This window comes from Acromyrmex echinatior, chromosome 5, assembly GCF_024713525.1.
Source record: "Acromyrmex echinatior isolate Ae372 chromosome 5, ASM2471352v2, whole genome shotgun sequence".
Lineage (NCBI taxonomy): Eukaryota > Metazoa > Arthropoda > Insecta > Hymenoptera > Formicidae > Acromyrmex > Acromyrmex echinatior.
The window spans coordinates 8,546,348-8,755,224 of record NC_141856.1 but is presented as its reverse complement, the minus strand read 5'-3'; the positions used below and the strand labels follow the sequence as shown (position 1 = coordinate 8,755,224).

Below are 208,877 nucleotides of genomic sequence, written 5' to 3'. Positions count from 1 at the left end.
AATATAAAATTACGAGATAATAAAAACAGCTGCTGGGAATTTGCAATGTAAAATTTTGCGCAATAAAATATAAATATAACTAGAATATACTCATATGTTTTTATTTAATACAACTTGTACTAGATCATGTAAACATACGGATATATTCTAGTCGTATTTATATTTTATTGCGCAGATTTTATAGCATGAATTCATAATAGCCACTTTTATTTCTTCATAATTTTTTATTTGTTATAATTTAATGAAAAAAGAAAAAATCGGCAATAGCATATGAGAATGATTTCTCATCTACGAGCGGTTGAAATATCAAAATAATAAAACTGGAATGTAATTGCAAAAGTGAACACAAGTTATAAATATGAGTCTTATTAATTCGAATTTTCTGATTATTCTAAATCAAACATTATTTAAATTTTAATTTAAACTGTTGTAAATTTTATTAAATGTTTGCAAATACTACACAAAGATTAGAAAATTTTATGGTGATTGTTCTCATTTTCGTTTGTGTTTTATAAGATTTCAGCGTTTCTAAAAAATATAGGTTGGATCGCTGACGCCACGTTTTCAGCATTTCATAGCTTCAAGAAACTTAAGTCTTTTCTTTTCTGGGCGTTGAAAGTTCGAATTGAGGATCAACATCCGTAGGCTAAACATGTCAGCAGTTTGCAATTATTTCTCTACTTGTGAAATATATTTTCGAGTTAATCAACAATATTTTAATATATATAGGTTCTCTAATTGAACAAATTTTATTTAATCGCAAATGTATTTATTGCCTAAATTATAGAATTATGAAGATATTTGCAAAATACTGAAAATAATTTATGTAAAATTAAACAATTTGTTTATCATTACAATTTTATTATATATTTTTGAAATGCGTTTGTTTTATATTGAATTAAAACATATAATCTATATTGATTTTATTCATATAAAAATTCAATGATTGATTAAATAAAGAGTAAAATACAAAAACATTATTTGCAATATAATATTTGACAAAAGAAAAATTTAAGGTCAACTGAAATAAGTTTTTAATTTTGATTGTTTGTTATTTAAATATTTGTCATCGTATCAACAATTGATTTTATTAAATACTTTCAATTTTTAATTAATTAACATTAATTGATTAACATTATTAATTTGAAGATTGAAGAGTTCATTATGTTTAAATTAAACAGTTATAACTTTTGCATTTTAATTTACATTTTTGCTTTTAAAGTCTCTCACACTTATACATCTATTTATAAACTTTTAATTTTTTAATTTTTAATATTTACAACATATACATATATGATTATATAATAATGTAAGTAGTACGTGCTAATGTGCAAGCGATGTAGAGGATAGAGGAGGCTTACTAGCAAAGAGCATACATATGAGATATGTTCTGAATCGTTCAAGACATCTTTTAGAGTGAATCAGGACAAAATAGATGTTTGCCTTCGTAGTTCGACTTCTCAGCTCGACATGATTAAGCTCCACTTTCGCGGCATCTCTGAAATTCGTCTTCGAAAGGTTTCCTTTAGATGGACTCGAACTTTACCTTTTAGTTAACGGAGGAAATTTCCACACAATTCTGTTCTAAGATGGTGGTGACGATGCTCTGGTCTATCTTACTAATACTTTAATTAAGTCTCCATCACCATAAGTGTTTGCTGTCAGTTGAAAAATCAGAACGCTCTGTTCTAGAAAAGAATTTTGCTGTCCGTCTATTTTAATTAGAAAATACTTCGTTATCATATTCTCACAAAATGCTATATTTAAGTTTATTAAATTTTATTTTGCTTTTTTAGTGCAGTGAAAAATACATCTAAAAAAGTAAAAATATACTATAAATATTTTTTTTATATATATTTTTGTATTTTTAACAATATGTTTTTATTTGCATTGAATGTTATAAATAATATAATATTCATGGATATTTTTTTCCAATTAATTGTAAATTTTTGTAACACAGTATCAATGATAAAATGCATTGTTTAAAATGTTAATACATATACCTTCAATTTATCAGTCTTTCAATTTATCAAAAAAATAATTATTAAAAAATCATTACCTTTTCATATTTCTGAAAAAACGTCATTTTAAGGTTACTGAATAGTTCAACTTTTTGGACAGCGGACATTTGAATTTTTTTTTTATAATTTGGAACATCATCTTTAAAGTATTAAAACATATTTTTTCTGAAATCACGTTTCAGAGTTTTGAATTTTTATATGATAAAGTGTATTTCTTGCATTTTATTATTTAATTAGTTATAACATTTATATATTTATTTTATTAATAAATTTTTGTTTATTAATAAATTTTATTAATTTTGATAATAATAAAAGTAGCATTGAAATTTTAATATGAAAAAATAGAGTAACGGAAAGTCACAGCAAGATTGTTGCGTCAAAATACGGTGTGCCTTGCATGTATATCATCACGTTCTCATATACCTACCTATATTTCTCGTATATGTTTAATAAATACGGTACATTGCTGGGTTTCATAACACGAACAACGCACGCTACGAAGTGTCGACGTCTCTCGTGCGCATTAGCGCCGTCGTGAAGCTAAAAGATGAGAGTGGTAGAGTCATTAACGCGTAGTAGAAGAGATCATTTCTAGCAACGTTCTCACCTTTTTCTGGATGTTATGACGATGAGAATCCACGCGTGTATATCTCCGACAACGTATTTTTCGCCTTGAAATACTTGAGAGCAACTCCAACGAAATAATTCGTACACCACAATAACCGTCAGATGAAATATTACGCGTGTGTAGTATTAAAAATTTATTCTCTGAGATAGATAATACGTCTTTTATTGTAAATTGTTTTTGTTAGGTAATAATATGTCTTATAAATGTCTCGATTATTCAATTTTGGTCAACAATATTATTTAACAGTTTTTGATCAACAATTTTGATCACAATTACCGTCAGATAAAATATTAATAACGATATTATTAATAGTATTAATAATATTCATGTTCTCAATTAAGTTATAAGTCTTGTTTCAATCTTGTTATAAGTCTTGACTGTTCAATTGGTTAATAATTTTGGTCAACAATTTCTATTATTATCAAAAATAACGTAAGCAAAACTTTTCGCAATTTGTAAGCAATAACATTCACTGCAAATACTTCCTCTTTTGAGTCGCACCTCTCAGAAATTGCACAAAAGCATTATTGAAATACATTTGTTGGCACTTTCGTTGTTCCGCTGGATGACAACGACGAAATTCCGGGCAATATTTCCCATGTCACTTAAAACTCGAAGGATTCACGCAAGAACTAATAGAAAAGTATGCAGGAATTCCAATTTAACTGTTCCATCGTCGATTACATTGATTGGTTTTCTCGTTTCAAATATACGTTTCCGGAAATGTCAGTCGAAAACTTTTCGTACCGATTTATTGGTGATTGTCCTCGCAATCTCTCGTTATATATCGAATTTTACCACAAGAAAAAATTACCTGATAAAAATTGTATGCTAGATAAAAAAGAGAATAAAAAGACATTATATAACTATATATATATAATAGTTGGAAATATTATATTTTAAGCGAAAAATTTTATGTGTTTGCGTATGTTGTGATTATTGCTGTTAAAAAATTGAAAATGTAAAATTAAAGGAACGTAATATGCATAATGGAGAGTTTTTGCAATACCGTTCATTCAGATACAGTGAATACTAAGGTTACGTTATCTTCTTCTCAACAACTATAATTAAGAAAAGGATAACGTGATTTTAGCGTTTATCTGAATCTATGTTATTGCAAAAACTCCCTAATATTAGATTTTATTAAGGATTATTCTTTATTTAGGCTATTGTATTAAAAAAAATGTTCCCGGTTTTTTTCCTTCTTTATTTTTAAGCATTATGAACTGTTATACAGAATTATATGCTCTAAAATTTATGTGAAACATAATTTTAATTCATATATAGGTACATTATATAACAAATACTAGTTTACAATTGTATTCGAGCAGTAATGCTGAACAATAAGACGAAATAAAAATTCTATTAACAGTTTCGTTTTAAAAATTCATTTTAAATGAAGTTATAGATTTTACTAAATCCTAAGATTATTGAAACATCAAGGAGATAACAAACAAGCAGGTGAACTAAAGCGATTAGAAGCTTTAATCCCACTAAGTACTTATTGGGATAACAAATTCGATACCAAATACAGCGCTTACTATAATCGGTCTGTTATACATGGGCGATTGGTCAACAAGGTCTGCAATACTGCTGCTTTACCCAGGCCAAGAGGTAAAGCAGAGATCAATAGGATAAGTACATGATAATCGACGATGCTAATATACATATAGATAATAAATCTGTATCGGATGCAGTTTTTAATTTTGCTAATAATAAAACATAAACTATGTACCTGTATTCTTTAGAACGACTGTACATATGAATCATCAAATATGATAGAGAACGGTCAACATTTCGGTCAAAGTTAGATGTTTCGAATAATACGATATGTATTCTTTATTAAATAAATTTATTTTATATATGATTGCGCACCGGTAACTTTCAACACATTCGATCTTGATACGCTACTCCTCCCTAAATTATCCCTAAATTAAATTAGAAAAAAAGTGTTTGAAGTAATTATAATTATAAAATATTTTTACAAAAGTAAAAAATATATCCTAAGTACATAAAATGTATATAAATATACATTAAATAAAATCGTAATTATTCAAAAATTTATATGAATCTATAATAATTAACCAAAATCAATCTAATATTAACCAAATATTGTTGACGAATGTAACTCTTATAAATATACTTTAAAATATTACAATAAAACGAACTTAAAGTAAAAAAAAGGGAAACATAAAACAAAAACTTGACATGCTCGGGTCATGTTTGCTTACTCTTTTCACAACTGCGCACACCAAGTTTTTGTTTTATACCTTACTTTTTAATTTTTAATATCTGTCATGTCTGACTGAGAATGTTTTATTAAAATCACGCGTTATAATTTTATTACTCTTTAATAATTTGATTAATTTAAATTTTTTGATTTTTTGATCTCTGTCACTATTATAATAAAAGGGCGTTGAAATTTTGCTTCAAATATTGTCGAAAGAATATGAAAATTTAGATAAAATTTAAACTTTTTTTATTAAATTCAATTTTGTGACATATTTGATATTTTTATATAGCGCAAGATTTTTTCCTAGAAAAGAATGAGATCTACTTGCTTCTGAAAAATAACTTGCTTGGATAAGGGTTAACACAACTTTCAGAGTTATACCGCGCCTAAAGGCGCGGTATAATTTATCTCAAGCAACTAGGTTACATAAAGCAGATGTCATTTACATCTCCTTTATTCACCTGCAGATTTGGCTAGTAAGAATTCTAAGTAGCTATTTATTATTCGCACTGAATACGCTTTTCTCTTTCATCATGGCGCACGCGCTGTCCCCCAGTTTAAATATTTGTTTTCACTTATCTCTCGTGACCGTAGTTAATTAATGACCGTGATTTCCATTTTCCTTCGCTCAGACGTGAGCTGAATCCGATTTAAAGTTTTGTGAATAAATCCAAACAGTGACATAATTGTGAATATACATATATAAACTAGCTACTTGAGAAATTACTATCTGATAACGGCTTGACCGTTTCTTTTAATTTAAAATGTTATAGTTTTGTGCATTATTTTTATGCAAACTGTTGCAAATCGTCCATTATTTTTTTGCAAACTGTTGCAAATTGTTTATAGATAGCATGAAAAATGGAATTATAAAGAGTAAATACTTGAAAGAGAACATTTAATCAATTAATTAATGAGATAGAAATAGTTGCAGAACAGATTATTTATGATTTATTCTTTAAAAATTTATATACGATGTATAAATTTTATTGTTCCCCTAATTTAACTTTTTGCTGTTTTATTACTAGAAAATATAATTTTAAAGAGTAACTGTTGCTTATATTAATATTAATTTCTATCGTGCTATTTAATATTTAAATATTTAAATATTATAAAAAATTAACTTTAATGAGACAAGATAGGATATGACTAAATATAATTAAATAGGAATAATTCATTAAAAATAATGTAAATGTTATTCGCTCAGAAAGGCGACAACAATAGGAATAATTCAATTGATATATTTATTTATTAATGTATTATATAATTATACATATTAAAATAAAATGAAAGATGAAAAAAAGAAAGACCAAAAATGAACAAATGTTTGTCAGAACTAAGTATTTGATAGATTTTTCATCCGTAGTATCATAAAAACAGAGAATGCGCGCAATTTCCCCAGACTCTCACAAATCCAGAACTCTGAAAAGTGCTCCGAGAAGCGATTAATTACAATTTATTATTTATGCCATTGCAGTGTGTTTGAGATAAAAGTTCCAGAATGGAACTCGAAATTTAACCACAATATTGATTTATATTTGTAGTATTATTGATGGTAAAATTAGTTCGATTATTCATTACCTGATTGTTAGATAAGCAACTGATGTAATGGGCTGTTATTAATTCAATGTGATTTTTTTATAAATGATAAAACGATAGTTATGTGAATATCATTTTTTATCATTGTGAATAAATCGGTAGCTTTAATAATAATTGACACATGACAGTGCGTGTTGGCAAGTAGGACTGGGCATATATTTGAAATACTTTTATTTAAAACATATTATTTGTAATATAAATGTATTTTGTATTTTGTGTTTTAGCGGAGCACATAAAAGTATTACGCATTTTGTATTTAAAACCGAAAGATTAAAAGTTTTTTGTAATTCAAATAATAAGATTGATTATCGATCTTAGTATTTAAAATACAAAATACAAAACTTTCAATCTTTTGTTATTAACATAAAATATAAAATACAAAATATTTTCATGTGTTCCGCTGAAATACAAAATACAAAATACAATTGTTTTTCAAATAAAAGTTTTTCAAATACACGCTCAGCTCTCTGTTGACAAGTACAAGTTTGCTGATGTTACACACTGATATACATGATTTCAACATTTTTATAATTGAGTTTTGATCTGACACTTTAGACGTCTTAACAGTAGCCAATATATTAAAGAAACAAAAAACGGCTTTTATATAATTTATTGAGAACACATTCGACGTTCTTGCAGTCGGATTCTATTTTGGATGTGGGAGGAGGCGTCAGAGAAAAGTACATTCCGGCCTCCATTATCCGAGCATTCGCTATCTGAATGTTTTATCATTCGAGTGATTTACTATTCAAGCACAGTATTTCCTTTTAAAATAGGAATTTCAGTTACTGCAGGAATATTAAACAATTATAATATGAAGCAAATCACAATAGTCACTATAACAATCATTGTGAAACAAACATAGAATAATTATTATTTGGTAATAATTATTATTATGAGGTAATATATGAATAATATACACGGATAGCTGAAACAACAAAATTAATGGATAAAAAGTAATTCAATGTTCGATTAAATGAATTAAAATAATCAGTTAAAGGGCTCAGAACATTTTGTATTTTCATTAGTTAAATATATATGTTTAGTAATTTATAACAATAGCGAAGAATATCTTACTTGTACTCTGAATCCTTTAACTGATTATTTTAAAATTAATGGAATTTCTTGTGTTTATGAATAAAAAATCGTTGCTAAAATAAAATAGATTTTATAATATTTGTTTTGTTTATAATTCTATCCTATTAATTATGAAATTTTTAGCGCAATTTCCTGCCATACTCTTAGAATTGGTTTAATCAATTTATCGAGTTTAATATGATCGTAATTCAAGCGATAATTATTAACCGTCATTAGAATCAACCATTGTTCATCATTAATCTCCGTTTCGAGCGAATAAATTTGCTTCATTTATCTCATTCTAAATTGGATGTTTGTTTGTTAACCTAGAAAAGAGCTCGATTTACTGATGTTAATTGAAAAATGAAGCTTGGTTATAAACGTAAAAGCTAATTAAACAAAAGGAAAAATAGAATTTAGTAAAAATTTTAGCAGAATACATATTATATTACTTAAAAATATAGAAATTATAATAAGAATAAGAAATAAGAATAAAAAAAGTATAATAATTGCATAACAAATTGATTCATCAATAATATGAAAATTTTTATTATATTATTCTTCTAAGCGAAAATTAGCAATGTTCATTTTAAAATCAAATTTGGGATAAAAATTTGGAATAAATTTGGAGTAAATCCGAAATTTGTTAACTAATTTGTTAACAACTTTTAGTTAACTAAGAACTGAAGATAGAAATGTATGTAATATTGAACTTCGAAATATAATATTTTTATCTGGGAAGATTATACATCGATGTATATCGCTGTAGTATATCGATAATTAAATATTAAATATTAGTTTATAATTATAATATTATTATTAATTATTCGATAATTAAATATTAAATAGATTCTTTATTTATAAATCATTTTTCGTAGCAAACGCAGTAAAAAAATTGAATTTTTAATGACATGACGATGAAGGTTAAGCTTATTGTGTATTTTATATAACAATTTTATTTTATAAAAATTTAATTTTTGAAAAATTTTAAGACTGTATATCAGTAAATATAAAAATATCTGTAAATATATAATCTATCTCTCAAAATGTAGTTTCAAGAAAGTGATTTCAATAAGGATTTTGTTATCTTAAAATTCTAACAGTCAAGTATTATAGAAAATGTTAAGAATATAAAATTTAATATATATTTTAGTATAATATTTCATATTGTATATCGTAAATTCACATTATGCACACGAAATTTAAATTATGCTTTGAAATTTAAAAAGATATCTTGAGATATTTCGATATATACAACATGGCGCAAGGCTGTATAAATGGTATTGTCAAATATCGGCGATCATTTCGGAGACAAGCTAAAAAGGATCGCGAGGACGTTTTTGCGTAGCAAAGAGCTTATTACTCCTAGGTAATACTTTTGCAATGACGTTTGTATGTGTCGCCATATAAACACGTTTGTCGCATAGTAGATCGATGTGGTATAGATACATGTCTCGATTCAGAGCATAACGATGAGGACAGTCGGAAATCGTGGCATGATCTTTTGTAAATCGTACGTGACTGGAGGCTCGGCAAACTTCATTAAAGTTTGACATCCGCAGGATTGGAAAATGCGGCGAGTTCATGGTCGCTTGCTCTCTCGTAAATCGCGCATGGTCGCAGAGCAATGCTCTTCTGCTTTTAGAGTATGCCATTCAGTCGGGATTGTAAGTGTCGAGGGTGGACTTGCGGCTATTGTGGTTTACGTTAATACTCTCGACCTTTTATGGAACTAATTGAATCCAACAAACGGACTTGACAATTTCATTTGACTCGTACAGATGACGCAGAGATTTTTTGGATTATTTATAAAATATAAATTGAAAATTCTTAAAATAAACTTTTAATTTCAGATTTTTACCCGTCCACAAATAAATAAAATTATGCATGCATAATGTTTTTATATAGAAAATGTATGAACATTTATTATTTATTTTATATTGTTCTCTTTTTTATTTAAAAAATAAATAAAAAATATCTAAACAGAATTAATAAAAATATAGATTTTAATTGGTTCAAAATAAATTTTGAAATAAAAAATTTAATTTAATGTAACATTATCTTTTTTTTATTAAAATAATAATTTATGTAAAATTATTTAAATTAACTTTAACATAATAAATTTTAATATATATTTCTTTAATTTAAATAACAATTTCTCTCTCTCTCTCCTCTTTTCTCTTTCTAAATATGTTATTGAACTATATATTCTATATATTTGATACCCCTTTCGAATATTTTTGTTGAATAATAAATTTTTAAATAATATATTTGCATAGATAGACTTTTCTATCACTAAAAGAATAGCAATAATATTTATATTGCGCATAAATATTTTTCGTATGCATTCTCATAACGATAGCTATGCAAACAAACAATGCTGACTCGTCACGAGTTCAGAGACTGGGATAGAGAATTTATTCGTGGCAGAAATTATTCGTATGAATCATATGTTCGAAGCACTTCGTTCGTTGAAACTAGTTATCCCGTGGATATATAACGTGCCAAAGATGCGAAATGTAAGTCGTGAAGATGCATTGCTCGTGATTCAGTTGCGTATGTATAATAGAGACACAACCGTTAACGAATGAAGACAATGTCTATAATATATTTGTACATTTCTGTGCATATTCTATATATTTTATTATTTTTTATTCTTTTTATTTACATTTGTATTAAGTATGTTTTTAAATTGTATATTTAAATTGTAAACATATTCTTATGTAAATTCGTTTTATTTATTAGTAAAATCTTATGCCAGTTTACATATTAGAATTACAATTGATGCCAGTTTAAATTAAAATTACAATTGATTAATTACAATTTTTAATTAAAATTATTATGAAAAAAAATGTTTTGCACGAAAGATTTGAAAAGATACGTGTATCTCATGACAATTTTATTTGACCTAATATGTAATATTTTTTAGAAAAATGTTCTTCTCTAAAGATATTATTGTGCCAAGTTGTACCTATAAGTGACAATAAATCTTCCAATTTTTCTAAATGCATTCGTGTAAATGCGAATCCATGTTTTCTTCACATTTTGTTCATTTTTATGATGTTCTCGCGCAAATTGTACGCAGTAATTTTCATCGTATCATGTATTACGTATATCAGTATAACATCGTAAATCTGTCATATAATTTCGATATATTTTTTTTTATCACTTACATATTTTTTCTTTGATATTTTGTTGAATATATTTTTCTATTTCCGTATGCAGATAGGCGTTACTGTTTAAAATTAAAATATTCATTTTTCATGAAATATAAATTTTTCTTTTCCGTTGTAAATTCAGTCTGTTATTCTCTATTTTCCAACGTCTCAGTTTTTACAATCAAAGTGTAGCTACATCTCGTGAATGAGGATGCTATCTTCTTCCGCTTTTCCATTCTTTCTAATAATGAAATTGCTTTTTGCAGTTTGTTTTTATCTTTCTGAGAATTATATTTAAATTAATTTATTCATCGTTGAGGTTCACCATCTAAAATTAAAGTATAAACAGAGTATAAAAAGAAGTTGTTACCGTTATTTTCGAGAAAAGAATAATTGATAAGTTTTAATACGATAAAAGTAAATGGAAATTCCTGTTTGCAAATATAAAAAGTTAAAACTATTAAGAATGAAGAAATTAAATTGTGAGAAATACTTTAATTTAAAAATTTTCTATTTTCGACATTTATACTTGACTTTAATTTTTTAAGCTGCTTTTTTCTGAATGTAATTCATTTTTATATATACATAAGAGACACAGAAAAATTACCGTATTTCACACATACACCTACGTGCTCGTATGCGCGTGTATTATACACTATCAAACTATTTTATCACATTCTGTGTATTGAATTGCGCGTATTTTTACTGAAATTAGCGAATTCCATATTAAATAATTCGATATGTAAATCTGGGTTAATTGGAAAATTAATTAATACTATGTCGATGACGCAGGACAATTTTATAGATAATTATAAGCGAGTTTTTCTGGAATTTTATAACTATGTGTATTAATTATCGTTGCGGTAATCGAACTTTCTAACGATATTATGGAATCTTGCTTTTGATTCATAATACACATGCTTTAACTTTTGTTATTACATAGTCGTTAAAGAAAATTTCGGTACTAATCTAATAATAAACATTTATTGTAAAAAAAATAATTTTATTACTTAGTTTTATGTTAGGATCTTTATAATAGTATTTATTAATATATTTTACAGCACATATAGAATAACATTTTATAAATAAAATATCTGAATTGAAGAGAATCAGTTAAGAGAACATTATAAATTGAAATATATATTATTTATTTTCCATTCTATTTAATTGTAAATAAATAAAGTAGATAAATAAAGAACAAAAAATAAATTAAAAAGTCATTAATTATTTTGAAATTAAAAAGATCATTTTTATTTTTTCTAAACAAATGTATATTTTATTAAATAAGGCTATTCTTTTCATTTTATTTATTATTTTATTATTAAGTAAAATAAATAAATTGCTAAATATATTTATATATTTCTATATAATATGATATTATAAAGAAAAGATAATATCTTTATAAACATGCTTACTGAGGGAAACTAATTTCCGATACAAACAATAGAATCGAGCGTCGTAAAATTTATCACGAGTTAACTCGTCAACTCTATGTGAAATTTTCTTCTAATTGTAACAACCATTGGCAACAATATCAGTTGACTTTATTGATAGTAGTTAGATATTTTAACTCTAAATAGAGTGATCAGTAAATAAATAAACGTGTTAATAATAAATATGTCAAACACGTCAATTTGTTATGTAGTGATTTGCAATGAATTCTACATCGATTGCCGAAAGCTATTCATAGTCTGCATTCGAAAGCGATGCAGAATCGTGCTCTGAAACAGAAAGATAAAACGGACCACGCCCTTTCCCACGTCGAGATTCTCATCACGCATAGGCGAGCCTGTAAGAAACATATTTCTCGAGATAAATGTTATAAAATTACTCCCGATTACTCTCTTCAATATTTGTTATTCACTTTTCGTATATCTTCTTCTGGCAAATATCATATAAAACGGTATCTCAGTTTCGCTAAAATATTTAATCACTAGAATCGTACTATTATATAAATTTTTAATTTGTAATTTGCATTTATACAGTGTTTGCATTAATGATAATTTCAAAACATATAATAATTTCAAGAAATTAATAATTATAACAAAAAGTTATTTTAAAACAATACAAAGATATGAAGGGCACATAAGAGTCAAATAAACAATTAAGAGTATAAAAAAATAAAATATAAAGTATGTACAATTGTATAAATTAAAAAATTACAAAAAAAATTATTTTATTGTTAATAAATCTGATCGGAATAATATTAGCAGAACAGTACAGCGATTCTCAACAGATATTCTTTCCATATTCTTTAGACATTTAAAAGTATTATGATAAAATTTCAAAATTTTATGATGTGATAAATTTAGTAATTTTTAAAAAAATTTTGCAGAAGGTGAAACGTTTATCTTTATCTACAGTTTACGTAATGGAACATATTTTAGTTACATTTGAGATAAAAACAGATATATAAAGCAAAAATAATTATAACAGATAGCGTACATATGACTATTAACTTTTAAATACTTTTGATTTAGGTTAATGTTACATATTTATTATACATGTTACACATATTTTATGGAGATATTTTTGCCTACAGTAAACTTGTGAACTATGAATATGAATGAAAAAATATGGACAAAAACATGTTGCTACATTTCTGACAAATATTTACTATTTACATATTTTGATGACTTAGTCTTATAAATCTGATTTTTTTATGCCCCAGCAAAAAGTTGAAGATAATCGAGCGATTTTTATAAATTACAGTGGTATTACAGATATTATTATTATGTGACGAAATTTATTTCGATAGGATTGAACTGACTGAATAAAATATTAAGAAAATGGAAGGAACTAACAAAAAATTCGTGAGATTTGTGAGATTTGCGAGCACGTATTTAAAAAATTTTTGCAATATAATTTTCGTAACATTATCTGATCAGCAAAATGTGAACGCTAAATGAAAAAATTCCTGTCATATTCGTCTGAATTCCAAAGTGCTAAATACATATGCGATGAAATTAAAAGAGAATCGATTTAATTCAGTGAAAATATGACTTCAACGATGTCAGTCGAGATAGCACGTTATTGTCGCTGCTTTTTTTATTTCAAACATTACGATGAATTGAACTTCTGTTTTAACATTCCAATGTTGTGATGTGACCGTGAATGCAGTAAGCGCGAGATAAAAAAGTCGATGGTATATTCCAAATAAAAAAGACGGAAAACTGGTGGGCAGAACTTTGTGCAAAATTGAATAAGCAAAACTTTGAAGATACATTGTGCATTTGTAATGTCGTCAAGTAGATTTTACGCGATGCTGATTGTACTTAAATGTAAAAGTACGTGTTACGATTAGAGAACTCACCGAGTAGTTATCTGAGGCGTTTTCCGTTAGGTGAATTGAGTCCTAAATTTCTTTTATGTTTCTGATAAATAACACTCTACAGTATATACGATTCTATTATTCATATAATAGTGATTTACAACTAATTTTAGCACAAATGTGAAAAAAAAAATTAAAAATTAAATATTTTTCAAGGAAGAAATATTAATTTTAATATTATTTTTATTAAAAAAATTTAGCAATTCCAAAAAATTACAGAAAGGATGGTTCTGTTGAATCTAAACATTTAGCTAGATGGAGCTCTGAAAAATAATTTTGTTAACCTATCAAAATAATTATGTAGGACGTTCAAGCTGGTTGTTAAAATGTCAAAACTTTTTACTGCATTGCTCATCATGTTTGAATTTTCTACGAAATTATTTTGATAGTCTGACAAATTTTTTCAGATATGTATGTACCAACTAAATTTTTTAAAGATATATTATCAATTGTTCTTTCTCGTGTTTATAATTAATTGCTACGTAATAACTTCTTAATCTTAATTTAAATGTAACTAATATCAACGATTTCCCTCAAACATTAATTTATACTTGAATATATAATTCATTTCCAATTACAGCGTTGAGGTTGTTGAAAGACTACTTACAATAATTTAACAATATTTTTTTAATAAATAAATGTTTTATGACAAAAATAACTTGTGTGATCGCAGTGTACTAAAGCTCTTTTATTTATGCACGTAGCGTGGTTTTAAAAGCTTAATATTGCAGCTTTCGTCCCTATCGAAATGACATGTAAATGAATTCCCGGAAAAAGAGCAAAAGACTGGCGTTCTGTCACCATCAAACTGTATTTGCATCCAATCCCATCAATAATATGAACCGCATGAAACTTTCAACAATGTTCACTTCGAATGAAATCGCGTGAATGAATTTATAAGAAAGTGCTACCAATTGATGAGCGAATTTCCTTAAGAACTTTTATTACTGTTGAAAGGTCAGAGTCTTGCGGTTCCTCGAAAACACATACCTGTTGCAGTTCCGAAAGTTGTCGAAGTTATTTGATAAAAAGCACTGCCCTTTCATCGAGACGACTTTAGCGTTGAAGGGACGTTTGGGACTCATTCTTTCTTCTGAACATTCCAACGAGAACCGCCAAATCCGGATGAGGAATTACGTTTTTGTTAAACCGACTATCATAAAAGTTTATAATTCCTGATCATTGACCTTTCTGCGGATTTCGGATATTATCTGTAGAATTTTTTGATCCCTATGTTGTAACAGACTATGTTCTTTAGATCTGTTTTCCTCATTAAAACTTGAAGTAGGGAAATTGATTTTTTTCGCCAATATACGTTGACGATTTTATCAGTATTATGGTTTAATAATTCAGCAATGTAATGGATAGAGAGTGTACTTATTAAATATATTGTAATATTATATTCTGTAAAATGCAATTTCCGCTTGATAAAAATTTAATTTAATACATTAAAAATATTCAATATTGAAAACAATGAGTAATATTATATATTCTTCGAAGAAAAAAGTACTCAATGAGTTATCGATATAAATTTTTGCGAATAACTTTATAGGGTTTTTGCAATTAAACTGTATAATACTGCAAGTTTGTAAAATTAACACTTTTATAAATTCAAAAAGAGACTATCAAATTTAAGCGTAATACTCATGATTTTGACGCATTGTCTTGAAGGAATTTTCTTAATTAATTTGCGAGTTTAGCATTCCTGAGTGTCACTGCCAGCTGCATTTCCGGATTTTGCAGCATTTCGTGTCTCTTCATGCCACTGACGGTTCTTCATTCATATGAATAACCATCCTATTACAAATAGCGGTGATGATGTTGATAATAGTGGTTTCCGGAAATCAATAGAAACGACGGAATAGATTTAATAATTTGATTGTTCCTGTCAGTAAATAAATGTCTACCTAAATATTTGCTATCGTGAAGGCAATTTGTGTAAACTTCAAACAATTTATATGAACTTGAATCAATCGATACAAAAGTAATAATGTGTGAAGCCATCCAATGTACGATTCCAAATTGGTATGAGGTGAATAACGATAATAGGTATTTTGCCCTTTAAATATTTCAGATTTTGTTTTCGTGAAGATTGATATATATCAAGCTGCATTTGTACGTTCTGAACTAAGAGAATATCTTAAAATCATTTATCATTGGTACATATAGAATATATGGGTTGAAGCGTACCTACACCAACTTGAGTTGCAAAGCTTCAGGATATATGTTCCATAATTTATCTTGGTTTCATGAATGTATCTTACAAAGCATTTAAACATATATGTAATAGTTTGATGAATTTAATGTATAATTAATTAATGTATAATTAATGTATAATTTGACAACGTTTGTAATAAAGAAATACTTTTCGTATATTTGTATCGTATATTCGATTCATATTCGCTTGACGCCGCTCTCAGATAACATTTTTTAATAATATTCAGCTAGTTTATATGTATATCTAATTACAATTCAATTTTTTGCTAATTAGTAAAATTCCATTTAATTAATATGTAAGAAAGGGTAGACTGAGGTTGAATGCGGCCACAGTATATAATTATTATATCACATGCAATTATTCACAAATAGAAGTTGGTCAGCGCCATTGGTATTTTGCTAATTAGCCTCGGTGATTAACAGGGAAACTGGAATTCCTCCTAGCCAACTACACTATATCCCAGGTTGACATTACGGTTATGCGATGTCACGTGGAAATCTTGAGTCCCTTATGATGTGAAACTTAGTTAAAATCGCACATTCAAAGATTAGTTCAGGAATTTCATCAAGAAAGGGTTACGGTCTTCAACCTGTGACGGTTGGCTTATGTTCTACCTAGCACCACTGAAACTAAGCTGCTGGATAACATGCGTTTAACTGAAACTATAATTTGATATAGTTTCCTAGCGATTAGAAAGTTCACTGTGAGCGTATCCACGGCTGATTATTTTATAGTAATTTAGATATACAGATTATGCGATTATTAATCGGAAGCGTAAGCCCAATGCCAATGTTTAGACTAATACAGTTTATTAACAAACCTGTAAAGAACTTATGAAGTCAATAAATTTCCTTTGAAACAAAGAATCGATACTGCCGTTTAAAGATGTGTTTACAATTCAAAGCATTACCAAAATTATGAAAATTTAATAAATTGGTTTAAAAATTATTTCATTTTTGTTTGCTGATTCTTATGTAAAATCATATAATATTTATTTATAAATTTGATAAGAAAGTAGCATTACGAATTAAATCAAAATTTTCATAAATACTAAAACTTTAAAATATATTCATACCATAAAATTTATTTGGATCCATTTCATCGTTAAAAAATTATTTATTTAAAACTGTAGCAAAATATGATATTTGTGCTGAATTTAAAAGTAAAATAATTTATTTCTTTTTACACTTGATTGAAAGCGTTTATGATAAAATTTTTTGATTGATATTGATAAATTGGTTCTTTTTAGTTGATTTTTTGGCTGATTCTTTGATAATTGATATTAACCGAAACATGCTCAATGTATCGATGATTATTGTCATAAAATTATTCAATTTTTTGTGTAAGAAGATAATTTACATAAGTCAATTTTTAATGGATTAAGTAATTTTTCTTCTTCAAAGATATAAAAATATTATTTCATATTAGGAGAAAATTGTTTAATATTAAAAAAATATTATTTATACATATATGTATAATAGACTGCCAAGGAAAAAAAATTTTTTTTAATAGGCCACTTGGCTCAAAAGCTTCTATTTCATTCCAAAAAAACATTTCTAAATTTTTATTTAAAAAATATTAAGATTTAGAGGTCGCTAGTAAACGATTTTTAAATTAAAATTTCGATTTTCCCTACATGTTTAATTTGATGCAAAAATTGCTTAATACGGATTTCAAATGTGGTACTGTATGTTTTTTTAATTGCTGAACACGATGTAATAGTTCATTTAATCCAATGATATACATCTTAAGAAATATAGTGACCGATTAATGTGACCAAATTTCGAGTTCAAGGTCGATTTTAGTCTCAAGCGTTGAAATTGTGTCATTTTTTCACATTAATCTGGCTGTATTTCCTAAAGCATATGTCATAGGATTAAATGAATTATTGCATCGTGTTTAAAAAAACATATGTTTTTGAAACATATTTGAAATCCGAATTAAGCCACTTTTGCATCAAATTAAATATGTATTAAGAAACATCAAAACTTTGATTTAAAAATCGTTCACTAGCAACCTTTAAATTTTAATTTTTTTAAAATAAAAATTTAGGCGTGTTCTTTTGATATAAAATGGAAGTTTTTGAGCTAAATGACCGATTAAAGAAAAAATTTTTTTTTTTCCTTGGCAGTCTAATGTATACACAATACAATTAAACCAAAGTTTTACATTTATTTCTACAAATCAGTTTTTGATATTACAATGATAATTAAAATAGTTAATGAATGATAAATTTTAAATAAGATACATGTACATATAATAATATTAATAGATAAAATATTACTATTTCGATAAAATATTATTTTTGCACATCTTCACAAAGTAATTTACAAATCTGTCCTGATTTCTCTATCTCGGCATTCAGTACTTACGCAAATGGCTTTACATGCTTTTTTTTATTTCACATGCTCTCCAATCGGCTTCAAAATCAAACACGGTTTTGATGTTCGAAATGGAACGAAACGATCTGTAAACTGTATTGTCGAAAACCTTTCATAGAAATCGTATTTTTCTGGTCACCATGAGAATGACGAGCGCGTTAGAATGTCGAAAACAAAAACCTCTGAAGGAAGTGATGGTATATCTTTTGATGGTATCTTTTTTTATGTTCCTTTTGGGATTCCGTGAGTATAGGGGATAAATCCTCTACATGTATTTACGATTTTTCATAGTTCTTCATATTGTAGTCATACTTAGAGTAACGTAGTTATCCACCCAATATGGATCGATGACGGTACTTTTCATCCTGCTTTCCCCTTCCCGACAGTCTCGTAGATAGGCACTGCAATTTTCCGTTCTTTCATGAGAATTCCACCGTCCTGTCGAAGCATATAAATGATGCTATTATCTAAGCCATACCATTATCCTTTGATGTAACTTTGAACAATGCTCTTAAGAGATACTCAGCAGGATTTTTATTATTATAACTTGTTTACCATCGTGGAACATTTATCGAATTATCTCTCTACATAATCTCTAAAAGATTTTAAATTTTTTATATGATGAAGTTAACATATGTTCTTCATACATTTATTATGATCTTTCTTTATCTTTACATTTATTAAAGAATTGTTAAAAATTTGTTTATGTCTGTAATTAATCTATAGCTCAAAATTATTTGTAAATCCATTAAAACAAATTTAAATTTTATTAAATTTTTTTAGAAAAGATAAGTTTATAGATCGACATTATTATTGTCTTACATGTTGTATTCTCCGACGATGCTTGCCGCTTGAAGTTCCTTCACTGCATGGCGGTAGACATTGTCTAGAGTAATCCTCAAGGATATATATTCTAACTATAAGTTAACGCGTTAACGCGTTATACAGTCTCCCTTGAGAAACATAAGTACGAACTCACGTACAGAAGTTATTGTGACGCAAATAGTTGGAGCGAATATCGAAGTTTATAGAAAATTATATTGTCATCAACGATATTATTACAGAAATTAATTATCGTGATAACATAACTTATCACGAAATTATACTAAACATCGTATAATATGTCTTTTTTCAATAGTTAATACAAACAACTAATTAAGAGAAAGCATTAATGCAATATGTATTCAGAATTAATGCATTATGCATATTTATCAAAGTGTGATCTCTTGCTATCTATTTGCTAATGTTTGGTATCTTACATACAAAATGTTATAGAAAAATATTGAGAATATAAGAAATGTATGGTATATTTCAAAATGGTATATTTGCAAAAGAATTGTGTTGAAAATGTTTTATATAAATTTAATTAATTTAAATTTAATTTATAAATTAATTTAATTTAATTTTTTAAAGAAAATTGAATAATTCTTTTTTAATCAATTTTATTTTAAAGAATTGAATTTGTTTTTATAGAAATTAAAATATATGTTTATGAAATTGTAATAATATGATTTACATTTTGCTTGAAGTAATTCCCTTCAGTATAATTAACAATCTGATACTTAACCAGAATCATATATGTACGTAGAAGCTATTAAGATTATTTTAATTCCAATTTAATGGTTTTTACATTAAAAAATTTATTTTATTTTTTGTATTTTAAACTACTTTATAACGCGTTTGAAATTCATGACAACTTAAAAGAAACATTTCTCTTACAAGATTAAATAATCATAACAAAGTCCATTACATACACAGAAATATTAGTATAAATATTGGTATAAGAAAATTGATGTAATAAAATTGGTATAAATTATATAAAAAAAGAAAATTTTATTTTAATTTTTCAATGTTTTTTAGTATCGTTTAGAGCTTTAGAGATATTTTTTTTGATAATATTTAAAAAAACATACAAAATCACATAAAACAATTCAAGTTTATACAAAATATCCCTATAAAAATTTTTATTTTTTTAAACTATATCATTTTTTTCTGTAATCATTTTTCTCTTTATTTCTCTCTCTCTCTCTCTCTCTGTTTTTTTCTCTTTTATACATATATGTATTTACATGCTCCGTTTCTATATATATATATAAAATTCTATATATAAAAAAAATTTAAAGGGATAGCTCTGTAGAAAAGCAAATGATTGTTGTACATATTCTATTAACATAAATATTACACATTTTGGAAAAGTATCGGTTGCTGTTTTTTTACTAAATATAGTTCAGATATATTCCGCACATTAGCCGTTTCCCCATGAGAATCTCACGTCTCGTAAAGCAATCATGGGATCGTGGTTTCCCTCACGACGTACAGGATCAATCGCGATCCACATAAGACACTCTGTACCATACGCCGCGCCGGACCGACACGGAGAGGTGGTGCCCCGAAGACGCAGAACTATACTCCGGAGTTTCGGGGTGAAACGCGTGCGCGGGTGGTTTTAATCGGGGGCGGGGGTGCGGTCACGGGGACAGTATCGTCGCTCTTCAGTTGGGTTTGGTACGCGTCTCGCGACTGGCCACTGTGCGCCTCTCCGCAGAGAGCATCTTAGTTCTCTTTCCTATCTTTATCTGGCAAACTTATCTCGTGAGTCGCGCGTGAAACTCGCGATGTAGAGAACTCTTTTCCGTACATTTCTAAAGACTGCTGAAATTTTTCGTTTCATTATCGATCACTTGTCCGAACTTGTCGGAGCAACGACTACGGATGTCACATACGTGTTTGGGAGCCGAAGAGTGTGTTTACTGGTTATACTTTCTTGTCAAGGATTTGGCGAACTGTCACATGATTACGAGGGGTGAGTTGGTTATTTGTATGAAAATTATTGATTTAAATTTATCGGGAACACATAGAAATTATTTGTCTCGTGGAAAAGACGACTAGTGTGAGGTGAATGGTTAAGCTGGCGCCGGACAGTTGACGTAATCAAGCTATGTAGGTGTATAGAAAGGAGAATTGGCCTTGTAATTGTGCAGAATGTGTAAAATAAATGGACGATATGACTTGCGGCTTTACTTACAAGCGGCATTAATGAATGATGAGAAGTTACTGATTTTGACTTACTCGTAAATCGTTAATTATTCATAAGGAAAGGAACAAGTTGATGGGAGATGGGGGAGAGATTATTAATGTACGTACATTCACGCAACATAGTTATCCAAGGGAAGTCCTAAGGACGTTCAGAGGACGATTTAAAAACATCCCCAGGAGAGCTGTTTGTGTTGAAAATTAGAAAATATTTATCAAGTAATACCGCAACATTGCTCAAGATATTTACTTTTATCTCTTAAATCTATAAAAAATATATTGCTAAATCCATGTTGTCAATTGAATTGCTTTGCATTGCATGTGAAAATAAAATATATACGGTGTCAACGATTGAATTTTAGTGTTTTCAATTTTGAAAGATTGCATGCAATCGATGAGTGATACACAATGAAAATGCGGACATATTTATAGTGAAACGATCTAAAGACTGTTGTAAAAGAACTTACTGATTACATGAAAATATAAATTATGTCCATAAACTATTAAATATTATATCACTGCATATTACATCCAAGCAACTAATTATAAAGTAGTATCGAGTTTTAAGAAATAATTTGTGCGAAGTAAAGAATAACAATCAAATAGAATAATTTTATAAAGCTGCAATAAGAAGTATTCCTGATAGTGTAGAATCTAATCAACTAAAACAAACTGAAACTACTCAATTTCTATTATTCTATTTAAAAAGTTTAACTAAAAAAGTTTTAGATGTTATTTTTAAGGAATTCTCGTGTCTAATGAAGTAATTGAGAAAAATTGAAAATAATAGCAAAATTTAAAAAATTTATCTAAAAATAAAAGACTTAAAAACAAATTTGAAGAATTTGAACATATATGAAATCCAAAATAGAGTACTTTTTTGCACAATATTTGCTAAAATATTTTGTGTTTATTTTAGCTACGATGATTAATAAGAATATAATGTAATAAAACAAATGCTTACTCGCGTATAATATTTCATTTTAGAATATTTATTATTTTGTTTTTTATATCCGATTATTTTTTCGTATGTGTAAACGTGACGCGGAAGCTTTGAACGTATATTAGTAGAATAAAATTATGTTGTTTTTGAAAAGAAAGGATAATGATGAAATCCATCTATCTAAAAAGAAAATAATAGTGTGTAAAATAAAGGTAGCCAGATGTTAATTGCAACTGCTTCGATAATCTCGTTTAAGTTATTTGGCAGTAGGACGCAATCGGGTATCGATTCGCGTTCTATTTAATGCGGAACTCTTGTGCGTATATACGACACCGCACACTTCGGAAGAGAGGCATTCACCAAGTGGCTTAATTTAATCGTAGAAATATATAATTGTAAAATGTTACAAAGTCGATGCCAACTATGATGACTTATTTTTCAAGTCAAGGATAACAGTAGATTTGTATCGTCTTATATGCTGTTTTATATATTGAAGAAATATCGCAAAATTTAAACATTTTTCTTTACATGTTAGAATAAAAAATACAATAAAATAATATATATATATATGTTGAAAAATTAATTCGAAGTATTTGGAATCACGTTATACGAAAACAAGATTAATTTACCCTCTGCATCAATTACTATTATATATAAATTATTGTTCGATAATTTAATTTTTGTTTTTTATGTTTACTATAGCAGTAATGTCGTATATTAATGTCGTATATTAATTAATATATATGTGTGTGTGTGTGTGTGTGTGTGTGTGTGTGTGTGTGTGTGTGTGTGTGTGTGTGTGTGTGTGTGTGAATATTATGTTAGTTATGAATTTATTTGTGCATTCTTAGAGTAAACGTGTTATGAATGCATATATAAATTCTACGTAATCGGATTATTAATATCAATTTTGCATAATCGCATGATAATCACCTTGCATTTGTTACATTACAATTTATAAAGAAAAACATTTACTTATGATATCTATATATCAATAACTAATTATTCTCTCTTTTTCTCCCTCTTTCATTTCTCTTTTCTTTTCTCTTTTTTTTCTCAATCTCTTTTTCTCTTCCCGCGGGAATTACTGTTCTGACGTTGATTATTATTTTAATAGATAATGATAATAAATGTATCGCTTATAATTGGCAATAGTTTTCGTACTATTCTATTGTATTGATCGTTTGTACGAATAATTCATACACTAATTCGAATGTATAAGCTTTACCAATGAAAAGCAAATGGAAACGATCTCTTCCGTACTATACTATTAAGAGCGAACAGTTTAATCCTTCATTTAGCACAGTCAAAGTGACTTTAATTGCGCATTTTGTGGTCATAAGTCCACAAATTGCCACTCGGTTATGTGGTTCGGCACATCGTTTCTGACGATTTACTTATGTAGTCGCTAAACTTTGTAGATTAAATGTAGCAAACGGACGAGTGAGATTAATATTCATTCTTGTTAGTATCTATTATCGGTATTACTATCCAATATGTAAAATCATTCTGCTGATACATTATTATACATTTACATCTATAAATTTCTGTGAATATGATTTATTAATTACTTAAGTGCATAATACTTATTGTAACAAATTCGTTTAAATTGTACCACACAAATTTTTTTAATGTGTGTTGTTAGCTTGAATTAGAACTTGAAATAGACTTTATTGTTTATATATTATTTATTTGTTATATATTATTTATTAAATTGAAAATGTAAAATTAATTTGTCAGTAAAGATTTCAGTCGATAATACTTAAAAGATTTTATTTACTGTGTGGAACATTTATTATTAATAGTATGTAAATTGTCGTCCTTTAGGATCTAAAGATGTCTAAGCGGTGAAAATTGTTAATTAACTATCAAGCCACATATGTCGATGAACTTGAAGGGCACAAAGTAAATAAATGAAGTACAAGTGGTTGTCAGAATTGATTGACCTAATGGTGCATTTTAGGGTCATCATGATTACAAAATAGTCTCTGAAAAAAACTAAAAGAAAAATATGTATATGTATACAAATGCTAATTTTGGGTTTATTTCTGAACTCTGTGTATATTTGTAAAGAACTCCGCACTATTTATAATTATATATGAAAAATTAGGTTTTGATGAAATAAGTTAGTTTTTACATATGATGTAGTTTATAATGTGTGAACAAATGATGTCATAAGATATACAATATGATAATAGATAGTTTTTGAGCTATGCTGTATTAAAGGTGTAAAACTTGCTTAAGGAGCATTTTTGATTGGTACACTATAGTTAAATAACTATCCATTATTTAACATTTTTTGTTCACTACATAAACTGCAACATATGTATGAAAACCAAATAACTACACCGAGATCCATTGTTCTATATAGCGCGGGATCCTTTTATAATAAAGTACAAATGTTATATTCAATTTATAAAGTAAAATGTAATTTTATTAGGTGTTGGAATTAATTCGTAGCGTTTTACAAGTGATGGGAAGTACTTTCATTAATGTATTTTTTAATGCTCATGTGAAATAAATAACATTCTTTCATTAAAAAACGCTACGAATTAATTCCAACACCTAATACGAAACACTTTTTTTTACATATTACATTTCTTGTTTCTGTAAATTTTATATTACGGAAAATTAAAAAATAAATTCGTAAAGATAATAAGCTGGTTTTCAAAAATAATTATTTTGTTATTAAAATTTTTAAATACATTACTTTTACATATTTAATGAATAATTTTTTAAATATTTTTCATTTTATTAAACAATATAAAAGAGTAATTTAGGAGTGAAAGTCGTTTATATAATATTCTTGAAATTGATTATTGTTTGATATGGTATCGTTTGGTGATATAATTAATCATTATGAAATTGTATATTGAATGAAGTTAATGACGAAATGAAAGAGCCATACAAGAGAATATCGAAGTAAATTAAACAGGTCGTACTGATCAAACACGCTTACGAAATTATTTGGAATCGAACAAAGGCATGTTTGATTAATGAAATTGATTCTATTGCGTGTTATAATGTACTTTCGTTGTTATGTTTTATTTTGTTTGTTCATTATTCTATATCTCAACCAGCAGCATAAGTAATACTTTAAAAATGTACAAGTATACAGAGAAATTTTTTTCTTAAAGAGTTTACCCTAAAAATATGATAGTCGTGGGACAACATTGTATTTCCAAGAATTTTAATGTAAATCTGTTTCATTCATTAATAAAACTACAATAAAATATAAAATAAGTTTGATTAATTTTACTGAAGTGCATGATAAAAATCTTAAAAATATTGTATATAGTTATAATATAGTAATTGTACCACAACTATTACATTTTCGGGGTAAATTTTAAAACAAAATTCTCTCCGCATATGTGCTATATTTGTTCCTTGCAACTTTTTATTCTTTAGTTTGCAAGTACAGTAATTTGAAAGTTAACGCGATAAATATATTTTTTAATGTGGTTGTGATAGAATAATGTACAATCTGTCGTACAGATTATACAATTATTGGTTGTATAATTTTTTATTAACTTTGCAAAATGCAATAAATACATGTGTATAATGGTTTTTGTTACAATGGAAAAATTTGATAAAAATTTCTGAAAATAAAATCTAAACAATTCCGTAGATATCATTGACCATAATTATTAGTTAAGTTTTTATTGTCTCATCATGTTTGTTTCATTAGTCCTTTTTAATTATCATTATTTTATGAAATTGTGATGCCTTTGTAACAATTAACGGACTTCATCAAGAAGCAAGTCACGTACACAGTCGAAAGCTCTCTCTGCTGTTCAAGACAAAGGACGAAATGAATAAAGATACAGTGAAAGCTGACAATCCCGATTACTTTTTGAGAATACTACTCTCGAGAATTATCTAGATAATCGATATGTGAATACATTTCCTTTACTGAATTTTATTTCTTATTTGTTTTATATTTGATATGTGTTTGTAAAGTAAAATACACAGACTAAAATTTAATCAGATTCATCATAGTACTCTGGTTGATCAGAATATGTCAACATTTTTTATTAATAAAATTATTTTGCTAGCCAACTTACATAAATTTTGATAATTTCATGACAGAAAAAGATTTGGATTTAATTTTTCTCTTTTCTCTCTTCTGATGTACAATATTTTAAAACCAGCTCGCTAATATAGAAATTTTAGACTTATCACATGTTAAATATTAGTAAAAAAGGAAACTATTACCGCAAAAAAACGGGCCACTTTAACTAATATTAACATTTATTATTCAATCTGGAAATAAAATAAAATCGAAAACGGTAGAAAATAGTTAAAGAGATCGCCCAAGAGTAGTTCTATATTCGCGCTATTTCTGTCGTAATAAATCACCTATCTTCGGCAACCACTGCGGTTAACGTTGTTAATTAATGATCCTCATGTCGAGCGGAACACGTGACAGGCTGATACAAAGGATGAAGATAAATTATTCTTGATTGTGCACAATTTAGAAAAATAAATAGAAAATAGAAAATGGAAAGTAGAAACAGAGTGAAAGAGAAAGAGGGACAGGAAGAAATGGGGGAGGGGGAGGGGAGAGAGAGAGAGAGAGAGAGGGGGGGGAAAGCTCATTTGCGATTAACATTTATTGCATATAGACACCACTGATATTTGCATCACTGATTAATAAATTATTTGTTTATTATGTAAAGTACATACCAAATTAAACATTAAGTAAACATTATCAAGAAAGAAGCAAATAATCTGGATATGAAAAAGAATTTATTCAAACGGCTTTATTCTTTTTTATGCATTACGCGTCTTTAACAGATGATAATAAATAATATTAATTGCTAGCTAACCAACTAATAAAACATCAACCAATTGCTAATGACACAAAAGGGATGAGATAAATAATGTTCGAGTAACTGACGGTTGGAATAATTTTCCCGGAGTCACAAAGCCACTCTGGCAGAAATAAGATCTTGCAGGCGTTTTGAAAAAAATATAAAAAGTGCTGCATGTTGTACTTATTATTCGCGTGAAAATCAACAAACAAGACAATTATACCGACCTAGTTAAAGGGAAAATAAGAAATGGAGTTTCAAATGCGAAAGTATAATATCATTAAAAGTCTTGTTACACGATTAACTTGCCTCCTGCAAGGATGATTGACACACAATCATTTGGGCTTAGTGAAATCACAGACTCGAGCTTAATACATGCGGATACTTACATATGTTTATTTATTACACACTTAATATAAATTTACAACTTTATATAAATTTTTATAGATAATAGTGCAACGAACATTTAATGAAAAATGAAAGCAAGAACTCTAACATCTTACAATGTAATTTAAGAATAAAAGAATAATATATATAAAAGAACAAAAATTTATCGCCACACTTTTTACATCTATATAGATATAATTTTTATTAATTAAGAGCGATTTTATAAATGTTCTATAATGTCTATAATGTCTAATTCCTTAATGTTTTCTGTAAATATTTATAATTTGGTTGATTTATCTGATAAAAAGGGGGAAGAAAGTTTAGTATTAGAAATAATGTACGTTTTTATATATATATATAAAATGTCTTATAACATCTTAAATATAATGTATATATACTTACGTTATAATATTACGTATAATATTACGTGATAAATGTCATAAGAAATATAAGTTTGTCTTAGCTATCGTATTATCCGAGAAATGACATCTAGTCTCTAAGGGTTAGATTCAAGGTTACATTGCTCTGATGTCCTTATCGATAAAAAAGTAGTCGTTAATTAAAGTTGGATGGTTTCTTGTTGTCAGGTCTAATGATCCCTTGTCGTTAGTATAAGTTAAAGTAAATGTGTTGATTGACGATGTTGATTAAACTAATTACGTTGTGACGCGATTTTAGGGTTGAATTTGATACATCGTCAAGAGAGGTACAACATCGTTAATGTGTTTACACTCGATTGAGAGGTTTCAAAATTCAGGTAATCTTTTTATCGCTAACTTTTTGTTTAAAATTGAGAGAATAAGACAACGTGATTAGTATTTACAAAGATAAAATTGATATTGAACTCTTGATAGCATGATGGGAAAGCAGTGAATGAAAAATTCAATTTTAATTCTCAGTTGAACAAATTTTTTTTATTCTTTTGTACAGAATTTTTTAAAACTTTGATTAAACATGAAAGAGATGAAATATATGAAATATATGATATATTTAAAGCTTTTATTAAACATGAAAGATGACATATATGATATAATATGAAATAAAAGTCACAATAATTTATGCTATGATATAAAAAGATATTTATCACAAAAATATGTCTATATAAAAATATATGTATATAGATATTTTTATCATAGCTATTTTTTATATGCATAAATTAAACGTGATATTAAATTTTGTTTTTTAGACAAATAGTAAAGCAGTTTTTATTTGCTTTTTTAAAATACTAGGAAATGAATTTTTCTTGATGGAATCGACAAAGACTATATATCAGATTAAATTATTGCTCTTTTTCTAATCAGAGCGATTTCGATATATTTAAATATTAACGAGAGGAATAAAATTTTTAATGTGATATAATTATTATATTCTGCGTATAAAGTTTGTGAAGAAATGGAAAAATTAAATTTAATTTTGACTTTTTATTTTATTATTATTATCCGCGAGATTGAAAAAAGCATGGTATCAATTATAAATAACTGAGAGAAGGTCTCTTCCAGCTTAACTGTTAAAGCTTTCATATATCATTTAAAATGATAGTAAAGAAAGATATTAACATAATAAATCTGATGATGTATGTAGTCTTTAAAGTACGCGTTTTTATATACGCAATTGCAGTTAGTGATATATAACGTTAATATAGTGAAATATTGAAATGATTGCTGATATTCGGGGGTCAATTCCAATATGTTGAAAGTAGACAGTAATAAGTAGTTTTTAAATACGGATTGTACGGATGAGAAAGAATTACGTATCGCTCTTGTAATATTTATATATAGTTAATGGTGATGACATACATGGAATTCATTCGATAAGAGATCAATCAAAGGCCAGATAAGAGAATTCGAAGAACGATATGTTCTAGATATGTATGTACTGATATATAATATTTTCAAATATATTAACATAGCGCAAAAAATTCGACAAGTAAACCTTCTATTCACTGATATCGGGATTGTTATTTTGATGCGAGGATTAAAGCTTGAATATTCGCTACCTGGAGAAAATGAGAAAATGCGAGGGCCGCGACTCGGTTGGCAGTGCTCAGCAAAGAGTTGAACCAACATTTATTCAGTTTTTATTTTTGTCATTTTCTTTACGCGATTTTTGTCTTTTCTTTATTGCCACTTTTAGCGCTCCTGCTACTGACTGCTTTTGCATTTGTTCTCAGAAGTCGAAAGCGTGGAAACGAATGTGAAGTTTTTACCGACAATAATAATAAAGTAGTGATTTTACGGAGCGATAGAATATTCGTAACATATATAGCATATTCGCAGTATATTTTTACAGCGATAAAAAGTAATCGATGAAGTATATGTATTGCAAAAGTAAATAATCCTGAAGTAAATTTGCGTAAAAATATTTTGTAAATTGCAATGAACTTTTATATTTATTATTTGATTTTTTCTCATTTATCATATAATTTTAAAAATATGTTTATTTTAAATAATATGATATTATTTGATATTGTATGTAATCATTAATTTATATTTTTCTCATAATTTAAATATATTTATATAATATTTAATATTTATATATTAATGTACGCATATTATAATCATTTCTTTTAAAATTTTATCTCTTGACATATTATCTGTATTGCGTTCTGAATGAGAATCAAATACATACATGTTATATTTTTAGTTGTGCATAAAATATTTTATATACATAAATCTCGTCAGCAATAAAGTATTGAACAATGAAAGAGTTATATAAATTTCATAAAGTAATATAATTTAATATAAATTTCATAAAATAAAAAATTTCATTGAATCCGGCTACGATACACATGTACTGAATTCCTATTATCAATATTTTACGTAATCTACATTTCTATAATTTAAATTTTAACTTAAAGTATTTTATATTTAAATAATAAATTTAATATTCCAAGAATTACTTTATTTACATAAAATAAAATTATTAAAAGTATAATGATTAAAAAAAATTATTTAACCAAATAAATTCAATACTTCATGTAATATTTAAGTAATTATTGTTAATGTATTTCAAAATGCTGGAAATAGTAGATATTCGAGATTCATGCTTTTGTAATGATTATTACGGAAATATAATAATTATCGTAATGTAGCAATTATTAAATCACAACAATGCCATCATAGCACGCTTGAGCAAGTTAACGATGTGAATGCGAAGAATGCTTCTGCGGTATCATTTCATGTAGCAACGCAAACATAAGTATTTATTGCCATTGCTTATACTGTCGTTGCAGCGCTGACGATGCATTTTCGCGTTGGTAACGTGCAGTTGGAAATGGCGCAGCATTTTTTTTTTTACAGTCACAAATATATCAGTAAAAGATTACCATGGCATTATCACAAGATTACCGTAGGTACTACGAAACAAACATTTACATAAAGACAGTGGAAATAAGAAATGGTGCGTTTAATCTAAATACTAGTAAATGGAACTTTTTCAAGCTTCAACAAATAAATTGAAATATCTACTGTAAAATTATAAAGCATATTGAAAAAATAATTAATTATATTTTTTTACTTTTAGTTATTTTATATTTTATTTGGATAAATAATAACATTATACACGGAAAGGATTTTCTTTTAAATTTATCCTAAAAATATGGTAATTGTGTACATACAATATTTTAAAGATTTTTACCATGTACTTCAATAAAATTAGTCAAACTTATTTTATACTTTATTGTAGTTTTATTAACGAATGAGAGAGATTTATATAAAATTCTTTGAAATATAATGTTGTCCCACGATTATCATTTTCAGAGTAAACGCTAAGAAAAAAATTCTCTCCGTGTATACGTACTTTTATTTGTAATTAATAAATTTATAAATGATAATTAATAAGTTCATTCCTTATCAGATTTCACGGAAATATTCAACATTTTAAAATTATACTGAAAATATAATCGAAGCTAAAGTCATTAATAACGAAAGTTAAAGCTTAGAGATAAAAACTCATTATTCAAGTTACTTTCGCGGTGTATTATTTTTGAAAAATCATACGAGGAAAGTTTTTCTTTGCAAAATTATGAATTTTTTATATTTTTAAGTAGAGATAAATTAGATGAATTCTAATGCTTCTTCGTTTAAGGGATGTAAGATTGGGAAATATGAGGTATTAGTATTAGTAAGAGTATTAGTGGTAATTACATACAACGTCGATCAAACCTGTAGATGGCAGATAATATCTGCAATTTCTATTTCGCGGCGTAATTTATGCCTTAAATGCGTTTGCTAGGAAGATGGTTTTGATCTTGTCTTTGTTTTGAGTGACAAGACTGTAATATCCTTCTAAGAAAGATCTGTAGATTTTAAGGCATCTGTATCACGGACGTATTAATGGGAAAAGAGTGCAGAATAAAGATGAAATAGAAAGAATCTTTATTTTGTTCAGCTGTATGTAGTTTCTTTTATTAGTCTTAATATATATGATATATGTGTACAATTATTTTAAGAAAAAATATATAATTATTTTATCTAAATTTTAAGTAACTCTCTTTTATCTAAATTATGTAAAAGGAGAATTACTTAAAAATTACTTCTGCAACAAATAAATTAAAATCCAAATTAAAATTGAGTAAAAAAATAACTTATAATAATTAATTTAAAAAATATGCAATGTGCATGCGTTCATGCAAAATAATCATACAATTCATGAAAAATAATTCATGAAAAATAATCATACAATTACGAAAATATAATTTTTGTAAGCATTGAATTTTGAATCCCCGCATTATTTAATTAGATATAAACAATCACGTATTATCTAAAATAAAAATTTTAAAATATTATTTAAATTTTATATAAATCTATTTTTGCTAAGATCTTTAGAGAATATATATAATTATTTTAGAATTATATATTTTATAAAAAAATGTATAATTATTTTAGATAATACATAATTATCTTATACCTATAATTAAATAATGGGTTCAAAATTCAATGCTTACAAAAATTATATTTTCATAATTGTATGATTATTTTTCAGCAAACTGCATGCGTTCATAGCAATTATTTTCTTAGTAAAAATAAATTTGTATAAAATTTTAAAGTATTATTTAAATTTTACACATTTATTTTTGCTAAGATCTTTGGAGAACATATATAATTATTTTAGAAAAAATATATAAATATTTTATCTAAATTTTATGTAACTCTCCTTTTATCTAAATTATGTAAAAGGAGAATTACATAAAAATTACATCTGTAACAAATAAATTAAAATCCAAATTAAAACTGATTAAAAAAATAACTAATAATCATTACTTTAAAAAATAATTGCTATATGAACGCATGTAGTTTGCTGAAAAACAATCATACAATTTTGAAAATATAATTTTTGTAAGCATTGAATTTTGAACCCATTATTTAATTAGATATAAAACAATTATATATTAACTAAAATAATTATACATTTTTTTATAAAATATATAATTCTAAAATATAATTCTAAAATATATAATTCTAAAATAATTATATATATTCTTTAAAGAGATCTTAGTAAAAATAAATTTGTTAAAATTTTAAAATATTTAAATTTTATACAAATTTATTTTTGCTAAAATTTTCTTTAGAGAATATATATACAATAATTATTTTAGAGAATATATAATTACCTTAGAGAGAATGTATAATTATTTTATATATAGAATTACTTTATATAAAATTATTTTATAGAATATAGAATTATTTAAATGATTTTATTTAACAATAATTTAAAAATAATCATTTTTAAATTATTGTCAAATAAAATGATTTAAAAACTAGCGGAAAAAGGTTAATATTACACAAATAAAAAATAATATTTACCGCCAGGTTGCTCCATCAGTGCCCGATGTCTCTCCCAGACTTCCATCTCCTCTCAGAATATGCACAGGACACTCGCGTAAAACACTCGCGAATACACTGTAATCGCGCGCGGACTATAATTTGAGTCCAATAACTAGAACGGCACTCGCGAAACGCGCGACGCGACGAACCGGCTGCGGTTCGTTCATTTTCAAGTAAATCGGCGACGTTAGCTTCCCCATTGGATTTTTACACGAAGAGAATGATTTTACTCAATATCTAAAAATTTATCTAGATATATACATTCAGACATATCCGAAAATTTTTAGATATTTGAGAAAAATCATTCTTTTCATGTAAAATATCCTCTGGGTACTGAGCCCCCTCACCACGTCAAGGTGTACTCGCGAGAGGGAAGATAATCTGAAAAATGTAATAAATAGCTATTACTATGCTATTATTGCAATCGGTTAACTTTTAGAAACGAATATCACGTCTGCAATCCGTTATCATTGCGAAAAAGTCAAAGCAGATAAAAGGGCTGAATCTTTTATTTATTCATAGATAATGTCTGTAAGATATGATTAGAATTTATAAAATAGGCTAGAGATTAATAAAAGGAAGAAATGTTTCTTTTATTAATTGTTCCAAAGTTACGGTTAATTTTTTAACGGATCGTAACGAAAGATGCACAAAAGCAAAAATTAATTAAATTATTAAACTGTATTAATTGTATTGAAAGCAGGAATTGCGACTTTTTTGCATGAGAGTATTCACATCAACGTTACTTTTCTATGACTCGTGTGATACCGTTCGTACAAACAAGTAGCCGTGTCGCATACTGCTCCTTTTCACATTTCTTTTTGAAACATATAATGATCGCAAAAAGTGCTAGGTATAATACGAAATGTTGTATTTTATGAATATTCACATAATACGATTACTAGTATGAATAATTATTCATAAAGTATAATACAACGTTTCGTATTGTATTAGACATTCTTCGCGAAAAAGATTTCAAAAAGTAATGTGAAAAAAAGCCGCGACACGGCTACGTTGTCTGTACGAGCTTCGGTAAGGGAATAATAACTGCGCGATAACTAGGCGTAAACATGACGCGCCGTTCCGTGCCACCTCGTACCATCCCCAACCGAAGGTCACGCGCCAATCGTCTAACTGTCGAAATACTAACGTTAACGCCTATTACAAAATCAGTAAAATAATCTATTCATTACGTTTTAATATTCTTCGATGAATATTACACGATGCTTTATTGTACGATTTACGTTTTATTTCGTTACGCACACAACTCATCTATACTTTAGGCCGGTATTCATAGTCAGGGCTTATATTCAAGACCGTCTTAAGTATAATTTTAAGAAGTCACGAATCAGAGATCCGTATTAACATCGTAAGACATTACTTAAGACAGTCTTGAAATAAGAACGGACTATGAATACACCGCCCTTAAATATCTAATTAATATATCTGTAAATGTGTAATATATGATATTTCTATTTATATCCATTATTATATTTATATATCCATTAGTCTAAATTGTTTCATAATTTAAAAAATGTTTGCGTTTATCTTTACTTAAAGAATGTACATTATTAATCTTATTATTAATCTTTATTTGAACGTAAATCGTCAAAGAGAGTAATAAAGATTGAGATATAACTCTGGTACACACCTTAGTTTTGAGCAATATTACTATTTGAGCATCCTTATGTGATTAATTAACAGTTCGCGTTCGTGAATCTCTAATTTTCGTAGATTAATGCGCGAGCGCCTCACGCCACACGTCCGTCTTGCTGCGAAGTCGTCGAGCGAAAAGGATGACGATCGGCCACCGCGCCGCGCCCCCCCTATGCCTTCGCCTCGCGACCCACCGCTTTTCGTCGCGCGCGACCCCCTTCCCCCCCCGAACTTTTCGCCAGATGTTGTTTAGATTTCACCCAACTATCGCGTTTGAAAAATATTGAACGGTTAGTACAATTATTCAAGTATTTTATATGATTTTGACAAACGGATATCGCCGTACATTTCGCATTTTGCTTTGTGGCATCTCGGGCACAATCCTATATTACTTGCATGGTTCTCTTAAACGAATTAGTAGAATTATTCGCGTGAGATATTTTTGATATTTTCAATAATTCTCAATTTTCATAATTCTTTTTAATGATCCATTCTTCAATAAAGATTGATAAAATATTATATATATGTTCTTTATATAAAGATAAATGCAAATTTTCCTAATATCGTGAAACAATTTGTGCCGAATACAGCTTTAGCTAAGAGTACTAAACATCTTGTCAATCATTATTTAATTTTTCAGTTAATAAATTAATTTAAGACACTACTGTAACGCCGATCATGGCTCGATAAAATAACATACGAATTATTTAAAATAAAAAATAGAAAATAAGGTTCAGAAACTTATTTAAAATATAAAATCGTAAGAATATGTGCAAAAAACAGGTGCAAAAAGCTTATTTAAAATAAAAGATATAAAATAGTTTCCGGAAACTTATATAAAATATTAAATAAGAAATAAGTCAGAAGTGTAGTTATTTAAATAAAATAATTAATAAAATAATGAATTAATATTAAATAACGCTTTTAATTTTTTTATTTAAATTACATACATTAATTTTCGTCGCTTTTGCAAGTAAATGAAAATTATTAAACGGTTCTTACGTACATTTTGAAAGTATTTGTAAAGTTGGATATTTACAACAAATTGTATATAAATTGTTATAATTAAATATAATTAACAAAATAAGAAAACTGTATTTTTTTATACAAAAATGTAAAATTCCGAAGCAAAAACATTTAAAGGATAATTATGTTTCATATATAATATATATAATAATATATGTAATATATATAAATATATAATATATATAATAATATATAATAATATAATAATATATTTTTAAACATGTACATTATTCCAATTATAAAATGTTTTGAATGTCAATTTTAAGATATTGAAACATAATTATCCTTTAAATGTTTTTGCTTCGGAATTTTACATTTTTGTATAAAAAAATACAGTTTTCTTATTTTGTTAATTATATTTAATTATAACAATTTATATACAATTTGTTGTAAATATCCAACTTTACAAATACTTTCAAAATGTACGTAAGAACCGTTTAATAATTTTCATTTACTTGCAAAAGCGACGAAAATTAATGTATGTAATTTAAATAAAAAAATTAAAAGCGTTATTTAATATTAATTCATTATTTTATTAATTATTTTATTTAAATAACTACACTTCTGACTTATTTCTTATTTAATATTTTATATAAGTTTCCGGAAACTATTTTATATCTTTTATTTTAAACAAGCTTTTTGCACCTGTTTTTTGCACATATTCTTACGATTTTATATTTTAAATAAGTTTCTGAACCTTATTTTCTATTTTTATTTTAAATAATTCGTATGTTATTTTATCGAGCCATGATCGGCGTTACAGTAGTGTCTTAAATTAATTTATTAACTGAAAAATTAAATAATGATTGACAAGATGTTTAGTACTCTTAGCTAAAGCTGTATTCGGCACAAATTGTTTCACGATATTAGGAAAATTTGCATTTATCTTTATATAAAGAACATATATATAATATTTTATCAATCTTTATTGAAGAATGGATCATTAAAAAGAATTATGAAAATTGAGAATTATTGAAAATATCAAAAATATCTCACGCGAATAATTCTACTAATTCGTTTAAGAGAACCATGCAAGTAATATAGGATTGTGCCCGAGATGCCACAAAGCAAAATGCGAAATGTACGGCGATATCCGTTTGTCAAAATCATATAAAATACTTGAATAATTGTACTAACCGTTCAATATTTTTCAAACGCGATAGTTGGGTGAAATCTAAACAACATCTGGCGAAAAGTTCGGGGGGGGAAGGGGGTCGCGCGCGACGAAAAGCGGTGGGTCGCGAGGCGAAGGCATAGGGGGGGCGCGGCGCGGTGGCCGATCGTCATCCTTTTCGCTCGACGACTTCGCAGCAAGACGGACGTGTGGCGTGAGGCGCTCGCGCATTAATCTACGAAAATTAGAGATTCACGAACGCGAACTGTTAATTAATCACATAAGGATGCTCAAATAGTAATATTGCTCAAAACTAAGGTGTGTACCAGAGTTATATCTCAATCTTTATTACTCTCTTTGACGATTTACGTTCAAATAAAGATTAATAATAAGATTAATAATGTACATTCTTTAAGTAAAGATAAACGCAAACATTTTTTAAATTATGAAACAATTTAGACTAATGGATATATAAATATAATAATGGATATAAATAGAAATATCATATATTACACATTTACAGATATATTAATTAGATATTTAAGGGCGGTGTATTCATAGTCCGTTCTTATTTCAAGACTGTCTTAAGTAATGTCTTACGATGTTAATACGGATCTCTGATTCGTGACTTCTTAAAATTATACTTAAGACGGTCTTGAATATAAGCCCTGACTATGAATACCGGCCTAAAGTATAGATGAGTTGTGTGCGTAACGAAATAAAACGTAAATCGTACAATAAAGCATCGTGTAATATTCATCGAAGAATATTAAAACGTAATGAATAGATTATTTTACTGATTTTGTAATAGGCGTTAACGTTAGTATTTCGACAGTTAGACGATTGGCGCGTGACCTTCGGTTGGGGATGGTACGAGGTGGCACGGAACGGCGCGTCATGTTTACGCCTAGTTATCGCGCAGTTATTATTCCCTTACCGAAGCTCGTACAGACAACGTAGCCGTGTCACGGCTTTTTTTCACATTACTTTTTGAAATCTTTTTCGCGAAGAATGTCTAATACAATACGAAACGTTGTATTATACTTTATGAATAATTATTCATACTAGTAATCGTATTATGTGAATATTCATAAAATACAACATTTCGTATTATACCTAGCACTTTTTGCGATCATTATATGTTTCAAAAAGAAATGTGAAAAGGAGCAGTATGCGACACGGCTACTTGTTTGTACGAACGGTATCACACGAGTCATAGAAAAGTAACGTTGATGTGAATACTCTCATGCAAAAAAGTCGCAATTCCTGCTTTCAATACAATTAATACAGTTTAATAATTTAATTAATTTTTGCTTTTGTGCATCTTTCGTTACGATCCGTTAAAAAATTAACCGTAACTTTGGAACAATTAATAAAAGAAACATTTCTTCCTTTTATTAATCTCTAGCCTATTTTATAAATTCTAATCATATCTTACAGACATTATCTATGAATAAATAAAAGATTCAGCCCTTTTATCTGCTTTGACTTTTTCGCAATGATAACGGATTGCAGACGTGATATTCGTTTCTAAAAGTTAACCGATTGCAATAATAGCATAGTAATAGCTATTTATTACATTTTTCAGATTATCTTCCCTCTCGCGAGTACACCTTGACGTGGTGAGGGGGCTCAGTACCCAGAGGATATTTTACATGAAAAGAATGATTTTTCTCAAATATCTAAAAATTTTCGGATATGTCTGAATGTATATATCTAGATAAATTTTTAGATATTGAGTAAAATCATTCTCTTCGTGTAAAAATCCAATGGGGAAGCTAACGTCGCCGATTTACTTGAAAATGAACGAACCGCAGCCGGTTCGTCGCGTCGCGCGTTTCGCGAGTGCCGTTCTAGTTATTGGACTCAAATTATAGTCCGCGCGCGATTACAGTGTATTCGCGAGTGTTTTACGCGAGTGTCCTGTGCATATTCTGAGAGGAGATGGAAGTCTGGGAGAGACATCGGGCACTGATGGAGCAACCTGGCGGTAAATATTATTTTTTATTTGTGTAATATTAACCTTTTTCCGCTAGTTTTTAAATCATTTTATTTGACAATAATTTAAAAATGATTATTTTTAAATCATTGTTAAATAAAATCATTTAAATAATTCTATATTCTATAAAATAATTTTATATAAAGTAATTCTATATATAAAATAATTATACATTCTCTCTAAGGTAATTATATATTCTCTAAAATAATTATTGTATATATATTCTCTAAAGAAAATTTTAGCAAAAATAAATTTGTATAAAATTTAAATATTTTAAAATTTTAACAAATTTATTTTTACTAAGATCTCTTTAAAGAATATATATAATTATTTTAGAATTATATATTTTAGAATTATATTTTAGAATTATATATTTTATAAAAAAATGTATAATTATTTTAGATAATATATAATTGTTTTATATCTAATTAAATAATGGGTTCAAAATTCAATGCTTACAAAAATTATATTTTCAAAATTGTATGATTGTTTTTCAGCAAACTACATGCGTTCATATAGCAATTATTTTTTAAAGTAATGATTATTAGTTATTTTTTTAATCAGTTTTAATTTGGATTTTAATTTATTTGTTACAGATGTAATTTTTAAGTAATTCTCTTTTTACATAATTTAGATAAAAGGAGAGTTACTTAAAATTTAGATAAAATAATCATATATTTTTTCTAAAATAATTGTATACAGGGTATCATGAATATACGGCCCCACTCGTCCCGAGCAGGTAGAGTGGACTAAATTGAGTAGAAAAATCCTCTACCATTTTGTAATGCTCGCAATAATTAACGAGATATTAACGAGTGGGGCCGTATATTCATGACACCCTATATATATATATATTTATAATAAGAAGAGTTATTCTTTGATAATTCATGTTTTTTTTTAGTAAGTCATGTTTTTAATATAATAACAAAACACTGGTACAATATAGTTGTCTTTTACGATTATATTTTCGAATTAGTGCATATGTCTTTAACATGATCGATGAGGGTATAAAATAAATCGTCGTGTTTGTGTACAGGATAGCTGTATAAAAATTCGTTCTATAAGTAACTCGCATTTCTTTCTATAGCTGCTTAAAAAGTGCATTATCGATCCTAAAGCGCTGTGATATATCATGTCTTCGTATATATATTGGTATTCATAAAATTTATGATATAATTTACACATAAATATCTAATCGCAACGTAAGAAATTTAGCTATGATTAACGTAATATTTGATAAAAAAATAAAAACTATGATGTAATGAGGTATGCTGTTTCGTAAAAACTTAAAAATTCTTTTATTGCGTAAACAATATAATAATTAGAATATATACGAAAAATATTATAAATTCAATTGATTTATATTAATTGATCAAAAAAGCGTAAGGATTCGTACTGCATTGTAGGTATTTCACAAGACTTTGAACTAACATTTTCAATATAGAGCACTTTGCCATCCTGCTCAAACGTTCGTGTGTTTACTTGGTCAAACGCGAAAATCGAACCGACCTTCAGTGGCTTGAAAGCTGTAAAAATCAAACTACAAACGAGTACAGCGTCGAAAAGGAAGCTGAGTTAATAGGATAAACATCGGAGTTACGGATGCGGCAGGATGCAGAAGGATATTTGCATTTTCTGCCGCTTTTTTCGCACCGTTGCATTTGCTAGCATGGCTTCGACATAACGTCGTGTCGTGCCTTTCCCGCATGTCGGATAAATACAGTGATTTATTTGAAAATGTACGTAAAAATATAGAGCAGTGAATTTTTCTATCACAAATCTCTTTAAAGAAGCCTGAATATTGCCACGCAATCTTTTCGACAGTGGAAGGGGCAACCCAGATACATAATCTTTATAGCTTCGGGACTTGAAGTCTTTTTTATTGTGTTTGAAATTAAGTTTTTGCTTTTTCACAATTTTATTTTTTATGGTTTTACTCTCCTTTCCTTCTTATTAGAAATTTTTACGCAGAATTAAGGTGTTTTTTAATGGTGATTTCAAGATTATTTATGAGCCATTTAGCTGATATGCTTTTATTAAGTTTAACGTGATAATATGTTTAGTTATTATATTTTTAAATCAAATTCTAAAGAGGTAAGTAAAAGAGAATCTGACACACATAATACAATAAATCTAGAGCATTGTATAGAAGTTTCCATGCATATCTTTTCTACACACGTTGTCCCTGAATATAATAAACCTGACAGTGAGGAGCATAAAGGGCTATTTTACATTTTTAATGACTAAGTATGTCACTTGATGCATTAGCTAGATTCTATTCTTTAGCCAGATTCTGTTAGATGCATGCAAGCTTATGATAGATGTTACGACATTTGTCGACTGGATGCCAATTAATCAGCTGAACTAGGTTAAAGACCGTTTAGAACGCGCAATTTAATCGGCGCAAGTGACTATTTTTCTTTCTTCTTTTTCCTCTTTTTATTAAATAAACCGCATCTGAATCAACGTCTCTCTTCTTTTGTTAGCGTTGGACGCGCGAGTATGTATGGCATTCGATTTAATTTGATGCCCTCAAAAGAAATAAAAAGTAAAAGTTTTGTTAGATTGAAAAATATTTATTTTTCCGTATATGATCAAGAAATAATATTTATATAAGATATTTAAATATAAATGACAATAAGGATAAATTATATTCACAAAACATATTAGGTGTTGGAATTAATTCGTAGCGTTTTACAAGTGATGGGAAGTACTTTCATTAATGTATTTTTTAATGCTCATGTGAAATAAATAACATTCTTTCATTAAAAAACGCTACGAATTAATTCCAACACCTAATAATTTAAGCGATGTTTAATTATTTTATGCATAAAGATGATAACTATTGCTTTTGTAAAATTATTTATATTTTAATAAAAAACTTAATGAATCACTTTCTTTCTCTTTTTTTTTTCTCTTTAAATTATTTAATTTCACTTATTATAAACTTAAAGTTTTAGATCCCTTAAAAGTGATTAGGAGATACATACATGAATATACATTAGGAGTATTCATGTATTCGTTCAATATAATATATGTGTATGTGTATGTAAAATCTTTCAATTATTTTATTGAAACATTTTCTGAATCATAATTCTGTTTATGTTTTCTTATGCAAACTGGTATTATTAACTCTTATCGTGTGCAACGGCATTTGAAACATTGATTTAACATTTATTCTTGTCATTTTTTGGCTATTTGGGAGAACTTGTCGATTGCAGCGTGTTCATTGTTGATGGAATGAAAAAAGCCCAGCATGTACATTTGATTGCGCGATAAAGAGATCAATATCACCGAGACCGCGCATTGGTACAATAGCTGGTTTGTCGATGCTAACTCAGAGATTAATCAAATAACCGGAATATGTAGTAATAATCGGAGTGTGACGCTGACGAGAAATGGTTTATAATGTTTTGGAGCTTGAATACGATGAATGATCAGGAAGTTGAAGTTTCAATTTGTTCAGTTTAATGCTGATTAGTTGTTAGATAGATGTGATGAAATGCTAGAAATATATATCCACGTCCGTTCACTTCATAAATCGAAATAAAAATCCCACTCGTCGATATTTGAAATTAAAACCAGATGCATGCAAGTTAAATTTAATAAATATATCGGTAATTTAATTTTGATTGTAAATGAAACGAATTTACCGGATGTCTCGTCTTAACGTACCGGAAAATCCGATTTTCTGATGCGTTCAAAACAGGTTCGTTTAATGCGGGAGCGCTTCTACCTCTGCATCATATTCTATTTAAATTGGAAATTACATTGCTAATTGTAAGCGCGGCACGTTTTTCGATTTTGTTCTCTAAGTCGATAATCACTTTTGCATAATTTGATCATTACAGTTTTATAACTTTACTTTGCAAGCAAAATAAGTGCTTCAAATGAGTTTTTTAATTTTTAACAATTAAAATTTTAATTTTTAACAATTATTTGCGATAAATATACGATAACAAATATGTAAATAAATTAATTTTAAAACTGTAAGAAGTAGAAATTTGCATAAAATCTTTTATAATCATTCAAAATCAATAAAGTAATATTTAATTCAAACATAAATTTTAAAATAAATTATTTGTTTATCAGTATATGTTCTTAAAAGTAATTATATTTATTTACTTATAAATAAAATTTTTTATAAATATTTTATGAAGTTTGTTATAAAACGTGAACGCATATCTACAATAAGAGATTACCTAAACGTTTTTAATTAAAAAAAAAAAAATTACAAAGCGGATGGATTTATTTTCAGGTTTACACACACACACACACACACACACACACACACACACACACACACACACACACACACACACACACACACACACACACGCACGCATGCACGCACGCACGCACACACGCACGCACGCACGCACGCGCACACACACACACGCACGCACGCACGCACGCACGCACGCACGCACTACGGGAAATCAGATCTCTTTTTCCATCACCCGTGAGACGTTTCTAATGAAATCCGTTTACACGGATCTCATTAATCTTCATCAGGAGGTATCAATCAATTAGTGATCACCCGTGTACCGTAATCCCGAGTTATCCTAACCTCAAGATCTTTTATTGCCAATTTTTTCTCTATATATATCTTTTCGTTTTTTTTTCTATTTTAATTCAAGTCACTTGCGTTCGAAGGTTCACAAGTGTAGGATGAGTCCACAAGGAGTTCCATTTTCTTGTCTTCTTCTGTTTTCTACAGATTTTTTTCTTTCTCCTCTTATACAACCAATACATCATCGCGGATTATTTCTTTCTGACACATACATACATATATGTGTGTGTGTGTGTGTGTGTGTGTGTGTGTGTGTGTGTGTGTGTGTGTGTGTGTGTGTGTGTGTGTGTGTGTGTGTGTGTGTGCGCGCGCGCGCGTGTGTATCTATATATATTAATCCTGTTGTTTTTTTAATTTTTCGTCAAATCGAGTACAGACTTTCTCGTAAATATTTACATCGCCTTCTACGTTTTTGAAACTTTTAAATTCTGTTGAGTTACAGTTATCTTCCGTGAAGTATACGATGTATAGTATGCATTGTGTCTGTGAATCCGTTGCGTTAGACACGCAGAATTATGTGAGATCATTGAAAATAAATTTGCTCTAAAGAAATATAGCTAATAATTGTTGTGTGTGAAATAACTACATATTTTACATAATTTATTTTTTTTAATTTAAAGTTGATGCAAGAAAACCAATATATTGTATTTATTTTCTTAATGTATGCCAATTTGTATTTATATTATTACCAAATTTTCAATATACAATGAAAGTTGCATATTTAAAGGATATTAAGTCGATAATGAAACTGTATCGTTGGTTATGAGATATATTTTTATATTTACTTTTTGAAAAATTTATATTTAAATATTTAAATAATTTATAATAAGCATTGCTAATTAAATTTCCATAAAATATTGATGAACGCTGTTTATCGTTAATTTCTATGCTTTAAACTGACAAGTAATTAATCATGAACATTATAAAATTATATATTAATGAGAGAATGATATTGGAGATAACCAATTTTGTAAAAGAAGAAAGCAATCAAATATTTAATCAGAATAGCATATCATAAAATCAGATCATTTACGCTGCTATGCCCTTTAATAACACTAAAGTGAATCAAACTACCATTTGTGTTTTCATTGATATGATTGTAATTACGATTATGTTTATACGAACGGATGTAAACGAATTGCTATATCATCTCTCTATCTTTTATACCTATATTAGTTAACAATAATTGCACAAATGGAAGATGTTATTTGAGTTGAATTTATCTTGCTTCAAAACGATTATAAAATTTTATACGTAATGATTTTTTTACGTAATAAAGTCATTTTCATTACAAATTGAAGTTAAAATCTAGGAATAGACGAAACATTATAACCATTTAAAATTTATTTTGATATATGTTACAAAAATAAAATTTATAAAATATGTATACGCATTTAAGAATATCATATTATTTTCAAAATAATGTATATTATATTATTAAACAAATATCAACACTTTAGATTGTTACAAATTTTTATTATTATATATGAAGATAATTTTAAACTAATAACTATTTAATTTCCAATAATTTCTCGTTAACACTGCATGGATGTATTATATTTTGCATCGCAGATTCATGTCTTGTTAAGTTATAAAGGGTATTGAATAAAGTTTTACTCGAATATCTGCGAACAATAACTTCCGCAAAATTCGCCTTTGAAGCATACACCGGCGTTGGCCTTTTTTCGCCGCATAAGTAGCGTTAACAATTTTCGTTAAACCCGATATCGCGCAAACGAGTAGGATTTTACAGTTTTACAAGCCAGGCCTACTAAACCTGGAATAGCTCTTTGAAAAAGTTTCCGACAAAGTTCGATATTTCATATCGAATTTTTATAAAAATTTCTATAATAATGTAATTAAGCATATAATAAATTTTGCAACAATGTTTTGTTGCGTTGTGGTTTATGAACTTTAAATTTTCGATCTCTCGATTTTACATTGCACACGATTCGTAAAAATATAATGAAAAGTTGCATCGAAACGTCCTTGATTATCTCTTATCTTAGACATAAAGTATAATTGAAAACAAATATAATAGCTTAATTTTAATTCTTTACTTACAATGTCAAAAAATATTATCTTATTTAAATTTGTATATTTCTGTATTTAAATTTATATTTCTTTCTACAAATTGTTACATTTAAATGTGTGTATTTTAATTTACCTTGTGTTATGATATTTACCTTTATCTATTAGTTTTAGATTAATCCATGTCATGGCCACGATAATAGACAGTGGATTTAAACATCACATTTTAATAGTATTATGAATATGCAAGTCTCTGATACCTATACTGTTTATTGAATTAGCACAAGCTCTACAAATGTAAAAGGACGTTTTTGTTTCTTTTAGTAACATGTAAATTGTAATTTGCGTTAATATATGAGTTCATTAATCATTATAAGAAATAATTTTATTTTATCTCAATGACTGTAATAATTGTTAGTAGAGGAAACGCTTACACACTATTATAAAAGATCATCGTTTTATATGAAATATATAGGATGTATCTGAAATAACGTCCATTTAATATTCCATCATATAGTGCTATTTCTAATAAAAAAACTGAGTCGAAAATCCTCTACCATTTTATAATTTTTGCAATATCTTTTTTTGATTGCCTAATGAGCGAAATGTCTAAAATCGACGCATAACTTTAAAATAGCTTTAAAAGTTCTTTAAAAAACATCTTTAAAATATTTCATAAGGAACTGAAAGATATCATGAAATTGTCTTATACATCGATTTTATCCATTTATTCGGCAATCTTTAGAAATTAATATCTCATTAACTATTGCGAAAATGGTAAAGGACTTTTCGACTCAGTTTTTTTAGAAATAGAACTGTATAATTAGTGGGCGTTATTTCAGATTCACCTTATGTATTATCTATATATTACAAATTCTGTTAATCTTATTTTAATGGAAAGATCTGTCTTTTATTTTTACTACTGAACAGTTGTTGCAACAAGAAATTTTTCTTCGTTATCCTTGAAATGTTCATTGTCTCTAACTATTCTTATGCAATTACTCGCAAAAGTTCTCGTAATACTTTACGAAATAAGCTTTGGAAGTTTCATATCGGACTCTATAGAGCACATTGCAAAAACAGTTTTTTTTCTATTTTTCTCTTTTAATCTAAAAAAAAATAAGATTAGCTATTGTCATTAAACGTTGCGATATTATGTTTTTGTAATAATAGTGTGGAATAGTATTTTCTTACCGCTGGAAAAAACTCGACAAATGTCTTTAATTAAAGTCTTCTCGGCCACCGCGAAGGTAATAATAAATAAAGCTGAAGTCCGTTTTATAACTGGTACCTACTTTTTATTAAACATGTTTGTAAGAAAATTGCAAATACTTGGATGTACCAGAACTTTTACGGTTTTTTTATTCAAATATATATGTGTAGTTTTGAAAATTTAAAACACGCGCTCTGATGGTTGAAATGCTTCCAAAAACATTATTTGTATTTTAAATGTCAGGACACTTACATTTGGATCTTTAGATTTTTAATTATCTCGAATTATTAAATACTTTCAATTATTAAAATATTCTGCAGTAACGAATCCTGACACTTTCTATTTTCTTCCACATGTCCGTCTTTCATTTTCCTATAAAATGTTACATGTAACGCAATATAATTCAATTCATATTAACATCTCAAAATGCCTATCCTTTGTAAGTTAATTTCAAATACAATTTTATTACAATATTTTATTAATAGTAATTTATTTTTGCAATCACGACATTTGCAAATTTTGTTTCTTTTTTTAGGCGTGAGATTGAACTTATAGGATTTTACGAATGTCGAAAGGGATTTTACGGAATATATGTGGACATTGTACGCGCGAAAATTTATTTTTCCCTCGACGCAGTAGGATTTATTGGCTACCGTGATATATCGTGGTATTAAGAACATTTTAATTATGAAGCGACTTTTACTCTTTTTCTCATTTCATTTTAGCGAGCTATATTTAATGGTCTTAATTTGATTTTTGATAAAGAAAAACGAGTTATTAGTTAAATCTGCGATATCTATAGTGATAAATTATAATTTTTTAAAGCAAATATAATTTTTTTTAGAAAATAATAAATAGACTAAAAATATAATTTAATTATTAGTTCTGTGTGACATAAAAGGATATCATACGTTTCACAGTGCCATCAATCGTAATCTGTTTCTACTATCCGTACAGAAAGCAAAATAAAGGCAGGATATATCAATTATTTTTCGTATAGTATTATATAAAGTAAACTAAATTAGCACCAAAGCTCTCACGGATACCGTCCCTGCGATCGTTCGTCGCCGTAGTAAATGCTTTAATCGGCTTTCATCGTGTTACCGCCCAGCGATTCCGCAATCACGCTGAGCAAATATTCGAACACTTTAATGCGCTAGTCGAGGTTAACTGAAACGGGTAAAGTTACCAATAATCAATAATCCACATGCACTTGGCGACACCATGGCAAGAATCAGTTCCGCTTACTATAAGTTAAACCGGTTAAACGTCACGCGTCTGACGAGTTCGAATAATAAAGAGGAAGAACGAGTTTTTTTCTATCATATCCTCGTGATACTTTTAAAACGAATACAAAATATAAGAGAAGGATATAAACAAGAACAGAGAGAATTCTATACGTCAATACTTTGAACAAAGAGTCGTAGAGCTTTACGGTTACAAAATCTCATTTTTCAAATAATCAGCCTTGTTCTTTCGTCCTCTGATATACCACGTACCTGTCCGATGTATTCTGACATCTTCCAGTTTTTATTTTATTTTATTTTTGTAATCTGGGTCATTTATTTCAAATAACTATTATTAACTTAATTTTTAAGATTTTTTTAATAAAAAAATTTGTTTAATGAAATCGTTCATTAAATCATTATGAAATTATTTAAAATGTTTTAAAGAAGAAACATTTTTCAATTCTTTCCGATAATGTCATTTCTTCTAATTGTTGAGAAATTAATAAATCAAGATTTTTTTTAAATTATAGATAAAATATACTCTTTTTTATATTTATATTCGCACATTTCTAAATTGTAGAATTATTTATAATTATTGAATTATTTTTATTGGATGTGTGTGTTTTTATTTTCTTATTTTGTCATTTATTAATATAATTTTTATTAATAAAAGAAATTAAAGTACATTTTATAAAATAATGTATAAATGGTTTCTCTTCTCTTCTCTTCTATTCTCTTCTCTTCGCTTCTCTTCTCTTCTCTTCTATTCTCTTCTCTTCGCTTCTCTTCTTTTCTTTTCTCTTCTCTTCTCTTCTCTTCTTTTCTTTTCTCTTCTCTTCTCTTCTCTTCTCTTCTCTTCTCTTCTTTTCTCTTCTCTCTCTCTCTCTCTCTCTCTCTCTCTCTCTCTCTCTCTCTCTTGAAAATGTTTTGATAAATTAGAATGAAGAATTGTATATATATATATTTTTTCTTTTGCATGCACTTATACACATGCAAATTAGCATTAGTTACTTTTATTCTTAAATATCACTTATACAATATATTTTCTATAAAATACAATTTCTATAATTATTATCTTTTACTATCAGCTTAAAAATGTAAGACTTTTATATCTTTATTTAAAATTATTGAGCAACTAAAGGTATCATTTAGAAGCTCGCAGAAGTGCGCTTTAACATTTGCAACTGGGTCATCCTGGATATAGCAGGTCGAGATTTCTTATCCACTGTAATCTTCATAGCATCTCTTTTCTTAAGTAACTCGGAATAATGGGAAAGTTCGTTATTTTTCATGCTTGATAATAATTGAAACTGTTTCTTTTTGCGATAACTTTTGATATGTTGGATTATAAGTTTGTTGAAGTTGAGATATTAATCTGCCAGCAGTAATGTTGCATATGCTCTAATACGCTTGCCATAATTTCAAGTAGAAAATTTTTGTTCATATGATATTATAAAGTCAAAATTTTATAACGTCTAAAATAAAAATTTCCGATTAGTTTTTAATACGTTTTATTTTTATGTAACATTTAATTATTTTATATTTTACTTATAATTATAAGTTCGCATTTAAATTTAATAATGCGTATTAATTCTAAACGTATGCATAGGAACAACTTTATAAATTGTACCTTTTTAAATTAAAAGCAATTCTCAGAAGAGCTATGAACCTTTATTTGTTTATTCTATTTCAAATGTATGAAACTTAATTTATAATAATTTTATTCAATAAAATTATTATAAATTTGATAACATACATTTTTATAATGTTAATAGTTTGTTGACTATAATATTGCGTTTTACATGTGTTTTACTACGAATTGTGCATCTTACAAGCAAATCACGCGATGTCCGTCGCAAGCGTTTCGTATCGTACACTCAAAGGAGACGGAAATTTTCCGGCGTTCTCCCGTAACTCGCCCGGCATGTGTATAAGGTTTCGTAACAGCAGCCGACAAAGTTCCTGAGTATTAAGAGCATGCGGCTCAAGAATGCGTTGGCATATTCGTTGCGGTGTTACATGCGGGAGACTAGCTTTCTTACAAGCACAGCTTTTGGACTAGGAATGCACGAGAATGTGTCGTCGTAAATCTGCGAAACTGTGGCTGAAGTATAGAACTCGAATAAACGACAGGAACAATATATATAGTTGAGTGTCGCGTTGCGTCACTTCCTTCATTCACTTATGAATATTCGGCGGTCCTGACAGAACAAACACCGTTTCGCAAATAGTCGACGAACAAACGGAAATTAAATTTATCTAACGATCCTCGGAATTTGTGGGCGACCCAGATATAATTCTCAGTTTAATTTTTCGGCCTATTTCTTTATACTATGTGTCCATTACATCGAATGAATAGAATTCGAATTAACTTTGATGTAATTTACTTTTATTAATTTTATTTCTTCATTTCTGGAGAGCACAATATTTTTTGCAGTTCAACAATCTTGCAATTTGCATGTAGAATATAAATGACAAGAGGGAATTCAGATTTACTGTATTTATTCACATTTTTTTATTCAAAAAACGTAATATTGTATTTTTACCATGTTTTATAAAAATTTGTTTTAGTTTATAATATAAATATTAAAAAATGTTATTACTTTGGGAGAAAAAGTAACGTTGTAGTGAAGTCGGTGTGACAGTTGCCGTGACAGTGTCATTAATTTCGGACGTCAATCTCACGCAATCCGTCTCCGGTTAATTAATAAGTTATTAGTTCCGTGAAACTTCATCTGCAAATTAATTCAGATGCAAACATCTCTAATGGAAATAGGAGCGAATTTTGGTGCACGGAGCCAAATGCTAAAATAACGCGATTTTTTTGTTACATACAATTTTTCAAAATTCAAAAACTTTTCTTAATAAAAACGTGACACAAATATAAAATCTCTTATAATAATTTCTTAATATTCTTTTACTTGATAATCTTTTTCATTTTTTGAGGAAATTATTATACATTATAAATAATATAGATTTATTTATAAATATTTTAACTCTGTTATATTTATTCATATTTTTATTTATGTAAATTTATGAATCCTATCCTATAAATAGAAAAGTACGCATTATTTAATACATACAGAAGGATATTTATCGAATTATCTTAAAAAAAAAAGTCAAGAAAAATCTAAGAAGCATTAATGGGTGAGATAATGAAATACTATAAAGAAAAATTTTATATTTCTTACATACTAATTATTTAAATTTTAAATCTTAAGCTTAAACTTTAAAAACGATATATGACAATAATGGATAAATTTAGTTTGACCATAATATTACCGTAGTATGTCAAAGTATGACAATGCAAGCAAAAGATCAATTGCAGTCTTTACATGAGGTAACTGTATCTACAATCTTCAATACATCGCATCGTTGGCAGCCGGATATCAAAGGCTCAGAACGAGATTTCCATTTGGGAGAGCTAAACGGAAATTGGACATGCGTGAATACACGTGGCCTGCCAGCTGAAAGCTCTCCTTAAGCTCAATGTGAAAATATCGATGCGGAATACATCGAATGGTCGAGTAAAGCCTGACCGAGAATGCATTCGCTCTACTAGGTGCATGACGTAGCGTGAAGGGACGAGATAAGAAGCATATTCCGATATATTGCGAAGCACTTTATACTGTGCATTGTGAGAGCTTATTTCCTTAACACTTGCTTGAGATTGAAAATATTTGTATATTCTTTTGCAAAATTGACCGAACCATTATTTTAAAAGCAACATGAATTCTTCAAACAAATCCTTTTATTTTAACACCTAATACATTTCCAAAAGCATTAAAGAATCAATGCCAAGAATTACTTTTTGAAATATTTCCAGAAAAATATAAAGAATTAAAAATAATTTGCATTTTTATGTTAAGAATTACCTTTTTTTTAAATGTCAGAGTTATCTACTTAGACGTGCATAGACTTATAGATATTTCTAATGCATCATTAAAATTATTAACGAATCTGACATTAAGCTATATAAGGAAATATTAAGTTAGTTATTCATATTTTACAAGGTCACAGTTACAACAAAAACTTTATTATTAGCATCATCATGACATAGTGGAGAACATGAGAATTTTTACCGAGTATAAAAATGAAGAATGCAAATCGCATCGAATACCCACTGACAAATTGCATTAAGTCTTTCCGAGAAAGCTCATTAAATTCTACGTAATCTGATTCTCGACACGTCAGTCGGCAGCTGAGCTTTACGCCCGCGAATTAACGCAGTCGGATTGCATTTCAGTGACGAGATCGATCTTTCATTTTCATAACGTTCATGCATGTGCACCGAAGAGAGAACTAACGTTTTTCATTGGCAGAACTAATGTGCATTCAGTGCATATTAAAGCCGTTGTAAACTAATCTAATCTGAATGTAAAAACGAGACGTCCCAATTGATAAAATGCTTAATATATATTTTATTAAATAGCAATCAAATATATTGAGAATTTCGTGGTTTAACTCGATTTTGTATTTTTATTAAACATATATCTTTATGTCAATTTGTGTACAATAGTTTTATTAAGTGCACTGAGTGCGCATAGTTCTGCCAATGAAAAACACTATAAGTTGCTACACGCGTGATTTTTTTTAACTAATAACCGATCCATTAATATGAGTTAATATTAGCACAATAATAGCACAGTCAGTCACATATTCTGGAAACACCTATTATTACGTTAAGTATTATATACCTACGATAAGAATGTAGGTATATAATACTTAACGTAATAATACGCTAACAGATGAAATGATATGCAAAATAGAAGTTGGCCTCTTTCATATAACATTAAAATTTAATTATTCTTATGTTCTCGAGATATATGGGAAATACGATTGTATTTTATATATTTTATATTATATTATATTTTATATTGGCTGCGCAAAAGCCAATATTAATTTTTTAAGCCATTTTACAATAGCCGTGTCTTACAGACTCAAAATAAAAAGTAAAAATTTATTATTTTAACATATTTTGAATAAAGATTGAAATGATGAAGACTATATAATTTAAATTATATATTTACTGAAGGAAAGAGAAGCAGAACAAATTCTTAAGTAGATTATCTGTGTGTCAAATTGATATTCAATTTTTTATTAGATTTTATATGATAAAATGGTGTATGTATTATGTATATGTATATATAGAATGAATTTTATATGCACTACATGTATATACATATAAAATAGATTTTATAAAGGAAATCTTGGGAACAGATAGAATTTTTGTTCAAAAGTGCATCGTGGAATTAATCTTCAGCATCGAACTTTTTTCTATCACCGAGATAAAAGCCGAAGCAGAGAGCTGACGAATTTTTTCCGATTGCTCGCTTAAACAGAATATACCACTACAGTTCAAATGGGAGGAGATGGCCACAAAAATGTCCATGTTCCAGCATAGTCCTTCATCGACAATGATTCCAGCTTTTTCGTCGGTTGTTGCGGCTTACTCGACATCACAATCGTGGTCATAAAAATAATAATTGTTGTGTGAATTATTTTTATCATTTACGATGCCGAGCGGAAATATCAATATTTATAAAGTGTGAATGAATTTTTTTCTTGGAGAACAACAAGTAACTTTTTTTACAGCCTTTTACTTTGTATACTTTTTGTGTTATACCGGAAATTTTTTATATTAAAGATCTTATTACACTATAGTGCAAGCTATTTTCTTACCAACCGTGAGATTACGGATATTTTTCGTAAAAAGATTCATTTGGCAGCGGCGAGATGAAATATGAGAGTAATTAGTGAAACTCTTTCTGTATGGCGGAAATGCAAGCAATTAGAATTGGATAAGCGGAAATAAAAAAGCTTCCGATGTACGTTCGTAAAAGCACGGATGCTACACGAATTAATCAGTGAAAACGCCTTTTACAAACAAAGATATATAACATCGATGCGTTACAAAGTTTATTTATTCAATTTAACATTTTACCAAAGAACACTTAGTAGTAAATACAGTTAGGTTTCTATATTGTTTACTCTTTGCTTTGCTATTGTTTACTACTACTTCTCTTCATCTGGACTGCTTTTCTATTTGCGTAACCATATAACCATATACGAAATGAGGAAGCTTGCTCAGAATCGATTTTATTATAATTTTTATATAATTTCTTAAATTATGAATTATTTTATATATGATTTTTAATATATAAGTTTCTAGAAGTATCACATAATAAGGTAATTTTTATAAAAATTTATGTCTTAGAACCTTAAGGTGATATAAGGTTTTCGATGAAAAGGAAAACTTCTTAATATTAGCCCAATTCCCAGTTTAGTGAAAGATCCTTGAAAGATCACTCAGTTCTTGATATTCAGCAACAACGTAAATCACGCTATGCAAACTTCTTACTTTCTTAAATAATGAATTTTTAGGATTACAACGATGAACTACATTCGTGGAAAAAGTTTATTGTGTAACTGTTACAGATATTATATTATAACTGAGCAAAAAAAAAAATGTGCCTCAAACAACAAAGGATCACGTTAATAAAGTCAAATAAAAAGGATTTGTAAAATTCTCGCAAACAAGTTTAAAGAAAAAAATAATTTTATATAATAGAAAAGTCAGAAATAACTTTTAAATTACAACAAGTACTTTTAAATTACAAGTTTTTGAAGTTTTTAGCAAAATTATTAATTTAAATTTAAGAATGTAATATTAAATGTTGATTTTTAATTTTAATTTAATTCTTCATATAATATAAAAATTAATATACATATATTAGGTGTTGGAATTAATTCGTAGCGTTTTACAAGAGATGGGAAGTACTTTTATTAATGTATTTTTTAATGCTCATGTGAAATAAATAACATTCTTTCATTAAAAACGCTACGAATTAATTCCAACACCTAATACATAAAATTTCTATTTTTTCAAAAATCACCAAAGTATGTAATGGTAAATTCATTAGGTATATTCAACTCGCATGAATAAATTTATAACGCTCTCGTTAAGAAGACATCGTTTTTATATGAAAGCAAACAATCGGCAAGCATCATGCTATTGAATAAATCTTACTCTGCCAGGTGTTTGTTCGCGTATAACTTAATAGCATTAATTCGAAAGTTATCCTTTACGCAACAAGTTGATTGTAGTAATCTCGAATTAGGAGATAAGAAACGCGATCATGTTTTGGTACTTTAAAATAAATATCTTTTCGTTGAATCCGGGTTACTGTTTTGACTTTTCCTAAATGAAGTTGCAGGTGATATATACCATCCGGTAAATACATCGCTGAGAAATTCGCATGTTCTGTAGTAAAGTTTAGACACGGTGCTATACACAATATGTACAACGCGACGCTACGGGGTGCGATATCATTTCGCGGCTTTTCGTAGTGAAACTTCATGAGCTCGTTAATTCTTCTGCTATGATATAACTAATTACGAAACTAATACCATGCGGAAGGGCCAGAACGGCACACCTGAATGCCTAATTAGAAAAGTTTAGACTAGTTCGACCGTGACTAAAACTGCCTAACTTAATATAAAGAAGATTCAAGCATAGCTGGCAAGACTTAAATCGTTGCTACTTGATTGTCGATAATTAAGCTTGTGCGTTACGCTACAACCTTTAGATTAGCATTATTGATTAATTTAAACTACTTTGAAACAAAGGATTAATAGAGCGTAAATCAGATTAAAGGATTGAAACTGCGCAAAGAAATATAAAGAGAGCTAATGATAACAAAAAAAATTTGTGTAGTTAATTACCCAATCATTCGATATACATAAATATAATATTATATTATCGATATTATGCCTCAATTATTAATGTACATAAATTGAACGCATGTTCCGTGAGAAATGCTTTATTATTTTTTATTTATATATATATGTCGTAATAAATGTAATGTCGTAGTAAATGTACATAAATTATTTTTTTCTTTTGTTTTATAATTAAAGATGCATTATTAAACATTATTATTCTTTACATTCCATCTCCTTTGCGTATCTATCATGTGTTGTAAATTTATTCAGTGCATTATCAAAAGCGTTTATGTATAACATCAGGATGACACACTCATTTAAAGTTAACTATGATGCTTGAATTAACGTCAGCTACGAAAATTGAGGATATAGGACGATATATTACGCCACTTAATAATTAGCCTCTTGTCATCGTGTTTCGTAGGATGAGAATAGCACTTTGCAGTTTGCCTTGCCAGAATTTTGGGAGAGTGTACGTTTGTAACTATCGGCCATATTTAGATCTGCAGTGGTAAAAACTCCGTTTGTCCCGACGGTCGGGCCATTCGTAGTCGTTATGTGCAATGTAATTATGCGTGGTATAATAACTCACAATTAGTTTACACGTTGGAATCACGGAAATCCTCGGTACATATATCGCTTTAATGCATTGCGCTTGGTGCACTGTAGGGAATGTAATATACGTTTGATTTGTTGTTTATCTGTCATAGTAGTCCCTGTTCAGCGATATACTAGAAAAAGAAATATGCATTAAACAGTATAAGAATTGTAATTGAAGTTAATCTTGTTCTATTTAGCTTTAAGCGGTTTTTTATTTACGTTTAAAATATTTTTTTATCCGTGTCACATTTATTTAATTTAATCCCTAAAGAATATATTTTCTTTAAAGTATTATATGGCAAAGATTCAAAGCAAATGTATTATATTATAAAGCATTATTTGACACGTCGTGTCGTTGGAAATATATCGATTAAATGTATCATGGAATAATTTTGTACACAACAGCTGCAGATAAATTCATGTTTAATATGTATTTTGTCTCCATCGGAAAATTAATTGTCCATCACTAAATAAAATCCAATAGAATGTTATTACGAGAACTGAAATCAAGGGACAGATTTGCGTTACACAATTCGAAATTAAAGTTTTCTAATTTTCGGGAGATAACGTGAAAATTTCCGTGAAACCATTTATTACATCAGCGAATAGTAAACAGTTTCAAGTTTACACGAGAAATGTACCCCGATACACCATTTAAGCAGCAGTAAACCCGTAATCGATGCGTAGTCTCCTACTATGAAAGTGGTTTTAACTTCCTTCGGCACTCAGTTCGTGCTATCGTGGACAGGTTGCGAGATTTAACAAGAAATTTCGTGGTACCGCAGAGTGTTTTGCCATTGCGGTGTGCTATGCCTTGTTTTTACTTGTTAACTGATCATTGATGCACACGAGGTCGCGGAGTCTTCATGTTTAATGAGACTACATTCGCGTGTTAATTGCTTGTAGTTGACTGTTCCTGCAGATATTTACGTGACCTGCAAGACAACTCGCGTTTACACAAGATATTCTTGTAAATTGTCGTTGCCGAGAATTTATGTAAATTGCTCGATTAATTCAAATAATTGGAACTATATTGTTGAATTATTCGATTAGTATTAACTTTGCGGAGGGGAGTACATGGAAATTAAAATATAGCATAAATATTAAATAATATAATAATTAGTACCAAATATCTTATTAAATGATACAATAAAATTGATACAAAAAAAATGATTTTTTAAAATCATTAAATATGCGTTGTGTAATAAGATTTATGTTTAATATAATTATGTTTGAATATTTATATAAAAAGATTCTAATTCCTCTATTTATGTTAACATATGTATATGAAATGTCAAGAGAACACATAAGGAACTATTCGCTCATTCGTAAATAAAAAAGTTCTGGGTCTTAGGAGAATAAATTAAATATATATAAATGTAAACAAATTTGTGTCAAAAATAGCATCACTGAGGCGCTAGCATCACTGAGGCTAAAATCAGGTTTCTACTTTTTTGCACTTAATCAACACGATTATGGCTTTAATAGTACATGAGCGTTAATGTGGATGTACTTGAATTTTTAATTGATTATTCCTACCGTACTTCACAAATAATAATAAAATTATGCACGTTATCGAAGAGTTTGAAAGTTATATCAAACTTACGGAAAGCAATAGCATAAAGTTAGTACGTGCACAGTCCTTTTTAAAATCGAACATATTTTTCCTATAGGACTTCGGAAAGTATCATCACTTAAGAATGCTTAAAAATCTGTTAATAACTTCTTACAAATCTTCTCAAAATAAAAGAATTATGCGTATATGAATTACTAATTCTTAGCGCGCCGCTAATTTAAATTTGTGATTTTTGAAGAAATGGAATGAAATAATGAACAAAATTTTTCAGGCGGATTTAAAAAAATAATATTAGCATAAAATATTTAAATTGTAATTTTATTTTATTGTATTATGTTTAATATAATTATGTTTGAATATTTATATAAAAAGATTCTAATTCCTCTATTTATGTTAACATATGTATATGAAATGTCAAGAGAATACATAAGGAATTACTCGCTCATTCGTAAATAAAAAAGCTCTGGGTCTTAGAAGAATAAATTAAATATATATAATACATCAACAAATGCATTATAAAGAATTTCATGAAGTTATAATTCATAACTAGTTGAAAAGAGAATTCACAAGAGAATGTAGTTTCTAACTCTTTAAGAAATGTTTGGAACTGAATGAAAAATTGTCAAGATTGTCTAGTTGAGAACCACCCAAGTAAAAGTTTTAAGTGTGGCAAAAATGCGAACTTCTATCGTAGAAATGATGGAGTAACAATCGCTCAATTGCTTTGTAAAATTACTTTGAAAAATTGATTTTTTAATTTTTATTCTATATATTTATAGCTATTTTAAATTATTTTATCTTTTTATTGAAAGAAAATCATCTTATTTTGAAATCATTTATCTCGTAAAATTTTATATATTTCCAATTTGTATGTGTTGAAATCGTATCAATAGTGATGGTGATGTGTCATTAATAATCTAAAATTATACAATGAAAGAATAAAGTAAATCAAACTTAAATTAATATCTATCTACTATTAGAATAGTATAATTAATTCTGTTAATAAAAATAACTTTACGCCACATTGCGAAATTGTCCCAATATATTCCTAAACTCAACGCAAAAATTGCTTGTAACTTAATTCCAAAAAGTATATGTTTCGAAACTTTTGAATTTGATAAAAAGAAAAAAAAGAAAAAAATACTCGCGCACGACACAAGAAATCTATATGGTGCGAAATTGTAAATCGGAAAAATCCTCATGGCTGTCACTAGGCGATTTCGAGCGCTAATTTAGGAAATTGCGGAGTGGATGAGAAAAAGGCGATAAAAGTCGTGCGCTTTCTATCTATTTGAATACCGTTACCGACCAATTTCCTCTCTTGTTCACTCTCTTTGTTCGAGCTGGCTATTAACACCGTAGAATGAAAATCAAATTCTGGTGCAAACATTGAGCGAAACTTGATTTTCTCGGCTCAGCTTGTCTCTGTTTTCCATATATCATCGTGTGAATGTATATATATATATATATATATATATATATATATATATAGTGTATATATGTATATATATATGTATATGTGTGTGTGTATATATATATATATATATATATATATATATATATATATTGTGTATGTGTATATAAATATATATACACACGCCTTTGAATAAATAAGCCGCGAAATTGAAATCGAGACGTTGAATTTACAAGCCATGACCGTCAGAGTTTGCGCTTCAAATAAATGCGTTTCGAGAGATCGTCCAGACATCTCTCGATTATCGAAAAGCGTCAGAACGTGCAAAAGGACTAGCATGTTCAGTAAATGTTGCACTTTAAAATAGAATCTCTATCACGTAAATATCGTCGACGTAATGTAATTTTGTTTACGCGGAATGTATACGAAGCAAGCCGATCGCATGGTTTCATTGCGCGCAAACACAATCATACCATAAACGGATTTTATGAAATTAATTTTGCCTTGTGAGAATAGTGCTTCAAAGATTGCTCGATGAAAGTTGTTCTGCAGCAAGACACAGTAATAAACATAATTCTTTTTCGTGTGCAATTGAAACAATATTTTTAATCGATATAAAGTTTTTTTTATTTCTATTAATATTTACATTCTTCATTTCCCAAAAAATTTAAGATTCTTAGAGAAGAGCTTAATCATCCAATAATTACCAGAGTGTCGTTCTCGGTCATATTATATAGTAGGTATGCTACATGTCGAATATTCTCTTACTCCCTTTTTATTCTTTGTAATCGCCTGTTTGCTTTCCTCACGTCGGACTGACGCCTTTTCCTCTTCGGAAATCCACTGTGAAAACCCGACGCCGATGGAGCTCACGTCGTTTCCTTTTTCTAGTTCTCTTGTAAAGACTACCTAGCCGCGCTTTTGCGCCGACGTTGACGTCCGTACGGGGAGCTATATCCGCGTAGATCGTTTCCGCTCTCCAGTTCGTGTCGCGTTACTTGATACCATCTGTCCCTCCACTCCGTTCATCGTAGAGGATATCCATTCCTGACGAAAAGAGGGCACTGTTATTTGTCACGTCGTACGAAAGGATTGAACCTAAACGTGGCTAACGTACAAGTGTGGTATGTCGCAGTAAATCTCACAAGCAGGGCTCAACCTAGGAATTCGTCCAATACGAGGTAAGGATCCTACTTCCGGTCGAGAGGCTTCAAAGAGTTATAAAAGACGGAAACACACAATTTTAGTGATCATACTCGTATATCTTCTCCAGACGATATCGGCTGTAGATCTTATTGGACATATTGCAACAGAAAAGTAGAAATTCAATAGAACTCTTTTCTTATCTTAATTTAATTTTCTTTTTTTATCTTTAATTTGAATGGAGAAAATGTATTATATGTAAAATGTTATCTTTTTTTTTCTCGTAGGATACGGAATTATTTTTTCGTTATCTAAGAAATTAACACAAACTATAGAAATCAAAGCTTTCTCGTTAGCTAAGAAATTAAATAGATGCTATGTGTAATTTTAGTATAAACAAAAAATGTACATATATATATATATATATTATATGCGATATTCTTTTTACTTTAATATATAATATGATTTCGCAAAAAATTGTCATTTCTCAATATCAATCAGGTTTGAACTATGAACAGCTCGAAATCCGGATTGGCCGTTATGGGTCACCGAAACCATTTGTTCATTTAACTCGCGGATCACTGGCCATGCCAGGTCTCGTTTTCTGGCCGAGAAATTTTAATTAAACGATCTGCTATGTGCGTTTGCCAAGTAAACAGTCTCGAAAAAATTTTTCAATTTAGAAACTTGTTCAAGGACTTAATTCTCAGTTTCATAGTTGCGGCAATCAAACGCAAATAGAAGTTCTGTGTTTTATGTTATCACACAGGCTTTCGTACGTTAATTGTCTATCACAGATGTGAGCAAAGCTTAACCAATTCAGGAAAATTGGCTCTCGGAGAGTATTCGTACCTTGTAAGCACAGCTTCCCAGATTTATTCTGGGTAATTCTATTCCTGTTAATCGAATTATTTTAATTATTTCTTTTCTCCTTTTTATGTCATAAAATTTACATTATTATTTCAATCCGTTTTTGTAAATTTTTGTTTTTATTTGGAAAGTAATGAAAAAATGTAGTACTTTAAGTAGAGTGTGCACGCGTAATATTTTCCTAATTATTATAAAAGTATCATATGTATAATAGTTAGAAGTATAAAGTTAACAAATATTCAAAGAAAATAAAAATATTACGAATAGTGAGATAAAATTTTATTTTTATATCAAAGCAAATTTTACATTTTTGCGAGACAATTTTTATATTTTTTTACGCAGCTCAATTTATAGATTTATCTTAGTAAACAAACAAACCAATTTATCGTTCCAATTTGAGTTCCAATTTCGATATTTTATTACATTCAAAAATTCTGCTTAGGCGACAATATCAGATTGTTTTACAGTACTCTCCATAAGTTTGGGAACACTACGTTTTACAGGATAGCCATTACATGACAGTAATCTATACATGATTTGGTTTAAATACTTCATAAGACGTTTAAATGATGATAAGCAATTATCTAGAACACTTATAAGTTTGTACATGCCGAAAATATGTTGGACAATTATTATTTCACAGCATCAAAATGCTCAAAATTGAATTTCGCGCTTTGGTTTATTCGTCTATTGTTTATATGTATATTGTCACTTGTTTTGCAACGTCGTACTTGTGTTCGTTGTATATACACAGATCATTTAATTATAGTTTAACGGTTTTTATAAAAGTGGTAAACTATTTGAGTCGCAAGTTGATTTCAGACTCCGTAAAAATTGTAAAATAGCTCTAAAGAATCAGATTTTGTATGAATCGCATTTTAATTATAATTCCATATTTTAATAGCATGTTATTAAATCTTTAATTTCATATTTTAATAGTATGTTATTAAATCTTGAAAAAAGACAAAATAAAAATACGTACGTACGTACGTTATAGATAATGTACATATACATACATATTTTTACTTTTCCTTTTTCAATTAAATAATTATTTACAAACTTATAAAACATAGATTGGCCTAACTTATATAGAGGGTATTGTATATAACGAGTATAGTAATAATAATTTTTGTATGAAGTAGCTTTAAACGTTTACAATAACAAGAGTAGAGAACAAAGAAACGAAGAGAGAGAGAGCAATCGGTAAAAATTACACGGAAAATTAAGCCCTTGAGATTCAATTTAACAGAAGTTTGTGAAAGTTCACACAAATAAAATGTTGTTAGGTTGCAATAAATATTTACTCTCATGAGTTTAATTTCAACATTCAGGAGATGGGCCTGCATTTTACATAAAATTTCATCTCCCAAATATTTTTGCGTGGCCATCCGTTGGGAGAACTTAGCAAAAGCACACGTTCCCACGATGTGCCTTTGCGGCGCTTTGCATTTAAAATTTATGGGTATTTCTCAAAGGAATGTTGGTTTCGTGACGAAGTCGAAGTTAGGAATAAAATCGATAAATTTGAACAAGTGCACTTACTTAACTTCATAAATGTATTTCTTTAAATATAAAGTAATTTGTGACAGAATCATTTATCTTTATAGAATTGTTACATTAATAGATAAATAATAATTGTAGTATAGTTTTATAATATAATTCAGTATAATTATAATTCTTATATACGAATTGTATATATATATATATATTTGTTTATAAAATTGTAAGTAAATTACATGAATAAATAATTTATAACATATTTTATTATATATCAAGCGTAAAAAATTACTGGACATATCGGACATATTATTTGTTTATATATTTTGTAAACCTAGTTGTTATCTCTTGAAAAAAATATTATTATTTTTACTAAGTATTTAAAATAATAATAATGTTATTTATGATTTAATAAAAATAACAAAATTATTTTTTTTAAACATTAATGTAAAATTTTTTAATGCAACATGAGATAAATAATATTAAGGATCTTTATTTTAGACCATGTAAGAAATATAATTAATACTAGAAATTTAAAATGCTTATTACGGTCGAAGCTAGATCTTCATTGCTTTAAATAATTCAATCTTGAATTATTAATATATACTATATCTACTTATATATGAATATGATATTGTAGTCTTTTCGAATTGCGCGCCGAATTGTTTTACCGGACTTATAAACGCAATTAAAATTACTCTAGCAATCGCAAAAATAAATTGACAAGCAATTTTAATAATTTGATGCTATCATCAAGCATAATATTATAAAAATGTTAATATGTTGAAACTGTTAATAAATTTATTATCTAATGGCGTAAGACGCTCGTACGGAATACAAGAGATCCAGGTTCAAATCCCGGCCGAGGTAATATTTTTCGCAGTTTTTTTTTAAATTTATTAACAGTTTCAATATATTAACATTTTTATAATTTCTAGTATTGATGAGATAAATGTTTTATGCAAATAATATAAATTAAATCAATATATTTAAATATTTAAATATTTATTAATTAATCATCAATTCCATTATTTATATTTTTCTTTATTCTATGTTATTTTAATTATTGAAAATTATAACAAACTGTCGCTAATAATTTGAAAAGGACATCAGTCTTAATTTCTTTATTTCGGTCTTTCTATAATTTCTCAAACTTTGATGAGGATTAAATGTGAGTGTTGAGCTCTCTTTGACGCTCTCCAATCTAACTCTAATGATATTCAATATCGAGAGCGAGGAACTCTGCATCCAGGGTGGCGAAAAGTTAAGACAAACTTTCTCAATGTTTGACGTTACTCAGTGCCGCATTTGTTTCACGTAAGAATGCGTACATGTGCACCGGAAACCGATCAGAATTTGTCTCACTTTGTTGTAGACTCTATCGCTACTTCGTTCAACATGATACGGCGCGTTTCAGATTGCTGTATATATATATAATAATATATCGAATTATATATTTGGTTCGTACAGATACGCTTTTTTTTCTGAAATTAGTAAATGAATTTGTATGATAAATATTGTTAATTTAAATTACAGATTGATTTCTGTGAATATTTATATATGTGAATTCGCTGTATATTGTATAATCTAAATGTATATATAAAAATAGAATTTATTGGTAATACAATTTTTTTTTCTTTTATGAAAGAGAAAATAGAAAGAAAAGGAAAAGAGATGATATTTATAATTAATATAAAATTATAAAGAAAAATATAAATATAGAAGAAAAGATTTAAATCTCTTTAAATTCTAAAAAAATTTATAAACAAATTAATTTTACATCCTATTTTTATTAAAATTAAAAATATCAATTGCACCATGTACATACAGTACAATTAATTTAATTTTGCTTTTCGTTAAAGCATATGATAGTGTAATAAAATGCTTACTGCCTTATTGCAAATTGTAGGCAAATATTATACATTGTCCTTATAAATATTTGTAAATTCTATAGAATAGTTTGTTTTAAATTAAAAGGAATAAAAAAATCATTTTTATTAAATTAAGTGTTTGGGTTTCTGAATTGTTTAGTAAGATAACTATAATTATTTAAAAAATTATATTTTATTATTACATTTAATTAAAAATATTGCATTTATATTTTTACTATTAAATTTATATGTCATATATTAGAGAGATTGACGTAATATAGACAGTTAAGATTCTAATTAGTTCAATATTATATAGTTGTAGATGCGGAATATATTAACATTGCTGGTTTTATACCATCTTGTTTGATATTCGATATTGAAGCGTGTGTTTGAAATTATTGTATCTGCATTGCTTCAGGCTGTGGTCATAGCTAACAGAGTATGCGAACAGAAACATAAGATTGCGTTATGAAACATTTATTTTCTGTAAGATATATTTGTTTTCACAGAAAGAACAATTTTATCTTTTGAAAAATTCTTATACTTCTTATAATAATAGTGCCCATTCATCATCTTCTTTAGCACGTTCTTCCTACATTAATGCAATATTTGCATGAGTTTGATCTCAATAATAATAGTATGAAATTTAGTGAGGTTTATATTGAAGAAATGAGAAAATAAATTACTTTGAGAGTTTCTAAATATGCAATGCAATATCGAAATAAATAATATCTTAAGTACAATAACAATATTAATTACTTAATAGTTAGTAATTAAGTAATAGTATAATTAGTTATTATTAGCAACTAAAATGAAAACACGGTGATAATCCGCCAATTTTTTGATATCTTTAAATTAATTATTATCACTTTTATACAACGATAAAGTTATTAATAAGTTGTAAGATTTAAAATAATATCAGAGAGAGAATGAAAAATAATATGATGTTATATTAGAAAGATTTTATTGCTACATTTAATATAATACACTTTTAAAAGATTAAATATAATTTGAACATGGGTCAGAATTTTATATAATGAAAATTAGCTCTCGGAATTAGCGCAAATCGCAAGTGTTGGTACGAAGCAAATAACTTGTAATATATTTAGAATATCTAAAATAGACGATGAGAGAGGTTGTATTTTTAACAAAATTAAAGTTCTTGTATATAGAAAGAACTTCGCAAAAATCGATGCATCTGCCAATTATTTTTATCTTCCTCAATGCAATTATCATATATCGAGACAGTTATTTATATTATTTTTTTAACACGATTGATTCATTAAAATTTTTTTTATTTTGATTTTTTTCAAATTTTTTAAAATTTATAAGATAATATTTATAAATCAATAATTATGTACACAATAATTACATTGATAAATTTATGTTTATAAATTTATGTACATACTGCTAGTTATCGAATTTGAATTTCGGCTAGTTATTGAATATGCATATTATTGCTGCTATCGAATTATTAATTATTAGCAGATTATCAAATTATCGAATATGGTTGTTTGTATCCATGTATCTATGTATCCGTAATTGATATATAAACTAGTGCTTTCCAAATCTGTATATCTCTACACACATCTCATCAAACTTTTTAAAAATAAAAGATACACTTTTCTTTTTATACGTTAAAAATTCTAGAATAATAATCAATAATGCAATAAATACCAGACATGAAATAATTGATATATTAACTACATATTGAAATATTAACTACATATGAAACAAAATATTATTATTTTATATTATAACAATCTTTTTTTTGACTATATTTTGATCCATTCAATATTAAATCGTTGTACTTTCAAGCTTTGTTCGCCCATAGCTAACTCTTTTTATATTCATATTATTCAAACGTTCAGCTTTTCGAAAGGGCCGTGAATTGCCTGTAACCTTTTTCTCTCTGAATAACCATTTAAATAGCCGTCTATCCGTTTTCTCAATTAAGAAAGGGAAAATGTTAAACACAATCTTTTATGTTATGTTCTATAAAATGATATTATATATAATTTTCTAGAAAAAAAATTTAATAATATTTGACATTTAATTTTTTGATTGAATTTTTTTATTTACAAAAGAATATTTTAAGAATTCTTTGAAATTGATTTTTTTAATAAAATTTTCTCTGCATAATTATATATTACATTAATCGCATATTTTAGTATAGCAATGTGGCGTACATTTCGCTTGTATTTAGAATTTTAAGTTGATACGTTGTTACCGTAATCAATTTTAGGTGATACATAGCGTGTATGCAATTGAGCTGCAACAGAATAGAAGCCAGAGGGTAATTTTCCGTAAGTTAGTTTTCAATATTATACGTCGTAATAGCGTGTAATCTATCGGTAGCTTTATCACATCTCGAATGTACTATGCGTAATGAAGATTGTATTGTGATTAAACTTTGGATGTATATATAGCTTTACATTAGCTCTATTTGAATGGTACTCTTGAACTAATAATACTATCTCTGAATTCTTCGATTATTGTGTTTTATAACTTAACTTATCTTAATTTTCAGAAATATAAATCTTTATTTTAGAATTTTTTTATTTTTACGTAACAATAAAAAGTCTGTAAAAAAATTTGGCATTTTTAAATCTTTGATTCATAGAGATCTATAATTCAAGGAACTAAAATTCTAAGGCTTCTATCGATCCCAAATTCTTGAATTTCATGTAGCTAGACATATATTCGATGACCTTAATTTCTCTCTAAAATGGAGCAACATAAATTTTATACGTTTAATTTGATTCATAAATCACATGCTACGTAAATATATCATAACTTATAATTATTTTTTATTACGCAATTACTGTAATAAATGCAATTAAATAAGTGTAAGTAAAATTTGTTTGGATACGCTAAAAGCAAGATACATACATGTTGTATTAAAAGATTTTACATACTGTGTTAAAAAATTATTGAATAAGAATAAATGAGAAAGTCATAAAACGATAAAATTTATTTTTTATAAACATAAAATAAAGTTGCAATTTTGAATGCATAATATAATACATAATGAATATGATATAAAGTTTACAAAGCACAATAAATTCAACAAATAATATTTATCATCAAATTTATACATTATTATCTCGATATCATACACGAACCGTATTATTATTACTATTTAAATTTGAACAGAAGCGTTGCAAATTTGTGCTCTTATTTATTAAGCATTGTTACAATATATGTTCATTTTATTACTATTATATAATTTTATTATTATTATTTAAATAATATTACAATGAAATATACATAATAATTAAAATATAAATTATTTTAATATTATTATCAATCTAAATGATTTACATATAAATTTTTACATACAACTTGGATGATATACATCAATGTATATTTAATCAATTTTTACTTTTTTCGTTCTTTAACAAAATTCTTCATCATTTTTGTTGCTTTATATTTAAAATAAAAGTAAATAAAAATGTACAAAGTTTCTGTAATTGGTTGAATTGTTTCTTCTCAGATCTTTGCTTTGTCATAGACTTATTATAAATTGTAATTATATTAAACGTAATGCATGATTTGTTTTTCAGTCATGTCTCTCTTAATATTTTCTAGCCATAAATATTTTTTTGCCCATACTCTTTATGCCACTTAATCGCCAGTTTCTATAAATTTTTACAGTAAATAAAAAATATTATCGATCGAAAATATGTTATAATATTTTAAAATATAGAGATAGATACAGAGAGAAAAAGAGAGAAAAAATTATATTGCTTGTACAAATTAAGAAACGTTTAACGTATTAAATTAATTGTTACTTAAATTAAAAGTTTGCACCATTATCTGTAAAATGTTTCTTATAAGTAAAGTTAAAATCCAGCCACTATTATAATATTTTTTTTATTGAAGAGAATTATTTTATATCTAACATCCCGAATTTTATTTTTATGAGAAATATGAATGTAATTGTATTTTATGATCAAATAATTTTTTTTTTAATATCAAAGTCATATATTATTTGATACGCTTATTTCACGAATATATATGCAATAATTAAAAGCAATTCTGGCAGTGAAGTTTCAATGAGCAGTCATAATAAAAGAACAAACAAAGAATATGACATTTGCTGATGTACGCTTTCATTAAAAATCTAATTGCGTTTCCGTATGGAAATCACATCTTTTGAAAATGCTACCTCATATCGTGGCCACATATGCTTAAAAGCATTCTACTATTGTAAAAATTGCACTCTACTGTGAAAGGTTACAGTGTTCTTAATATCAAATCAGACAATATATTCTCGGCATATGTAATGTTATTACAGTTCCTACACGAAAAGCTTGCTCTTTTCGGACTTTTGAATTTAATTTATTTTTTCATACTTTTGCGATTATACTTTGATTTTTGTTCATCTGGTTAATTTGTATATGTGTATGTATATATATATATATATATACTAAATGATAATTTCTGTAACAATCGAAAGTGATTTATTAATTATACAACAGAATATAAAGAAAATCTCATATCTTTCTTTTCCTTAACTAATTATTTTGAATTTTATTGTTGCGAACATTTTCAAAAATATAATCTCAGATAGTTTACTGTACAAAATTAAAATATATTAAAACAATACATAATTGAACTTTTGTAGGAAATTTTATGTGAAATGATATAAATTTTAATTTAGTATAACGACCAGACACAATTTCTACGCTTTGTTCCATCCACATACGCTATTTTCTTTGGTTGACGTTCTTTTACCATCTGGCTCGCAGATCGAGATTACATCCAGACTGTAATGCACAGTGGTGTCCTAGAGAGATGTTTCGCATAATTGCGATCGTATATTGTAACGCTGGCGGTCCAATTTTCATGATTTTGCTCTTTTTTTCTCGTCTATGCTTTGTTCCGTTGCCTGACACCTGCCTTGTATTTCCAATCCAATTTTAACTCGATCAATGTTACGTTTGTACAGAAGTGGAAATGCAAGTGAAAACAGCATTGAACATATATAACAGTGGCAGTATTGTTCTGGAACAGGGGATAGAAAAACGCAAACGGGAATTCAACACCTATAACAATAATAGAATCGTTAAAACAAAAGTTAATCTTTTGTCTACGATGTACAAAATACTGTGATATTTATATCTGGCAATCTTTTGCACATTACTAAAAAGAAAGTAAAAATTATTCATGTTGATAATTTTACGAAGATGAAATTATAAAATCTTAGAATTTGAATATTTGAAAATTTTAAAAAAGGCAATTTATAATCCAAATTTGCATGTCAAAAAACCTGCTAAGAATTTAAAATATAATTCATAAAGATACTAAATCTGATTTTATATATACGCTCGCAGAGAGAATTTCGTAATGTAATGAAAACTAATTTTGTTGTTTAATATTAGGTTTTTAAATATCCTATTTGATTTACAAATATAAGAATTGAATTAGAATTGATTTGCAGAAGTAAAAAAATAGAAGTAAATGTAATTTTTTAGAGCCGACGAAGATATATTTTTAATTCATTTTGATTATGAATTTCTTTTTTATCTAAGAATTTAAAGTCATATATTTGTGTTCAAAGTTTGAATATCTAAAAGAAAAGATGAAAAGATGAAAAGATATAAGAAAACTAATTATTACTATTATTAGTTGTCAGTTAATAAAAATGATCTATTATAACTTTTTAAGTATTTATAATTTAGATTTGCACGTTAATGATTGACTTGCTAAATAACTACTACTGTAACAAGATAGCCGTGCACATGTAATAGATTGTTCAGCAACATGATAGTTTTGTTAACTCAATTGGATGATAATGTTCAAAGTTTAGGGAATTTGTCAATAAAGCGCTCTTTGCAAGAGTGACAAAGTTCATGGAAAGTTTTGCGAAAAACAGAGATGATACTAAAGCAAAGTAGCATTATCCATGTGAAAGTTTTAGATTACTGTGGAACATCTATATATGGGCAGTATGAAAAATAACATTTCGTAAGCTCCACAATCAAAGGAAGGTGATAGTACCATCGCATCGGTTCAATATCGAAATCGTGTTGCGGATTCGAAGGATTCGCTTGGGAATCGCGGAAGGAAGAGGTATGAAAAGCACAGTGAGAAAGAAGCTACATTTTCAATTTCGGTTTTTACAATTGGATTCGCTTCTGAAACTTTTGACTGCGCGATTTATCCCAACCAGGTGGATCTTGACGTACGATTTTTCTTCGCGACGGCGTGGCGATAGGGGTTGATATACCTCACTATCGAGATTTATATGTGGATATTTCGAAATAAATGACCATAGTCGAAAGATCTATTTCAGTATGTAAAAGGCAGTATTTTGCAAACAAAAATATTAAAACTCAACGTAAATTTGATATATGTGTTTTTTTTCGTTAAATAAAAGAATATGCATATCGAGGTTTAACAAATCCCAATATTTTTACATTTTGTTAGAATATCCGTACGATTTTTAATATTTAAGCATTTTCTCTTTTGAGACTCAATTAGATAGAGTTTTATTTTCTTTGTGTAGAAAAGTAGCCGAAGTACATCTTAGAATACCTTAATATCTTAGAATAAAATATCTTAGAATACCTTGGGAACTGCTAAATCCCAGTATGCACTTAAGAAACATATATATAGCGATACGTAAACTTCTACATTTAAATTTTTATTCAGCGAGAGTACATTTTGTCCGAATAACGAAGTTAGAATAAAAAGGCTAACATAGTGTCCGGCTAACGACAATTTCCATGGACACTCCAGCGACGGTAACCATCCAACGTTGCGGGAGTATCGATCATCCGACGTTGCGCCGCTGGCAGGATTAAGCGAAAGGGCGTAATGTCGTCAAGCGGCTATACCGCCACGTCAGAAATTAAATTTCGCATAGTCTCTCCCTGTCAGATGATGAAATCGAAACATCACGAAACTGATTTCTTGGATTATAGCTGTTTTCGTACATGGTGCTGACAACATTGAACGACGACAAATTTATTGCCCGATCTGGAGCGCGAGTGTAGGCGAACGAAAATTTATTGTCGCAAGATTCCATGGTTCATGTTTTGCTACGACAATGGAAACATCTTTAAGGCGGAGAGGATGGTAACATCTCTCATTTACGTTGGTAGGTAGCTTATATCGCTATTTTATTTTGACTTGAATTGTCAACTCGGGTAACTTCAGACTCGTACGATGTACCGAAACTGTCGCATTTGCTTTCAAAACAGAAAACGAGATGGAGATCGCATTCCACTTGCGCCAAGCACTTCACGATACGCTGTGCGATGACAAATTATATGTCTGATGTTACAATCAAGATGGAAGACATCACGTTATGAAGCATTCGATATCACCGCGCTCACGCGTCGCTTGCAGGCTGGAATTTCCCTGACGTCGTATTTGAAGTGGAAGATGAGACTGCGATTCTGCATCCAGCGTTTCGCGATAGCACTTGATTTTTCTCATTTTTCTGCATTTCTCCGTCTATTTGAATGGCCGTTGAACTGTGAACGGAGATTCCAATCGAATTAGAGTCGAGAGCGGCAATGACACGACGACGCTCCGGGAAACAAAAAAAAATTAATAGAGAAAAAACGACAAAAAAAAATCGAAATTAAACGCCGGTTGCGCTGGCACGTTATAATTATGCGAAGCATCAGTTCCCCGGAGAGATCGTCACCGTTGTTTGCGAAACGGCGGAACTATATTCCGAGATTACTAGCAGGAAGGCGCGAAGGAGAATGTGTCGTGAGAAACAAATGCTGGAAATTCAGAGGGAGAAGAATACCACGGGGAAATAGCAAAGAGAGCTTTCGGGTGTGTTCTAATCGGAGCAATATAGCGAAAGAAGGTACATAGTCGTGAATTTAGAAAGATATTCCTGCAACCCAATTCGTGCAACATGACAATTCTCTATCCTGTTTATTTGATAAGACCATTTTATGAGAGAAAAGACAAGTTTAACTTCGCCACGGCTAATTTTCATTTCGTATAGATTTAAAACACATAGAAAACTACATTTTCTCGATAAATAATTGAATAGTCAGAATAAATTAGATTTTTGTGAGAAAAAATTAATTTTTTTTATTCACTACTTTCATAATCAAAGTAATTTGTACATTTATTATTATTTTTTCTATATAAAAAAATACTTTTATAAATTTATTTGGTAAATAGTAAGGCGTTATAAATATCTTGAAATTAAACAATAATAAACGATTTATTATTATCTTTAAATTAAAATTCCATGATAAAATTTAAGCACAGAAACGATTTAAACAAGTTTATCCTATATTTTATATTTTCGGAGATGTGCAATATCATTAACTCTCAAAATTATTTTTGTAATATTACACAGGCCCACAAAAAAAGTACCATGTGCTCAGCTATTCTTATGTATTTTGAGTCGCTGAATATGAATCTGATATCAAAATAGGACCATCCAGGATAAATTTTCAATCTAGAGCAAAAAAATAACCCATTTTTTCCCATTTTTTCGCTTTAGATTGAAAATTTGCTCTGGATGGTCCTATTTTTATGTCAGATTCGTATTCAGCGACTCAAAATACGTAAAAATAACTGGATCTCCACCCCAACACAGGATACTTTTTTTGTGGGCTTGTGTTATTATTTTAATCAACAATTTCATTTTTAAATTATCATTTAATAAATAGATTTTTTACACAATATTGTATTCAGAAATTACTCAGTCAGGTACTATTTTTGTGTTAAAAATGAAGAAGCAGATGGAATATTCAAAGAAATTCTTTTATTCTCAGCAACTTAAAAAAAAATTATGCCTTTGAATAGATGAGCGTAGCTCGTAAATATATTTTCATAAAATTAAATATCTTTTAATCTTCATTTTCGTTTCGGTCTTATCACGCTAACTTGATTGCACTAAAAGTGGAAAATTGTATATGAATTGCTGATAAAGCGGTTAACTGAATTTAAAAATTAAGAGGATGATTTTTTTTAATCATGTAATATAAAGAAGCAAACTTTGCACTACTAAATGACGGTATATTAAAAGAAGAAATATTTTAATATAGCCGATTTTGGGACTACAAAAAAATAAATCGCATGGAAGAAAAGGAAAACAAATGAAGTACACAAAGTGCGCAAGACACAAAGAGAGATGGCGAGGAAAACAAACGGCTTCCATCGTTGAAAACTATTAAGTACTGAGAAATATCGCTGCGCGCATGCTTGTCGAGCAATGAAGTGTACGTCAAGAGAGCAATTCCATTAGCTGGTACGTTCGTGTGCGATCGGCTTTCCGCAACGGATGCGTTCCGACATGCACGATTCCCTGACAGCACTGATCCATAAACACGCATATGAAATATACTTCCGAAAAATACTTCCCTTTTGATGGTGAAAAAAAATTAAAATGTTCAAAATTTTATTAAAGAAAAAGAGAATTGCATCAGAATTTTATGTAAACAAAAAATTCGGACTTCTTTTCATTTTGCTATTTTTCCATTTTATTTTCAATATTTGTTTAGACTATATTTTCTGTTTTAAATTTCTTTTCAAAGAAATATAAAATTTTATTACTATTAATTAATAAAAATATTATAGAAATATAATACAACAAATTTTATAATCAGGCTATTAGTGTTGCTACTACTAATCATATGAAAGGTTTTCTGCATGGCATGTATAATGCCATGTTTACATAATAATTTGTTGCGAAAGCACGTCGAAAATTAGCTGGCGCTTTCTCGCGATACAATTTCATTCTTGACGTCATACCATCTGCAGTTCACATGTTGCAAGTGGAGTGAACAGATGCGGCGTACGATCGCTGGTAACTTAATGGATAACTTCGAATTCGTACTAAATTCTCGCATCGGTGTGCAAAAATACGTGAATGGACGCAATCAAATCGTACATCTCGGTAAATGTACGTCGCCAAGTTCTAAGATGTAAGCTTGTCACTTTGAATGATGGATGGTGCCGAGGTAATCCCTCATTTTAAATTAGTTTGGTAGTCGACATAGATTTCATATTCGATTACTTGCATATTTCTGATAATGTATTTTTAACAGATATGTCAATTGTAACGTTAAATTAGTTTAGAAAGAATAGTGACAGAATGGAGAGCATTATGGAATACTATTTTCTTTTATTGAAGTAACCCAGTAGATTATATTCATGTGATATAATTACTTTTGGTACAAATTTGTTAGCTAGAGAGTGATCTTACCAATTATGCTAGATAGAAATTCTTCGAGTAGAAGAATAAAACATAAACAAGAAAGACGAAAGGTTGCGGTTGTGGAATCAGAGGAAGGATATGGAATACTACGAACTAATTTACAGAGCAAGATATCCTGGTATTCCACAATCTCCATGTTTCCATGTTTCATAATCTTCTTTTCTCTGTTAATCCACATAATTTAATTTCGCATTTTTATATAAACTATTAATTTCATCAAATTTTACTCACATTTTTTTTTATAACGCGTGTGTATTATAATAATACATCGATTACCACAATTTTATTATTTATGATATCGCTCCGCTAAGCTGGAAAGCTGTAAGTTTTAATGGAAAATGTTTATGGTTTTAATGCTTGGGCATGATCTAATTTTCCGCGCCATTTCGTAGAACAAATGAAAACATGATTCGAGTTACGAGAGCTTTTGTAGCTCTCGGAACTTTGGCAGTCAGTAGCGCTTACATGTTATAAGCTTGTACAAGTAACCGCTGATGTCTCATCACTAGCCGTGATATTATGAACTCGCATAAGAGTTCAGTTATTTGTGGAAAGTGTCTCAGAGTGTAAAATATGCCACGTGCATTCCATTTGAATAAAATACTCTACGAATAGCGGTACGTTCGACACATTAGTATGCAAAGCATGCAAACGGTATATTCATTGGTGCATTCGCCATTTACATCAAATACGTGCGTTAGCCTGCGTAGGTACATGTCTGCATTCATTCTCTCGTGAAAGACCGCATATCTGAAATGAGAATGAAAATGTCGTTGTCTTTTCAATACGTGTCGCACGAAAATCGCACAAATTATCAATCACATGCAATGAAAAAGATATAAATCCTTTATGGATATTTTAACTAAGTACTATCTTTATAGATATATTATATAATCTATTTGCTTTTGCAAAATTAATCACACAATTAATGTTTAATGTACTGCAGCATATAATGTTTGTGAATATGGATTGATTAAGGGATTTTCACAATATAGATGTACATTGTACATTTTGTTTAATATAAGTCTGTAATGCAGTTACATATTTTATTTGACATAAATAATATATGTTTGACTTTTTTAAATTATAACTTGACAATCTAAAATCAACAAATTCTCTGTAAATTGTTCGTATGTTTTTGGTGAATGGGGTAAAATTTACTGTAACACGACAATAGAGTAGAAAACTGAAAGAGTTGGATAGTATATGGTACATGCTACAATACACACTCCCGATTGTGTACGCATGCATATCTCAAATGTCAGATTGACTTTCCAATCAATCGGCTTGAAACACAAATAGATTTCTTCTTATATTTACTGCACAAATCATAGAATATGTATTGCAATATCCAAAGATTTATTAGGTGTTGGAATTAATTCGTAGCGTTTTACAAGTGATGGGAAGTACTTTCATTAATGTATTTTTTAATGCTCATGTGAAATAAATAACATTCTTTCATTAAAAAACGCTACGAATTAATTCCAACAACTAATATGTTATATTAGTTATTTTAATATTACATAATTTATTGTATACACACACAACACACAAGTATTTTTTGCTACTAATTTTGCTATGACAAACAATGGCAGTTGTAAAGAATATACTGCACTCTGAATGATTTAAATTCAAATATCCAGTAGATATTTCGTGATATGTTACGTATGGATTACCGCAACATGTGCCATAATTTGCGCTACGTACACGTTTCGTGCATCTTAATGATCTCGTACCAGTGGAGTTATACGGGATTAAGGTAAAATCCCGTAGATGCGCGAATTTTCGTTCATAAAGTGCATACATACGCATGTATGTGAATAAAGTGGTATGGAAAGTTGATGCATAACCCAGATACACTTTACCAACAAACGCACAAACTATGTTTAGTAGCGTATTAGTATTAAAAGTAGAGAATAATATTCCTCATAATAAAAATGACATATTGAACTTGTTTCGTCTATTCTGCTAACTGCACAGTTGCGTGTAGTAATAGTGAAAAAATTGAACACTCTTACGGTTTTGTTTGTATGGCTATTTTGATATTGAGGACACTTGTGGATATTTTAACTGTAGATACTATCTTTTTTAAATGCTTTTTATGTATTAATGGTAGTTATACTTTACTGGCTTCTTAAATATAATTATGATTAAAATAATTATTTTGTGTTCTAAAAGTAAATATAGTGTAAAATACATATCATACTGAAATATGTATTTTATATAATCGGAATTAAATTTTTAATGTAAGTCCAAAAAGCAAAATAATTTCTTATATTAATAACGTTGCTTTTTATTATTTTCAATTTTCATGTGATACATTATTATTTGTCACAATTCGTGTTTATCCCATCAATGTTTCCAATATAGAGATTAAATTGTAAAACGAAATAAAATTGCTAATTAATTAACGAAATGATTCGTAAGTAATTGTAACTAATATAATTAATAGACATATTAATAATGTTGAAAACTATGTAATCAAAAAAAAATATTTTATAATGCTGTATAACAGAAAAATATATTAAAATGTAATTATAACATAACTAAATATTGCAAATATTAAAATTATTAAAAAAGCAAAAATTATTAATGATAATATGTTAAGTTAAAAATTTTTTTTAGAATCAAGGAACGCTTGTGAGTAAATAAGAATAAGAAGAAACAATATATATACCTAAGTCTCTTTTATATTTTATTGAAAACGTAATTCTTACAGTAAAGGCACTTAATTGCTTTCTTAATTAGATTAAATTAATTTCTTTGCTTCTATTGATTTTTTATTAATCGTAAGGACTTAGATTATAACTTAAAACATCTGGTAAATATAATACGATTTATAACAACATAAACATTCGTCTGCGTAACTGGTAGGCATAATTACAGAGAGGAAGGAAATCGCGCGATCCTTCCGTTACGTTCTCGAGTAGCCCACAACTGCTCTGGTTGCGGCTGTTGCGTCGCACACCCGAGAACCCTTGGAACAGCCTTTAAACCTTGTAAATCCGACGGGATTGTTTCCACTGTTTTAGCTATGAAACACGACAACAGTCCTAGGATTCGAATTTCCTGTTCCACAGCTTTTTAGCTCGGGTGTCCTGAGCAATAGCATCGTTAATAACAATTTACCGCAAGAACATTACTGTAGCACGATACGGTGGATTCTGAATCTTTTGAAATACGAGTGACTTTGTTTATATTTTCTTATTCTTTTCACATTTCAATGAAAAATGTTAAAGAAAGCCGATTTGAAATTTGCTAGTCTTGAAGTTTATTATTCTCGTGTATAAAAAAATATGTTCCTTAATATTTTATTTATTTATTTAAGAAAACGATTTGATAATAAATAACTTATTAATTATATTTATTGTATGTTAGAAATGATAATTGACATGTCTTTGATAATAACAATGCATTATAGTTTATGCATTAGAAACATATTTTTATTTAACTTACATCAAAACGTAAGATTTAAATCTGTTTAATATATATTTACATAAAAATCTCTACGGCAACTTAAAAAATTCTGTGAATTAGATAATACACATCTTATATATGATATATATTATCCTTGTATTTACTATATATTTTTATTATATTATTTAGATAATAGTGTAATCAAATGATTTTGTATATTTAAAGATTATTTTTTGTTTCGTTTCTTACATTAAAACTTGTATATTACTTGACTTGTCAAGTTGAAATATCAGAGTATTGCTATATTTAAACTTCGATTTATAGCAAAGTTGTATATATGTTTGCTTCAATCATCAAGTTTTCTTGTTACCAATATGGCTCTTATATGAGAAAAGTTTCATTTTTTTTCTTCAGCAACTCAATTATCAATGATTATTATCACTAAAAAAGTAAAAGCGATATCATGTCCGCGCAATTAAGCATCGTCGAGTATCTAGGATAGAAATGAAATGGAAGAAAGAGATCGAGGAAGTAGTGTCGAACATGAAATTGACATAACTAATGGTTATAAAGTAATGCACTCACTTAAGTAATTCTCTTTCTTTTCTCTTTCGATTGCGACAGAAAAATTTGATTTGTCAAATCAATCAATATGATGAAGACATAAGTCTATTAAAAGGTGCTGAATGCTTTTAGAATGTTTTTAAAATAATATTACAAATGTATGTGTGTATATTCATATGTTTGTAAAATAAAAATTTGTGCAAATATAAAAAGTAAAGAAAATAAATGTTTGAAAGAAAATAAATGTTATTTCTTTTATATTAAAACAGAGAAAAATATTTGTCACTTTTTAGCACATATTAATATGTGCCAATTATTATGAAATATTAAATTTTAATTATTTTAATATAGTACATACCCTTTTCAATATCTTCTAAAAAAAACCAAGATATATTTTATAAATATATTCTGATTAGATATTTTATTGACAAAAGGAAATGCCGAATATTTGCTTTATAAACTACTTGACGTTTTCGTTTCACATCGTTCACTGCACGTAACACAGCAATTCTCGAAAAATGCGAGCGACATCCTGTCGAGCGCATGTGCAGATATCGTAGGAATATCTAAAGGAGATGGAGATGAAGTGCATAGAATTCGAAATTCACCAGCGGAAACAAGAATACGCTTCACCACTCTCCAAAATCGATCAGTCAGCTTTTGCGCTACAAAAAAGAGAGTAAAGTTTCGAGAGTTTAGCGGTTAAAAAAAGACGTTAAAAAATATTGGGTGGAGCACCGTGAAATATTGGATGGTTCCGAGTTCTCGATGTACGAAAACAGCTTGGTGGAACGAATTATCGTGGGATTTTGCTCGATCGTTTAAATTATGTTTGTCGTAGCTATTTCTTTCGAACTTTCTGAAACTAAAATATAAATGTTGGTATTATACTTTAAATATTTTTACAAATATTTATGTAATATTGTGTAAAAAATTAAAATAAAAACGTTTATACGTTACAAGTTAGAAGTAAATTATATAAATAAAAAACTTTTATACAAATAGCGTTATATACATTATATTCATATTTTACGAAATATTCTTACAAATATTTATTTATAAAAATTCTACAGTAAAAGTTCTTTTAGAGAAATATTATATTAATGTTTTAAAACGATTATTACGATGTGTGTGAGATAATAGATTAAAAATTTTATCCTTATAAACGCCACTTTGAAGTGAGATTAATTTTATAAAACTTTAAATTATGTATTACAAAAATTTAACTTTACTGGAAATGTGTCCGTGATATCGACATGGACACTTCTAATTATACAGAATTCAACTGGTGTGTCCGTGAGTGATATTACATAATAAAACGAGTAAAAATGAAGAGAGTATAATGTTTTTAATTTATAAAAATAAACGAGGGAAAACATTTGTAATTTGCGAACGCTGGCACATTAGTCAAGAGCTTTCCATAATATTGTAACAATGTACTATTTTTACATTCTTCTCTTCATTATTTATACAGATGTTTTTGTTTATACTACATTATGAAAGTTTAACGTGATGATGATACTTATAATAACGCATAGAATGTAAAATATAAATAAATTTCGCAAAATCAACATAACATTATGTTTGTGTTGCGAATTGTATTTTACGTGTAAATATACTTTTAAGATAATTTTATTATTTAAATATACTATATTTAATATAAGAAAACGGTTTAAATGATAAAAAATCAAATAATTCAAACACGGATTACGAGCCGTTTATTATTCAATACATGCGAAATCAATTTTTTCGTTATTCATTTTTTTCCGATAAATTTAGATTCTTCCATTTATATAAATAACGAACATGTAAAAGTAAAAATAATTAATTATGCAAAATCTGTTAATTTATATTTCTCGACAATATTAATAATGAATGTTTGTATCGCTTATACACTGAAAGAAAAATTGGCTGTTGCAGCAAATTAACTGGTAAAACATGGCATAACATTTTTAATTAGCTGCAACAGTCAATTTTTGATTGTGTTAGCCTATTCACAATGTCAGTATAAAATTTCGATAGGCTAATGCAAAAATTGATTGCTGCAACCAATTAAAAATGCTATGCTAGATTCAGCCAATCTTTTCTTTCAGTGTGTTGAATAAAAATTTATATATTATTGTCTGAGAAAATTTGGCAATACGCTTTTTAGTAACTATTATTAGTTTCAGGCTAAATTGCCAACTAAATTTGTGTGTATGTGTATGAGCGAGCATATGCGCTCAAGTTATTCAAGTAACTTTAGAACTTAGTTCTTTGTTTATTATATGGATGAAGATGTAAGAGAAAATGTTAATTATATCTCCATGCTTTCTCTTGCTTCTTTGTTTTTCGTGTTCCGGTAAAGGAAGTTATGGCAGAGAAATATTTCTGTTTGAAGAACTTTATCGAATTCTCCTGTTATTATTAGAAGAATAAACTGTGAGGTGGATGGTGAAGATTTTCTTTCGTTTTAGCTTACATTGTCGAAGAAGTAATTTTTTTCTCTATCATAGTTTACAAAATCAGAGAGAATATGTATTATGTAAATTCCTTAGGATATTGTCTTTTTGCTTTAATTTCGCCTTTCTTCTCTCTTAATGAGAATTGTAAATTTCTATAACGCAAAGTGCTGCCTATTTTTCTTGCATGGTGAATTATAATTCTCGCCTTTTCTTGCCACATTATTCCATTTGCATTATTTAAATATTTTATTTTGATTTTTCTGTATTATACTTTTACAGTAACTTTTCATGCAACTTTTTATACAATTTTATCTGATATATTACATTTAAAAAAATTTTTTTAAATGTAATATATCAAAAGTTTGTTTGATTAGTTCAGTAAAAGGGCAGACAGAAAAGAAATAATACGAACTGGGACAATAAAGAGTAAAATGGCGGCGAGCGGAAGGCAGGAGTTGCAAATTACGTGAAAGTGAACGCCGAGAATGGAAAATAGAACCTTGAATCTGTATGCAAGGATCTCATGTAAACCAAATGCATGTTTAAAGTCATTTATTGATCATAACAATTTTATCGCGCTTTCCATCATTATAGTTTCGAATGATTGCTTTGGGATGTTTACGATGATAAATATTTTATCCATCTCTCGTTTTTCTTATTTTCGGTTATTTGCTCAGTTTTTGCACAGTAAAAAATTTCAGTAAAAAATTCTTTCGCGGAGCTGCGTTACCACCGATCTGCCGAGTGTCGTTTGTAAGAGAAAGTAGGCGAAAGGTAAAGTCCTTAGTAACTCCTGCATGAGGTTATCGTAAGAAATGACGCACCGTTGGCCGACATAGCTGTCAAGCTCCGCGCTGGAACTTCCACGATGCCATAAAGTTTTGCAAAAAATTGTGGAAAAAAACTGTTATTTTATCTTCTTATTTTTTTCTTTCTTCTACTCTTCTTCTTTCTTCTTTTCTCTTACTTTTGAGTCTATCATAATTTGACTATGTTTGTTATTTCTGAAGCTTTTATTGTATTTATTATGTGTTTTTACATTTTAAACTTATATTTTGTAGGGATTTTGTGCGTTTTAAATTAATTGTGTTACTTTTGTCTCATTGTTCAGATAACCATTGTAACTGATTTATATCGAAAGTTCTTAATGAAGACGTTAATTTTTGCTTTCACTACTGATAAATGTTTCATGTGATCTCGCTTCTTGAACTTTCCATGAAAGCTTCGTCAAATGGTATGTAATTTGACGATTGTCAATGGTACGATTGTCCCGATCTCGAAAAATCAGCGCAGTACTTCTACACTCGGGTAACTTATCTCTAAATCCCTTCTGGCACGTTTCTTACTGTAACGACGTCCAAGAAGTTCATTGCCTTCTTTGTGAACTCAAGTTTTTAAGATCCGCGATTATCTAGGGCGAGACTTCTCTTGGGATTCTGTAGAATTTCGGGTCTTTGTCCCTAATTTATGATCTAATAAATTAGAAAGGTACATGACTGTTAAGTTTTTTTATGTTTACATTATTTGCCACCTACATAATGAAATAAATTGCAACAAAAGCGGCGTTAAAAATAAATGAATTAAAATATAAAAGCAGAGTAGCAAAAATATCAACATCTCGTCACGTTTTATCAGTAATGGTTATTATATATAAATAAAATGAAATGTTATAATAAAAACGCTGTTTCAGCATTTAAAGGAAGACAGATTAAAACTTTTCCAATTTTATAAATCAATGAACCTTTCGGTTTACTAAAGAAAGATCTCATTTTGATATAATCAGTTTAAAGGAGTTTTAGATAATGTCGCCATAGTCGTCTCTTAAAATAAACTAATTAAACGTTCACATATTTAATTTTTTTTAACATGAAATTATATAAACAAAATTTGTACAACGGAAATTGCATAAATATCTACTTTATGCAGTTTAAACACTTTAAATAAGTTTATCCGTTTTTAGATATATTACACGAATGTTTAATTAAATGCGGCGATCGTTTGCTGTTTAATGTAGATGATATTTATTTAAATTAAATGTAGAATATGAATTTATTATTATATTATTTATTTAGCACTGAAGAATTATATTGAAGTTAATAAATTTATAAAAATAAAATTTTCAACAATAGTTGGTGGATTAAGTCGGTATAAGAATATATAATATCGGTTAGCTAGAGATAGCTTTTGAAATGCTGTTGCAAAGCGCATTTGTGCGCCTGAGGGGAGAATTTCTTTTGCGTAAAGACAGGATATGTATACTAGCGAGTCTCTTGTGCTTCCATAAACAAAGCGTAGAGAAACTCTTTATCTGGCGTGTTTCGAATGTCCGCGAGGTCCTCGCGAGATGTATCTCATAACAAAATTCCATTTCAAGCAGTTTATAATGGTTATCACAGAAATAAAATAGATTGTCGATTAAAGCAGAATAAGGATACACTTCTACGATCTAATTACCTGAGTTAAAAGAACTGATCAGGAAAAAAGTCGCGTTTAAAAAAAAACAATCTGCCACAGAGAAGAGATTTGATATGAAACTTTCATCCTTACGAGAATTCACTTTGTGAATGTTGAGAACCATTAAACCTTTCAGGATTTTCAGGAACTGAAATAATTATATCAGCTTTAGTTTTAGACAAACTATTTTCCAACATTAATTTTCTATTTTGCATTAAATAAGTTCATTGAGATAAAGTTATTTACTTTGAACTAAAAGTAAATTATTTATGTCATAAAACAGTAAATCATAAATGAGAAAATTATTAAATTTTGTGTTATACAGTCGGTTTTTATATAAACTATCACATCGCCAAGTTAATACAGAATTTTTTTTTCAACAGTAAAAAATATGCCATTTAAAAATGAAAAACATTATGTAATATAACATATAATAGGTATGTGTATTTGTATTAACACGTTGGATTAAAAATTTCATTATATTAAATTTAAATATTTAGCTTTTTATAATCAGCTTAGGCTAATTAGTGAAAAAAAGTACTGCTCAGATTCATCAGAAGTTCACCATGTCTTATCTACTAATGCGCCAATGGCGCAATCGAAGGCACATATACATATATCGGTAAGTGCGACACGGCTATGAAGTGGGTGCGGCAAACACGACCATCCCGCGTCAAAAGTCCAAGGTCGCTTTTATCTTGTATATAAGTGCCAATGTCGCTGTCACACGTGCCAACAGTGTGGAAGTTTTCCGGCCTAGCACTCTATATATAGTATACTGTCCTTTCGACGAAAAGCTGCCAAAAAAGTTCGATTTGCATCAGCCGGCGTTCCGGTCGTTAGCTGTTATAGGAAAAAGCTACGATAGTGCAATTTGCTTTGCCTAGCCCGCGCGTTCGCGTTTCTTGTGCATTGGAAAAAAGTACGTTGCCTCCGTAATAGAATTGGCTCGTGGGAATATCAATGGTACAAATATTTTAGAGAAACGCTTAAGTTTGGTTGAAATTATTAAAATACTTAGATATTTCTGCACGGAAAGAACGATTTTGTTGAAGTAATGAAAAATTTAATTAAGTATATAAGTTGAAAACAATTTTATTGAACTGTCAAAATAATTATATGGGATATTCAAACTGGTTGCGTATTAAATCTTTTGCAGAATTGTTCATCACTCTTGAATTTCCATAATTATTTTAATGGTCGAACAAAATTATTTTCGGATTCATATTTAGCTAAATTTTTAGATTTTTAAACAAAATCTTCTTTTTCAACAAAATCAAAATTTTCTTTTTCCGTATGTAAAATTTAAATTTAAAGCTCGTTCTTATGTATATTTCTTTTAACAGACTTTTTTATACATGTGCATTTTTTTCTAATAAATATTTTCTTCATTTAATTAATTAATTTATTTAATTAACTTTATTTATTAAGTTTATTTATTTAAAGTAAGCAACAAAGTAATATCTTTTTTAGTGCAAAATATACTTGTAATGTTATTATTATGATTCATATCCATTTCAATTAATTCAAGAAAGATTTTAAAATGATAAATAACAAATAATGGAAGTGCGATTGAAAATTTATTGAAATGTAAATTTATTTCTGATTCATTCAAATAATCGATTAAATGAATAGGTGAATGACCTTCTTAGCACTTAACTACAATATAAATTTAAAGGAGATATGTTTCATCGATTCCTTGCAGCATGAAATGGGACTGTGGAGAAACGAGTTTCAACGCATCCAGTTGGATAGGAAATATTTCGCGTTTATTTTCGACGAGCAGTGATGGTCTGTCACCTTTCGAATTTTCGCTGGGATGCATCGCAACTTCCATTTCTACTTTCAAGGGTACCTGCAATTCTTCCAGATTGCTGCAGCCACGAAGCCATTACATTATGGCGAAAGATGAATTGACAGTTAAAATTCTTTTACTATCAACCATATGTATCAAGTTCCCATTGGTAAAAGATGGGTATCCTATTTTGTGACATGAACTTTATGCTAATTTTAATTAATTATATTTCTATATCGATATATATCGATTTATAATAAAAATCGATCAACTTGATCGTTAGTCATGTTTATTATACTATGCGTTAAAATCGTTTCAGCTTTTTTGTTTGAAACACACGAAAAATTTCAGTATTTGTTGCACTAACGATATTAAAATAGTAAAAATTATTCAAATATTAGGAAAAATTAGCTTAAATTTGGATTTATAAAAATAATATTTAAATAAATATATGTAACAGAATATTTTTAAATGAACAAATAACTAAGAATATAGCTATAAAATCCTAATTTAAATAATTCTTTAAATGAAATATTAATTTGAAGAATTTGATTTAATTGGATTTATGTCTTTAACTTAGAAAAAAAAAGAAATATAATTAATTAAAATTTAACTGTAACTTAAAATTGAGAAGTAGTAACTATATTTTGACAGATTTTTTTTATATACATATTAATACATATTAATACGTAAATATTATAATAATAATGAAAAAAGTAACAAAAAAAATTGAAAACATTAATATTCTTTAAAAAGCAGCTGAATATTTTTTATCTTTTTTCTCAAATTGATAAATTCAAGTTTAAAGTTTTAATTGGTCTAACTAAATCCAATTCGGTTAGACCAATTAATCTCTCAAAAGATTTATGTGAGAAGTAATAAAAAAGGATAATAGTGTTACAAAACTCCTGAACTTGATAATGACTGGAAGTATGGTATTCAGTCGCACGAAAGCCTTAAGTCTCTCTCCATCGGTCTTGTCTCCGAGTATAATCTTTCGGCATGCGAAAAGAGTTCAAACGATTGAACATTAAAATCATTTCTCTCTGCAAGGTGATTAAACTTAATTGTATCTTCAAACCTGGAGCTTTTAGAGCAACGCAACGTACTTACATTTGCATAGAGCACCAGCGTGAGAAATATTCATTTTAGTGGATTAACGTGTTTTATGTCACGAATTCGTGATTAATTCCTTCTCTAAAACGTTCCTTACGCGCTGCACATCAAAGACTCATTTTAAGGCAAGATTATTCCTGTGTCTGAAATCCGGAATTAAGCTTTGCGTAGTACTACTGAACCAAATTTGACAGAGATTTCAACTCACTTCAATCTGCACTCCTAGCTAGATCATTTACTAACAAGTGCGAATCGTATTCTCTGTGATGTTAAATGCCGAGGGATTAAACATAAATTTAGCGAGACATTATTAGTAATGTTAGTAGGAATGCGCGTTTATCTAATTCCAGCCGTTACATTTAATACAAACAGATATCTCAAATAAAATTGTAAAAAGTAATACTACAATTATGGAGTAGATTCTACTGTTCTACACTGTAATATCAAATAATATAATAAACAGTGATGGAGAGAAATCCGGGAACATTTATTCTTTTCAACTCATTTTGCATATGCAACTTTACGAGGATCACACTGAAAAATATTACATCTGTACTCTACTAACCATAAATTTAAGATTATACTTAACTGCGTCTTTACGTTTAAACGTTCCACTTATGATATTTTACATTATTACGTACATTTTTACAATATTTTAGCAATAATAACTTATATTTTATAAAAAATTATATGATAAATGTGGTAATTTTACAGATTAGAATAAAAATTTTTATAACAAAATTAAAAATAAAGAAATTCGGCGGAATTATAAATATTTTCACATTTGATAATTTATTGTTGTTGATTTTTAACAAAGTTTTTGCTTTGCATTGAAGTCATTGGCCCTCATGAATATCTTTATTTGTGACAAAACATGGCAGTCCAATTGTTCAGTCAAGGACTCATCTAAAATCTTTTGTTTTTTTAATTAGATAATGAGAATTCGTTAATCACACTTTAGGACCGCAAGAGAATTTCGATGGAAAAGACCCGATAACTTTTAAATTTTTGCGTTTTACTGCAAAGAATAGAAGTTCCAGTTTGTGCATAAACAGAAGTTCTTTAATTAAGGATGCAATTAAGACGCAAAACTTAGCGGTACTTATTTCTGTCTTTTCGAATTCTGGTTTATGTTCCATTAGAAACGGATTAAGATGTCACTGAAAGCCATCTCATTTACATGATACAATATTATCATATTGATGGAATACGCGCCTCTCATATAAATAACATTTTAATTGTATTATATTATATATTATTTATAAATCACGCAGCTATTTTCTGATATTCACAAAAATATTTGTAATTACTTTTATGATAAATGAAGCGTCATTAAACCGTTATATTTTATTGATTCCCTTTCATTTGTTACTGAATTATACCGTTAAAACGTAATGGTTTCTACTTCAAAATTTACATGCTGTTTTTTGGAGCTTACTCGTCATATTTTATCATGGAATGTAGAACTGAATATTTTAATGAGATTGTTGCAAACGACATACTAACATTCCTATGTTGCGCAAAAAAATATAACATAGAATTAATATCATATTTTCTCTGTTGAATATTGATGTCATCTTTTCTCTGTCAAACGTATCGATTATCTGAACAAATTTTTTTAAATTCTATTAAAATAAAAATATTCCAATAAAGAGCTAAACACTATTATAAATTAAAAAATTAAAAAATAATTATGAAAAATTTAAATAAAATAAAAAAAATGTATTTTTTAATTCTACAAAAATGAAAGTATTTTTCGCAATGTACAATGTCATATATATTCTTTCAATTAAATATTGTCATTCGACTACGCTATATAAACTATATTATCACGACTCTCCGGTAGCTCGATGAAGGGAGAATAAGAAAAACTGACCGTCCTATTATACTCAGACTCTTGGCGGACAATTCCAAGCATTCAGACTTTCCACAAACTGCTTTTCACACGAGTCTCGTAAAGGCATGTGTCCTCCGCTTAAGAACAGAAATACGAACGTAACATTACTGTCGCTCCGAGTTGCCGCTGCAGTTTTCTTCAAAGTTCTCCATTTGTATTTCTTTCGTATTTCGTATTCTATTCACTAGCAGGCAGTATCCGCGATCCTTATAGCTATTATATTGATCGATCTCTCTCTCTCAACAGAAAAATATCTATAATTCAGAAAACAGGTTTTCCACAATTTTATGCGATTTCTACACTTTGTTATACTTTTTTCATTTGAGCGTAGAAGTTTTACTGTTTAAATCTACTAAAAGCGATATTAGATCAGTAAAATAAAAAAAATTATAAAAATTGAAACACGTATACTAATATTAATAATAAATACCTAATAAATATATATATATATATGTACATTATTTTATTTACAATTTGTAATTTTTATTTTTTATTAAAGATACTGAAGTTGTAAATTTAGATACGAACCTTATTCGTTATATAATTTTTTATTTAAAATATATATTTTTTTATCAATTTGTTGTGAAAATTTAAAAAAGTTTATCTACATCTCTTTTATTAATTTTTAAATTTATTTAACTAAATTAAAAAGTATGGAAAGAGTTATATAAAAGTTTTTTGCATATATACACTACCTAAAGCGGTAGAAAATACAAATTTATGTTATGATAGTTTGCGTGTACCAATCGCTTTGCGCGTTGAACCGTTATATTATACATATATTATACATTTCCATAATACGATTACACCATATCACGTCAATACAGTATGAGATCGACAGCATATCTTAATTGGTATACATCGACCTTAAGCATATTCGAAAAGCGCGTTCGCGTATGAACTGCATATTGCTTACTTTTTCAGCAATTTCATTTCCAACAGTAAACACGAACGGCTTTTATACGAATCGAAACACGCATCTTTTTTTGCTATGCGAATGTATTGATTATATATAAAGACTGTTGTGCATTTCAACGTTAGCGTTATCGGCTGATACTTGCTGTCGTATTTTTATAGATATAAAAACTCTCCTCCAGGCCTTGGCAATTAATTCGTTGTTCCATAGCACATCGTTTTGCGCGCGATTTATATCACCCTATTGACCGAACACTGATTGGCAGCTAGGAATTGGCATTGTCCGCAGGTCATTCCGAAATAGAAGCCACTAAATACAAACAAGCACGTTGATGTATTTATACGAGCCAATTTCGAATTACGTGAAATGGAAAATTTGTAATCTGCATACACTTTGCTACTGAAAGCAATAATGAATAACTTCATGATTTAATGATTTTAATTGCTAACAGTGATGAAATAATGTTAAAAAATATCATATTAAATTCTTCTTATTTTAGATTTTTTAACTACTTTTCTTATATATATTGTACATATATTTTTTGTATATTTTCTTATATATGGTATATTGTACATATTATATATTTAAAATATAATAATATAAAAAAGTATCTAAGTTGTAAAAATTTTATTGAGTATTTAAATAAATTATATCTTTTAATCACAACATCAAGTAAAAATAAATTTAAGTAAAATACGGCGCTAGAATATATAAATCTAAAGTCTATTAAATTTTTATTCTTTTCTCTTTTATTTATACTCTGTTAAGTAATTGATATAAACATCATTACGTAACTATACATATATAAAAATTTTTTAATATAATTAAATTTTTAATATTATTAAAAATATTATACGAATTGCTCAAATTTTAATGCAGAATTGTTTCCTAATGTGATGAAATAAAGCTTTCTAAAACGTTTTTAATGTATGGAACTAGCCGTTGAATGAGGCTCTTAAAAAAGAATCTAGTACAATTTATTTGCTACATTGTTATGCATGTCTACCGGAGTTTGTGTATGAAGTTGCTTTTATGTAAATATGATAATAAAAATGTGCACAGAATGTTCTATAAATTATAATTATTATACATGAAAATAAACATTACGTTTGAAAATCATTTTGCATATGCAAGATAAAATTTAATCTTGATAGATTAGTAATAAATATGAAACACACACACATCATACACACACACACACACACACACACACACACACACAATAACTTTATCAGTAGCAATAATTGTTTAATATATTTTTGTATTGTTCCAAAAATGAATGTTTTATCGGAATGCTTTCTACAACACTATTGTATTATGACTCTGTTCGCTTGAGCACACATAATCGTTACATACATAACAGAGCGTCGATTCTCAGCCACAATAGAGTCTTCGTTCACGCCCAACGAAATGTAGCCTTTATCTAGAAACAATGGAACTGTTACCAGATGCAAACTGGTGAACGATTTAATATAATATCGAAAATTCCTTTGTGTTAAATAAATAGGATATTCGAAGATCGCTCATGATGGTATAAATTGAATACGGAATTTTTCAATTTTTTCTCTTTTACATAAAAAAAAGAAAAATACACATACATATAAAAATATAAAAAATATACAATACAAATGAACTGTTATACGTTATCGTATTTGTAAAATATAAATCTGAAATACAAATAATGGATATACTATAATTTTGTATGTGTGCACGTATGAGGTCTTTAATAAAAATAAAATCACTAAAAATTAGATAATCAATAAATGTGGGGATAACTAAAGTTACATGAATTACTAAACTGCAGTTATGTTAATTCTCTAATAAATTAAACTAATAATATCTTCTTATAATTAGAATATGTACAATTAACTTTGATGTAAATTAACTAATTGTGAAATGCCTATGCGTGATCATTAAACTTATCAATACATATGACATACCGTAATCGATAATTGTGACCAATAGTATACCAATCTAATACTGACTAAGTGATACGAGACAGTGGGCTCCCAGTTGGCTATCAACTGCCAGTCTGATCAGCATAGAATTACTACAGGAGTTCCGGAAATGTTGTAACGGGCTGTACAATACAGCGCTTGTCGGGGTCCCCAACAATAACGGAAACGTGCCTCGCAGATCGAGAACAATGTTATGCAACTTGGAGACAAATACTGTTCGGTAAGTTAAATGTAACTGTCTTTGGGTAGTCCGAGATAAGCTACACGTACTGACTTTATGACTGGCCTCGGAGTTTAGGTGAGAAAGTGTTTCACATTACATATACATATATAACTGCAAAGTTCTTGTGTACTCAAGGGTACACTTCGTACATACGTGCAAATCTTCTACATGTGCAAATCGTGTGCTGGCCAATATTATACGCTCAGGGACAACTTCAAAGTTAGCTGGATTGTGGACGAATGTGTTTAATTTCTGTTATAATATTCTGATGTATATTTGTTCTATGCAATAAGATTTTTTTACAGATTTTTGTTATTTTTGTATTAATTTTTCAATCTGTTAATTAAAGATCTAATCGACATAAAAAAATTCAGATATTTGATTGGCATATATATGTATATTAAAAAAATGTATTTTATATAAATTTTATGGAAAGTTACACAAATGATTTGTAGATATTCATAGTATTGAAATGTTTAAAAGACTACTATTATATTTTTCATCCCTGTTTTTTGTAGTAATCTAAATATATACAAAAACGAAACATCTCAAACTTGTTTGCAATGGCTGCCATTTCATTTTTATGTCGAATCAATAATGCATTACAGTTCGTTGCGTTTATGGAGATATATTTTTCTCTCTAATGCAATATATTTTAAATATTAAACACTTTAACTATCGGCGTTTCACGAGTGTTTCAAAATATCTAGAGTTACAGTGTTAGTATATTACATGAACTTTCTCAAACAAAAATAGGAAGCATTTGTAACCTCGATGTCGGTGAGACAGTAAAATGCATAATATTTGAGAGTTGCACAGACGGTGCTTACAATTCGTCTCTGAAGAAATTTCCTGGCTATTCCCACCAGGGATAAGCGGAACGATGGAAATGATCGTTTCTGCGCGACCGTGGGTCACCGGAATACTCAGAAATTGCACAAAACGTTAAGCTTCTCCGGTGTGTACATCAAGCGCGCTTGCGTGAATCACAATGTTCATATACATGTTCATATTTCAAAAGATAAACAAAAATCTGGAATAGAGATGTGGTTTGTTTCAAATTTTGCATATCCGGCTCGTTGCAACAACGTGGAATTATTTTGCGAGGTCAAAACATTGCGTGATTCCATGATAAACAATCGTGATTTTATTTCGATGCATCGCCGTACGTTATTCAATTATAAATTCATATTTCTGTAACACATGAATTTAGTGCAGATTATTATTATAGGCAGACGAATGAGCGAGCGATAGAGAGAGGGGGGAGGGGGGGAGGGGGAGGGAGGAAGAGAGAGAGAGAGAGAGGAGAGAGGAGGGGAGGGGAGATCAATAGCATTTTATATTACAATATTTATTGAATTTATTAAAACTGTTCCCCAAATATCATTATAGTAAATATTTAGCACATTTATATAATATATATATATTTTTGCTTTTATACTTTTTATTTCTTTGTTTTTAATTTGAAATTAAAATAACTTTTTTAATATCTTCTATTTCAGATCAAAATAACACATTTTTAATTTACAAACAACATTTTGTAAATATGTGATATTGTAATTAAGATATTTATTTATTCTAAGTAATGAATTTTATTTGTTTTATTAGCAATGAATTAACTATATTATATATTAAACATTTAAATTATACGATTATATTATTTTGAACAAACTTGTATTCTTTGCTGTAGCTGTCATTACATAGAACATGTGCTTGTACATAGCTTTCATGATGTCGACATTACCAGATTTATATTTATATTTTTTTATTTTTTTGTGTATTTCCTTATATTGCATAATACATTATTAGTAATTCACAGCATTTGCAAATAACAATATAATATATATAATATATATACATATATTTTATTATTATAAATTAATTAAAAAATAAAATATTCTTGAGGCTTTCACGGGTGCTTTCTATATAAAAATTATGCGTTTTACGGATTTCCTGTGTGTTCAGATCCATTCTTGGAATGCCAACGTTTCGTGAACTTTGCAGTCCACTTCATCAGGATGCTCCTCAGTATTAGGCTGTTGCTCGCCCTGATGAAGTGGACTGCAAAGTTCACGAAACGTTAGTATTCTAAGAATGGATCTAGACACGGAGAAAACCTACGAAACGCATAATCTTTATAAAAAAATAAACTTATATTTATATATACAGGATGTTTAGCATAACAGTTCGCACGATTTTTTGAACACTTCAATAAAAATAATTTGAAAGGTGAATATTTATTTGTTTTATATAGACTACACATGCAATAAAAATATATTTAAAAAATTTTTTTTATAAAAAATTAAAGTCATCTTAAATATTTTAAATGGCATTATATAATTTTTTTTCTATATATTGTAGATTTCTATAGTATTGTAGAAGTCTTCAAGACGGATTTAAATCACTATCGAAATGTCATCTTTATTGATATTGTATGAATTTTATTATATATTTTTTTAAATAAGTACATAATATGTATGTATCATAAATATCCATTAGCAAAGAGTTATAAGCATAAATCAATAAAAAAAAACTGTAACTTATGTATATATATATATATATGTATGTATGTATGTATATATGTTTATGTTCTGTGTTTTGTAAGCACTGTTGTTACAAATAATAATCCGAATTTGATATTAAGTATCAATAAAATCAATAAAACATTAATAAAAGTGACATTTTGGTAGTAATTTGAATTCATTTTGAAGAGCCTTACAATATTATAGTAAAAAAATTGTATTGTGTCATTTAAAAAATTTAAGATGACTTTGATTTTTTTATGAAAAAAAAATTTTTAAATATTTTTTTATTCCATTATAGTTTGTATAAAATAGATAAATGTTCATCTTTCAACTTTTTTTTTAACTGTCGGAAATGTCCGAAAAGTCGTGCGGACCGTTACGCTAAACACCCTGAATATTTGTATAAAAATATGATTCTATCTGTTCATGTATGTGTAAAATTTTATATATATATATATATGTATATGTATATATATATAATTTTATACATATATGAACAAAGAGAACCATGTTTTTATACAAACATTCGTTAAAAAAATAAAAGAGACAATGCAAATCTCTAGAACTCTCTGATATCTCTAATATCTCATAATCTACAAAACTCTCTCTAGAAATCTCTGGTATCTTTGAAAGAATATTACTAAAGTTCGATATATTTCTTGTAGCTTTACCTACTCGCAACATTAGAATATTTTTTTAAAGGTTTGCATAATGCATTCACGTACTTTGATATATATGTAGCAATACATTATGCGTTAGTAACTAGTAAAACAGAAGAAATATGTAGTGACTACTCGTAGCATGATTTTGTGTGTGTGTGTGTGTGTGTGTGTGTGTGTTGTGTGCGTGCGCGCGCGCATGTGTGTAGTCTTTACATAATATATGAAGTATATTTTGTTATATAGATACAATGAATTTCAATAATTATTATGAAATCTAAATATATGTGCATTAAGTATTCAAGACTAATCTGTAGCATAACATTAAACAGTATAAATACTATTTTGTTAATACACTGTTCACACGCTGTCATTATTGCTTGTGTTGATTCTATTGATTTATTAGTCAATTAAATATAAAATTAATCAACTGATAATTTGTGTGATAAAACGTCTAAAATTGGATCCAAACAGAACAAATAAACACAAATAACTATCGGTGTTATCGTTTCCACTCATTAAATTTTGTTGATCACAAGTGTTTGATCGCATTCTCTTGCTTAATTTAGATATAGATAGAAGGAAGGACTATTTCGAGTCAAAACTGACTATTTCACTTAAAAAGTGAAATAGTCAATTCTGTAAACAAGGAAGAAGAAAGAAATAAAGGAGGGAAGTATAATAAAGATAAATCGAACAACCGCAAACGATAAACTGGACGAGGAAATATAATGTTAAAAGAGAAGTAACCGGCGATAAAAGAGTGAATAACGTGCGAAACAAGGTTTAAAAGAGGTCGTTCGATCCGATCGATCTTTTATGATTTTTCAACCGGAAGAAGATCAGAAAGCAGAATGAGATCTGCGCGCGAGGATATTTTTTCTTTCATGGAAGTTAAGTAAAGAAGCGTCGAAGTCATATCGATGTAGCCGGAGGTTACTGTCCTTTTTTTCCCCAGCAATATCGACAGAGCGGATGTGTTCTGACTTTCAAGTATCGAATAGAGAAAGAAGATGAAACGAACTGCTTTAGAATTTGGTAGAAGTCATAAGAGTTATAGCTTTCAACATTTCTTTTGCAGATCCCTGAATAAAAACTTATGGAGAATTATTAGTCAGTTTTTTACGGTTCATATAAATTTAATGAGATCTATTAATAATAAAAAATAAAACAAAACGAAAAATAATTATATTTATTATTTTAATGTTGTTTATAGAAAATATTTATAACATTATAGAAAGTGAACGAATCTAATTTTAAATAATATGTACAAGATATTGTGAAGCAAAGAAATTCATTCACTTTTTCTACAAAATTTTGTTTTCATGCAAGGTAGGGGATATAATTTCCTCTTTGCTAGGTTTCTTTTACTCAATTACATAAAAATCTCAGATAAGATGATGTTTTCATGATTAGAATCTTTTGTCATCGTTAGAAGGATCTTCTCGAAATTTCTTTTTTATGCCTAAAGAATATGCAACCACCGTACAATACTTTTATAGAGTATTCTAAAGTGAAAAATTCTAATATACGAAAATGTCAAAGTTATAATAGTTTTTGAATTATAATTGATAGTTTGTAATGTTTAAAAACTATTATAGCCTCGACATTTTTGTATTAGGATTTTTGTCTTAGAATATTCCAAAGAATCCAGAAATAATAATAGGAACTATGAAAATAAAATAGTTTTTGATTTGTAAGCAGTTAAAATTAGCTTATAATTCAAAAAATTATTGCAGCCTCAATATTTTTTTATTAGGATTTTTCTACCTCAGATTATTCTAGAATATGTTGTGAAAGTATTGTACGGTGATTGTGAGACACTCTGTATACAGAGTACTCCGATATTAAATTATTCGTAGAAAAGTATAAATCGATTGTAAGATGAACTTGCAGAAATCAGGATATGTGCTTTGCAATACCGAGAACTCTTTGACGTATATGTTTGCAAAGGTAAATGCATATGCGTCGAATTGGAAATGCTTCTACGAGAACCACATGTGTTAAAGGATCCGCCTTGCGAACTCGATCTTGGATGCTCTCCATACCGATTCGGATCATGTCTTATCACCTTTTTTATTCTTTCCTCTTTCTTTCTTCCGTGACAAAATGTCACATGGTCGTGTGAATCGCGCAAATCTCTGTGCGATTGGTTGGAGGTACGCATGGAATTCGATTATCTCGGGTAAAGCCGGGCGAGGAGGATGATCGGAGTGGCGGAAGGGATAGAACCGTGAACGACATTGGACTCCGTATAGATTGACAAATAGATTGGTGGCGATATTTATTGTTCTAAAAGAATAGAGTTTTTTAATATTATAATTTTTTAGTATTATAATTACATTTAAGTATTATAATTAATTGCAAATATTATTCAAGATTATGATAATATAATCGCTAAATTTGTTCTGCGATGGGATCTGTCGAGTGTTTTGTGTCGGTTACGTATACATACAATCAGATAAAACTTATTATGGAAGAAATTTATTATGGAAGTGATTGGGGCTAAACTCTCTTAAGATTTTTAAAAAATTTCTTGTTTAATTTTTTTAAACATAAATTTTTTTTAATATGCTTAAAAACGAATACTATTTTCTTAACCTAGATTATTAAAAAAGAATTAAAGAGATGTGCACCATTAGAGGAAAGGAAGCAATAATGGGGATTGTGAAATATCACGGTATCTTGTACAGTTTGCGATGCATTTTATAGACGACTCGAAATTATTTTTTCACAGTCTGTTTAAATGTTACAACATGGCCATTGCACATTAGTGTTTACTGCGTTGTCGTAAAAGATTTATTTTAATTTTGCAGATAAAGTTACAGGTGCATACTTTTTATGTAATTTTGAGAAGTACACAATTAGAGTCAAAGGAGCATAAGTAACTTAATCCCTTCAGTTAAACAACATTTTGTTATTTTTAACTTCAGTGTGTATCAAAATGTAAATTAATCCATTTCTGTATTCCAAATTAAACAACGTTCATATTTCGACTTAGGGGCATTTAGTCAATCTAAATTTTATTTAAATTTAATATATCCTTTTAGTTAAATTATTGAATTCCATTGTTTTAGCTAAATTAACGACAAAGTGAGTAGAAGCAATGACAATCTTTAGATTAAAAATAATTCAAATTGAGTATAATTTAATATTACGAATTTAACAGTATATGTTGATATTAATTTTGTAACTTTAGTCCAGCTTGAAGGTTTTGAATATGGCTTTCAAATAAATAATAATATAATTAAACTAAATTTAATAATGAAATGTACAGGGTGGGCCATCTATTGGTACGTTTTTGAATTTCGTCGTATGGCAACACCGAACGAGCTACAGACCCGAAATTTTGACAGTTTATTAGTCATACCGTCCGCGGCACGAAACAACATGTTTTCTCTTGAAGAGCGTTTTGAAATTTTAAAAACTTATTTTCAAAGTCAGTGCTGTGTCGCCGAAACTGTACGAATTTTGAAAAGAAATATGGGTCGTGATAGAGCACCCACCGAAGGAGCTATACGCAAATTGGTGAGGAAAGTTCGTGAGAAAGGGATGTTAGTGGATGACATTATATTACGACTGTTTTGAGTGAAATTGGCGCCGAGGTAGTCCAAAATGTCATTAATAATTGGGGTGACCGAATGGCATACTGTAAGGCCAGTAGAGGGAGCCACATGAACGAAATCGTTTTTCATTCTTGACGCGGATACTTTTAGCTTCACAACAAAAAAAAATTAATAAAAAATATCAATGTATGCTCATTTGATCGCATTTTTAAAAACGTACCAATAGATGGCCCACCCTGTATATATGTGTGTATCCGATGTGTAACGTTATATTATTTGGAAATATTCCATATGTCTTCTTCTATTCCATAACAACAACTTTTTTTCTCTCTTTAATTGTTTCGTAAATATTATGATTTTGTATATCCGAAGAATTTCTGTTTACAGCATAATTGGTACAGAATAATTTACTCTATAGCTAACAAACTTGTATCAAAAATAATTATGTCACGTAAATGTTTACTGAGTTATTTTGATAAAACAAAACAGTAAGTATTTCATAATCCCTTTGCTTCTTCTATATTTAATTTATGAAAAAAAAAGAAGCAGAAAAAATGGAGGAATGAAAAAAGACGTTATTCTTATATAACGATGATAATAAATTTCAAAATGTTTTCCATTCCAAGACAATCAATACAATGTATTTTAACCTGTACAGCAGTTCGGCTGAATTCTAATTCAGGAAACCAAGTATGTACGATTGGCGGGGATGAGATAATAGAATGGAATTACGATCCTGCCAATGAAAACAATACCACAGTCGTGCACATGCCGCACAATGTCGACGCTCCATCGTAGGTCGAAATGTGCCGTTTATGTTCACTGTAAACCGGAATTCACACATTTTCACGAATCCGCGAGTCTTTCATAAATAGTCGCACAATATATTTTATTGTATATTGCGCAATTTATTTTGTATCGTAATCTGTATATTTGTAAAAATGCTGCATAGGAATTATATTTTCTTTGATTGTTTATTATTTTATGAAATCCAAATATAAAATTTATATAATACTAAAAAAACTTTTCAAAATATAAATAATAATTGTTCTAAAATAGAAACATTGATACAAAAAGAACATTTCTCTTTTTTTAACAAAAAAACTTAATCCCATTATCAAACTTAATTAAATTCTTATTAAATATTTGTCATAAAAGGACAGTAAAAGTGATTTAAGTTTTACAATATATAAAAATTTGTTGAATGTTAGAGCTGATATGTCTTTATCTTAAAAGCTCACATTAGAGCTTATGTTATGTTAGAAATGAGAAAAAATTCCAAGAAAGAGAAATAAAAAAATATTCATGTGAATGCATGGTATTCTTTATTTGCTTATGAAGAATGTGAAAGCGCATTTTTGACATATGTGAGAACGCGTGCAAGAATCCATGGACGGATTTCGTTTCGGAAAGTGGAGTTTAGATTTATCTGTCATGTGACCTAACAATAACGGGTCCATATAAAGGGATATCTTATTTTCTACTTTGCTCTAGTTTCTCGTATAATCCAATATATCCTCTTTACGTTGCCGTAAAGCACTGTCATTCCCAACGGTATTCGTTTTTTTTTTTCAAAAGCTTTTGTCTTTCTTTAAGATTGATATCTATCTTCTTAGAATGAAAAATTAAGAAGGTTTTAAATTTTGTTTAACATGTTATTTCAATAAATAAATGTTTGTTCAATTTTTCTTAATTCAGATTTTTGTCTAAAAAACGTGTAATAAATATATTTGTATTGATATATTTAAAAAAATTTTACCTATTTTACAAAGAATATTTATTTCTATATAAATTTTCTAAAATACTCTCTAAATTATTTTATTATATAGCGAAATTAAATACATAATTAAGTTGAAATAACGTTTTGATATTGTAAATGAATTAAAATGTGTTAACATACAATATACATATGCAATATAAGAAAACATAATATTTATTACATCATTTTATAAAAATTCAAACTACATATAACATGTTTTGTAAATCTTATATGACAATTGTATATTGATTTTTTTATTTATTCGTCGACTTATTTTTATCTTTATTCAAGAAAGATTGTACCGGATGTTAGACTTTGAAACATTTATCCGTCTAATAGTACCCATTGTTTGGTAGTCCTTTCATTTGTAGAATTGCATCATGACAACAGATTTATTCTTGAGGCGACGCGTCGAGTGTAATGATTACAGAAAACACGGTTCGCCACTTTTACCGCGTACGCGCCCAGGGATTACCTGATTTATCTTCTTTATTTGGCATTCTCGGAAGCTACTTGCGAGAGGGGTATAAGAGCGCACGCAGTTCCCCGATGTTTGATGATACGACAGCACAGGGTACCTTTGGTGTGTACCGGTGTCCCTGGAGCTCGCTTTTGTCTTATTGAATTTATCGTCTCGTCGGGTCTAACTTTGTATGGAGCTGCAGCCAATGGCGGGTCACCCTCTCGCTCCATCGAATTACTCGCGTCCGTCTGGATAGCGAAGGGTGGCGTAAAAGCGTGAGATGGCAAGGCAAAGGCAAGGAAAAAGAGAATTTAAGGGTAGCTAATTTATGGGAAGCAACAGTAAGAGGAGTGTTATTTCTCAGATACGAAAGCGTTAGCAGCTAGATCTTTCGTGTTGTTATTTATTTGGGATCGAAGGGTGAAAACAAAATTTGCTGGAACTAAGATAAGTTATCGTGAGTTTATCGCGTTTTGTGTATTGGATTGGAATGAATGAGATTAATTCCATTGATATAACGATAAATTGAGCTAATTATACTTAACGTTATAGCTAACTATATTTAAAAAACTATGTTTTATTTTGCTTAGCGGACATACGTTTGACGAAGGATAAAAATTTAATGTTAAGAAAGTATAATTGCCTATGATTAATTAATTTAATATTATATAGTTATACTACATATTAATTACTATTACATATTAATTATACTTAAAGAAAGGAAGTAACATTATTTTTAATGCCATTGCCGTTAAAATTTACTTCTTTTTGTAATGGACTGGAAACGGTATTATCTTTCATTTTTGTAACTATAACAGTAACGTCACTACATTTTTTTTAACAGTAACGAATTTTACAGTTAGGTTTATCGTTACTTATATTTTGTTATGCATTTGTTGTAATAAGAAATAATTAAAATTTTATGACATTTAGAAAGCTTGACATTCATACTATTAAATAAAATCGGCTTGAAGTAGCTTTGTTTTAAATCTTTTTCAGATTCTACTGATTGTACTTTTAGCTCGTTCTTCTTCTGATTGCCTTTTTTAATCGAGAAGATATCTTATTCGAGATGTAACTGTGATAATACTCTCAGATAATAATCTTTAAATATTACGTTTTTATCGCGCTTAATGAGTTATATTGCACATGATTGAATTGCCATGCAATCCCTTTGTCATTTCAATTTTCAAAGGTTTGTCACGATATATATGTCGTTTTATTTGAGAGGAAAGAGGATCGAAGAATTCTTTGGTATAACGCTGTATAGTGTGAAAATCGCACTTTTCCTTCGAGACAGACAATTCAGAACGACCTTTGTTGTCTCGTAATGGAGCAATAAAACGAATGAGCACTGCCTTCGTAATGAGAATTTCTTAACTTCTAACGAAGACTTTGAAAACAAGGTTCGAAGTTTGCACGTTGAAAATTTACAGCGGCAAATGACAAAATTGTGAATTTTCTCTAATATGCTGTCAGTATTAAAGATTTATTATTTGTTGTAAGTTTTAAATGTATGTGTGTGTGTGTGTGTGTGTGTGTGTGTGTGTGTGTCAAATTTTCGACATTATTTATCACATTTGTATGAAGTTATTACTATGATACAATGATGTAATTTATATGTTATTGTTAAACGTAGTAATTAGAGAATAATTAAAAAGCATGTGCTTTTTACATTCACAGAAAATGCTTAAAAAATATTAAGCGTAAAGTATTTTTTATAAAATCATCTTAATTCTAATAATTTGTTATAATTTATTACAGTATAATGAGAATAAGAGGGAGGAGGGAGAGAGAGAGAGAGAGAGAGAGAGAGAGAGAGAGAGAGAGAGAGAGAGAGAGAGAGAGAGAGAGACAGAGAGACGTTTTGCATATAAAGACATTATATAGAGCATGACAAATATAATCTCTTTTTAAATATCTGCTTTTCATAATTTTTAGACGGTAAGTTAAATTTTATGACTTTTCGAGTTCAACGACCTATGATAATTTATTCATCGGTACTTGGGTCATAAATAATAGTTCCTCGGATGTAATTATTGGTCGTTTATGATGTCGTGGTAAAAGAAAAGAATATTCAAGTGTGTTTTAATGGTTTTTCTAGTTGGATGACCGACATTTATTCGCGTTCCTTTAGGAAAAGATATAGTAGATGGATCAGACATAAAAAGAATACAGTAGAAAAAACTAATGTATTTGTAACAAGAGTCATGGTATCTAAAAGAATTGCTTTTCTTCAGGTTCTTTCTATACTTTTTTTTTGCACATCTAACCTTTTGCAAATTTATTGGTCTTTCAAATCTTTAACTTATATTAACGTAGTCTCTGAAAGAGAAAATCATGGTCTGAAAGCTTAATAATTTGCCGTAATGTTAAGTTACGTATATTTATAATTTAGTTTACCATTTAATTTTGATATATAAACGTAAATTAAAATAATTAAAATAGAATGAACAAAGTGATATGATACAGCATATTTTATATGCTATATATGCTACATATATATTATATAAATATATTTATTTATTCATTCTATTTAGTTATAAATACATAATACGTACGTAATAAATACGTGAATTATTTTATTATAATTAAATATATATAGCCTTAAATATGTGTATAGCCTGTCGTTTATAATAACAAAAAACAATATATAACAATAAATTACATATTTAAATTTATATTCATACATTTATTTTATATATATATATATATAATAAATGTATAGATATAAATATACTTATAGATATACCTATATTTATATCTATTACATGTTGCTCCATAATTCTGTTCTACTAAATTCACATTTTCCGGAATTATCTGTGCGATTAAACTTAAATTACAATAATAATAGCAATGAGATATTAATATGTCTAATAATTAATATCATATTAATTTTATGAAGATCTCATCGCGCTATATCAATAATGTTATAAAAATATATAACATAAAGAAAGAAATAGGAAATAATGCAGATAACATTCGAAGATTATCGCGAGCAATTTTATTATTTCAACTACAAAAATTATGATATAATATAATAATATACGAGATATTTACGACAATAAAAATAGAGTGGATCATCAAGAAAAAAGATTAAGAGTTATACAGATATACAAAAATTTCAATACGCTATATAATTAAATGCATACAAAGACATTGATGATGTTTGCCATAAACTGTCAATATCTATCCTGCGAAAGCTCTTGGGAGAAATAGCATATGCTTTAAATGGGGATTATTATCGTGTACCTCGCAACATTATGTGTACTTACATGTCCGATGCTGTGGTACATTATACATAATGTATTATATGTAAATGGACTGTCGACAAATGCAAATCGTATGCAGTTGCGTCATGTGTTCCTATACTAACAAAATTGTTCGGTTAACCACTTAACATCATAGTTAATATCAGCTTGCTGGTTATATGACGATCATCTAGTAAGCACTTGAGACGTCTCATAGGCATCATTCCGTTTCTAATTGAACGAACCAATCTCAAAGGAAAATTAGTTTCATTTGACGAATGCATTATTAGCAATCATGGATGTTGTAGAAAGTGCATAACGAACTTCAGTTCATCACTCAAAACTAAAGTTTTAATCGATCTTTTAATAAATTGGCTCCCATACGTATTCTTAATCGATAATAATTCTGCAAGAAAGCATTAATTTTACTGTAATGGCGTAGACGGTACCAATGATTCATCGCAGAATTTTCAGTCAAATTAAGGATTGCACTGAAATACATTTTCTATGCGGTACGAGCTACTGCAATTTCGAGGAAAATTACGAACGTCATAGTTCTCTTTAATACATTAAAACTTTCTCCGAGAAATATCACAGTATCGTAACTTTATTCGCTGAAGTACACAAAATTCTCAAAAAGTAAAAAAAAAAGAAAAGTAATAATGTGTAGAAAATAATCTTATGATTTGTTTCTTCATATGCTCTTTCTTATATCTTGAAAATAGCTTCTTTTTTCGTATTATCATTTAAATTAGGTTGCAACTTATCTTTCGGGTTCTCGTTCATTTTTCGGTATTCCCTTTGCCGATGTATGCAGCATCTCAAGTTCCCTTTGCTGTTGCGTACCTCACCGAAAATCCTCTTACAGGTTTTATTGATCCGACCTCAAAGAGCTTTGCGTAGCGTGTTTGTGTCGTCCTGTGCATAAACTATTAGTCTTAGAACAGTGTTGCTTCTTGATTTTGCCGACAGCTTTCTATTCTGCACACTTCCTCATGTTTGTTTCAAAAGCAATGTCAGCGTACAGCAATATGCACTACTATATTACTGTACGCGTATTCGCTTTCACCTTATTCTTTTTGCCTTTAAATATTTTTGCCTTTAAATTTTGCCTTTTTGCCTTATTTTCACCTTACTTAAAACTCAGTTTTCTCGGAAAAATCAAGGAACTTAAGATCTCACATCTCGATCAATTCCTTCAGTCATCGTCTACTTTTCTCGGGATCAATCCTTGCAGAACTTTAGTAATTCGTCGCGTCTTCTCAAAGATTTCATGTGACATGTTTTTTAGATCGAAAAGTTAATAATCAAAGAAATATCGCGTAGAGTTCTACTTTCCTGGTAATTATCAGGAAAAGTCGTAAACAAGACCAGAAAAAGTAGAACTCGATATTTGATTCGCTTGGATACGAGAACCGGTAGTTCCGATCAAGAGCCTCCATCCAGTCTCAATGTTCCAGGTTATTTCGCTAGAGATACATACATTGAATGAATTCTTGATTGAATATCGAATTGTGGTCCAATAAAAAAGAAATTGAAATCATTGGTGATTGGTAAGCTATCAAGTGATATAACAAATACAAAAGTACGAATCATATGTTCCGGTAGATATTTAATCTTTGATCGAGTTCGATTTCATAATTTACTTGCTTTTCTAATTAAACTTTCGTTCTTACAAATTGTTGAAATTTACTCGATGTTGCAAGACATTATACATACATCAACTAATCATTAAAAATTTCTATTTCTAATAAAATTGTCTTTGTATTTAATACAAATATAATATTTAATTCTATATGATTATAATATAATATCTAATTCTATTTGAAAAAAAATTAGCAAATCATTATTACTTATTCTTGAGGCTTCTACGGGTGCTTTCTATATAAAGATTATGTGTACTTATTGAAGTATTAATTCATTTTTTTCAAAAGCATATTGTTATATTTAAAACTAAATATATAATTATTACATTAATTGTATATTTAAAGAAATTGAGCCTAATTAAGCTCACAATCAGTGGTAATTATTGTAACGTAAATAATTCAGATAGAAATACAAATGTGAAGGAAAAATGATTAAACTCGACTTTAAAAAATAACAAGATTAAATTGATAAAGACATAAATAAATTACAAAATTTATTTTAATAATCATAATTGCATGACAGCCATTGAATATACAGTTATACTTATATTTTTTAATATTAAAAATCAATAGAAAATTTTAAATTTTTTGGCCAGGATATTGATTACGTTGTTGTTTAATCGAATTTTCGATTATTGGATTGTCATTTATCTGAGACACCGGTTATTCGATACGACAAATGCATGTCGTATATTCCGATAATGCACTGATATTGAATATTGACATTGACGTAAAATTAAACAATACAAATTTCTGTGATTCGAATGACAGCTTGATGTTGACAGCTTGATAGTTAATTTAATAATTATTATAAATAAATAATATTTAATCGTAATTTTTTTTGTTAATTATTAGTATTTAAAGAATATTTACTTTATCAAATCGTAGTCAAACTTTATTTAAACAAAGAGAGAAAAAAGATTTGACCAAAGAGAGAAACATGGATATTTTTTAGATATTTTTAATATTTATAGATAATATCAAATTAATACATTGTTGAATTTATAGTATTTATTTATTATAACGTGGTACATACTAGCATTGTCATTAATCGACGTTTACATGAACAGTGTTAATTAACCTACATACTGCTACTTAATCACGTCAGAAGTTCGTAATCAGAGCCGCGTTTCGATTTTCAATCAAAGTAGCTTCTAGACACACACACATTGCTTCAATATATTATGTTAGCTAATTTTGTTTCAAAAGTAGTGATTGAGAAGAATAGAGATGATGGATATATAATTTCTTATGAAGAAGATGAAAGTACCATGAAGAAATGAATATGTGAAAAATACGTACGATATTATTCAATGATATGATGAACTGAATCGTAAGGTAATATTTAAAAAAATTTCATGAATTTGATACAAAAAGAAAATTCCTGGAACTATGATTGGATATATTTTATTACATTGTTCATTAAACTCGGTCATGTCCACAATTTACTATATCACTGTTTGCAATGCAGTTTCCATTTTTCATGCATTATAGTGCATTTTAAAACTTAATGTACTTCTTGTAAAGAGACTATACACTTAGTCTACTTAGAAATGCAGCTTCATGTTTTTACAAAAATTATCGCAATAATTGTTTATTTATTTATTCTTTTTTTTAATAATATATACAGAGAAATTGCTTGAATTTTTAAGCAAAACATATCAAAGAAATTTGTCAAATAATCATTAAATTTATCAATTTTTACAAATATTAGAATTTAATATGAATTCTTTATATTATTTAAGTATACTAAATTCTGTTTCTTAAAAATAATTGTTCGGTACTTACATTATTTCTACATTAGAATTATTAATTATTGTTAGTAGCCGATTTAATATCCGACGTTTGATGTTACAAAGGTGCTTGTTAATTGGATGTGTAATTATCACAAATAGATCAATGGATAGCGGCAGGTAGTCCCCTTGGTTAGTTTGGCGCCTTAATAGAAGACACAAGGGTTCAGAGATAGAGCCAGGCCACAGGAATCCGCGACGACCAGTGGTCGGTTTACCAAAGGCCATCCGTATGAGACGTGGTTCAATATCGCGAAATCTGATACGTAGGGGCGATAAACGCGGGTCAAAGCAATATGTGATAGTAAAAACTCAACCGTCTCGTAGCTGTATGCTTGTGCCAATATACCCTATGGACCACTATAATCGCCTGTCGACTCGTTGATTGCCTGCTGAGATGCTGAACATTTCGTAAATATTTATATTGTGAAGGATTCGATTACATAAAGTTATAAATATCATTCTCCCTTGCATCACATAACAGTAATTTCTTCAAGAATATACGTAAAATATAATATTTAAATAGTTCAGAATTAATAACTAAAATATATTAAATAAAATATATTAATATTTTAATAATGATACTTTATTGTAAATGTGCAAAACAACTTGCACAAAATTTTTGAGATTTAACTCTCAGGAACTCTTTTTTTAAATTTGACAAATAATGATTTTAAATTCGCCAAATGACGATTTTATCTTTGATTGTAGGTCTATAACAGAAATAGGTAATATATTTCTGTATAGTATGTATTTTAACACAAAAAAGCTCAATCTTGTGAGGATCATTAGACATTCTTGCATCATGGTCTAAAACAAATATTTGACTTCGAAAATCGCCTTTTGAAGAAGCTCGAAAGGAAAAGGAGAGAATGAGATAAACTTTCACAATAAACTCAGACAAACCTGACAAGATGAAAGTATCTCGTAAAAAGTTAAAGAAGAATTTATGTTATGAGATACAGTGGAACTGTCACTATGTTGTCTACTTTTATTCAACTCTCAAATTGTTAACCAATTACTTATATAAGATAAGCATTAAATCCCTTTATCTTTAGTTATTTAACTGTTTCAAAGTTTTGGAGAATTAATCTGATGTATATATATCTAATATATAGATTGTTACATTAAAGTAAACTTTCTATCCTATTAAGAAATGAATTCATAAATATATTAATAATAAAATTGCTATATAATCTATAGTTAAATAATATAATAGCTTTAAATAACTATTAAATTCTATTTGAAGCAAAATTATACGCTTATATTAAGAGAAATCACATTGGCTATAAGGCATCTTAATTATATGTTGCATTCGCATTATAATAAAAATTATTGTTATGCAAGTAGGAAATACAATGCAATGCGTCGCGATTGAATTTACTAGTTGTCTGCGTTTTACATTTTACATTTGAATATATAACGCTGGCTTGGAATTAAAATGGTTTGCATGTAAAGTCAAGCACATTACTCGTAAATTACAAATCGAATTCGCATGTGACGTTAATACGTATAATGCTTCTATTATTACGATTTCCATGCAAATCACTCTATTACCATGTCAATGATTAATAACAGTCCCCGAGAAAGATAACTAAACATTTAAAAATACCTATCGTCATGTCATATGTATAGCATTTCATACGTGTTCAAAATATAAATTGCAGTCGGAACCGACGAGAGTCTGCGTAGTAGAAACACTGCAATAATGAAACAGCTGCCAGCATGTCAAAGTTGAAACAAACGTCATTTTGAATGCAGGTCTGACAATCGAGAAATAAAGCAGGAAATATCGGCAATATATCATTTTCGTTATCGACAACGCATCACATATTTTCTATGGGACAAAGTTTATGTGTCAGTTAATGAAAGATCACTTAAATCATAATATTTCATATATATTTTTACAATTTTTTTACAGTAGGTCTACAATGAAAAATATGAAAATTATATAGTAAAATTATCTTGCTATTAGTTTTATATATATGCTCTAGACACACGCATCAATGATACAATCTTGTTCACATTTGTTATTGGAAGTTGAATGATTGAAGTTCGATGAAACTTAGAAAAATTGTCGACCGTAACGTGAAAGGACCAATATATACGTTTTATGTTACGAAAGGAAAGCCATGAAAAGCTTTCACGCCACAAAATAGGAACCTACTTTAGAATAGAAAATCTTACAAAAGTTGGTAAACTTCTACTTAACATGATTGACATATTTGAATGTTTATTTACTTCAATTGAACATTCAATTTTATAGAAACTTAAATTTTGTTTAAAATAACCGAGAATCCATAAAATTTATGAAAATTTATAAGCTAAAAATCAAGAAAATTTTTTTTATTTCTTTGAATGTAATACCATATTTTAAAGTTACAATTAACTAAAATTTAATTTAATGGAAAATATTTTACGTAAAACATATTTGTTTATAATTGGAAATACAAATATATATTCTACACATGGTTAAAATTATTTATGTAATAAATTGATCGAATCTAATTTGATATATTTCATATTTTCATCGACTATATTTTCTTCAAAATCGAAAGTTTTTTCTTCTTTTAAATATTACTGAATCAAAAGTTTTTTTCTTTTAGATATTGCCGACTAGTCGCTGAACTTATGTAAGATCACGCTCGTGTAAGTTTCGCTCGTTACAGGATTTGAAAGCTCGTTCTTTAAAAGACTGAAGTATTCTAGTGAAGTCCGAAAAATCAAATCGGAAAATTCTGAAACTGAAGAAAGACTATTGAAAGTTGAACGTTCTATTTGAAATTTTTTAAAGTACGATATAAGGATTATATTTGAACATGAAGCGTGCTTGCTGCTTTATTCCTGGATATCAATCTGTATCATATTTCCATAAGAAAATATGTATCTCTTTTATGTGCTCTGAATACAACATTCAGGTGTCAAGTTTCGAATGAAATCGATTTATATAACTTGATATAACTTTCAGTATTTCTTTATAAAATATTTTTTTTTATTACATATTAAAAGAAAATAAAATATTCATACTTATATGTAAAATAGACATACTTATACATATATATAATATTCGTTATACATATATATAATAAATAAACATGTACATCTTTTTTTCTGTCAATTTTAGAAATTTTGAAAATTTTTTTTCTGCAATGATAATTTCCAAAAAAAATTTTGAAAAAATTTTGATAACTTAAGAAGTATATTTTAGAACGTATATCTTATGATGATTTAAACAAGATGTTCTGTTTTTTTATCCAAAACTAAGTATTGTGTTAATTGTATTATTAATTTGTATATTACTCTTTTATTCTATTTTCTCTTTTTTTCAATTTCACATTTATATGCCACATCTATTTGCCAAATTTTAATCAGCCAACTTGTTAACAAGTTTTATCATTATTTTTTTATCGTATTTCTCTTACAAAATATGACATACTGTTTAAATTTGCATTCACACCTCGTCCAGTATTACAAAATATTTTAAATAAATAAAGAGAGTAGTAATGTTGCGATTATATATATTTTTTTAACTTAAAAGATTTAAGTTAAGATTATTTTTAATTCATGAAAATGATATATGTATGTCAAAGCCGTAAGTTCAGTTGAAATTGGAATTTATCCGATTAGACTTTACAGATTTACGGTATCAACGTGCAGACTCGATTTGTGATAGACTCGATCTGTCAGATAGAGCATTTCACATACGTGTACGATGACAGGTAGCGATGACCGATCAAACTGTCCGACTAATCCTACGGGAAATTGACCATTATATACAGCCGTCTGTTCTTTGATTGATCCATATGCAATTCTCTTTAAAACAAAACCTTATCATATAGCTCACTGGTTGAAGACATATTCTATAGACATACCAAACTGTAACTCCCGATTTAGATAATAGTACAAAAGAGGTGAAGCGAACCGAGGAATTAAAGGGAATTAACCTTAGGATGAGCCTGCATTTACTCCGACGGCAAATTAGGGCAACTAAATTAAAGACTTTCTTAGTCAAAGCTTTAGTAAGAAATATGAAGGATTATTTCAACTTGTCTTGTATTTATTGCCGTACCTTATATTAAGTATTTACACGTGTTCCGCTTCCCTCGAAGGGATAATGATTTTATTAAAAATTTAAGATAGTAAAACATACTCACAGTAGAATATATAGTTAAAAATAAAACATTGAATATAATATATATTGAGAAATTTTAATTTTGAATAAAAGCTATAATTATCTAAGATTAACAGAACTTTTTTTAACTTTTTTGTGATTTCTATACTTGAATCATTGTTTATTTGATATTAACAAATTATAAATTTGTATTTCAGGCGAATCAAATCGTGATGAAACAACGTTACGACAGTCGAAATGCGCGTGCATGCAATTGCGTTGCGTCATCGCGACGCTAAAGAATTCATCGGTATTTTGAATGGAAGCTCAGAATCAAGATAGCACGAAGAAGCGATACCCGTTCGAATCAATCGTCGACAGATCATCTCGTGACAAAAACGGTCGTCGCTTGCTCGAGCAACAAATTCCGCGCCATGAGGATTGCGTGGATTCTCTCGTTGGTGATGGCACCGTTGTTGGTGCTAGGTAGTCCACCGGGTAACACTATTAGAGAAGGAGGCATCAAAATTGGAAACAGGGGAACGGTTTCCAAGGGCGTAAACGTGGGTAGAGGCAATTCAGCAGTTCGTATCGGTGAAGGAAGTAGACTATCGAATTCAACGAGACAGCGATCATTTCCGACTACCACAACCACCACAACTACCCCTACACGTTTTACACCGCAGTCTTCTGTGGGGAATAATTATAACATCACCGATCTCAAGGTAATGACTTTTTTCTGAAATGGATTTGGTAAAAAAAAAGTCTTGAATCCATCATTTATTAAAGTCGAAATGTTTCCTCCAAAGGAGAACATTTTGTATCCTTGATATAAGAAATTTAAAGTAAGTTTATAATGTAAATTTATTATGTTTTAATTTAAAAAGTATATTTTTGAGGATAGACTGAAAAAGCTGTACGAATGTTTTATTGACAAAATATTGATATTGAAAATTTGTTTTGCATGTTAAGAAAAATTTATTAAAAAAGCATTACATCGAAAAATAAATATGTTATTTAATACTCAATAAATTCTATATTATTAGAAACACTTTTACCTTAATCAAAAGATATAATATATGTATGTAATTAAAATTATCCATTAAAATTATCAATTATTAAAAGGAAGTGTATTTAATTTTTAATATTACAAAAAAGGATATATAGACTATACAATATATTTGTTATAACTTGCACAAACCTTTCTTTGTGCATTTTTATAATTTTTATGATAATCAATTTATCATACAATTCTTTTTTTCCCATTAATGGATTATCAATTATGTATTCTTTAGATAAAATATTTTTTGGGTATTTAATTAAGTCAAATTTTTTGCACAAATTATGTGGTACTTTTCTAGCTATATTATGCTCTTCAGCTTCACTTAAATGTAGTTGACGAAAAGTTTTTAATGTTTTGGGAATATTCGACGTGGAGATAATCCTTTAATGAATGTTAATGAATTCATCAAGTTAATAATAACTCACATTATTCGAGGATAGTTATCTCAATATTATTCGAGCTTAATCGAGTTGAAATTTTCAGGAAACCACTCATTTTCATGGATTCATGAATTTTTTCTCGATTTTTCAAATCCATGTCGATTCACAATGAGTCAATTTATGGATTCTCGTCTCCATTTAATACATTGATTGTAGCACAAGTACCGTCTGTATTCGGAATAGAGTGCAATTAAAGTCGGTAAATATACGGTTAGTGGTGCGATTCGTTATCAATAATCGATGGATTACGTCACTTCTCCGAGTTAAATCCGTTATTCGAACGATATTTGAGAGAATACTTATTAAAATAAAATTTTTCTCGATTTAATGTCACGATAGGTGATAATATTATGAATGAAAATATTTCTATAGAAAATATTTTTACATCTCTAAATGTACTTGAAATAAAAAAATTATAAATTATAAATCTTTTTAGAATATTTACATTTATCGCAGACGTGTATAAATTATTATATTAACAAAAACAATATTAATATATTTTGTACGGCTAGGAAACAATATTAATATATTTTGTACGGCTAGGAAACAATATTAATATTTCTTAATATTTTAATTAAATAAAATTATTTTATTTCCAAATAAATTGTATAATATTGATAATGAAAGATCTAGGATTTCATTTTTCTTTGCGCGCGCTTGAGATTACAAATTTTGTAATCTCAAATCAAAATCTTTCATGATTGCATTATACATCTTAAAATTATGAAAAAAATATTGTGCCAAAAACCAAAGTCCTGATCGTTGCAGAAATATGATGAAACGATTTCCTTAAAGGACTACTTTAAAGTAACTGGTCCTTTGCTAAAAAGCATTATTGATAGATCGAAACGTAAGCCGCTGTCCAGTCTAAGCCTACACGTAGGTATTCATTCGCATCGATCGATTTATGCAACAGGTGCGCGCTAGTCCATTCTTGTGGTAATAAAGTGAACAAGATGCCCCCTTGCTGCACTTTTCTGATCGCTTTGAGCGCTTAATGTATTGTCGATCGTGATGCGATGCATTGGCGACAAGTAAAAATTGTAACGATCTAACGTTAATATTTAAGAAGTTATTAAGCTAAATATTTACATATCGACATTACAATTTACAAATCATATAAGACATTGGATAAAGGAAATATTGATTACCTAATTAAATAGTTTAATAATATAATGACAAAATTGTACGATCTATCAAAAGTCACAATGTATTTACTTTTTCTCATTTTTAGATATAAGTACGTAATCTATATACACTATTCAATAAAAAATAGGGAACATTTTAGAACGTCCTCAAAATTGCGCAATATTCAGAACACTATAACTCGGTGAAAAATTATTATTATCGCAGACAAAAAATCAAAAAAGCATTTGAGAGTTTGAAATCTCTACTTTCGAAATCGGTAATTGATATTTCAATCTGACTGATTCTTTATGGAGATATATGGAGTAGGGTCTAGCCGACGGTTCACTCAACGGTTCACTCGGGAGGGGGGGAGGTAGATTTTGGCCAACCCCAACGGTTAGATCGGGATTAGATAGGGGATAGATCCGGGATAGGGATATGACCATATTCTGAATATTCTCCAATTAAGTGTCCTAATTAATTAATTCCACGGATGAAATAATTATATTATGTCTCTGGCACTACTTGATGGTCGCTACTCAATTTCTCCTACAACTGAGAGAAGATTGAATTAATTTCAGAATCCTGGGATTCAGCCTCTCTCGCGGTTCTGGATTGCCTTCAGCTTCCTTCCTTCCAAGTAAAATTTTTTTTGGCTAAAGAGTTTGTTTCGAGTTGTAGAAAAATACGATTGAAAGAGAAATTCGGTTTTCTTAACTTTAAGAATCAGTATAACATATATAGATATTTTGAGAGAACGTGCAAATCACGGAAGCGAATACGATGATTATGCCAAAATGCAGAATCTGAATGTAAAATCATTTTAGGACGATAGGTGCGGTAAAGATAAGTAATTCTGTGTCACGAAATTGGCAAGTTTCGAGTAATTAGCGCAAAATAGGCAACATAATCACCAAAGTGACAGATGGCAGAAGATGCTGCACTTTGGCGTATTCGGCGTACTCGGTGTTTATAAGCGGCACTTATAAGCCGGCGTATCTTATTAAAAACTATTATTTTATGTATTTTAACGACAGGAAGAAGAAAATTGGAATATACAAACGATAATTAAGCATTTAATGAGTACATAAGAGTGTGAAAATAGTTCCTACGATCTGCGCATGTCAAAACGAGAGAAGAGACGCCATGACATCCTCGAGAAGTCTACCGCTATTAGAGACAGATATGCGATCAGATAAAAAACGATCAGGCCCGAGATTAAATAATACCGCTTAATTATCGTAGGGAGGGAGTGTCCGCGAGTAAGCGCAACAATGCGGGAACGCGAACAATCCGAGTTTAAGATCTCGTAGATACGGACTTAGGCGAACGATATGCTTTTCGATACAATGAAATTTAATCACTGCCACTTAGATAAAAAGTATGGGCAATGAAGTGAACAGTCGTATTGTACTAATAGCATTAATTTAAACATTCTATTGTAGATTATGTTAAACAATCGATGATCCATGGTACCCCGTGACCTATGATGCCCCGGTTTTTCCTAACTTTAGAAGAGAAAAAGTGCATGAATTAGCATAGAAAATAATCTAATTTGATTAGTTTGAAATGGATCAAAATTATTTATTTTCTTTTTTATATTTATGTAACAAACGGACATGATATATTATACAAATTCTTTGACGCGAAGAGTATGAATAAAAAATAATTTATCATTGAGATTATTAGATCAGTCAATATTTATAGTCATTAAACAAATAAATAATAACATAACAAAATAATACAGTTCAATTTGATCAAATACTAAATTAACATAAATTAAGCAAAATTTAATAAAGAGAAGAATTACAAAATATCTAACAATAATGATGCAACAATAATGATGATAAAGTAAAATTATGACATGTATGTAATAAACGTATTTCCCAACGCAATCGTACTGTCACGAGTGAATATATATTGTACAATAACACTCGTTGCTAAACTCGGACCATTTGTAACGTAGTGGCCGCGTCAACTGCCACGTCTCGGTCGAAACTTGGCGAAATATCGTTTTGTACAACCTGTTGACGATCTTTCTCACCGTTTGATGGAACGAGAATGATTTATCACCTGACGTTGTTCGTTTCTGCACCGTCCGAAAACGCATGATATACATCTGTAAGACACACAGTCTAACAGACGCCTTACTAAAATTTCATATTTTCTCCATCATATTTGTGTAACAGGTGGGCATGATGGTACCGTACAAATCCTTCGGCGTGAGGGAGTACACCAGAGCAGTCACTACTGCTATTAACACGCTGCAGAGAAGTACGAGGGGTCCAAGGCTAGGGCTTTTCCAGCGATATGATCTTCATGTCAAGATAGCGATGAAGGAACTTACACCTAGCCCAACTGGTGAGTATTAATCTCGCTTGATTGATAGCATTGTTAGCCACATATTATTATTATTATTACATATTCCATCACATCGTACATTATATATAAATATATTAACAAAGATATTTTACGTTATATAAAATTAAATAAAACAAAATTAACAAATTAATAGTGTTTTTTAAATATATATATTTGTATTTTAATTTTTAATATACAGTCGGTATTCAATTTTTTGTAAATAAAAAATACAGTTGACATTTTTGCATTGGAAATGTAATATATGTATGAAAAAAAATCTGCATTCTTAATTTCTACTAAATGAATAATACATACAAAAATTCCGGGACTTTTGTTCTCACTAACAAATTTGGTATGCAAATATTTAGTGCTTAATTTTATGAAAAGAATAATATAAGTCGTACATTAAATTTGTTGATTTTCAAATGAGAAGATTATAAAAAGTTTTAAAACGAGTTTCGAATGATGGAAAAGGTCTCGACCATTTTTAACTTTTTATTTTTATGATCGTGATAAGGATTTACCTGCGAAACAGCAAATGATGAGGTTTTTCGGAATCGTAGCAGGTTCATGAAAAGAACAGAAAGTCTTAGATCAATACGAATCCATTTCTTTAGAGACATTGGAGGCTTTTATGGGGCTTGGCTTTTATCAAACAAAATCTGAACGAAGGACTATACTCCTTTCACTAATACCGTTCTTTGTACTCATTGGATACAAATCAGCACTTTAGTCTTGCGATAAAGAGACTCTCTTATCAAACGAATGCAAAGCAGAAATGTAAATTGACTTGGATTTATGTAATTTATGTAACCTTTTGACGATTTATGTAATTACTTTTTTTGCAAAGCTAAAGATTATAATTTATAGTTCTAACGTAACTAAAGAATGAATTTCTATTTTACACGAAATAGAAATTTATTTTGTATTTTTTAATCTTTGCTGTACCTATTGCAGCAACGTAGAAAATGCCGAGTAATGCGAAATAATTAGGAAGCGAAAACCAAACGTGTAAAAGTAACATGCAGGATAATATAATCTTAATTTAAAATACGTGTCTGATGCAATGTAAAAATAATGAATAGACGCGAACAAATTTTGTATATAATATATATATGTAAGTATATATATGTAAGTATATATATATATATATATATATATATATATATATATATATATATACATTACAGTTGGTATTTATAATTTTAACAAATTGTCATAGAAATGAGTTTATATCACTATATAATTTTTATTCTTTTGTCAAAAATTCATAACATTGATATTTGCACTGAATATTTTATATTCAGTTGGAAACTTGCGTCAATTCCATAAAACATAAAGTGGATGGAAATGAAGTACAAGCATTCTGATCATTGTGGGTTTTGAAGGATGAAAGTGCATAAAATACATCCGTTCTACAATTTGCACATGCTGACTCGCAGTAACAGCTTCATATTCAATTAATTCAGAATGAGGATTATATTGAACTGATGCAAATATTGATTAAAGAGAAAAGTTTCGAAAGCATGAGAAAGTATTAATTACTATTTAATCTTACCTGTTATCGGTACAATACTAAAATATGAAAAACAAAATTACATTTTACATTTAAAATTTTTAAATTTAAAAATATATACAAATTCACAAAGCTTTAAAAATAAATATAAAATGTCTGCATGTTCTAAAGTCTAAATGTTTCTATTTAATTTGACTTTTTTATATAATTTGACTTGGTATAATTTTTAAAATAACTATGTATGTAGTTTACTTTTTGTATATTATATCATCCATATTTTATATATTTCATATTTATAAAATGTTTAAACGTTAAAATAGAAACGTGTCTAAAAATATTGTTATGCACCGTTCCTTTTAATAATTTTTTTTAGTAATATAGACCATAAATTTTTAAAATTATTTTCGAATATTTTTTAAGTTTATAATATGTATATTAGATTCGGTAAATGACAGTGAACGTGTCGATATTCACTTGTTTTCTAAAGATCCTATTGATGTTGGCGGAAACTATCTGGAGCGCATTAAATTTATGAAAAATCGGAATTGGGCTGAAATGGGATGTTTTCATGCTGCCGCCCTCCGTCGAAAGAAAAAGAGACGTCGAGCGCAGTTCTGCCATGTAAATCACGTCGGAAAAGCTGGACGACAGCCAGGCGCTGCTTGCTCACACATCATCACACGTCACACCACCCATTGCCACGTACCACGTTTCATCATCACCTCACGCGCTTCCTCAATGAATACATTGGCCGACAAATGGTCGTACTACTGCCGGAAATCTTAAATGAGTAATGACAATCACTTAGTAACACAGCACCATCATTTGTCGGTCCATTAAATTTCTGCAGGAAAATTTTAAATACTCTGGTGCAGCAAGAATTAATAGAGCAAGTAATATGGAGAATGCAACGTAATGTAAGCTGAAACTTTGTAAATAATTCTTGTTTTTTAAAAAAGCTTTATTTTTGTGAATTCTGTGGATTATTTTAGAACCTTCGTTTGGAAAATATCTTTTTGGAACAAATAAAACGTATGGGAATTGATTATTGTTAAAAATTAATAGGAATATAACTTATATTTACGATTTAAGAATTTACAAGTCTCTGATTCAAAATATTTATAAATTCGTAAATTTTTTATTAGTTTAAAAATTTCATAGATTTGTAATGTAGATAATATAATACAAAAACATAAACTTTATGATATGCCTTTATATTTTTTAAATAGCTGAAATGAGTATTCCCATCATGTTTAATGTATAATAATCTATAAGTTATATATAAAATCATAATTTTTTATTGCTATCGAAAATTACGCAAAAGTTTTTCCGTAGCTTTTCAGTAGCTTTCTTTGACCTTATCAGACACTTCTAATAGCACAACTATGATAACTATTGGGAAGTAGCGACGGTTTGCCGAAAACCGGAAGCGGTTTGACTGGAGGGCAAATTGAACATCGCGGTTAAACGCAGACACCGCAACGGCTGACATGTGTAGAGTAAATCGCGGGTCAACGCCAGCAGTCACGATCGATAACCGTGCTTTCGATATCGCGAAGGCAATTTCGATATACACGATAACTTTCCTACACAGTCGCGTTTGTTAAAAATGGAAATGGTTAACGTTGATCCGTAATTGACATGTCAAAAAGAAACTACAATTCGACATATATAAATATATGTGCGCGCGCGCGCGCGCGCGCGTGTGTGTGTGTGTGTGTGTGTGTGTGTGTAATGTAGACTCATTGCATGAACAAATTCTCATTATGAAGAAAATGAAATGGAGATAAGACAAAAAATTGCATATACGATACAAAAAAATTGCATAGTATATTGCAAAAAGATTTGCATTATTAAATCAGATTGCAGATGAGTTGGAATACGAACGTGAACGGATTATATGCATGAATAATGCAAAATTATAGCATGTCGAGAATCCAATGATAGGTACAAACGTATAAAGTTTTCTTTGAATATTTCTTTGAATACATAATTTCTTATTCTTTAGATTCTTTTAAGATTAATAAAATATAAGAGAGAGAAAGAGAAAGAGAGAATTGCATCAAACTTTCAAGATATGATTTTATATATCTCGACAATGAAAAAAGTTTACATAAGCTTCGCGATTGTTGGTGTAGTTTTTGAATTACTCGTATATCGACGGTTATAAAGCTAGGTTTGTACTAGCATCGTTCCGTGAAAATCCATCGGTAATTCCAGCTGGCGTCACTAAAGGAGGTCGCGTCATGCCTTGAGAGAGCGCTCTGTTCTCCATCAGGCAAAGTGATCCACTCAATTTTATCGATGACTCGATAATACCGGCAATGCATGATTGAGTTGGAGCTTCATCGATTATTTAAAATCTTGTTAATCGCTATGTTCGATCCGGCAATATGGATAAAAGCGAGAGAGAGAGAGAGAGAGAGAGAGAGAGAGAGAGAGAGAGAGAGAGAGAGAGAGAGAGAGAGAGAGAGAGCTTGCAAGCTGTCGCCATCTAACGAAAAATGACGGAACGTTTTTACACGTGGATTTTGAGAAACGACTTAATTATAACATCTAAACAACAACAGCTAGTCAGTTCAATATATTGATTAATGTTTTACTAAAATCTTTTAATAAAATTATTCAAAATAAAAAATAATTGAATTTAATTTAGTCTTATTCGAATGAGCTACTAAAATCCAATATAATTTTGTAAATAATACAATAAAATAAAAAAATAGAAAAAACTAAACAATAGAAGTATAGTTTTCATTTTATTGAGATGCTCCATTGCTATAGATGCTTATTTATAGCAATCTAAGTTTTGCAAAATAAGAATATGTTTATATATAATTTATTACACAAATTTCAGTGTTGTTTTTGCATAAAACAATTTATAAAATTTTGTTGCATAATTATAAAAAAATAACATGTAGAGTTAAAGAGAAAATTTTGAAACAGCATTGCGCAATTTGTAAATTAATTTGAGTCGGCAGTACGCCCAATTTAAATCGAACGTTTAGCTGTACTAATTGATGTCGGATCAATTGATTTAATTAGAAATTAGGAGCTTGGAGATGTACGTGGTAAACATAGAAGTATCCTTTTAATCTTAATTCTACTTCTTTTTTTTGTTACCGATTTATTTAATTATATTTATTTAATTATATTTGAAATCTTAATATAAAACAAAAGTATTGTATATAAAAAAGTTCTATCAAAAATTTTAAATCGCAATTAAAAGATCTCTTGAAATTATGAATGCGATTATAAATATATTATTTAAAAGACAAAAATTTTAAAACGTTTATTTGATTTGATTTATTTCTTTATTATTACATGACTAATACAAAATATATAATCTTAATAATATAATATATATAGATATATAATAAATAAACGATATTAGAGAAGAGATAATGAGTACGAACCAATATTTTGTTTCAATTCCAACAATCCGTGATCAAGAGATAAATAGCGTCTTCTAGATAATCTTTTAATTTCCCAAAGTTAATCTCACAATATTATTATATATATCTTGTCTCATACTGTATATACATATATATATATATATATATATATATATATATACACACATATATATATATAAATTTTATCAGCGAAAGATAATTAGAAACTTTATATAAAAGCAAAGATATAAGAACTTTTATTAATAGCAGTGTTCAATAATAATTTCTTGTTACTTTTCTTAAGCATAATAATCGAAAAAGATGCAATTTATTGTAGAGTAGAAAATTAATGCTATTTTATGAAATTTATTTGATCTGAGTATTTCTAATGAGTTTGAAATATATATAGAAGAAAGTCTCCTATTATGAGATAAGCGCCTAATATGAGATATGCGGTGTTTCCGCTATCTATTGATTCTATGAATTTATTGTTCCATGAATTTATTGTTCTTGGATTGAAAACTATTTAGTGAAAAATTCATTATTAGATCATGTCTGTAATCATTGCAAAAAAAGATTTTAGAATTTGGATTTAGAGTTTGGTCTTCAAATTTCATTGAGATAAGAACTTTTAAACTTTGTTTATTATTTAATAGTAAATATTTAGCAATAAATTCTTCATGTGATGATAGAGTAAGATCGTACTAATAGAAAAATACGTAATATGTTGAATTGCTTAATTACAGAAGTTAGATTTGATAATCGTAAAATTGCAAGGCATGGAAATCGTAATATGAGGTACCCAGGGTATTCCTAATATGAAATAACCTTTGTTTCTATGTCATAGTGAAAATTGTTGCTAAAGTATAAATGTTGTACAATAATAAAAAGGACAATCGGAATAAACATCGAGTGCCTGTTTCTGCAATGCTTGGTTTCAACTACTTAAAGACGAGTCAGTTAGGTACAGTGCATCGCATACTCATTTTGTACGCACTGGCTGTGTTTATTTGTATTTTAGAAACATTATATAAAGTTTTTTTTTAATTGTAATACTGATGTACTTTGCGTTTTATTATCGATTTTTCGGAACATCTCATATTAGGAGCACAATTTTTTGACGATGTTGCGATTTGCTCACTTTTTATATTTCTTTAATTTATAAAAAAAATAAAATTTGAATTAAATTTTACATAACATTATCTTAAACTTTACTAAATTCCCTTCAAAATGATCTATTATATTTTAAATTCTGCCATAGATTTATCCAAAATGAACTCGGTATTTCATAATAGGGGCCTTTCCTCTAATTTGTGAAGAAAATTTAGAGAAGCATTCAAAACAACATTTTGCGTAGTCGCGTAAAAAATGCAAAACGTTCGCAAAAATATCTCAAAATAGAAAATTAAGACACAATCTGAAAAGTGTTCAGAAGCTACATTTTGGAAAGTTATACAAAGTACAAGTAAGCTAGACAGATGATTTTCTTCTGCACCTTCTTCTTGATCTTCTTTTTTTTTCTCGATTTTATTATTACTCGCAATCGAAGTGTGCTGATTTATATGTCTCTCCTTTCCTTAGCTATTGGAAGTTTCAATTTGTTGCTCATACCTTCCTCACGACAAATAATTTTGTTTGGGATGTTTCAACTGTTAAAAGACAAATGTCGAAAAAAGAAAGAACAATAATAGATATACATAGATAAAAGGTTTTTATTAAAATCTAAACTATTAGATATATTTAATTAGCTAAATATACTCACACAATAATATTTTTAAAGATACATTTTTTTATGAGTATTAATTTATATTTTTGTTATATTTTTTAGCTCTTTTTAACTTTTTAATTTTTATTTAATTTATTTAGCTTTTATTTTGATTATTTCGTAAAAAGGTTTATTTTAAATAATTATTTAGTGTATACTGTTTACTTCTAAATCCATATCTTAATTTACATCAAATACATTTATATAATTCGAATATATAATCTATACGACGAAATTTAGCAATCAAGATTTCCGAGCAATTAATATCAGGCCAATTTACCGTTCGTGACATCTCCATTATTTGCTCGCATTTACTTCAATCAACGGCAAAGTCTGTCATACATAGAATTAGTTTCCTCGAAATATTTTATAAAATATGCGGATGTTAATTTTGTTTTAGAATTTATTAAATAGCTTTGCAAGAAATAATATAATGTTCAAATATCTTTTACATCTAACATAATGACATATACATATTTATGCATATGACTGTAAATATTGTTACTGTACTGTATTAGACGTAAAAATATTTTTAAAAATATACGTATATATGTATTCAATTTTTCTAAGCAAAACTTAAAATTAATTTATATATTAAATAAACTCTATATGTAATGCTTTTTATTGATAGGCTTTTTCTATGCACATTTTATGCACTTTCTTCATTATTTTTTTCTACACATTTTGCAACGTATCTTATATAAATAACTGCAACTATTTAGTGAAGTTTCTGAGCAATTACTCGATATCTGATCTATTTACCAGAATCAGAATACTATAGTATGAAGCGGCGTGTTACAAGTGCTTGGCATACCGTTTGAAACGCCGATCGAAGAGCTTTTGAATTATTTGCCTTAACGTTCCTTTGTTCATGTCCTTATTAAGAATCTTTTACTCGACATCATTATAATGAGAAATGAGTTGATAGGAGGAGTAAGAGGGGAGAATAGTAACGGTATTTTAACAAACAACACAATATAAAACATTTTTGCGAATTGTAAAACGTTTCCTTTGCATACAACTTTTGTTCGTTTTTATATAAAAATAATAAGAGAAATCTCGCAAAATTATTATTCATTAACTAAAAAAAAAAAGCTAATATTTAAAAAATGAAAAATTTTATATGTTACATATCAGAATGAAGAATACATTAATTCAAAAGAAATATAATATTACATTCGAAAACTGCGTGTCAAAATAAAAAGATACATTTAATGAATAACGATTGAATAGATATTTTTACATTTACTGGTATATTTAAAAATATATGCGATTTTAATTGATACAAATAGTATTACTAATTTCTTCATGTTTTGATACATTGAAAAGTTTTAACTTCGTTGCATTAAGCATTTATTTAACTTAATATTTTGTATGTAATTGCATATAGTTGCAATTTATATCAATTGTGATTATTAAATTATATAAAGAAACATATAGTGATGTTAATTTTAGTTATTTTTAAAAATTATTTATTTTAAAACGCTATTAGAAAAATTATTATATTTATTATAGAAAGTGCATGTGACACACACACACACACACACACACACACACATACACACACACACACACACACATGCGCGTGCGCGTGCGCATTAGTCTCATTTAGTAGATAATTAAGCTCTTTTAAAACTAAAGCAACGTTTCACGCAAAGGCTAATTTCCTCTGCTTATTATATTTTTCGTCCTTTGAAAAAGATTCATGCTGTTTTCGAATTGGAAAAGATATAGCTACGAAAAGAATCGTCTTCACCAATCAAGCTTCATGCGACCTTTAAATTGTCACCTCATCTGAATTTTACTGTTTCGGGGTAATTTCACGATCAATCAATAGATTTCATCGTAGACTTACCGGCGACATTCGCACAAAGACTGCGCTGACCCTTCTACGGCAAGTTCGAGCCATTCCAACAAACGACATCCTCTTATCGCGGGCCATTCCACAGATTGATGCGGCTACATCGCGCGCTCCAATACGGAGTTCAGATTGGTGTGCGTCATCGATTAGTAATTTGGGACGCAGACTTTTAGTTTTTCCAAGCTTAATCTTTTTTTTCTTCCTCTTTCTCTCATATCCGTGTCTGGATAGAATGATGCCTTTGGCGATATTCCGTCGTAACAATCTTTCTTCTATTAATTTATATAAAAAGATAAAATCAAGGGTGACACGAGCTATTACATTACTTTTTTCTAAAATTCTTAGTACAATTTATGATTCTTTTAATGCATAAGTTATAATTTTTTGAATTATTAATATAATTCTTAGTTGTGCTATTTTTAAAGGCTTAACTTAATGATTTGTGAAGTCTTATATTCAAAGGAAAGTAAAGCAAATTAATTATTTTTTAATATTGATAAATGCTCCTTGTCATTCTTTACTGTTATTGAGTTTTAAGATAGGATCATTAAACTTTGAATGAGAAGTAATGAAAATGTCAATGGACTCTAGTTGCCCGATATAAAAACAAGATGATATCCATCTATTAACAACAGTTTGACCTGAAATCTCAAAATAGTTTTCTTCAATGTGGACACTCGGAGTGTTTCTTACAAAAATAACTACTAAAATTGTGTGAAATCGAAGAAGTAACCGGAGAAAGTAACATAATGCATTTCTTGATTAGAAGAATAAAAAAAAACCTATTACTTGAGTGTAGTTATTAGTAGAAATTTCCTATTCCAACTGCATTGACCATTTTATCTCTCTTTTCTCAAAAGATATTTTACTATCCTAGAGTAGTTAGAGAAATTGTTGGTAAGAATTTTTTAAAGCAAAATTTTTCAAAGCAGAAATTCCTAAAAATTTTGTTATAATAGACAATTTTCCTTTATTTTTTCTTCTGTATTTTATTCATACAACAATGTTTTGAAAAGATCGTATCACGTTGTTTTATGTATATTTAAGGTGATCCAATACATACCAGACCAATACATATCATTTGTTATGTACAATACATATCATACCGTTCATATCATTTGTGGAAAACTAAATCGAAACTCCTTCTACTATTTTACAATATATAGTCGCAACAGTTAACGATATTAATTTCTAAAAATTGCCAAGTAAGTGGAATAAGACTGATATATAAGACAACAATTAAAAATCTTTGAAAGATTTCAAAGTTCTTTATGAAAGTTCTTTATTATTTCAAAAATATTTCTCAAAGAACTCTTAATGATATCCTAAAATTGTCTTATGTGTCGATTTTAGACAGAATCTGTTTATTGGATAATTAAAAATAATTGCAAAAGTTGCAAAATGGTAGATGATTCTTTGATTCAGTCTTCCATAGTACGGCTTCTCCGGCTGATCTGGATCACTTTGTAGAGCATTATATTATGTACACACACACACACACACACACACACACACACACACACACACACACACACACACACACACACGCACGCACGCACGCACGCACGCACGCACGCACGCACGCACGCACGCACGCACGCACGCACGCACGCACGCACGCACGCACGCACGCACGCACGCACGCACGCACGCACGCACGCACGCACGCACGCACGCACGCACGCACGCACGCATATACATATACTTTTTATACACAAGACATAAGTATACATATTTTTATAAATAATATAAAATGTCATGCTTGAGCAATTTCGCCTACTGTAAATAAAGTAATATGACCTTTTTCCCATTTCCGACAAAGTGAATCAATCACGATAGCCATTCTGGATCGTCCATCAAGTGGAAGTTTCAATTGTACCTACGCTATAATCAGACACTACTATTGCAATGAACGCCTCCGCACATATCGATACGATTCTGGATTTCGTTTTCGATGCTATCTCTCCGCTAAGAACATTTAATCAATCTTGTCGTTGTCCGATAGGTCTGTCGAATGCGTCATTTGGACGAACTACTCAGTACACGAGATTTTCTCCCGACGAAGTCGTTCGTCATTCAATAAAAGAGAGGGAAATCAGGTCGAATCACTAATGGAGCTTTTCAATGATCTCACAGTGCTTCTCTTCGGCCAATTCTTAATAATCAAGTTTTGCCCATCAAAAGATCTGACTGATCGCTCCATGGAGAAATTTTTCCTTTCTTCTTCATAGGGTGCATTGTTATTTCAATCAGCATCAATTCTTTTCTTCCAATAAGTAAACCCTAGGGTAACTTTAGCAAGGTATTGCAGCGTTATGATTCATTCGTCGACGAATGAATCCATAAGATAATTCCGAATAACTGTGTGGGGAATTTATCCAGAATGTGTAGCAAAGGTAAATATTATTTTCACTTTTTATGAAACATTATTTATTTAGTCTTTGTACATTAAATGATGTTTCAGAATAACTGGAGTGTATTCACTGTAAAAAGAGTCTGGTAATAATTACTAAATGTTGAATGAAATAATTTTAATCAAATATTTGTTTAATATAACCAAATATAATACGTATATTATACTTTTTTAAATATTTAGTAATTATCAAATGATCGTTTATATTTATTATAGTTTAGTAATACATACTAAATATTTAGAAAAGTAAAGTTTCTCTATTGATGACCAAATGTTTAAAATTATTTCACTCGACATTTCTTTGAAATGGAATTGCCAGATTTCTTTCTTTTTCAATGTAGATGACATTAACTACTATATAGTATATTAACAATAGAAACGATTTTTTTTAAATAAAATTCTGAATTAATTTGATATTTTTAAAACGAAAGCTATATAATAGCGGAAACTTTTTTACATATAATTTTATGGACTTTATATAATTTGGGAATTCTTTTAGATTAATTAAATACTTGTAAGCTATTTGTAATTAAAAGTAGATAAAATCGTTTATCGGACGCGGAAAAAATTAGCGCAACTGTAGTGAAATTCGCGTTGGAAATGAACATTTCATACACGTCGGGGCAAATGGTCAGAGGAAATTGCACCAATATATCCCATTAACGTATGAAGAATGCAACAGAGTGACATTAGGATGCAATCAGTACTCGAGGTCGAATACGTTTGAATTTGTGCTTTTTTCTTGCTAATCAAACTCGTGCGAACACAATGTAACGTATTGATTCATGATATATTAAATATATGACATAACAAATTCGAAACGCACGATATAATTGATTATAAAATCAATTGCTACATGTACATAACTTATAAAACGAAAATCAATACGGCGGATATATTATTTCCTATAAAGTTGATCTTTTAATTACGGGATGCTGCAAATAATTTCACGTTTTAGTTAATTACTGTATATTGATTATAGTAACTGACGATATATATATATATATATATATATATATATATATATAAAACATATAGTTTACGTAATAGCGTAACGGTAAATAGTATATATGGAAATATGATATCCTCGCGTATTGAAAATGGGTGAACGTCAAAGCCAAGAGTTTGTTTTAAAAGTCTGTCTTTCTTAGAAGAATAAACAAAAGGAGAAACAAATGGAAAGGATGTCAAAATAGGTCATGCTTGGAACACATGTTATTTGGTTCGAAGATGAAAGGGACGCAATAGTAATATTCTATGGCAATTCTCATTTGATACCGATGCGTATTACATGTCTTTCTTCACATAGGGGAAAAGAAATGAAAGAACGCTTTGTAACACAGATTGTGTTGGGCAAAAGGTGCGAGAGGAAAAAAATACACCATGTGACCGGTATAACAAAGTAAATTGTTCAGGACAAGGCGATCGAATTGAGGATGGTTCGTACAAAGAAAATCGCAGAGAGAATGCATATGGATTGGGCACGTAGCAGAGGCCATTCAATAAAGTGATTCAGCGCGAAATCTCGTAAGCCGAGTGTATGCATTATGGTTTTCAGCGATTCGATACGAGCCATGCCTGAAGCGCTCTTATGAATATTTGATGTCGATACTGTTACGTCGGATTGTCTGCGTATCCCATTACTGCACGGACATCAATACTTTCGCAGATGACTGTACGCATAATAAAAGGAAGCGTTTAAGTTTTTGATTATATTAATTTTATAATAATAATTTTATAATAGTATATGTTTATTATTTTATTATTTATTATGTTAAGAAAGATATGACTGTAATCTTAAATATCAAGAGCATGATGTTATTAATTAGCTATCTTAATTTTAATGAGCATGTAAACGATACAGTTTATATACACAAAAATATTATTTCAGTATTACTTTTTAACGCTATATTTTCGATGACATAAATTATTTTTAATTACGATTTGTTTGAAAAATTTCTGCTAAAAAATATATATAGATTGTTTTAAAATGTCTTATATAAAAATATGTCAGCTAACGAAGTCGTTTTTTCTGCAATAAGCTTTTATGTAAGAGAAATATTTAACTATTATATTTAAACTTGCTACTAAAATTATTATGTATGTTATTATATGCCGCTGCATTTTCGAAAGAAACTATATGCATGCATAATACATGCGTAATAAAACAGTAGTTTGTAATTGTGATCCTTAATATCAGATTACCTTCCACGACGTGGATAATCATTCATGGGAAATGTTGAATAAGAATATCCTAAAGAGTACCAGTTATACAGCAATATATTTCATTAGTAAAATTGTTTTTATCGTATTAAGCAAATAATGTTTATATAAACTCAACGGTTAATTCTTCAATCATAATTACCAAGTAAACAATCACTTAGGAAATTCTCTGTGCTTTAAGCTATTCATATTCGTTCCTCCTGTTTGCAGTGTAATATCACGGTCCCTTGCGCACAAAGACGACTGTTAATGCCACTCTCGTAGAATTCCAGAGTGCGGAAATGTAGTCAAAGTAATGTAATATACTGCCACTACCTCTTCGTACCGGCCTGTCCATCCATGATAGGAAACCAATGTCTCTGTTCACAGTGAACGTTTATTTAGGCGAGCTTTCGTGAGATCACTTTCCTAATGTCATTGCTTACTCGGAAGGCCTCTATAAATTCGATCTTTGGTGATGATACTGCTTAAATTGAGATTTAATAAAATTAAAATTTCCGTCAACACAAGTCAACGCAATTACATTCAGTTATTTAATATCGCAATGTTTTCTTCTCAATTTATCAACGTGAAATAAAAGCTCCTTTCGTCATCCAATTTTACGAAATTGTCGTGATACATTTATCGCCGAAGTTTTACTTCGTGAAAGTTGAATTCTATACTTTGCGGAAAGTTTTCGTATATTTTCTTGTCAGTATATATTTAGCTGTATATATTTCTTACTAACATGTACAACAACAGTACACAATTTCTGAACTTCAAATTTGAAGATATTAAATTTATAATTTTAGTAGTGCGTTAATGTAATTAAAAATAAATAAATGAGTTTTTAATTACACATGAAACTTTTACTTAAAGTCTGTAGCAAAAGTATATAAATTTGATATTGATAAACAGTTGGGAGTAAAGAGTATCCTTATAATCTTCGCATTATAAATTTTATATAAATATATTTTAAAGATAGAATTATTTGATTTTAAATGAAACGATGTATATAGGTTATTTTAATTATTGTTTAAGCGTGAAGTAAATATCACTATGAAGTGATTTCTTTAATAATTGTTTCAGCGACAGACTAACAGTTGTTATCTCTCTCTAGTTAGCTATTTTACACGGAAATTGTTAATTCTGCAATAACAGTGGAGAATCTCTCAACCACAACGAGTGAATTATTCCATCAGAATTAAATTTCCACGTGTGTGTGTGTGTGTGTGTGTGTGTGTGCGTGTGTGTGTGTGCGTGGGTGCGTGCGTGTGTGTGTGTGTGTGTGTGTGTGCGCGCGCGCGCGCGCGTGTGTGTGTGTGTATTCGTGCGTATATTGTATTGTATTTACGAAAGTCTATGCTATGCATTTGCACGTATAGTGTTGAAGACACATTCGAATAAGTGACATACATAAATTTGAAGACACACATGTTAAGTATCCAAGCAGAGCAACAAATCATTATGATATCAAAATGTCAAAATTACTCCAAAATGATCATTGAAAGTCATTTTTCAATTATTTTCGATTAATTTTAATGTCATTTTGATAATGTCGTTATCATTTTAATAATGTCGTTATCATAACTTGTTGTTCTGCTTGGGATATCATCTAAAATAATGAACAGCATATTATTACATCTGCTATATTACATCTGCTTTATATATTTTTTTAAATATGCGGAACGATCATTAATATCGTGCGAATTCACTCCAATATCGAATTCCATCGAAGACCCTGCAACCCTTTTAGGTATGGCAGGATCGTGGAGTCGATTATTCTCGGTATTTTAGTACTTTTTCCGTGAAGAAATCTGACAATGAACATTTCCGAAGTATGCTATTCATGTTATTTATATTAAAACATAAATCATCTGTAGAGATTCACTGAAACTTACATACAAATGACACAACAAACGCCAACATGAAACCGAAACTTCGTGAAATAATTGTTAAATTAATATTTATATATATAATATATATATATATATATATATAAATTAATATTATAAATTAATATTTATATCATGGAATAATAGACTATTATTCTAATTACTTCGATTTAATCATAAAGTCATAGAAAACTATGTATTCATTATAATCAAGAATATCTTATATTAATTTAATAACGTCTAATTTAACTTTATGACTAACAACAATTTTTGTGTAATGTACTTTTGTAATATTAATATAATTTTCATGTTATTCTCCTTATTTAATTTCCTGTAATTTTCACATGACATCTCACGAATTCAAAGGACATATAACCGTACTGCTGAGAGACACGTCGGACACGTTCCTCTTTTATGTGATATTTTAATAGAAACATGTACAGCGTATTCGGATGACTGAGCCAGACAAAATCCATTCAAATAATTACTTTACTTTCGCGCGTGGGATAGTAAAACATACCGCAAGCGAGACTTACCTTTAGGTACAGCGAGGTTCCTAATTGCAGCACAAAGAACATCGTACGATACTGAGCTCTCTTATTCTCTTATTCAGTATGAATCCAAACAAAATTACGTATCCTGTACCTTCTTCTTTCACTTCGTGTGGTAACGCGATCACGTACGTTGGGCTTAATTAGAACTTTGCGCAGATATGTCAATTCGTTGGAATTGTTGGATCGAAATTCTTTCGAATCTTAAGATACTATACATTTAAATTATAGAATTCCTAAATCGATATTTGAATATTGAGGCTGAAATATTGCATATCACGATTTTTAATCCTGCCAATTATATAAATATCTTCTCAAGCAGCAATCTTAAATTTTTCTATTCACCGTTTTAATGAAATGCTTTCAGCTCTATTAAGTAACTTACCATCGAGGGTGTTAAACAAATTTCTTTCGATACGTCTTTTGATACGTCTGTCGATGCTTATTACATTAACATAAGAATGGACGTGTACTTACGGCAAAAGAATGTCGGTAGGATTGAGTTCGGGTTACCGGCGCCTACTTGTCCGCGTTACATTTGCATATTCTAAGGGGAGAAAGTTTTTAAAAGGAAATTGCTGGAGAGGGAATGTTTGCGTGTGTAGGTGTCTTGTTCCTGTGGTACGCTTTATATATGTAGAAAGAATCTGTATCGATTGGCGGCATTTTCCATTTAGGTAGTATAGCAATGTGCACGTGTGTATGAAATTACATGGTCTGTGTGAATACAATTAGTCGTATTAATCGATTATCGATGCCGTATTCCATTATCTCGTATCTCGTTATTGATGATGATTGATTCGATTACAAAGATCGACAATACATTTTTAATATTAATTTAATGATTACGTGTACGCGATGTTTTATATATAAAAGTATTTACGTGAATTAAGAGCATTTAATTGAACCCGATAAAAATCAGATAGTAGGAAATGTTTTTTAAATTATTAATTATATTAATTACATCCCATTAATTATATTCTATGTCATGTAAATGTAGGATAGTTATAAACGATATTCTAATTTCTCATTCGTGTCGCAGATTCTGTCCAATGTAATAATTGCTTGTTTTCGCATGAAGAACATTTCGATCTCAGTAACGTTTTCTCTACCTCAATAACTTTACGGTCACTTATTGCATCACTGAGCAAACAGCCCTGGCGAACAGTTGAAGTGGAGGCAAACCCACTTTCGAGAAATATACAAATTAAATTTCGTTAAGCGAGAATTTTATTATGACTTGTGCTTAATTATTTATAGATCAGTTTTTTCTCGAGAATAATATTTATATTATATAATAACAATAATTGTTAATTTATTATTATATTATTATATTATATTAATATTATTAATAACAATAAGTATTAACAATAAGTATTATTAATTGAAATATTTTTGAATAATTTATTCTTATTATTAGTTTTCATTTTAGATGTGAAATATTTTTTAGCTTTTTCGACTTTTGAAATCATTCTGCATTTAGAGACATTTACAGCAATAATCAGTTTATATAAATATTTTTTATATAAATTTTATGCTACTTTTTACTGATTTAACGAAATTTTGAACTGCATGTGTTTTTTCTTTGTCTCTTTCGTGTGTATTTAATAAATATCTGGGGATATTTAGACAATTAGTTTTAAATATTTATTAGACGTTTGAAAAAATTTCATCAATATAAAAATCACAATTTTATTCATTGTAATTATTTATTGATTATTATAAATAAATCTTAGTCAAAATTGAGTCATAGAATTAGAAATAGATATCATAAATAATCTCGCTATTCGCTGGCCTCGCCCTCGTTAAACGTTTCCGCAGAACGCAGACCGTATGTCACCCTTGCAGCATTGTTTTCCTGTCCCTTCATCCCTTGCTTTCCACTCCCGTCGTATCGTATTGATATTCAAAAACTGTCTCATACTTTTATTAAGTACAATGGAATGGAAGTACAAACACTAATACAACAAGAGTGACACGAAGGAAATGAGAGAAATCCATCATATATAGCTCTGAACCTCGACATATTTATTGTATGCGAAAGTCCTGGCGACCCTTAAAGTACCATGGACCGCCACCGCCGCCGCCGTCGCCGTCGGCGCGGTATCTGTTGCGGTATCCATGGCGACTGAGCACATGCGCGATGGTGTTACTCGGGCCATCCGCCGTGGAACACACCACGGGGGTGGTTTTTCGTGTTGGCACACCCGGGCGGTTGGCTGGGCGGTGTCTGTGGCCTTCACTTTCCTCCCGAAAATCGAAGGCTACGGGGGTGGTAGCCGTCCCTTTTTCCTATATCTCTCCTCTTCATCACCTTCTTCGTTTTCTACCTTCCTTCTACTTCTTTTCTTTCCGTTTTTCCCTTTTCTTTTTCTCGGTCTTTCTATCTATACCTATACCTTATTCTGTTTTTATTTTTTTTTGCTTTCTCTTTTTATCACATTTTCGCGTCGTACTTATCGGGGCTTACGTCTCTAAATTTCTTCTTCGATGTGCGCGTCTTCGGACATACACGTGTCATGGGAGGGTTTCGTAAAGTCGCATTCGTCGTAAGGGTGCACGTGTCAAAACAGCAAAGAACAAAGTGAAAGTGTCGCATTCCGGCAATTCGTTACGTCTCTCATTTTGTGCACTCGAATTGCTTGTGTACAACTGGCAGCATTCTAGAACTTCCTTTCGTCTTTTGAAGACCTTCAGGGGTTGAAGGGTCTTCAGTGATCTCGTTGAGCCCGTTTTTCAGCGCGCAAAGTGCCCGGGAAGAGCTCTAGCGAATCGAAAGATCGTATACAGCATGGATCAACCAAGCGTCTCCACTGCGCCAGTGAAACTTCCTAGTCACGTGAGCAGCGAGGGTGGCGAGGAGGTGAGAAGGAATGAGCCGAGTGTGCCGTAGTCAGCGATACGACGACGAAGAGCGAGATACGGTCCGCGTGGGAAGCCGCCGATGGATCTTCCGATTCTCGTCGACTAGCGAGGATAGCTTACACGTCGATCGATCATCTAAACAGCTGTTCCAAAGATCGCTACCAGTCTCGTTCCGTGACCAAGTGCCGACGCGTGTACCGTTGTAGCGATTCTTGGAACCGTAACAAATCGTGGCACTTCATCACAGTTGGCGAACTTTCTCTCGTTGAGATAGATAATTCACTCGGTAAACTCGGCGAGCTCGAGACTTCGTTATAATGAGCCCGAAGAAATATATTGCGCTGAGTTAGTGAAACAACTGACGAGTGACAATAACTCAGATCACTTCATTTGCAGCATGATTGAACGACCAATAGCACGGTGACTTAAATAAATACATATCCTTCGACCAAGTGCGAAGCAGATCGGTCGTGAGTATCAGCGCAGCTTCCACCACCTCATGCGACGGAGATCGTGCGACGCGTGGATGCGTCCAATTTTGATCAAGAATGACCTGATTTCCATCTTCAGAGCTAAGATCGATCCTGGAGAGTATCCCACTCTACATCGCCCTGCGTATTCGTCTCCGTTTTCCTCTCTCGCAGATTCCGGAGGAACGTCGTGGCGCGTCCGCAGAAACGGATCTTCGTGGTCGGCGCGGATGATTATGTCGCGAGCTGACACCACTGCCACATCGATCACTGTCAAGTAGATCGCGCGTTTGCACCTTTGTGCGGCTTCAGAGGTATCACATATTTATTGATCCGAAAAAGGATCATCGATGATGTTAATTATGCGGATGAATATGACTAATTGCAAGTCAAAGTCTCGAATGTCGCTCTTTTATTCATAACGTTGCGTAATTTATTTAAAACTTTCATCGGACTCTCTCTTATGTCTGTTTATATCATTAATTAAAATGTGCCAGAATGTTGTTGAAGACATACAACTGAAAGATAAAAATACCTAAAAGTATTCTATGTCTTCACTTTCTATGGGCTTCTCTTTTTAATTTAAAACCTAAATGTTTAAAAAATTAAGTTCCTTGTTATACTATAACTTTTAATATTTTAAATAACAGAAATATCCATCTTATAAGTATTTTGTGTTTTTTTAATTCTAGAAAAACCGTTAAATATTTATGATATTTAATCGTAGAATTAATTATTCAAATATTTATTTTAATATGCGTAATTTAAGTAACATGTTCTTAGTTTTATGCTCTTACGATTTATTTTCAATTCCGACAATCGCGTAAAAGATCGATGGTACATTTTTTTCTACAAAATCTGTATTCACTATGTTATTGCAATTCTCACTGTTTGGCTTTGCAATGATCTGATCCACTCGCGAAAATATCCGATTTGAACGGTGTACTTATCGCTCGTACTCCATGCATCACAAAAGCGCTAACCAATCTGAATGGACAATTTTCAACTTTGTGCACACCCTACGGGAACTATAGTTCACTATCATTTCTCTTGTGCTCGTAACACAACAGTCCCCACGCATCAGCACGTTACGCTCGAGTTAATTCCGTCAATCGGTTCCATCGAAATCAACACAAAACACGCTAAATACTCTGAAACGCTCAGCTGTACAGACCCTTTAACATTCCTCTATTGCCCGATGAGTATCCGATCGGTCCGTTAACCACTAGTTATCTACAGCTTTGAAAATACGTAGGATGATAATGGATGCATCTGCTTGCGTAAAGCTTTATGTCCATGATGCTAGAAATCAGCAATCGAGACTTCGGGTGAAGAAAGAATTGACCAATCGCAATGGTCATGTGTTCAAATTGTTCAAATTTGATTTGTTAATTTTTTCTCTGTCCGAGATCTCGGACTGATTTTTAGCATCGCAGATATCGGGCTTAATACCGACAATTTTCTACACTCTTATATTCATTTTTAACTCTTTCGCAAACCTCAAATGCAGCCTTCCAATCATTATCGCTTAAAGAGGCGTTAACTGGAGATCGCATTGATTAAATCCTAATATAGGATCAGATAAACATGTCAATATTCTAAATGGAATGAAATGTTCTTTGCTTCACTCTTGTCATCATCTTGTTTTATTTTTCAGTTCTCGTCTTTTAGTTCCACTTCTTCGAATGAACGGTATTACGTTTTGTTTACTAGGATTTATGACGTCAACGTCACGTATTTTCGCCAAGTCTCACGCTTGTGATCGGTGATACATTATAGAGTCGATTTATCGCGTTTCAGAGTAGCAAATGTTCATACCGTTCATTCACAGTGCAAAACTGTTATTAGCAGTATGCTCCTACAATGTTTCTTTGGTTATCGCATCCATTACTGCTGCACGAGATATCGATTCGCTGCCCTGCATTTATACGAACATCCAATATATCTGAATAAAATGCAGAGCACGTTTATTTCTGTTTTATTATTAATCCCTGCTAAACCAGAATTGCTTTTCATCGAAGGATGATCATATTAAATCTAACGGAATTCTCCAGATAATATAAAAATATTAGTTGTTAGTTAAAGAAATGTTTAAATTGAATAAAAATGAAAACATCTAGATTAAAAAAAATAAAACAAAAGCTTTATTTATTTATGTATTAAATGTAGTTATATTTTCAAACTATTAGAGTAATTTTATAAAACAATAAAAAATTATTGTAAAATATACAATTTTATAATCTCTATAGTAAAGCAATAAAATCTCTTAAAAAATTAAAATAAACATATAAATCTTCAAATAAGATAAATTTCAAGTAAATAAGTTAATTTAAAGTAAGTAAATTATATGTATGTATTTAAAGTATAATAAGTAATATTATATGTATTATTTTTTGTCCTAGGAAAATGTAGCGTTATAACAAATTATTAACCAATACTAATAGAATATGATAAGTAGTATGCTAAGCAGTTTTTCCATATAAAGTTTGTTTATTTAATATGACTCAGCCCGAGTTTTGATTATACGAACAGTTTTTGCTGCGTTAACAACCTTATTGCTCCGCAATCGTGCAGAGTCTGAGGATTAAACCAGCTGGAACACCGAAGGGTGGCGCATGACCTTAATAGCCGTCTATATTTTTTGTTACTTCCCTAGCTCGTTTTCCCTTTTAGCCTTTCACGAATTGGAAACCCTACACCTTGTTTCACGCTGCAGGCAGTCTTTGGATCTCTAGAGAGAGTAATATGGTTCGCTCCATTTTACGTAGATTTCGACTTATTACATACGTTTGTTTAACGAAATAACTTCAAGGAGATCTTTTTTTTTATAAATATTTTATTATCTTTTTATTTGCAAAATTTTAGAGGTGTTTTTGTTTTATTTCTTGATAATATGTAGATTTAACGCTATCTTTTTACATTATACATATTTAATTTTTTTATATTCTTTTTTTTCCTTTTATTATAGCTTTAACATTGATCTTTTAAATTTTTTTATATGTATACAACTTAAAAGTTTATAAAATGCATAACTTCCGACAAACTTATAAAAAAATACACTTGTAAATTGTCAGAATAATTGAAGTTATACAGACGAAAATAAAAAGTATTTGCGGTCAAATATTTTAATTAACATGATATACGAAGTTTATTTCATTAAGATTATTAATTATAACAATATATCGAGTTTACCACTTGCGTTTGAAACAATTTATCAGTGTTAAGTGACTTTCGTTAAAATAAAAATACATTCTACAAAAACGTAGAGAAAATTTCATAAAAACGTGATATAACTTTTTAGATTATACTTATTTATTTTTAACTTTCTTGTATATCTCCAATCTTTCTATCAAACTTTGTGACTCTTAGTTATATTTGTTCTGCCCTCTGGCGTAATATATATATATATGTATATATATATATATATATATATATATGTGTGTGTATAGCACATATTTTTTCTTGATAGCATAGCCACCCCTTGTTTTGTCAAAAGAAATCAAAGATCGTGTGATCAATGTTAAAAAGGTAATTTCAGAGCATCCCCGCATGCTATATGCCAGTACGACAAAACCGTTCTTTATTCACATTTTATCGTTTATGTTTGTGTTTCTATATTTTTCCCTAATGTAATTATTAACCATTGCTAACATTCGAGCCACGTGTACAAACCACCTGTGGATGATGAATACAGTCAATCCTACACTTTCTGTCTTATTTGTGTATTATTAATCCGCGTAGTAGGTACACAGTAATAATTGCAATGCGTGTGTTTTGTTTACAACAACGTTTGTACCAATTAACATTATTCTCTTGCAATTTTTGGAATTCAGTTTATATGAATTGATACGAAGGCAGACGCATACTTCTGAGAAGGTAGAAGATACATTTTTTACAAATAAAACTTTTCTCACATACATATCTTGGAGAGTAGAAATTTCGAAATTCTTTGTATTTTTATTTAAAGAATGTTGAGCTGGTAAGACGTTAAAATAAAAATGATTTTTAAAGCAACAGGTTAAATGTAGGTAACTCTGTTGTTTTAATAGCTTAGTATGCTGTCAAATAAAACACATTATTCAAAAATAATGTTGTGAAATTTTGTTTAATAATATTTAATAATATTTAATAATCAGTAAGATACTTTATAACTAGATTGTTTTATTATTGTTTATGGGATGAAAGAATTACTTATTAAAACTTTTCTATGTAATATATACGCGCTTTAATGTTAATGTTGTTTAATATTAAAATATGATTAATGGGATTAATGGGACTAATGTAAAAAAATGAAATATTTTATAAATTGCTGTAAATTAACGAAAATAATTGTTGCATTTTTCTCTATAACTTTTTGAAATGTATATATCTTTCTTTCATAACAAATTTCAGAACGAAATATTTATGGTAATATATGAAGAATAAATGATTAATTAATACATTATTATACAGAATGATGCACAATACAGATAATATTTGTCTTATTTGTCTTCTATAATTATGGAAACGTGTTTAAATGCATAGTTTCGGTTTGTGAATATTACGCGTCAATTCGCTTATGAAACACATGGATGAACAGATAGTTAAACCGCTATAATTTCATAATAATTCTATCTCAGTTGTAAAGCATACCGCGATTATTGATAATTATAGTAGCTTGTAATGCTATGTTGCTGTCAAAAGAAGAAATGGAAATCATTCTCTTCGATGTTTCATGGAAGAAATTAAAATTAATCTTGCTTATATATAAAATAAAAATATTGAAAATTACAAATATTCTTAATGATATATTTTAACGAATATTTTTGAATATTTATTTAGTTTTGCTACTTTGCTTATTGGAAAAAAAAACAATCAGAATGGTAAAGACTGCCATGAATGAATAACAAAATTATTTCTATTTAAAATGGGAAATAAATTTATATATTTATAGTGAAATCTCATAGATCAAGCTTACAAAACTATTAGTGCCATTAACAGTGAAACCTATATACGCGTAGCAATATATTCCGTCATTCGATTGAATTTGCAACTCGGCCGTAATGACAAAGGTTTCTGCCTCTCATCGACTCTGTCGCATCGCACCCCTTGATTCCTATCGAATTTAATTTCACGCGTTTGATTGCAACGAGCGGCTACTAGTGGTGCAGAACAAAATGGACAGAAAAAAAAAGAAAAAAGAAATTGACACGAAATGCTTCGAATCAATAATCCAGAAAGCTCTTGCGAGATCAAATTTATGTCAGATTCCATATACAATAAAAGAATTGATCTTTCTCTTGTTTTCCCATTTGAGTCGTGTAAATAAGATTATTTGTCGCTTCAATATTACTTTCTATCTTGACAAAAAGATAAGAAATTTGCATTGTTATTATTATTAAAGAGATGTACTGAGTTGGTCAGAAAGTTTGTGTCGTTTTTTTAATACAAAATTGTGTTTACAATATCTTTGTCAAAAAAATAAACAAAATTTAAATTACAAAAAAAAGCGATTTTGAAGATTAAAATCTCTATTTTCAAAAGGTTACTATTTTTTTAGTTTTTGTGAGTTTGATAATTTTTACATACAGAAAATTATGAATTGAGAAAGATGGAAATTTTTTTCTAACTTTGGGTCTATTATTTGCTCAAAAAAAATTTGCAAAAATTTTCGGCTTTTCATCCAAGTGAAAGCTTAAAGTTTTCCCTACAAAATCGTTTTTTAAAAATGTCCCTAAGATTTTTTTGTTACTATCATGAATTAAATAAAAGGAGCATTTTGACTTTAATTGCTCGTAACTTCGTTAAAAATCATACCGCAATTTTTAAAAAATCAATTTTTAAAGCTAAAACTTTGCTTTATTGAATGGTATAATAACAACAACAAATGTATATTCTATATATAATTTTGAACTAAAAAATGGCACGAATTTTCTGACCAATCCAATAATTTGAAAATTGTATTTCTAATGTAACCTGTGCAACTATTATATATAACTATATAACAATGTATCTGTAAAATGATTGAAATTTAATTTATTGAGGATCTTTTTCAACTCATATTAATTGTAAATCTCAAAAAGTGATTTACCTTAAGTGGCTCTATAAAAAATATGTTATTGTTTAATTGAATTTAAAAAATGTTTAAAAATGTTAAGTTACATTTTCGATTTATGTTGTTAACTAATTCTTATGTAAAGCTTTATCTCTAACAACGCTATGTTAGATACTTATTGGTATGCACAGAAGAGCTTCGGTGCTTACCTAACTTTTAGGTTAATATTCTCGGTTAATTAATCATGCTCTATTATGATGAAGTACGCCAATGAAAACTAATTTTTTCGATTGAAAACGCAAAATCGCTCGCGTTTCTAATAAAATGCACTGATGAAGGAGCTGAAGAACTTAAATAGTATCGATAGGTTTTAAAAACTGAAGCATCGATAGCTTTTGAAAACTACATGTAAAAAATAAGCGAAGCGATCTTAGAAAATAAAAATTTAATTAGTTTGCTTTGTCAGCTCCTTGCATGCTTTTCACTTACATCAAATTCAATTCTGACTTTTCAAATTGAACGAAAGAAGAGAAATGTGATAAACGGGTGAAATTGAGATGAAAGACCGCACTTAAAGAAGTAAGGTGAATGATGGGATTAAAAGTTTTTGACCAGGTATTTGAAAAATCGCTAAGAGCACAAGAACTTCGGATAAAAAATTTTATAGATTGCTGTGGAAGATGAAATATGGCAGAAAAATGAGAGGAATTTAAAGTGTATGTGCGTATGCGTGGCGTGCGCGCGCGCGTTGTGTATGTGTAATTAAAGAGGCATATAAATGTATAACAGCTATTAAAGTAAATTATATTTTCGGTTTATTTCTCTAAATGATTGTACATTTAAACTTAAAAATATTAAAAATTAAATTATCCATAATTAAATAATTAAAATGCCTGATAAAATAAATAATGATCATGAAATCTTCAGTTTTGGTGTAATAATTTGTTTTTTAATAGAGAGATAAAAGATATGAAGGAGAAAGAGAGAGAAAGAGAGAGAGAGAGAGAGAGAGAGAGAGAGAGAGAAAGGGGAAAGAATAATGAAAATTTAATATAATTTTCTTCGTGGAATTGAAGATCGTTTTCGGTAGACAATAATAATATTAAAACGCGTAATTTAATTTTACAATTTAAAATACATTGAGCATAAGATAATTTTAAAATAATGAATGAAAGAATAATCCTCTATATTTCAAGAAAAAGTCTATGTGCGAGAGACAAAATTGAAATTTGCTAATATTTGAGAAGCGTAACGAGAGTAATTTAATAACTTCAACGATATCGGAAATTCAATGTGAAAACTGAGCAATCACAAACTTACGTGATTGACATTCTAATTATTATAAAATGTAATAAGTCGTTGATTTGTCGTACGATAATTCTCATGTAATTCACTTTATTTAATAAAATATTATCGTGTGTTTAAAGAATCAATTATTATAATAATTGATTAGAAATAATATTTAATATTATATATAAATATAAATATAAAATTAATATTACAAATAAAAATAATAAAATATACAATTCTTTTTCATTGAATAAATTTAATATGATATATTGTATATTATAATAAAATCTTAAATATTTTTATTTAAAATTAAACGCATTAAAGCTCGATTAGATGATTAATACTTTTAATTTAATTTTGTTTGTCATTGATTCTTCTTCAAGCTTCATATAATAATATACCTGGCGCAAACTTTTGATTGAGAAAATTAAGAAAAGAGCTTTTACACTTCATAAAAATGCAAATCATGATTACGATGAATGAATAGGACATCTAAAATTGAAGGAAAAATGGAAGAAAGCATTGAATATTGATGGAATAAAATAAAAAATGATAACGTTAAACTAAGAGATTATTTAAACTTAAAAATTAAAAATTCAATATAAAAAAGATGATTCCTAACATTGTAGATTGGAACGATTAATTGTTAAAAATATCAATTGATATAACAGATATAAATGATAAAAAGAATAATTTATTCTTGATATTATAAAATATTGTTTAAATTATTTTATTTTTATCAGTTCTCAAAATTAATTACATTGACATTTTCAAAAAAATTTTAAGTCTTATATTTGTACAAAATATTTATTAACATTTTTAGTGTTTAATATATTATCTACTTTTAATATATTATTATTATTGCTGTTTTTACAATATTTTGTCCAATCGTGTAATTATTTTTGAAATTTAATCTTAAATTTTTTATTTAAAGTTTATAATGTGTAAACAAGATGTTAAGAAGAAAAAACTATTTTTAATAATGATATTTAGAGCAATTGATATAATTATTATATTTCTCAAACAGAATAACAAGCCACAACATTAAAATGATATTAAAATAAATCGTAAATGATTGAATTTAATATTTATTTGAAACTATTTTGATGTAATTTTGATGTTATGATGATTTGTGTTCTAGGTTGAAATATTAAATATAATACAATTTTATAATTAGCTTTTTTTCAATATTAACCAATATTATTAAACAATATTCTTCTTAAATTTGCTTTAACATGAATTAAAATTAAGAAAATATTACTGCAGTTTTTTTCCGGCTGCTCTATCTAACTTTAAGATTCCACAATAATGCTTCGTGAACCATATCTGCAGTTTCAATTCCCTGCAATCTCGCGGTTCGATTTCTCTTTTTTCCCCATTTCGTTCGGTGCGGATTGAAAGGGGGAGGAAAGCTTACCTTTGTTATCTTCCATTCTTTTAAAGCTGAATGTCGTTTTGGAAGGATAAAAATTGCAGATGAGCGTGATTACAGGCTTAATTATCAAATATTCAGTTTTAAATACATATAACTATAGTTGCAGAGTGTATGACGTTTCTCATGCATAAAATACAGAACATAATTTTCTAAATTCTATGTAATATTATATATTATAAAGAAAGTAATTTTTATGTCTATTACTACAAACTTGATTTGCAATAATAGATCATAATAGAACATAAAGAGAGAGTGTTAAAGACCGTGATTATCAAACTTGTATTCATCTCATGATGAATTGTACAAGAAGAATAGACTTAAAAACTATTGTGTAACTCAAAATTCCATCAACGCAAGAGGGGTGCTGTCGTGCATATCTGTGCAAGTGCTATTAATATGATAAGTTTGTCTCCAATCTATATCCCTGTATTCCCGTCTATTTCCAAATCCTATTTTTATCAATAATCATGACAGTACGTCGAAATGCGAAATGGAGTAGCCGAGATCTTGTCAGATAACGATATCCGGATATTTCCGTAAATCCTGTTATCACCGATTTCCCGTTCGCATAAATAGCTCTAATCCGATATATCTCAAGGCAACCTTGACACCATCAGGATATCTTGAATCCGTAGAAATTGTACATGTAGAATTGTATCCATTCACAAAATAGGCATGTCAAGAGATATACTAATATGTTTTTTCAAAGAATTATCATTTTATTTGAATAGTTTAAAAAGTTGTATAATATTATAAGTATATATACATGACTATTAAGAAAAATTTACGGTGTAACTTATAAGAATATATTGATGATAAGTTATATTTTTATATTATATATATAAGATTAAAGTCGATAAATTAACTTTCTTCACAAAGGAATCAACAAAATTTGATTTTTAATATTTATTTGAAATTATTAAAGTTTATTTAGTTTAACGTGTACAATTAATGCTACTTATTAAACATACCATTTTTTACAACTATGCAATCGTTTTTTCCAAATGACACAAGTACAAAATAGATTCCCTTTTAGTTCGATATATTTCACGGTCAAATTCTTATAATGTTATTTAAGACTCGAACTTCGCTGAACCGGTCATCGGTTGCAGGATTCCGTACAAACGTGACTGCGATCCTTCCGAAGTACTTTCCAAAATCCAGGGCTTAACTAGAGCCGACACGACTATCTTCCTAAACTTCGGCATTGGTTTCTCTATCGGTAATTCCGCGAGTGACGGAATAACTTCGAGTTTGTTGAGAAACACGCTCGGAAACCGCAGAATCCTGCGGGTGTCTTTTCCCGTTAACGACGATTTCCTGTTACGGAACGAGCAGAAGCTTATTTATCACGCGGCAATTTCATTGCCGTCTTTATAAAATTAACTTTATAACTTCTCACCGCTTATTTATGCTCGCAGAGCATGTTCAAGCACACGTAAGATTAAAATTAGGTCCCGATAAAAAATTTTTCAAGCATGAATATGTATAAATATGTACAAATATACACAAACACGTAAATATTCATAAACATATATAATTATATATGAAATATGTCCACACATGTTCATACATCCCTCTTTTTTTTTTGTAAAATTACTTTTTAGTGTAATAAAAATAATAATGCGAAAACATAAAAAATAATTAAATTTTCACATTGTCCGTTTTAGAAAAAATCAAATTTAAAGAAATGTAGAAAAAATAGCTTATACACAATTATGTGTAATTTTATATAATTATATTTAATTTTATATAATTTTTTGTTGGGGTGTACTCGTGTCTGATCATTCTCTTTCATCTTAAACTGTTAAACCTTGTGTCTGAGTTGTTGCGACAGAATCATATCTTTAGAAGGAGGAGATCTATTAAACTCTTACAACCTTTCCTTAAAGGATTTGTTACAACTCATTATTTTATTATATTCATGAACTCAAAATATGACATTATTTCAACACTATAGTGGCTTTTTCGTTCTGTAAAGATTAAAATTATTTTATTCAAACGTTAAAAAAATTTGGATTGAATTTAATTTAAAATAGATGTAAATTTCATAATTTTTTAAAATTTAACGGTATATAAAATACATCAATATAAAAATATATATATACGGTACGATTCATTGAGAATGAAGGAAATTATGTAATGATAAAATTGTACTTCATCAAACAGACAGTTATTATTAATTACAAAAGTAAAATTGCAAAAAAAGATATTTGTCAGTTTTATATGCAAAAACGTTTACAGTCACGAGATATTAATGGATTTATTAAACTCGATATTTCGTTTGCGATCATCATAAAATGAAAATATAGATGCGTATAATATATGCAAATTCCTCGTTTATCACCTCTGTAAATTGTACTCAATTTTCATAAATCAGATCAAACATGACCCGGTTTTTTCCATTTTCTTCTATCCGTTTAATCCTTGAAGCAGTCAGCAAAAAGCAAAAGAAAAACATTATTCCATGTTGTTTGCATGAGTGAGAGAATGCAAGACCGAGCACATCGAAGTTCTGCGTCAATCGAATAACATTTCTGTCGACTTCTATATTGTATTCCCTACGATAGAGAGAGAGAGAGAGAGAGAGAGAGAGAGAGAGAGAGAGAGAGAGAAAGAGAGAGAATGAAAACGAGCTAGTGATATACGAATCCGCATTCTTTACTATCCGTTGTTTGGATTTACAACTTTTTTTCTCCGCGCGTTTCCATTCTACCACATGTCATATTGTCAGCGAATGTGATAAATGAGCATTCGATACTATCGAGAAACTCTAATCCCTTGAAAAACTTCATGCAAAAACGTATTTATTTATTGGATCCATTTTTTTCTTATATATTTTATATATTTTAGTATTTTATAGTATTTGATATAAAACGTGTAAATTCTCACATTTTTGCAAGAAATTAACAGCGACTGACGGGAAATACAAAGACATGTAATAAAGTTTAAGAAATGTAGTAGATGTAATTAACAAAGTTAGTCTTTTATATTAACAATATTAATTGAAAACTGAGCTGTATTTAACACAAATGAAGAAGGTTATAGTTAAGGCAGGACTTGATGCCTAATAATATATGTGTGAATTTTTATATTTTAAACAAACTATGTGTCAATTATTTATTGTTCTTAAAACACAGTCTTAGACTGAAGCTGGAATATCACAAATGACAAGCAATTTAATATTATTGGTGCTAATAAACATCTTTAAAGCATGGTACATAATTTATTGCGAAAAATATCAATCGGGATTCGATACTTTATATTAATTATGATAAATATTTTTATCATATTTATAAATATTTATTTACTTTATATTATTTATTAATAAAATTTTGAATTTTATTGTTAGAACGAATTAAAAAAAAACATTCATGCTATGACCAAATTTAAGCATACTACACATTACTATAATTACCAATTAATGTGGTATTACATGCGAAGATGACTCTCCAACGGACGGATGAAAATCTCAGTAATTGATTCAGCCGCGGTCCTGACGCTCTCGATCCTCGTGAAATTATCGAGCCGATTAATCGAAAGCGTCGTAATTGCTTCCGGCTAATCTTGCTGTTACTTGGCAAAGAAATACTAATTACAGTAGAATAGATATTCTCGAGAATATTGTCAGTAGACACAAGACTGAAACGTAATTGTATTTAATTTATTTCAAACTTTATTCTTATGTATATTCGAAGAGAGTATTTTATTATTAACATTGTTTTGTTATATCAATTTAAAAAGTTCACGTATCTATCTGTTGCATCTGTTATTATCTATTATGTGTTCCGCAGAGCAAAAGAAACGAAACTCATTTCTTGAAAATGAAAAAGAGAGAAAGAGAATTAAATAGAATTAAATACTAAGAACTTTAATATCTATACATCTAAGGATTAAAGGATTTATAGATCCAATTATACTGAAGCATTTAAGTACTTAAACACACAAAATTCTATAGAGCTTAGATACGGAAGAACTCAAGGTATTTAAACACTTTGAGAATAAAGAATCTAAAAGAACGTAAGTAACTTACGTAATGTATTCGAGACTTGACTTGCGATTATGGATCATCCGCTTGACATCGAAGTAAAATCTTATTTTATCTTTCAGTATCTTCCTAAGTATCGGCGACTCTCGAACATTTCCTTTGCAAAGTTTCCAATCTTCGTGTCTAATATAAAATATCATTGTTCGTTTTATGCTAGTAAATCAAATTTTGTCTTCCTTCTAAGAAATATAATATTACCATGTTTACAACGTATGAGAGAAATATATTTACAATTTTGGATGTTAAATAATAATATATATGAGCAAATAGTAAAAGAAGTGTTATTAAAGTGTCTTATCTCTTGTTGTGATGGATTGTGATATGTGTTTTCCATAATGTTATATGCATTAATTAAATTTTAAATATATAAAACATACATATATATTGCGATAGTTGTAACGTTATAAAAAATCTACATTTACAAAGAAGTCCAGCAAGCAAAAGTGTGCGCGAGGTGTCTTATAAGCTTTTGAGTGTAATGTATAAATCTTCAACGATGATAATGACGAGAGTACGAAAAAAATACATTATAATGACTGGAGTGTTACTAAAAGTGAACTTTAATATGCGATAGATCACTTGTAATTAATGTAGACGCTAAACTTGTTATTCTGTGTTTGTGACCGTGTACCTGATTTATCTTAAAGTAAAGCAGTTAATACTTTAGCAAAAATCGAGATTAATCTTTTAAAACTAGAGATTAGAAGAATCGAAATCGTGACTCAAAAGAAATAAAAATGCGTGGCTTATACGTTCTTTTGATGGTGGGCGTACTAGTCGTCGCCTCGTCTAGGGACGGATTAAAATCATCGATCGGCCAGACTGATCATCAAAAATTGATGAGAAGCAATACTTCGCTGCCAAAGCTTAGCATCGGCCTGATAGTTCCGCACACGAGTTTTGGTGTGCGAGAATACACACGAGCCATCAACAAGGCCGTTCTCAATTTGTACAAAGGTCATGGCAGGACCAAAGGCCAGTCCAGGTTCTCTTTCCTGGATAAATACGAGTTCACCCCATCACAGGTCAATAGCACTATGATGAAGCTCACGCCGAGTCCGACAGGTAAATATTTTCGCGATTGATTGAGTCTCGGGAAGAATGCGTTTATTCTGTTGTCGGATACAAGGATTAATGTTAGTATTTTATATTCGCCTATAATTTGTTTCAACAAACAAATACGAAAATATTGTTAACGAAAAAGTTAAGTGACAATCTATTTTTTTTTATTTGCAAAAATATTTTATATATATATATATATATATATATATGTATAGAGAGAGAGAGAGAAAGAGAGAGAGAGAGAGAGAGAGAGAGAGAGAGAGAGAGAGAGAGAGAGAATAATGTAAAAGCATTGTATGATTTACATACACAAATTTATTTTCCGTTTCATATGATTTTACTTGATTTCTTCTAATGTTACACATTCTTAATCGATGGTTACATACAATTATACATTTTAGATATGGAATATACAATTTAGATAAATATTTTGAAGCTAATACAGGCTTGATAAAGTATGACACAAGTCCGACAGGTAAATAAGCTATCACAAAATTGAGGAGAAGCAAGTTTGCTCTGTGAATATATAACAGATCTCAGTGATATAACCTTATCGTAAGGTATGACACTAGTAACAATGTTAACTCGGTAGACGGTGTGGGTCTATTGAAACCATTTAGTTAAATCTGTTTGTTAAAAATGTTAAACAATTATCTTTATGTTACATCTGAAAAACAAATTTGGATTATTCTTATTAAAACATACTTAGCATTCTTTTTCTATACAAATTTAAAAAAATATTATTTTGGTTTCTTGAAATTAAGTAGGATGCTTTTGAAATTAATTAATGCCTTTTAATTAACCTTAGTTAAATGGATCGTACAAATTCAGCGTCAGTAACTGTGCTACAGAGTTTTTAGCTCTAGAGAGTTAAGCTTAGGTTTTAGCTTTGTTATCAACGCGGAAAGAACGCTCTTGTTAAAGTAACTAAATATTTAGCTAGATACAGATCTAAAAACAAATTTTTTTAAATCAAAATAATTGTGTAGAACGCTCATACTGGTTACTAAAATGTTAAATGCTTTTTGCAACATTATTTATTATGTTTGATTGTTGTACATGATAATTTTGATAGTCTATATAATAAAATTATTTTCAAATCCGTACCTAGTTAAATTTTTAGATACTTGAACAAAGTAATTTTTTCTGTGAACATTTTTTTTTATCAATATTAATAAAGGAATAGATATAATAGGTCATCATTTGTATTATTTATGTATTTTGATGGATTTTATTTAATGTACTTAATAGTTTTAGATTATTTTAGAATATTTCATTAACAACAAAAAATCCGCAAGAGGTAAAGTTGTTTTAATGGTTTAGGTAGGTTGATATTTCTTTCTTTTATTTGGTGATGTTTGAAGTCGTCTGCTCGCATCGTGTGAACATCTCCAAGCAAACACAACTGTGCGCAAACCCCTCGTAATTTCCCGTCTGACGACGTTGGTCAGGAAGATTTTACCATGGGAAGTATTTCTCTGCGCGTTGTTCGGCCGTAGAAGTGATGTACGACCTGTCGGAATTAACATTGGCGCATTGCGTTTCTTCGTATCTGAAAGATGTCCTAGGAAGCCAATATTTCAGGCTTAACTCACACGTTCATGACGACAGTAGTTGATGTCAGTGTATTTACGCGTTTACTGTCACTCGGTACATGATTCTCGGCGTCCGAAATTTCCTCCCTCATCTATGTAATATTTGGATAGCATACTAGCTTCCAATCTCAATATTTACATAGAACTGTGACCGTATTACTTTAAATGACGATACACACACTTTAAGTTTTAAAAATCACTTTCTTCTGACACGTAGGAAAAAAAATAATAGTAATCATATTATTAAAGTTTGAAGTCATAGAGTGAAATTTTTTCGATATTCTTCTTTGTAATTACGAAAATTGTGTAAAATTATTGCATGTTTAATGCACGTAATTACATTTTTGGAAATAATTATTGTTGAATGAAGTGTAAAAACAGTGTCAATATCGATCAAATTACTAAATATAGTCGTGAATTGATATTAAATAAGTCAATTTCAACTTATCTGATTTTATTGAATAAAATCAATGATATTTAAATAATTATATAACTTGCAAATCTGATTAGTTGTGAAACATTTTAAATATTTAAATACTAAGTGTCGTGAATAAGCGATCGATTAAATGGTTATCGATTAAGCTCGTTTTATGCTAAACGTCAACTGTCGTTAGTTTCGTGTTTACAGGAACGCTACTACATATACTCTGCTCAAGCTTTTAGACTAATTGTAAAATATTTACAAGGAACGTTCAGTATGCATTCAATTAAACTTATCTCGTCAATTTATACTTTGCTAAATATAAAGTTATAGTAGAAGTTTGAAAATCACATTGCATTTTTTTTACTATTCGAATTATTTTGTCGTGATGTAATATCAAATCCTTCTTGTACGAATTCCAATTAAGGAAAAACTTTGAAATTTACGACTGAAAGTAAAACTGCTGCGTATTAAATTTATGAAAAATGTTCGGTTAAACGCGAACGAATAATTAAACTATAATACATGCAAATATAATTTTTTAATAATGCCTTCACGTTATATTAATACTATAACAACAATATTTCTACTAATCTAATTACATAGTTAACAAATTCAGTTCATAATTATTACTTTCAAATAAATAATTATTCCGAGCATTTTGTATAAATTTTTATATCTTATCATTATTACAATATAACAAGAATAGAGGAATTCTCATTTATTTATGAATGTTTGATAATATTTTTAATATTTCGAAATACGTAATAACTTCGAATACTTAATAAATGTAAAGTATACATTCTAATTAAATTCTAATAAACGTATCTTAAAACAGTTATATGATATAATGGCCGATAAATTTTAATTCTTATAATTTTCTGATATTCTTACAATCTTCTTACAATCTCACTTTTTTATTATTACTTCATAGAAGTATTCTCCGCAAATTGAAAAGAATTATATTTATAATAATGTAAACATCGTAAGAAATTAAATATCGCTAATTAAATTAATAAATGATTATACATAAACAGATGCAATCTATTTTTCAGTAGAATAAAGCCGTATATGGCCAGACATGATCAGATTTATATCTCTATAGCTATTATATAAAGGAGAAATTTTTTCGTCATTCTTGTTTAAATCTATATTTATTTAGAAGGATAGAATGTTTTCCATTAATTATGAAACTATGGAAGCCTATTCCACACGCTCATAATAACCTGATTAATTAATATGTGGTTAAGCTGACTATCGATATAGAAGGGTTGACCCGCAGTAGCCAAGGCAACATTCCCAAGCAAGTATCTCCGATTACGGTAGTGTAATCATTAGCGATATTGTAATTACCGACGAAATATCTTTGCGGCCAATAATGCGGAAGCCTCAATTTATCAGGATTGTCGTTATTAGCATCGTAATTGTTGGTCGAAACAAATGCGACCGATTTCTGGTTTGCAACCAATGTAGATGTGTTAATATTAATGGTTTAGGATTGGCGGAATCGTGTTAAGTTCCTCACAAATATCACGATCAGAATAATGTTACAAATATAGTTCTACGGAGGTGACTAATCTTGATGAATTGCGCGTTTAATTACGTTAACTGGATTTACGTCTGTATCAGTACGGATTAATAGATTGATATGTGAAATCGTAAGGTATATTCCACTAATATGTGCTACAGCATTGTACAGAAATAGATGTACAATTTGGTGAAAAAAATAAATGTGATCACAGACTTATAATTAAATAAAACTGGATATTAATTTAACATTTGTCAAATGAGACAGCGTTCATATTTGATAATTTTACGCATCCAATTTTAAATGTCATTTGCTGTTACAAGCGAGAATTCAACATTTCATTAGGAATTATTAATTTTCGCGAACACGCAAAGTCGTAAATAATCTATTCATCGATTTAGATCAAACACCAACAAATCATAAATAATCTGTTCGTTAATAACACTTGATGAGAGTTTAAAACAAGCGATACCAATTTGTCCAGTTCGTCATTCACTTTCTGAACATTTATCACTTTCATAAGTACAATTATAATTTACAAATTTCCAAACGAATGCAATAATGCAAAATGTCTATAAATATATATGTGTGTGTGTGTGTGTGTGTGTGTGTGTGTGGTGTGTGTGTGTGTGTGTGTGTGTGTGTGTGCGTGTGTGTGCGTGTGTGTGTGTGTGTGTGTGTGTGTGTGTGTATGTGTGATGTGTGTGTGTGTATATACATTTATTGATAAATGAATGAACAATTCTCTCAACATTAATGATGCAGTTTCATTGTGACTAACAGACAAAACATTATTTATCAGAGATGAACCTTTTCATTATATTTTTAATTGTTACAAATAATTTTTAATTGTAATATATCTTTTTAATTGTAACACTTAAAAAGTATTGCGTATTTAGTATTGCTGTTTTATTGTATTAAAGTTCATTTTAAAGATTTATGTACGTTCAATCTCAACAAATTACAAACGCATTCGACGAGGCATTCGACTATACAATATTCCAAAGTCAAAGTAGTTCCTGATCAAAGGAATTTACGTTAATCGACTTGCTGTTGCTTGATACAAATTTAACTACTACATTCATGGTACTACGTTTTCACTAATTTGAAACAGGCCATAGTATATACAATATATATATATATATACATACATATACATATATACATATATATATATATATACATACATATATATATATATACATACATATACATATACATATACAGAGAGAAGTGAAACTAGGCCTGTTAATTTAACAATCACTTAAGAGATATGTGGGTTTCAACAGATTGTTAAAATATGTCTCTGAATCACCGTTATTTCTTTTGATAAGAATACCTAATATACGCTTTTTTCCGTCACAAGTGAAATAATTAAATAAATTACATAGGTACTCATGTTAACGTATTTATTGTACTACTTCCACTTCTATTGTAATATTGTTCATTAGAGGCACAGAGTGCTACGCAAATATTATTTTATTGTGCTAAACTTGATTATGGCTTTGTATTGGAAACAATACATGTGAATAACTGCTATTACGTTAAAATAATATTATTTGGTAATGTTAATATAGTCACATTACAAATCCAATAAATTAATGTATTTTATGATGTCGATCAAAAAGGTGAGTTTATTATTTAAATACATATTTCAATTATTCTCAGTGGCTAAATTGATTTCCATTTGGTACTTTAGTCAAATTTTTTGAAAATTTCAAAATCTATAATTAAAAGATATACAACCAATCATGAATAGACTGGATTAATCAATGGTTTCACGATAATTGCAATAATTATATATTTTAATGATTTATTTGCACATAATGTGATAGTTATACTAAATAAATAATATAATATATGCACATAACATAGTAATGAATATGAAAGTGCAGTGTTCAAATATACCAATATAATTTGATCACAAGGTGCGTACAATACTTATTATAACTCATAAATTATTCTAAAGTTATAGATAATCTAAAAAGAGAATAAGATTGACTATAACACACAAGTGTATACAGACATGTTTTAAGAAATACAGTAAAAAATTAACGAAAGGAATACTCTTATAGCTGTTATTTCATAGATATAATTATTTATAGATATATATAGATAAAGAAACGTCAATTCTTTCATTTAAATATTTATATATAATTATTAGCAGGATAAAATCTAACCTTTTTAGTTTAATTGCTATTAAATTAGAAATATAAAGATTGAAAGAAAACAGCGTTTATTTGTCAAATATACGTGCTTCTAAATTATATTTAAATTTTTCGTGTTCAAATTACAGCTGTGTAATACATTTTAAAATTATTTCGATTTGATCGTTAAAGATCATATTGGACAAGACAAATCGGCTCTTCTATGGTGATTAATCATCTCCTCGATTAGTACTTGATAGAGCAGCAATGTACTTGTATTTAATGAAATAACGTTATATTATAGGAGTATATTTTCTGAATCAGAGAATATTTTCTCTGATTAATCTAATTAAATTATCGATTATACATACATTATGAGGATTATGAGACTTAAATTACACATGCGACCACTGTCGAAAGTGAAATAAATGCTGACAGCGAATTTATCTTTAATGTACGGATTATTGAAAATTCAATATTAGAAAATTTATCATTAGAATTTTATTAGCAATTTTAATTTTAATGACAGATTTCTAATTATTGCAATATATTATCTGAGTTCAAAAGATTAAAATATCCTTACTTTTATGTTAAAAGCAAATAAAAATAAAAAATTCTTAAAGGAATAAAAAGAATAATCTAAAGTGTTTACTTAAATCGAATTCCTGCATTACATTTTCTTTTAAAATCTCAATCCTGTGTTATGACCTTGATGTTTGCTTAAATTGGATCGTCAAATGGAAGAAATATCATACAAAATAAAAAAATTAAACTTTCTATTATACTTTGTATTTCGAAACAATAGGATGTAACCAAAACGAGGTCAGTCGGTCAAGTGTATTTCTGCGTGAGATAGGTTGGACTACATTTATGGTAGTCGTTTTGCTTTTTGCTTTTCGGAAAATGGGCGTGCGTGTGATAAAAGCGCAGAAATAAATTTAACGGGAAAGAATAGCATGGCATAACTAGATGGTGGTCGTAAAAAATTAAAATTACGTGTACCGTTTTATTCCAGCAACTAAGCGATAGTGCAACGAAATGAGCTTAGTGATACTGATGAATAGAAAATCCACTTGATTTTACTCGATTATTGTAACTTGCAGAAAAGCACCGATTGTTCGTCGATATTTATTCAATTAGCTACAATCGCTTTGTAAAATTAAAAAAAAGTAAAAGCAAATCGAAAAAAGGAATTTATTGTAAACATAAATGATTGTTATTTCCATGAATATTACTTTGTAACTTCCAAATAATTGAGAATAATTATCGTCTCAAGAGATACTATATGGATATTAATAAAATAAAAAAATTTTTTTAAATTTCCTCTAATAATAAGGAAATAAATAAGGCAAAAAATCGGAATGTTTATTAGAATTACTATTTGTCATGAAATAATTGTTTGTGTTTCAGCTATCTTAGACTCGCTTTGCAAGGACTTTCTTTCGGTGAACGTATCGGCCATCTTATACCTTATGAACTACGAGCAATATGGACGCAGTACGGCCAGCGCTCAATATTTTCTTCAATTGGCCGGTTACTTAGGAATCCCTGTGATTGCATGGAATGCCGATAATTCTGGTTTGGAGAGAGTAAGTTATTACAACAAAAATGAGAAAAAAGTAAAAGAACTTTTTACTTTTAATGTTCCTGCGCGTAAACAATATCTATAGATGAATTTTTCGTTAAAGAATGCCTCAAGTTGAAATATATGAGATGAAACAGCAGTTTGCAATAAAGCAAGTTCGGACTATTTACTTTTTCTTGTTCTGCACATAGAAATATTTTTTGTAACATATAAAAGTGAAGTTAAAATTGAACTGAAATATAGTTTGTATAAATAAACATATAGTTCATGTACTTCGTCAACATTCACGAAACATAACGGAAATTCCGTTGGTTTGTAGCGAGCGTCGCAGAGTAGCCTGCAGCTGCAACTGGCACCGTCGCTGGAACATCAGACCGCGGCGATGCTGAGTATCCTGGAGAGGTACAAGTGGCATCAGTTTAGCGTAGTCACCTCGCAAATAGCTGGTCACGACGACTTCATACAGGCGGTCAGAGAGAGAATCTCCGACATGCAGGACACATTCAAGTTCACCATACTGAGCGCCATTCTGGTTACCGAACCGCACGATTTGCTCGAGCTAGTTAACAGCGAGTCACGAGTGATGCTACTGTACTCGACTAGAGAAGAAGCTAATGAAATCCTGAGTGCTGCCAGGGAATACAAAATTACCGGCGAGAATTATGTGTGGGTCGTCACGCAAAGCGTTATCGAGAATCTACAAACTCCCAGTCAGTTTCCGGTCGGAATGTTAGGTGAGTAGCAAAACTATTCGTATTTATGTGTTCGTGGTCATTGGATTTACACATTCTTCTAATTTTAAAATACTATGAGGTTCATGTGTACGAACTTCTAGTCAAATTGTGCGTAAACTATAATCAATATTATAACGGTTAATTACACGAAAATAAATAAAAATTGTGACATATTTTAATTAAATTTACAATTTTTATATAGTTTTAGACTAAAATTTTCTGCGATAATTTTATATCTGAAAAATTAAGAATTCTTCTGAGGTCTTCTTTCTCGTTTCATAATTAATTATAAAAGAAGATCAAAATATATTCACAAAATTTAAGGATTACGTATATCAAATATGTATTTATTATATTTTAGTCTAAAACTACATAAAAATTATAAAACTACGTAAAATTAATTAAACTTATAATAAAAATTTAATTAAAATATATATTATGTTGAAAATAAATTAAAAATAACTATCTTTTCTAATTAAAAGAAAAACAATACATATATATGTACACAGTAATACGAAAATAATTTTAATTTAATCATTACACAGAATTCATTTAAAATAATATATAATCTCACATCTCTTTCGAATGTGCTAGGCATCGCGGTAAAACGGAGTATTTACGTCGGTTACACATATGTTAACATTCGGAGTACGCCTTTTATTGGTAAGAATGCATGGCTTTCGGGCGGTTAAACGGGAAAGTTATTCACACCGTGACCAGAATCGCGGAAACAGAAAATTGATTTCTTCCTTGAGAATTTTCTAAGAATATTCTTGAGAGAAAAATAAATTCGCCAAATTCCTTCTGGTGAACCATGTAGAATAACATAACTTAGATTGAATCTCTCGCGTCTGAATTTCTGCGAGCTAAAACTAGTGCGGTAAACTCGTTCTATATAGAATGCAAACACCTCGTGCTCTTAAAACACGATTGCTACGAATCAAGCAAAGCAAACGTTGCTTGCTTATATTTAATATTCTCTGTCTTTTCCTTTCGTAAGTTCTTTCTGTTGCAAGAGTATATATATTCATCCATATAAATCTACATTTATCTCACGTTAGCTAACACGAAAGAAAGTAAGAATTTTATGTGTTTCAAAAAGATGTTATACACTATTTGCAGCTCTGCAAAACGAAATCGTGAAATTCAAGATTTTTCTGTATCTCGCTAAATTTTCAAAGAATATATCGTCTTGAAATACATATACTCAAACAATATAGAAAATTTTTGTTGACTTGATTTTCACGGGTCAACTTCTGGTTGAAGAAAAAGAAGAAAGCAACTCTGGCATGAATCGCCAACGTTTCTCAACCTTGTGATACATCGATTTATCTTCATTTTTCTCTCTCTTTCTCGCATCCTGCTCACACTTTTGATGTTTATGGAAATGTAGTTGGCGCAGTGTATCGCATAAAAATCTGGTTGAATAAAATCTTACAAAGCGCAAGTTCTTCGTGTTTCTATACGAAAAAAAATATATTCTTTGAATGTATAAAAAAGAGACAATCAATATAAAAATATTTTTAAATATAAGCAAAGCATAAAATCAACAGCAGAAATAACAAAAAAATTTATAAATTTGGATGAAATTCTTCTGTTCTTTTTATACATATATATTAGGTGTTGGAATTAATTCGTAGCGTTTTTAATGAAAGAATGTTATTTATTTCACATGAGCATTAAAAAATACATTAATGAAAGTACTTCCCATCACTTGTAAAACGCTACGAATTAATTCCAACACCTAATATATATATACATCTGTTTATTTTATTAAGTTATATTGTACAAAATTCATTTTCCACTTATTTCTTAATTAAATTACAAATAAATATTTGGTATTTCAAGTTTAAAAATATATTTTTTACACAGGTTTTTAATACAAACAGAATCGTAAAATTATTTAAAAATAAACAACTAAAAAAATATCAAATCGAATTAAAGTCCAGTTATCTCAAAAATCCAAATTTCGTAAATCGCAAATTATGAATTATCAAAGAAAGTTTAAGTAATAAGCTCTATATTGAAAATTAAAATCAGTGTTTCATAAATTACTTTTAAGCTTATTTGGTTGTGTGCCTGTTTTTATCCGATTATCATTGATAAAAGAAAGCAAAAAAAAAAGGAATAGAAAATCTTCTTTACACTGGCATGATTGAATTGGTATCGTGCAAATTGATATAAATCTCGCTGGTAATAAAATTGCTTTAACAAATCCACTATCTCTTCTTGTTGCCGCAGGTGTACATTTCGATACGAGCAGTGAGAGTTTGGTAAGCGAAATCACCACGGCAATCAAGGTCTACGCTTATGGTGTCGAGGACTTTGTCAATGATCCGAAAAATGCGAAACAAAGTTTGAACACTCAACTGAGCTGTGAAGGCATCGGTGAATCACGATGGAGCACAGGGGATCTATTTTTCAAGTAATTTCACACAATTTGCTAAAATGTGAATAGATTTGTTCATGCATCATTCATGCGGAACTTTCTAAATAGCAAGACTAGAATTTTCTTTAAAAGGTATTATAGGAAATTTTTACAAATTTTGTAATTAATTAACAGAATTTTGTAAAAATGTTTGAGAATTATATTCTCAGGATAATACAATATATTATTTATTTTATGTAATGTTACAAAATGAAAATGTTTACATTATTAAATGATTTAAATTTATTACACATTACTTAATAAATTTAATATTATAATCTTATTATATGAATTATGTATACACATTGCATTTAATACATATTTTATAATATCTTTCAATATAATTTTTATAAAAGTTTACAGTTCTTGCTTTATACATTATAACACATTATCTCTCTCTCTCTCTCTCTCTCTCTCTCTCTCTCTCTCTCTCTCTCCCCCTCCCTCCCTCCCTCCTTCTCTCTCTCTCTCTCCTTCTCTCTCTCTCTCTCTCTCTCTCTCTCTCTCTCTCTCTCTCTCTCTCTCTCTCTCTCTCTCTCTCTCTCTCTCTCTCTCTCTCTCTCTCTCTCTGTTTCTCCAGATATTTGAAGAACGTTTCGGTCGAGGGTGATCAAGGAAAGCCAAACGTAGAGTTCACTCAAGATGGTGTGTTAAAGGCGGCGGAGTTGAAAATTATGAACCTTCGGCCGGGGGTTAGCAAACAGCTCGTCTGGGAGGAGGTAAGTTTAAATCATCTTACATGTACTTTACCAACCACGAAACTCTATCTTCCAGAAGCTATTGCTAGTCGCGACGCGGGATATGATGCATGTCTGAACGTTCAGAAATAAATACATGAAGATGAACGAATAATTAAATCAAAAAGCGCCGAATATCAAGATTAGAACCTTCACGGTATCCTCATCAAACTGAATATTTTGTTGCGATGCCATTAATGCAACGAAATGTTTGCATATATTTGCATAAAGTTATATAACAGAAAGAATTTTTAGTATCAAAATTGGGTTAAAAACAAAGGCACGCTAATTTTCTATTATATTGCATTCTAGCGAAGAAAAATACTTATACGCTGAAAAAAACTTTTTTGGTCAGCGAATTATTATGATATAAGAAATAGGAATATTAAAAGTTAAATTTTTTATTTATTATATAAAATCTTTCTAATTATATTGGGTCATCTAAAAAGTATCCGCGGTACTTTGTCACTAGATATATGACCATCAACACACATCTAGTGACAAAAAACCGCGGATACTTTTTAGATGACCCAATATAATTAGACAAATTTTTATTAGAACCAAATATACATTTTATATGTTTCTAGTCGATGTTTATAGTCGTTGAAAAAAATTTTCCAATTTAAAATCGGAGTTAAATAAAAATGGAAAATAAACTCACAGGTACATTTCATTAAAATAAAACTGTTGAAAAAAAGAATAAAAAAAACGCATAAAAGTTTTTTTTGTCGTGCACAATCTAGCTTCAAACTGAAGAAGCGTTATCGAGTAAAAATGTAGAATTTATCGCCCTCGCTGTCGAAAAGGCTCAAAGAGGTCACGCTATATATAACTTCGTGATCGTCTCTTTCATTACATTGGATTTACGGAGCTGAAGCCGCGGAATTGCGGTAAACTTTAGCTTCCTTTTGCATCTGGCGCCGATGACGTTCCTTTTGCAATCTGCTTATCTGCTGCGGAGAACCGCAAAGTGTTACGCTATTAATCGGCGGAATAACTTCATATCATAATCCGTTTCTTTTACCGTTTTTATTATGCGGCGCTAGATCATTTGCGAATAAATTAATGCGACAGTGCAGGCTTTCATTAAGTCTCATTGAACCTATCACAGTGCACGAAGGGAGTGCTCTGTTTAGCTGATGCTTTCTAGATATTGTCAGACCTGGATGGCTCATAATCGCGTTATGAAATGCTTTGCGAGATATTTCAGGATGCATCCGTTTCCTTCATAGAAACAGTAACACGATTGTCACGTACGCAGCAGTGAAGGTACTACTGCGTGGTGCTTTGTGGTAGATAAAACTAATATAGCATCTCTTAACGTGCGCAATGGAAATTTCCGACGAGGAAGATATTGTATTAGAAAAATTTTCTTTTCTCTGAAGTTTATGATAAATTTTGCATAAAATATTAGATACCAGAAAATTTATGATTCAAACGGCCGTAAACGTAATTTTAAATGTTAAACTACTTATACCATCTCTCTTACCATTAGATTTTTAATTACTATTGCTATATTTTTATCAGTGATATTTTTAAAAATTTAATTTTATTATTAATTAAATTGTTACCGTTGAATTACCTAATTAATTTATTAAAATATTGTGTTTTGATAAATTATACAAAATAAGTGTAACATAAAATATTTTGCAATTGGATTTCTGCACAATCCTTATTCAGCATATTTTTTCAAAATTAGCGTCATATTGTAATGTATTATTAAGTGTCCGTTGAGATTTTTACTACGTTTGCAAGTTTTACAGCGGTATCGAGTTTCACAAGTTTGATGGGAATTTCGTTAGAAATGCCATCGAAGTTTAACTCCACCTTTCGACATTCCTCTCGTGACACGAATCCATCTTTGTTCAGTGAACCGTTTGATCCAGGAAATTCTTTCGTTACCTCATTAAAGTTTGAAACGCTTACGTTGTGAAAATCACGACGTCTCGACACAGGCAAGAATTTATCATCCATCCGCTTCAGTAAATTCGTCATTTGTGAAGAATGAGCTTACCATCAAGATAGACTTTTTTTGCCGAATAGCTGATAAAGCTTTTATACTTTGTGCTGGCTATTCATAATATATTATGATCCGTACTCGTGCACTACTCTACACACACTTTGATAAAATATTGTTCTAATATTGATGTTCGATTAACTCTAGAAAGCCTCGAATCTTTTTGATGTAATACTATTTTTATAATCTAGAATCTATAACAACATTGAAAAAAAGATTAGAAATGTGTTTATTATTCTTCATTACATAAATATTATTTACAATATTTGTAAAACTACCGTAATCGTATGTTACTTCTTTCTATTATCATCTTTTTTCATAAACAAATAATACAAGATCACGATAACTTGCAAATCTTTTGGAATTTTATAATCAATTATTTTTTAAATTGCTCTTTTGTAAAACTTAGCTTTACGACAAGATAAAAAAACTACAAGATTTGAGTTAAGATATATCATGTCAAAAATGATGTTGACATTTTGTGTTGTGTATTAATTAATGCAAAAATGAGGTAGAAATTAACGATGCAAGTTTTAATGCACTCTCTATGCGTTTGCATTTTTAATAAATTTCTAAAAGCTTTTATAGTGAGTATAACTATAAATTAATATTTTTTCATATAAATTAATAACCATTTTACAGAAAATTTATTAAGTATGTAATATAATAATAGTTAGGAATACTATAAAATAGGTTTAAAACATCTTTTGTCTTTTTAGAGTCTAATCTGAATGCGTGATAAACATATTACAAACTTAGTTTCTTTACAAGAATTTTTTCTTATAAAAACTTCTTATAAGTGAAAGAATTCAGAAATTATAATTTTAGTTCGATTTTGAACATTTTGATAAAAATGTTTTAATTTTAATAATATAGAACACGTTTATAAACTTATTATAATATTAAAAAATGAATAACTTATTTAAGATAATATGTGTCTGAAATACATCTATGCACTATTTAAGTGTAAAGGAGATGCATTTGTGCTACTTTTGTTCAAGCTTTATATTCGTTATGACATTTATCTGCGCTTATCTTGGTAAGGCTGTAATTAAAATCCTATTAATCCAGCACCTAGCTCGTCACGTAATGAAAGCTGCGCTAAAATTTCATTTACTGCCCTGCAACCAACGCGGCGGAACACGAAACTTTGTTACGCCAACATGCGCGACCTCTTCGATTCTAGCGATTCGCGTGGGCTAGTCACGATTTTAATTATTTCTTTTAAAGACGGTCATCTCTCGACACTTTGTTCCTCTAAAGACTAGAACTTATCGCGTGATATTTCAACCACGCCTGTCGACATCTCGTTTCTAATTATATCTTACGTCTGTACTATGTCAGCGTGAATTACCACTGACAGATTTCAGAGTACCAAGTTCTCATGTTTCTGTTTATCTCATTTTGACAGTGACATCCTTCCGTTTCACTGTGCTACAAATAATTAATTGGAGATATCGGAAGGCGGACTTGATATTTCCTGGGCAAGATCAAGCTGACAAGTTGATAAAGGAGAACAGGATTATAATGTACAGATGTAAAAGAAAAACGCATTTTATAATTAAAATATGAAGTATTTACATTTTTTTATTTGATTTGTTTAATGAGAAATAGCCGTTATGAGCAACTGAATAATATATGTTTTTTATAGAAAATATTGGATCTTGGATTAATGATATTCTTATGTCATATAATGTACATTAGCATGGCGTAAATAACACTATTAAATGCAAGCTGCCTTGTATCACGAATTCAATAGAATTTTAAAAGCATTGAAATATTTCGCATTTTTATAATGGCTATACAAGTTTACAACAATTCCAAAAAATTTTAATATCTCAAGAAAATTATACATTGTTAATATTTTAGATATATATATATATATACATATATTATCATGTATAATAATTCTTCTATGTAATTATAAATATGACACATTATATTAGATCCATAATGAACACATTATTCTTTAAAATATTTTTTTTTAACTTAAATTTTACAAAACAATTGACAAATTATATCGTGCTAAGAGATATATATATATATATTTTTTTTTTTCTACGAAAAAATTAAATCTTATATAAGTTTTGTATCTCTTCGTGGATATCTTTGACAAGGATAAATAGATTTGTCTGATTTATACGATTGTTCGCGTGGTAACTTGAAGGAAATTAGATCTTCCTGATATCAATCCTCATACATAAAGGACGCCAGGTGTTCATGACAAAATTTCAATGGCACCAATGATGCATCATTTTCCGACGTGCGCATGTTTTCTCGCACATTTCACTACTAAATTGCCGGCCTTTTGCAAAATAAGCGGATTATATCGGATCAAAGTCTGCCCGATGCGAGCGGTATCGCGCGTGAAACGCGTCGATCGGCTAATCACGTTAGGTACATCCACTAAATTCCAATTCCCGACACAAGAATTGCACCAAACTCGCCGGAACGCAGTTTACTCCAGACTACCTGCTGTATTCGCGCAATCGTGCGAAATTAGGTCGTCACTTAGGAAGCTGCATGGAATTAGAATTAATTAGTATGCATGCATCAGAGCGGGATAACGTGCGATGTGACTCCGACAATCAACTGTACATAGATAAACATGCTTTCGACGAATACTCGGCCATTTAGTCGATATTTTAAACATATCTTTACATATACATATGTATCTTTGATGTTTTTTCTTTCTCTGCCGCTTCTTTTCTTTTTTTTTTACAGAATGAAGTAAATCGTATTAAACGATACGCTAAAAAATTGCTCCAAATATAATATTTTACTACGTCTAGTTTATTAATTGCTTGGTTTTTCTACAATTTTTTGCTATTGTTACTTTTTTTTACTATTTCTTTTTTTTCTTTGATTTTTAATCAAGTTATTGCTAATTATAATTGTATTCTGATAATTTATACTTAAATATTCATACTTAAATATATATTAATGACTTTTGTATTTCATTTTATGTTTTATTTATTTATAAAATAGTTTTTTAACTATTTTACTGATTTATGTTGTTTGTTTTGCATTTATGTCTTATAAATTTTTATGATATTTAAATTGTTTATTTCTTAAATATTATTATATATTGAAAATTAATATTAAAAATTATGTTTCCGAAATATATGAAAAACATTACATTAAATAATATATAAAATTAATTAGAAAATATTTTAAACTCAAATAATTGATAAATTTATTACTATGTTTCTTGTAATATAAACGTGTAGTTCGCAGCAAATTGAAGGTAAAAAAGATATTGATTGTTGGTCAAAGGCGCGAGTAATTTAATAATGCCTGGCAACCTAGAGATTCAGAATTCAAGATAGATATGAGCAATTCACCTTGAATTTCATGTTGATGTTCGATAAAATGGCAGTTTTAACCAATTATTATTATCTTCTCATCTTCTGAAATAGCGTATATTATTTTTGGATATTGGCAAAGAATATAGAAAAAATATATATATGTTCTCATAATCGATATGTTTTCCTTCATGTTGGTTGTATGAACTACAACTAATTGAAAATATTTCTATTTAAAAATATCTCTAACACAAGCAAAAAGATTTTAAAACGCAATTGCTATAACTTAATTAAAAATTAAAAATTTAGAAAATTCTTTCTATACCTATTTTCATTAAAAATTAATTAATATTAAATTAATAATATATCGGAAACATTTTTATGTTGTAGTGTCAGATTAAAATTATAATAAAACTTAAAATGTTTATTAAATAATTTATTTAGTAATAAGTTATACAATATATAATTTAATTAATGAAATTGTTTTCATTACAAAGTATAGATTTCGAGAAACAAATGACGTAATTAATTAACACAGACAAATGCAATTAATTTCAAATAATATAAATAAACAGAATACTATATAACATATAACATATTTAACAATATTATGTGACGTTAATTGATTAAGTTATATATATTAAAATTTGTATGCAATTAATTAGGATGTGCAATAATTAACAGAGCGAACACGTACAAAGTCGAATATCGATGACCCCTTGAATAACTCGTCAAAATCAACAGCAACGTTAGCAAAACGTTGACGATCAATTCTCACGCCATTCACGATGACTATTTCCGACCCTCGATATACCATTCGCGTCACGTTACTTTCAAAACGTTTAGATTTTTTACAGCGTGAAAGCTATAACGAAATAGTCTGCGATATAACCTACCGATTTTGCGCCAAAGTGGTTCTTTATTTTTGCACTGCAGCTATATCGATTTTTTCCTCAACGTCCTATATTCTTTCAAACAAAAACGCATTCCGGAGAACCTTGGCAATCCGGAGGATTACATTGAAATCCTTAGTATGAAATCAAGCAAGATAACAAAAGGTGACCAAGAAAGAAAAATCAATTAAGTCGGTAAAATGGCATATCTGAAGAAAGGAAGGACTATTTACTGAATACCTTATTGGAATACCTAAAATAATTTTCTTAGGTTTTTCAATATATTGTATGCTGTAGATTGAATTTAATAAAAAATAAAAATGAATGATGATGGAAATTATAAACTTAACAGATGATAATGTGATGGAAATGAAACAATTAATTTCTCGGAATAGCAGAAACTTTTTAATGCAAATATGATTATCATATAAATATACATATTGTTATTTATAAAAAATTTTTATTTTAGATTATAATATATTTAATAATAGCAAGAATCAGAATTACGCAACTTATAATCATGCAAAAATCATAAACGTTATTTCGATTTCATATCTGTACTTTCCAACAAACTTTTGTAATAACTCTCTCATGTTATTAGCACTTTAACGAGAACATTTCGTGGAACTTCTGACTATATCTGTAGCCTTCTTGTCAACACAATGCTGTTGTGTTGAGAATAAAGGACGAGATGAACCATCCTCTGCAAACATCATGCACAGCGGGTGGTAATCGGTATTCGTCATGTCTAAATGGTTAGCTGTAAGCATGGGACGAATAATTAGTCAATTATCGGAAACAGCGAAACTGTGTAAGCCTGCCTCCAGAATTAACTATCGACAATATAACATCGCGAGGTCACTCAAAAGCTTTTCAATACCGCTATCAAAGCGTGTGATGTATGTACATGCGTGATGACGCACGTGTGTATCCTAAGATACGTGCAATGTGTATAGCGTTATGAACTAATTAGCGAAATTGTTCGAATAGTGCTATTTGATGCTCCCATTTACTCATCGATGGATGATGTTAATTGCCTATAGAACAGAGAATCGCGAAATTAGAGAAATAGATTGAATTTATTTATCGCGCAGAATTATTTGCACAACATTCGACGTTAGGTCTGTAGCGCGTTATTTTATGCGTTATTTTACATCTGCGATATATTTATTTATAAATAACTATATCGGCATTTCATTTGCATAAACACAAACAGATTATATTCCTATATAATTTATGTTGCATTAAATTTGATATATTTCTCTCAAATTAACAGATAGATATATTGAATTTGTATATTTACAAAATAATTTATTTATTCTTAGCATCTGACTTTGTTTCACATTATTTGCATTCATTAAATATTATTACAGTATATTTAAAATGTATTTTTGTTAATAATTATTATAACAGTGTAATACATTTTTATTTTTACAATACAGTTATAATATTCTCTACGATAAAATTTCTTATGTGAGTTCTAATTTCATAGATTGAAAAAATTATTATTTATTAATATAACAATTTTAACTATGAACGACATAGCGCGAACATAAGAAATTCATAAGAAAAACGGCAGAAAACCACAATATACATTATATACTATGATGCTTTATCATTTTATTTGACCAAAAAATCTAGCCTCTGCAGCAATTTAGAATGCGATAACTCAAATTTCCGGCGGAAAGAGTATCGTGAGCGTGCCGCGTATGCTTTTTCTCTTGTACTATGTCTGTTGAATTACGTTCTTTTCCATTCACATTCTCAATTGCAATGTCCCAGAACATCATGACCTACGAACAACCTTAAAAATTGTCCTTTCCTTCCTAGAAGGATGTTTTCAACTGGAAATTTAAGTTGGAAGTTTTATAGATTAGAGCACCGTAGCGGACTTAACAGGATAACTGGAACCCTGCCAAATACTGCGGGATGTATTGCCGCAAACGGTTCCAGTAAAATGCAGACAATGTATATCCTTAATCCCCGTTTCCTCATGACCTAACTGAGATTATCGAAGGGACAGCTATTGCGGGAACTATATGTCGCGGTCGAAATCCGGGGCGGGCCAATTAAGCTTTTCTAAGACCGCTAGTATTCTTAACATAACGAATTCTCCGTAAGTTTTCGCATCAGTTGAAATTTTAAATTATATCCAGGATAATCTAAAAAGGAAAAGAAAAACGACAATCAAAATCGTGTTTAAAAAAACAGCTTTCTGATAACGAATTGAAAATTAAATTTAGGACCATATTGCGTTAAGTGCAAATCGATGTTTCGTTGGACGATGTTCAAATCTCGTTTTTTAAAATTTGATAAAGATATATTTTCAATTAAATATAAAATTTAAAAATTTAGATATATAGAGTGTCCTGAATTTAAATGTCAAAACTTCAGGAGCGTGTAAGGGATCGATAAACTACAAAAAAAAGAGTCCTTTAGAAAAATCCTTATTTTGGCCTCATGTCGAAGAAGATCGCAAAAAAAAATGCAAAGTATGTAGTTGTTTCATTCTCACACTGTCTCTACTATTAACGATGCTGAAATTGTACATGGAAACTATAATATTCCATTTTCTGGGGAAAACTTTGTTTATATTTCTGCCTTTCTCCTAATATTTTCTATAAATTTGTCAGCTACTCGTCAAAAACCACCGAATGAATTACTTTTGTTACAATATATCGCGTACATATTCTATTATAACTTTGAATATGCTGACATAATTTTCGTGTATAATTTCTGCAACGGTAATACTACAGAAACGGTGTGAGAGTATGTGTGTTGATTTCCAGAGAGAAGAATATCAAATCGGCGAGTCATTAGTTGAGTATTTACAGATCAGTATTTAGCTGCAACGCGAACTGTTCGTTCTAAACATAGTACTTGCGTTGCAACAAGCTAACATTGTGAACAATTTCTACATTAAGCAAGTAACAACGTATTATAAATAAATAAGTGTGAATGAATAAGTAATAAATAATATACAAAAATGAAAACTACGTTTATCTTTTTTTGTAATTTTTTCCAAAACAAAGCAAAAACGAATCTCTAGAGGATTTTTTTTTTTCTTAATTTATCGATTGCCTACACATGCTCCTGAAATTTTCTGACATTTAAGTTCAAGACATTCTGTATAATTTTTTGTTGTTTACAATATATAAATTTGCTTTCAAATCTTTTATATGTAACGGAACTTTTTTTAAATTCTTAATATTTAATAATTATTTGTATTGTAGTCTCTTTATTTATTTTTCTAAACTAATTGAAATTGTATATGATGTGTTATTCATCATAATATTTGTTCTATATATGAGCTGGATTATATCTCACATTAATAATTTATATTTTTTATACAAATGAAGATATAGGTACAAAATAACAAATATACATACTTAAACTGACGTTAACATATGAAGGACAATATTTAAGATATTTGAATAATTGTCACGTATACACAATAATCTACAGTATGTCAACTTGCATGTCTCATAACTATAACTGCTGCTATTATTGTGGAAATTTCGTCACGGCGGAACAAACTGGTTAACAAGATGTAACTGCTAATGTGTCACAAACTAAACAGGCGGCAGAACTTATAATTAAGGAATGATGTACCAACGAGAACATAATAATTAGGAGATACCGCAAGATTTTACGATACATCACGTTGATCCAACGTCAAAAGAGCGTTAGCAATTGCCTTGACGAGAGAAACACGACAGAGAATATCAACGTCAAAGAACGCGTTACGGCGTATCTACGTGCACAATTAACACGATATAATCTTGACTCGTGTAATGAACTTGTAATCTGTTCATTAATTCATGGCATGTTAATGTAGTCATTAATTCATCACCGGCGCTTTGTAGTTAGCGTCATTGCGTATGACATTTTGCGAAATATTTCTTAGTGGAAGTTTAATTTCCGAGTCTTTCTTGCGGTTTACTGACCCATGTTGTATCCGCGATTTAAATTAAGCTGAATAACAAGTAAGAGTAGAAGAAAATACGTATTTTTTATCCCGTTGTTAATTGTTACCGCAAGTTAAAATGAAGATACAATTTTGGTGATTGCGAGCTTGGATATTTGAAAAGGAAATGAAGAGATACAACAATCAGTCGGAGATTTTCATTTATATAGTATTGTAGTTGATTTATATTTGCATCTCACAAATGATTTTGACTTATTAGAAAAAGCATAAAAATTATTATCTTAATTAATTATTATTTTTATATGTCGTGGATCAAAGGATTAAATGATACATAATTCATGTATATCCGATTTTCTTTGATATTTCTCTTATACAGTTTGTGACATCATATCCCAAAATTTATGATTATCCTTCATATCCCCTCAAAATGTGATTCTGTTTGTCGAACATCCCGTTTGATGTCGTTTTCGTTAATCTCTCTTGGATCCCATGTAACCACGTTAACGTATAAAATACGTATGCGCTTGTCGTAATTCTGACGTAAACGAAGGATTTTCCATAATGGAACGCACAGAACACGGCGATTGCGTGCATATTAATTCACAGGCGTAAAACATGGTCGATGGGTATGCGAGCGAAAAGCCCCGAATGCACGTAACGCCGAATACCGAGCTTTTTAATCACGCATGTATAAATCACCTAGATGATCCTCGGCCTTCCTAGACAGAACGGTGAATTTTGATTGAAAGGTTGCACATTTTGATTTTTTTCGTTCCTTTTCACGACGGAATAAAAAGTGTACGATCATACTACCGTACACGAGCGTGATATGAATTTTCATGGCAACATGCTCGGTGCAACCTACTCCCCCGTGCAGTATTGGTTTCTAATATGTAGATGTCTCGCGCGCATCGCCAGCGAAAGCTTTACATATTCAGAAGTTGAGCAACACTCACACCGGAGCAATGCAATTTCGTTTTATTGGCCCCTCGCACCTGAAAAGTTGCTATGTATTCTACAAGAAGTCATTTACTTCCTTCGCTGTAGTACATGACTGCCAAATAAATTTTGGCGGGTCAACAGAGACAATAACTATTGATAACAGCGCGCAATGCATACGATGAAATGACGGAAATGTACAGAGCGAGCGTTATGTTGACGATGTAAATAAACTGTCCTAGTTTGGCTTCTTGTTCACATCACCGTAAAATTACCTCTTTGAATAGAACGTTTTGGAATGTTTGGAATAAATCAATTCGCGTTCGAATGCACTCGATTAAACGCATCTCACGAGAGTCAATGAATAGTCGATGAAGTGTGACAGAAATAGATACAATCTGTTGAAAGTTTCATATTGGATATATAACTATTTTTAAGAAAATAATATTGAAATTTATTTGAAATATCGTGAAAAGTTTATAGCAAAAAATAGATTTGTACATATTTTATCTGAAAACAGTAAACATGCTTACTATAATATTTATATAAGTGTAATAGTTTGCCTTTTTAAAAATAATAAAAAGAATTAATTATTTATAGATTTTAATATGTCATTCAACATTATTAAGATCGTTTCGAAGATGCGAATAAGCATCAAAAATTTGTTAAATTGCTAGTCAATTTAAGTCGTAATATTATTGCAGTAGTATTAACTTTTTAAGACCGAAAAATCATTTCGGCGTGCGTTTCTAGGGACTACATATGTATATAAATTCACATAAGAATCATACAAGCATTAAGATCCAGCTAGATCGTTTAAGGCTTTGATTTCTATTGTGTTTGTGTTATCACATATTTGGTCCTATAATATATTATATTGTTTGATAAAAACAAATTTCTCATATATTCTCAGAAATTTTCTACAATTAAATTGCGCTCTATAATTTTTAGACAAATTGTACATTAGAATTTAATATTTTCTGTAATATTTTACATCTTAATTCCGCATTCATTAATTTTTTTATGTAGATATTTGTGCGGAATAATTTTCTTATTTTTAATATTTTATATAAATCTATCCAATAATATATAATGAGAACAAAAATTGATGTTGCTTTCAGATATGAATTAACAGATAATTTTCTCAAGCTTTCTAATTTCCTTTTCCTAACATAAAACAAACACATTTTTTTGTAATAAATTTGAAGATTTTTAATTATTAGACATAACATCTATTCTTGATATAATAAGAGAATATTTTATTTCTATCATATAACAAATGCGAGAAACTTTTTTTTAATATTTAAAGAATATTATAGTAATAATATTATTAATTTAAGTCTTTTATTGAACTGTTTTAATATTAAAATATCAAAGAATTCTTCAATTTCAGATAGCGAAATCGAAAGAATTTAAAATTTAATGTCAATTAAATAGTTTATTAAAATTTTTTTTGTGTATTTTGTTTCTTTTTCGATGAATATCGTCATAACTAAACGCCGAGAATCTAGGATTAAAAATTGATAGATTTTATTTTTTTACGAAGCTTTTACGAATGTAATTCGGGGGATACAGGAAAGCTGAGTGCACTTTCCAATGCCGCCCACGCTTCTTTTCGACGCGACAGTCACGTATTTTCACCCACATGACCTGAGTCGACCATATATGTTTCAACATACAGAAATGTTTGATATATGTGCAAATGGTTTTAATTACCGGCGTAAATTACATCAACGTTATTTTCACATTTCGACAGCACACCCGTTATCAAATTGCTCGGAGCAAAACTACAATGCTCTTAATATTGCAACAAGAAATATGAAATTATTAGAATTTAACATGTAAATCATGAAATCGGTTTTTATATTTTTTAAATGAATTATTACTTTGAAATTATATATATTACTACTTTATTTTATACTTTAAATAGTTATTTATAATATATCTTTAGTATTTAAACTTATCGGTTTAACACTAATTATATTTCTGCTTGGATACGCGTAAGACGTAATAAGCTGTAATAAAGGCCACAAATATATTCGGCGATTCTTCGTGTTTAATCATATTTCTTTTTGTGAATTTATACAATTTCCAGTTTAAGCTATGGGCCGATTATTTCTGAATTATATTTTGTTGTCAAAGAATTAATCAGAACGTAATTATGTTTCTACTTTCTTTACCCTGCCTTAGTTCTTTCTTTATGGCAGTAAGCAAAGTATCTAAAGTTTCAGCCGATCGGACCAATCATTTCCAATGTTAGATTTTTTAAAACGATAACGCCAGTAATGATGAATGTATTATAAAATTTTTATTGACGTTGAATAATGGCACTCCATTACTGAATACAATTTCGTCTGAATAGAAAGTAAATTGCGCGCTCGATAGTGAGAAACGATACGCCTGGAAAGCAAGCAAGTTGAAGTACACGACGAATTTATATTAGTGTGCAACTAAACCTTCTTTCGTATCAGACTCGTTACGTAGCGAGCCAGAGAAATCCAAGAAAAACTTTGTAATTTTACTTCCGTCTAACGTTATACTTTCATCCTCAATACTTTCTGAAAACAACTTTGCACGCAATCAAGCGTAAATCGTCAGCATTACAAAATTTTAACCCAATCTAAGTTGCATCGTAAAACGTTCTACGTATATTAAATAAAAGTATTGAATATTGTGAAGAATTATTAAAAAGCTGACTACCACTTTACAGAAGATGCTTTTTAAATTATTTGAATGGATCATGCATAAATGTTAAAAAATTGTAATAGTATTTTCAAAGAGAAAATATTTTCATCAAAGGTTATATGTATATATATATATATATATATATATATATATATAAGTCATGAAGAGAGAGAAAAATAAAAATAACATTCGAATAAAATTACGAAGACAAAAAAGATCTTGTTAGAATTCTTGAAATTTTCAAATTTGCCGCACTGATAAATTAATGTTAAATAATGTTCTCACTATGCCATCATACCTTGGTTTATATTATTTAACAGAATTTAGAAAAGAACATTTTAATTACTAAAAACAAAAATATGCTAATGATGTTTAGCAATTTGTTAAAACTGATATTATATTTGACACATTTATTTTCACCTGCTTGTCGGCAGATCGGTGTGTGGAAGTCTTGGGAAAAAGAAGGTCTTGATATTAAAGACATCGTCTGGCCGGGCAATACTCACACTCCTCCGCAAGGCGTTCCAGAGAAGTTTCACCTCAAAATAACCTTTCTGGAGGAGCCTCCCTACATCAATCTTGCACCGCCCGATCCTGTGACCGGAAAATGCCTGGTGGATCGTGGTGTTGAGTGTCGTGTGGCTAAGGATTCTGATATGGTTGAGTAAGTATGAGAAATTGGATATTTTTATTGAAAAGGCATATCTGCCGATGCCATACATCGATTAAATGTTTAACATTTATAAAGCCATTTTTTATGGATAATTATTAATATATTTACATGTCCTCTTTTAATTGTTAATTTCAGACTGCTTATATTATTTGTTAATACAATTATTTTTTGATATATAATTAATGCTTTTGCAAATTATTTTATATTATATATTCGTATTTATACGAAAAAATTTATAAGAAAAAAAAAAGAAATAATTGAATATTATAATATATAAAAAATATCATCTTTTTAACTGTGAATTTATTATAGCACAATTTTCAAAATTAAATAATATTACTTAAATTATTAAAAGATGCTTATAATTATTAAAATATTTTTATTTTTAAGATTATTTAAATAAAAAAAAATTATATGTCGCAATGACACGTCTGACCGCTAGAGAATTGACTGCTGAAAAATAATGACTGACTAGAAATACACTATTACTACTTCAGTATTTTCTGTGAAACTAATAAAGCTACATTTAAAGCAATATATATATATATATATATATATATATATATATACATATATATATAATTAATTTTACTTTTAGTTGAGACTTTGAATTTTATTGAATAGTAAGCAAAGCAAGCTTAATTAATGTTAATGGTAAACGTAATGATTCAGATACTCAATTTATTATTACTGCTGTATGTCGACGTTATAAGTGCGCGAATATCCTAGTTCATGACAATTTGGAGAAATCGATTCATTAGGACGGACTCAGCGCTGCTTTTAGCCGAAGACCAAATATGAAGCCCGAACGTCACGGTACACTTATTTCATTTACAAGGGAGTCCTAGTAAAGTACACATATTGCTTTTGCTCTAAGTTGGAAGAAGCCTTGCGTTCCTTGTGAACATTCAATCCAAAATTAAAGGGTTGGTCTTTGAACAGGCGAGACTAGACTAATATTCGTGCTTCGAAGTGAGCAGTTGATACTTACAGTAGCATGTAATGACGTTTATCATGTGGAAAATGAATCTATTGAAAAGCACTTTGCCATGCGCCTTTAATAAATCTTTTGAGTTTGCCCCTCGGAGAACGAAATACTTACAACGTTTATGAAAGTGTATTAAAGCGTTTACACGATGGAAAGAAGCGAAGTGGATATGAAAAAAACTTAATTGTGATCATAGTGACTTTGATAGTCGAACGCAAGTGCTATTTTTATCGAGTCGTTTATGTCGACCTTCGTGATAAACGCGAGTTGCATTGTTAAAATTTATCGAGCATGTTCTCGAACGTCGTTATCCAATTTGGAGTATCATCGATATCGTTTGGGGTTACAAGCCTTTAGCAGACGTTCTCTGCATATAACAGTATTTATTTGCATGAAACCGGGTCACGTAATATACGTTAAAAACTTTTTCCCGCCTGCATTCTCTATACAGTATGGTGCATGCGACAGCTGTTGCAGTGCTCGTTTTCAGTGTAAACTCGAGAGTCTGCGAAAAAAATCTATTTTTGTGTAAAAACAATAGCACTTCGTTGAAAATAGTATGAGACAAAGTGGCTCTTAACATTTTACTATATTTTTTAACAGGAAATTGTTGAACCAACAATTTATCATATTCATACATTATTATATATAAATGTGTGAGAAGTAAAAATTAAATTGGAAATCGATACTGCGAACAACTTCTATATTCATAAATGCAACATAATTAAAAAAAAAATTTTTTTACCTCAAATGTTTTAAAATAATTTAATCAAAAATTTGCTGTTTATATATATTTTTTAATCTTTCGGATTTATTTTTTTTTTGTTTTACGATTTGTTTTAGAATTTGTTTCCGGAATATTTAGTTTACATCAGACACTTGTATAATATTCTTATAATATTCTTTCTGTTATTTAACCATTATTTCAATGAAATCTCCAGATACAAAATCAAATTACGAGTTATCATGACGCACGAGAACGGGAAAAGGAAGATAACGTTTTAACGTATATTTGTACATGTCAGATCCAAGAATCCGATTCGAATTGTACTTCGAAAATAGCCCGCCGACAAGTTTCCCAAAGGCATTGGCGAGAATAATAGCGTGGAAGTAATTGAACCTCTTCTCTTTCTCTCAGACAGAAACGCAACTCGTGCGAAGAAGTGTTAGGAAATTACAATAGAGAAGGAAACAAAGTTGATACAAGTCGATTTTCTGCTTCAATTGTCGATGTCACAGCAATTACTTCGCCTACAGAGAAATTTGAAAGCAACGGATATCCGCAAATTGACAGTTATGTGCAGAACTGCAACGATTTGTCATGACTTCAGTAATGTTTACGTTTTACTTTAATTGGACGAATACCTTATATATCTTTATCAAATTAAAACAATTTTTTTCACGTACCTTATTTATAACAGTAGTTTTACTGTTTTATAACATATTTTTTCAAATTTTATTAATGCTCGATCACCTCAATAATTCAATATAAAATCAAGCTTTTTTCTAGAGAAAGAAATTAAGATCTACTCTTTTCAAAATTTAAATATATACACAATAGTTGTTTAATTTTGAAGATAACTAATTTTAAATTAATTAGATGAATAGCTACATTACTTGTATATATTTGATGAAGGTCACGCTATTACTTTGACAAACAGCAAAGGAGAACTAGCACTTAGCACAATTTCTCTTAGCAAGAGAATTTCGGGAGAGGTATAATTGAAAATTCCGCAACAAATCTTCACATACAACTACTTGGAAAATGTCGACTTGAGAATAGTATTCGTCTATTTTGAGGTAAATATTGAAACTTCAAAATATGGCTACGATGAAGATTGTGAGGAATTAAATATGTAATAAAAATCAATTTGCTACATAAAAGGAAATTTTAACAAATATTTATTGATATATATTAATATACTTTTGCGATGATGGGTAGATATTAAGATTTCGATTAGATTATATAATTATTGCTTTAGATATAATTTTTTTATTATGTAATAACTTGTATACAGATTTCATTCATGATTCGAAAAACATAAAATATGCAAAATATGGATATATGGATGCATATTTATTTTATAAAATAATGTTTCTTATTTAAATAAATTAAGTTAATAAATTCTGTATAGCAAAACGTATTCGTGCAAGTACACGAGGAATGCATACTTAAATGAGGAGCGCTGAAAAGGATTAAACCATTAGTAAGAACTTGTACATTATATTATCTTTTTTACATTCAGCGCGAAGCAACTAACTGCTGCCAATGAAAAATAAAAATTACGTTCCATCAGTCGCTGGAGGGAACAGAGCGAAATTACCTAATTGCTAATTGTGTGCAGCCAGGGAGAACAGCGCGTTACTCTCGCTTAACGAATTGATATTAGTGCTGTAAGAAACTTGCGGAGGTATCGCATGGTGTAGAATAATTGGCAATAAATTACACTGAACGTAACGTTTCACCGATGATATACCGTCGCGTCGACACGAATACCAATTTGTTTGCGTTGCATTTTTAATTTTTCTTTGGCGCGAAGATCACATTCTCATCCAATTAAACGAGTACTACGAACGAGATAATAAATGTTACCTCGCGCCGCGATTCTTTTCGACAGAGAAAAATGTGTCTGCTTGAAATTTTAATGAGTTCATCGAAGTTTTATTATGATAAGGTAAAATCTTCTCTACTCGTGTATCCACATGTTAAAATAATTAACATTTCTTTTCCCTTTTTGCTTAAAATATGAAAATTAGAATAATAGTAAAATTTAATTAATTTTCGTCACGATCACAATTCTTCTCGCGCTTGTTTTAATTTTTATTGTCACTCTACTTCTCTTCAGCAGCTATTCTAGTCACATAATAGACAGTACGCTTACTCTACTATGCACTTATAATCTCCGGCAAAACCGCGAGCAGTGAACATATCTCTCTGTATTAATATGCAAATCACTTAGATGTCCTTTACAAGGGAAGTGGTTGAGACACCTACAAATGGTAAAGGCCGAGTCCTTATCTCGAGTAAGGAACGGAATATAAACGCGGAGTTCTTGCGGAACGCAGCCTCTTCTTGCGGCTTGGAATGCAGCCGAGTAGGAAGCGGAAGGAATTACATTAGCGTGTTTTCGTGCGAAATTAGATTAACCCCGAGATGTCCGACTTGATTCAACGTTTGTTACGAATCATAAATGCATACAAGTTGTATTGGTTCCACAAATGCCGGTATAATTTCAAATTTTAGCAGTTATAAAAATAGGATATAAAAATTTGTATAAATTCTTTTTATTATCTCCATGTTATCTTTAAAATCTTTATCTGTATATTGAACCTACAATTGATAATATTTTTTGTAATAATTTTTAGTAACATAAATTTTCATAAAATAAAATCTGTGAGAAAGCTCTGCTTTCTCTAAAATTTTAATATAATGGCATATTGAATAATCGCCCACATTAAATTTGAAAGCATTATAATTAATGATGACGTACTATGATGGACGTTCATTTTGCTTGAACAACAATGTTAACGACGTAACTAATGCAGTTTTATTGATAGACTGTGCGTATGAACTGTATCTCGAAAAAATGCTAAAGCTCCTACAATATAATTATTTTGTAATTGATATTACGAATGTTAAACTCTCTTGTTGTAAATATAGTAATTACAGATGTACTCAATGAGCAGACAATGAATATTTACAAAAATTAAAATTTTTAATATTAAATAAATATTAAAAATATATTTGAAAAACATTGTCTGTTGATTGGATATTTATGATCTATGCATATATATCATTTTATCGTATTATATTCAAAATTATTTGTATGCTTTAACATCTATATACAAGTATCGAATATCTCGTTAGAGAATCGCAACCGAGACTTTCTTAATTCGGCTAATAACAGTTCCAATAATTCAGAAATACGAATCAATAGTGATAAATATACATATGGCTTAGACAAAGTAATTTGAAGCAACTCCAGATATATACCCTTGACAATTTCTATCTCATGCTAATATGCGAAACGAGAAAGTCATGCGAACGTGATTCGAAAACGGATGCCACGAAAGCGTTGTGTCGATACGAAAAGCAGTTCTTTAACAGAATTCCCATGTAATACTTCTCGAAGGTAAAGACCTCTCTTTGTAGCCTGACCACCCTTTGTAGCTCGATCTTCTACTTTTGTGAACGACGGAAGAATTTACTTTTCGTAAAGTAGTAGCACGCTTGACAGACCGCCGAGTAATTCAATGAGATTTTTAACGTAATATTGTTGAAAAAATATGTTCAAAAGAAAACGAAATTGTTATTTTTTAGGATAATTAAATTTTTATAAAATAAGAAAATATTTAATTTTTAAGTTTATATTAAATGCAATGTTAACATTTATTATATGTTACAAATATTTATTGTTTTGTTAAAAAATGTATCATAAATCCTTAAAATATGTGTTTCTTATTAAGTATAAATACAGTATAAACATTTTTTTTTCAAGGAAATTAAACTGTGAAATAAAATCGATTATCTTTCAATGTTTTTATGTTTTTTTATTGATTTAAACTAGAATATAATGTTATGAACTAGAATATAAGTTATAATTAACTTAAAAAAATAATCTAAATGTTATATAAATAAACAAACATAAGTGAGGACATTATAAAACGTGTTTTTCCAAAGTAGAACTGGATTTCGAGTAAAAAGTTAATCGTAAGAACATGCGTATCATCAGTCACTTAATCTTTCAGAAACGATTTTTATTTGTCAAGCGTCAAGTGGTCACAAACGTTACGCAAAGAACTACTAGTTCATTTTTCATGTTTTTGATACACGACAGAATGGATTTGCGATAATCGGCTGTTCGTTGTGACAAATCACTGCTGTTGGGTCGATTCATAATGCGAATCTAAAGTGCATTTTTACGGTACTCGCGATCGTAGCAATCAATATACCGAATATATGAATATCCAAGACAATGTGGAGTCGGTTGTTTATTATGAGAAATGAGAGAAAATTTTTGCATAAATTATAGTCGATGGAGTTGGCACATATATGTATTTCTAAGAAAATCAACGTCAGGCATTGCCCAACTGCTGACTAAAATTACGCAAATAAAGTGTTTGCGATTAATGTCATTTTATATAATGCTCAAGTGCCAGTTTTACCCTACATTATCCACTCGCAGCAGGTCGCGCGTTATTGTCAGACAAACGTGTCCGTGACTTTGAGTGCACTTCATTATTGCCGACTGGCAAGAAGAGTCTTATGCATCACTCGTCATATAAGTTGAGAGTACAAATTAATTTTTTTACAATGAAAAATTTAATTTTTTTACGTAACTTATAGAATCTATATTGTTTTATTTTTCTTGCACAATCATAATAATTAAATAATATATAAAAGAAAAAAATATTATATAGAAGTATATATAGAAGTATTATAAAAAATAAAGATGATACGGAATTTTATCGCAAAATGATGGATTTTTCTTTCTTATAAAATCAATATTGAGAAATTAAAAAATACTTTTAAAAATAAGATACAGATGAAACAATTGAGATGTATTTGGGATATATTTAAAAGAGAATTAATGAAGAAATAAAAACAAAAAATATTATATTAAGACCATATTTGAATTTATATTTACACAATAATAAATTCAATTATTATTAAAGAAATTTTAAGGATAAATTTATATTACCTTATCAAAAATCTTGAGCAATGTGCGCAAGATTTTTTCTCGCAATATGCAAATTTATTTGTTGCAATAGTGAACATAGAGATGTCTAAGTGTTTAATCTTTAGAAAACGTTATTCAGCTAGCAACGACAGCCCATATATGAAATTTCAAAGTTACGTAATATTAATATAATTTCCAAGAATCTTAGGGAAGGAAGCTCATTTCCGTCCCTTGCAGGTGTTTAGTTTCGCTGTCATCTTGATGAAAAGATATAAGTTGCATTTATGTAATATATGATGAAGTATGTGAATTATATAATGTTTTCATAAATTACAAGTTGCACATGTCTTTTAAAGTAGATACATTAACGTCACTATTCGACATCAAAACAATAAGAAAGTTTGGTATGAATAGCTTTATCGATCCTGGTGTTAGGAACTTAGAAGTAATTTATGCTAGTAGAACTACCTTGTTTCGGCATGCATAATTTCGAATATTTTTATATAAACAATTTGTTATTCGCATATTATGTTTAATTTGAAATTATAATGAAATTAAAAAAATAAATTAACTAAATACCTCAAAAAGTAAAACTTGAGAAATTCTTATTACAAATATACAAAAATTTCATATTTCACGTTAATTATAGAATGTTTATTTTTGTTTTTTAATAAAGTATCTGAAATTATTTCTAAAAAATAAAGCGCAAGATGTTTAATCTTTAAGTGAATTGTCTATTTAGGCCGTATTTCGATATATACTAGTATTGAAACTCTATAATTTACGTGTTACGTATATACTATAGATTTTTAGTATTGGTAGTGTATATCAGAACGTGGCCTTAATTACATTATAAATATAACAAAACTAAATCTTCAACTTCTTAAGTAATAAACAACGTAATATACCGCATAAAATTAATTTATGAAAACTTGTAGCATATAATAAACTATCGTAGAACGCTCGTCATACTGAACGTATTACAAAGTCTTGCGAAAATGTCGACTCCGAAGAATAACATTAAAGTTCCTACTGCTTATCCAACGCATTACCGAAACGCGACTAAAACTGAAAAGTTGAAGACATTACGGGCGTGAACTTCTCATTTTTAATGCGACGCTACGTTTCTCAACAGCAATAGTAACAGCAGGCTGCGCACTTCCTCGAAATTGTGAGCACCTTTTACGCGTCGTGTGCCATTGCAGAGAGAGTGGCAATAAATGTCAGTGCGGCACATTTTATTATGGTGCCTCCACTATGGTACTTTTCTGGGCATCGTTGCTTGCAGGCTGACCTGCGAATATGTATTCGATTTTATCACCGTTGATTCCGGCATATACTTCCATTGGGACCTCACGTCCTGTCTTATCGCGAAACATATTTGCCTTATATCTGTTTTACTGCTCGTGCGGCTCTTCATCTTCACGCTCACTTTCCCTTGACAAATATTTCTACTTGAAACAAAAAGAAGTGCGCGCGCGCACCACACACACAACTTTAGTAAGTTTAATATTTTTATGCTGCTGCTAAAGTATAACAATTGTAGATATATGTATATCTTAAAGCTCCTGAGTAGTCACCACAGCTATATTGAATCATGACATCAAAAGCAAGAAATAATACGTTAATTTTTATTACGTGCCATTTATAAATAAAGACAATTTGAATAAAACAAAATGATGAGATTGCTTCAAATTATTTGTAAAAATGGACGAAAACTGTGCATATTCTCCCTGACAGTCGGTAAATAATCGTAAAAAGTAATAAAAGGCACGTGTAAATGAAAATAAGCTATGCATAAAAACACTTCATGTGTCTTTTATCATATATGGTTGTGATGACACTACTCAGGAGCCTTAATATAATATATATAATATATATCCGGTTATGTTATATTCTGCAAAAGATAGACAGGGTCCTGAATGACGTAATGATTATCTTTTTTATAATATACAGACGATCCCTTTTTCACAAATCATGTAAAAATATTACAAACGCACACATATATTGTTGTATGCATCCTTCGAAATCGGAAACATGATACAAAGGACATGACGTGACAGCGTACAATACCGAATTTTATTCAGTGTGGGTATTGGAATTCGATATTTTCGTCGCATACATGTCAGCACATCGACAAAAATGTGCCGTAATCGACACCGTAAACAATGCAAAACTGAATATATCGTTATAAAAACTTATATCTATCATTCAGCGTTTTCATATTTTGTTTCTCTTTTTTGCATGTTTTTCCTGAAAGCGCGTTTTTTAAAAAAAACATCATTGTAAATCAATAGATCATTATTAAACGTTGAACACACCAAATGATAATTAGGGTAACTGTCCCTGTTAGTGTGCTTTTGTATTTCGATCAGTCATAAAGAAAACTAGCACAAATAAATAAAAAAAATATTTTTTTTGTTAAATTAAATTATTAATGCATACGATACCGAAGATAATATTTTATTTTTTGAATATTAAAATATTTTAAATATTTTTCGAAGGATATGAGGAATTTATGTGAATCTAATAATACGTACCGCAAGATTTTATTTTGTCCCTATTAATGTGCCCTGTATTGCAGCTGAGAACATTATGTTATGAGTATTTTGAAATAAATATAATTGAAATAATAATTTATGTAATATTAATATGAACAATTAGCTGAAATTTATTATCTGTTTTAGTAACTATATGTTAAAATGAGTCAGATTAATAGGGCTATCGTCGCTTAGAAAACTCATTAATACGGACAAAAACATATTTTCTATTTTTGTTAAAAGCATTATAAAGTATTAACATTTTTTAGATTAAAGAAATAATATAAGAAAAAGAAGTAGTTGAAAAACCGATATTGATTGCAAGCAAATAAAATTATAGCTACAATATTTAATAATTAATTCAGTAATAAGCAAATTGGCTAAAAGGCACATTAATAGGAACAGTTACTCTATTAATTTTTGAAATTAAAGTTGCGAAAAAAACAAAATTTGTTACGAGCCCAATTTAAATGTACGTGGTATTTTTTCCTAAATTCCATTGAAATTTCTTCGTTCACAAGATTGTCAAATTCTATTATTTATGTTGATAAAATTATATGCATGTTATTTAAACGTCTCAAATTTTTAGACAGATTTAATCTCTAATATTTTGCCATAACAGGAAAAACATTTGTTTCTCTATTGGACACAAATAGATGCTAAATGGAGCGCAGCGTCTGTAAAGCGATGTCAGCAAACTTTTAATCGGCAATTTGAAGTAACGCTTCGATGGAATCGGTCACATTCATTTGATCATAAATAAAGTACATTGGTACAATTTTGAAACAATTATTACTAGATACCAATTTAAGCAATTTTATACTATTGGAGAATCAATATCTCTCGTTAATGTACTTGTGTTAAATGTTCGATTTATGTTGAAATTAGAGCTTATGGATTTTTTATGCTAAACATAAAGTTTGTGTTTTTGAAACACCCAGGATGAAAAGCAATCTATATTTAATATTCCCTTCAAACAGTATATAGAATTTCTACGACATCAATCAGTTTGATTATAATCCAAGGAGAGTTGCAATACGCACGGTCTATATAAGAGAAGTCTATATAAACAGAAACTCTACGATTGATAATTTTATAATAAAGGAAAATAGATTTATACTCAACTTTTGAAATCGCTATTCTGTTATATAATTTAATTAATATACTTAACTCCATTTTATCATGAACACAGTCGCCATAAATATAATAAAATTGTATTTATTGTACGTCAAGTTGCTAATGATAATCGATATATTTCATCAAACTTTCCAATACGTGGAGTTTTCGTGACTTTCTAATAATGTTATTTTACTTTTCTTACTTTTAGTTTTCCTTGATCAATTGTTATTGTTATAGTAGCATATCATTTTCCTTATCTCTTTTTATTTTCAAATTTTAAAAGTAAAATTGATAAATTTGAAAAAATTGCTTTAAGGAAATTTTAAAAAATTATTTTAAGGAAAAAAATTTGTCAAAGGATTATTACTTTAAATATTTAATAATTTTTCTGTTTAAGAAGCCACCGAAATCCATTTACCTAATCCATTTACATGTGATTGTCTTCCGTTTTTTTACTATCCTTTATACCTTATTCATTTTAATGATATTACGCCTTTGGTGTATCAGTATTAATCATGTCTTAGACTTTTATACACAAAAGAATTTAATGTTACTCTTAGAGTGAATCTTGTTAGTTGTATATGTCAGATGCATGAAAGGGCTTCATTTTGAGGAGCGATTTTCTCAAAAGGCGGCCAACAATGGTTGTCAGTTCTTGCTTCAACGACATCTGACCCGAATGGCACAGTTGTGGTGAATTTAATTGCACTTGCTTATACTGGGATAAAGAATTAACCAAGATCGCCTAAAAGAATGGAAAAATTCTTGAAGTAAAAAGTCAGAACACTTAAATGAAAAACTTTCAAAAAATGTGTCATTAAGGTGATAACTTTTCTAAAAACGCAACTGCAATTTGAATATATGCATTATTTTATTTTTTATATAACAGTTTACTGCTTAAAAAAATTTTGCCTTATTATGTAAATAATATAATAGAAATTTTTTAGCAGAGAAACAACGAAATGTTGCTTTATCGTTGAAGTACTAAGCGGTCATTATTGATCATTTCAGTTTTTTAGATTAATATTATGTTTTTTTATGTAAAAATAGGATTTTGAAATTTTTTGACTTTTTAATAATTATATTCTTTACATTGATGAAATATTTGGTTCTTCATCACTTTATATTTTCATAATAATTTATTCGCTTGTTCCTTTCAATAAATAAGAAAGAGTACTTCTAATAAAATATCCAATATCTTTGTTTATTATTTTATGTCTATTATTTTATGTATATCGTGTTTGAGAAAAACAATATAATAGATTATGTAGGTTTTTAATTTTTTTATTAATTTTTATTTTCATCTTTATTTATTACAATTATTAATTTTATTTTGTAAAAATTTTTATCTGCAAATATATATAATATATATATATATATATATAATATTAATTTTATAAATTAATATCTTAGTTCAGTTTTATTTAGTTTTCTTTATTAATATTTTTATAAATAAATTAAATTTTTTTATTTATCTTTTTGCAATTATTAGTAGAAATTATATTCTATATTAAACGGTTTGCAATAAATTATATGTACGCAAGTTGTATAAGGTCAAAAAAATTCTTTAAAAAAATTCTAGAATCTTTTATTTTTTATTGTATAACTCTTTTATTTTATTGTATTTCCTTTCCAAGTTGTACACGCAAATATAAAATACATCGATCTCATATCTGATACAGATATTGCCGTTTACGAGCTCCCGTTTTGTGTTCCAGAGTAGATATTCAATCGGCACATAGGAATGGGAGCTTTTATCAGTGCTGCAGCGGATTTTGCATCGATCTGCTGCAGAAATTTTCCGAAGAAATTGGTTTTACTTTCGAGCTCATAAGAGTGGAGGATGGCAAGTGGGGTACTTTGGAGGTGAGCCTGAACAAAATTCATGAAAGGTGCTGCTTACTTACGTCGTACGAAAGATAAATGTGTCTTGTAATGCAACGAGAAAATTCCCGCGGAGCATTTACCGCAGCCGCAACGGTGTGCTTATTTCTTCCTTTTGGACGTTTAAAATTTTCTGTCCTTTCATGTCTGCAGCAGACACCTACATCGCGAACAAAATGTAATGCGGCTTTAAGGGCATGACTGATCGCTTTTAGTCTTACACCTCTGATAAATTTCTCGAATATAAAAGGAGAGAAAAAAAAATTGTACTCTATTGTTGTAACTCTCGATGTAGGACTGTGTAATTTGAAAATCGAATCATCTGACGATAGTAATTTTCTGCATGTGTGTTGACCCTATTGATGATTATTACGAAATGAACGCATGAATGAGCTTTCGACGCGTTTAATTTCCGCTGCACAAAAGTTACTTCCGACGATGCAACATATACTATATATTTACGCTTCAGCGATTGCTTAAATGGTCCAAAACAAATAATTTTTCGTTTATCGAGCGTTTTAATTACGTTATCGAATCATCATCATTTTATGTTTTTCTCTCACGAGATGTATATTAAATTACAATTATTGCGCTAAAATAATAAGAAATATTCGTTTCAATCTTGCATAGCATGCGAAATTATTTTCAGTGTTTTATTACTCCGTCATATATTTTCACATTTATAAATCAACGAACATTAAATAAAATGAACTCTGTTATTCGATAAAAACAATTTCGCGAAGAATAATTGACTTTTTGTCATATCTAATAAATATCACGATTTATTAACTATTGTATACAGAATGGGAAGTGGAATGGGCTTATAGCTGATCTCGTCAACCGAAAGACCGATATGGTGATGACTTCGTTGATGATCAATTCAGAAAGAGAAGCGGTAGTCGATTTCACTGTACCTTACATGGAAACTGGTATTGCCATTGTTGTAGCAAAAAGAACAGGCATAATATCTCCCACTGCGTTTTTAGGTGAGAATTGCATTATAAAAACCACTTTGCGAACGATATTTATAAACATGTTTACAAATTGATAATATATATATGTCTAAAAAATATATGTTACTTTATCATAAATAAACATTGTTACATAAATTAAGTAAAATATTTACGGAAGCATGCTACTGTGTATTTCGAAATATTAATATTACTGTATAAATTAAGGGAATATTTACAAAAGCAGTAATTTCGCACGAATCATCACCACACGAAAATATATGATGAATGTCGGTATAATCCAAAATAGAATTTGCTTTAGCATCTAATAATGCATTTTTAGAACCGTTCGATACGGCTTCATGGATGCTAGTAGGCATTGTTGCCATACATGCCGCAACGATAATGATACTGCTCTTCGAGTGGGCATCACCCTCTGGGTTCGACATGAAGGTAAACCCTTCAGGCGCTGCGCAAAAACTGGTATTTTTTTATTTCGCTTTTTATTAACTACGTGTATATATTTTCTCTTCGTTTGCACCTTTATCTTTCAACGCACAAATATTGTGATGTCATAACTAGAATAATTAATTAATTCTAACGCATGCTTCAGTGTTTGTAGTCGAAAATAGAAAGAATACATTCCTAAATCAATATTATATAATGACTTCTAATTTGCGGCTATTTTATATATATATATATATATATATATATATATATATATATACATATGTATATATTCATATAATTTTGTATAATTAATAAAATTTTTTTACAGAAATTTACTACTTCGTGTATATTTTTTATGTGTATTTTTTATCATTACCTGATGTTCTTATATAATTACGTAATTCATTACTTTTTTCAGCATTACGTATGATTATTTTGCATGTATCTTGCACAATTTTATAAAAGCCACTGCGTATCGATGTTCTCATAATCATAATCATTAAATTAAATTTTCAATTGGAAAAGATGTAATAACGATGTACTATATTTCTTATAACATGCACATGAGCAATTTCAAGTTTTTTTGCTCATGTTACTGCTGTTATTGCACAATGTTTTTTTATGTCAGTGATACAGATCTTTCCCTTTCTGCAGAATAATCCATCGACGAACCATCGATTTTCTTTCTGTCGTACGTACTGGCTGGTCTGGGCCGTGTTATTTCAGGCTGCCGTCCATATCGACTCTCCCAGAGGATTTACAGCTAGGTCAGTGAAAAGGATCCTTTTCCCCAAGAATGTCGTTTTCCCAACGAATTTTAATTACCGACCCGAGATAGAACTCGAGCGACAAATTAGTCTTCCGGTACACTTAGTACTTCGCTTAACCATTCGACATCGGTCGCTGTGTATAAATGTTCCTAGACAAACATTTACTTGCCGACTACCGTTTTAAAATATAAATTACTCCACTTTTATTATAAATTGTCAAGCATATATTGACTCAAATCTAAAAAGATTTATTTGATGTAAATTATATATTTTGTTAATACAGCACCAATTTTATAAATCATATTAATTTAAGTTAATTTATTGAATTTTTTTGAATAATAAAACAATATAATTTTGAAACAACTTTGATCAAATATACAAAAATTAATAAATATAAATGGAAAAGGAAAGCTAAAAGTTTAATAAAATTAAACGTTTTTTAGAAGAAAATTGTCGATTTTTTTGGATATTTATTTTACTGATTGAAACTAATAATACATATATTGTATAATATAATAATGTAATTAGAGAATTCTATATAATGATAAAAAATATTAATATTAAAATATCAATTAATAAATGTTTTATTACATTTCTGTGTAATATAATTTTATTAATTTTTATAAAAATTGCAAAATATTTGAATTAAACAAATTATCAATAAACGAGCAAATTAAGATCTTAAATATTATATGTTAAATGTACAATTATCGTATATTTGAATTCAGTGACGAGGGTCTAAGATTTCAACGAGAGTGATAGCCAATTATCACTGGCAGACAGTTATATGTCAAATAGTTCATACCATGACTATTATTTTACACCATTGATTTCATTTTAATGGACTTAATGTGATTCTCGCCGTTAAATGAGGATTTAGTTATTTTAACATCTTAACGTTACTTTTTGCGAATGTGCCAATATCTTGACATTGTATTCCATCGACTTTTATGTCTACGATTAGAATAGTAGGATAATTTTTTTTGTTTAATTTGTAAATGAAGACTCTGCGAAACGTTTTAATAATTTTTTGTATACAATTTTATTTTATACGCTGAATTCAAATATACGTTAATTATTTATTTAACTTAATTTGCTCGTTTATGGATCCTAATTTGTTTTACTGTATCAAACAATCAAACAGTTATACATATAATTGTTATTTGGATTAAAAATTTACAACATGTTTAAGTCAAAAAACATAATTTATAAAAAATATCAACGTACTATCTATTCAGATTTATGACGAATGTCTGGGCATTATTTGCCGTGGTCTTCCTCGCCATTTACACTGCCAATTTGGCTGCCTTCATGATCACGCGGGAAGAGTTTCATGAATTCAGCGGTGTGGATGATCACAGGCTCGCTAAGCCCTTTTCTCACAAACCCATGTTCAAATTCGGCACGATACCATGGAGTCACACAGACAGTACGCTTGCAAAATATTTCAAGGAGATGCACTCCTACATGAGGGCTTTCAATAAAAGCAGCGTTGCAGATGGTATCGAAGCTGTCATTACTGGGTAAATATATTTTTGTAATATTTTTCTAAATTTATTTATCGGGAAAATCAAAGCAAAAAATAAAACATTAAAAATAAAATTATTTTAAAATAATATAGAAGTGTAGTAAATTTATATTGTGATAAAAAAATTTCTCTTTTATGTAAACAATTTGTGTATAGATATCTATTAAAAAAAATAAATTTTTAGATTTGTATATTCTTATTTGGCAGGTTTTATATAAAAATTGCAAAAGAATTTATAACTGAAATAAAATATTTTATTTGATCCATTCATATATGTTTATATTATATACAGATTCTAATAAATATAATTGGTAATAATAAAAAATCATAAAAAAATATATTAGTTTGAAACTGATTAAAGAAATAGAAATTTAATTATTTCTGTGTCTAAAGTGAGATATTCTATTGAATTCTGTATTATATAAATATTTATATATATAAATTAGAAAAAGGTTCCTCTTGACATATATAAATTTAAAATGTCCTTATGAGGATATAATGAGATACAGAGATTCCTATTATAACTTCTGCAGAGATATGGATGCGTTCATTTATGACGGCACAGTTTTGGATTATTTGGTCGCTCAGGATGAGGATTGTCGATTGCTAACGGTCGGATCATGGTATGCTATGACGGGATATGGTCTGGCGTTCTCCAGGAACTCAAAGTACTTACAAATGTTCAACAAGCAGCTGTTGGACTATAGAGATAACGGTACTTTTGCATGTGCTCCAAATCTTTTTAAGCATCCCGAAGAATACTTTCACATCTAAAAGATCCTTCTGTGTGTGTAAAATATATGGATCCGTAAATTTCACTTGACGGATTACTTCGTGATTATTCTTTGTATTTATGTCATTCCGTTAATTCTAGGAGATCTGGAGCGGTTGAGAAGATACTGGATGACTGGGACGTGCAAACCTGGGAAGGAAGTACAAAAGAGTAGCGATCCGCTAGCATTGGAGCAATTCTTGAGCGCATTTCTGTTACTGATGATGGGTATTCTTTTGGCGGCAGTCTTTTTACTTTTGGAACACCTGTATTTCAAATACATCAGACAACATCTGGCAAAAAGCGACGACGGTGGCACATGTGCTATTTTCAGCCTGGTAAGCATTTTGGATTTTAATATTGCGAAAATCTCTTAATTTCCTGTGCTACTTCTGGAAGTAGGTCATTCTTAACTTTAAAACCACCTACAGAAGGCGACAGATGTTTAAATATTAATAACATTTCTTAAATCGTGCTACTAATAATCTAAATCAACTTTTTATGAATTCACAATAGATATTATATACTTTTGAATAAAATAATTTAATTGATAACAATCTATTAGCATTAAGAACAAAATATAATATAAAATGTTTAAAATGTATTGACAATAATAATAAATTGGTAATAGAATTAAATGGCACATATAACAGTACTTTAAGAATGTATTAGACATACAATCCTTGCAAGAAAATTAAATTTAAATATATGTTTAATATTTGTTCTTCAAATAAACTATTAGGTGTTGGAATTAATTCGTAGCGTTTTACAAGTGATGGGAAGTACTTTCATTAATGTATTTTTTAATGCTCATGTGAAATAAATAACATTCTTTCATTAAAAAACGCTACGAATTAATTCCAACACCTAATATATACATATAAAAGTTGTGTGACTAAGATTATATTTTTGTTTAATAACACATTTTGCAGTTTATTTATTTTATTTGTTATTAAACAATATAGGCAAAAAAAGGGCAGAAAGAGCCAATATTTTTAGTAGCAAAAGAACTTTAATTTAGATCATAAAATTCAGTAATAATAACAAAGGACAAAAACATTTTAACTCCGCTCGAGTCATTCTCGATTGTGGTAAACTTATTCAAACATCGCTATAAAACAAATATATATAATATTACAAAACTCGTTATAATTCTAAAATACGTATTCTTCATTTTGTGTAGTGCGAGTCAATCATCGTTATATCGAAAATCAAAATAATAAGAAAGTAATACTTTAGAAAGTGACCGTGAAGTCAGATGTTCACTCTTGCAAATTTGCTTCAATTAATAACTAATGTATTCTATTGTATTACGATATGGATTATCACCTTCCTATGTTTTTTCTCTCTTTTTTTATTAATGGCCTCTCAACATTTATTACTATAACTGACAAAGTACATCATTTTATTATATATATTATTAATTTGTATGTGTCAAGTACTAATTGTTCTTTTGTTCACCAAATTTGTTGTATTATTTTTAAACATGATTTAAAATATTCTGTATTTTTTTCATTTTATTATTATTTTGAAAATATGTATAAAACACCCTTAACGTCAAAAAAATACTTTTAATTTCCTTTGCAAATATCGACAAATTCTTGTATATATAATACATTTTTGTTTCGTTCGATAATATCTATTTTTATAGATATTTCGCTTAACATTGAAAACTTGAAGAAGGATAATAGTATGTAAAATGTTTTATTTAAAGAGCGTGGGAAAATCCTTGACTTTCCGTGGTGCAGTGTACGAAGCGCAAGATATCTTAAGGCATCATAGATGCAAGGATCCGATCTGCGACACCCACTTATGGAAGGTCAAGCATGAACTTGACATGGCTAAGATCAGGATACGACAGCTTGAGAAGGATCTTGAGGCCCATGGAATAAAGCCAACTCAGACCAAGTACGCTCCGTCCTTCTCCTAATACCATTTAATTCCGTATCAAACTACGAAAGTACTCGACTACACTGGGTATTTGCAATGCGATCGAGCGAAGAGCCGGATTGATCAAGTTGAATCGCACGGCTTGCGAAGACGGAGGCTTGCTCTTCTGATCAGCCATGCTATTCGATTATCTTCGAACTCGATCGCTTAATATCGGATGAGGAATCGTACTCATAAGCAATTCGATCATAAGTTTTCCGTTTGATTAATTTTATTTTTTTCTATTAAAATAGCGAGAGCTCGCAAATTTTTTAGAATAAATCGCCTTGATATCAGAAGTCTATATGACAAATGAGGTATTTTTGTTATATAGTTAATCTTTTAATGCCGGGTTTTCCTAAATCGAAATATCACGCTTGTGTACGACGAGAAAATAAAAATTTAATGTTACGAGTTATTGATATCGAAAATTTTTTAATTTTAGTAAACGATTTTTTTGAAAATATGGTAATTTTTTTAGCGCGTGTTGCACGGGACGAAAATAAAAGTAAATCAATATTGCATAATATATATCTAGCTGCAATAACATTCTATTCAATTTCAACACAATGTTCAACAAAAATTTAATTAGTTTATTTTAAACGCGCTTGTTTTTTTCAGTGTATATTTGAAAATATTGTAAATTTAACTATTACACCTCAAATAAAAATACAACGCTCGTAAAAAAATTTAAAGGGGTTAAAAAAATAAAAAACACTTGTTACTAAAAAACTATTTTGATATACAATTATATCAAAATGTTTGACTTAGCAACAATCAATACGTCGTGAAATTGAATTTAACATTGACATTGAAAGATTAATTGACATTATTTATAATCAAGTAAAAAATGTTTTCGTGGCAGAAAACAAAATGTTTAATCCACTGATCAACATTACGCATTCTTCATTTTTTTTTTCTCTAGATTACGCTTTCACGAAAAATACTTTTCGCAGAGTGCTGTCGCTTATTTTCCATTTCCAAAACTGGACTCTTTGTTCTAGAAAGCTTTCTTTTGAGTCTCTTCATTCTCTTCAATCTCTTCTTTTCACGCTCTCTTTGCTCTCCCGGAAATTACTTCGTAAAGCGGAAGTGGACCCGTGATAAAAGTCTACGCATGCAGTTGCACATTTATTCTTATACCTGTCTTTGTTCTAATATCTTGAACAAACTTATGCTCGGTTCTGTATGCAAATTTTCATGTTACAATTTAATTTATTACGGAAATTATTGTTGTACGAGTAGCACAGCTCAAATAATTTCCAGACCGAGCTTAAGTAGTAACCTACTTTCTAACGTCACTTGGAATCTTGTTCGCACAGCATGCATCTATCTATAATAAAGCGAAACGTGCGTTTTCGATGGGACGTTCAATGTGTCGACGTCTTTTAATATCGCAGAAATCCCATCGCATTTTCTTCTTTTCTTCATCTCCTCTCTTTATTACTGACAAGCACTTTCTCCGAAATATTACAACTTCATATTAAAAATCGTACATTAAAATGTATTAAATGTAATATTAAATGGCATTTATTATTAATCTTAATATTTTTAAAATATTAAGATTAATAATAAATGCCAAATATTCTTTTTTTTTTTTGGTATTTCAAAATAATCTTAATTTGAATATATGTCTTCAAAAATAAATTTTTGAAAAACGATATTATTGGTGAAATTTTTTGATAAATTGCATTTATATATTATATAAGGATTCTATATTTATTTCAAACACTACAAGATTAAATTTCCATTTTTTGTAACTTAGGAAAAATGTAATATGGAAAGGAAAGTTCCATTGAAAATGCTCGCTTTGATACCTCTATTTAGTTTCGGTAACATATATATATATATATATATATATATATATATATATATATATATAATATATATATATATCATGTACATATTTTTATGCTTACTTACGTAATTTAATATCGAATATGAGCACTCGCACCTGATTTCTTCTCTATTATCCGTTTGCGGCCTCATATGCTCACTGTGTAGATAATTTTATTCTTGTTTCGTGAGAAGCGAATCCATTCATATCCTCGTGTTTGAAAAATAAAAGAAAAGAAACCTCCACGAGAGTGGAGTGTTATATGGGGTGTCCTGGGGTGTCGTTTCGAGTGAACGGAAAATGGTTTATTTGGATCATGTTAAGCGATAATTGGTGGTTCGATGGTGTGAAGGAAGCCTGGAACATATCCACGTCGGCTTTTTTAAAGGAGGAAATCCAGAAGTCTGGGCTGGTGGCGAGGGTGCTTCCAAAGTTCGGACCGCCATACACAACCGGAGCCATTGGCGGTGGAAGCTCCACATCCGCTACCGCCATACTTCGATTCGTAAGTCCCCAATGCCAAACTACACGTAAGAACGTTCAGTGATGCAGGAACTAGGTATCTAATCATTAAAATATTCTTTCGTTAATATATTCTTCAATAAAATTCTCTCTGCTGAAATAATTTAATTTTTCATAACGAATTACTTGGTAAAGAAAGTCCTACTAGCGATGCTACTCTGATTCATCTTATATCTTTATCATTTGTTATAATTAACAACATTAAACACAACAACATTTAACACAATCCAAAACATTTCAATGCTATTCAAATAGCTATCATCAGTTGCTTATGAATTACTACTATTTTAAAAATTGATCAGAATTATTCTACAGCGTGTAACCGTAATCGAGACACTAATGCGTAGCATTATAGAAGAGCTGTTGCAAATCCCTTTTATAAAAGCCCTTTTCACTTTGAGCGTTAAAAAATTAAAACTATTTCATAATTACATTCTGATCCCACGACACAATTGGCACTTACACTTTGAATTCAACAGCAGTTCCTACGTCACTGTAATCGATCTCACATGGTGTAGCAAAAGATCGTTCCACCGATCAAAAAAATTTTGCCACGACTCGCGCGATCCCGCGAGGCTCTGTTGTTTCGTAAGCTCGCGCGACCTCCATTCCCCTTAACTTCACTTTTCTGTAATGAAGAAAAAAAATGTGCGGCGAAAGAAGAGAGAAAGAGACGCCGAGCATCACGCGGATCGACGACGGCGGGCGTCTCGTTTAGAGAGATCAATAAGTAGAATAAGAGGGATGTAGAGATTAGGGGTAGAGCCGCTTTTCGCTTCTCTCAGTTTTCTGTAGATTGGTAGATCGTTTGCATAAGTTACGCATACATAAATATTTCTCGCTCATACACTTTCGTGTCGTTCTTATTATCACGGATATCTTTTTTTTTTTTTACTTTAATGTGCTCGAGAGCATGGCATGCGAATTCCAAAAGGAAATAGCTAGATAATTTAGGCGTATCGGTGCCAACAGTGTGTACATTATAGGTAATTACCCATGGTAGTTTGCGGTGGTTAATCGATTAATTACCTATAATGTCCGACGGCGACAGCGAGACAACGCGAAGCGAAAATTAATTCGGGGTGTGGGAATATTGAGAAAGTGCCGTGACCGGGGGCGAAGATGAGAAAGACGGACAGCATGATAAAGTTTACGTGTAGGAGGCAACTTCCATGGTATTACGATGGCGATAACATAATCCTCGATCATTTATATTCAGGTATATCGATGCCGTCGAGGTTGCCCGTCCGAGGGACATGAGTAGAAACCATGTGGTCAGTACGGAATACGCCGAGACGTTCCTACCCACGGAGATTTACAGGTAAAGGCGAGGAATTATGCGGCGTTGGATCGGAGAGACTAATTGTTAAAATGCGACATTATTTACCTTAAATAAAATATATTGTATGAGAAATTTTACAAAATAAATTTCTTTAATTGTGTCTTTTAATTATTATTATTATGTAATTATCACTTGAATACAGATACTTTATTATTAATTTAATTTTATTAAATGATGTAAACTACATTATATATGTATAAAATCTAGCAAACTTCAAAATTCGTATTTATGTATTTACATAAATTGTAATTGTTGGAAGTATTTGATTCTTATTTATTTTGAAATAACATATATTTGTATGTAAATAACATTATCCTGTAAATTATAACATAATTCTATTATATTAATGTAACAGAATGTGTTCATTAACATTTCATATTAATATCTTAATTAATATATTATAATATTGTGACATGTTATAATATTATAATAATGTGTATATTACTGTAACAAGCACAATAAGCACAATGATTTTCATTCGTTATAGTTATTTTATGTCAAAATTTTTATCTTTTTGAAGTTGCATTTGTTAATTTCTGCAACTATTTACTTAGGTATATCATTCGAAAATATTTCGTATTTTGTAAAAATAAGTGATTGTTTGTCATAGGATTCCGGATGATGATGTGACTAGGACGGAAATCGCCGAAATGGAGACAGTTCTGTGATCTTAAGAGGATCGGCTTCAGTCGCCCAATCACGCAACGCTGGAAGCGTATGGGACGAACAGAGAGGCCTCTGAAGACTCCAGAAACAATGCGATTTAAATAAAAAATCGCATCCTGTTGCTCCTGCTTCGAACAACGAGCTCCACCCACATCAACCTTTCGTTCGGACGAAGACGCTGATCCGCTGATATCGATCCTCGGAAATGTCGTCGCGTGCGCGGTGAAACAACGAGAGGAGGAACGTCGTCAGTGCCTATCAATGATTGAGAGTCAACCAGACCAAGAAGACACCAATCGAAGATATTTTGTGACTCAAAGAAGTGCATTTGTTACCAACACTCGCGTTATACTTTTAAAAGATGCATCTTTTGTGTCCTTTGAAACATTGGAAGGAATGCATTTGCATGACAATTTGCAACTTTGCGTTCACATAACAATAGTGATTGTTGTGAGAAAATGTTTCAAAAAATTACTGAATCTTTATAACGCTCGGACGAATGCTCAATAATCGAGCAGGATTTCAGTCTCTCTACGAGAGATTTATTTTTAACAACACGATCGACAGGCCACGTCGTCGACATTGAAGCTAACTGCTTCATGTTCACGTAGGTGCAAAGATTTATTTCAAAATTTCAACCGGTGCCTAAAATCGTTTGGACATGACTCATAATGTATTAGATGATCTATTAAACATTCTGAAAAATGATTAGTAATTTTATAAAAATAAAGTAAAACATTTAATTTTTTAAAAATACTTTGCAATGCGACTATTTTATTTACGCAATTAGTTCCATTGACTGCTTTGTCATTTTTTAAATTAAATTCTCATATATTTTTATAATTACAAATCAATCAATAATAAAAACTTCTATATAAATATTTATTAATGGAATTTTTGTGTATATATTATATATATATATATATATATATATATATATATACATATATATACATGTAAAATCGGAATTAATTAAAATATTACAATATCCATGATATTTTTGTTAATCTTAATTTTTTATTAATTTTGCTTTTATTAATTTTTCTTTGATACATATCTTAATATTTTGTTTTACCATAATTTTTTAAAAAGAATAATTCTAATTTTTTTTTACTCGAGTCTAATATCGATTTTCAATTTTAATATTGATTTGCAATTTAATATTTTAATATTACGTTCAAATTGTAGTTATAATTTTAATTTGTAATATATTATTTATAGAACAGTTCTATTGTATAATATAGTGTATATGTATATCATTTATTTTTTAAGCATATATAAATAGTAAATATATTTCATTCTTATTTTAAATCTTTTTATTCATTATCTGTTATTTATTTTGATATTTATGTATAATTGATATATAATTATTTAATGAAATTGTCAGTGTAAGAGAAACAATTCGAAAAATTTCAATGATTATTAATAGCTGGAACCAAGATTAAGAAAAAAGGCACACATTTATTTAGGCATTAACAATGTAATAGATAAGTTATGAAATTCCTAAATCTTTTAAAAAAGACATATTCAACTTTGTACGAACTTATGCCAGTTTTCAAATAAATGTCATACAGTGATACGTCGATACGAATTGTGACAGAATCCAAAGAAACTGAAGAACCTAATTGATATCTTGATGGAAAATGTCAATGTGTACAATACAAAATACTTACTTGATATCTAAGCTTGTATGTCGGATAAAATTAGTGTGAATGAGTCCGTATAATTATAAAAAATATAGTATGATATATATACATACATATATATATATATATATATATATATATATATATATATATATATATTTAATATGGTCACATACACAACAATGAAATATTCTAAAGAAGAATCTATTCGACGACGTAATATGCTCAAAAACAAGAAGTAATACATATAATTATGAGATAAAAATCGAATCATAATGCGCGCGTATGGCGGAGTGTCAGGACACATTACTTGAAAAAGAAAATATCGAGCAAAGATAATTGATAACACAAATAAGGCAGCAGTGGTAGTTGAATAAATCAAAAAGATGAATAGAATTGATAGCTGTTTACATCTATGTGGAATATTTTATATCTATATTAATAAAACGCGCGAGCCTAAAATTGTGATTTATCGAATCTGCAGAAAAATGATCAATTGATAATTCATTTCTATATGTTTCTCAGACATCTTTTAAAAACTATACGTAAATTTTATAGATTTTTGTAGATTATGTAAGTTTTTAATATTGATATGATCTTAAAGAAAGAGAAAATGTCGCAATCTTCGACATAACGTCCTGACAATCCGCAATGGATGACGATTACTCAAAATAACGAACGAAACCCCTCGAACAAATTCGAGTTTCATGTGCGCATCGGATTCGAAAATTAAAATTAAAATTTTAATACTTATGTCGCTGTACATAACTGCATTGATTTGTATGAGCTTTAAAGTGCATTGCAAGTTACAATAGTGTCTCTTTTCATAAAGATAAGCTTATTGATCATAATGATGTATTAAAAAAAACTTTTATTATCAATTTATAAAAAAATTTGAATTTGTTTATTAAATTAAAATTAGATGTAACTATGTAAACATTATATAAGAAATATGTATTCTATTTAACTAAATACAAAAAATATTCTATTAAATTAAATATATAATCCTTATTCTTTAAATATAAAGTATAAAGAATTATAATAATCCTGAGATAATTCTTTTCTTTAATTTTTATTAGCCAATTCTTAATTAGTTTTTTTTATTATATAAAATAAAAATTTATATGGTAATTAAAATATATTGATTAAAAAACGGAAATATATATATATATATATATATATATATATATAAACACATATTAATTCTTAAAATCAGACAATTCTTTGTTTTAAATAAATTTATTTGTACTAAGCGCTTTTTACAATACATCATTACACATCAATTTTGTAGAAATACTTATTTTATATAAATTATAAATCCAAATATATTTTTTTACAATGAAATTTGTAACAGTGAGTAAAAATATTATTAAATTAATATTTATTTTGATACTTTTATAGGAAATTATGCTTTCTAGACTTGCAATGCACGTTATAATGCGGAGGAAATAAAAATCAGAGCATTTTTTGTAGGTTCTACGAAAGACTTCAAGATGCTCGCGATTAATTCCGCTTAATCCCATCCGTATTTGTAAAATCATTAACTATTCATAATTATTGTGCGATGTGCGTGCGTGGATGTTGGGACGCAAATTCTCGTCATCCGCGGAATATTTTAAGAAATACATTACTATCAAAAGAAAACATGTTGTTACTGTTGTTGTTAAAGATAAAGGAAAATGTTACGTTGTTAAGTCAAGTGCGAGATATAATTATCCTCACAGAGTATTGGCGCGCCATATTCGAATGTATTATGATAATAATGGAGCCGGCAGGGTCGCTCGAGTTTTTACGTGCTCGAACATTCACGTAATTGATCTTACACGTTCGGATATATTTGTACGTCCATTAAACATGTGTAAGAAAAACGTGTAGTTTAAAATCTTTGGAAAACTTGTTGTTTTTCGTAAAACTTGATTATATATATATATATATATATATAGATATTAAATTTGCTTTATTAAGTTATATTATTTTTAATAATAATCTTTTAATTACTTTAACTTATTTAACTTGTTTATAATTTTACACATATGTATATATAATTTGTAATAATTTTATAATAATTTTTTATATTTTAGACATAATGGGAATAATTATTAAATTTGTGAGAGAATTTATATACAAAACGGGTAAAGCATAGAAATACAAAAGATGTTCGAGCCGCTTATTAAAAATTGCAAATGTAAATACACGCGATTTGAATACTCCAAAGTCGATTACGCCAATACTGCCAGCTCCAAGCTATTATATATGCCATATGATCCTAATTAAACTTTTAAAATTAAGATCCTTATATGCATGAAATCTTTTTCACATGTGGGCTCTCATTTCTATACCAAAAGCTTCCGTGTGAACGTGTGAAAAGGATTCAATCCTCTTATGGGTCTAAATAAGGTGTAAGACAAGGATTTTCGAGTTGAGTGCATTCCTTGAGTGCATTTGTATGCGATTGCCCAAGCGAGAAAAATTTTCCACATGTGCGATTCCTTTGTGCTTTACGTCTTCGCTGTTATAAACTCCCAATGTGTGCACTCGTAAGCTTGCACCTTCCGATTAAGTTAATCTACTCGAGCGACCGTTCTCCACGAATGCAAAGTGCCCCTACTGCATTTCGGTCATTTCCCGTTGTACGGTGTGCGCACTCGCAATCTACCTACGCGGTATCGCTCGAACTTATAAACTATTTGCCATGTGGCGAAGAAAAAGCTTTTCAAATATGTTTACGTCAACAATAATCTTCTTAATCGAATGGAAAATCAAGCATTATCAAACGGCACGGTTATTTACGTCGACGCAACGATTAGTGGCCCATTAACTTAATTAGCTAATAAGATTAATAGAATGAAATAATCATAAACTTTGATTTATCGATCAATCGTTACTAAACACTAATGGAAAACGTGAGAATTGATGTGAATGTGGAAATTAATCCTGCGAGGAGGAATTGTAACACATGTTCCTTGTCGCTGTTTTCAATATCGCTCAGAGCGCAATTAACTTGAGCGTGTATGAAGCGTCTTGAAACTGCAAACGTTGCGGACGTTGCGATTTAATGATTAATTTTATATGTGAATATATAGATATCGTGGGCCTTTATATCGAATGTGATGTTAAAGCAGTCACTATTGATCATGGAGCAACGTTCTCCAGACACTGCCTAACTTTGAGCTGGTTTTTATCTACGGCGAGGTGACACGGTGATACAGCCTGTGAATTGCGAAAGAAATTCAAGTCGACTACAGAATGATATAAATCACTTTACATTTATCAGGCGTTTCCTTTTTTATTCCATCTCATAGGTTTTATAATCGAAGTATAGTAATAACATCTCCGTGCAAAAGTTTGTTTCTTGCGAGACGCAACTTTATGCGAATAGAAGAATGAATGAATATGAAAGTGTTATAAACAGAAATTAGATTGCATTAGCGAAAGTAACATTGCACAATAGCAAAAAAGATAAATTAACACACTGTCATGGCTTATTTCGAGCTATTAATTAATTTCAAACTTTTTAATTAAATTAACTTAAAATTAATATAATTAACATGTTAATTATATTAAAAAAGATAAAGTTCGCGATATTACAACATTCAAAAAACATTCAAATTGTGGAAGCGTAAATTCATAAATTGACTGCGATTTTAGCAATAGCCAAGATTTATGAAGATTTATTTTCATCGTTGAGGATGATTCCAAAATAGGACCGAAACGTTCGGAAGTACTTATAATTAATGGATTATATGGATATTTAATAACACTATTGAAATTTGTATGCATTAATTATCGCGTTGACTCTTAATCGTGTGTGAACTTTTCTTATTAATTTTATTGTTTTGTTTGCTTATAAACTTTAATGTTGCAGTTTACAGGATTCCTATTACTTATAAATTAGTTTGTATTACATTTTTTTTATTTACACTGAATAATTCTAACAATATTTTTTACTAATAAGATGCAATATTATCGCTAATACAATTTAAGCTCTCATTATCGATATTGCAATGTCAGTACGTACAAACTTGAGTCATACTTAAACGATTATTATATTGTAAAAATTTTCAAGCTATAAAATTTCTTTGGCGATACTCGCATTTAATTCACAAAACTAAAGCCAATCAAGAATGAAATCTTCTAATTCTCTTACTTACATAATTCAAATTATTGCGAAACTCAATTACAATGTAGGTAACAAGGACAGTGCTTGTAACAATGTAAAATCTGTTACAACGATTCGTCAATCAATGAGATTGCAAAGCCCCCTTAAAATATCACTGTGCGCACACACACACACACGAAATAGCGGCCTTAATAATTTCCAGTATGGTAGTCGCTGCGAAGTTCTCGTAATCGTAACTATTAGACGTACATTGAATTTTACCAAACCGTAAGTACATAATGATCTACTTCTTTTCATGATCTCTATCAAACTCACATCCCTCGCCTTTTAAACTTTCTATTGCTAGCCGAAACTCTTTCGATCATGATTCACAACGTGAACTATTTAAATAAGAATATTTTATTACATCAAAACTGACCGCCTAAAATTTTTTTTGTTCTCAATTGCCCTTATTTTATTAATTTAATTAAATTAATTTAATTTAATTATCGAGAGCTCAATTTTATTATTTATTGTTTAAAATTTTATGTTTAAATAAATACTTTATAATTTTTAGAAGTTTGTACACAATAAATGAAATTATACTAGTAATTCTGATTAATTAATCGTTTAATCAAAATTGTACAACATTAATCTATAAATATGAAAAAAAAATTATGAACATTTTTATAGCAATGTGGTATATCTTACGAAAAAATTGACGATTCATTAATCAAATTTTTGAAAAATATAAATTACCTGTATAAAAGAGATTATATAGTAGAGACACGCACGCACGTGTAAAAATATTAATATTACTTTCTAACAGAAATCTTTTAGTAAAGAATTATAAATTTACGTTGCATTGCGCGAGGATCGATACAACGAATGAAAAACGCCACTTTTTAGCGACTTATGGTCCAAAAAATTATTGTATTTCAAAAGATAACTTATATGATTAAAGTATTTTTTTTTAAACACGATTGATTTTGTTATATTTTTAATAAAAAAATTTCTTAAATTTTGTTTAATTAAATTTATGCGTAAATCAAAATAAATTAGAAGTGTAAATTGGGTAAAATATTTTTATCAATACATTGTTCTCGGACAGAGAACCCGCACGAATCAACGAAAACTTTAGTTATTTATATCGTCCTGCGATACAATGTTCGATTGTTGCATCGAAATAGTTACGGCTACCTCAAATTATCATTAAAAAATTCTAACCCTAGACTAGATATGAAATCACCAAAGGCGTCGCACCCAAGCGTGAAGGGGCGCGCCGTTTTGTGCCGAAAAGATTGCTGTGACATCACAGTTAGAGGTATCATATGAGTATGTGCGTACCAAAGGTATATGAACTCGTGTTATATATAACGTACTCGTCGATGTATTTGTACATAAAAGGAGATCTTCTCCGTTCGATGAATCCTCTCGTCCTCGCTTTCCGTCTTCGTCATTGAGGACTAGGATTAGCAAACAGAAAATCCTTTAGGATTAGCCCTTTAGGCAAGCCCTTTATAGCAAGCGCGACTTGGAAATGAAACCTCGCGATCGGGACCCTTACGATAATAATAAGGGTCCCTGCTCCCTCTTTTTCCAACTTTACTTCCGTCTGTCTCTCTTGGGATCTAGGATATTGTATTCGTGTTTCTAGCCCAAGGGAGAGTATAAGCAAAAGGACCTATACGATGTCGTAAAGTGAAACTCCTGTCCGTATAGAACGACAGCATTCGAGAGTTCCGCGGCGAGAGTGAGGGTGAAACTCAAACAGGATGAACGGGGTTGCTCTGCGAACTTCGAGCAGCTGTACTTATTTGTTTGTAATGTGCATGTGTTTGGCGGAATGCGCGAACATTAAGGGCTTATAAGGAACATACGTGGCACGTGATTGTATGTTGTTTCCAATAAAATTGTTGTTTTGTATATTGCTAGTATTAGTTTTTTTTATAAGGTATTGCGATTCTCCTTCATATTTTCTTTCTCTTCTTTATATATCGTTATCTGATAATATAAAATGAAAGTAACACAAAGTATATCAAAAATTATAGTTATGTATTAGGTGTTGGAATTAATTCGTAGCGTTTTACAAGTGATGGGAAGTACTTTCATTAATGTATTTTTTAATGCTCATGTGAAATAAATAACATTCTTTCATTAAAAACGCTACGAATTAATTCCAACACCTAATATAAAACCAGAATTCTTTTAAATATATTAAGATATGTTAAAGTAACGTTATTGAAGTGGAGAAGAATTTAAGAATAAATTATTCATATAGAAAAATGTTATTTATATATATATATATATATATATATATATATATATATACATAAATATTACTTGTTTCAAGTAAATAATAAGAGTATTTTAAAATTATATTATCAAAAAAATATTCTTTGTAATGATATAATCGTTACTCAAAAGAAGAAGAATAAAAATTGCGTTCTCTCTTAGCACTAGAATGATATTTTTCTACACTATCGCTCATGGAAGTCCGCATAAATTTCATCGAATGATCCTGTAAAAAGTTAAGATATAAAACAGCATTGTATTATTTTTTAAATATATTTTCTACATAAAGATAATAAAAAAAATAAGGACTGTAATTAAAAATTAAACAAAAATTTTTTTTCATTCAATTGCAGAATTACTACTATCAACAAATTATTTAGTCCCCGTCACTTTGTAGAATAGTTCAAATATAAAACTACTATTCTACTTTATTCTCTATTCTAACAAAATTCTATTCTACTGTAGATTTAGTTCGTCGTGCTTAATTATCCTATCAGATTAATATAATATTTAATTCCTCAAACAAAAATTGCATTGTTCAATCTAAATATTATGTTTTTTTTATAAATTCTCCATTTTGATAGATAAAATCTTTACTAATTATTAATGGACATGCTGATCTTGTATTTTTTATTCGTTTAAGATAATTATTTATACTAAACAGATATTAGTTACTTTCACTTTATATTTTTGTAGATGTTTTATGTATTTCATTTCTTGAACGAAAATTCAGTTGCTTCAACTAAATGAAGAATTTCTTTAACAAAATATTTCTATCAGTAAAATAAATATCGGTTTGCTCTATGAAAATTTTCTGTTATAATAACAAAATATGTGAATGCATCAATCATCTAAATTTTTTAATAATACAATTTTAAAATACTTTTATTTTTAAAACAAGTAATATTTATGTAACATTTTTCTATATGTATATGTGCACGCTTCAGAACGAATTAAACTGAGTTGTTCCGAATAATTTTTGTCATTTCCCATATCGTAATCATATTCAATATCATGTCGTTATCATATTCTGTATTCAATATTTGTCTTCAAATTATTATCAGTAGCAGAAATTGTAGATATGTTTTTCGGTACATCGATCGTCGATAAAAGCAAGAATATACAACAAGACTTTACGTTTACTGATTTTGCAGACATTTAGCAATCAAATAGTAACGATTGCTGATAATAATTGAGATAATTAAATGAAACATTTTATATTTATTGTTCTAAGATATTACTGTTAATAGATATTAATTTTAATTATATCAAGTTTTCCTAAAATATTAATTTTTATAAATGTTGTAAGTTTTTTGATAAAATAGATTTCTATTTAAACTATGAATGAGATATTTATTAATTATAATAAGTTTAATTAATTTAGTACAGAAGATATACAACCAATATATGTATGTAATATTGTAAATAGATTTAAAAAATAATGTTAAATAGATTAAAAGAATAAATTGCAAACATTATTATATTTTTATTAATCCGTAGCTGTATTTACAATATATATCTTTTTCGTATTTAATTCAACATTATTCAACATCGGCAAAGTAAATTTATTAAAAAAGTAATGTATAAAACATTTTTTTAATAATGTAGATATTGTGATGATAGACTGATCGCAATTTACACAACTAATTTACACAAAATAAAAATCAGAAATACTTTAATCGTGTAAATCTAGATTACTCTGTAATTTATGTTAGATTTGGAAATAATGTTAGCACATTCTTTCAATCGCAAATCCATTCCACAATCGTAATGTAAAAATGAAATTGCGAGAAGATCGTGCAATGGTCACACGATAAATATCTGAAAACTTGGACTGGTATAGTGGTCGCATGTTAAAGATTTCGCGCGTATCGCATTACGACAGATCCGCGTCATAAAGAACGAGAGCGGCCCTACTGTTGCATTGAATTGTTGCGTTGTTGCACACTGTTTATGGCCTTCCCACGGAACTCCGTCGCTTTTCTAGTGAATCTGCATTTATTGCCGTCTAAATAAAGTGCTGCAGCATAAATTGCTTGTTATAGTGGACGGTCCAATGGCATAATAAAATTTAATGTATACCTAAAGTGTGCATCACACGCTTGGCTTCTTTTTATCTGTTTTATCGTACATATCTGCACAAAATGGTCGAACGAGGATTGAAATGGAAATGATTAGCCGGCGAATTCACGCAGCCTATGTGAATAAGACTATTAAAATACGAAAAATATTTATGCGATGCGCTAACGATTATGCTAAGCTGTTTGAATTAAGCGTGTTCAATCTTTGCGTAAAAGAAATAAAAAGAAAAGAAAGTTATTGAAAATTCATTTTGCGTAGCCGATAATTATAAAGTTAAAAATTCATTATTACTGATATAAATTGTCTCTTCAATTTATTTTGGCTTATCTGCTATAATACGTATTCTTTTGTAGGTAGAATAATAAATTTTTATATACAGCTAACCTAGGTTGTATTAATTAATATTAGATTAATTGTAATATATA

The 208,877-nt window shown here is 29.1% G+C and overlaps 1 protein-coding gene across 5 annotated transcripts; it reads left to right on the top strand.

The window, feature by feature from the left end:
• Window positions 1-15,974: 15,974 nt before the first annotated feature.
• Nmdar2 (glutamate ionotropic receptor NMDA type subunit 2) lies at window positions 15,975-199,146 on the top strand. 5 transcript variants are annotated; one of them, XM_087406182.1, is made up of 19 exons: window positions 15,975-21,449; window positions 112,165-112,671; window positions 116,767-116,938; window positions 156,839-157,017; window positions 157,333-157,747; window positions 159,989-160,172; window positions 160,756-160,894; window positions 175,114-175,343; window positions 187,399-187,546; window positions 188,367-188,550; window positions 188,858-188,967; window positions 189,619-189,731; window positions 190,973-191,257; window positions 191,796-191,977; window positions 192,137-192,372; window positions 193,749-193,942; window positions 196,189-196,305; window positions 197,542-197,643; window positions 198,275-199,146. In XM_087406182.1, exons 2-19 carry the CDS (start codon window positions 112,381-112,383, stop codon window positions 198,330-198,332), a joined length of 3,339 nt encoding a protein of 1,112 aa, XP_087262308.1. In that variant the 5' UTR covers window positions 15,975-21,449; window positions 112,165-112,380; the 3' UTR covers window positions 198,333-199,146. The 5 variants fall into 5 exon arrangements, with proteins under 5 accessions (XP_087262308.1, XP_087262305.1, XP_087262310.1 ...); XM_087406179.1 differs by having other exon boundaries at window positions 188,858-188,997; window positions 198,275-199,145; XM_087406184.1 differs by lacking the exon at window positions 196,189-196,305 and having other exon boundaries at window positions 198,275-199,145.
• The last annotated feature ends 9,731 nt before the right edge of the window (window positions 199,147-208,877 follow it).

Bases quoted from the DNA above. Each gene is read 5' to 3' on its own strand.
- Nmdar2 (XM_087406179.1), top strand. From the start codon at position 112,381: ATGAGGATTGCGTGGATTCTCTCGTTGGTGATGGCACCGTTGTTGGTG. The intron at 191,258-191,795 runs GTAAATATATTT...TAACTTCTGCAG, and splicing joins ATCGAAGCTGTCATTACTGG to AGATATGGATGCGTTCATTT. The intron at 197,644-198,274 runs GTAAAGGCGAGG...TGTTTGTCATAG, and splicing joins CTACCCACGGAGATTTACAG to GATTCCGGATGATGATGTGA.